This window comes from Meriones unguiculatus, assembly GCF_030254825.1.
Source record: "Meriones unguiculatus strain TT.TT164.6M chromosome 13 unlocalized genomic scaffold, Bangor_MerUng_6.1 Chr13_unordered_Scaffold_34, whole genome shotgun sequence".
Lineage (NCBI taxonomy): Eukaryota > Metazoa > Chordata > Mammalia > Rodentia > Muridae > Meriones > Meriones unguiculatus.
Window position 1 is genome coordinate 10002727 of NW_026843646.1, and position 288358 is coordinate 10291084.

Here is a 288358-nt window from a genome sequence, read left to right on the forward strand (position 1 = left end):
TTAAGGGAGAAAGAGGGTTCAGAATCTGCCCAGGTAAATTGCCTAAGCTTTTAAATAGTAAAAAGCCTCTGTGTCATTATTTGTATTGCTGGCAAGTGTGAATATCACAAATAAATCTTACCAGACATCACCTTTTAAAAATATACTCAAAATGCGGACTATTATATTTTTTAATTATACTGGAAGGAACATTGACCCTTTCAATACCCATATGTGAATATGGCTTGTATTCATTGTGACATATGATATACCCATTTAAAGAAGAATAAATTACATGGTTTCACATTGCATTCACACATTTGATTTTTGTTCATCATACACATGTGCTCTATGGATTATGGTTTTTCCACAACATTCTTGACTCTAAACAAATTGCAGTTCTACTGCATAATTCTAATGAGGCTATGATTTAAATGGTGATTTTTGGGTAAGGTATTGTTCCTTGCATTCTTTCCTAGAGGAGTGCCTTGCAAACAATTTCAAATACCCAACCAGGACTTAGTACATGGTTTGGTAAGAAGTTAGCAATCATCAATAAATACACTTAAAGCAGTTCATTTACACTGTCCTTTCTCCTTCAAACTTCTAGTACATATTAAAATTTTTTTCAGAAACATATTCATAACAGCTTAAACATGAAAATTACCTTGTATGTCTTCTAGAACTTTGACAATACTCTTCAATATTATGATCTTCCCAATTGTAGCCTAAAATACAGTACCAGAAAATGTATTATTTATTATTGGAAATAAGGCAAAATTTAGGTCATGAACCATTCACTTCATTTTTCCTCATCCTCAGGTGAAATTACAGAAGTACATCAATAATGAATAAAGAATTTCTTCCTTATTTTAAAAAGTAAAGAAAATTCACTCTAGTACCTATAGCAGTGAGGTTCCTATAGGTCTCCAGCATCACATCTTTGTAGAGACTCCTCTGGGAAGGATCCAGCAAAGCCCATTCTTCTCGAGTAAATTTCACATGCACATCATCATAGGTCAATGCATTCTAAAATATTCAGACATGTGTACAAGATAAAGCATGAAACTGACAATGTATACTGGAAATATATTCTTCATTTACAATAGTTTTGCAGAATTCTGGTGTTTCTTCTACTTATTTTCTGACATGCAGGTTCTAATGTAATCACGAACTCTTTTTAAGAGGAAACTGAATAGTGAGGTTCACCTCTCTAATTTCTGCATCCTTTCAGGAGAATATAGCCTTGCACGAGAAATGTCAATTCATGTATATAAAGACAAAGAGTAAACAGTTCAACAGCACTGAGTCCACATCAGAAAAATAGTATGAACAATTCTTAACTATAACAACAACAGGCAAGCTGGGTGTATTTTCTCATGTCTTTTATTCCAAAAACACTCAGGAGGCAGGCGCAGGTGTATTTCATAGAGCTGGATGCTAGCCTGGTCTAAGCAGTATGTTCCAGGACACTCAGGGGTATATAAAAAGAACCTGAATATTCTGCAAAAAATAATCAACCAAATAAAAAAGACAGAGACACCTCTGTGAACACTACACCAACAGCTCACAACAAGGTTAACAATTAACAACAGGGACACATGAAAATGAAAAGCATCTGGAAGGTAAACAACTCTACCAATAGAACAAATGGCAGCACACGGACTGGGAGAGGACCTTCACCAACCTTATCTCTGACTGAAGGATAATATCCAAAATAAAGAATTGAAGAAAGTATAGACACCAACCAACCAAATGACCAAATTAAATCATGGCATGCAGAGCTAAACAGACAACTCTCAAAGGATGAAGTTTTAATGGCTGAGATGCACTTAACGAAATGTTTGGTGTCCTTAGTCATCAAGAAAATGCAAATCATAAGGACTGTGCATTTCAATCTTATATTTGTCAGAATGGCTCAGATCATGAACTCAAGTGAGAGTACATGGTGGTGAGGACGTGGAGTAAGGAGAACACACCTCCACTGCTGGTGAGAATGAAAACTTGAACAACCACTTTGGAAATCCATTTAGACATTTCTCAAAAAATTTAGAATGGACTTATGTCAATACCTATATACCTTAATAGCTATACTACTCCGTGGAATACAAGCAAAAGATGCTTTACCATACCACAAGGACACTTACATAACTATGTTCATAGCAGATTTATTTGTAATAAACAGAAACTGGGAACAACCTAAACATCCTTCTGTTGAAGAATGGATAAAGAAAATGTAATACAGTTATACAATGAAACACCAATTAGCTATTAATAACAAAGACTTCATGCAATCAGCCAGAGAATAGATGGAACTAGGAAATATTTTTTGGAGTGAGATAACCCAGACCCTCAAAGACCCACTTGGTATGTACTCACTTATAAGTGGAAATTAACCATAAATTACAGGATAACCATGGAACAATCTACAGACCCAGAGAGTGAAGGAGAGCAAAAGGAGGATGTAGGAAACTCACTCAGAAGAGAAAATAAGATAGGTATCTGAATTAAATGGAGAGAAGGAATAGGGTGGAAGAGGGAGTGGGTAGGGTAATGGGGATGGGCATCAGGTAAGGAGAGAGTAGAGGGAGGAGGGAACAAGGAGAGAAAATAGAAATCAGGCTGGGTTAGTTTCTGGATCATGGGAGGCTTCTGGAAGTTTATGGGAGTGGCCCTAGAAGACAATCCCTAGCAGCATGGGTTAAGGAACCTGTAGTTGCCAAAGGAGAAATATAATATGCTCTGTTAAATCTCAAAATTAAACATGTAGATGAAGATCAATTGAAGAACTGCTGATGGGAGTGCAAACTTGTACAACTTCTCTGGAAATCAATCTGGTGCATTCTCAGAAAACTGGGAATAGTTCTACCTCAAAACCCAGCTATACCACTCCAGGGAATATATACAAAAGATGTTCCATTATAGAACAAGAACGTTCTACTATGTTCATACCTGTTTTATTCATAACAGGCAGAATCTGGAAACAACCTAGATGTTCCTCAAATCTAGAAGAATGGATAAAGCACTTCTGATACATTTACACAATGGAATACTAATCAGTTATTAAAAATAAATCATGGAACTTGCAGGCAAATGGATCAAACTAGAAAAAAAATCATCCTGAGTGAGGTAACACAGACACAGAAACACACAGAGTATGTACTCACTCACAAGCAGATATTAGACCTATAGTACAGGATAACCATACCACAATTCACAGACCCAAAAAAACTAAGTAAGAAGGAGGGTCCATGGGAGGGTGCCAGAATGTCACTCAGAATAGAAAATAGAATAGATGGCAGAAGTGGAAGAAGAGAGGGAACTGGGCAGAAGTTTATTTATATCAATCCAGGAATATGTGATATCTCTTCATTTTCCAGTGTCTTTCTTGATTTCTTCAGGTGTTTGAAGTTCTCGTTGTAGGTGTATTTTTTTTTCTTTCATCTGTTCATTACTAGATATTTTACTTTCCTTCAAACATTTCTGAATGGGAGTGTGCTCAAGATCTCCTTTGAATGTTTGATGTTGGTATATACACAAGTAAATAGATTTGTGCAAGTTGATTTTGTATCCTGTCACATAGCTATATTTGTTAATAATTTCACAAATTTTTGTGATAGATTTTGGAGAATTGTAATGCATATTATTACACCTGCAAAGAGTGGTAGTTTGAATTCTATTTCCCTATCTATATTCCTTTACTTATCTTTCTTTATTGCTTAAACTAACACTTTGAGCAAAATATTGAAAAGGACTGGGGGTGGTGAACATAGATGACAAACCTCAGACCTGAGTAAACTTACCTAAACCTTTTCTCCATTCGGGATGATTTTGGATGCACGTTTCTCACCTATAGCTTTTATTGTGTTGAGAGGTGTTGCTTCTAGCCTTACAAATTTTGAAACTTTTATGATAAAGCCATTTGGATTTTTTCAAAGATATTTTTGGTTGTTTGTTTAAGCTATTAAGATGTTCATGTGATTTTTGTTTATACATCATTTATGTAGTTTTTGTATTTATTGACTTATGTTGTGCCATATCAGGGATAAGCAATTTATTCAGAGTGGATAATAGCTTTGATGTATGTCTGCATTCGCTTTACAAAAATTTTATTAGTCTATTTTTATTATTTTTTAATTATTTATTTATTATGTATACAATATCTGCATGTATGCTTTCATATCAGAAGAAGGCACCAGATCTCATTATAGATAGCTGTGAGCCACCTCATGGTTGCTGGGAATTGAACTCAGGACTTTTGGAAGAGTAGACAGTGCTCTCATCTCTCCAGCCCTTATTATTTTTTAATAAAGTACAGTTTATTCACTTTGTATCCCCACTGTATCCCACTCCATCATCCCCTCCCAATCCTACTCTCTCTCCCTTATGCTCTCCCATGCACCATCATGGGAGGGGCATGATAGGGGACTGATAGGGAGGTCTTCCTCCCCATCCACCTGACCCTAGCCTATCAGGTCTCATCATGACTGGCTGCATTGTCTTCCTCTGTGGCCTGGTAAGGCTGCAGCCCCATTAGGGGGAGGTGATCAAAGAGGCAGCCACTGAGTTCATGTCAGAGACAGTCCCTGTTCCCCTTTCTAGGGAACCCATTTGGAGACTAAGGTGCCATGAGCTACATCTGTGTAGGGGTACTAGGCATTCTAGGTTATCTCCATGCATGGTCCTTGGTTGGAGTAGCAGTCTCAGAAAAGACCACTATGCCCCGATTTCTTGGATCTGTTATTCTCCTTGTGGAGATGCTGTTTCCTCCAGGTCTTCCTATCTCTCCCTTCTTTCATAAAATTATCTACTTTCTGCCAAAGTTTGGCTATGAGTGTCAGCATCTGCTTTGATACCCTGCAGGGTAGAGTCTTCAGAGGCCCTCTATAGTAGGTTCCAGTCCTATTGTCTTGATACCTAAACCCCACAAAAACCCAATAAAAAAATAGTACTTCAGAACTATCTCACTTATGACCATTGATGTAAAAATACTCAATAAAATACTTGTAAAACACATCCAAGAACAGATTAAAGATACTATCCACCATGTCCAGGCTAGAGCGGTAAGACAACTAAAGGAGATCAAGGGGATACAAATCAGAAAGGAAGAAGTCAAAGTATCATCACTCACAGATGATATGATAGCATGCATGAGTGGCCCCAAAAATTCTACCAGAGAAATCCTACAGCTGATAAACACCTTCAGCAAAATTGCCGGACACAAAATTAACTCAAAAAAATATGATGTCTTCCTGTATACAAAAAAACAAGTGAGTGGAGAAAGAAATTGGGAAAACAACAACCTTCCAATAGTCACAAATAACTTAAAGTACATTGGTTTAACTCTTAACAAGCAAGGAAAAGATCTGTATGAAAAAAAATTGAAGAAAAATTGAAAATATCAGAAGATTAAAGATTTTTCCATGCTTATGGATCAGTAAGAATAACAGCAAAAATGGTCACCCTACCAAAAGAAATCTAGATATTAATGCAATTCCCATCAAAATACCAACACAATTCCTTACAGACCTTGAAAGAACAATTCTCAACATCATATTAAAAAATAAAAACAGAATAGTTAAAACAACCCAGTACAATAAAGAACTTCTGAAGTTATCTACATCCCTAATCTAAAGCTATACTACAGAGCAACAGTAATAATAACAGCATAGTAGTGGCAGAGAAACAGACTTGTGGGTCAATAGAATTGAATTAAATACTCAGAAATAAACACACACACCTACAGACAGGCAGGACTAAAGCCAGAATTTATACACTGAATCCCCATGGTGTGTCCTTCAAGCTACTTATGACCTCCAGCCCCCGGCACTACAATGCAGAATCTCCACTTCCCCCCTCAAAAGACTAGCATATCAGTGTTCTGCCTGAGAGAAAAATCCTGCTTTTGGAAATGCCTGTCTGTTCTCTTTTAAGTCCATGTCAACTGTATCAATCTTGATCTAACAGATACTACAGCATGCACTGAGGAAAGCAGAGAATCATAGCTTCATATTTTACGTCTTCATTTAACTAAGCATTTAAATGTAAAAAAAGAAGTGGGTAGATTTTTAGATGTATAAAATCTAACAACATTAAATCAAGATGAAGTAAATTATCAAAACAGACACATAACAACCCAGATAGAAATGATAAATTTAAAATCTCTCAATTAAAAGAAAAAAATAAATAAAAGAAATAAATAAAAGAAAAAATAAATAAAACTTAGGTCTAGAGATTCAGCATGAATTCTACAAGAGTCTCAAACAACTCACTGCAATACTCTTCAAAGTATTCCACAAAAGGGGAAAGGAAGAAACACTTCTTTATTTTTATGAAGACAAGAGTATTATCCTGATTACAAAAATCAACTTCTGAAAATTAATAACACAACCTAATAGTGTGTTAGCTAATTAATAACTTGTGTTATAAAGAACTTCTATATAGGTACTCAGTTATCTGCACAAGAGACATACTCACTTACCTAATATATTAGGACTGGAAGCCATGATTATAGACTATGTCAATATCAATGTCAAATATTACTGATTCCCATAATGCTACATTATATAGTACACAAACATTCACATTTCATCTTTTATTTACTTAACACTGACTGAATGAAAAGTTCAATTGACTTTGCTCAACAAACTTCTTCATGATACCCGATTTGAAGGTAGATCTCCAAGGCTCACAAGTGTAAATGAGTCCTAGTTTATATCTTGTTGGTTTAAAACCCACACATTACACTTATCACTAATACATTGAGATATGGTCCAGACTCATGAGCACTGTCTATGTTCTAAAATTTAATAATGGGAGCACAGTTTTGGTTTCACCTTCATCATACCTTATTAATACTAAAAAAAAAAAAATCTATGATAGCAATTACATTTCAGTTACTGCTGACTCTAGGACAGGCTATTTACTATCCACAAAAGGATCTTCTTATGGTCTTTTGTCATAAATTTTAGGTGAAATGGTTGCTTTGGATATGATGCCCTACTCTATGTCTTATGGCACTGGACATATTCCATGAAATCATAAAAATTTTGGTTATTGGACTTGCTACATTTTTACACTATTTACACATATATCTTACAGAATTTCATTTCACAGTAGGAAAACGTTTGTTGAAAGACACTCAAATTTAATGTCTTCAAATGAGTGCTTTCAGTCCCCAAATCATGTAAGATACAGATATATACACATACATTTTGAGAAAACCTTTTTCCATTTTAATTTGTACTTTCAATTATAAGATGAAAATGTTTTATTGGCTTGACGACAGTGATTACTTACCAATAATATAAGATCCTGATGCTTTACTTGCTTATGAGTGAGGCTTACCTGGCATGGTAGAAGCCAGTCCGTGTTTCTTTCTTCTTTAGAACCCATTTCAATTTTGCTCAACAGTGTTTTATGGAGGGCATGGGCCACGGCATACACTGCATTCCATATGGAATAGCTGGGCTCAGAAATGGTCACCACATCGTTTTCTTCTGGTTTAATCTCTATAGAAATTGGGTATGGGTCATGATTTTCACATGGCAAAGCAGGAAGGGAGCAATCAAAACTGTCAATCCAGAATTTATGGAAGTATAAATCTCCCGTGTATGTGACTAGAGAAAGTTCATTAAGCCAGGGATAGAGCTTGTCATTGAATATGAGAAGCTTCCTCTGAAAAGTCATTCCTCTGAAAAGTTCATCAAGTCATTCCTATTTGATACGGACTCTAAATAAAATGTGTTGGTTTGCCATGTTCCACACCTTCCTTCTGGTTGAAAACATTTTATTTACCATGTGGAAAAACTTCAATTAATTATATCACTACAGAATACCTGCACATTTACCTGTGTATGTTGGTTCAAATTCAGCAAATCAACACCAAATAGTACCCAAGTTTCAACTAGCTGGCTGTTTTTCTGTAAAAACCACACAGATTTCTTTCTTCCATTGCTTTTCTTTTCTTTATCTTTCTTCCTTCCTTCCTTTCTTTCTTTCCTCTTCTTCCTCCTCCACCTCTTACTTTTTCTTTGTCCATGTATGTGTGCCTTCAGATGAGGAGCAGTGGCCAGATCCTTTTGTACTGAGTCTCCAGCACCCTAACAACTAAGCACAGAGCACCTTACCTACTCAACTCCCAGGCCTCTAAACATCATTTATAGTGTCCGGCCCGCTCGTGCACCCGCGAGCCAGCAGAGGGCGCCAGAATAACCTATACAAGATCGTGCACAGCCTTATCCCCAGATGGGGTGCACCAATCTCCCCCAGGATGCACTCAGGCCTGGTGGGTGCGGAGTACTGTGCCTCTTCTCTTCCCGCCATCCCCCTGCCTGTAGTTCTGCCCTACGCACGAGCTGCTCGGGGACTCCAGGCAGACAGACGGCTGGCGGAGGACAGGGGAGGGAGGCGGGAAACCTCAAAAACTCCTCTCCTCCCCACCCTCAAAGCGCAGGACTATGAGTTCATAACAACTTGGGATAAGAAGATTGCTGACCTGAGAAAACCGGTCCAGGCTGCGGCGCGCCTCTAGCGGAAGTTCCGCTCCTTCCGGCTTCCCTTTCGGATCCACCCCGCAGAGAGCAGAGACTTCCGGGCTCGGAGGCTCTGAGGCCGCCCCGCCATCTCCCTGGCCCCCTCCACTGGTTTGTAAACATAAATCCTCTAGTCACAGACGGACCTTCCTTCGCTCCGTTTCCCACTTCGGAGCTTTCGGGGGTCACGGAAGTCTCAACAGTCCCAAGATGCATCGCGGCAGAGACCCTCCGGGCTGAGAACTACAAACATGGCTTCCGAGCAAGGACTTCTGGGATTGTATATGAGAATTACAAAATGGCATTCGGTCGGCGCTATGCATCTTGGGATTGTTTGTAGTCACGAGCCTGCGTCTCTCCCTGTCTGCTGCCTGGACCGTGGTCCCGGAATCGCCTACAAATCCCAGAAGCCCCTCCAGGCAGTTCCCAGCATCATATGCATGTGTTCCTAAGCTTCCCACCTTGTGGCTTGGCGAGGAGTTTTGAAGTAGGCGCGAGAAACTCTCTTTGTTCTCAAACCCCACACAGCCTTTCTCCAGTTTCCTGTGTCTGTAAATCTCCTTACCTTGCCATACTGTCCTAGGGATCACGATTGGGCAGGAGTTTTGTGACGTCATTGCCCTCCGCTGTCCCGGAAGTCAACACACAATAGCAGCTCCTGCCACGATAGTAAAAAACTGTGTTGTCCCTGGTAGCTGGAGAAGGGGTCCTTTGGTGTCTGCACCTTTGATTACGTCATCTGGGGTCAGACACAGATAATAAGTCTCTTTAATATATATTTATATATAAAATATATAAATAATATAATATTAATAAATATTAATAAACATATATAAATATATAAATAATATAAATATATATATATGGCCAGGTGTGGCAACACACGCCTGTCATCCTAGCATTCCTGCAGGCATTGGCAGGCGGGTGTCTTGAGTTTTCTTCACCCCAAAATCCCACTATCCGATGAGTTGTGCCGATTTTGTTTGACAGTGATTAATACTGTTTTTTTTTTTTTTTTTCCACATAACGAACTACTGGAGAGCTGTCACAGTGTCTAAAGAGGTGCCTACTGCTCCAGATGGACCTAGGCTCAATCCCCAACGCCTTGACCACTGTCTGTGAATCCACTTCCAGGGGATCTCACAACCTCACACACACAGGAAGGCTAAGGCAATTTTCTAAGAATGAAATAAAATTTCTTAATCATAAGAATAAAACCTCTGATCTAAGAAGGACTCTGAGTGTTATGCCAGGATCACAAGACCCTCAGAGACCACCAGGAGATGACTCGGTGCAGAAACAAGACAGCTATATTACAAGAGTGATCAAACTCAGTACCCAAGTCTCACCAATACAGCAGTAGAGAACTGGGACCCTGAGCCCTGGGTGAACAGTTTTTTTCTTTTCTTTTTTAGGGGAAAACCACAAGCAGGGGGATTCCCTGACAGCAAGCAGTGGGGTTCATGCCTTAGCAGTACAGGATTGGGTGAAAGTCATAGGGCGAGATGACCCTGTAGCTGAGGCACATAATACAATTGTCATTCTTCTAAACTACATCTGGAATGTTGGGGAGAATTTGCCCAAATGATTCTCATTGATTGTTGCCAGGGAGATGCTCTCTGTTTTCTACCAAGTATTTATTCTGTGATATTTCCTGGAGGCGGTTGCTAGGAGAGTTAACTTTGTTTTCTGCCAAGTGAACATTCTGTGATAATTCCTGGTACCTGAGTTCAGCTCCCAGTCAAGATGGCTTCTCCTTTCAAAATGGAGTCACCCAAGCTAACTTAAACTCCTCAATCACAGAAGTAGAAGAGTATCTAAGATGCCATGCTAGAGACATAAATGTCTTCTACTGCGGATCTGTGGTGAGTCTCCTCTTCCATGTTGCCTTTTTTGACTAGAGTAGGTTTTCACAAACTCCACAGGAAAAATGAGTGTCATAAATTAGAAGCTAATGATCAGGACTGGAAGGATGGCTCAGCAGTTAAGAGCAGTTGCTGCTCTGCCAGAGGAACTGAATTTAGTTCTCAACATTCAAGTTGGGCTACTCACAGCTGTCTGTGACTTTAGATCCAGGGATCTGACACTCTCTTCTGGCCTCTGTGAGGACCTGCATTCATCTGTAAACACACACACACACACACACACACACACACACACACACACAGAGAGAGAGAGAGAGAGAGAGAGAGAGAGAGAGAGAGAGAGAGTAGAGAGAAGCTAGAAGTTGATTTTGTGTTTATGTGTGACAGGGACTCCCATCTGTATTGTCTTTAAAAATTACATAAAAAATAATCTTGATCCTCTAATCCTCTTGCCTCTACCTCCTAGGTAATGGGATTCTAGTGTGCAGCACCACACCCCAATTCAAGCAGTTGTGAGGATGGGACTCAGACCTTCTCATGATTGTTAAGCATTCGATCACCTGAACCACGTCTCCAAACCCTGATGCGATCCGATCCTTTTATTTCCCTATGCACTCTGCCTGTTGGGAGAATTTTAGGAGGAAGTGCTGATCTAATTGGATATCAGTGGGGGTATTTTGGGGCTCACTGGGACTGTACTGACTGCCAGTTTCCTCACCTCCTGCCCTTCATCTTCCTGTAGCTTAAAGTTTCCTTTATAAACTCCAGGACACTCTTGGAAGATAAACTCCAGGAAAATGGCAGGCAGAGTTGCCAGTTGGGAGAGCCTTGTTTAGCTACAGGGAAATGAAGTCCAAAAGAACAGAAAGTAGCTTTCAGGAACCTCCATCATTGGCTGGAGGACAGTCTGCCCTTCCTCATCAGTTCTTTGTGTGTGTGTAATTATATTTTATTGCATACTATTTTTCATAATGGATAAATCCACCAACTACTGTCATTTCGTTAATATGATTTTTTATTTATTACAATTTAATCACTTTGTATCCCAGCTGTAGCCCCACCCTCGTCCCCTCCCAATCCTGTCCTCCCTCCTTCCCTCATCTCCTCCCATGCCCCTTCACCAGTCCATTGATAGTAGAGGACCTCCTCCCCTTCCATCTGACCCTAGCCTATCAGGTCTCATCAGGACTGTCATTCATAGTCTTTCTCTGTGGCCTAGTCATACTTCTCCCCCACTCAGGGGGAGGTGATCAAAGAGCCAGCCACTAAGTTCATGCCAAAGACAAAATCTGGAAACAACCCAGATGTCCCTTAACTGAGGAATGGATACAGAAATTATGGTACATTTACACAATAGAATACTACTCAGCAATTAAAAACAAGGGAATTATGAAATTTGAAGGCAAATAATGGGAACTAGACAAGATCATCCTGATTGAGCTATCCCAGAAGCAGAAAGACACACAAGGTATATACTCACTTATAATAGATATTAGACATATAATATAGGATAAACACACTAAAATCAGTACACCTAAAGAAGGTAAGCAAGAAGGAGGACCATGAGTAAGATGTTCAATCTTCAATCAGAAAGATGGACATTGGAAGAAGGTGAAAATAAGGAACAAGACAGGAGTCTATCATAGAGGGCCTCTGAAAGACTCTACCCTGCAGGATATCAAAGCAGATACTGAGACTCATAGCCAAACTTTGGGCAGAGTGCAGGGAATCATATGAAAGAAGGGGGAGATAGAAAGACCTGGAAGGGTCTGGAGCTCCACAAGGAGAGCAACAGAACCAAAAAATCTGACCCTAGGGATCTTTTATGAGACTTGATACTCTTCATCATTTCTTCACAGAGGTGGGTGCTGTTCTGGTTTCACTTTGTTGCTGTGATGATAAATCTTTCAACCCAGAGACAACTTGCAGAGAAAAGGATTTGACTTAACACTTCCAGGTCACAATTTATCGATGAGGGAGTTCATGACAGGACCCATGGAGGAACAACCCCTTGCTCACAGGCTCACACTGAGCTAGCCTTCTTATACTACTCAAGATTTCTGGAGTTGAAATGGTGCCACCTGCAATGGTCTGGGTTCTCCTGAATCAGTCAGTAACAACAACAATTTCCACAGATATGCCCTAATGCCAACCAAATCTAGACAATTCCCCCAGTGGAAGCTTCCCTCTCAGATGAGCCTTCTATGTGTCAAGATGACAATTAAAATGGGTTTTATAAGATGTGGTCAAGGCACTGGCTACCATTAGTTTCATCCAAAAGAGACCTGTACAGTAACATTATGAAGGAGAGCAGGTTTGTTTTGGCTGACTGTGAGCATGCAGTCCCCTATAGTGGGAGAATAATGTTTTAGGAACCAGAGGATGTGATGACACTAAACTCACAGACCAGAATCAGAGAACAAAAAATGTGGTTGCTCACCTTCCATCTTCTTTTCATTCTGTCTGTCACAGTAGCCAATGGAATACTGACCCATTTTGTGGTGGCTTTATCCACCCGAGGTAAATGTTTCTATACACTCCTCACAGAAATACCAAAACACTTGTTTCCATGATGAATCCAACCACATTGGATATTAAAGCTCCCCTGAGTAGCCAGTAAGTATTGAGATAGGTTGAATCTGAAGTCATACCATGATCTTCGTGAACACTACTTTAATGACAACAGTGTCATATATTGGACCAAGATTTAAATATGTGGGCTGTGTAGACCAAAAGGCTCCCAAACTAACAACGCCAAACCCCATTACCTTTCATTGGAAGTCAGCATTTACAGATTAATGTTTGACGATACTTAGAAATATCCCACTCAGTCAAAATTTTCACAGAAATCCAAAATTTGCTAATAGTTTTTTATTTCTCTTAGATTCCTCATTCTGTGTGCAGTGAGAGACGTAGGCCTGGATTCAGGAAGTCTGCTCATGAAGGCAAGGCTGTCTGCTGCTTTGATTGTACTCCTTGTTCAGACAATGAGGTTTCCAATGAGACAGGTAAATACAGGCTGATAGAGAACTTTTCAACTTGTCCATAGAAGTCTGTAATACCTAAGCCAATGGAAAAGGACTGGAGAGAAGAGATAGACTTTTGTTCCTTGATTAGAAATTTAAAGTGTTCCAAGAGGAAGCAAAAGAGTCACAGAAACATTCATCCTCATAATAATACTAAGCTAACAGCTAAACTATGTATGCAGGGACCTGGTGTACTCATGTTGGCCTTGTGCTTGATGTTTCGGTCTCTGTGAGCTCATATACACCTTGCTTAGTTGATTCAGAGAGCTTTGATGCCCTGGTGCCCTCCATGCCCTATGACTATTATAATCCTTCCACCTCCTCCTCTCAGTGGGAATCCCTGGGCTCTGGTGTAAGGGATTTGATGGAGACCTCCAATTTAGACTCTCTTCACATAGTGTGTAGCTGTTGGCCTCTGAATGCACTCTGATCTTCTGCCACAGGAAACCTCTCATGATAATTGGATAAGGCAGTTATCTATTGATATAGCAGAATATCATTAGGAATCATTTTATTGATATTTTTAAATCAGTTATATTTGATTTTACCCTACATTCTTTGATATCCAGTCTCTTGCCCTTGGTTACCCAAGAAGTATCAGTCATCCTCTCCTTTTCCTTGATTGGTCCTTAAGTCAGATCAGATATTTCTTGGCTACTACCACAAGTTCCTTAGAAACATGACCCTAGCATATTTTACAGTCAGGACACATTGTAGGAAATAAATTCTGTGACTAGGTTGGTGTCAGGTTTCACTTTTGGCAGCCTACAGGATAACCTGCAGAGGAATTTTCATTCAGAACATGGTACTCTGGCCAGAGATGACATCTGAAGACCTTCCAGGTCTGTGTGATCCTGCTGGAGTAGAAACACCTTTTTAATCCAAAGGACAGAGTCAAGTAGATCTGAGTTCAAGGCCAGCCTGGTATAGCGCAAGTTTTAGGTAAAGAAAAGCTAAGGTCCAGGTGTGGTGATACATGCCTTTAATCCCAAACAATGAAGGTGAAGATAGTTTGTAGAAGGACAGAACAATGTTTGAAAGTGATGTCCAAAGACTATACTTTCAGGGATTATTTCTATAATTGGAAAGCTATGTCTAATTGAGAATAAGGGGTCAAATGAAGAAGAGACAGGAAAGAGAAGATGCTTAATGTGTGATGCAAAGACAGAGGAGGCAGTTATACCAAGACAATAATAGAGAGGTTGCAGAAAGAGAATTCAAGTGATGACCAAATCAGCCAGAAAATGAGAAAAAGCCAGGAGATTAGAGAAGATTGCTGGGATTAGTTTGAAGGCAAGCAGAGCAGTGTAGAGTCACAGAGATAAGATAGATTGATCAAATAGGCTGGGAGAGGAATTTGAACTAAGACAGTAAAATTGAACCAACTAGCTGAGCCCAGAAAGCACAAGAAAGGATGAGTTTATTCAAAAGTAATTTTCAGAGTGTGAAAATATTCTAAGTCATGGTTAGATTATATGGAGGCTAGAAGCTTCCAGAACTATGCCTAGGTTAGCAGAAAGAAGCAGTAAGCTCTGACATGACAATTATCTAAGGCGAATGAAAATTATTTTTTACAATAACAAAAGAGATAGTGCATAGGGGTAAGTGCTCTGTGTGGACACCAGCTCAACTTCTCTATGGTCAGTGAGTAATGTGGATGTTGTCCTTTCTGCCCCATTCTGTAAGATTGTGGAGAACAAGCCTTTTTCTTTGCCCCAGTCTGTCTTTCTCTTGCTTAGAGTCCACCAGGATATTGTGGAAGATTTTTTTTTTTTGGATGAATTCTTTCTCAGTACATTTGGTATTTGTATATAGGGGGCTACTGATTATTTTTTAGTTAATCTGGTTGAAAGTATTTATCAGCTGTAGGAGTCCCCTCTAGGAAGTTTTAGTGTCTGTTTTAAATACTGTCATATCTGTAAATAATAATATTTGGACTTTTTTTTTCTCATACTATCCCTTCAGCTCCTTAAGTTGTCTTGTTCCAACTAAAATTTCTAGTACTATATTGAATAAACAGAGAGAGTAGATAAACTGGTATTGTTCCCGAGTTTTGTGAAATTAGTTTGTGTTCCTCTACAATTAATCTGATATTAGCTATAGGCTTGCTGTAAGTTGCCTTCATTGTGTCCCTTGTGTCCCTAATCTCTTTAGGATGTTATTTATTTAATACAATTCATTTGCTTTGTCTCCCAGCTGTAGCCCCCTCCCTTGTCCCTTACCATTCCTGCCCTCCCTTCACTTACTCCTCCCATGCCCCTCCCAAAGTACACTGATAGGGCAGGTCATCATCCCCTTCCATCTGACCATAGCCTGTCAGATCTCATCAGGATTGGCTGCATTGTCTTCCTCTGTGGTCTGATAAGGCTGTTCCCTCCTCTGGGAGAGGTGATCAAAGAGCCAGCCACTGAGTTCATGTCAGAGACAGCACCTGTTCCCCTTTCTAGGGAACCCATTGGAGCCTGCCATGGGCTATATCTGTGCAGGGGTTTCCAGGTTATCTCCATGTATGGTCTTTGGTTGGAGTATCAGTCTCAGAAAAGACCCCTGGGCCCAGACTTTTTTGTTCTGTTGTTCTTGTGGAGCTTCTGTCCCCTCCAGGTCTTTGGGAGGATTCCCTGCACTCTGCCCAGAGTTTGGTTATGAGTTTCAGCATGTTTTAATACCCTACTGGTTAGAGTCTTTCAGAGACCCTCTGTGGTATGCTCCAGTCATGTTCTCTGTTTTCTCCCTCTTCGAAAGTCTGTCCTTTGGAAAGTTTGTCTTTCTGAATGAGGATTGATCATCTTACCCAGGGTCCTCCTTCTTGCATAATTTCTTTAGCTGTACAGATTTTGGTATACTTTTCCTATATTAAATGTCTGATATCCACTTATAGGTGTGTAAATGCCATGTGTGTCTTTCTGCTTCTGGGATACCTCACTCAGGATGATCATTTCTAGATCACATCATTTGCCTGCAAATTTCATGATTTCCTTGTTTTTAATTGCTCCACAGTATTCCACTGCCCAAATGTACCACAATTTCTGTATCCATTCCTCTGTTGAGGGACATCTGTGTTGTTTCCAGATGCTAGCTATTACAAATAGAGCTGCTACAAACATGGTTAAGCATGTTGCCTACTTGAATATATTTTGGATATATGCCTAGGAGTAGTATAGCTGGATCTTGAAGAAGCGCTATTTCTAATTGTCTTAGAATGTGCCAGATTCATTTCCAAAGGGGTTGTAAAAGGTTACATTCCAGCTGGTAATGGAGGAGGGTTCCTTTTCCTTCATATCCTTTCCAAAATGTATTCTCACTTGAGTTTTTGATCTTAACCATTCTGATGTTTGTAAGGTGAAATATCAGGATAGTTTTGATTTGCATTTTCCTGATGACTAAGGACATTGACCATTTCTTTACGTGTTTCTCTGCCATTTGATATTCCTCTATTGAAAATTCTCTGTTTAGCTGTGTACCCCATTTTTTAATGGGATTACTTGATTTGTTGCTTTTTAACTTCTTTAGTTCTCAATATATTCTGGATATTCGCCCTCTGTGAAAATCCTTTCCCAGTCTGTAGGCTGTTGTTTTGTTCTAATGACAGTATTGTTTGCATTATAGAAGCTTTTCAGTTCCATGAGGTCCCATTTATTGATTTTTGAACAGCCTGTGCTGTTGGTGTTCTGTTGGTGTTCAGAAAGTTGTCTCCTGTGCCAATGAGTTCAAGGCTCTTCCCCACTCTTTCTTCTAACAAATTTTGTCTGTCTGGCTTTATGTTGAGGTCTTTGATCCACTTGTACTTTTTTGTACAGGGTGATAAATATTTGCATTTTTCTACTTGTAGAAATTCAGTTATACGTACCATTTGTTGAAGACACTGTCTTTTTTTTTTCCATTGCATGGTTTTGGCTTCTTTGTCAAAAATCAGGTCCTGTAGGTGTGTGGGTTTATTTTTATGTCTTCTATTTGATTTCGTTGATCCACCATTCAGTGTATATGCCAGTACCATGCAGTTTTTATTACTATTGCTCTGTAGTAAAGCTTGAGATTAGGGATGGAGATGCCTCCAGATGATCTGTGTTTTATAGGACTGTTTTATCAGTTCTGGGTGTGTTGGTCTTTTATATGACTTTCCATGTTCATATGACTTTCATATGTTCTTTCCATGTCTGTAAAGAATTGTGTAGTTATTTTGATGGGAATAGCACTGAATCTATTGATTGCTTTTAGCAGGTTGGCCATTTTCATTATGTTAATCCTACTAGTCCACGAGCATGGGAGATCTTTCCATCTTCTGATATCTTCTTCAATTTCTTTCTTCAGAGATTTGAAGTTTTTTCTCAAACAGTTCTCTCAATTGCTCAGTTAGAGTCAAACCAATGTAGTTTATCTTATAAGTCCCTATTGTGAAGGGTGTAGTTTTCCTAATTTCTTTCTCACCCCTTTTGTCTTTCATGTACAGGAGAGCTACTGATTTTTTGTGTTAACTTTATATCCAGCCACTTTGCTGAAGATGTTTATCAGTTGAAGGAATTCTTTGGTTGAATTTTTGGGGCTGCTCATGTATACTATAATATCATCTGCAAATAGTGATATTTTGACTTCTTCCTTTCCAATTTGTATCCCCTTGACCTCCTTTAGTTGTCTTAATGCTCTAGCTAAGATTTCAACTACTATATTGAAGAGATATAGAGAGAGTAGGAAACTTTGCCTTGTTCCAATTTCAGTGGGATTGATTTAAGTTTCCATTTTTTTTTATTTTGGCTATAGGCTTTCTGCATACTGTCTTTACTATATTTAGGTATGTGCCTTGTATCCCTGATCTCTCCAAGACTTTAAAGATGAATGTGTGTTGGAATTTGTCAAATGCTTTTTTAGCTTCTAAGGAGATGATCATGTGGTTTTTCTCCTTCAGTTTGTTTATATGGTGGATAACATTGATGGATTTCCATATATTGAAACACCCCTGCATGCCTGGAATAAAGCTTACTTGGTCATGGTGGATGATATCTCTTCTGTGTTCTTGGATTCTGTTTGTAAGTATTATATTGAGTGTTTTTGCATCAATGTTCTTAAGAGAGATAGGTCTGATGTTCTTTTTTTTGTTGGGTCTTTGTGTGGTTTATGTATCAAGGTGACTGTGGCTTCAAAGAATGAGTTTGGTAGTGTTCCTACTGTTTCTATTTTATGGAAATAAATTATTTTATGGAAATAAAATAGAAACAGTGTCTGCTTCTTTTTTTCTAGTGCTTTTAGGTGTGCCATTAAGTTGCTTGAATGGTATATTTTAAACTTCTTTCTGGAGGAACTTAGTGCTATGAACTTTCCTCTTAGTATTGCTTTCATTGTGTCCCATAAGTTTGGGTGAGTTGTGCTATTCCAACTGAATGTGTACATGTAGAAAAATGCAAATAAATAAACTCATATTTATCACCCCGCACAAAAGTAAAGTCCAAGTGGATCAAAGACCTCAACATAAAACCAGACACACTAAATCTGTTAGAAGAAAAAGTGGAAAAGAGCCTTGCCCTCATTGGCACAGGAGCCAGCTTACGAACAGAACACCAACAGCACAGGCTCTAAGATCAACAATAAATGGGACCTGATAAAATTGAAAAGTTTCTGTAATGCAAAGGACACTATTATCAGAATAAAACAACAGCTTACCAGTTGGAAAATGATCTTCACCAATCCCATATATGACAGAGGGCTAATATCCAGAATATAAAATGAATTCAAGAAGTTAAATACCAAAAAACCAAGAATACAATTAAAAAATTGTATAGACAACTATACATTCTATTTTTGTTGGCTTTATAACTACATAATTGACTCTGAACTGTTTGTTTAGAGTGTTAGCTATGAAGTTTAGAGCGAATTGACACTGTTAACTGATGTAGATTCCAGCTTAACTTAGAAAAATATGTTTTAGATATGTTTATAATTTTCTGGTTACATATCAAAAGCTGTGCTAGTTGACATAAAAGGATACAAATATTTTTGTTTCTTTATTGAAGCAAAAACATTAATATTATTCCTTTTCTAAATGAATTATTAACAATACTCCACCCATGTGTTGACTGGGATATTTAAACTTAATGTTTAGTTGAAATGTAGTTGTTTTCATAAAAAACACTGATAGACATACAGTCTAGAATGATCAAAACATGCAAACACACTCACAAAGAGATTACTCATTAAAATACCAAAAATAGTAATATCTGAAGGGTTTTTTTAAAATTTTTTATTTAACTTTTATTAATTACACTTTATTCCTTTTGTATCCCCCCATAAGTCCCTCCCTCCTCCCCTCCTGGTCCCACCCTCCCCCCCCTTTCTGCATGCATGCCTCTCCCCAAGTCCACTGATAGGGGAGGTCCTCCTCTCCTTCTTTCTGATCTTTTTTTTTTTTTTTTTGTTCTTCTCAATGCAGTTTATTCAGGAACCTTGAACAATCTTCTGATCCTGGGGAAAGCCAGCCCACAGCTTAAAATAGCCTCTGGGTAGCCAACCCCAGCGTGCCTCGTGGGCAATGCAGATAGGTCCACATACACGGAAGCAACCCAGATCCTCAGCCTTAGCCAAATATGGAGTTGTTTGTGACAGAGAGCACTCACCAACGGGAAGGTGGAAGGCGGAAACCAGCTCCATCTTTAAGGCGCAGCATTACGCAGCTCTCTGCAGTTCCTCCTTTTTGTTTTAGACACATCAGGCAAGAGTAGAGGTCTGAATTCTGATATTAGAAATAAATTGGAACTTTGTACCAATGTTCATTTAGGTGTCATCCACCCAAAAAGCATCAGACCCGTCCGATACCTTTTTCTCAGAGGAGGGACCTGGGGCATCAACCCGCATACAATCAGCCTTGCTCTTTTCTGGGTCGAAAGCGGCTGACCCTGAGTGCAGTGCTTAGCCTCGCATCCTGAGCGTAACATTTTAGCTTTTTATGGTATCCAACCATGCTTGGGGAGACTGTCCTGCTTCAATGGCTGTAAAGGCCTGAATGATCATGCTGTTGTGGGACTCTAATCTTGCATATACACCACAGGCAAACCAAGGAGACCAACACCAGAAGGCCTGCTAACACTTCCATGCCCGCCCATTCCTTCAGATGATTCATGGCTGCAGCAATCCATGATGATAATCTTGTGGCTAGTCCTGCGTCCACTCTGGTAGAATTTGCCATAACAATGGCTACTCTCAGCTGCTCCATCGTAGTATCGAATTCTTCAGTCCAATTACCTAAAATATAGCTAGACAATTGTTTAGACAGATTTGCAGCACGGGAAAAATTCTCATATTGTATGCTAGTGACACAAAGTCCAGCATACTTCCATTGACAGCCAAGTTGAGAGATTTGCCATAGGGTATCAATTTGCTCCTGCATGAGGTCAATCCTCTGATTGAACACCATCAAGTCTCCTTTTAGTTGAGCATTAATTCCTTTTTGTACATCTAAAGCATGAGCTACATTGACTAAAAGATTATTTAGGGTCTGAGCAGTCTGCATAGTATGACTCATGGCTAATGCCCTGGTGGTAGCTCCAACAGCCGCCAATGAGATGGCAGTAACAATGGCGGCTGTAGTTCCAAGATCCCTTTTCTGTCTGAAGAGAGTCATAGCGTGAGGGGCATCAACGGGCACAGGCACCCAGCGAGGCATGTGAGTAACCAGGGCATACTTAAATTCACTAGCATTCCGGCATTGGGCAAAAAAGCAAGTATCATTACCACAATTACTTGGCTCTATCTGGCTAATAATGAATAAAAATGGGGGTTATAAACAAACAGGTGTGGACTTATAGGAAATGTTATGAGAAGCCTTAACCCCCTCGTTGGAACATCCTGCAACAGTTCTAGAACTAGCAAGGGTGGTGTCCGAGGTCTGAGTAGGTTCAGGAGACCACTGGCCCCAGGGGCGAGACGTGCTCCATGTAAATTGACTAACTCCATGTTTTCCTCCACTTTTGAAAGTCATTTAAGGTTCTTAAATTATCTTTTCTTTTTTTTCTTTTTTTTAATTTTTCATCAATTACACTTTATTCATTCTGCATCCCCCCCATAAGCCCCTCCCTCCTCCCATCCCGGTCCCACTCTCTCTCTCCTTTCTGCATGCATGCCACTCCCCAAGTCCACTGTTAGGAGAGGTTCTCCTCTCTTTTCTGATCTTAGTCCATCAGTTCACATCAAAAGTGGCTGCATTGTCCCTACTATGGCCTGGTAAGGCTGCTCCCTCCCGGGGGAGGTGATCAAAGAGCAGGCCAGTCAGATTATGTCAGAGGCAGTCCCTCTTCACATTACTATGTAACCCACTTGGAGACTGGGCTTCCATGGGCTACATCTGTGCAGGGGTTCTAGGTTATCTCCATGAATAGTCCTTGGTTGGAGTATGAGTCTCTGGGAAGTTCCCTGTGTTCAAATTTTCTTGTTCTGTTGCTCTTTTTGTGGAGTTCCTGTCCTCTTCAGCTCTTACTATTTCCCAGTTCTTACATAAAATTCCATTCACTCTGCCCAACAGTTGCCCATCAGGCTCAGCATCTGCTTTGATAGTCTGTAGGGCAGAGGCTTTCAGAGGCCCTCTGTGGTAGGTTTCTAGGTTGTTTCCTGTTTTCTTCTTTTTCTGATTTCCATCCTCTTTGCCTTTCAGGATGGGGATTGACCGTTTTAAGTAGGGTCCTCTCTCTTGCTTAGTTTCTTTAGATGCACAGGTTTTAGTGGGTTTATCCTATGTTGTATGTCTATATGAGTGAGTATATACCATGTGTGTCTTTTTGCTTCTGGGACAACTCACTCAGGATGATCCTTTCCAGGACCCACCATTTACCTGCAAATTTCATGATTTCCTTATTTTTCATTGCTGAGTAATATTCCATTGTATAGATGTACCACAGTTTCTGCATCCATTCTTCAGCTGAGGGGCATCTGGGTTGTTTCCAGCTTCTGGCTATTACAAATAAAGCTGCTACAAACATGGTTGAGCAAATGTCCTTTTTGTGTATTTGAGCCTCTTTTGGATATATGCCCAGGAGTGGTATGGCTGGATCTTGAGGAAGCGCTATTCCTAGTTGTCTGAGACAGCACCAGATTGATTTCCAGAGTGGTTGTACAAGTTTACATTCCCACCAGCAGTGGAGAAGGGTTCCCCTTTCTCCACAACCTCTCTAGCATGTGTTGTCACTTGATCCAGGCCTTTCTGATGGGTGTAAGGTGAAATCTCAGGGTTGTTTTGATTTGCATTTTTCTAATGGCTAATGACGTTGAGCATTTCTTTAAGTGCTTCTCTGCCATTAGATATTCCTCTACAGAGAATTCTTTGTTTAGCTCTGTTCTCCATTTTTTAAGTGGATTACTTAGTTTGTTGCTTTTCAGCTTCTTTAGTTCTTTATATATACTGGATATGAGTCCTCTTGTCAGATAAAGGGTTGGTGAAGATTCTTTCCCAATCTGTAGGCATTCGTTTTGTTTTGATGATGGTGTCCTTTGCTTTACAGAAGCTTTTCAGTTTCATGAGGTCCCATTTATTGATTGTTGCTCTTAGAGCCTGTGCTGTTGGTGTTCTGTTCAGGAAGTTTTCTCCTGTACCAATGAGTTCTAGGTTATTCCCCACTTTTTTTTCTAGCCAATTTAATGTGTCAGGTTTTATGTTGAGGTCTTTGATCCACTTGGACTTTAGTTTTGTGCAGGGTGATAAGTATGGATCTATTTTCATTTTTCTACATGTAGACATCCAGTTGGACCAGCACCATTTGTTAAAGATGCTATCTTTTTTCCATTGTATGGTTTTGGCATCTTTGTGTGATCAGGTGTCCATAAGTGTGTGGGTTTATTTCTGGGTCCTCTGTTCGGTTCCATTGATCCACCATTCTGTTTCTATGCCAGTACCATGCAGTTTTTAAAACTGTTGCTCTATAGTACAACTTAAGATCAGGGATGTATATACTCACTCATATAGACATACAACATAGGATAAACCCACTAAAATCTGTACATCTAAAGGAACTAAGCAAGAGAGAGGACCCTAACTAAAACGGTCTATTTCCATCCTGAAAGGCAAAGAGGATGGACATCAGAAAAAGAAGAAAACAGGAAACAACCTAGAAACCTGCCACAGAGGGTCTCTGAAAGCCTTTGCCCTGCACAATATCAAAGTAAATGCTGAGCCTGATGGCCAACTGTGGGGTAGATTGAATGGAATTTTATGTAAGAAGTGGGAAATAGTAAGAGCTGGAGAGGACAGGAACTCCACAAAGAGAGCAACAGAACAAGAAAATTTGAACACAGGGAACTTCCCAGAGACTCATACTCCAACCAAGGACTATTCATGGACATATCCTCGAACCCCTGCACAGATGTAGCCCATGGCAGTTCAGTCTCCAAGTGGGTTACATAGTAATGTGAAGAGGGACTGCCTCTGACATAATCTGATTGGCCTGCTCTTTGATCACCACCCCTGAGGGAGGAGCAGCCTTACCAGGCCACAGAAGATGACAATGCAGCCACTTTTGATGAGAACTGATAGACTAAGATCAGAAAGAAGGAGAGGAGAACCTCCCCTATCAGTGGACTTGGGGAGGGGCATGCATGCAGAAAGGGGAGGAAAGGTGGGATTAAGAGGGGAGGAGGGAGGGGCCTATGGGGGATACAAAATGAATAAAGTGTAGTTAATAAAAGTTAAATAAAAATTAAAAAAAGAAGCCACTCTTTACTGTGATCTATGAAGAAGGCCAAAAAATATGACTGTGAAAGATCCCGAGAATGACTTTTAAACCATCTATTCCAACATTCAAGAAATATAATGGAAAAAATGAAAAATGTGTACAAGAAGATGGTTTGTAATTGTGTCTAGGCATCATGTGTATTGCTTTGAAGAACTCTCAATAATTATGGATAATGTCACTGGTTGATTCTGCATGAGGATGAGATGAAGAATGAGAGAATTATTCTCCCCTTCCCTACTAAAGTATCGCCTGTAAAGATATTTAAAGAAAGGAGAGGTAAATTATTTCACTTGTGTAACAAGTGACTATATCTGCCTCCATGGTACAGTCTGAATCCAAAGGTCATGAAGATGTCCACAATTAAACCAAATATGTCACAGATAAATGAAAAAAAAATCATGCAACTGGTAAAGGGACAGTTAGGAATGAGAAGAGTAATAAGCATTAGTAGGGTGGAGCATACTTGGGATATATTGAATACACTTCAGAAATTTTCCATCTTATGAACTATTCTAAGTCAATTTAGACTTAAAAATTGAAAGTTTCAAATTTAGGCTGTAAATAGCCATTGTTCAATGTATATTGAAGTCACAATAGGACTGAGAGCCATGCAAATATAACCAGTCTGAGGTCTACCAAATGGAGCTTTGTTGGCTTAGCCCATAGACAGACTAATTGTTAAGAAATAAGGTAAAATCAGGTGTCAAAATCACTGACCTGGTACTTCCTTTCAGTTTTGGATTGACAAAACAATCCTGGATATCATGCAGGGCATTCCTAGACTATATTTTGAAGAGTCAGTAGTTTGTCTGTGGAAACTATCTGGAATGTTTGACCTATTGGGTTCCTGCAAATAGGCATGAGGACTTTCTGGTTGTATATAGGATTTTCTTGGAAAAATGGGAAGTTAAATGTAGTTTCAGGGGCTATATGCCATTCTGCACTTCCTGGACTGTTTGTCTACACAAGGCCATTTTATTTGACCTAGCTATCACCATACACGTTTTAGAAGTGACTGAGTTAGACAAGTGCAGTGTGTAGGGAAAGGCTAGAGTTTTAAAACCTCACTCCCATCAGAATGGCTAAAATCAAAATCTCAATGGATGACACATGCTGAAGAGGTTGTGGAGAAAAATGAACCCTCCTTCATTGCTGGTGGGAATGTAACCTTGTACAACTGCTTTGGAAATCAATCTGGCATCTGAGAAAATAAGAACAGGGTTATCTCATGATCCAGCTATACCTTTCCTGGGCATATAGTCGAAAGATGCTCAACCATAAAACAAGTACATTCGTTCAACTATATTTATAGCAGCTTTATTAGTAATAGCCAGAATCTGGAAACAACTCAGATGTCCCACAGTGGAGGAATGGGTACAGAAAGTGTGGTACATTGGAATACTACTCAGCAATTATAAACAAGGAAATCACGAAATTTTCAGACAAATGGTGGGAACTAGATAATATCATCCTGAGTGAGGTAGCCCAGAAGCAAAAAGACAAATAAGGTATATGCTCATTTATAGGTGGATATTTGCCATATTATATAGGATAAATGTAGTAAAATCTATAGCCCTAAAAAGCTAAACACGGAATACCCTAAGGAAGAAACTGAAACCTCATTCAGAAGGACAAACAAGATAAACATCTGAAGTAGAAGAATATAGGGAACAGGACAGAAACCTGCCAGCGAGGGCCTCTTAAAGACTTTAACCATCAGGTTATCAGAGGAGACACTGAGACTCATACCCAAACTTTGGGCAGAGTGCAGGGAAACTTATGGAAGAAGAGGGAGTAAGAAAGATGTGCAGGGGACAGGAGCTACACAAGGAGACCAACAGAGACAAGAGCAACAAAAAAGCCCTGGGCACACTGTAGGCCTGCAGAGACTGAAACTTCAACCTTGGGGCTTGCATGGAGATTTCTTAGACACCTTACTCAGATGAAATCCATAGGCTGCTCAGCTTCAAAGTGATTTCCAAGTAAAAGGATCAGGGGTTGTCTCTGACTTGAACTCAGTGGCCAGCTCTTTAATCACCTCTCCCTGTGGGATTCAGTCTTGCCGGGCCACAGAGGAAGATGATGCAGCCAGCCCTGATGATACCTGATAGATTAAGGTCAGATAGAAGGAGAGGAAGTCCTTCCCTGTCAGTGTATTAGGCGAATAGGAGAGGTAAAGGGGTAGAAGACGGAAGGTGGGTGGGACTAGTAGGAGACAAGGTTGGGGGCTACATCACGGATACAAAACAAATAAATTGTAATAAATAATAAATAAGGAAATAACTTAAAAATTAAAAGAAGCTTGTGTAGACATTTTAATATCTAAAGAATAGACTTCACAGCAAATCTAACCAAAAGAGATGGGTTATGATATTATGTACTAATACAAATAACATTCCATCAAGATGATATTTCACAATAGCCTCAAATAATATATAACTTACTAGTATAACTATAAGCAAGGGAAATAATTATGTGGTAAATCTTAAAGTCTTTGAAGAAAAAAATTGAAGCAGCTATGAGAAGATGGAAAAGTCTTCCATGGTCATGGTCATGGATCAATAGGATAACACAGTAAAAATGCCCACCATATCAAAATCAATCTACCAGTTCAGTGCACTCCGCTGAAAATTTCTAATACAATTATTTATAGACCTTGAAAGGATAAATATTAACTTTGTATGTGAAAATTACAAACCCAGAATACTCAAAACAATCTTGAACAATACAGTAACTATAGGAGATATCATTATATATATTACAAGAAAGTTACAAGATGGTGGCGACCAGTGTGCACCATTTCTGAAGGGCAGAACACTAGAAACTCCAAAACTCATGAGTGGATGGTTACCTGATGCCAGAGCATCAACTTTGAGGCTTCCAGGGCTAGAGGGGACAACCCATGAGCTGGGACATATTGGATCCATGCTCTTTGTGGATGTCTCCAGGGTCTGAAAGTGGCCAACTATGGAACCCTGCACTCCCAGCTGCACCTTCACTTGCTCAGCTTGCCCTGTTCGTGCAGAAGAGGTGGGGAGGTCATAACTCCAGGTATGGGACACCTCCTTTCTCTAAAGGTCAAACAGGGACCCAAATCTGAAAGTAGAAATCTGTGGGCTTTTTGGACTTACTGCATACACTTTTGAGTGAGTGTGCTCAGGCCCTCTGTACTTCCCACACAAGCCTGCAAGTGAGTTCATGGGTCCTCTGTGCTTTGCACACTCACATGCAAGTGAGTGTGCATGGGCCCTAGTGCTCCCACACATGCCTGTGAGTGAGTTCGCTGCCCTCAGAACTTCCCACACAGCCTGCCAGTGAGTGCTCGCAAGAGAGTGCATACAGAGCCCCAAATCTGGGTCTCTCTGTACTAGCAGCTCAAGATACAGTTGCAGAAATGGAAACTTCTTTCAAAGAAAAAGTAAAATCAGAAAAGTTCCCAACACAAAACATGCAAGAGATCAAGGACATCATGAAAAGAAAAATAATCTAAAAATAATATGAATAGACAAAAAAAAAAAAAAAAGATTTCAGGCTCCAAGGTCAAAACACTAAATCTGCAGAACAAAGAAAAATATTAAAAGCAGCAAGGGAAAAAAGGACAAGTAACATAAAAAGGTTGATCTAGCAGAATCACACCATATTTCTTAACAGTAATCATGATAGCCAGAAAGGCCTGGGAAGATGTCATGCAGATTCTAAGAGAACACAGATGTCAAACCAGACTACTATACCCAGCAAAACTTTCAATCACCATAGATGAAGAAAACAAAATATTCCATGACAAAACTAAACTTAAACAATATCTACATAGCAACCCAGCCCTACAGAAGATACTATAAGGAAAACTCCAATCCAACGAAAACAACCACACCCAAGAAAATAAAGGACATAGATAACCTTACAACAACAACAACAAAAAATCAAAAGAAAACAAGCACACAAACACACTATCACCACCAACTCCACAATAAAAGGAAATAACATTTATTGGTCACTATTATCCATCAACATGAATGGACTCAACTCTCCAATAAAAAGACACAGACTAACAGAATGGTTGTAGAAACAGGATCAAACACTCTGCTGCATCCAAGAAACACACCTCTGCAAGAATGATAGACACTACCTCAGAATAACGGGCTGGAAAATATTTTTAAAGCAAACAGACCCAGAAAAAAGCTGGGGTAGCTATTCTAGTATATAATAAAATAAACTTTTAAACAAAATTAATTTAAAAAATGAGGATGGAAACTTCATAAACATCAAAAGGGAAATCCACCATGAGGACAACACAATCCTGAACATCTATGCCCCAAATACAAGAGCATTGCCATTTGTAAGTGAAACAGTACTAAAGCTCAAATTATACAACCATCCCAACACCTTAATAGTGGCAGACTTCAATACTCCACTCTCTCCATGGGACAGATCATCAAGACAGAAGCTAAATAGGGAAATAACAACACTTACAGAGGTCCTAAATAAAATGGGCCTAATAGATGTCTACAGAATTTTTCACCCAAACTCAAGTCTACCTTCTTCTCAGCACCCTGCACAACCTCCAAAATTGACCTTTCTCCATAATCTGACACAAAGCAAGCCTTAACAGGTACAAGAAGATAATAATCCTATCAGAACACCATGGACTAAACAGAAACAACAACAGAAATAACAAAAAGCCTACACATGCATGGAAACTAAACAACTCTCTACCCAATAACAGCTTAGTCATGGAAGAAATAAAAAAAGAAATTAGAGACTTCCTGTAACTCAATGAAAATAAAGGCACAACTTACACAAATTTATGGGATACAATGAAGTAGCAATCAGAGGAAAGTTCAACAGGTCTAAGTGCCTTCAGAAAGAAGCTGTAGATATCTCATACAAGCAACTTAATGGCCCCTGAAAGCCCTAGAAAAATAATAAGCAGACACATCCAAGAGAGTAAAGTGTTGGAAATAATCAAATTCAAGGCTGAAATCAATACATTAGAAACAAATATACAATCCAAAGAATCAAGGAAAGCAAGAGCTGGTTCTTTGAAAAAAAAATCAACAAGATAGACCAACCCTTAGCCAAACTAAGTACAAGGCAGAGAGAAACTATCCAAGTCAGAAAAATCAGAAATGAAAAGTGGGATATAATGGCAAACACTGAGGAAATTCAAAGAACCATTAGAAATCATTACTTGGAAAGCCTATACGCGACAAAAATTGAAAATATAAAAGAAATGGACATTTTTCTTGATAGATTTCATTTAGGAAAGCTCTACATGGCCCAAAGAAATGGAAGAATTCTACCAGACCTTTAAAGAAAACCGAAAGCCTATACTCTTCAAACTGTTTCACAAAATAGGAAGAAAAGTAACATTAACAAACTCATTCTATGAGGACACAGTCACATTGTTACCTAAACTACACAAAGACCCAACAAAAAGGAGAATTTCAGACCTATCTCTCCTTATGAACATGACTCAAAAAAGAAAAAAAAAAACTCAACAAAATACTCGCAAACCAAATCCTAAACCACATAAATGATATCATCGATGATGACCAAGTAGGCTTCATCCCAGGTGTGCATAGGTGGTTCAATATACTGAAATCCATTAATGTAATCCAGCACATAAACAAACAGAAGGAGAAATGCCAAAAAAGCATTTCACAAAATCCAACATTCATTCATGTTTAGAGTTTTAGAAAGAGCAGTTATACAGGCACTTACTAAACATAGTAAAGGCAATATTCAGCAAGCCTAGAACCAACAAAAAACTAAACAGAGAGAAACTTAAATCCATCCCAGTGAAATCAGAGACAAGGCAAGGCTGCCCCGTATCTCCATATCTCTTCAAAATAGTACATGAAGTCCTAGCCAGAGCATTCAGACAACTAAAGGAGATCAAGGGAATAGACACTGGAAAGGAAGAAGTAAAAGTATCACTATTCACAGATCATATGATAGTATAACTGAGTAATGGCAAAAATTCTATCAGAGAACTCCTTCAGCCAATAAACACCTTCAGCAAAGTGGCTGGATACAAAATTAACTCAAAAAAAAAAATCCGAAGCCCTCCTATGTTCAAAAAACAAATGGGCTGAGAAAGAAATTAGGGAAACAACACCCTTCACAGTAGCCACAAATAACAAAGTATCTTGGTGTGACTCTAATCAAGCAAATAAAATACCCATATTAAAAAATTACGAGTCTCTGAAGAAAGAAATTGAAGAAGAAAGACTATTCAGCAGGTATTAAAGCAGATGCTTAGACTCATAGCCAAACTCTGGACAGAGTGCAGGGATTCTAAAGAAGGGGGAGATCAAAAGACCTAGAGGAGACAGGAGCTCCACAAGGAGAGCAGCAAAACCAGAAAATCTGGGCACAGGGATCTTTTCTGAGACCGACACTCCAACAAAGGACCATGGATGGCATTAACCTAGAACCTCTGCACAGATGTAGACATGGCAGCTCAGTTTCCAAGTAATTTCCCTAGTAATGGGAACTGGGGCTGTCTCTGACATGAACTCAGTGGCTGGTTCTTTGATCACCTATTCCCCCTCAATGCAGGAACAGCCTTACCAGGCCACAGAGAAAGACAATGCAGACAGTCCTGATGAGACCTGATAGACTAGGGTCAGATGCAAGGGGAGGAGGACCTCCCCTCTCAGTAGATCAGAGAAGGGGCATGGGAGGAGAAGCGGGAGGGAGGGCATGATTGGGAGTAGATGAGGGAAGGGGCCACAGCTGGGATACAAAGTGAATAAGTTGTAATGAATAAAAAATTAAAAGAAATTGAAGATATCAGATCTCCCATTCTCACGGATCTGTGGGATTAACATTGTGGAAATGGCCAAAAGCAATCTACAGATTCAACACAATTTCCATGAATGAACCAACACAATTATTTACAGAACTTGAAATAACAAGTCTCAGTTTCATTTGGAGAAAAAAAAATACAGAATTGCTTAAACAATCCGGTACAAACTGTTCTCAACATGTGCTATAGAGCAATAGTAATAAAAACTCCATGGTACTGGCATAGAAACAGACTGGTGAATCAATGAAATAAAATAGAAGACCCAGAATAAACCCATACATCTGTAGATATTTGATTTTTGACAAAGATGCCAAAACAATTCAATGGAAAAAGATAGCATATTCAACAAATGGTACTGGCCTAATTGGATGTCTACATGTAAAAAAATGCAAATAGATCCATACTTATCACCCTGCACAAAACTAAAGTCCAAGTGGCTCAAAGACCTCAACATAAAAACAGACACACTAAACCTGTTAGAAGAAAAAGTGGGGAAGAGCCTTGAATTCATTGTTACATGAGACAACTTCATGAACAGAACACCAACAGCATAGGCTCTAAGATCAACAATGAATAAATGGAACCTCATGAAACTTAAAAGTTTCTATAAACAAAGGACACTGTCAACAGAACCAAATGACAGTCTACAGACTGGGAAAGGATCTTCACCAACCCTACATCTGACAGAGGGCTAATATCCAGAATATGTAAAGAATTCCAAGTTAAGTATCAACAAACCAATAAGTCCAATTAAAAATGGGGTACAGAGCTAAACAAACAATTCTCAATAGAGCAATATCGAATGGCAGAGAAACAAAGAAATGCTCAACATACACAGTCAACAGGGAAATGCCAATAAAAAAACCCTGAGATTTCACATCACACCCATCAGAATGGTTAGGATCAAAAACTCAAGTGACAACACATGCTGGAGAGGATGTGGAGAAAGGGGAACATTCCTCCATTGTTGGTGGGAATGTAAACTTGTTCAATCACTTTGGAAATAAATCTAGTGCTTTCTCAGAAAACTGGGAATAGTGCTACTGCAAGATCCAGCTACACCACTTGTAGGCATATATCCAAAGTATTCTGATGTAAACAACAAGGACATTTCTTCAACCATGTTTGTAGCCGCTCTATTCTTAAAAACAAAAAGCTGGAAACAACCCAGATGTCCTTCAATGGAGAAATGGATACAGAAATTGTGGTACTTTATACAATGGAATACTCAACAACTAAAAACAAGGAAATCATGAAAATTGCAGACAAATTGTGGGAACTAGAAAATACTATCTTGAGTTAGATAATCCAGAAACAGAAAGACCCACATGGTATATACTCATTTGTATGTGGATATTAGCCATATAATATAGGATAAACATACTAAAATCTATACTCCTAAAGAAGGTAAACAAGAAGAGTACCCCAGGGAAGATGTTCAATATTCATTCAGAAGGGCAAATGTGATAGATATTGGAAGCAGGAGAAGCCAGATAACAGGACAGGAGCCTACCACTGTAGGCCTCTGAAAGTCTCTAATGATCTAGGTACCAAAGCAGTGGCAGAGACTCATAGCCAAGCTTTGGGCAGAATGCATGGAATTTAATGAAATATAAATGAAATAGAAAGACCAGGAGAGGATAGGAGCTCCAAAAGGAGACCAACAGAGCCAAAAACATCTGAGTCCTGGAGGACCTGCAGAGACTGATAACCTAACCAAGGACATAGAAAGGACATATATCCCAGTCTCAGATGTAGACCATCGACTCAGTATCCAAGTGGAATCCCTAATAAGGATTTTAGGGAGTTTCTATGAAATGAACTCTGTGGCAGGCTCTCTGATCACCTACCCCTGCAGAGTGCAGTCATGCCAGACCACAGAGGAAGGCAAGTCAATGGTCCTGATGAGACCTGATAGAAGGGTAAAATAAAAGGGGAGGAGGACCTCTCCTATCGGTATACTATATGAGGGGCATATGGGGAGAAGATGGAGAGAGGGTGGAGTCCAAAGTTACCTATAAGGATAAAAAAAAGCATCTTCATCAAATGATACTGCTAAAACTAGAATGAAGTATAATGCAAACAGTACCACATTTATCACCTTGCACAAAACCCAACTCTAAGTAGAAAAAAGATCTCAAGATAAAAGAAGATACACTGAAGATAAAGTTTGGAATAGCCATGAATGCATTGGAACAGGCAAAGGTTTTCTGACTGGAACACTGGAAGCAAAGGCACCAAGTTGAACAATTAATAAATGGCACCTCATGGAACTGAAAATTTCTCTAAGGCAAAGGACACAGTTATTTAAGCCAGACAGCTTCCTATATAAAGAGAAATTATTTACACAAACTTCACATCTGATAGCGCACTAATGTAAAGATTCTATAAAGAACTTAAAAAACTTGATTTCAGAAATTGTGGTATTTTTACACAATGGAATACTACTCAGCAATCAAAAACAAGGAAATCATGAAATTTGCAGGCAAATGGTGGGATCTAGAAAAGATCATTCTGAGTAAGGTATCCCAGACGGAGAAAGACAAACATGGTATATACTCGCTTATATAGACCTACAAGATATGATAAACATAATGAAATCTACACACATAAAGAAGAAAATCAAGAAAGCAGACACGGGCAAAGATGATCAATCCTCATTTAGAAAGACAAATGGGATGTGCATTGAATGTATGACAGGAATCTACCACAGAAAGCATCTGAAAAACTCTACCTAGCAGTGTTTCACAGCAGACACTAAGACTCATAACCGAACCCTTGGCAGAGTGCAGGGAATCATATGAAAGAAGGGGAGTTAGTATGATATGGAAAGGATAGGAGCTCTACAAGGACCAAATATATCTGGGCACGGGGTCTTTTCTGAGACTGACACTCAACCAAGGACCATCTATGGATATAACCTAGAACTCCTGCTTGAATGTGGCCTGTGGTAGCTCAGTAACCAAGTAGTTTCCCAAAGTAAGGGGAACAAGGACTATTCCTAACAGGATCTCAAGGACAGACTCTTTGACCTCCCCCCCACCCAGGGGAGGAACAGTCCTGTTAGGCCACAGAGGAGGACTTTGCAGCCAGCCCTGAAGATACCTGATAAAACAGGGTCAAATGAAAGGGGAGGAGGTCCTCCCCTATCAGTGGACTTGGAAAGAGGCAGGGAGGAGACCAGGGAGGGAGTGTGGGGTTGGGGAGGGAATGAGGGGGTAGGATACAGCTGGGACACAGAGTTAACAAAATGTAACTAATAAGAAGAATAAAATTAAAAAAGAAAAAACCCACATAATTTAAAAAATAAAAATGTGTCCCAATGGGGGAAAAAAAGAAGCTAAGCAGGAGGACCCTGGGTAAGATGATCAATCCTCACTAAGAAAGGCAAATTTAACGGACATTGGAAGTGTGAGAAAACAGGGAATAGGACAGGAGCCTACCACAGAGGCTTTTGAAAGACTCTACCCAGCAGAGTATTTAAGCAGATGCTGAGACTCATAGCCAAACTTTGGGCAGAATGCAGGGGATCTTATTAATGAAGTGGGAGATAGAAATACCTGGAGTGGACAGGAGTTCCATAAGGAGAGCAACAGAACCAAAATATCTGGACACAGGGGTCTTTTCTGAGACTGATACTCTGAATAAGGACCATGCATGGAGGTAAGAGATGTAGTCCAAGGCAGCTCAGTCTTCAAGTGGGCTCCCTAATAATGGTAACAAGGACTGTCTCTGGCATGAACTCAGTGGCTGGCTCTTTTCTCACCTCCCCCTAATGGAGGAGGAGACTTATCAGGCCACAGAGGAAGACAATGCAGCCATACCTGATGAGTCCTGATGGGATAGAGTCAGATGGAAATGGAAGAGGACCTCCCTACCAGTGCACTTTGGGAGGGGCATGGGAGGTGTTGGGGGATTGAGAGTGGGATTGGGAGGGGATGAAAGAGAGGGCTACAGCTGGGATACAAAGTGTAATTTCTTAAAAAATAAAAATTCTCAAATAAAAAAACACCTGATATGAACTCATTGGCCTGACGTTTGATCACCTCCTCTTGTGTTATTTAGCCTTGTCAAACCACAGAAGAGGATAATGCAGCCAGTCCTGATGAGACCATATAGGCCAGGATCAGATAGAAGGGGACTAGTGGAGGGGCATAGGGGAAAAAGGAGGAGCAAATGGGAGACTGGGAGGAGACAAGAGAGGGGACTACAGCCAGGATACAAATTGAATAAATTTTAATTAATTAAAAGGTAATTTAAATATCATGCATCTTTCATATTTATTATCTATAATGTGTATCATGAAGGTACAAGATTGGAAACTTGCAAACTTGATGTCAAGTCTCCATTGTTGAGGATACTATATAACTTGAGTTGTTGAACTTGGAGAAATAAAGCTATTAATCACCTGGATGCTCTATCGTTCTTGGCTATATTTCATAGTGCTAGAAGGTACTATACTTGCTACCAAAGGAAATAAAGGTAGCACCAACTCCTATTCTTCCATGAACTATGAGGTATGTAGATATAATGGACTTTATATCATATACACTATGGTACAATAATGGGCAAACATTATATGTGGAATCACCCTTTGTCTGATTTGATTTTAAGGTCTCCTCCATGAAATGGAACACATGCTTGACACCATAAAAGTAGCCAGAATCTGTGACTAGATATGGCATAGACCCAAGGATTGAATTTAATGCTGTTAGTCTACAAAATGGACTATATATGAAATCAACTCCTCATTTATTGTTGCACTGTGGATCAGTGCATCCCTCAGCCTTAATCAGAGTAGCTATGTAGCTATTTTTTTTGCAGTAGATGGAAAATAATGCAGAAACCAGTGACTGTTCAAGGTATAGAAATTGTTCATGGTACATATAACAACATTAAGTGCTCAGACACAAATGTGGCTTACATGAGGGATCATGGCTGAAGAGACCTGGGTAGGTTTTAAGAGCCAGAGGCTGTGGATAACCTCAAGAAAACAATATTTTCTGTCCACAGCACGCTAGTTGCACATGTAAACTCAGAATAATTATGAAGAGATGTGTCAGATCATGTGTACTCAAACAAAACAAAATACCAGCATGGAGAAGGAGAGGGAAAGAAAATCTCACTGCCAGCTGAAATTTGATTGGGATTTAATAGTTACTGGGAAAGAGAATTACTGAGATTTGCGAGTTACTTGGAAAGTTGTCCAAAATGATATATATCATTATATTTATATAGATATATATTTGGATCTCTGCTGTCTATTGGCAAGAACTACTATTTATTTTTCTTGTTTCTCACAATTTCAACAATGCCCTTCCATCACACATTTAATTTTGTTTTGGTCTTTAAATATATATTCTTTAATATTTTAATACAAACATTTGATCATATTCACCAACACCACCACTTCCATATTTATTCTCTCTACTCCTAGTCCCCTACCTAACTAACTTTGTGATTCCTTTATTCTTCCAGCCAAGGGCAGTGAGTGTTGTGATCACCAGGTGGTCAAACACACACACAAGAAGACTCCAGTTAAAATAGTACTTATATAATTTTGGACAACTTTATGCGTGTAAGTAAAGTATTGCAAACACATTATAGACTGCAATCACTACTACACATTTCATGATAAAGTAGCAGAGGGGCGCCAATCCTCCAAACACATAGCAGTGATAACGGAATGGAAACTTTAATACCAAGACTTCATCACTTTAATTTAGATTCATGTTTTGAAAACACATAGTACGTCATAAACTTGTACACCACTTGAGTCTATGATCTACCTAGTCACAGATTATGGCCATTTTGACTGACAAGCATGTGTTCTATATCATGAGGGGACCTTAAAAATTGAATCAGAGAAATATTAATTACAAATACAATATGTGTGCCTATTGTTGAACCAGACTGCATATCATATAAGGCCCATCTTAACTGTATCCCTCTTGGATCACAGAAAAAGTGATATTACCTTTATTTCCTTTGGTAGGATATACAGCACCTTCCAGCACTATGAAATATAGCCAGGAAAGATAAAGCATCCAGGTGATTAATAGCTTGATTTCTCCATGTTCATTAACTCAAGTTTTCTGGTATCCTCAGCAATGGAGTCTTGACATCAAGTTCTGTAGTATCCAATCTTGTACCTTCCTGATACATATTATAGATAGTAAATATGAAAGATACATGACATTTAAATTTGTTAATGTGACTCAGAATGTGTATATTAAATGTATACAATTTCTCTGAAATGTACAGGATTCTGGTTAGTTTTGGTGCCTGGTGTTTTGATTTGAGAATTCTTCATAATAGAATTTTACTTAAAATATTTTTATTGCTAATTTCTACATTCCTACTTTACTCTTTGTAGACTGTCACAGTGCTCCTCAATTTTGTGGTTTTCCTGATCTCATCCTGCTAAATACAACTGCATCCTTACCACTTTTAAATTATGACATATCCAATATCTCTTGTTCTGATTGATTTTATGAAGTTTCTAGACAAATCTATTAAGTTTAAAAGAAACAAATACTCTGTTTTTATTTTGTGGAATTGTTTGAAGAGTATTGGTGTCAGCTCTTCTTTGAATGTCTGATAGAATTATGCACTGAAATGATCAGGCTCTGACATTTTTTTTGACAGGGAGACATTGACTGCTTCTATTTGTTTGGAGGGATGTAGGATTATTTAATCTATTTACCTGATCTTGGTTTAGCTTTTGTAAATGGTATCTATCAAGAAAATTATCTGTTTCATTTAGATTTTCAAATTTTGTTGTGTAAAAGCTTTTGAGGTAAGACTTAATTATTCCTTGAATTTCCTCAGTGTTTGTCATTATGTCTCCCTTTTTGTTAATGATTTTGCTGACTTGGATAGTTTCTTTCTGCCTTTTCATTAGTTTGGCTAAGGGTTTGTCTATCTTGTTGATTTTCTCAAAGAATGATCTCTTGGTTTCATTGATTCTTTGAATTGTTTTATTTGTTTCTAATTTATTTCAGCCATGAGTTTGAATATTTTCAGCTGTCTGCTCCTACTGGGTATTCCAGCTTCTTCTTTTTCTAGCTTTTCAGGTGAGCCTTTAAATTGCTTGTATGAGATGTCTCAAACTTCTTTCTGAAGGTACTTAGTACTTCCTCTTAGCACTGCTTTCATTGTGTCCCATAGGTTGGGTGAATTTTCCCTTCATTTTCATTGAGTTTCAAGACATGTCTATTTTCTTTTTTTATTTCTTCCATGACCAAGCTGTCATTGGTAGAGAGTTGTTTAGTTGACATGCATGTGTAGGTACACTGCCAAACTCATTCTATGAGGCCACAGTAACCTTGAAACCTAAGCCTGACAAAGACCCAACAAAAAAGGAGAACTTCGTACTCATCTAGCTTATGAAAATCGACGCTAAAATACTGGCAGGAGCAGCTGTCTTGGATCTGACCCTGAAGCCTCAGGAAACCATTGTAACCTCCCATCAGTGAGTACTTTTCTGGGACAAGCAGCAAGCACACTGGGCTTCTACCCTACAGCCTTAGGCCACCCACCTGCCAAAACACGCCATCTGTGAATAACTTTGAGGACACATAGTGGCAGGGCACATAGGGTTCTGATACTACAGCATTAGGCCACCTACTGCCCAAGACCACTTTCTGTGGATATCTTCCTGGAACCAGAGTAAGGCGGCTTTGACCTTGGGCACTCACTGCCTGTGGAGTGAATACATTTTTGTATTGTGGGTGAGATTCCCAAGTTGGGTGCTCACTTTCACAGTCCTGTGGACACCTTCTGGGTAATAGAGGCTCTTGATTCCAAACCCAGGAGACCACACTCAACATCCTGTGGACACCTTCCTGTTTGCAGCAGTTAGTGTCACTCACTCTCTCTGCCCAGTGGACGGGATACATGCTGGTACAGTAGGGAAGGTGCAGCTCCTTTATGCCTACTCCCCTTCTGTGTGGGTCACCCAGTTCAGAATCAGCCAGCACAATACAGACAGTGAACACAGCAGAGCTGACCTAGGCTTTGGACCAAAGTTCTATTCCCCACCATCTAAGTGAAGCCTGTAGGACACTGGAGCAGCTCTAGGCAAAGAGATCTATTTGCCATTGCACCAGCACTTTGGCTCACATATGACAGAATCTAGGCCAAATAAGCTAGACCAGAAAAGAAACTCCTCCTGTCACATAATAATCAAAACACTAAATCTACAGAAAAATGAAAAAAAATATTAAAAGTGGCAGGGGAAAAAGGCCAAGTAACATATAAAGTCAAACCTATCAGAATCACACCAGACTTCTCAAGAGAGTCTATGAAAGCCAGACGACCTAGACAGATATCATGCAGAGATTAGAGATAATAGATGGCAACCCAGACTACTATATCCAGCAAAACTTTCAATCAACATAAATGGAGAAAACAAAATTGTCCATGACAACATGCAAGAACTGGTTCTTTGAGAAAATCAACAAGATAGACAAACCCTTAGCCAAATTAACTAAAAGGCAAAAGGACATTGTACAAATCAACACAATCAGAAGTGAAAAGGAGAACATAACAGACACTGAGGAAATCCAAGGAATCATTAGGTCCTTCTTCAAAAGGCTATATGCAACAAAATTTGAAAATGTAAATGAATGGGCAATTTGCTTGACAGATTCCAATTACCAAAGATGAATCAAGGTAAATAAATTAAATAGTCTTATGTCACATAAGGAAATAGAAAATTTCATCAAAAATCTCCCATCCAAAAAAAGCCCAGGGCCATATCATTTCAGCACAGAATTCTACCAGACCTTCACTATGTGCTAACACCAATACTCTTCAAACTATTCCACAAAATAGAAACAGAAGGAACATTGACAAACTCATTCTGTGAGGCCACAGTCATGTTGATACTTAAACTGACCCAACAAAGGAAGAGAAATTCAGACCAAATTTGCTTATGAACATTGATGCAAAATTACTCAATAAAATACTTGTAAACAGAATGCAAAGCATATTAAAAATATCGTCCACCACAACTAAGTAAGGTTCATCTTAGCCATGCAGGAGTAGTTCAACATACAAAAATCCATCAATGTAATATCCACCATAAAAACAAACTGAAAAAATAAACAAACACATGAGCATCTCCTTTGATGCTGAAAAAACATTTTACAAAACTCAACACCCATTCATGTTTAAAGTTTTGGAGAGATCATGTATACAAGGCACCTACCTAAACATACTTAAGCAATGTACAGCAACCCTACATCCAATATCAAACTAATTGGACAGAAATTTAAATCAATCCCACTGAAATCAGGGACAAGGCAAGGCTGCCCACTCTGTATCTCTTCAACATCGTACTGGAAGCCATAGCTAGAGCAATAAGATAACTGAAGGGAATTGCAAAGAAAGAATTAAAATGAAGATTAAGATTAAGGAATTGCAAATTGCAAAGGAAGAAGTCAAAGTATCCCTATTGGCAGATGATGTGATAGTATACATCAGTGACCCCAAAAATTCTACCAGAGAACTCCTTCAGTTGATGAACACCTTCAACAAAGTGGCTGGATAAAAATATCTGAAACTCTCCTTATACAAAAGACAAAAGGGCTGAGAAAGAAATCAGGAAAACAACTCCCTTCACAATAGCCACAAAGAACTTAAAGAACGTTGGTGTAACTCTAACCAAACAAATGAAAGAAGCATAGAAAAAAAACTTCAAGTGTCTGAAGAAAGAAATTGAAGAAGATATCAGCAGAAGATGGAAAGATCTCCCATGTTCATGGAGCTGTCGGATTAATATAGTGAAAATGTCCATGCTACCAAAAGCAATCTACAGATTTAATGCAATTCCCTTCAAAATACCACAGAATTTTCTACATACATTGAAAGAACAATTCTCAATTTCACAAAACAAAACAATAATAATAATAAAAAACAACCACAGAATTCCTAAAACCAATACAGGGTCTCATGATGTGGACTTGGCTTGCCTAGACTTTGCTATTTTGGCCAAGCTGACCTCGAGCTTTTAGAAATCCATCTACCTCTGGCTCCCAAGTGCTGTGATTAAAGAAATATATTGCCACAACTAGCCTACTACTTTATTTGACTGAATCACATTTAACATTCTAAAAGTAGCTGGGATATGGTAGTTCGTGCCTGTAATCCCAGCACTTGAGAAGTAGAGGCAGGAAGAGGATCAAGAGTTCAAGGCCAGCCTTGACTAGATAGGGTATTTAAGGCTAAACTGGCTACATGAGACCCTGCCAATAAGTGAATGAGTTCAGAAAGGGGAAGCAGTTCAGCCCAGGTGAATAGCAGGCACTGACAAGGAGGGTGTCAGTACGGCTGCTGTCCCTCTGCCACCTCTCTTTCCCTGCACACTTATGTCGCTCAGTTCCTGTGGATTCGAGGCTAGAGTTAGGAGTAGAAGTGGAGTCTGTACAGGCTTCAGGCCTCCTTGCTTTCTGTCAGGGCTGCAGACACCCCTGCTGGTATCGCCGGGCACTACTCTCTCCTGACTTTCCCTCTGAAGTCATAGCTAGTCTTGGTGTAACAGATCCTAGGGACTCCTTTGCTCTTGGGGTCTAACCCTAACCCAGCCACTTTATGGAAAGGAAAGCTAGTGGCACGGCACCCTGTCCCAGTGGTGTGCAGTGTGCAGTGTGCAGTGAGATGCCTCCATCCGAAATCTCAAGCTGTACTATGAAGCAACACTAATAAAAATGGCATGGTAATGGCATACAAATAGACTGGTGTATTGATGTAATCAAACAGAAAACCCAGAAATAAATCTACACATCTAAGGAAACTTAAATTTTGACAAAGAACTCAAAACCATACAATGGAAAAAGAGATAGCATCTTCAACAAATTGTGCTAGTTTAACTGAATGCCTAAAGGTAGAAAAATGCAAATAGACCCATATTTATCAACCTGCACAAAACTAAAGTCTTAAGTGGATCAAAGAACTCAATATAAAACCAGACACACTAAATCTGTTAGAAGAAAAAATGGGGAAGAGTCTTGACTTTATTTGTACACGAGACAATGTCCTAAACAAAACACCAATAGCACTGGCTCTAAGATTAACAATTAATAAATGGGATCTCTTTTTCTCCTACTTCCCGTGTCCATCTCATTTGTCTTTCTAAGTGAGGATTGATCATCTTACTCTTGGATCTCTTTCTTGTTTATCTTATTTAGATGCCCATATTTTAGTATATTTATCATATCTTATAGGACTAGATAAGTGAGTATGTACCATGTGTGTCTTTATGCTCCTGGGATACTTCACTCAGGATAATCTTTTCTAGATTCCACCATTTCCCTGAAATTTTCATGATTTCATTGTTTTTAATTGCTGAATAGTATTCCATTGTGTAAAAGTACCACAATTTCTGTATCCATTCCTCAACTGAGGGCCATCTGGGTTGTTTCCAGCTTCTGGCTATTACAAATAAAGCTCCTACAAACACGGTTGAGCAAATGTTCTTGTTGTGTACTTTAGCGTCTTTTCGATATATGCCTAGGAGTGATATAGCTGGATCTTGAGGAAATGCTATTCCTAATTGTCTGAGAAAGTGCTAGGTTGATTTCCATAGTGGTTGTACAAGTTTACATTCCCACTAGCAGTGGAGGAGGGTTCCCAATTCTCCACAACCTCTCCAGCATGTGTTGTCATTTGGGTTTTTAAACAGGACAGGAGCCTACCACAAAGGGCCTCTGAAAGACTCTGCCTAGCAGTGTATCAAAGCAGATGCTGAGACTCATAACCAAACCTTCGGTAGAGTGCAGGGAATCATATGATAAAAAGGGGAGTTAATGTGACTGGGAGAGGACAGAAGCTCCACAAGGACAAAAATATATCAGGGCCCAGGGGTCCTCTATGAGACTGTTTCTCCAACCAAGGACCATGTATGGATATAACCTAGAACCCCTGCTCGGATGTAGCCCATGCTAGCTCAGTATCCAAGTGGGTTTCACTAGTAAGGGGAACAGGAACTATTTCTGACATGAACTCAAGGACTTGCTCCTTTACCTCCCCCCACCCCCAAGGGCAACCTTGCTAGGCCACAGAGGAGGACATTGCAGCCAGTCCTGAGGATACCTGATAAGCTAGGGTCTGATGAAATGGGAGGAGGACCTTCCCTAGCAGTTGTCTTGGAAAGGGACAGGAAGTAGATGAAGGAGGAAGGGTGGGGTTGGGAGGGAATGAGGGAGGGGGCTACAGCTGGTATACAAAGTAAATAACCTGAGATTAATATTAAAAAAATAAAAAAAATAAATAATCTCATGAAACTGAAAAGCTTTTGTAAAGCAAAGGATACCATCAATCAGAACAAAATGACAGCCTACAGAATGGGAAAAGATCTTCACCAACCCTGCATCTGACAGAAGGCTAATATGCAGAATATATAAAGAACTCAAGAAGTTAGACACCAACAAAATAAGTAATCCAATTAAAAAATGATGTACAGAGCTAAACAGAGAATTCTCATCAGAGGAATATAGAATGACAGAGAAACACTTAAAGAAATGCTCAACTTCCTTACTCATCAGGGAAATGTAAATCAAAACAACCCTGAGATTTCACCTTACACCAATCGAATGGCTAAGATAAAAAAAACTCAAGGGATGATGCATGCTGGAGAAGATGTGAAGAAAGGGGAACTCTTCATTGCTGGTGGGAATGTAGCCTTGTACAACCACTTTGGATATCAGTCTGGCACTTTCTGAGAAAATTAGGAATACTGCTATCTGAAGATCCAGGTATACCACTCTTAGGCATATACCCAAAAGAGGTCCCACCATTCAACAAGGACATTTGCTCAAACATGATTGTAGCAGCTCTATTCATAATAGCCAAAATCTGGAAACAACATAGATGTCCATAAACAGAGGAATGGATAGAGAAAGTGTGGAACATTTAACAATAGAATACCAGTCAGCAATTAAAAGCAATGAAATAATGAAATTTGCAGGCATATGGTGGGAACTAGACAATATCATCCTGAGTGTGGCAACCCAGAAGTAGAATGACACATATGATATGTACTCACTTATAAGTGAATATTATCCATATAATATAGGGTAAACATTCTAAAATCTATAATCCTAAAGAAGCTAAACACCAAGGAGGACTCTTGGGAAGAGGCTTAATCCTTATTCAGAAGGGCAAAGAAGATAGACATCAGAAGTAGTAGAAGACAAGGAATAGGACTGGAGCCTTCCACAGAGAACCTCTAAAAGACTCTACCTACCAGGGTATCAAAGGAGATATTGGCATTCGTAGCCTAACTTTGGGCAGAATTACAGAATCCTTATGGAAGAAGAGGGAGATAGCAAGACCTGAGGGTGGGGACATGGGCATGAACTCTAAAACGAGAACAGAACCATAATACCCGAGCCCAGTGGGGCCTACAGAAACTGATACTCCAACCAAGGACCATGCATGAAGAGGACCTAGAACTCCTGTTCCAAGGAAGCCCACTGGCTGCTCATTTTTCAAGTAGGTTCCTTGGTAAGGGGTATAGGGGCTATCTCAGACTCAAACTCAGTGGCCAGCTCTTAGATCACCTTCCCCTGGGACATGCAGCCTTCATAGGCCATGGAGTAAAATGATACAGCCAGCCTTGATGAGACATGATAAGCTAGGGTTAGATAGAAGGGGAGGAGGTCCTCCCTTATCAGAGAGCTAGGGAAAGGGCATAGTCTGAAAATAGGGATGGTAGGTGATACTGGGAGCAGATGAGGGAGGATACAACGTGAATAAATTGTAATAGATAAATATATAAATAAATTTAAATTAATAATAATGTAAAATGTAAAAACATCAAAAAAGATTTTAAAATTTTTCATTATTTTAAAAAACATGAAAGACTGCTTTGATGTTTCACACCATTAATCATGTCCATCACGCAAGACGAAGAGGTAGATGGATCTCTGAGGTGAAGTCCATCCTTGTCTACAAAGAGTTTCAGAACAGTTGGAACTACGCATGAAAACCTTGTATCAAAGAAACACAGAAAGGAGAGAAACAGGGATACAGAGTGAGGGAGAGAGACAGAGAGAAAGAGAGAGGGACAGAGGGAGAAAGGGAGAGAGAGACACAGAGACAGAGGTTTATCTGTTAAAGGTAGTGCATGCCTTTATTCCCAGAACCCAGGAGATAGATGCAAGCAGACCTCTGCAAAGCCTATCTCAGCCTGGTCTACACAGTAAGTTCCAGAACTTTCAGGGTTATGCACAGTTATAGAGAATCTGTCTCAACAAACAAACAAACAAGTAAACAAATAAGCCAATTTAATAAGTCAATAACTAACAATGAACTAGCACATGAAGTCACACACACACACACACACACACACACACACACACACACACACACCCCTAAGCAAAGTGTTTTCATCAGGGTTATTAGTTGGATGGGGAGGAAGCTATGGAGGAAAGGGTTTATTTTGTGACTTTATTATGGTTACTATCGCTGTGATGAAACACTATGACCGAAAGCAAACTGGGGAAGAAATTTTTTATCAGGCTTATATTCCCACTTTATAGATGAACACTGAAAGAAGTCAGGACAGGAATTCAAACAGGGCTAAAACAGGGGCTGAAACAGAGGCCACAGAGTTTACTTACTGGCTTGCTCATAATGGATTTCTCAGCCTGTTTCCTTAATAGAATTCAGAACTAACAAAAAAAGAACAAACCAAAAAAATTTACTTTGAAATAAAGATTATGCTGACTCAAATGGAGTATAAAACAAACAAACAAACAAACAAACAAACAAACACAGAATAGCTAATACCAATACTTCTCAAAATATTCCACAAAACAGAAAATTAAGGAAAACTGCTAAATTCATTTTATGAGGGCAGTCACACTGATACCTAAATCACACAAAAATGCAACACAGAAAAAGTATCACAGACCAATTTTTTTCATGTACACTGACAGGAAAATATTCAGCAAAATACTAACAAACAGAACATTAATCATGATCATGTAAGCTGCATCTCCTACATAATTCAACTTCTGTATATGTCATGTGCTGTTTACATTTTATTGGTAAGGTTATGAAAAATGATGCACACATACATAAATGAATAAGTATACAAACAGAACCAACTGAATTCATTGTTTAGACTTTGGTATTTCTTTTATGTGACTGAGAAAACCTCAGCATTCAGCTCAAAGGAAAAGAGAATTTATCCCAGAAGTAAATATGAGAGTCTCTGGCCTATGAAGACAATTTTTAAAATTTTTTATTTTTATTATTAGTTACATTTTATTAACTCTGTATCCCAGCTGTATCCCACTCCCTCATTCCCTCCCAATTCCACCCTCCGTCCCTCATCTCCTCCCTGCTCCTTTACAAGTCCACTGATAGGGGAGGACCTCCTCCCATTCCATCTGACCCTGTTTTATCAGGTATCTTCAGGACTGGCAAAGTCCTACAAAGTCCTCCTCTGTGGCCTACTATGAAGACAATTTAGTTTATCCAAAATTCTATGCTTCAATATGGAAGCATCTTTATGTAGTTTTCATAGTAAAAAAATGTGGGGGTAAGGATGCTATAAATCCAATACATTGCTGGAAACATCAGAGAGAAAAGGTTACAGCAAGATGGGGAAACTTATACAGGCCAATGATGCTATCTGATGTCATTCTTAGATTTTACATTGGCAGAAGCCACTAGTGTGCTGGGTTACTACATTCCAAAATTATTTTATTCATTATCTATAGGAGACCAGATCAGATGCAGAAGTGTCCAAGAAATGTCTATTCAGGGTAATGCAGGTAGCCTGCACTATGGGAATGAACCCTCTAGAACTACAACATTCCAATCTCTCCACATCAATGAAGTTTTTATAGCCAGTCTTTGCAGACACAGCTCTTTCCAGGAGTTTTCAATTGTACATGTATGCATTCACACAGTTGAATTTTTGGTATTGAGTTTTTCCTGGGGAAGACTGCTTCTCCCTCTGTCAATGGTTCCTAATTGCTTGGTTGACCAATAGATTCTCTTCTAACATAGCATCAGATTAATATAGTGCAAACAAATGGAATTTCTTCCTGGTGATGGCAGGTCTTAAGGCAGAATCCTTCCTCCAGTAGAACCCGGTGGACTTCAGGCTCATGATTTCTGTTATTCTGCCTCTAGTGGGGCCAGGTTTGGAAAGTAGCTTATGAGGATCCATCCTCACACATGGGAGGGTATGAGTGAGAAAGTTCAGCCCTGCACATAGTTCCATTTTCTCCCACAAAGAACAATTTTTTTACTGCCTTATGGGACTTGTTTTTCTGTTTTTCTTATGCTAGTTTAACTTACTTTTTAAATATTACTGCCTTACCTTACTCAGGGTCCTCTACTCAATCATTTAGTCTGAAAACTTGTAGAAACACATTTCTTTTAGTTACTACTTTATGTATTTATGTATTTTTATTTTCTGTATATGAGTATTTTGCCTACATGTTTGTGTGTGTACCATAGGCATGCTTGGTGTCTTCAGAGTAGAGAGGAGTCCATGGAACCCCTAGAACTAGTGTAAAATAGTATGGTAATGCAAAAAGTGGCTACTTTGACTGAATCAGAGTCCTGCACAAGAGCAGCAAGCAGTCATAACATCTCAGTCATTTCTGAAGCTCCCAAACACTATTTTAAACAGGTTTATTTATTTTTATTCCATGTACTTGAGTGCTTACCTTCTTCTGTGAATGCAACATGTTTGCCTGGTACCAAAATATTCCAAAAGGGGATCTCATGACCTAGAACTACAGAAGGTTCCAGGTCATCCTGTGGGCTCTGAGAACTGATGTTATCCTTTGTTTAAAAGGGGCCAGAGTGCCTAGATGCCTGGTCATCTGTCTACTTTTCAACACAACACTTTAATACTAGGAGAGCATATAAAAACATATTACAATTTTTGTAAATGAGTATGAAATTGAATCATTCCAAAATAAAAGGCCATGGAGCTCTTATTCACATTCCTAGTGAACACCTTAGTGAGTCTTCTGTATCCCAATGCTTGCATGAACAGAAACATCATAAGCCCCTGCATAGTCAGCTGTCATAGTACACAAAAAAGGGCCACTTTATCTACAGAATCTACAGCAAGAAAACAATTATTAGATACAATTCAATTTCTGAGAGTTTGGGAGCCATTCCATGATGTTCCTCATTTGTCAGGGGCTTATTCACACGAGCTTTACATGTCACACTAAAAGTCAAGGCTTAACACCTGTAAGTTCCTGAATTTGATAAAAAGTTTCTGAGAAAAATGGACTGACTATATTCATCCTTTTGTTCCTCTGGTTTAGACCAAAATGGAAAAAAACTATCAACATTTGCTGACCTTATACTTTGCTATTGGTCAGATCAATAAGGACTTATAACTGCTTCCCAATGTGACCTTGAGTTTCCATGTCTACAATGCCTTTAATTCTAACAAAAGAACCTTGGAGGGTCCTCTAATGTGGCTTTCTGGAAGGAGTGAGTATATCCCAAAATATAAATGCAACACTCAACACAAAGCACTAGCAATCATTTCAGGAACCAGGCTGGAATTTTCTGCTGCTATTGGAACACTTTTGCAGCTATACAAAGTCCCAAAAGTAATTTAGGAAAGTATTTTTTTGTGCACAATCACATGTCAAACCTGACCCCCCCCAAAACAAAACAAAACAAAACAAAAACAACAACAACAACAAAAAAACAAGCAAACAAAAGAAAATAGAGAAGTGGTTTATATTTACTGTCGGCAGATTTAAAAGAGCAGTGAATGAATTACTTTTATATGGCAATGGTTAATAGTGGAAAGAGTGTGGTAAAAAGCATGAACAGTAAATTCTGAGAATATTGAAGCAGATCACTTAGTAGTATCCATGATTCTATCTTCAAACACTGGAAGATGTATTGTGAATACTCAGTTTTCATTTGATCATAGGTCAAAGTCTATAACAAAGATACCTAACCACCAAAGAAAGCATATAAACATCTCAAAATTCCTACAGTTGTTAATATCTGACATATGGAAAAAGAAATTCCAGGACATGTAACTAAATTTGGAACAACCTTCAAGGTCATCATCAATGAAAATCTTTCAAGGAATTAATGATCTCATTGAGGAAGGTAGATCTTAGAATAGCACCCACAGAGACCAACCACTTAGATATATCACCACAACTGTCTTGCCAGGCAACACTGAACAAAAGCATTCATCAGCAGGCATTACTATAAAGAAACAAAACATTGAGTGAGCACAAAGGTTAGTAATAATTGAGATTATAAAACCCACAGTGTAACTCTCATTGTTATCACTCATTGTTAAACAATTCATAAATGACAGAAAATGAAACACACAATAATTTACATCTGTTTCAGAGTTTTGTCTCAGTCAAATCTATCATTAGACATGGATGATGCAATAACCCCTGGCAATGTGATTTCAGATCTTCACAACTTGAACCATTTTAACTTAGGAAACTGAATCTCTAAAAACTTTGTTAGTCTCATTACATGCCTGCTTTCCCAAAGCTGAAGGTGATGGGAAATATGGTGTTGTGTGACAAGAAAGTACGTGGTAATGCTTTCTGCAGTCTTTCACTACATCAGACACTGATGTATTGTAATTGCAATAAGAGAGATCTATCATACCTTTAAAAAACAGTGAACAGAATATTGTTTACTTTAGAAGCCTTAGTAACTTTGGAACCCACGGTACTTGAAAAAGAATATATTCCATCACATGATCAGAGAGACAAACCAATCTCACAGAAGACATCCTCATCACCAATATTCAATCCTTTGACTCTCATATGTGAAGAATGAACCCACTTCCTATCTCAGGGTGATGATTCCAGATATCCGAAAATCCAGAATCATCTTTTTTTTTTCTTTGCTTCTTCAGGTCACATATGGATCCTTTGATTCCATGCTAAGTGACAAAGATACCTTCCCAACCCTTTATCAGATGTCTCATAAAGATAGATCTCTAACCCAAGGGTTGATCTCTTTATTGCTGAAAGTGGGTGGGGATCATTTTTTAGTATTTTGGAACACAACCTGCGTCTGGGTTACCTAGCAACTTATGATGTCATCATGTGTCACCAGCCAGGTGGCCACACCTGGAAGACGTGGTTACCTTGCCCCTTTAAAGGGACAACCCGACACATGGTCACATTCTCTCTCTTCTCTCTTACTCCTCTCTCTTATTCCTCTCTCTTACTCTTTTCTCTTACTCTTCTCTCTTGCCCCCCCTCTTTCTCTCAGGGCACCCCCTCTTTCTCCCCATCATGTTCTGCTCTCTCTCCCTTCATATTCACATAATAAACTTCTTGTATAGAAGATCTGTTGACAGACTTATCTTTTAATTAATAGATCTAATATTGGTGCGTGGCTGGGAAAGGGTCTCTCCTTGCTTTGCTAGGAACCCTTTCGGACCCCTTTAATCTAATAGGACCATGAATGGTTGCAGCTGATTTTCTCTGCTCTATACCTAAGAACCTCCACTTTTCTCTCAACTGCCCTCATGCTCGCGCAGCTGCACTGCTCTCTCTGGTTTCCCAGGCTGCCTCCATTCTCCCCAGGCTTGGATCCCTGTGTGTAAGACCTGGCTGTCTGCAGCAGCGACCGTAGACACGGTAGCTGTGTCTGGACCCTTCGGACTAGCAGAGTGGAGTGTTTGGCAGTGATAGCATAGTAGGTAGGAGCTATGCTTGGGTCCGCTGGGGGGGGGGGGACTAACCAAAGGGACCATGTGTGTTGCTATTCCAGCTCCGAGTTGCGGAGACTCAAACAATGCAAAAAATCAACTTTGGAAAATTTGGTGGGCTGCTTTAGGTAAGGAATTTCTAAAAACATAACATAGCCGCAGAGATTTTAAAATTTTCCGCGAGATTTCTGTGCCATCTTGATTTTGGCAGAAAGTGGGCAGAACCATAGCTTAATCATAGACTTAACGTGAAACCGCTGCCATCTTTAGTTCTGGCAAAGGGACTGCTGCCTTTCCATGCGCGCCCCCCGCCACCTCAAGTTGCTTTCATTCCTAGCTCCCGTTTGTATTCTGGCTTTTAAAAATTCTGACCACTCTAAGAGGCTGCTTCCAAGCTTTAAAAAAAATCTTTTCCACAACCTCTCCAGCATGTGTTCATGTGTTGTCACTTGAGTTTTTCATCTTGGCCATTCTGATGGATGTAAGGTGAAATCTCAGGGTTGTTTTGATTTGCATTTCTCTAATGGCTAATGACGTTGAGCATTTCTTTAAGTGTTTCTCTGCCATTCGATATTCCTCTACAGAGAATTCTCTGTTTAGCTCTGTTCCCCATTTTATTATGTTTGTAGCAGCTTTATTTGTAATAGCCAGAATCTGGAAACAGCCCAGATGTCCCTCAACTGAAGAATGGATGCAGAAATTGTGGTACATCTACACAATGGAGTATTACTCAGCAATGAAAAATAAGGAAATCATGAAATTTGCAGGTAAATGGTGGGATCTGGAAAGGATCATCCCGAGTGAGCTGTCCCAGAAGCAGAAAGACACACACAGTATATACTCACTCATATAGACATATAACATAGGATAAACCTACTAAAATTTGTGCATCTAAAGAAACTAATCAAGAGAGAGGACCTTGACTAAAATGCTCAATCCCCATCTTGAAAGGCAAAGAGGGTGGACATCAGAAGAAGAAGAAAACAGGAAACAAGTTAGGAACCTGCCACAGAAGGCCTCTGAAAGGCCCTGTAGACTATCAAAGCAGACGATGAGAGTTATGGCCAACTGTTGGGCAGAGTGCATGGAATCTTATGTAAGAAGTGGGAAATAGGAAGATCTGGAGAGGACAGGAACCCCACAAGGAGAACAACAGAACCAGAAAATTTGAACACAGGGAACTTCCCAGAGACTCATATTCCAATAGAGGACTATTCAAGGAGATAACCTAGAACCCCTGCACAGATGTAGCACATGGCAGTTCAGTGTCCAAGTGGGTTACATAGTGAGGGGAGGAGGGAGGGACTTATGGGGGGATACCAAGTGAATAAAGTGTAATTAATAAAAATAAAAAAATAAAACTATTTTCTTCCTGATTTATGTACACTTTACTCTTATATTTTAAATGCTTTAAATTCCTTATCTAATGCTTTATATAATTTTCTCACTGGGTTTACATTTATAAGTCTTAATCATAATTAATTGTTTATTTTATCCTTTAGACTAGGCCACAACAACGAGCCTCATTTCAAATTGATATGGACTTTTATAAAAATTCAAAGTTATATTTCACTATCTATAATTCACCCCTACTTCAAAATAAATTTTATATAATATTAAAATTTCAAAGTTATAAATGTCTATTCAAATTATGTTGGTTATAATAAATTCAAATATAATTTTAAAATTGCTTTATACTGTTCTACTATATTGCTGGTTTTAAAGTTATAGCTCAGGGGTTCGTTATTACTTACAAGTTGTTTAGCAGTATTCTAAATTAAGATCTATTAGTTTTAAAAAATGTATTTATGTTAAAACTGGGTCAATTTGCTGTATCTCTACTATCAAAAGGTTAAAATATGCTTGGTCTTATTCTCTTAATCTATCGTATAGCCTTAGCCTATTATAAGCTATAAACTTTTATATACTAAATCATACAAAAACTCTTGTGCTCTCACTTTATTGAATTATATTCATGACTTTTAAGGTTCTAACTTAGCAAGGACAAAACCTAAAGTCCTAATGTTTAATGGTTAACAAATACAGGTTAATAGTCATCTCATAAATATCTAGATATTTATAGTTCTACAGTTGAAATTTTTAATAAATAGCTGAGGATGGTCCTTGAGTCACCATATAAAAGTTGGTAAAAATAGTAAGAGCCAGCCCGACTGGCTCCAGACCTTAGCTGTGCTCTGAGGCTGCTGGCATTCCTGTACAAAAGACAGGAGGTCTACAGTGAGCCATCCCGATGGCTCCAGACCTTAGCTGCACTTTGAGGCTGCTAGCATTCCTGCACAAAAGACAGGAGGTCTACAGTGAACCCTCCTGACTGGCTCCAGACCTTAGCTGCGCTCTGAAGCTACTGGCATTCCCGCAAAAAGGACAAGAGGTTTGCATAGCCAAAAGTCAGTTCCACCGGGTGACATTTTCAAATGCAGCCAAAGGGGATGCAACATGCCATAGCTGCCTGCTGGCCGACTGGCCTCTGGAAGTCAAAATGCTCCCAAGCAGGCTTGTCCTTTGTACCTAGACATGGAGGTTCAACCAGTGCAAGAGCCACAGACACTTCCAGCTTTCTAGTTCTTTGGCCTTGCAGAGGACAAATGGCTCCTTGACTCAAAATTCTCCACCCCCATCGCCTAGAGCAACATTGCAGGTCTGTTTTTGACCTCACAATGAGGTCCCATGGACATATTGCCAACTTCTGTGTTGGGAGACTTCAAATGCCTTCTCAGTTATCTTCATATGCAGGAGACCAGGTCTTATGCTTAAGTCCTAGGGCTGCTATTGTCAGACCTAGACACAATATGCCTTGTTGCTAGACTCAAAAACAGCCTTAAATAAAATCTTTTACCATCCCTTTAGCTAAAGGACAATAAATGTTCATAGCATTCTCAACTATGTCTCATGGTAAATAACTAAATACAAAGTTACCTCTCAAAAATATTGTTTGAGAGTCTAAAAAAGTATCTTAAGATTGATAAACACCATTTATACATGTCTGAGAGTCTAAAAATGCCCTAAGATTGGTAAACATAAGTTATACATAATTGAGAGTCTACAAAGTGTCTTAAGGTTGATAAATACAAGTTATACATGTTTGAGAGTCTAAAAATGTGTCTTAAGGTTGGTAATGCAAATTATAAATGTTTGAGGGCTTAAGAAAATGTTTTAACGTTGGTAAATGCAAGTTATAAAGGTTACAAGATCTAAGATGATTTAAGGTAGCTTAAATTGGTCAAAAGGCTTAATATTTCCTCCTGTTGCTTTGCTACTGTTGCATTGACTGTCCAGAAATCTGACCTTTATCAATAGAGCTCTAATTTATTAAACTGACTCTAATACAAAAACATTCCACCCTGTCATGTACTGTTACAGTACTAAGCTCAAGATTTTAAGCCTCCATAATATGTATGCTTATATTAAAAGTTAAGATCAAGTGAGTTTCCCTTTTACTTCATAAGGCTTTTGCCTTTTCAGAGCTCACCTTAAAAAATACTTATGTTATTAACACAAATATGTATGTCTACTGCTTTTTCTACAATGTATATTTCAATGCAGATTACAATTGTGATACTAACATGTCTAAAGTTTTATCTCCTTCTTAAAACTTAAAAGTAATTCTTGTAAGCTGCAGAAAGTCCACCTAAATCCACCTCTCAGATCAATTGGACTCCAGATAAGTACTGCACTTATTGCCTATCTCAAAAGGTGGGACTCCTTTCCTTTTCTTGGTTTTGGGACTTCCTTTCCTGGCCACCAGACTGCTATTTACTGCATGCAACACTGGCTAGATTGGTGAGTTCTCCTTATTGACCAGCCACTAGATTGGTGAGTTCACTTCATTTTTCCAGCATAAAATGCCTCTCTTGGTAGGGGAAGCTTGACCGCAGAGCTCCGGCAACTTTGTACTGTCTTTTGAGACGGAGGGACCCCACCCCCCAGCCGTAATCTAAACTGTCTACGTTTGACCCTCTCTGCTGTCCTTCATTTTAGGGCCCCACTCTCCCTTGGGCGGTACCTCCCCACTCGCACAGGGTTTCTCCTCCCCCTCTCTTGCTCGTGGGAAAACCTAGCACTAGGCAACTATAGTGTCCTTGTCTGTGCCCTGCTGTGCATCTGCGCCTTGACCATGCCCCGCTGGGCATCTGTGCCCCGGTCTCTGGCCAAAAGCTGACGGGCTATTGGACCAGGTAGGACCTCTCGCTCGAGTCACGCCTTGCCTTTGGGATGCCTTTGGAAGGTCCCTGACTTCTGCCCCCAATGGGAGATGCCCAGATGCCCGTCCCTCCAGATAGGATGTCCTCTGGAGAATTTCAAGTTTCTACACCTAGTGCCAGCTAGTACTAGGGCCTCCAGGTTTACACATTTCTGTAACCAAACATCACCTCAATGACAGATCCAAAACAAAGCCTTTTTTAACGCACTTCCGGCCTGGTTTGCTTATCTTCTGTGCTTGCGGGCCGCCCCCGGAGAGGGAGTGAGCTATCGTGGGTGAGACGGTGCCCTCGCGTCCCAGTTCCGGGAAGCTCATCGGGGTCCAGGGGTCCCGGAGGATGGGTCTGAGGCTGCGATGGCGGCGGCCTGCGCGGTGGTCGAGGTGAAGGCGGAAGCGGAGGAGGAAGAGGAGAAGGAGGACCCCGAGGACTGGCAGGACCCCGAAACATCCCGGAGATGCTTCTGGCAGCAGTGTTTCGGGGATGTGTCCAGCCCGGAGGAGGCTCCGAGCCGTCTGTGGGAGCTGTGCCGCCGCTGGCTGCGGCCCGAGTGCCACTCCCTGGAGCAGATGGTGGAGCTGCTGGTCCTCGAGCAGTTCCTCAGCCTCCTTCCACGCCGGCTGCAGGACCCCTTGTGCCAGTGGCGCCCCGAGAGCGGGGAGGAGGCGGCGGCCTGGGCGCGAGCCCTGCATCCGGCCTAGGGCCTGGTCGGGTCCTCCCCGCAGGTCAGGGGCCCCTCCAAACCCCGAGACCGCAGGCGAATGAATCTTCCCATTGCCGTGTCAAGGGCTCTGAGAGGGAAGGGCTTCTTTTGGGGGGTCAAGAACAAGAGCCACAGTTTGGGGCCAGGAAGGCGTGGCTGGGGTGTGGCTGGTCCCCTTGCCTCCCCACCCCCACCCGCCAGTGAAGAGGTGGACGCTAGCTCTCCCCTTGTCTTCCTTCACTCCATTCAAAGCTCCTGGGAGATGCTGGCTAGCTCAGGCTAGCCTGGAAGTCGCGTTTCAGGGGACCCTGAGCCCAGTCGAGTTGACAGAGAACGCTTTGATACCCAGTCACTCGACTCACCAGCTCCATGCTCTTACACCAGCGGTTGCACTCGCATTGACAGCACTAACTGGAGGTCTTGCGCCCCCTCCAGAGCACCCCGACTTTCAAGGCTGAGGCTGAATCTCCGACCCAGGGTGTGTGTGTGGAGGACGCCGCTGCCCGCGGCCCGGAACGGCTTGTGCGGAGAGAGCGTGAGGATGGCGGGAGCACGGTCGTGCCGGGTAAGTGATGCTCTTCCTTGCCACCCTGTGGTCCATGTGGCTTGGGTGAGCCAGGGTCTCCTTCCGGATGCAGTGACGAAGCATCTATTAGAGGTTCAGGACCGGGAACTGTTTCTTTATTTGGCCCTCAAGACCAGGTCACAGTCCATCATCCAATGCTGAACAATGGCGAGGCGGGCACCCCATAGCGTTCACAGATGTGGCCTGAGAGCCTCAGGGTTCCTTCCATGACTCGGTGTGAGTCTTCCTCATCTGTTTTATCTACTGTGCACATGTTGATTTTTAATATTTCTGTTGTTGCTGCTGTGTTTCTGAGACAGGGCTGGCTGGGAGCTCACCGTGTAAACCCCGCCTTGGCTTTCTGAGACCTGGGGCTAAGGGCGTGAGCCACTCCACCTGGCCTTTGGTATGTTTTCACTTGTTCTCTGATGATTTCATATACACACACATAGTGTACTCTGATCAGAATCAATTCCCATGCCCTTCTTCTTCCCAGAATGCCCCAGTTCCCATCCTCCCGCCTCTCCAACCCCTCTTCTTTCCCGGGTGCCCTCCCGTTGCTCTTACAGCCCCTCTCACTCCCTCTTGGAACCCTGTTTTTCCTAGCATGTGCCTTTCCATTCCTCTCTTAGCCCTTCCCACTCCCTCTGGAACTTTTCTTCCCCAAATACCCCTCCTATTTTTTCGTTTGTTTTTGTTTCTCGAGACAGGGTCTCTCTGCATAGCCCCGGCTGTCCCGGACTTGTTCTGCAGAGCAGGCCGGCCTTGAACTCACAGTCATCCCCCCGCCTCCGCCTCCCCAAGCGCCCAGGGGAACAGTTTTTATAGATCGAACCCCCCAGCCACCCACCGGGACCTCAAGTCCTGACACTGACATTGGAGTCCCGGCCTGGGCCCGTTCTATCTCTGCTCATGTTCTCCCGTTTCAGGCCTAGAGACCCGAGCTGCCTCGAACCCCGATCAGATCCCAAAGCAGGAGGAGGAAAGGAAAGAGGAGGCCAAGCCTGCGGAGGCCTGGCTACAAGGCTCGCCCCAGGATACAGTCCCCGACCGGCGAGCCAGGGCGCACAGCCACCTCTCACGTTCTCTGTGGGGCCAAAGAGGAAGAGCTTTGGAAAGGTGGAGAGCTAGGGTGCACGGCCACCTCGCAGGTCCTCAGCATGGCTAAGGAGGAAGGGATTTGGAGAAGTGACGACTTTGAAGAGGTTGCCACCGCCCCTGCCTTTGGACAGCACAGGGGGGACAGCAGGCAGAGCCTGTTGACGACTTCGGGGAGGTTGCCACTGCCCCTGCCCTAGCTCAGCAAAGGGGGACTGTAGAGCCTGGCAATGGCTTTGGGGAGGTTGCCACTACCCCGGTCCTTGCTCAGGCTGAGCCTGAGGAGGACCACAGCCAGGGATGTGCCCCAGGGACGCCCAGGTCCTCCATGTACCGTTGGGGAACCCCGGAGACAGCTGAGGCCGTACAAATGCTGGGCATGTGCCAAGAGCTTCAGCCAGCGGTCCGCTCTCCTCACCTATGAGTGGCTACACGCATGTCCAGCATGCGGGGAGTGCTTCCGCCAGCGCTGCCATCTCCTTAAGCACGAGCGTGCGCACAGCGGGGAGAAGCTGTACGTGTGTCTGTTGTGTGCCAAGAGCTTCGACAACAGGGCCAACTTGGTCAGACACCTGGGCACGCACACCAGGGAGAGGCCGTACGCGTGTCTGGTGTGCGCCAAGAGTTTCAACGACAGGCCCAACATGGCCAGGCACCTGCGCATGAACACCAGGAAGTGCCTGAAACCTGTCCTTGCTCAGCACAGGGGGACAGCAGAGTCTGGCGATGGCTTTGGGGAGGTTGCCACCGCCCCTGTCCTCGTTCAGGCTGAGCATGGGAGGACCACAGGCGGGCCTCCCATGGGGGATGAGCCTCAGGAACCTCCCAGTCCTCCATGGACAGTTGGGGACCTGCCCAAGAAGCCTTACAGCTGAGCCAGCTTTGGGAAAGGGCTTCCCCTATCACAGCCACCTCTTTAAGCATGAGCGCACGCACAGCGGGGAGAAGCCATACATGTGCCCAGCGTGCGCCAAGAGTTTCAGCCAGCACTCCGCCCTCCTCACCCACGAGAGAACACACACCAGGGAGAGGCTGTACGCGTGTCCGGCATGCGGGGAGTGCTTCCCTGCCACCTCTTTACCCAGAAGTGCACGCACACCGGCCGGGAAGAAGCTGTAAGCATGTCTATCGTGCGCCAAGAGCTTCAGCAAGAGGGCCAAACTGGTGGATCACCTGCCCACGCACACCATCGAGAAGCTGTACATGAGACTGGTGTGCACCAAGACTTTCAGCAGGAGGGGCTACCTGGTCGAGCACCATCACACTCACACAGGGGAGAAGCCTTACGAGGGTCCGAGTGTCTGTAGTGCGCCAAGAGCTTCAACAGGAGAGACAACCTTGTCATGCACCTGCGCACGCACAGCGGGGAACGGCAGAACCCTGTCCTTGCTCAGCACAGGGGCTCAGCAGAGCCTGGCGATGCCTTTGGAGAAGTTGCCACCATCCCATTCCTAGTCCAGGCTGAGTCTTGGGAGGACCACACCTGGGGCTCCTGCGGGGAATGTGCCCCAGGGACCCTACAGGCCCAGTGCAGTGAGTATATACCCTCTGTGTCTTTCTGCTTCTGGGATACCTCACTCAGGATTATCTTTTCCAGTTCCCACCATTTACATGTACATTTCATGATTTCCTTGTTTTTTATTGCTGAGTGCTTCTGTAAACCAAAGGACACTGTTGTCAGAACAAAATGACTGCCTACTGATTGGGAAAGGATCTTCACCAACCCTATATCTGACAGAGGGCTAATATCCAGTATATATAAAGAACTCAAGAAGTTAAACAGCAACAAATCAAGTAATCCAATTAAAAAATGAGGGACAGAGCTAAACAGAGAATTCTTGGTAGAGGAATATCGAATGGCCGAAAAAGACTTAAAGAAATGCTCCATGTCCTTAGTCATCAGGGAAATGCAAATCAAAATGACCCTGAGATTTCACCTCACACACATCAGAATGGCTAAGATAAAAAAAACTCAGTGACAACACATGCTGGAGAGGATGTGAAGAAAGGGAAACCCTACTTCATTGCTGGTGGGAATATAAACTTGTACAACCACTCTGGAAATCCATTCGGTGCTTTCTCAGACAATTAGAAATAGTACTTCCTCAAGATCCAGCTATACCACTCCTAGGCATATATCCAAAAGATGCTCAAGTATGCAACAAAGACATCTGCTCAGCCATGTTTGTAGCAGCTTTATTTGTAATAGGCAGAACCTGGAAACAACCCAGATGCCCCTCAACTCAGGAATGGATACAGAAATTGGGTTACATCTGCGCAATGGATTCGGGTGCACATGGAGCTTCCGGGGACCCGGGCCCCCACCAGTGCGAGCACTGCCCCAAGCGCTTCTGCCAGTGCTCCGACCTCCTCAAGCACTCGCGCACCTACACTGGGCAGAAGCCCTACGCTTGCCAGGCCTGGGCCAAGCTCTTCCGTCAGAGCGACGCCCTGGTCGGGCACGTGTGCCCGGATCCAGAGAGCGCTTCCGGCAGACCAAGCACCTCGCGGGCCACCAGGGCACACAAGCCTCGGAGGTCGGACCCTGTCCTTGCCCAGCACTGGGACGGCGATGGCTTTGGGGAGGTGGCCACCGCCCATGTCCTAGCTCAGGCAGAACCTGGGGAGGACCACAGCCAGGGCTCCCGCGGGGGTCGAGCCCCGGAGACTCCCCAGGCTTCCCCGGGCAGTAGTTCGTGATTCCCTGGAGACCAGCTTTACAGCTGCGCTAGCAGGAAGAAATTCTGCCAGCGCTAGGACCTCAAGCGCGAGCTTACGCACTCGGCCCGTACGCGTCCCCAGCGTGTGCCAAGAGCTTCCGCCACAGGGTCGCACTGGCCAAGCACGCGCGCACGCACACCGGGGAGTGGCCCCTCGCCTGCCGGGAGTGCGACCATGAGCTGCGGTTGTACCGTGCCGGCGTGCGGAGAGAGCTTCCGGGAGAGCAGGGGTCCACGGGAGCGTCGGCCCCCAGCTGATCAATGGATGCGGTTGTCAGCCGCGTAGGCGACTTTGCAACCACTGTGGGGACTACTTCAGCGTCCTGTGGAATTAGGGAGGCAAAAAAAAAAAAAAGAAAAAAAAAAAAAAAAAAAAAAAGAAAAGAAAAACAACAAATTCCCGGGGCTGGAGAGACACCTCGGCGGTTAAGAGAGCGCCGCCTGCTCTTCCAGAGGACCTGAGTTCGAGTCCCGGCAGCCACGACCATTTGACTCATATGCAGCCAGAATATTGTACACGTAGTCTTTTAAATAAAAAAATTAGAAGACGGAAAAGATGCCCCCGCCCATGAGGCTTCTCTCCTCTCCTTTCTCCCATCAGACCCCAAAGCAGAGGACGGACAGCCGGGCCTCCCTTTTCTTCCGCCTCGGGCCGGACACCTGAAGAAAGCAGGCTCCGGGGAGGGGGTTTACCATCTCAGGGCATCTTTCCGCTTCAGGGATGCAGGAGCCTGGCGCTGTCTCCAAGGGGCGGAGCCTGTTTCCCCCCTAAAAACATCAGGCTCCGGGGGAGTGCTCCGGAGCATCCTTCCGTTGCAAAGGATGCAGGAACCCAGCGCGGTCCCTAATGGGCGGGGCGAGGCGGGGTGAGGAGCGGCGGGGCCGTGCCTGCTTCCCAAGCGCGCTCCCTTCCCGGCCTCCCCCGCGCACGGCCGGCCCTGCGGACACTGGGGACTGCAAGATGGCGTCGCTAGGTGAGTCGTGGTGTCGGCGGGACCCGGGGCCGCGGGGTGTAGGGGTGCATGCGCTCGCACGCTCGCTCATCTGGGCCAAGCTGCCGCTCCTCCGTCGTGCATTGCGTACCGGGGACGCTTGAACCCCCTTTTTTACTTTTGCACGATTGCGCTGAGGTCCAGGTCGGGGGTCCAGCGGGAGCCCAACCCGGCGCACCCACGGGGGTCGGGCGAACCCGCCCGGGTGGTTGACGTCACGGGGTCAAGGTCACTGGTACCCGGGCGAGCCCCAGCTACGGGGTCTTCTCCGCGAGGATGTCCTGGACGGGGAGGAGCAGCGGGCGGCCCCTTAACGCGGGCGTGCAAATCGGGGTTATGTTAGCACACACGCCGTGCGCAGGCTGGCCCGTTAGCGGCGGTCTCCTCCTCCCTCTTCTTACCCTTCTTTCTGCTCTTCCTCCTCCTCCTCTCTTCCTTTTCCGACACCTCCAAGAGCGTGCAGTGAGTCCTCGCCTGGCTGGAGGGGAGGTGTTGGGGGAAGGGGGGTTCTGCTGCCCAGTCGGTGAGCGTCCCCGGCCCAGGCAGAGCAGACAGCTGGGGGAAGTGTAGACAGCTGGGAGAGTGTAGACGGCTGGAGGAAGTGTGGACAGCTGGGGGGGGGAGGTTAGACAGCTGGAGGGGAGTATAGACAGCCGGCCACCTGGACACGCTGGCTCGCCTAGACCACAACAGCAAAAGGCAGTGTATACAGCTGGCCACCTGCACTGTGGACAAGCTGGCTCTCCTAGACCTCGGCAGCTAGGGGAAGTGTATACAGCTGGCTACCCGCACTCTGGACACAGTAGCCTAGAGCACTGCAGCCAGGGGAGTGTATACAGCTGGCCAAGAGGCCCAGGATAGAGCAGCCGGGTACCAGTGGGGGTCAGTAACCCATTCCCGCCCATCAGGCCAGCAGGCCCGATCCCGAGGGCCTTTGGAGCTGTCCCCACCGCCCTGATGAAGACGATGGCTGGAGCTGGGAGGATGGTGCTGCAGACGCCTGACTATCTCCTCATGTCCGTGTTCCCCACCAGCCCCCAGGGAGATGGGACAGATCAGATCTTGGTGGCCCCCGGGGGCAGAGGCAGGAGGGTCAGGAGCTTAAGGCCAGCCCGGGCTCTGTCCCAGAAAACCAGGGCTGAAGCTGCTGTTTTCGCCCAGCACACACACACCCTCAGCTTCCTCCGCTGACACCACCCCAAACAGGAGAGGCACCATCTTCTTCCTCTGCCTTCATGCCGCCCCGGGTCTGTGGGGAGAATCTGAATGGCAGTTTGTCACCAAGGTGGCTTGGTGGCAAGGGAAGAAGTGCTGCTCTCGGGCATCTTGGCACTTGCCCTCCCATGGGAAGCCCAGGAACTTGCCCTGGGCATGGCCTCCGGCCTGGCTACCCCATGTGGATGCAGTGGCGGGGACAGCTCGGATGTGGTCCTCCCTGCGCTGACTCTGCTAGTTCTCTTGTGAAAGGGTCATCATGGCAGAACTGGGCTCTGGGATGGCTTTGCTGGTGTTAAGCTTTTTGTTTAGTTGTTTTTTGTTTTGTTTTTAAATTAAATTTTTATTTTTTATATTAATTACAGTTTATTTACTTTGTAGCCCAGCTGTAGTCCCCTCCCTCCTTCCACCTCATTCCTTCCTCCACATCATCCCTCCCTCCCTCATCTCCTCCCTGCTCCTCTCTAACTCCACTGCTAGGGGAGGTCCTCCTCCCCCTCCCCTTCTGTCTGACCCTAGCCTATCAGGTCTCATTAGGATTGGCTGCAATGTCCTCCTCTGTGTCCTGGCAATCCTGTATTGTCTCCCTTGGGGGGATGGGGGGGTCAAAGAGCCCTCCACTGAGTTCATGTCAGCGACAGTCCCTTGGTGTCGAGCTTTCGCTCCTCCGCGTGAATACACTCTTACAAGCCAGGCATTGTGGTGCAGGCCCGTGATCCCAGCATCCGGGGAGCTGAAGCAGGGGGATTGTGAGTTTAAGGCCAGCCTGGGCCACAGGGTAGGACCCTGAGGTGACACTCTCATGGCCTGAGTTTGGTCCCCAGCATGTACTTCACAGAGGGGGAGAACCATGTTGACACCCACTTCCTGTGTACAGGGTATCAACTTTGAAGACAGGGTTCCTGCTGCTGCTCAGCGTGTCCTTCGTCTTGGACAACAGCATCGTGGCCGCAGTGAGTGTGCACCCTTAAGGGGTGCTGCCTGTGATGGACCTGGAGCACACCCCGCACACACTCCCCTATAGTGTGTGCTCTTGTGGGGTGCCGCCTGCCTGTGCCAGTCCCAGGGCGCACCTAGCACACAATGTCCCGCAGTGTGCCCCCATCTCGGGGTGCCACTTGCCTGTGCCAGTCCTGGGGCGCACTCTGCATACCCTCCTCTGGGGTGGGCAGGGGGATATTTCCCCCCTCCCCCAGGCTGACCAACACCCTCTCCCAATCCCCCCCATCGCAGGGCCACAAATGCTGCCTGATCCTCTTCAGCTACAATGACCACGGTGGCCTGAGCTTCGTGTCCAAGCTTGACGTCCCCAAGCAGAACACCCAGCACAGCATGGACAAGAGGGCCACCAGCAAGGACCGCAAATCCATGGCCCTGGAGATGGTGCACCAGAACAGCATCACGTGGGTCTGGTTGACAGATGGGAAGTGACCGGGCTGGCCCATCAGCTCAGCATGACCTGTGGTGGGTGAGTGGGTGGGTGTGGCCTGGGCTGGCCCATTAGCTCAGTGTGACAGGCTGGGGGTGGGGAAGGTGGCCCAGGCTGACCCATCAGCTTGTGACAGACAGGGGTGGCCAGGGGTGGCCTGGGCTTGCCCATCAGCTTGTGACAGGCCTCCCTCTCCCTCCCTTTTCCTGTACTTCTCCATTCCCCCTCTCTCCTCCCTCCCTCTCTTTCTCTCCCTCTCTCTCTTTCTATGTCCTTCTCTTTCCCTCTTTCCCTTTCTCTCCCTCTTCCTCTCTTTCCTCTTCCTCTCTCTCCTCCCTCTCCCTCCTTTTCTCTCCTTCCCTTTTTCTCTCTTTCTCCCTCTTACTCTCTCTTCCTCCCTCTCCCTCCCTTTCTCTCCTTCCCTCTTTCCCTCTCTCCTTCTCACTCTCTCTTCCTCCCTTTCCCTCTCTTTCTCTCCCTTCCTCTTTCCCTCACTCTCCCTCCCTCTCTCTCTCTTTCCCTTCCTCACTCTCTCCCTTCCTCTCTCTCTCTCTTTCTCTCCCTCTCTCTCTCTCTCTCTCTCTGTCCCTCTTCCTGTTCCTCCCTCTCTCCCCCCTCCCCTCTTTCTTTTCCCTCCCCCTCTCCTCTGACACCAGATGGTTGTGAGCCACAATGTAGGTACTGGGACTCGAACTCAGGACCTCTGGAAGTACAGCCAGCACTCTCACCCTCTGAGCCCTTCCCTGCAGCCCCCCTGACCTTGAGCTTGTAACCTCCAGCCTCCACCTTCAGATGGCTAGGGCTCTATGCAAGCATCAGCACCCAGTGTATGTGGCATTGGGGACCCGGCCAGGGCCTGGTATAGTCTTGGGCCTGCCCAATGGGCCACATCCCGGGCGAGTAAGTCCTCCTTGGGGACAGGGTCTCGTCTTGTGGCCCCGAGGGCTCTGGGGTCCAGCACAGAGCCGTGTGTCGGTTCAGGGCTTGGGGGGCTGGCCTCACTCCCCTCCACAGCCCTCACAGACCAGTTCTTCTTTCAGCCAGGTGTCCATTTGTGAGGTGGACAAGCAGGACTGTTGCAAATTATGCACCACCAGCATAGATGGGGCCATGACGATCTGGGATTTCAAGGTATGTCTCCCTGGTGGTGGTTGGCAGTGCTGGGGTGGAGCCCACGTCATGTTCACACTCTCCACTGAGCTTCCCTGCCACAGCACCTGGAAGAACAGCTGGCCCCAGAGGGCCTGAGCCGAGGGGAGCATGGCCCCAGCGGGTGGGTGGGTAGGTGGTGGGCGGCTCTGAACTGCCCTCGTCCTCAGGAAAGCTTGGTGCCGTGTTGAAGCCAGCAGCCCACACAGCTGTGCACAGACACAGCTTCACAGTTTACACAGTTGGCCGTGGGCTCCGTCCTGGAATACCGAGGCTTGGGAGGCTGAGGCAGAGGGATTGCTCTGAGCTTGGTGCCAGCCTGAGCTAGATATAGGACCTCCCCCCCTCCAGAAAAAATAATGCAATGAGCTGAGAAGATACCCCCACACACATGAACACAGGCACACATGCACACATGCAACAAGTGTGATAATACAAAGAGTATAGAGCCTGGAGTGATGGCTCAGCAGTTAAGAGCACTCGCCTAGGACTCAAGATTTGGTTCCGGACATTGGCAGCTCACAACCAAATGTCACTCCAGATCCACAGAATCTGATGCTCTTCTGCCTTCCACAGACACCAGGCACATGTAGTGCGTGCAAACATACATACGCACATACATACATACATGCCTATATACATACCTATATGCATACATACACACATAAATTAGCCAGGTGTGGTGTTGCATACCTATGACCCCAGCTCTGGAGGAGGTGGAGGCAGGAGCATCTCTGTGAGTTCAAGGCCAGCTTGGTCTACAGAGCAAGTCCAGGACAGCCAGGGCTACATAGAGAGACCTTGTCTCGAAAAAACCAAAACAACAAAATGACATAAATAAACCTTGAAATAAAAGTCCAGACCTAAGGACTCATGTCTTTAAATCCAGGAGTCAGACGAGGGTTGGTCTCCGTGAGATGGAGGCAGCCTGGTATATACAGAGTTCCAGGCCAGCCAGGGCCAGGCAGTGAGGGGAAGAATAAGTGGGAAGGAGGGAAGGAAGGAAAAAGGGAAGGAGGGAAGGAAGGAGAAAGGCTGTGCAGCAGGAGGTGATGTGAGTTCTTGGTGAAGGAGACTCTAGATGCTGAGGCCGGGGAGTGCAGCAGTGGGGCAGGGACCCAAGGTCTCCAGGGCTGACAGAGCTATACTTTCTCCAGACCTTGGAGTCATCTATCCAGGGCCTGCATATCATGTGAGGAGGACCTGCCCACCCTAGGACCAGGGCTCTTTGAATGAAGTAACATGTTGTGGGCATAGAAAAATTCACTTAATAAAATTTATACTTAAATATTCAAACTGGCAGCAGGGACAGCAGAGAAACCAGCAAAGTAGTAGCTGGTCCATTATTACAGTGAGTAATTTTATTGTGGATCAGAGAGGGAAAATGTTCAGAGGCACCTGGAAGAGTTCAGATCAGAGAGAAAGAAGCAGACTTGCTATGACCAAGACTGTCTAGAAGAAAATGGAGAATATTAGGAGAAAAGTAGAGATATCTTAGAGACAAAGTGTGCTTTCATCAATGCACAGGCTGGACCTAGGTCCCCCTACACTACATAGCAGATGTGCATCTTGGTCAACATGTGGGTCCCCTAACAATTGGACTGAGAGCTGTCTCTGACTCTGTTGTTTGCCCTTAGTTCCTTTTCCCCTAGCTGGGCTGTCTTGCCTGTCCTTATCGAGAGAGGATACTCTTAGTCCTGCCTGATGTGATAAGTCAGGATAGGCTGGTAAACATAGGGAGCCTCTCCGAAGAGAAGGAGGGAATCGGGGAGGAGAGAATGATGGTGGGACTGTGAAGAGAGAAGGGATGGGGGCCTGTGATGAAGATATGAAATTAATAAATTAATTGGTGGAAAGAAAGACAGGGTAATTTCTAGAATATTTAGGCAATTAGGATAGTGAAGAAAGAGAGAAAAACATGCTTCATGTGACCAAGCTGTCTAGGAGAAAAGAAAGAATATTAAGACAGAAAAGTGGAGATAGGTCAGACAAGTAAAGAAACTGTCTTCATGAAGAGATAGAGAGTAATGCTAGAATATTTTGGGAATTAGCAGAGTGCAGGAGGAGATAGGCTTGTTTGGGAAGTGACAGGAATACATGTGTGGCTTCTGAGATGTATAACAAGTACTTTTACTCCCCTTCACTTGACCTGGAGGCCAGCATTAGTGCTGATATCCTGATAGGTTGATGGAGTGCCATATGTCTCTTTTGCCAGAGGCAAGGAAAATGGCTTCTCTTGCTGCATAAGAACTGTCTCACAAATTCTTGGTGAATGTTGTTTTGTTTTTGGTGTGTCTGTTTTTGTTTGTTTGTTTGTAACCCCGTAAGTTCTTCTATATTCCGTCTTGAGATGGACAAAGATGCCCATTTTTGGATATATGTGCTCCCTACTAACTAGTTTAAACCATTAGAAAAATCTGATTATTTCCTTCACATCTATTTATGTTCACTTACAAAGTAATGGACTTTAGTTACAGTGTTTCAATGCCAATACATAGATGTTTATCAGTATTTTTTTCACTGCATTCCAAAGTTTCAACCCTTTGAAAGAATAGTATTGAGTAGAAAATCTTTATAAAGTAATTTACAATTTGGTAGAGTTTTGCTATCTCACTTAATACTGTAAAATTGTACATATTAAACTACACAGTTTACAGAAGGCACAGTTTATTATCAACAAATTTCAAACAGTTAAAGAAATAGGCATTATAATTTTACATGATCTGTTCATGTTTATCATGTGTCCAAGGTATACTACCTATTCAATCATGAGATTTACTGAGTATCTTCCAGGTTGTTTCAGTTACAATTCTATGTGTCTTTAGCCTTTACTATATAGTAATAAACAAGTATCCCCCTCTGTAGATGTAAATGCTATCTGACTTTCTTGTGCATGAAGCTTTCTGACTATCTCAGTAAAGCACATTCCCTTTGAAAAGCTATGATTTTTACATCTGTTAGGCTCTAAGGTTCACAGGGTTAATGACATCTCCATGCTGCCTTTTTCAGGTAGAACTTTGATAGGCTAAGAACTTTGATAGGAATTAATAAATGGGGATAAATATACATTTCACCATGTTTTGCACCAAGTATTTTACCTCCTATTACACACGTTTTACATTAGGGTCAACAGTGACATCCATGTTGCTACTCCAATGGCCAATTTTTGGGGGTCACCTACTTTGGCCGTCATTTAATGTTTGGCATCAATCTGTCTTTTTTGTGAATCACTCTAGTATTTGAGTATTTCCTTTTCTCTCCAATATGATGCTTTGCAGTATGCTTCCTTCTTTTATTTTTAAACAATGAAACTTGGCAAACTTCATTAATAATGAATAGTCTTTATTACTCAAATTAAAAAAATGATTTTAGTTGAAATACAATTACTTCATTTACCCCCTTTCTCACTCTGGACAAGTGGTTCTCAATTTGTTGGTCCTGAACCCTTTGGAGATGACATATTAGATATCTTTCTATCAGAGACTTACATTAGAATTCATAACAGTAACAAAATTATAATTATAAAGTAGCAATGAAATAATTTTATAATAATAAACTATAATACCCATAAAATAATTTTATGGTTGTATCCTATACAACATTAGTATGTGTATTAAAGTGTTAACCACTAATCTATATCCTACCAGCTACACTTCTTCAAACTTGAGTCTTCATGACTCAAGTTGATCACTTCTGGAAAAAAAAAGCCTATTTCTCCAATCTGTTCCCAATACTTCCCTTCCTAAGTGACCTTTTCCTTTCTATTACATTTTAAATATGCTTATAGTTCAACAAACTCCTGCTTTGGGAATAGATTTTAGGATAGACATCAATAAAACAGTCTTCTTAGTTTGGGGTGTAAATTTTCCAGTCATTAAGTAATGTTCCTGAAGATCCATTTTAAAAATTGTGAAAAACATGAAAGGTGCAGGAGAGAGTTTTTCTATACATTATAGAGACAACCAAATACATACATTTTTCTCTCTATCCAGAGAGAAAACTCAACCCTCAATATTTTTCTCTTACTGTAAGCTCCCACCCTAGAAAAGGGTCACCTAGTGTCTTAAGGCCTAAACTACATGAGTGGTTCAGCTGTCTGTCCAATCTGTCCATCTTTCTTGTCATTTCTCCTCAGCTCCACTTTGGAAATCCTAATTTTATTTTAAAAGATAGTAATCAACTCTTTTGAAATTAAAAAAAAATACTGATCATTTTCCATCAATGTATTTGTGAAACAGGTGAATTTCACTTTGACTTTTGAGGATAATGGAAACTAAAATGTTTGATTTTCTTAAAATCTATTTGTTCCTCTTTGGTTGGATTGGAATAGTTATTGAAACTGTTTCAAGATTATCATTTATATTATGAAAAGAGGATTATCAGGCTTATAAGAGATGGTTGTCATTTTCCCATTTTCAATGCAGATTATTTCTAATAAATATTAGAATTAGAAGTTATAGGTTTCATTAAGCATTACTTCCCAATATTGTTTGATATATGTATATACATATGTGCATATATATAATATGTATAGACATATATATACATTCATACACACTTACATATATATATGCACACATTCACAATGTCTTGAGGGTGGAAAGCAAATGCAAATATGAATATTTCATATATTTGAGGTGTGTGTATATATATATATACTGAAGCATGTTACACGATGTGCTTTTAGTTTCACTATAGGATGTTATGTTAGATGGGTGGGAAATCTTTATTTCTTCATGTTTTGGATTTTAGAAATATTTACATGTAGGATTTTTGTGTCAGGGTTTATACTTGTCACCTAATTTCTCCTGAATCTGAGAGAGTCAGAGTCCTTATGTTTAGTTGTGTAGCCACATATTAGCTCACCGGTATCCAATGAAGAATTCCATATTCAGGTTTACTTAACAAATGCCCCAGAAAATTCTCAGTCTGTTATAAAAATAATACAAAAGAATCACATATGTGGGAAGGAGAACTCTCAAGAGAGAGAAAGGAGAGAGTGAGAAAAATTAATCAGAACACATTGCATATGTATGAAATTCTCAAAGAACCAACTTCATATAAAAAGTGTGAGGAAAGAATGAAACTTAGGCTCCCAGGTAATTGTTTTTCAAGAACACTTGATAACATCAGAATCCTTGATAACGTGACATTTGTAATCAGCTGATGAAGTTATTGGAAAAAATCCTCTTTGTGTTACTTGCGCATCGTGGGTTCACTGAAGGAGCAACAGCAGTGAGCTGGCATGACTTCTTAGTACAGGGTAAAGGGCAATGCAACGTGAATATTATTATGTCAGACTGTATTTCTATAGTATTTTTTTGGAAAGCTTATTAAAATTATTTAATAAAAAATTCTTAACTAATTTTTGATATGGAAATTATGGAAATAAACAATGCAAAAAAGGTTAGTATTCAGCTAAATAGGGGGGTGGAGAAATATTGAAAGAGATAGCTTTCTAAAAATGCTATTCCTTTAAAATCCATAGTATACCCATACTACAAAACATTCACTAATCAGAAAAAGACCAATCTATGGGTATTTGTGACCATCAAAATGTGTATACCCAGTGACTTCCTTCAACACAGGCTTTGTTGAGGTCTGTGTACCATGGCATAAGCTGTGCCTTGATCATAGAGAGGGATGAGTCCTCTTCTGCTTTGGGATAGGAAGAATTGGGTCTTACTACAAGCAATTCCAACTACAATGAAAAGCAAATTAACAGATACTTGATTCTCTTTCTAGACGGAAGAAAGGTTTAAAATAAGGGTCCATGTCACTGAGTTACTTACGGATACATGACTTTGTGGACATATTCAGGACTTGCTCTGCTTGCAAGTCAATTCACCTGTTTTGACCCCAGGAACATCTTGTTGCCACTTTTCGGTAAGACAGCTTGGATCTATGTTCAGAAAAAGGCTGGCTGTAGAAATTTTGGGTCAGAATAATGGTAACTCACATGGAAAATATAAATCTCTTCTCCAGATTATTTACTAAATAAGAATTTATTAGTGTGATTGTATGCAGGCTGCCAACTCAAGTTTTCCACTTCTATGATGACCGAGTGTCTCTATACTTTTCATCACACACATTTCTATATGTAAGTAGGTTCCTTAAGATTTTGATCTGTGATGGTCATCAGGACTCCATAAAATGCTTGGGGTGAAAATGAAGTGCATTGTGTTATATGAATAACATGACAGGACCAGGCCTTACCTCATTCTTCACATTCCTCACTGCAAAATGACCTGGTATTTTCTGTGTTTTGAAAGTACACAAATTCATCTCTCCTCAGTGATATTGTGTAGTATAATTGATTTTGAATAAAATACCCTCAAGTTAATTTCCTAAAAGTTGTATTTGATCGTACAGATAAAAATAGTTACCCTTGGACTGCACAAGGTCTTAAATGTCTGTACAGCAGAATATCACTGGTGTCTATATTCAACAGGTGAGGACTAGTGTCATTAGAATATCACAGGAGGCACAGTTGATTTGTGCACTGCAGGTAAATTTCAAATTCTGATCTTTCAAGAGAAGATGTGATCATGGTATACTGAGAATATCTTGAATATGAAGGTTGGAATCACAGGGATTATGTAGTGTAAACCTTCTGTTCTATGCAAGTGTACACCAGAATTCATATGTCTTTGCCACATTAAGATTTCACCACAGGCAACCCCCTTCATTTCTCTGTCTATATGTCTAGTCTCATTAGAGTTGACTCAATACAAGTGCTTGCAAGTTGTATAAACTTCTGGGTTCTGTGACTTTACTCTTTACCTGGAAAAGCATTTCCATAGACGTGAGGAAGAAGATCATCTTTGTGTTGTTCTCTCAATATTTTCTTGTAATATATCTGAAGATTTTCTGTGTTAATTTTTGGTGTTTCTCCTGTCTGGAATATGAGAGAAAATACTGTGTTTAGGGATATATGAAGTATTTACTGACATCATTTCAATTCTTTTTATGAAAGAGTGAAGTTTGGAAGTCAAATTGACACTAGTGCATATTCAATTAAATATGCACCAGGCATTTTCAATAATGCATATAACCAAGTTCCTTTGATGTTTCCATCTATGTCACCTTTTAGTTTGGTGATATTACATGTGTTATCTGTTTACACTTGCATATTGAGGGCCACAAGCATAATCCACTCTTCTGATAAGAGTGGTTTCAGGCAGAATATAAAGTGGATGAGCAGTTAATAGTAGAAACATGAAATGTGGGAGTCTCGTGTCATGAGTCAGTCAGAGATTTCAGTATGACTATGCAGCTCCATTTATGGATGTAGAACCATGGCAAAAGAGAAGTAAAATGTATTTGAATGTTCCTGGCAACATGGATCATAATTTTCAGAAAGTTGAAATAAGTCCCATTATAGCTTATGAATGAAAAGTAGGACCTGACATAGGGCTATAAGATAGTAGAATTAAGACTAGTGAAATGAGTCTTTCAGAGGCACTGTGTGGAAGGATTCTTACCTGTTCCCTGTTTTCTCCCTCTTCCATTGTCTGTCCCATTTGCATTTCTGAATGAGAATTGAGCATCTTACCCAGGGTCATCCTTCTTGCTTAGCTTCTTTAGGTGTACAGATTTTAGTATTTTTTTCCTATATATTATGTCTAATATCCACTTATAAGAGAGAATATACTATGTGCATCTTTCTCCTTCTGTGATAACTTACTCAGGATGATCTTTTCTAGTTCCCACTATATGCCTAAAAAATTTCATGATATCCTTGTTTTTATTGCTGAATAGTATTCCATTGTGTAAATCTACCACAACTTCTTTTTTCCTTTTTTTTGAACTTTTAAATAATTTTATACATTCACTTGTATCCCAGCTGTAGCCCTCTCTCTCTTTCCCTCCCAATCCTCCCCTCCCTCCCTCATCTCCCTGTCCCCTTCTGAGTCCACTGAGAGGGGGTGTCCTCCTCTCTTTCCGTCTGGCCCTAGCTTGTCAGGTATCTTCCAGATGGTTGCAATGTCCTTATTTGTGGCCTAGCAAGGCTGCTCCTCCATCAGGGGGAAGGGGAAGCTCATGAGTTCATGTCAGAAACAATTCCTGTCTCCCTTCCTAGGGAACCCACTTGGATACTGAGCTACCATGGGCTATGTCTGAGCAGGGGTTGTAGGTTATATCCACGCATGGTCCTTGGTTCGATAAACAGTCTCATAGAAGACCCCTGTGCTCAGATATATTTGGACCTTGTGGGGCTCCCTGTACCTTCTAGGATATACTAATTCCTCCTTCCTTCATATGACTCCCTACACTCTGCCGAAGGTTTGGTTATGGGTCTCAGCATCTGCTTTGATATACCGCTAGGCAGATTCTTTCAGGTGCCTCCTGTGGTAGGCTACTGTCCTGTTACTTGTTTTTTTTTTTTTTTTTCAGTGTCCATCCCCTTTGTCTTTCTAGATGAGGACTGATCATCTTACCCCTGGACCTCTTTTTTTGTTTATCTTCTTTATGTGTACATATTTTAGTATGTTCATCCTATCTTATAGGTCTATATAAGTGAGGATATACCATGTCTGTCTTTCTGCTTTTGGGATGCCTCACTCAGGATGATTTTTTCTAGATTCCCCCATTTGCCTGCAAAATTCATGATTTCCTTGTTTTTAATTGCTGAGTAGTATTCCATTGTGTAAAAGTACCACAATTTCTGTATCTATTCCTCCATTGATGGACATCTGGTTTGTTTCCAGGTTCTAGCTATTACGAATAAAGGTGCTACAAATGTAGCCCATGGCAGCTCAGAGTCCAAGTGGGTTCCTACTAAGTGGAACAGGGGCTGTCTATGACATGAACTCAGTGGCTGGCTCTTTGATTACCTCCCCCTGAGGAGGGAGCAGCCTTACCAGGCCACAGCGGAAGACAATGCAGCCTGTTCTGATTAGACCTGATAGGCTCGGGTCAGATGGAAGGGCAGGAGTTCCTTCTCCATCAGTGGACTGTGGGAGGTGCAGGGGAGGTGAAGGGGGAGGGAGAGCATGATTGGGAGTAGATAAGGGAGGAGATTATAGCCAGGATACAAAGTCAATAATTTATAATAAATAAAATAAATCAATTAAAGATTTTCAAAAAGAATAACAAAATGGGTAAGGGTTGTACTTGGATAAAAAAAAAATGTTCATCAACAAAATGATGATGATAAGACCCTGTGAATATATCTGATCTAACTGAGGTCTAACTTATTCAAGATAATTATTTTCACTTTATAAAATCTTAGTGTGCTACGTTCATCTTAAACCATTTTATATTTGAGTATTACATGCTACAATTAAATAGAGGTGGGCTTATTATTAATTAGCACCAGAGGAATTAATCTTATGTTTCACACAGATAAAGCACTAGTTTTCTAGGAACTAATGTCTTTCATGCCAATTCTACAATTCATGTGAGAAAATAATGAAGAATTTTTATCATAAAGGTGTTTTCCCTTTTAAGTGTGTGTCGAACCAAAGGTCACATTCTTTATGTTTGGATTAGTGTGAATAATGAAATAATAATTCCTTTTTATGTGAATAAGACATTCCCAACCAGACATTCCCAATATTGTTTAATTCCTATCATGTATGTTTTCCAGTGAAATAACATATCTAACAATAGCCCAGTCATGTAAAGAATGCCAGCTACACCTGCATGCTTACAGATGAAAATTGGCTTTATATTATTTTTAATGAGGAATAATATTAAATACCTTAGCAATTTTCAAGACTCTGATTTTTTTTTTCACTTTTTAAATTACAGTTTCATGGACTAGAAAGAGCAGTGGTACTGTTTTCTCCAAAGGTATTTTACTCATTTTAATTCCTCATTGATAAAGGAATGGCAGTCTGTGCTCTATTTCTTTTATAAAAATGTATTTGATAGACTGTTTTCAAATGTGCTGTTGATTATGTTTCCTTTTTACTGCTTTAAATTTTTTTGTTCAAATGCATATTTTGCTTAATTATGAGGAAGTTCTGTATGCTATGCTCTTCATCATCTCCTCTTTCTATTGGAGGAAGCAGTCTTCTCTAGACTTATTTTAATTTCCACTCAGTAGATGTTACTCTCCCATGTATGCTCAAATTCTGCTTTGAAGTCAAGGAGGTTTCTGCCCTTCCCTTGCAGATAAAAATTTTGAAGACTGGCTGTGCTTGCTAGATCAATGTGCTATTATCTGACCATGTCTTTCTTTCTGAAACATTTTTCAATATTCCCAATTCTAATAATGCATAGTCCTGAAGTTGTGTTTAAAGCTAAGATGATATTGATAAAATATTGACAATGATTAGCTTGTAATACTCTAGTTACAGATTCATTTTACTGTATTGTGTTTTTTTATTGCATTTTTGAGCAGATCCATTAACGATGCCAATAAGGGAAACAGGAAACCTCTTCCACTGAAGATATTCTTTGAGGATGATATAAGCTGTGCCAATGTATGTGAATATAAAACCAAAAATGTCATTCTGTGTTCATGACTAGGAGAGAGACAGTTTGTAGAATAATGAAATATGGAGACATGAGAAGTGGGTAGATGAGAGAGTGAGAATTTAGACAGTGATATGTAGAAACAATATGTGTATTCCATGCACATAAATGTATTTACAGTGTGATATGTAGAAAACAATATGAAGCAAGATTGTTCCACATTAGCTACAGTGCCAAAAAAGATAAAATATTTTTGTTAAATGATCCACTAACATACAATTTCAATCCAAATATTCCTACCATAATTAAACTGTTTTCTCCTGGTTCTTATTGCTTATATATAGATTTATGTGTTTTTCCACTATTGCTTATATTGTAAAGTAAATTTGTCTAATTATAAATAATTCTATAATAGAAAATTAACATAAATTTTAAGCAAAATATTACCAAGAATTAACATTTGATCTTCATGTTTACCTGATTGGTGACATTTTACATATTTAACTATGCCCTTTATTCTTTCTCTTTCTCTCAGTGTGCACTCTCACACCTTATTTTAAAGCCTAGCTGTATAGTCTTGGCTTCTTTTCCATATATCTATGTGAATCTCCTAGACATAAGGATATCTTTTCATGTAACTTCTGCTTAAAAATCACCTTTATAGCCTTGATTTTGTGTGTGAGACTAACTGTGTGTATGGTGCTAAGGATAGAGTTCATGACCTCATATGACCTCAAACATACTACACACTGAGTTACAGCCATATCTATGAAATAATTTTCTATTCTTCTAATTTTAATATTGTTTTTTACATGAATGGATTCGGTGCAGATCATAAGTTTAACTATTATGTAGAATTCAGAGCATTCCTTCCTAAGAACAAGAAGAAATGTAGCTGAATCACCATGTTTTTTACTTTTGTAAACACTAATGGCTATAAAACACATTTAGAGTCAATATTCTAACATATTACTGTAGAAATTGTGCTAGAGTAACAAAGGTGTTTATTATTAAGAAATTTTAGATCACCAAAATGGTATGTTCTTCATACCAAGTCTAGGTTATACAAATAGTAATTAAACAAAAAAGTGTAGTATAAAGTTAAGTATTAGCCAGTAACATAAATTGGAGAACACTCTCATCAGCTTTGCTGAACCAGATATGTCTATCTTCAGGGCAGCGAGAAAGAGATATTCCTCTATAGGAATGCTCTCTTGTTTCTCCTTGATTGATTTCAACTGTGGCAAATGTCCGGTATTGTACATTAGCAGTCTCTCTGATGACTTTAAATAGTATTATGACATAGATTCAGTTCCTTTAAAATAATTATTTCTACTGATTTTCACAAAATATCCTATTGGTTTTCTATTTTATACTGCAACAATTTTTTAAATAAAAATATTCCCAATTTGTTTCATTTCATAATATTATCTTTAGGAGCTTCCATGAACAAATTACATTCTGGAAAGGTTTTGATATGACATATGTTTGAAAAAGTGTGTGCGTGCCTCACAGTTGAGTGGAAATTCTAGTGTCCTCCACAGCATCACAGTTGGAGGAATTCTGTCAAGAGCATTCATTCTTTTCGTCCTTGCCTGTGTATTCAGCATGTGAATAGAATGTTCTGACTGTGTAAGGATTACCAAAAATCTAAGCTTTGCTGTCTTTGTAGTTTACTAAGACTTAGAAGTGATTTAGTTCAAAACTTGCAAATTGAATCCACACTCCTTTGGGCTTAGAATTCTCTAACAGCCTGCAAATATTTACAAAGAGATGCTTCTTGGAAAATTTAGTGATAGTTACTTCCAGATATACTGAAAGCTGAAGGCTGCAACAATTTTTTGATAGCTTTTTGTATAGTGCAGATGATTCAAAACACATACTTTTAGCTTTTCCTTATGTGATAAAGTTTATTTCTTTTTTTGTTCTTGAAGCAATAGTCTCAGAACATAGAACATTCTTCTAAAACTTAAATACTTTATTATTCTCTACCATTTTAATTTCTCCATGTCCTTCACCCTTTTTAATGGTTTTTCTTGATTTTCTCTTTATAGTTTGGCCTCTTGGGGTTTGAAAATTATGCTTATAGTAAAAGTATAATTTTTCTCTATAGATAAATCAGGAGAACTTTTAAGCTATTCTTTAATATTTTTATTTCAAATATTTTGTTTTATTTTTCATTATTTATTACAATTTATTCACTTTGTATCCCAGCTGTAGCCCCCACCTCCACCTCCATCCCAGTCTCCTCCCCGTCTGACTCACTCTTCATATACCCCTCACCTAGTCCACTGACAGGGAAGGACCTCCTCCTCTTCTATCTGAAGCTAGCTTATCAGGTCTCATCAGGGATGGCATCTTTCTCTGTGGCTTGGTAAGGCTGCATCCCCCACCCCCAGGGAGAGGTTATCAAAGGCTGACCACTGAGTCCATGTCAGAGAGATCCCCTGAACCCCTTTCTAGGGTACCCACTTGGAAACTGAGCAGCCTATGGGCTTCCTATGTGCAGGGCTTCTAGGTTCTCTCCCTCCATGGTCATTGGTTGGAGTATCAGTCTATGCAGGCCACCCTGGGACCAGGGTTTTTGGCTCTGTTAGTCTCCTTGTGGAGCACCTGTACCTTCCTGCTCTTTTTTTTTTTTTTAAAGGCATGCACCACCACACCTGCCCTGTGGTGAATTTTGTTTAAAGATTTATTTATTATTTATACAGTGTTCTGCCATATGTAACAGAAGAGGGTAACAGATCTCACTATACATGGTTGTGAGCTACCATGTGGTTGCTGGGAATTGAACTCAGGACCTTTGGAAGAACAACCAGTGTTCTTAACCTCTGAGCCATCTCTCCAGCTCCCCTTCCTGCTCTTTTTATCTCACCATTCTTCCATAATCCCTGCACTCTGCCCAAAATTTGGCTATGAGTCGCAGTATCTCTTTTAATACCCTGATGGGTAGAGTCTTTCAGTGGCCCCCATGGAAGACTCCTGTCCTGTTCTCTGTGTTCTGTTCCCTACTTCCAAAGTCTTATCCTGTGTGCTCTTCTGATTGAGGTTGTAGCCTCTTACATAGGGTCCTCCTTGTTTTTTAGCTTCTTTAGTACTATAGATTTTAGTATATTTATCTTATATTATATGGCTACTATGTACTAATAAGTGAGTATATTACATATGTGCCTTTCTGCTTCTGGGATATCTCATTCATGGTGATATTTTCTAGTTTCATCCATTTGTCTACAAATTTCATGATCTTATTGTTTTTATTGCTGAGTAGTATTTCATTGTATAAATATACCACAATTTCTGTATCCATTCCTCTGTTGAGGGCCATCTAGGTTGTTTCCATATTCTGGCTATTACGAACAAAACTGCCATGAACATAGTTGAGCAAATGTCCTTGTTCTATATTTGATCATCTTTTGGGTATATGCTCAGGAGTGGTAGAGTTGGATCTTGAGGTAGCACTATTCGTAATTTTCTCAGAAAGTGCCAGATTGATTTCGAGTGGTTGTACAAGGGTACATTCCCACCATCAATGAGGGTTCTCCTTTCTCCACAACATCTCCAGCATATGTCATCCCTTGAGTTTTTGATCTTTGTTATTCTGATGGGTGTAAGGTGAAATGTCCCTGATGAATAAGGACATTGAACATTTCTTTAAGTGTTTCTCTGTCATTCTATATTCTTCTACAGAGAATTCTCAGTTTAACTCTGTACACCATTTTTTATTTGGATTACTTGATTTGTTGCTTTTTAACTTCTTGAGTTCTTTATTTATTCTGGATATTAGTCCTGTGTGAGATATAGGGTTGGTGAAGATACTTTCTCAAGGTGTAGGCTGTCCTTTTCTTCTAATGACAGTTTCCTTTGCTTTAAAAAAGCTTTTCAGTTTCATGAGGTCCCATTTATTGATTGTTCTTACAGCCTGTGCTGTTGGTGTTCTGTTCAGGAAGTTTTTTCTTGTGCCAGTGAGGTCAAGGTTCTTCCCTACTTTTTCTGCTAGCCAATTTAGTGTGTCTGGTTTTATGTTGAGGTCTTTGATACACTTGGACTTTAGTTTTGTGCAGGGCACTAAATACGAATTGTTTTACATGTAGACATCCAGTTAGAGGAGCACCATTTTTTTTGAAGACGCTGTCTTTTTTTTTTTTCATTGAATGGTTTTGGCTTCTTTGTCAAAAATCAAGTAACCTTAGGTGTGTCGTTTATTTCTGGGTCTTCAATTTGAGTCCATTGATCCACCATTTTGTTTCTATGCCAGTACCATGTGGTTTTTATTACTGTTGCTTTGTAACACAGCTTGAAATCAGGGATGAGATACCTCCAGACAATTGGTTGTTGTACAGGATCATTTTGGCAATTCTGAGTTTTTTGTTTTTTCATATGAAGTTGAGAATTTTTCTTTTAAGTTCCAGTTCTGGTGGCACAGGGCAGTAGGATTAGCTGAAGGAGGCAGAGGCAGGTGCATCTGGAGTTTATTTGTTTTTGAGAGAAAATTTGCTTGTGTATCCTTGGTTGTGTTGGACTCACTTTGCAGACCAGACTGGCCTTAAAGTCACAGAGATCTCCCTGCCTCTTCTTCACTGAGTTCTGGAATTACAGGTGTGTACCACCATGGCCAGACCCCCAGATTGAGTTCTAAAACAGTCATGGCTATATAGACATATCCTGTCTCCTATTGATTCAAAAACGTTAGACTATATCTCAGATAATGAATATAATAATATAATTTTTCTAATATAATTTGACTGGTTTCATCAAAGCCTTTTGTTACGTTTACTCACATCAAGAGAACTGTGGTAACAATGACAATAAGAAGGAATGTGGGAAGTCCATTCACAGAGGGGTAGAAATCCAACAGCCATTTATCAGAGTCTTCATCACCTTCAAGTGTTAAGAGACAGAAGCAGTAATGCAGCATCTTCATCCTCTGCATTATAATGACATCATTGGGAACTAGAGAGTTAGTGGTACTACTCCCTTTTGAAGCCAGTTTAATTCCTAGAACTTACATCAAGGACTCAGAATTATATGTTTTCTTTCTTTTTTTTCCATTATAACTATTTTATTATGCATTCTTAACAATGTATTATCAAAAGAGGTGGATTAAAAATAAATAAACATGTTTTTAGTAAGGACCAAAATACGCTGGGGAATTTCATTTATATTTCAGAAGATCCACTAGAAAAAGAGGTGATTAGCTTCCTGAATCAAAACACAGCTTGGTGTATAACAGTGGACTCGCTTTCTCAGTGGGATTCTCTCTTTGCCTGATCTGAGGAACCTCAAATCCTATAAGGAGCATCACATAGCTCTAAGTGAAGATTACAGATCTGTCCTTTTCCTGATAAGAAAGCTGCTCAGCAAGCACCTGTGGATTCCTGAAAATAATCTATCCTATCCTAAGGAGATCTTGGCTTTCAGCAAATGCCCTTCAACTGTACCTGGAGATGTTCCCCCATGAATAGGATAATTAATTAACATATTCTCCTTGTAATAGTACTGTGATACTACATGCAAATGAGGTTCTGTACCATAACATGTAAATCAACTATCTCTAGCATCTCTATCCCCAGGGAATCAAACAAATGTACCCTTTAAGCTCCTCCCAAGGCCCAAGGTTTATAAATTCTTGATATCACAGGACAAATACTTGTTTCATGATATAATCAGCTTTCCACCATGGCTACTTGAAATTTGTCAGTCATTTATTGTAGGGGAGAGAGTATACTCCCCTCCTCCTGGAGATTTGCCACTGAATTCCCAGGGCTTGGCTGCCAGCTATGGTGGCTGGATATTGCAGTATGTCCACAAATTCTGTTGACCTCAGGTGAAGCACCCACTGGGCTGAGACCTGCTTTTCAGTCCAAGAGGCCTGCACCTCACTGTATCTGCCTCCTGGCTTGCTGGATCTGAGCCTGGCCAGGCCTGTGATTTTTCTGCAATCTCACACCACTGATCTTAATACAGCATGTTATCCAAAGAGATGGAACACTTCCAAATAATCACAGGCAGTGATGTGTAATACTGAAAACCTCATTTAAAAAAGCTAACTGTAACACCTGGTTTAAACCTCATTTCTATCTTCTACAGTGAGATGATGTGCCTGGCTTAGAGCACAGGCCTTGAGCTTGAACTAGTTTTCTCCCTTGAGCAAACTAAGTTGTTTTACAGAGAAATGGTACCTATGGTATCAGGATCCCTCTGTTCTATGTCCAGAAACTGAGAGCTGGTTTCAAAAATACCCCTGGATGAAAAAATGACACTCAATGCTTTATGAGAAAATGAAAATATTTAAAAAGAAATTAAGTAGTAAACACTCATAAAATCATTAGTTTACATCGTCTCTTGTGCTGCATATTCCTCTCAAATCTTATAGTCAGCTAAATTATGATTATTTTTGTTTGTTTTTAACCATGATTATCATGGACCTCCCTCTGTAGATCAGACTCACCCCAAACTCAGAGGGAATCCTCTGCCTTAGCCTCCAGAGTGCTGGAATTAAAGGCCTAAGCCACCCACCATGCAGATAATTCTGACTAATTCTTAGGTAGCAATATGACAGTGTTAATTGTATTCAACTGTTACTAGTGTTTTAATTATTTTATTTTAAATTATGTATGCATACACACAAACACGTACACACAAACACATATATACTGTTCACACACAGATTATATTTCTGTATGATTGCTAAGTTTCATTAATGAAGCAGTATTTTTGAAAACGTGTATAAATATTTCGATTCACATGGCTATAATATCAACATTTGAGAGAGGAGAAGAATAAGGAACTCAGAAGATCTTCAGCTTTTTACCAAGTTACATGCTCATCTGCCTTTAGTAAAATAGAAAGTATTTATAACTTGACTTTTAAAGATATATTTTTAGCTTTATTTTATTTTTAATTAAGTATATTTGTAGGGGCTTGTGGAAGTATATGCACAGTAAGTGCAGGTATCCCTGAAGGCCAGAAGAGACTTTCAGACTCCCTGAAGGTAAAGTTAAAGGAGATTGTAACTTGATTGATGTGCACAGTAGGAACTGAACTTTGGTATTCTAGAGCAATGCCTGATTAATTAGGAAATTAATTGGTTAAGAGCACTTTTTGCTCTTGAGGATCTGAGTTTGTGAATGTGAAAAAATCTGCCAACAAAAGATCTCCATTTTTAGTTATTAATTACATGCTAATTGCAGGCTGAGTGTCTCTTCTCTGGATAAAAGTACCCTGTTGTTTAAGGTTGCAGCCCTCCCCTTCTGGATAGCCATTCTGAGCTAGGCATTAAGTGCAGGACTTTCTCTCCTCACCAGAGCCTCCCGATCTCTCATAGATGCCACCAACCACATTTGATGGATGGCCTTGGACACAGATCCTCCATTCCCTTCACCTATAGGATAATTATTTGGTATTGTGTTCTTCATATGATAGGAGTGTGCTGTTTAATGCAAATCAAACATCCTAGATGTGCCTAATTTTAAACAGTTATATACACCAATCCTTGGAGTACCCCAGACCCAAGGGCTATATGACCTTTGTTTTCTTGAATTAAAGTAGAACTTGCTCTCTGCGATGGTTTCCAGAATGTCTGATTCTGTCATGCTTGCTGGCCTTCCAAGATTTTCACCTAATCTTCCCCTCCTATTTTCCTGGGTTGGTGGGAAACATGAGGCTGGAGGAGAACCACCTTATCTTTGTAATGCTTGGGATTAAAAGTTTTAGACATCACAGCATTTCTTATTTCAGGTATTTCTGGATGTGAGATGGGACTCTGTAAAATGAGTTACACCTAGTGTTTATTTCACATTACTGTGTGAGGGTAAGCTTCAGGGTACAGAATCTTTTCACTTGAACACAGTGGCCTATGGAGAAGAAATAAGAGCAGAAATTTTAGGCCAGCCTGTGTAACTGCCCTCCCTTACAGAAAAGAAAGGATCTTTAAAGAAAGCAACAAAATTATAGAATCTTCTTTGCCACCTTGCTTCCTTGCAGGCTCTTTTCATAATCATTACCTAATGGAGACCATGCTGCTCTCTAAAGTTGATATTTCCATAGATGTTGGTTTCAAATCTGAGACAAAAGGCAGAGGTGGCTATTTATTACATTAAAACAAACCTAGCTGCCAATTTACTCCCAGAAATCCCTCAGTCCTTCCAAAGCATAATATGGTTCTTTTGGCTGGCATACCCCACTGCCTATCCTGAATTTTCCTGCCCAGAGTCTGGGCTAACCTCTCTTCTGCATATCAATTTGTAGATTGTTTTGCAAGGTCAGGCAAGATGTTTTTACTAATGACTCTGATGTGAAAAATCTTATAGGACCATGTAAAGTTAAGAAAACACACTCTTAGTAGTAAAGCCAGGGACTCTTTAAGGTTGATGAGCAGAAATAAAAGACCAAGGTAGCACTTGCTGACTGGACACTCTCCAGCTGGGCCTGTAACTGAGACAATAATTGATTTCCTTATACTTGTTTTTGCCCACAACTTCTTGATATGATTTAATAAAAGTTATTAATGAACAGATGCACACCCCTTCAAGATTTAAAGTAGAGGTGGCTAATTGTTTTTTATATATAAAAGTTTAGATTTATGATACTTTTAAGACTTTTATAAGATCATTTTTTATTGTAATTGATTCTTGGTTACCCCAAATTGCACCTTGCCAGTAAAGAAATGCTGGCTAATAAGTTAAGTTGCTGGCTCATCTTGTTTATTTATCAATTTGTTAATTACAAGTATATATGGGGTCTTGGGAATAACTTGTTTTTTATATTTATTTTTCACCCATAATCCGTAAAACATTTGATCATATGAAGGTATTAGGGAATATGTGTTTGTTTGCATGTATTCATTGTACTCTCTCACTTAAAGAAAAATGGAGTGTAACCACATTGTGTGTTTAATACTGCTTGAAAGATCTTGCTGGGATAGATGAGCTGTGGAAAAAGAGTAAAAGTGTGGTTTGAACTGGTACTCTGGGTCTTGTTCCATCCACCAAGGTGTATGTTTGTCGGATGGTTTGGACCTCACTCTTTGGAGTTTGTTTCATCTGAAAAGATGTATGTATATGTATGTATGTAAGGTTGGGATGGAGCTTGCTCTTTTGTGTTTATTCCATCCATTATGATGTATGTATATGTATGTAAGGTGGTTTGGAACTTACACTTCGGAGTTTCTTTCCAAAAACAAAAATAAACAAGCAAACAAAAAGTCATTTCTTTGAGTGCTCTATTGCATCCCAGAGGAGAAGAGAGCCTCAGATGCCAGTGCAGATAGTTGTAAGCCGCCTTGTGGGTGCTGGAAAATGAACTCAGGACCTCTGGAAGAGCAGCTGGTGCTCTTAACTGCTGAGCCATCTCTGCAGCCCCCAAGTGCTTATCTCTTACACTGCTCAGAATCTCCTGCCTCGGGAATACTGCCGCTCATTATGGCCTAGGACTTCCTCCATCAATTAACAGTCACCATTTCTGAATTTCAGTAAGCTGATATTTACTAACCGGCCATCTTCACACCTAATGGACTGGCTTTGACAGCTCAGCATGGCCAAATTCCGTGTTGTATGTTGGCTTTCCTTTATGATCCTGTGCCTGGGATCACAAGAGCCCTGGCCAGTGTCACAAGGAGAGTCATCTGCTACTTCCTTTGTGGCTAGACTGTAATTGTTAGTTCCACCATATGTGTGCACTTTGATCTCTAGTATATACATGATAATGTCTCTCTCTCTGTCTCTCTCCCTCTCTCTCTCTTTTTAATATATTTTAAAGACATGGTTTCTCTGTGTAGCCCTGGCTGTCCTGGAACCCCTCTGTAGACCAGGCTGGCCTCCAACTCAGACATCCACCTGCCTCTGTTTTCCAAGTTCTGGGATCAAATGTGTGTGTCCTCACTGCCAGGCTCTGTGTCATTCACAAAGTTTCCTTCAGAAAGTTATTCTTAAAGACCCTTCGTGGTTCTTCAGACTGTTCACTGAAGGAATGTGTAGTCTTGCTGTACAGATCTGTTTTGGATGAAAATAATTGTGGCCGGTACCTTGACCACATGGCATCACCTTCTTCTAAAACCCATTTTAATTGTCACCTTGACACATAGGCTCATCTGAGAGGAAAGCTTCCACTGGGGAATTGTCTAGATTTGATTGGCCTTAGGGCATATCTGTGGGAAATTGTCTTGGTTACTGACTGATTCAGGGGTACCCAGCCAATTTCGGGTGGCACCATTTCAACTCCCGTAATCTTGAGTAGCATAAGAAGGCTAGCTAAGTGTGAGCCTGTAAGCAAGCAGGGTTGTTCCTCAATAGGTCCTGTCATGACTTCCCTCACAGATGGATTGTGACTTGGAAGTGTTAAGTCAAATCCTTTTCTCTGCCAGTTGCTTCTGGGTAGAAAGTTTTATAATCACAACAACAAAGTGAAACCAGAATAGCATCTACCTCTGGGAAGAGCTGATGAGGAGTATCAGTCTCATAAAAGATCCCTAGGCCCAGATTTCTCATTTCTGTTGCTCTCCTTGTGGAGCTCCAAACCCTTTCAGGTCTTTTTATGTCCCCCTTCTTTCATAAGATTCCCTGCACTCTGCCCAAAGTTTGCCTATGAGTCTGAGCATCCACTTTGATAGTCTTTCAGAGGCTCTCTGTCTTGTTTCTTATTTTTACCTTCTGATGTCCATCTTCTTTGCCTTTCTGAATGAAGATTGAGCATCTTACCCAGGGTCCTCCTCCTTGATTAGCTTCATTAGGTGTACAGATTTTAATATGATTATCCTTTATTATATGTCTAATATCCACTTTGACTATATACCACGTGTGTCTTTCTGCTTCTAGGATAACTCACTTAGGATTATCTTTTCTAGTTCCCACCCATTGCCTGTAAATTTGATGATTTCCTTGTTTTTAATTGATGAGTAGGATTCCATTGTGTAAATGTACCACAATCTGGGATATTTCCAGATTTTGGCTATGACATGAGCTCAGTGGCTGGCTCTTTGATCACCTCCCCCTGAGGGGGGAGCAGCCTGAGCAGGCCACAGAGGAAGACTATGAAAGAGAGTCCTGATGAGACCTCATAGGTTAGGGTCAGATGGAAGGGGAGGAGGTCCTTCACTATCAGTGTACTGGGGAAGGATCATGGGAGGAGATGAGGGAGGAAGGGTGGGATTGGGAGGGGATGAGAGTAGGGCTACAGCTGGGATACAAAGTGAATAAATTGTAACAAATAAAAACTATATTAAAAAAGAAATGATAGTAGTTGGTGGATTTATCCATTATGAATAACTATGCAATGAAATATAATTGTACACACAAAAGTAACTGATGAAGAAGGCAGACTGTCCTACAGCTGATGTTGGAGGTTCCTGAAAGCTACTTTCTGTTCTTTTGTGCTTCATTTCCCTGTAGCTAAACAAGGCTCTCCCAACTGGCAACTCTGCCTGCCATTTTCCCGGAGTTTACCTACCAAGAGTATCCTGGAGTTCATGGAGGGAACTTTACACTGCAAAATGATAGAGGTCAGGAAGTGAGGAAACATGCAGTCAGTACAGTCCCACTGAGCCCCAAAATATCCCCACTGATATCCAATTAGATCAGCACTTCTTCCTAAAATTCTCCCAGTAGACAGAGTATATGGAGAAATGAAAGGGTCACGTTGGGATGGAGACATGGTTCAGTTGATTGAGAATGTCTAAGTCCCACTGCTTGAACTGCTTGAAATGGGGTGTGGTGCTGCACACCTGGAATCCCAGTACCCAGGAAGTAGAGGCAAGAGGATCAGAAGATCAAGGTCATTTTAGTTTATATGTGATTCTTAAAGACAATACAGATGGGAGACCCTGGCACACATTCACACAGAATCATCTTCTAGCCTCTTGTCTCTTTCTGTGTGTTTGTTTACAGATGAATGTAGGTCCTCACAGGCCAGAAGAGGGTGTCAGATCGCCTGGATCTGGAGTTACAGACAGTTGTGAGTAGCCCAACATGAATGCTGGAAACTAAATTTATTTCCCCTGGCAGAGCAGTAAGCCCTCTTAACTGCTTAGCCATCCCTCTAGTCCTTATTTTTAGCTTCTAATTTGTGATACCCATTTTCCTGTGGAGTTTGTGAAAACATACTCCAGTCAAAACAGGCAACATTGAAGGGAACACTAGTCACAGTTTCATAATAGAAGACATTTATGTCTCCAGCAGAATTTTACATCTTAACTTTGGTGTTCAGGCTTTCTATTGGGTATGTATCATGTGTGTGTGGCATCTTAGTTACTTTTCTACTTCTGTGATTGAAGAGTTTAAGTTAGCTTGGGTGACTCCATTTTGAAAGGAGAAGCCATCTTGACCGGGAGCTGAACTCAGGTACCACAAAATATCACAGAATATGCACTTGGCAGAAAACAAAGTTAACTATCCTAGCCATACCCTCTGGGAAATATCACAAATAAATACTTGGTAGAAAGCAGAGACCATCTCCCTGGGAACAATCAGTGAGAATCAGTTGGGCAAATTCTCCCCAATATTCCAGATATAGTTTAAAAGAATGGCAATTGTGATTATGTGCCTCAGCTAGAGGGTCACCTCGCTGAGACTTTTACCCAGTCCTGTAATGCGAAGGTATGAATCCCTGTACTTGCTGAATCCCCTGCATTTGTTTTTTCCTTTTAAAAACCCTGTTCACCCAATGTTTGGGGTCCCACTTCTCTACTGCTGCATCAGTGAGACTTGGCTCCCGAGTTCAATTGCTCTCGTAATAAAGCTCTCTTCCTTTTGCATCAAGTCATCTCTTGGTGGTCTCTGAGTGTCTTGTGATCCTGACATAGCATTCACAGTCCTTAGATGAGAGGTCTTGTTGTTATGATTAAGAAATTTTATTTTTAGAAAACTGCCTTAGCCTTCCTGTGTGAGATCCTGCTGGAAGTGGATTCAGACAGTGGTAGGGATTGGGGATTGAGCCTAGGTCCATCTAGAGCAGCAGGCACCTCCTTAACCACTGTGACATTCCTCCAGCAGTTTGTTATGTAATTAAAAAAAAAGGAGTATTAATTACTGTCAAACAATTGCTACAACTCATCTGATACTGGTATTTTTGGGTGAAAAAAACTCAGACCCTCCTGCCACTGCCTGCAGGAATGCTAGGATGACTGGCGTGTGCTGCCACACACTGCCATATATATATATGGAAGAGATTTATTATCTGTGTCTGACTTCTAATGACGTTATCAAAGGTGCAGAGACCCAAGGATTCCTCCACCTTCCAGGCACTGGACATTTTATATTATAGTAGCAGCTCCCAAGACATAGGGCAAGGTGATGAAGTCACAAAGCAACTGTCCATTCGTGACCCAGGGACAGTATGTTTTGTCAGGGAGATATGCAGACATCGGGAGCAGGGGAAAGGCCATGTGGGCTCTGACTATGATGATGGGCCACAGAGCAGCAAAAACAGCAGCATGAAGAGTCCCTCTGCTACTACTTCCTCCTTAAGAGAAGCTGAGGGACCCCAGCTCGAGTTGGTGGGAATAAGCATGCATGACGTTCAGGGACTTGTAGGCGTTCCCGGGGTCATGGTCCATGCTGCTGACAGGAAGAGACACAGAGATGGGACTTCAAGCAATCCCAGAAGGCATTGCGCTGCCCAGATGCCATTTTGGTAGTTCTCAGAATCCCAGAAGTCCTTGCTCCAACACCATGTTTGTAGTTCCCAGACAAAATCCCAGAAGCCCTTGCCTTGTAATTCTCAGATACAGTCCCAGGTGCCCTTGCTCAAAATCCATGTTTGTAGTTCTCTAGCAGGTGGGTCTCTGCCGCGAATGCATCTTGGGACTGCTGGGACTTTTGAGGGCTCCGAGGTTAGAAACGAAGGGATAAAGGTCCGTCTGTGACTAGAAGTTTTGTGTTTACATCTCTGCGATGGGGACCAGGGAGGTGGCGGGGCAGCCTTGGAGCCTTCGAGCCCGGAAGTGTCTGCCCTTTGCGTTGCGGGTCCGGAAGCAAATCCTGAAGGGGCAGGACTTCCTCTAGAGGTGCGCCGCTGCACAATCGGTTTTCCCAGGTTAGTAATGTTTTTATCCCAGGCTGTTAGGAACTTATATTCCTGCTCACACGTCGGGAGGGGTGGTGAAGAGGGGGGATTTTCGGGTTCCCCGCTTCCCTCCCCTGTCCACTGCTCGCCGTCTGTCTGCGTGGAGTATCGGAGCGGCTCGTGCGTGGGGTAGAACCTCAGGTAGGGGGATGGCGGGAAGAGAAGAGGCACAGTCCTCCGCCCCCACCAGGCCTGCGTGCTTCCTGGGGGAGATGGGTGCACCCCGCCCTGGGTGAGGGTGTGCATGACCTTGTATAGTTTGTTCTGGCGCCCTCTGCTGGCCTGCGGTTGCACGAGCAGGGAGGACCCTATAAATAATGTTTAAGGGGGTTGGGGGTTGAGTAGGTAAGGTGCTCTGTGTTTAGTTATTAGGGTGCTGGGGACTCAGTACAGAAGGATCTGGCTACCTCTGTTGGTCTGAGGAAATACACACATGGGCAAAGAGAGAAAGTACGAGGTGGAGGAGGAAGAAGAAGAAAGGAAGGAAAGAAAGAAAAGAGAGAAAAGAGAAGGAAGGAAGGAAAGAAGGAAGGAAGGAAGGAAGGAAGGAAGGAAGGAAGGAAGGAAGGAAAGAAGGAAGGAATACAGCGAATTGAAACTTGGTTGCTATTTGGTGTTGATTTGCTGAATTTGAACCAACATACACAGGTAAATGTGCAGTATTCTGTAGTGATATAAGTAATTGAAGTTTTTCCACATGGCAAATAAAATATTTTCAACTAGAAGGAACGTGTAGAACATGGCAAACCAACATATTTAAAGTCGGTATCAAATAGGAATGATTTGGTGAACTTTTTCAGAGGAAGCATCTCATGTTCAAAGACAAATGCTATCCCTGGCTTAATGAACTTTCTTTAGTCACCTACACCCTCCCAGTACCCAGGAGATTTTTACTTCCATAAATTCTGGGTTAAGAGGTTTGATTGCTCACCTCCTACTTTGCTATGTGAAAATCATGACCTATATCCAATTTCTATAGAGATTAAACCAGAAGAAAACGATGTGGTGACCATTTCTGAGCCCAGCTATTTCATATGGAATGCAGTGTATGCAGTGTCCCATTCCCTCCATAAAATGCTGTTGAGCAAAATTGAAATGGGATCTAAAGAAGACAGAAACACAGACTGGCTTCTACCATGTCAGGTAAGCTTCACTCATAAGCAAGGGAAGCATCAGGATCTTATATTCTATTGGTAAGTAATCATTGTCATCAAGTCAATAAAACATTTTCATCTTATACTTGAAAGTACAAATTAAAATGAAAAAAGGTTCTGTCAAAATGCATGTGTATATATTTGTATCTTACATGATTTGGGGACTGAAAGCACTCATTTGAAGACCTTAGATTTAAAAGTCTTTCAATAAATGTTTTCCTAGTGTGAGATGAAATTCTGTAAGATACATGTAAAAGTGTAAAAAGTGTATAGTGTAAAAGTATAGCAAGTTCAATAGCCGAAATTTTTATGATTTCATGGAATATATCCAATGCCATGAGACATAGACTAGGGCATCATATCCAAAGCAACCATTTTAGTTAAAATGAATTTTGTATTTATGACAAAAGACGATAAAAAGATCCTTTTTGGACATTAAATAGCCTGTCCTAGAGTCAGCAGTAACTGAAACGTAATTGCTTTCACAGATTTTTTAGTATTAATAAGGTATGATGAAGGTGAAATAAAAAATGTGCTCCCATTAATAAATTTTAGAACACGACAGTGTTCAGGAGCTTGGGCCGTATCTCAATGTGTTAGTGATAAGTGTAATGTGTGGGTTTTAAACCAACAAGATATAAACTAGGACTCATTTACACTTATGAGCCTTGGAAAGCATCTTCAAATAAGTTATCAGGAAGAAGATTGTTGAGCAAGTCAATTGAACTTTTCATTCAGTCAACGTTAGGTAAATAAAAGATGAAATGTGAATGTTTGAATACTATATAATTTAGTGTTAGTGGGTATCAGTAATATTTGACATTGATATTGAGGTAGTCTGTAATCATAGCTTCCAGTCCTAATATATTAGGTAAGTGAGTATGTCTCTTGTACAGATAACTGAGTACCTATATAGAAGTTCTTTATAACATGAGTTATTAATTAGTTAACACAATATTAGGTTGTGTTATTTTCAGAAGTTGATTGTTTTGCAATCAAGATAATACTGGTGTCTTCACAAAAATATAGAAGTGTTTCTTCCTTTTCCCTTTTGTGGAATACTTTGAAGAGTATTGCAGTGAGTTGTTTGAGACTCTTGTAGAATTCATGCTGAATCTCTAGACCTAGGCTTGCTTTCTTTTATTTTTTTTTCTTTTAATTGAGAGATTTTTAAATTACCATTTCTTTCTTTGTTGTTATGTGTCTGTTTTAATAATTTATTTTATCTTGAATGAATGTTGTTAGATTTTATACATCTGGAAGTCTACCCACTCATTTTTTTTTGCAATTAAATGCTTAGTTGAATGAAGACTTTTAAAATATGAACCTATGATTCTCTGCTTTCCTCAGTGCATGTTGTAGTATCTGTTAGATCAGGATGGATGCAGTTGACATGGACTTAAAAGAGAGCAGACAGACATTTCCAAAAGCAGGATTTTTCTCTCAGACAGAACACTGATATGTTAGTCTTTTGAGGGGAGAAGTGGAGATTCTGCACTGTAGTACCAGGGGCTGGAAGTCTTAAGTAGCTTGATGGGGAGAAGGACACACTGTGGGGGTTCACTGTATAAATTTTTGGCCTTACTCCTGCCTTTTGTAGATGTGTGGATTTATTTCTGGGTATTTAATTCAATTCCACTGACTCAAAAGTCTGTTTCTCTGCCAGTACTATGCCGTTTTTATTAGTAGTTCTTTATAGTATGGCTTTAGATTGGGGTTGGAGATAACTTCAGAAGTTCTTTATTGTACTGGGTTGTTTTAACCTTTTTTTTTAAAATATGATGTTGAGAATTGTTCTTTCAAGGTCTGTAAGGCATTGTGTTGGTATTTTGATGGGAATTGCATTAATCTCTAGATTTCTTTTGGTAGGATGACCATTTTTGCTGTTATTCTTACTGATCCATAAGCATGGAAAGTTTTCCATCTTCTGATATCTTTTTCAATTTCTCTCTTCAGAGATTTGAAGTTTTTTTCATACAGATCTTTCCCTTGCTTGGTAAGAGTTAATCTAACTAAGAGTTATGTTATTTGTGACTATTGGTAAGTTGTTGTTGCCCCAATTTCTTTTTTTTTTATTGGATTATTTTAACTTTATGCTGCAAATTGAATATACCCAACACCATGTTGTTGTCTTAAAATGCATTGCATTGTTTTTTTTTTTTTTTGAAAATGCATTGTTTTAATGGTGTGGTTTATAGTTTTATGAGAGTGTAAGCGTTACTCTATAATCATTCAGTTAGCAACAAGAGTGGGTGAAACTGAAAATGGTATGAAACAATGTACAATGTCATAGAAATAAAGCTTTAGTATAGAGTTTAGTGAAGCGTGCAACTTGTTATGGTCACGTAAAAGACATCACACTAAGTATTACTTAATTGAGAAAACAAAAAGTGAAATTAAAATATGCTGCAGAACTGAGCAATGAATCTGATCATGCTACGGGATCTTTTTGAACATGCAAAGTAAAATCTGATATCAGTGTGTTGGTATTTTCCACAGACACTGACTAAAATTAAAACCATCTTGTGCTGTTATAGTTCATGTAAAATTGCGCATATTTCCTACTTGTATTCTGAGACATTTTGATGGAATACCTACACACAACCTATACAGAGCTGCCATAAACTGACAGAATTGCTGTGGATCTCCACAATCTTCTCAGTAGATTTTTCCATGCACTTGAAGTTACTAATGAGAAGTATCAGAATTATCATATCATTGCACTTGTACCCATGGTTGCCTAAATATGAAAATAACCTCAGTGCTCATTTGTTGTGTACAAGCTGATTGCCTAAGGAGGACATTGTGCTAAAAGAATGAAGACAATAGTAATAATTAAAGGATTGTACACTTAGAAAGAATCTCATAGTCATGCTGTGTTGGGCATGAAACAGCTTATAATTACTTTTTTTTAAGACAGGGTTTCTCTTTGTATTCTTGGCTCTACTGGATCTGCTGTGTAGACCAGGCTAGCCTGGAACTCACAGAGATCTGACTGGAAGGAGAAGGTAAACTGATTCTTAGTCTCAGGAAGGAACTTAATATGAAATGTGCTTGCAACTGTGGTCCAAGAATGGCAGGGTCCATCCACCTTAGAACCCAGACTTGGCAGGGACACTTATGTTGGGTTGATTCTTAAAGAAAGATATAAATTTTAAAGTCATAGATTCTTCCTCTGTGCTTTCAGTTCAGCACTGTTCCATTCATCTATGTCTGGCAGAGTTAGAGCCCCACTGAGAATACTGTGAGGGTGCATTGCACGAAGCTGTGAGGATGAAGACTGAGATTCACGTTGTGACCACAAGATGTTGAGATACCTAAGCAATGAGATACCTGCTGTGGAGAGATGCATGTAGGTAGTGGAAGTAATCAAATGTAGAGATGTATGAGAAGTTGCAGGTATAGGGCCACTTAAGCCCTGTGAAATTTAAGATACATGTGTCTGAGATCAGCGACAGGATTTGGTGTTTGCCCTACTGGTTTTCCTGCCTTGGTCCAATCTTCCCTCACTTTGTACAGATTGCTGTCTATTGGAGTTAGACACTATATTCTGTGCCATTGTATGTTGTAAAGCTCTAACTTGCTTTCTGATTTTACAAGATGCAGCAATGAAGAGATTATCTAGTGACAAAACAGACCTTGAACACGTGTGCAGTATCTGAACTGTTTTGGACTCTGAGGATCATTAAAGTAAGACTAAATGCATTTTTATCATGGATTCACCATGAGCCTATAGTGAACAGGGTTAGAATGTAGTTGATCAGTTAAAAAAGCTCCAAGTTAGGTTGATGTCTTTGAATACTTGTCTGTTTTTGTGGCTTTCATTGTGGAGCTTTTAGAACTTTTCTAGATTCTTTATTGGGTAATAGAATTGTGTGTCTACAGACTCAACCCATTTCTTATTTTTTTGTGCCTACTCTGTTGTTGAAACTAATCAGTCACATTCCTTCTTATGCTGCTATGCCTACACACTTACAAACTCTTATCAGTAAATCACATAAGATACAGTAGAAACACTTCTTATTCAGTGCTAAGCTATTTTGCTTTCCTGTTGTTTTTATGTTTTGTTGTTTTGCTTTTTTTTTTGTTTGTGAAGACAAAGTTTTTCTGTGTAGACCTGCCTGTCCTATCTGTAGATAAGTAGATCAGACAGGATCTGAACATATCTCACAGTATCATTTGATGTTCTCTGGATGTGTATATATTATGTGGTGTTCCACAAGTCTTCATGTTCTCATTAGGTAACCATTTGGCACTTCGTCTTGAAGTACTTCCTTCTATTGGAATTATGTAGTGATGCTAGATAATGTAATAGCAATGAGATTTATTTTAAAAAATTCTGTGTTGTGTGTGTTTGTGCGTGTATGTAATTTATTTTAAGGGTTTATTGATCAGAGCAGATATATAGAGAGTGGAAGCAAACTTTGTGGGGTCTGATTTTGCCTGCCATCATATGGTGATCAAACATCATGTTGCTGGATTTGTACACCGTGGACCTTTCCCGCTGAGCCATCTCACTGAGTCTCAAATATTATTGGTTGAAACATTACATCATAAAAGATTTTCTTCTTTAAAATTGTAATCGTCATCTAAGGATGGAGGAAAATAGGACAATTTAAGTAATAAATCTCATTTGCAAAGAAAGTGATATATTGGTATATTTTTGATTGTTTTAGTTTATTTTATCACTATGTCATGGGTTTATCAATAGCTGCATCCAGACCACTCAAATGCCAGACTTAGACACATAGTAGTTTATTGAATGCTGAACAAAAACTGACTGGTCAGGACGCTGTCTGGATTCAGGAACTAGATTGTGACATCAGTCTCTTTCAAAGGTAGGCCTCTCCTAAGAAAACTCATAACCAGATCACAACCATGTAACCAGGTGGGAAGGGGAGGGTAGCATGACCTCATTTTGCCTAGGTAAATACAAGAAGAATCAATTTTGTTTCAAGTGTATTGTGTCTTGGTAGCTAGAGAATGCATTTTAAGCTGTTTAGTTGTGATATAGGCTTAGGGACTTTACAGTTCCCCATCATTCTGGGAGAAAGGAATATAGCTGGGTGTTGTGGTTTTATTTAAGTACAGCATATGTCATTAATTCAAGCAGAGTGTTTAACAAGTATTCAAATTTAAGTAAAAGGCTATTCAAGCTCTTTAGATGGTAGAGCCTGAGAATGTGAAGTTAATTCCACCTTCTGGTCAAAATGGATACTTAACAACAAAATGACCATGGTTATGTTAGGCAGTAAGGCCAGACATGCCTGTACATGTCTCAATGTTAGCATGTCTAAACAATTAAACAGTAGTTCATAACATTTCTCCGAACCACAGACATATTGCAGAGAATTGTCTCTGTGGAGAAGGTGGATGCCTAATAACCTGTGTTCAATTTCTTAGAGACTCATATTGAATCCAACATGTTTTCTCTCATTTGGACACTTGGGCTGTGGCATATGCATACTTAGCCACCAGCACATACATAAATAATTTTTAAACCTAAATAAGGGCCAAGGAGATAACTTGAACCAAACAACTCTCTGTGTCTCATCTCTAGAACTCACATAGTGGAAATAGATTCTTAGTGCCATCTACATATCATGACACACACATATATACATTCATATAGAGTTCATATATTTTTTTTAGTGGATGAACATATCAAAGAAAATAGCCCAATTATTTGCCAGGTCATTGTTACAGAATTTGAAGAATTTATTACTGCTCATGGAAACAATAATAAATAATAATAAATCTTGTTTTATCCTTTCATCCTCAGTTGGGCTTAGAAGTGCATGCCTATAATCCCAGTACCTGGGAGACAGTGGCAGAGCGATCTATGTGATCTTGAGGCCAGGTTGGTCAAAATAGTAAGTTCCAATACAGCTATGGCTATGGAGAGAGATTCTGTCCCAACATATTTCAAAAATAAGAATATATCTCAAGTTATGGAAATGTTTATGATATAATCTTACCAGACTGTGGTTTCAACCAATCCTTTTGTCATCTTTACTCACATTAATAGAACTTTGTTAACAAAAGAAAATAGGAAGCAATGAGGGAAGTCCATTCACTGAGAGATAGAAATCCATTGAGTCCTTCAACAACCCTTTAGCAGGGACTTGTTCACCTTTAAGTGCTAGGAGACAAAAGCAGTAATGGAAAATCTCCAACATCTGCATTGTAATGGCATATTTGGGAGCCTGAGAGTCAGTAGTTCTGTTTCCCTTGTGTATCGAAGTTTGGTTATTCTCATTGATATTAGATGGCTCATAATTACCTGTCTTTCCAGGTTCATTGCATTTGATGCATTCTTTTTTCCTTCTAGGACACCAGATATACAAATGGTGAAAAAAAAATGCATATATCTGTGATTCAATATTGTAAAGATTTCCTAAATATATAGTATTTTTAATTAAAATTGATTTAATTTAAGTGCATAAATTTTGGCACTGTGTATAGCAAGTGCATGCCAGGTATCATTGGAGACCAGAAGTGTCTGTCTGATCCATGTAATTAGAGTTATAGACTGTTTTGAGCTGTCCCTTGGGGATGGGAATCAAAGCTAGGCCCTGTGGATGAGCAGCCACTGCTCTGAGGGGCTGAGCTATCTTTTCAGCCCCATGAGCATGTCATTAATTGCACCATTTGCATAGTTGATTCTAAGTTAATCTTTAACTCAGCACTGATGATCCAGAAGAAATGTAAGATTGATATCATCAGAAACTAACTTAGACTTGGTGCTTAAAGAAGATTCTCACCCCAGACCTCCATCAAATTATGGAAGTGTCTAAATTACACTTCCCTAATGACTGATATTGACAATATCAGTCATTAAAAAGAGACTGAGCTCTTAGCCAAAGGCAAAAAAAGACTGAGTTTATCTCACATGTCATAAATAGGCACGAAGGGGAGTCCACAAGGATACATGTGAGATGTCCTCTGGCTGGAATTTATGCTTCCTGTAAAGAGAGAAAAAGAACTTCCAGGCTTGAAGACTGACTTGTCTGAATGGAATTGTATACTGCTTCACCAGTGCTAGCAAAACATTTAGTTAGGAGCCTGAAGTGGTGATTACTTGAGATGGCATGTTGATTGCTATCAGGGGAATCCTGGATTAAAAAAAAAAAAAAGAATTACTCTAAGGCTTGGGAAAACAGGCATTTACAAATTAACTGTGGAGTATGAGTGAACTAATCCCTATTAGTGACTTTTGAATAATAAAGGAAGAAGGTTAAAAGGCCAAAGAGCAATGCTTGGGGCTTACCTGAGAACTAACTGCCTCTGACTCTATTCTCTGTGTCTGCTTAGCTGTGGTGGGTCAGTCCCCTCCAGGTCCTCCACTCTTTCCTTTCTTGGAAACCACACATAGCTATCTATGAAAGCTCCCTTCAGGCTTCCACTTTGTGGTCTCCTAATGGAACTTTTTTTCATTTTTTTATTAATTATTATTTATTAGTGTTTATTTACTTTGTATCTTGGCTGTGGCCCCCTTCCTCAACTCCTCCCAATCCGACTTTCCCTCCCTCTTCTCTCCCTATGCCCCATCCCTAGTCTACCAACAGTGGAGGCCCTTCTCCCCCTCTATCTGACCCTAGCCTATCAAGTCTCATCAGGACTAGCTGGTAGACACTGATGAATGAAACTATCTATCCTCCAAGTGGGAAAATTAGCCTCAGGTGGGCATGAGCTCCCTAATTACATATCCAATAGAAAGTCTTCAGCCGTGAATCCATATATAGAGAATCAACAGAAATCGACTCAGGTTTAATTCATACATTTGCACATAATTGCTCACATATTTACAAAGAAATATTGGAATGAAAGAATTTGGGAAAGGATGAAGAAAGGACATAGAAAGGTCAATGTTGATACATGTGTCAATGTCTCAGCATGCTGGAAGGATGAATTCTATCTCTGGTGTCCAGTCCTTTTGTTCTGCAAACATATAACTTCTCACAAGTACACAGTTCTAAACTTATAAATGTATGAGATGTGTAGGATGAGACTAAACTGTCTTTATATGTCAATTAAAGAATGGCATAAATTTTGAGGATATTATAGCCAAGGATTTATTGTCCATGTATTGTTGGAGTTTTGGATAGAGACATTTTTTTATGTCTCAGTCAGTTTTAGACTTGTTCCCGTTTGAATGGATTACCAATTTATGTTACCTGTTCAGTTTGGTCTTCTTGATTTCTCTCTTCTTGTCCGTGGCCAAAGTCTTCAGGTGGTCTTCCTCTGTCATATCTTATTTTTATTAGTTTTGATGGAACTCATAATTTCTCTTTTCCTGTTTGATGGAACCCATAATTCCTCTTCTCTTCTCATAAGCAAAACCTGTTCCCCAGCATAACACATTCCCTGCTCTCAATTTTGAAATGGTATTTTTGAAATACATTAATTCAGCCTCGGAAAGGCTCTGCCCTGCAGACTATCAAAGCAGATGCTGATTCTTATGGCCAACTGTTGGGCAGAGACTCATACTCCAACCAAGTACCATGCATGGAGATAACCTAGAACCCCTGGACAGATGTAGCCCATGGCAGTTCAGTGTCCAAGTGGGTTCCATAGTAATGGGAAGAGGGACTGCTTCTGACATAAACTGGCCTGCTCTTTGATCACCTCCCCCTGAGGGGGGAGCAGTCTTACCACGCTACATAAGATGACAATGCAGCCACTCCTGATGAGATCTGATAGACTAAGATCAGAAGGAAGGAGAGGGGGACCTCCCCTATCAGTGGACTTGGGGAGGGTCATGCGTGAAGAAGGGGGAGAGAAGGTGGAGGTGGGATTAGGAGGGGAGGCGGGTGGGGTTTATGGGGGGATACAAAGTGTAATTAATAAAAGTTAAAAAAGAAATACATTAATTCTGCAGTTTTTTCTTTAACCCAGTGTCTCCCTGTTTGTTGTTCCTTATCATTTAAGAAATTTAAGGTTAATCAAGCATTATGTAATCTATCTCTGGCGGTCTTTGATACCCCTCTTGTTTGTTAAGCATGTCCCTTAAAGTATGATTGGATCTTTCCATGGGCTACATCTGTGCAGGGGTTCTAGGTTATCTAGAAGTATCTAGGTTATCTAAAGTATGATTGGATCTTTCCATGGGCTACATCTGTGCAGGGGTTCTAGGTTATCTCCATGAATAGTCCTTGGTTGGAGTATGAGTCTCTGGGAAGTTCCCTGTGTTCAAATTTTCTTGTTCTGTTGCTCTTTTTGTGGAGGCCCTGTCCTCTTCAGCTCTTACTATTTCCCAGTTCTTACATAAAATTCCATTCACTCTGCCCAACAGTTGCCCATCAGGCTCAGCATCTGCTTTGATAGTCTGTAGGGCAGAGGCTTTCAGAGGCCCTCTGTGGTAGGTTTCTAGGTTGTTTCCTGTTTTCTTCTTTTTCTGATGTCCATCCACTTTGCCTTTCAGGATGGGGATTGGACATTTTAGTTAGGGTCCTCTCTCTTGCTTAGTTTCTTTAGATGCACAGGTTTTAGTGGGTTTGTCCTATGTTGTATGTCTATATGAGTGAGTATATACCATGTGTGTCTTTTTGCTTCTGGGACAACTCAGGATGATCCTTTCCAGATCCTACCATTTACCTGCAAATTTCATGATTTCCTTATTTTTCATTGCTGAGTAATATTCCATTGTGTAGATGTACCACAATTTCTGCATCCATTCTTCAGTTGAGGGGCATCTGGGTTGTTTCCAGCTTCTGGCTATTACAAATAAAGCTGCTACAAACATGGTTGAGCAAATGTCCTTTTTGTGTATTGAAATTGAAGGCATGATGGATATGGGAGCTGATCTCACAATTATTATTCCTAAATCCTGGCCCCAGACTAGCCACTTCAAGAGGTGGATATCCAATTTCCCAAGGAGTTGGAACTTTATCTAAAGTAAAACAAAGTATGAGGTGGCTTAAATATACAGGACCAGAAGGTCAAATAGGAAAATTAAGGCCATACATGGCTGAGATAGCCATAAACGTATGGGGAAGAGATCTGTTACAACAATGGAAAACCAGATTAACACTCCCCGAATTACAGAGGGAAGCCAAAAAACAACTAATACTCCAGATAAAGGATTTGAAATGATTTAGAAATGTCATCAAAAAGTTACAGACTGTCCAGGCTGTCCATAAACAAAATACAACAGAAGCCGTCTTTTCAATTTCATGTTGGGAAGCCACTGCTAATAAAACCCTGACAGCCTTATCACTAAGGTGGTTGGCTGACTAACCTGTTTAGATTGAACAATGGTCTATTAATAAAGAAAATTATTGGCACTAGAAGAGCTAGTCCTGGAACAGCTGGCGGTTCAACCTCTAGTGTCCAACAGCCCTTGGAATTCTCCTTTAGTTGTCATCAAATAGAAATCTGGCAAATGGAGGATATTAACAGATCTCAGAGCAATTAAAAAAATTATTCAGCCAATGGGATTGTTACAATCCAGATTCCCATTGCCATCCTTGTTACCTAATGAATGGCCTATTATAGTGATTGATTTAAAGGATTGCTTTTTCACAATTCCTCCACATGAACATGATAGGGAAAGGTAGGGAAAGGTTTGCTTTCTCGGTACCCACTTTGAATAGAAGCTGTCCAATAAAGAGATATCTATCACTAGAGGTTCTTACCACAGAGGATGTTGAACAGTCCTATTTTGTCCCAATATTTTGTACAACAGGCATTGGAGATAATTCATAAGCAATTTCCTCAATCCATAATTTACTACTAGATGGATGATATCTTATTAGTTGATTTAAATATGAAAACATTAGAAAATACTTTTTTTTTAACGTGAATTGTGTCTTCCGGTTCTTTTTTCCCCTTTTTTTAAGTTTTCATCAATTACACTTTATTCATTCTGCATCCCCCCATAAGCCCCTCCCCCTCCCCTCACAATCCCACCCTCCCTCCTCCCTCTGCATGCATGCCACTCCCCAAGTCCACTGATAGGGGAGGTTCTCCTCTCCTTTCTGATCTTAGTCCACCAGTTCACATCAAAAGTGGCTGCATTGTCCTCTACTATGGCCTGGTAAGGCTGCTCCCCCCCAGGGGGAGGTGATCAAAGAGCAGGCCAATCAGATTATGTCAGAGGCAGTCCCTCTTCACATTACTATGTAACCCAATTGGACTCTGAACTGCCCTGGGCTACATCTGTGCAGGGGTTCTGGGTTATCTCTATGAATAGTCCTTGGTTGGAGTATGAGTCTCTAGGAAGTTCCCTGTGTTCAAATTTTCTTGTTCTGTTGCTCTCCTTGTGGAGACCCTGTCCTCTCCAGCTCTTACTATTTCCTTTTGATGAAATAAACAGAATTTTGCCTTGTTGGGGATTACAGATTGCTCCCAAAAAAAAAAATACAAAGAGAAGATTCTATTAATTACCTAAGATACAAAACAGGTCTACAAAAAATTTGGCCAGAAAAAGTACAAATTAGAAGAAACCAATTAAGAACTCTTAATGATTTTCAAAAATTGATGGAAGATATTAACTAGCTATGGCCTGCCATTGGTTTAGCTACTCAAGAACTAAGTAACTTATTTCAAACCTTACAGGGTGATAAGGACTTAAATAGTCCAAGAACATTACCAACTGAAGCTAAAAAGGAATTGACTCTGATAGAAAGGAAATTACAAGATGCATATATATAGACCATATTGATCCAAAGAGGGCCTGTATTTTGGTTACCTTGCCTTCCACTCATTCTCCCACAGGAATTCTTATGCAGAGGAAGGACTGTGATTTAAAAAAATCAGATTTATATGCTATTCTCTTGGTGTTATCAGATTTCGTGAATTTCTTAATATACTCACTGACTTTCAATATGCAGAAAGATTGTTCTGTATATAGAAACTGCTGATCTAATTCAGGAAAATTTGGACTGAACCTCGCTGTTTTTTCAATTACAGCAAATAATCAGAAATAGAAATAATATAAATAATCCATTGTGTGTAACACATATCCGATCTGATACGGGTCTACCAGGCTGTCTTTTGTTCTTAAAGAGACAGTAATTGACCTGGGAGTTTTTAGGTTTTACGTTTGGGTTGTATGACTGGGAGCTTATTGCCCCCACCAAATTATGTTAAAGTATGGTATAAAGGGTGTGGATACTTAGATTATTTGGGCACCATTTGTTGTGGGTATTAAAATTTACTATTGTATATCTTTTAGTTAAGCAGTGGTTATTCCTAAACAGCTGTATAACCAAATCATCACATAGAGACTAGGATTTATTTAATTAACATAGAGCACAATGCTGGGCAATAGTTACCCCATCCTAACCCTCAAGGCCGCATACTTTCCTACCATTCAGATTCACCCATTACATTTGCTTTTAGTGATATCTTAGGTCCGGTTCATTTTTCCACATGGCTATAAGACCTCTCCTCCAAATTCTCCCTCTTTTCCCTGGCTACCTTCCTCTTCCTCCCACTCCAGACCAGGATGTCCCACCCTATCCTCTCCATTGCTGAACTTTGTGGCTGGTTGTTTTAATTGGCAAGTTAGAGACCAAATGGTGGCATGTTTATACAAACTTGAGACAGCTGAGACTTAGAATAAGCGTCACAATGCAGTGTCTGGATTGAAACCAGATAGTGGATGAGAGAAATCAGCATTTGAATGAACAAGAGTAAATTGTATACATTCCAAAAGAACATTGTACCAACATATGTAAAAACATTAAATAAAAAGTGGCTAGAAAGATGGCATAGCAGTTAAGAGCACTGGGTGTTGTTACAGTGGACACAGGTTCCATTTTAGAATAGTAGATGACCATCTGTAACTTCATTCCAAGGGATCTGATGCCTTCTTTGGCCTCCATAGGTCCTATGCAAAGAAACATGCAAAACATCCATGAAAATAAAAATAAAGCTAAATAAAATGGAATTTGCTGCATTGATGTTATATCCCTCACAGAGACTGCAGCTAGGGCTAGTCGAAATGAACTCCTTTTTGTCCTGCATATAAGCAGTTGTGACATTCTTCTGAGCCAGCCTCCTCAGAGGCAAAAGCTGCTGTATTCTGAAGTTAGCTCAGTATAGCTCAGTATAGCTTTTGTCTAAGAACTGCAAACATAGTGTTCATAGTTAACTTTTCCATGATGTTTTCTTCATTAGTGTTCTCTCTCCTTTTTGTGAGAATTTTGACAATCATAAATCCTTTAAATCTATCTTTTAGATTATATTTTATGGTCTAGAAAACAATTTTGCTCTGTAAAAGTCCATGTCCTTTCAGGGCTAGACTTTCAGTCTTCTGTCCCTGTTGGAATTACTCAAAGCATAAAATGGAACCTGACCCTAAAAGAGACTTAAGAGTGATAGCCTATGTGAAATGCAAAATCTGTTGTAGTCATTTACTCTTTGAGCAGTATACAGAATTGAATATATTCTATCTTTGAAGAGGTTTTTCTTTATTAAGGTATTATATGTATGGTGTGATTTCTTCCTGTGAAGGAAGTTAATTCTAGAATAGCTGCAGCTCAAGTCTTCTAGAAAAATGTTTCTGAGTCAAGCCCTTCTATGTTGACTCAGGTGACCTTGATCTCAGTCTGTTGCTCCCCATGGCAGTGACCTTGTTGTCATCTTGATTAAGGTAAATAAAAATTTCAGTTAAAGGTTGGTACCACCACTGACTTTTAAAATTACCCATTGGAGTCATATAGTCAACCTTCCATTGCAGTAGCAGGAAAAAATATGCATGTGGAGCTTGGCTTTGGAGTTCAGACCAGAATAGGTGGACTCGCTTATTGTGCACATCACAGAGAAAACTAGAATAGGCAAAGAGCTCCTGATGTCATCATTGTGAAAAAGATCTGATCATGATTTTGGTATTTCACAGCACATGTGAATTAGTGTCAGATGAATGAAGACAAACCAGATTTCTGGGTATACAATTTGGGGAGGATAGCTTGATCCAATGAATATTAAAGATCCGACTAGAGCACTGTCCTTTGCAGATATGCCTAATCCACTTGTACATTTATGCCAGTTCTGAAGGTTGAGACACAGGCCATTCACTGTAGCTGTGTGTGTTAGTTTACAGATCTAAGCAAGCAACATAGCACTTGAGGTAAGGGCACACAGCATCTTATGAATGCCATTTCCTCAACCAGGAAATCACCTGATCTTTTTCCAAGTCACTAAACCTGTAGTCTTTTTTTTTTTCAATTACATTTATCTTTTTTAAAAGTCAGTTGACTTCTATTAAATTTGATTGTCTCTAAGTGCATCACTGCTCTATTTTCTTATGTGTTGTTATTCCCTGTTTTTATGTCATTGGGAATGTCTTTCCATTCTTTTCAAGTGCTGTTGATTATTTGTGTATAGAGCAGTATCTCCTATAGCCCATGCTTGCCTCATGCCAATGTATGGGGCATTGCTTTAAACACTACTGCACTGTGCTGGGCTTACAAATGAAGAAGGGCTTGTGCAAGAATTGAGATCTATGACTAGATTTCAAGCTGGTATTAGCAATGTGTAACCAATTTTATGATGATCAACTCTTACCAGGCCGCCTCATCTGGGTATGTCTATGGGGATGGTGTTAGGTCCAGCAGGAGCCCAACTACTGGAGAGGCAGATGGAGGAAACTCGGAGACTGAATTGATGGAATTGCAAGAGGCTTATTCAAACCATTGTGTGATAGGGCTACCCTACAAACCAGGGAGGAACAGCCCCGAGGAACAAAAGCCTTCGGTTTTAAAAGGAAAAATCGCAGGGAAGCGTGAGGGTTGTAGGCTTGGCAGCACAGAATTGGATGAAGGGGTTGACTTTTAAAATGTCTGGTTTATATTAGGCACTAAAGTCTGGCCCGGACATCTGGGGGAATATCTGATTTTTAAGTCACAGTTGGAATGCCCTGCTATGTGCAGATGTAGCCACCATTAAAGGTGGTAGAGAGCAATTATCATCTCTGAGAAGTGGGGCTTTGTGCCTTTAGTTGAAGGTCAGGGGCTATTCGGGAGAAGAATTGAGGCCATCTGGGTTGGTTGCTAGGCTATCTGTCAAGCGAAGGCCTGGTCATTCTTTTACAGCAGGATGGGTCTTTTCTCAATACACCTGCTTCTTCTTTTGTCTGTGTCCTTCTGCTTTCTGGAAAAGTACTGAGAGAACTTAGTTTAACACAGGGTGTAAAACTCATAAAGAAACGTGTAGAGTTAACTTGCTCCTTTCAATGGGATTCAGTGTTATCATTTAGGTGTTCATTTCTTCAGGAAGCTGGGTTCAAGATGGGTCAGTATCAGCAACAGTGCAAAGTCTTTTTAATAGACAAGAAGTGATTTTTATAGTGATGTCCTTGACCGGGAGGAATGACACATGCACAGGCTGATATGATGTCTGTGGATTCAGTTGGGAGAGGCATGGGTTTTTGGAGAGTCAGAAGAAAAGAGTACAGGGTTCTGATGTTTGGTGCCAGACACATAGGATGAATCCAAGTGAGTAAATTAGGAGGACATAAAGGCAAAGGAAGTACAGGTGGCAGGGTTTCTGGGACCCTGCTGGTGGATTGGAGGCAGACACACATGGTGGAGGGCAGGTCTCAGATTGGTGGATGGGAAGCCCTTGACAGATTCTTAGAGAGGGTTACTGGGAAAGATACACAGGGATCCTGATCCTGTGTTTGGAGTTGTGAGTGAGAGACACTAGGTCATAAACAGCTTGGGAGTGATGTGGAGGGAGCATGCAAACATGGGTGGGAAGAGTACCAAGTTCCAGGGTCCAGAAATGGGAATGCTTTGTCTGTGTTTCTAGTGTGGTTTGGGAGGTAAGGCAAACCCAGGTCATGCTCCAAGCTGGGCTTCCCCACAGTGCCCTGCAGCACTTGATGCCTCCTGAAAAGGCCATCTGGGCCAGGTCTACCTGCATCAAGAGTGCCACCATCACAGCACCGAGCTTCCCTGTCTTTCTACTGCTTCTCCAATGCCCATGGTCGCTTCTGGGCAACCCCTGCAGCCTGGGCCCTGTCTTTAGGGTTCCTGGGGCCAGAGGCCATTGACAGTTCTGCAGCAACCATTTTTCCCACTGTCGGGAGCCACTGCCCTGCCCCACTCCAAATGCTTTCAATCAATTCTCCACCCGCTTATGTCCAGTAGAAAAGACTGACAAGAGAACTGGCCATTCGATATGTGACCCATGAGGCAGGGTCCCTGGTTAGGGGATTTCTACCTAGTCATGAAAGGTCCTGAGATATTAATTATTTTCTGTTCCAAAATTGGCCCTGGCAACTGTTGAGATGGGAGATGGTGCGCTACGAAGAAGGATTGACATCTCTAAGTTGGGCAGGGGCCGGACCTCCTGGTTTGGGTCTTAAAAGGGGTGTGACCAGAAAGAGCATCTTCAGAGCCCACATTTGGGGCATGGGCAGAGTGGTTAGGTCAGGTCTTACCCCTCCCTGTTGGGTGAATCTGGCATCTAAACTCTGATTGCATCCTCCACCTGTCTTGGGGAGGAGTGGTGGTGGTGGTGGGTAGGGCATGTATGTGTATTTGTTAGGTCTTTTTTAGGTCAACAGCCACACATGTGAAAGCTGCTTGTAAAAGCTTGAAGAATGAATGAATGGGCCCATTATCCTCTTGACAACTCTTCTCTTCCTCTTGCTTCCCCTTTCCTCTTTCTTTTTTTGATTTTTGAGACAGCAGCTCCTGTGGGCCAGGATGACTTTGAGCTTTTCTATGTAACACATCGTGATTGAACTCCAGATTCTTCCACCTCTACCTCGCATTCACCGCCATGGCTGGACTCCAGATTCTTTTAATAAGATTCTTTAAAAACCATGTTTGGACCATCAGTGACAGCATGACTTATAAAATAGATTATTCTAGGGTGTGGAAATGGGTCTTGGTTAGATTGGGCAGAGTGGAATGTGTCATAGAAGGAAAGGTAAGGTCATAGATTCAGCAGGGGTGGTGGTTCCCCTCTGGGGGAGAATGCTGAGTACTGGAGGGCAGCCTGATTCACAGAAAGAGTTCTAGACCATTCTAGGTAAAATAAAATTCAGCACGGTAGCTGTAGTTAGGGAGACAGGAGGAAAAACAAAGGTTTATTCAGAATAGGAAATGTCAGGATTTCTAAGGTCTGAGATCTTAACCTTTTATATAGTTAGGGGTTCTCTTTGACTGTGGAAGTAACAGTTGACATTCATGAGGCCTTCATTTTTTTTTTAATTCTATGTTTGAGATAGGGTCTCAACATAGTCCAAGCTGGCCTCCATCTCACAGTGCAGCTTAGGCTGGTATCAAACTCTGGATTTTCCTACCTCATATTTCAGAGTGCAGAGAATACTGGAGTGTATTACTGAGCTTACACATACTCTTTCCCTCTACGTGGTACCTACTAAAATTCTGAAGCTGTCAAGAAAATCTAAACTAAATTACTAAAATTTCATGTGATAAAAACCCAATGAACTCCTGCCATCCACATTCTTTATTCCATTTTAAAAAATCTGTGCTCGTTTCTGTTGAACAGCATCAACATGAAATGGACCTCCTGCTGAAGCTGTAGCTCAGTTGATAGAGTGTCTACCTAACATGGATGAAGCCCTCAGTTTGATCCTCAGCACTTTTGTAAGATAGATATGGTAGTAAACACATGTAGTCTTCAGTACAGGAGAGTTAGAGGCAGAAAGACAGAAGTTCAAGGTCATCCTCAGCTACATAGAGTTTGCAGGCAGCCTAAGTCACATGGAACCATGTCTCAAAAGGGGAGGAGCACCTGACCAGGTGGGTCAGGAGTAAAGATTGATACTTGCTCTTGCGCAGGACCTGAGTTTGCTTCCCAGCACCCGCATCTTGTGGCTCATGTCGACCTGTAACTCCAGGTTTAGGATATCCAGTGCCTCTATTGGCCTTTAATGCAATGAAATTATTTTGAAAAACAATTTAAATTTTCATATTTATTTTTTATTTTTGTTTTTTTTCAGAACACGGTCTCATTATGTAATCCTGTCTGTCCTAGAATTACTCTGTAGACCAGGCTGGACTTGAACTCACAGGTATCAGCCTACCTCAGCCCCCCAAGTGCTGGGACTAAAGATTTTGTTAGTTAGGTTGTTTGTTTTAGGTCCGTTCCTGTGTTTGTCATCTGAGGATGCCAGAAGAAGTCACCGGATCCTGTGACTGGAGGTGGATAGGCTGCTGTGAGCCACCATAAGTGGATACTATGAATTAAACTTAGGGATTTTTGAAATAGCAGAAAGCGTTTTTATCCCTTGAGCCATTCCTTTAGCCCTCTCATTTTTTTTTAATTTTTATTTTTAATTGATATAAGTAAATATGGGAAATCTGAGGGTGTAGCTCAATGGTAGAAAGCATGCTAAGAATGTATGAAAGAAAATATTTCATGCTCATTGCTGCAAAAAAAAAAAATCCTTGTTTTGTTTTGCTTTTCCTTTTCAGATAGGACCTCATTTAGCTGAGGATAGTCGTAAACTAACCAGCCAAGGATATTCTTAAACTTCTGATTCTTTCACATGTACCTCCTAAGTGCTTTATTTATAGGCAATGACACCATGTCATATTTTATGTGATGTTGGGCTTGAACCCACAGCTTTATGCATGCTAGGTAAGCACTGTACCAACTGAGCACAACACCAGCCAATTTTTCTTCAGTGAAATCACAGCAAAAAAAACAAACAAACAAACAAACAAAAAAAAACCAAACAAAAAAACCAACTCATTGCATTTTCTAAAATTTCTCTTTAATTATTTTTGGTCTCGGCACCCTTCCACCTGTGGGACAGATTGTTCACTCCTCTGTAGGTTGAATAATGGGCTGTGCAGCTATCCACCTTGATTCCAGGAGGAAGAGGGGAAGTGCCTACTGAGTGCTGGAAGACAGAGGGTAAACTAGGGAAGGACAGGCACAAATAATGATGAAATACAAATCTCTGCAGATCTGGAAAAGGTCTGGCCCTGAATTGGAAACCTGGGACAGGAATCACTAAGTCTTTTTCTATCACTATACTCTAACCCTAAGGGAGGTCCTCATGTCACTCAAGAATCACTGGCCAATCAGGACCTTGAAGCCATCCATCCAATCAGAGGAAGAGGTGGGTTTTTCCAGGCACTATGCTCCATGTTTGCTCTGTAGCTGAGCAGGCTTGAATGATTGGTCTGAGCATAGCTGCTGTGTGCTGTGAGGGGATTTCAGCTGATTTCCAAAGTTGCAACATGGTGAGTGTGTGCCTGCTGCCCCCAACCTGGTGGAGCAGGAGGCTGAACAGCAGGAGCTGCTGTGTAGGGCCAATCCTGGGACTGGGTGTGAATATGCAGCCAGTAGTAGCCACAGGACTGATTCCTTGTCCTAGCCATGACCACAGCGGGGGAATCTGAAAATCTTCATATTATTGGGTTTGGGATGGAGCTGAGAAAACTCACTTCAGGAAAAGAACATGAAAATGAAAGCTTTATTTTCTCAGCTCAGGGAGGTAGCCAGTTCTGGATCCAAGAGGGTAAGCTTTATTGTATATTTAAAGGGTTAAATCCACAAGGTGAGGGCCCTTGGTGAGTATCAGGGTCATCTACTCAAATTTTAACTTTGTGGTTTTATCAAGGATGTTTCTGTTGGAAGCTGGGCTGGGTCCATAGAAATTAGCCTCAAGGCCTGTAACTGTTTTCCAGGACATTCGGTCTGGAATCAGTTCCTTATTTTATATCCTTAGACATCTGTTCAGGAGCTCGAGGTGATCAGGGAACATTGAAGTGGGTCTTTTGTTCATTAGTAAGTGAGGGCTATGTAGGCGATATATTTTTATAATTTAAGGCACCATGGTTGAGACAACAGCAAGTTTAACCAGTTAACAGGTAATTAGAAAAATATTTCAAGGGGCCAGGTGGGAGATGGCTCTGCAAGCTTGGGAATGTGAAGCTAGTTCGAACTTGCTGGCAAAATGAGGGAGCAAAATGCAAGAGTTTCTGGGAGAAGGCTGGCCTCTAGAGGCTGCCTCCTTACATAATATTGGGACTGCATATTCAAAAAGCATTTGCAGCAGGGGCTTGAACATAGAAATGTTTTTGGCAGGATGCCAAATTCTGAGAGGACTAGTTTCTTTAATAGCTTCTAAAAGTTCTGCCCATTTGGAGTTAATTTTGTAGAGATTTAAAATAATGTGTTGAGTAACACTTCAGTATAAAGCTGTGAGGTAAATGAATAGAATTGTTGATGTAAATGATTTTACCAGTGCTTAGGAGATAGAAAGTCATACCAAGTCATATATATATAGCTAAGGGATATTCTAAAACAGCCCACAGATATGTAGCATGCCAAAAGGCCTTTAAAGAGATTAGCATGCTAGGAGATACATGTTTGTTCACTGGGATTGTCCACAATTTTTTCTCCAACTTACAACCACGGAGACAGCCCAGTTTAATACATCTCTTTGCCCATCTCCATATCAAAGCAGAGGCATCTAACTGGCTAGTTAATGGGATATTATGGAAACACAGCCAACATTAAAGCCTGGCGTGGCATAAAGTTGCAGTTTTCTTCTTGAGAAAAGCATAGTGCTGTCACATAGGCAAGACATCTAGTAACACCCATTTGAACAGGGAATACATTGTTGTGTTGAGGGCTGGCCTGATCAAACAAAGATTACTCTGAGATCCTCATGTATGAAGAATGATATAATTGCTTCCCACACTCAGATGTACTTGGCAGAGCAACTACAACCTGAGGCCTAGGCCTTGGGAGATTTCTGAGGTATTGATAATAAAACATAGCTCCTTTCCTAAAACCATGTATTTGCTTGGGTGAGCAATGTGTCCAGTGCATTTCAGGAGGGTTTGCTTCAGATTCTGAGAACCAAACTATTCCCAAAACAGGGAACAATAGTTACTAATTCAAAGGTCACTGGTCTTGGTAAATAATGTTCCTCTTATGTAGCATTGTTTTTATTAGACTCCTCATAGACTATCCCATTGAATGAGAGTTTCTGATCAATTCATAGCTGTCTCCTTTTTCCTTCCATTTCTCCCCTTGGAGTAGTATACACGATGCTCTTCTTTTTAAGAAGCTTAGTTAGGATAAGACATAGCAAGATCGTCCCCCCTTGGCTTTTATGCTTTCTACCTTCTGCTTTTCCTGTCATTTGAAACATTTGAGACCTTCCACTTACGAACCTGGCACTGAAGAATGATAAGTATTAGGGGAGTGGGTAGTTAAATAATTCTAGGAATATCTTTGTTGTAAATTTACGTTTGCCTTAATGGCAAGACTTGAAATCTCTAGTCCATATTGAAATTGTTTAATATATAACATGGGCCCTGAACTTAAAAGAGACTTAAGGATGACTGCATATAGGGAATTCAAAATCTGTTCTAAGCTTTCTTTTCTTTTAGAATGAACTAGAGCTGGATACATGCTTAGTATTAAACAGATTTTTTTTTTCCTTAGCCATCTAATTGTGTTTGCAATACTTATCCCTGGGCATGCATATTTATTTACTCTAGAACAACTTGGTCTTAGCCTTTTGGAAAAGTATTTCTGAGACAAGCTATGTTGTCTCAGGTCACATTGATCACTGTCTATTGCTACCCAGGGCAATGAGCTTGCTTTTCTCCATGTTAAAATTCCTAAATTCTTAAGTTAAAGGCTGTAACACTGAGTTTTAAAAATTACTCATTTGAGTCATGTCATAAGCTCTTTTTTATGCAGTGGGAACACAGCTTGTAAAATAAAGGTCAAATTTGTAGAAGTTTTCAATATTGCTTTCTTAATTCAATTCCATTGTGTGATAACTTTTATAAATAGATTATAAACGGGTGTCAAGGAAGAAATGTGGATCAAACTTCAGAAGTATTTGATTATTATTTAACCTTTCCACTAATAGCAGTCACAATGATGGGAATTAAGGAATTCAATTCCAGGGTATAAAAGGAGTTTCTGAGCTGATGAGGTGTGTCTAGTGTGTATGTTGCCATGCAATTAGATAGGCAGATTTCACATATTTTTGTGCTGTAGTCAATGTAGCAGGAAACAGAGATAATATGTAACATCATTTTGTTTATAGTCATCAGTGGGACTGGGTTTGCCTGCAATCACAAGGGGAGCATGAAGTGCTTTAACACCATAGCCCGCCTTTCTGATGACCTCCATTTACAGAGAACACTCTAGAGAATGGGGACTTTGAAAACAAGGTCAGTATTATCTGGAGGATATTTGGAAAGCGTAGATGTCAGTTTGAGTTATTTTTGTGAGAGTTTTGTTTATTTAATTTCTATAGGAATACAATGGACTATGTCACATTTTTCTTGGTTGAGTTCCCTTAGGTACCTTGATGAAAACTTGACTATTTTGTAGGGCATATGTTATTGGCATAGTCTCTGCCTCACTTTATTCTTTCACAAATACTGTGCACTTTCTTGATTCTTATGGCTCTACAGTAAGTATAGAAGTCATATTTTGTCTATGTTTGTAATATGTCTTTCTAATCCTACTGAGAATTTTGAGGTTTGTTTCGACATAGCAAATTCATTTGATAGCATGCCATCATAAAATGGCTGGTTGCCAGCAACCAAAGAGCATGCATGGACTGGATATCTGCACTGGACAGATATCTAGCTGATGGGCAACTTTGTCTTCATGTTGGTCCCCTAGCAATTGAAGTAAGGGCTGTCTGTGACATGGACACAGTTGCCTGCTTTTGGATCACTTTCCCTAACAGGGTTGTCTGATCTGGCCTCATTCTGTGAAAAGGCTGATTCCTCCAGATGAACACTTTTCTGCTACTTAAATATTAACTCAATGTCTGAAGACCTTGCAGGAGAAAAAGGTTCTGAGAATGAAAGAGGGATTTAAGGTTGGCAAAAATTTATCATATGGCTTGGTTAGATTACTTAGTTGTATTTTCCTTGCCTTTTGTCTAAAACTGTTAGGATCTCAAGGATGAATTAGTTACTTTATAACTTCATCAGTGGTAAAAATTACTGAATAAATATGTTAATATGTTTCCAGTTTTCATCAATAATTTGCTTTTTGTCATTGTTTTCTGTCTTTTTTTTTATTTTAAAGAATAATCCCACTATTGAGATGTCCCACTATGTATCTCTGGTATTCCTGGAACTCAGTATAAATCCTAGAACTACCCACCTTGCTTCCAGAGTGCAGCATTATAAATAGACATCACAGCTTCATAATTCAGTCTTATGATGCTGAATGGCTGAGCCTGGCTTGTTAGGGTAGCCAGGTCATGGACTCTAGTCCTTATGCCAGTAACAGAATAAGGCTCCCATCAAGTGCAGCCCTCCTGGTCAAAGTCCACTGTCTTCCATATATGAGCACTATTGTTTTCTTTTATCCCTGAGTCTGTTATAACTCATCTAAAGTATAGGGCAGAGTTATATCCTTATTCTATACAGAGAGAAACCCAGGCTCACAGAGTTAAGTGGTTTTGTAATATAGATAAGTGTAACTGCTCATCTTACTCATATCATCATTCTATTACATCACTAAATGAAGTTGAAGCCACCTCAGCACAGGCCTGTAACCATGGTGCTTACAAAGAGGAGGCAGGAATTTCAAGGTTTCAAATTCACCCAAGGAGAAAATGGTCAGTAGTATGATGGGAGGCCCTCAGAACAAAGAGAGGTGGTAATTTGCCCAGGCCAATATCCATAGTCTTCCCTGCAGCTCCAGAACTTCAGATCCATTGCAGAGCAATTGTTTGCTAAGGTATTTACCACCTTGTGTTTTCTGATGTTTCTTGTCCAAGGCAGCTTAGGTCACTTCAGGGTCAGTCTCCTGTTACTCATTAATATGCAACTATCCTGCAAGTGGGGAAATAAGCTTCAGGCAAGGATGAGCTCCCTAATTACTTATCCAATGGAACGTCTTCAGCCCTGAAACTGTATACACAGAACCAACAGAAATGGATTCAGCAGGTCTAATTCATGTGATTTCACATACTTGCTCATATATTTCAAAGAAAAAATTGGAATGGAAGAATTTGGGAAAGGATGAAGAAATGACATGGAAAGGGGAAATTGATGTAATATATTTTAATTAACATTGAAAAATAGAAATTTTAAAGAAAAAGCAGCTAGAAAGCTGGCCTAACAGTTAAGAGCACTGATTGTTGTTACAGTGGACATGGGTTCCATTTCAGAAACCAGCTAATAGCTGACCATCTGTAAAACTTCATGTCCAGGGGATCTGATGGCCCCTTCTCCTTTCTATAGGTACCATGCAAACATCCGTAAAGTAAATATAAAGCTTAATATAATGGTATTTGCTGCAGTGGGGTCATAGCCCTGAGAGAGACTGTAGCTAGTGTTGATTGAAATGAACTCCCTTTTGTCTGCATATAAGCAGTTGTGGCATTGTTGTGAGGTAAAAGCCACTGTATTCTGAAATAAGAATAGCTCAGTATAACTTTTGTTGAAGAACTATGAACACAGTACTCATAGTTAACTTTTCCATGTTGTTTTCTGCATTAGTGTTCCCTCTCCTTTGTATGTGTGAGAATTTTGGCAATCATAAATCCTTCAAATCTGTCTTCCAGATTATTCATTATGGTTTAGAAGACAGATTTGCTGTGTAAAATTCCGTGTCCTTTCAGGGCTAGACCTTAAGTTTTCTGTCCCAATAGGAATTACTCGGAGCATATTCTGGAACCTGAACCTAAGAGAGACTTCAAGGTGACAGCATATGTGGAATGTAAAATCTGATGCAGTCAGTTACTCTTTGAGCAGTATACAGAATTGAATGCATTTTATATTTGAAGAGGTTTGTCTTTATTAAACTCTTAGATATATGGAGTGATTTCTCCCTGGGAAGGATATTTATTCTAGAACAGCTGCAGCTCAAGTCTTCTAGAAAAATGTTTCTGTGTCAAGCTCTTCTATGTTGACTCAGGTGACTTTGATCCCAGTCTAAGGTAAAGGTATCTTGATTAAAATAAATAAAACTTTCAGATAAAGGGCAATACCACCACTGAGTTTCAAAATTACTTCCTGGAGGCATATGGTCAGCCATGGTTGCAGGAAAAAATATGCTTGTGGAGCTTGGCTTCTGACTTCAGACCAAAATAGTTGTACTTGCTTATTGTGCACATCACATGGAAATTTATGACCAGATTTTAAACTGGTGTAGTCACAGCACAGAAAGTGATGGAAGAAAAGGAGGGGGAAAGCTTTTTTGCTTTGACAGGAGTTGACATTAGCAATGTGTATTGAGGTAGGTAATTTTATGATGATCAATACTTCTCCAGCCACCAGAACAGGGTGTGTCTCTGGGGGATGGGATTCAGCATTAACTTTGGAAGTCCTGGGTAGATGGGTCAAGATTAGCAACAATGTATAGTCTTTTCAGAAAAGAAGTTATTTTTATAGAGGTGTCCTTGACCAGGAGGAAGGTAAAATGTGCAGGCTGGGCTGATGTCTGTGGATTCCTTTGGGAATCTTCTCATTTATTTAAGAAGCGAGGCATGGGATTTTGGAGAGTCAGAATGAAAGATAGCAGGGTGCAGGGTAAATACATAAGAAGAACCTATGTGAGGAGTTTAGGAGCACATAAAGTCAAGGCAAGTGCAGGTGGGAGGGTTTCTGGGACCCTGATGGTGGATTGGAGGGGGACACACATGGTGGTCTAAGGATTGGTCAGTGGGAAGCCCTGGATTGGTTCTGAGAGAGGGGTCCTAGAAAAGTTGTACAGGGATCCTGATCGTGTGTGTGGGGTCATGAGGAAGAGATTGATAGTTGCTCTTGTAGAGGACCTGAGTTCACTTCCCAGCACCCAGCTCATGGACCTGTAACTACAGGTTTAGGGTATCCGATGTCTTTTTTGGCCTGTTAATGCAGTGAAATTATTTAAAATTTAATATTTAAATATAAATTCTCATGTTTATTTATTTTTGGTTATTCATGACAGGGTCTCACTATGTAGTCCTGGCTGTCCTGGAATTCCTCTGTAGACAAGGCTGGACTTGAACTCACAGCTATTTGTCTTCCTCTGCCTCCAAAGTCCTGGGATTACAGACTTTATTTATTAGTTAGTTAGTTAGTTAGTTTGTTTGTTTTAGTTCCCTACATGTGTTTGTTATCTGAGGAGGCAGAGGAAGTCATGGGATCCTGTGGAGGTGGACCAGCTTCTGTGAGCCACCTTAAGTGAATACTATGAATCAAAGTTAGGTTTATTTTTAGAATATCAGGAAGTGTTCTTATCCACTGAGCCATTCCTTTACCCCTCTCATTTATTTTTATTTTAAACATTTTTATTTTAATTTTTATTAATTACACTTTATTCACTTTGTATCCTACCCCTTCCAGTCCTCCTCCCCCTTCTCCACGCATGCCCCTCCCCAAGTCCACTGATAGGGGAGTCTTTCTCTTTCTTTCTGATCCTAGTCTATCAGGCCTCATCAGGAGTGGTTGCATTGTCTTCCAATATGGACTGGTAAGGCTACTCCCCCCTCAGGGAGAGATGATCAAAGAGCAGACCAATCAGTTTACTTCAGAGACAGTCCCTTTTCCCATTATTATGGAACCCACTTGGACACTGAACTGTCATGGGCTACGTCTGTGCAGGGGTTCTAGTTTATCTCCATCAATGGTCCTTGGTTGGAGTATCAGTCTCAGAAAAGACCCCTGTGCCCAGATTTTTTAATTCTGTTGCTCTCCTTGTGGAGCTCCTGTCTTATCCAGGACTTACTATTTCCCACTTCTTTCATAAGATTCCCTGTACTCTGCCCTAAGGTTGGCCATAATCTCCGCATCTGCTTTGATAGTCTGTAGAGTAGAGCCTTTCAGAGGCCCTCTGTGGCAGGCTCTTGTCCTGTTCCCTGTTTTCTCTTTCTTCTAATGACCATCTTCTTCATATAGGGAAATCAAAATATGTTCTAAGCTGTCTTGTCTTTTAGCATGAACTAGAGCTGAATACATGCTACTATTAAAGAGATTTTTTTTTCTTAACCATTTAATTGTGTTTGGAGTACTTTCTCCCATGGAAATGCATATAGAAGACAGGCACAAATGACCCTAAATTCTACAAGAGCACATCTTCAGCCTTTGGAAAAATATTTCTGAGGCAAGCTATGTTAGCTCAGGTCACATTGATCCCAGTCTATTCATGCACAGAGCAATGACGTAGCTTTTCTCCTTGTTCAGAGTCATGAATTCTTAAGTTAAAGGTTGTACCACAGCAGAATTTTAAAAATTACTCATTTCAGTCATGTAATGAGCTCTCTATTTTTTTGTGCAGAGGAAAGACAGGTTTGAAAAATGAAGGTCAATGTTTTCAACAGCATAGCAGCACACTAAATTCAAAATTTTTCTTATATATTTTATAAATATTTTAGAAACTGTTGTGAAGGAAGAAATGTGGATCAAACTTTATCAATAGTTGATTTGCATCCTTTACCCTTTCTGGTAATAGCAGCCACAATGCTGTGGCTTAAGGAACTCAATTCCAGGGTATAAAAGGAGTATCTGAGCAGAGATGTCTCAAGTGTGCATGGTGTTATGCAGTTTAATAGGGCAGATTTCACATCTTTTGCTGTAATCGGTGTGGCAGGAAATGGACATTAAATTACTATTTCATTTTTGTTGTTAAGGGCAAAAGTGAGACTGGGTTTGCCTTATAGTCTCTTAGCAGTAAATCACATAAGATACAACTAGAAGCAATTGTTATTCAGTGCTAAGCTATTTTTCTGTCCTGATGTTTTTATATGTTTAGTTTTGTTATTTTTGCTTTTGTTTGTGAAGACAAAGTTTCTGTGTGTAGATCTGCCTTTCCTAATTGTTGATAAGTAGACCAGACTGGCCTTGGAATTCAAGTTTTCCCAGATTCTGGCTTCCGAGGGCAGTGATTAAATGTGTCCCAATATATATGTATTTTTTGTTGTTGTTTTAACATTGTTGGACTGAACTTGGGACTCAACTACCAGGAAGGAGACTTAGAGGCTGGATCAATGCAAACTGCAAGAGATTTATTCAAGACATTGCTTGATGGGGCTGTCTGTATCCAAGCGGGAGACTGCCCCGAGGAACAAAAGCTTTGGGTTTTTATAGGGAGAAATCTCAAGCAGGGAGTTACATGCCTTGGTGTTACAGGATTGGGTGAAAGGGTCTATAGGAAAGTTGACTTTTAAAATGATTGGTCTATTTTATCTGCCAAGTCCAGTTGGTCCTGGCCCAGCCATCTGGAGGATATCTGATCATGAGCAACCCCTGGAATGTCCTGTTACATGCTGATTTGGATGTTGCTGAGGGTGGGGGGAGCGATTAGCACATCTTGACTGTGGTCACAGGCTAGGGGCTGTCAGGAAGGGAAACTGGGGCTATCTGGGTTGGTTGCCAGGTAACGGTGCCTCCCAAGTGCAGGCCTGGTTACTCTTTTACAACAGGGCGGGTCTGGGGGGTCTGTCTCAACTTGACCGTGTCCTCATCTCTGCCTGTGTCCTTCTGCTTTCTGGAAAAGTACTGAGAGAACTTACTTTGACATGGGGCCTAAAATTCAAAATAGTGTTTATGATGTTAGTCTGACTCTTTCGACATTATTGGCTGATGGTCCTGGAATGTAGGTTTTTATACATGTCAAGCATATGCTGTTGTTCTGATCTTTATCCACAGCAATAACTGATTTTTTAAAAATGCCAAGTATTTCTCAGGATGGCATATGTTTACCACATCAATACTACCCATGCAGAGACATTCAATTCTAGGTACATGACATTCTTCCAAACTCTCTGTTTTGAAGTTTTTGAATGAATGAATATGAGTATTTTGCCTATATGCAGGTAGAATAATAAGCTGTGCAATATATACACCTTGATTCCAGGAGAAAGAGGGAAAGTGCCTACTGAGTGCTGGAAGACAGAAGGTAGGCTATGGAGGACAGGCACAAATGATCCTGAAATAGAAATCTCTGCAGATCTAGAAAAGATAGGGCTGTGAAATGGAAGCCTGGGCTTGGAATCACCAAGCCTGGTCACTTTAGTACAATCTAACCCTAAAGTAGGTGCTCACTCAAGGGAGATGTCACTCAAGACTCACTGGTGAGAAAGACTGAGGCCTTTCTCCAGTCAGAAGAAGAGGTGGGTTCTCTTGGTGCTATGCTGCCTGTTTGGCTGTGTAGCTGGGCAGTCATGAATAGTTGGTGTGTTGTGGTCTGAGCGCAGCTGCTGTGTGTGCTGTGTGTTGTTATACCCAGTTTACAAGCCCCCAATAGACCTACTGGAATCGACTCCATTGCAAAACACAGGAGGGTCTTTTTATTACAACCTCCAGCCAGGTGGCCACTCTTTATAAAGACATAGGGACAAGTGACACTCCCTCCCACTCTGGGAGAATAAGGTTTTTAAAGGAACAAAAACACAAGCAGTGTAGCACAAGCTTTGTTGTTAAAGGATTGGGTAAGAAAAAAATGCAAGTGGGGTAGTCTCTAGGGAAGCTGGCCTTTAAAATGATTGGTCATTTTAAATGACCAGTGATAGGTGCCAAGACTACAAATGGTCAGGCCTGGCTACCTGGGGGCATCTGACCTCTAGTACTGCCCTGTTATGTGCAGGTTTTCTTAGGGACTATGTGACTGCAGTCAGGTTTATCTGGGTGGTCGACTTCTGTTGGCCCTCCGCTCTGAAAGAAATGTGGTCTGGTGATTCTGTCCCAGCCCCAGTAATTAACTTTTAAGTATTTTAACCTTTCACTGTGAGGGTATTTCAGGAGAGTTCTGAAGTCACAACATGGTGAGTGTGTGGCCACTGCCCCTAACCTGGTGGAGCCAGTGGCTGAACAGCAGGAGCAGCAAGCATCTAGGGTCTTTCCTGGGCAGGGTGGGAACCTGCAGCCAGAAACAGCCAAGTGAGAGATTCCTTGTCCTACTTGTGAACTCATTGGAGGCATCTGAATATCTTCACTATATTGGGTTCGGGTGGAAGCCTAGAAAATTCACTTCAGGAAGAGAAGGTTAAAATTAAAGCTTTATTTACTGATCTCAGGGAGGCGGCAAGTTCTGTATCTGAAAGGTCCATGAGGGCATAAGCTTTGTTGTATTTTTAAAGTATTAAATCCACAAAATGAGCAATCCTTGGTGAGTGTCGGGGTCATCAAATCAAATTTTAAAATTGTGGGTTAAGCAAGGGAGTTTCTGTTGGAGGCTGTGCTGATCCAGGATACCTGGGCTCAAGGCCTTTAACTTTTTTCCAAAACATTAGGTCTTGAAGCCAAGGTCCTTAATTTGTCTCCCTAGACATTTGGTCCACAGCAAGGTGAAGTGGGTCTTCTTTCTGTAGTGATGGCTTTGTGGGTGAGATATTTTTACAATTTAGGCACTTCTGTTAAACAGCAAGTTTAACTAGATAACAGATATTTAGGAAAATGATTCAAAGGGCCAGGTGGGGGACTGCTCTTCAAACTTGGGAATGTGAAGTTGTTTTAACGTTGGTAGCAAAATTGGGGAGTCAAATGGAAGAGGTGCTTTTAAGAAAGCAGGGCTCTGGAGGCTGCCTCCTTACACATTATGGGGCTGCATGTTCACAAAGCATTTGCAGCAGAGGCTTGAAAATAGGAATGTTCTCGACAGGGTACAAACTCTGAGAGGCCTAGTTTCTTTAATAGCTTCTAAAAGTTCTGCCCTTGGCATTTGACATGTAGGTGTAAGATTCCCTTGTAGTTTGTAAAAAACATGTGTTAAATAGCATGTCATTATAAATCTGTGATATAAACAGGTAGAAGTGTTGATATAAAGGAGTTGCCATTGCTTAGTAGACAGGAAGTCACATCAAGTAGAATTTAGCTAAGGGATGTTTTAAATCATCCCATAGATAAGTAGCATGCCAACCAAACCTGTTAGAGACTAGAATGCTAGGAAACACATGTTTTCCCAGGAAGACTGTCAAAAAATTTATTTTCAACCCATAATCAAGGAGACAGTCCTGATTCATAGCAACTATTGTCCCATCTCCATATCAAAGGAGAGACATCTAACAAACTGTTTAATGGGCCATTACAGAATCACAGCCAACATTAAATCCTGGTATGCCATAAACTTGCAGTTTTCTTCTTGAGAAGAATCATAGTTCTGCTACATGTGCAAAACATTGAGTGACACCCATTTGGACCCGGAAATCACTGTTGTGTTGAGTAATAGTTACCAGTTCCAAGGCCACTGTGGTCTTGGAAAGTAATGTTCCCCTTGTGCAGCAATGTTTTTATTAGACACCTTATGTTTTATCTCATTGTGTGGGAGTTTCTGATCAATTAATAGATGTCTCCTGTTTCCTTCCCTTTCTCTCCTGGAAGTACTATACAAGATGCTAGTCTTCTAAAGAAGCTTAGTTATGAGACATACTTGGTGCAAGACCTTCCCACCATGGATACTATATTTTCTACCTTCTATTTTTTCTTTCAATCAAAACTACTGAGACCTTCCGCTGATGACCCTGGCACTGAAGAATGACCTGCTATATTAGGGGAGTGCAGTATTTAAGTGATTTTTGGAATATCTTCGTTGTTCAAATCTCCCATCTTCCTCATTGTCCAGTACTGGAATAAGTAGTCCATATTGAAATGGTTTAATACATAACCTTTGTCCTGAACCTAAAAGAGACTTGAGGATGATTGCATATATGAAATTCAAAATCTGTTCTAAGCTGTGATGGGGATGATTTAAATAATGGTCATTACAACAGATTTTATATGAAAGATGCTTATTAGATGGAGATGAAGAAAGAGAGCGAGAGAGAAGGGAGAGCAGGACATGATGGATAGAAAGAGAGAGGTGCTGCCCCGAAGTACAAAGAGGAGAGTAAGGAGGGGCAAGAGAAGCAAGAGAGACCAAGAGACATACCATGTGTCAGGTTGTTTCCTTTAAGAGGCAAGGTAACCATGCCTTCCAGGTGTGGCCAACTGGCAGGCAACATGATGACATCATAAGTTGCTGGGCAACCCAGGAACAGGTTTAGTTCCAAAATCCTAACATTCCTCCCTTTTTGTATAAATAAAAAATGAGGAACTTGGGCTGTCTCTCATGTAAGGTAAATTAAAGTATATAAATTTAGGCTCATTGGAAGCAGCTCTTGATTGTCATGCAAAGGGTTAAGAGAGAGAGAAGAAATAATAGCAACAAAATGGCCAGATTACATGGTCAAGAGGAGGAGAAGCCTCTGCCTTGGAAGATTTAGGGTCAAGGGTTGTCAGTAGAGAGTTGCTGGCCATGCAAGGCAGCACATAGGAACTGAGGAATGCTGGGAGAACCTGGAGCTGTTTGTCCTGGTTCTGAAGCACACCATTCCAGCCTTTTGTTAATAGTAAGTGAATAATCGGCATGGATTTTCTTCTGGCCGCTTCCTGCTGACACTGCGTTGCTGTAGGGAGGTCAAAAGGCTGAAATGATGGCCAATTCCAAGAACAGGCTGCTTTGATGCTGTCCAGGGTTTGCAAGAACATCCATGGCTAGGAGGGAAAGTGCAGGTCCAGCTTGATGGAAGTTTGCAAGGTCATAGTGGAACACTTGTGGAACACTTGTGGTAGCTGCTTTGGTCCTGTTGTGGATATAGGAAGCATCTGTGTTTGGCAGACTATGGAAACACACACGAAGATCAAATTAAATAGGTTATGGAGAAAATTCTTTAGGTGTACATTTAAAACTTTTTGGAAGAGCTAGCAGAGGTGGAAGGTTTGGATCGAAGAGATTTGAACATGGGAACCTCCGTTTACCTGAGGGAACCTTCCTTTACCCAATCACTGGCAGTAATTAAAAGGCTTTGCTCTGGATCTGTAATTGAGGTGAGGTTTGGTTACAGAAGTGTGTAAACTTAGAGTCCCTTAAAGTGGGCACTAGGTGTTAGAAACCTGAAATTCTCCAGAAGACATTCCAGAGGATAATCTGGAGAAATGGATGAATAGACTATACCTGTTGGGAGGGTAGGCATCAGTGACCTGTCAAGGCATACCAAGAGCAAGGTTTGATCGAATAGAGATGGTCCTACCTGATTCAATAGCTCCTCAGCTTTTGTCCAGAGATCAGGGGCACAGTTGCCCAAGAATGCACAGTCTACCTAGTCCTAGGATTTTTGTGCAAGCGTGAGGAAAAGAAACTGTGCACGTGGGGACGAGATCTCTCCAGGGGAAAGAGGAAGTCCTAAATGTAGATCAGTAGAGAGGGTCAACCATAGCCAGTGAATACTATTGATGGGGCGCTCCTTCTGTCTCAAAATAGGAAGTTACTGGACTCTGAACAGTCAAGCTTCCCCTACCCAGAGAGGCATTTTATGCTGGTAAATGAGGTGAACTCACCAATCTAGTGGCTGGCCAAGGAGGAGAACTCACCAATCCAGCCGGTGTTGCATGCGGCAGATAGCAATCTGGTAGCCAGGAAAGGAAAGTCCCAAAAACCAGGGGAAGGGGAGGAATCCCATCTTCTCAGATAGACGATAAGTACAGTACTTATCTGAGCCAAGTTGACCTGATAGGTGGATGCAGGTGGATTTCTGTAGATTACAAGAATTACTTTTAAGCTTTATGAAGGAGATACAGCTTTAGACATGTTAGTATCATAATTGTAATTTGCATTGAAATATACATTGTAGAAAAGGCATATATATATATATGTAGACATAGACATTTGTGTTAACAACATAAGCATTCTTTACAGGGAGCTCTGAAAAGGCAGAAGTCTTTTGTGTAAAAGGGACAAAACTTCATTTGATCTTAATCTTTAGTATAAGTACACATTATGGAGATTGAAAATCTTGACCTTGGAACCATGATAGTGGCTAGTATAGTGGAATGTTTTTCTTTTAGATTTAGATTAGTAAATCAGAGCTCTATTGATAAAGTTGAAAGCTCTGGACAGTCAACATAACAGTAGCATAGCAACAGGAGGAAATATTAAGGCTTTTTACCTATTTAGGATACCTTAAATCACCTTAGACCTTGCAACCTTTATAACTTGTATTTACCAACCTTAAAATATTTTTTTAGACATTTAAACATTTATAACTTACATTTATCGACCTTAAGATGTTTTCTTTTTTTATTTTTTGATTTTACATTCTTGATATCTTGCTTTTTGAGTTTTCTTTTTATTTTTTATTATTATTTTTTTATCAGTTACATTTATTTTTATTTTTTTTATCAGTTACATTTTATTAACTCTGTATCCCAGCCGTGTCTGATCCCTCATTCCCTCCCAGTCCCTCCCTCCCTCCCTCCCTCCCTCATCTCCACCGTGCCCCTTTCCAAGTCCACTTATAGGGGGCACCTCCTCCCCATTCATCTGATCCTTTTTTATCAGGTATCTTCAGGACTGGCTGCAAAGCCCTCCTCTGTGGCCTAACAGGACTGCTCCTCCCTTCGGGGGTGGGGAGACCAAAGAGCCAGTCATTGAGTTCCTGTTAGAAATAGACCTTGTTCCCCTCACTTTGGGAAACCAATTGGTTACTGAGCTACCACAGGCTACATCTGAGTGGAGGTTCTAGGTTATATCCATACATGGTCCTTGGTTGAATGTCAGTCTCAGAAAAGACCCTGTGCCCAGATATATTTGGTCCTTGTGGAGCTCCTATCCTTTCCCCATCAGACTAACTCCCCTTCTTTCTTATGAATCCCTGTACTCTGCCAAAGGTTTGGTCATGAGTCTTTGCTTTGAAAACACTGCTAGTTAGAGTCTTTCAGATGTGCTCAGTAGACTCCTGTCAGACGTTCAATGCAAATCCCTTCTGTCTTTCTGAACGAGGATTGATTATCTTACCCGATGTCTGCTCAATTGATTATCTTTTTTAGGTGTATAGATTTCATTATGTTTATCATATCTTATAGGTCTATATAAGTGAGTATATCCCATGTTTGTCTTTCTCCTTCTGGGATATTTCACTCAGAATGATCTTTTCTAGATCCCACCATTTGCCTGCAAATTTCATGATTTCCTCCTTTTTGATTGCTGAGTAGTATTCCATTGTGTAAAAATACCACAATTTCTGTACCCATTCCACCGTTGATGGACATCTGGGTTGTTTCCAGGTTCTGGCTATTACAAATAAAGCTGCTATAAACATGGTTGTGCAAGTATCCCTTTTGTGTACTTGAACGAACTTTGGGTATATACCTAGCAGTGGTATAGCTGGGTCTTGGGGAAGCACTATTCCTAATTGTCTTAGAAAGCGCCAGATAGCTTTCCAGAGTGGTTGTACCAGTTTACATTCCCACCAGCAGTGGAGGAGGGTTCCCCTTTCTCCACAACCTCTCCAGCATATGTTGTCACTTGAGTTTTTCATCTTGGCCATTCTGATGGGTGTAAGGTGATATCTCAGGGTTGTTTTGATTTGCATTTCCCTGATGGCTAATGAGGATGAGCATTTCTTTAAGTGTTTTTCTGCCATTCGATATTCCTCTGTCGAGAATTCTCTGTTTAGCTCTGTTCCCCATTTTTTAATTGGATTACTTGGTTTGCTGCTTTTCAGCTTCTTTAGTTCTTTGTATATACTGGATATTAGTTTCTGTCAGATAAAGGGTTAGTGAAGATTCTTTCCCAATCTGTAGGCAGTCGTTTTGTTTTGATGACAGTATCCTTTGCTTTACAGAAACTTTTCAGTTTCATGAGGTCCCATTTATTGATTGTTGCTCTTAGAGCCTGTGCTGTTGGTGTTCTGTTCAGGAAGTTGTCTCCTGTGCCAATGAGTTCTAGGCTGTTCCCCACTTTTTTTTTCAATTGATTTAGGGTATCTTGTTTTATGTTGAGGTCCTTGATCCACTTTGACTTTAGTTTTGTGCAGGGTGATAAATATGGATCTATTTTCATTTTTCTGCATGTAGACATCCAGTTGGTCCAGCACCATTTGTTGAAGATGCTGTCTTTTTTCCATTGAATGGATTTGGCTTCTTTGTCAAATATCGAGTATTCATAGGTGTGTGGATTTATTTCTGGGTCTTCTATGCGGTTCCATTGATCCTCCTTTTTGTTTCTATGCCAATACCATGCAGTTTTTATTACTGTTGCCCTGTAGTACAGCTTGAGATCAGGAATGGAGATACCTCCAGATGATCTGTTGTTGTACAGGATCGTTCTGGAGATTCTGGGTTTTTTGTTTCTCCATATGAAGCTGGGAATCTTTTTTTCAAGGTCTGTAAAGAATTGAGTTGGTATTTTGATGGGAATTGCATTGAATCTGTAGATTGCTTTTTGCAGTATGGCCATTTTCACAATGTTAATCCTACCAATCCATGAGCACGGGAGATATTTCCATCTTCTGATACCTTTTTCGATTTCTTTCTTGAGAGACTTGAAGTTTTTCTCAAACAGGTCTTTCACTTGCTTGGTTAGAGTCACAACAAGGAACTTTATGTTATCAGTGGCTATCGTGAAGGGGGTTGTTTCCCTAATTTCTTTCTCAGCCTTTTTGTCTTTGGTATATAGGAGGGCTTCTGATTTTTTTGAGTTGATTTTGTATCCTTCCACTTTGCTGAAGGTGTTTATCAGCTGAAGGAGTTCTCTGGTTGAATTTTTGGGGTCGCTCATGTATACTATCATATCATCTGCAAATAGTGACACTTTGACCTCTTCCTTTCCGATTTGTATCCCCTTGATCTCCTTTAGTTGTCTTATTGCTCTGGCTAGGACTTCAAGTACTATGTTGAAGAGATATGGGGACAATGGACAGCCTTCTTCTTTCTTTGCCTCCAGTTGACTGGCCATCTCTTTGAAAGACTTGTTCATTTCTTCCTTATGAGCCTCAAATAATTGGGCAAGCATGGCTTTAAAATCATTTTCCTGTGCTTCTGCTGAATTGGTGTATCCATCGATTTTGGGGTTTGCTGGTGAAGTCATGATGTCCTGATTTATATTGGAAGTGTTCTTTCGCCTACCCCTGGCCATTGGCTTACCTGAAACCTTCCCTATTTGTTTTTGGATTCTGCAGATCAGACTGGTGCTGTGTCTCTCTGGTGTCTGGAGAGTTCTTCAGGAAGCTGAGCACTCTCAGCGTGTGCTGAGGACTAGCTGTACCTGTGGGAGGAAAGTACGCAGGCGCAAACGGGGCAAATGCAAGCGTGTATGTGCGCGAGCGCGTGTGTGTCTGTGTGTGTAAGTGTGCGTGGACGTGTGTCTCGAGGGACAGAGTGATGGCTAATGTTGAACCCTTGAGTGTGTGGGAGGGGCTCTGCACTGTATATGTCGCAGGCGCTAATGATGATCGCAGCACAATTTCTGGCATTAACTGCCTTAATTCCTCAATATGGCCCACAGGGCAGGAACTTCAATATCCCTAGTGCCCCTCTGTTTCCCAAAGTGGGTATGTGGGTGGGAGGGGGGTTCAATGCCTGGCTTCTGATTTAGAAGGACCCAGGATCTGGGGAACTGCAGATTCTCAAGGGTCCACTCACTTACAGGCAGGTCTCTTGGCAAAGATCATGGTATCCTGGGCTCTCTGCTCTCTGGTTTGGCCCTGCTTCTTTGATGTGCTCCGCCAGTTCTGTGCTGCTGTCACTGCCAGGTTCTGAGGTCTTGCTGCAGCTGGAGATTTCAGGGTGGTCACTTCGGCAGGGATGGGGTAACCGGGCTCTCTGTTCTCTGGTTTGGCCCTGGTTAGTCTTAAATTATCTTTTCTTCTTTTTTCTTTTTTTTTAATTTTTCATCAATTACACTTTATTCATTCTGCATCCCCCCCATAAGCCCCTCCTTCCTTCCCTCCCAACCCCACCCTCCCTCCTCCCTCTGCTTGCATGCCACTCCCCAAGTCCACTGATAGGGGAGGTTCTCCTCTCCTTTCTGATCTTAGTCTATCAGTTCACATTAAAAGTGGCTGCATTATCCTCTACTATGGCCTGGTAAGCCTGCTCCCCTCCAGGGGGAGGTGATTAAAGAACAGGCCAATCAGATTATGTCAGAGGCAGTCCCTCTTCACATTACTATGTAACCCAATTGGACTCTGAACTGCCCTGGGCTACATCTGTGCAGGGGTTCTGGGTTATCTCTATGAATAGTCCTTGGTTGGAGTATGAGTCTCTGGGAAGTTCCCTGTGTTCAAACTTTCTTGTTCTGTTGCTCTCTTTGTGGAGACCCTGTCCTCTCCAGCTCTTACTATTTCCCATTTCTTACCTAAAATGCCATTCATTCTGCCCAACAGTTGCCCATCAGGCTCAGCATCCGCTTTGATAGTCTGTAGGGCAGAGGCTTTCAGAGGCCCTCTGTGGTAGGTTCCTAGGTTGTTTCCTGTTTTCTTCTTCTGATGTCCATCCTCTTTGACTTTCCGGATGGGCATTGGACATTTTAGTTAGGTCCTCTCTCTTGCTTAATTTCTTTTTATTTATTTATTTATTTATTTATTTATTTATTTATTTATTTATCTATTTTTTTCAATACAGTTTATTCAGGAACCTTGAACAATCATCTGACCCTGGGTAAAGCCAGCCCACTTTAAATAGCCTCTGGGTAGCCAACCTCAGCATGCCACGTGGGCAATGCAGATAAGTCCACATACATGGAAGCAAGCCAGATCCTCAGCCTTAGCCAAATGTGGAGTTGTTTGTGACAGAGAGCACTCACCATCGGGAAGGTGGAAGGCGGAAACCAGCTCCATCTTTGAGGCGCGGAATTACGCAGCTCTCTACAGTTCCCCCTTTTTGTTTTGGACGCATCAGGCAAGAGTAGAGGTCTGATGTCTGATATTAGAAATAAATTGGGACTTTGTACTCATGTTCATTTAGGTGTCACCCACCCAAAGAGCATCAGACCCATCCGATACCTTTTTCTCAGAGGCGGGACCTGGGGCATCAACCCACATGCAATCAGACATGCTCTTCTCTGGGTCCAAAGCGGCTGACCCTGAGTGCAGTGCTTAGCCTCGCATCCTGAGCGTAACATTTTGGCTTTTTATGGTAGGCAACCATGCTTGGGGAGACTGTCCTGCTTCAATGGCTGTAAAGGCCTGAATAGTCATGGCTGCATTACGCTGTTGTGAGACTCTAATCTTGCATATATACCACAGGCAAACCAAGGTGACCAACACCAGAAGGCCTGCTAACGCTCCCATGTCCGCCCATTCCTTCAGATGATTCATGGCTACAGCAATCCATGATGATAATCCTGTGGCTAGTCCTTCGTCCACTCTGGTAGAATTTACCATGACAGTGGCCACTCTCAGCTGCTCCATCGTAGTATCGAATTCTCCTGTTCAGTTACTTAAAATATAGCTAGACAATTGTTTAGACAGATTTGCAGCACAGGAAGAATTCTCATGTTATATGCTAGTGACTCAAAGTCCAGCATATTTTCATTGACAGCTAAGTTGAGCGATTCGCCATAGGGTATCAATTTGCTCCTGCATGAGGTCAATCCTTTGATTGAACACCATCAAACCTCCTTTTAGTTGAGCATTAATTCCTTTTTGTACATCTAAGGCATGAGCTACAATGGCTAAAAGGTTATTCAGGGTCTGAGCAGTCTGCCCAGTATGACTCATGGCTAATGCCGTGGTGGTAGCTCCAACAGCCGCCAATGAGATGGCAGTAACAATGGCAGCTGTAATTCCAAGATCCCTTTTCTGTCTGAAGAGAGTCATAGTGTGAGGGCATTAACGGGCGAGTAACCAGCTAGTAAATTTACTAGCATTCCAGCATTGGGCAAAAAAGCAAGTATCATTACCACAATTACTTGGCTCTATCTGGCTAATAATGAATAAAAATGGGGGATATAAACAGATAGGTGTGGGCTTATAGGAAATATTATGAGAAGCCTTAACCCCCTCGTTGGAACATCCTGCATCAGTTCTAGAACTAGCGTTGGTCGTGTCCAAGGTCTGAATAGGTTCAGGAGATCATTGCCCCCAGGGGCGAGACATGCTCCATGTAAATTGACTAACTCCATGTTTTCCTCCACTTTTGAAAGTCATTTAAGGTTCTTAAATTATCTTTTCTCCTTTTTTCTTTTTTTTTTTAAAGTTTTCATCAATTACACTTTATTCATTCTGCATTCCCCCATAAGCCCCTCCCTCCTCCCATCCCGATCCCACCCTCCCTTTCCTTTCTGCATGCATGCCACTCCCCAAGTCCACTGTTAGGGGAGGTTCTCCTCTCCTTTCTGATCTTAGTCCATCAGTTCACATCAAAAGTGGGACTGCCTCTGACATGAACTGACTGGCCTGCCCTTTAGTCACCTCCTCCTGACGGGGAGCAGCCTTACCAGGCCATAGTAGAGGACAATGCAGCCACTTTTGATATGTAATTGATGAAAAATTTAAAAAAAAAGGGAAAAAAATAATTTAAAAACCTTAAATGGCTTAGTTTCTTTAGATGCACAGGTTTTAGTGGGTTTGTCCTATGTTGTATGTTATATGAGTGAGTATATACCATGTGTGTCTTTTTGCTTCTTTGACAACTCACTCAGGATGATCCTTTCCAGATCCCACCATTTACCTGCAAATTTCATGATTTCCTTATTTTTCATTGCTGAGTAATATTCCATTGTGTAGATATACCACAGTTTCTGCATCCATTCTTCAGCTGAGGGGCATCTGGGTTGTTTCCAGTTTCTGGCTATTACAAATAAAACTGATACAAACATGGTTGAGCAAATGTCCTTTTTGTGTACTTGAGCCTCTTTTGGATATATGCCCAGGAGTGGTATGGCTGGATCTTGAGGAAGCGCTATTCCTAGTTGTCTCAGACAGCACCAGATTGATTTCCAGAGTGGTTGTACAAGTTTACATTCCCACCAGCAGTGGAGAAGGGTTCCCCTTTCTCCACAACCTCTCCAGCATGTGTTGTCACTTGAGTTTTTGATCCAGGCCTTTCTGATGGGTGTAAGGTGAAATCTCAGGGTTGTTTTGATTTGCATTTTTCTAATGGCTAATGACGTTGAGCATTTCTTTAAGTGCTTCTCTGCCATTAGATATTCCTCTACAGAGAATTCTTTGTTTAGCTCTGTTCTCCATTTTTTAAGTGGATTACTTAGTTTGTTGCTTTTCAGCTTCTTTAGTTCTTTATATATACTGGATATGAGTCCTCTTGTCAGATAAAGGGTTGGTGAAGATGCTTTCCCAATCTGTAGGCATTCGTTTTGTTTTGATGATGGTGTCCTTTGCTTTACAGAAGCTTTTCAATTTCATGAGGTCCCATTTATTGGTTGTTGCTCTTAGAGCCTGTGCTGTTGGTGTTCTGTTCAGGAAGTTTTCTCCTGTACCAATGAGTTCTAGGGTATTCCCCACTTTTTTTTCTAGCCAATTTAATGTGTCAGGTTTTATGTTGAGGTCTTTGATCCACTTGGACTTTAGTTTTGTGCAGGGTGATAAGTATGGATCTATTTTCATTTTTCTACATGTAGACATCCAGTTGGACCAGCACCATTTGTTAAAGATGCTATCTTTTTTCCATTGTATGGTTTTGGCATCTTTGTGTGATCAGGTGTCCATAAGTGTGTGGGTTTATTTCTGGGTCCTTTGTTCGGTTCCATTGATCCACCATTCTGTTTCTATGCCAGTACCGTGCAGTTTTTTTTTTTTCCACAGGGATGTGATTTTAATTTTGAAAGGAAACAGGCAGAACCCCGCACCCCACACCTTTTGCAATTATATGACCTGCAGTTTCTTATCCCATGCAGTTTCTTATTCAATGTTTCTTTTTTTTTTTTCATCAATTACACTTTATTCATTCTGCATCCCCCCATAAGCCCCTCCCTCCTCCCATCCCAATCCCACCCTCCCTCCTCCCTCTGCTTGCATGCCACTCCCCAAGTTCACTAATAGGGGAGGTTCTCCTCTCCTTTCTGATCTTAGTCTGTCAGTTCACATCAAAAGTGGCTGCATTGTCCTCTACTATGTCCTGGTAAGGCTGCTCCCCCCCAGAGGGAGGTGATCAAAGAGCAGGCCAATCAGATTATGTCAGAGGCAGTCCCTCTTCACATTACTATGTAACCCAATTGGACTCTGAACTGCCCTGGGCTACATCTGTGCAGGGGTTCTAGGTTATCTCCATGAATAGTCCTTGGTTGGAGTATGAGTCTCTGGGAAGTTCCCTATGTTCAAATTTTCTTGTTCTGTTGCTCTCCTTGTGGAGACCCTGTCCTCTCCAGCTCTTACTATTTCCCAGTTCTTACCTAAAATTCCGTTCACTCTGCCCAACAGTTGCCCATCAGGCTCAGCATCTGCTTTGATAGTCTGAAGGGCAGAGGCTTTCAGAGGCCCTCTGTGGTAGGTTCCTAGGTTGTTTCCTGTTTTCTTCTTCTTCTGATGTCCATCCTCTTTGCCTTTCTGGATGGGGTTTGGACGTTTTAGTTAGGGTCCTCTCTCTTGCTTAGTTTCTTTAGATGCACAGGTTTTAGTGGGTTTGTCCTATGTTGTATGTCTATATGAGTGAGTATATACCATGTGTGTCTTTTTGCTTCTGAGACAACTCACTCAGGATGATCCTTTCCAGATCCCACCATTTACCTGCAAATTTCATGATTTCCTTATTTTTCATTGCTGAGTAATATTGCATTGTGTAGATGTACCACAATTTCTGCATCCATTCTTCAGTTGAGGGGCATCTGGGTTGTTTCCAGCTTCTGGCTATTACAAATAAAGCTGCTACAAACATGGTTGAGCAAATGTCCTTTTTGTGTACTTGAGCCTCTTTTGGATATATGCCCAGGAGTGGTATGGCTGGATCTTGAGGAAGCGCTATTCCTAGTTGTCTGAGAAAGCGCCAGATTGATTTCCAGAGTGGTTGTACAAGTTTACATTCCCACCAGCAGTGGAGAAGGGTTCCCCTTTCTCCACAACCTCTCCAGCATGTGTTGTCACTTGAGTTTTTGATTTTGGCCATTCTCATGGGTGTAAGGTGAAATCTCAGGGTTGTTTTGATTTGCATTTCCCTAATGGCTAATGAGGTTGAGCATTTCTTTAAGTGCTTCTCTGCCATTCGGTATTCCTCTACAGAGAATTCTCTGTTTAGCTCTGTTCCCCATTTTTTAAGTGGATTACTTGGTTTGCTGCTTTTCAGCTTCTTTAGTTCTTTATATATACTGGATATGAGTCCTCTGTCAGATAAAGGGTTGGTGAAGATTCTTTCCCAATCTGTAGGTGGTCGCTTTGTTTTGATGACGGTGTCCTTTGCTTTACAGAAGCTTTTCAGTTTCATGAGGTCCCATTTATTGGTTGTTGCTCTTAGAGCCTGTGCTGTTGGTGTTCTGTTCAGGAAGTTTCCCCCTGTACCAATGAGTTCTAGGGTATTTCCCACTTTTTTTTCAAGCCGATTTAATGTGTCTGGTTTTATGTTGAGGTCTTTGATCCACTTGGACTTCAGTTTTTTGCAGGGTGACAAGTATGGATCTATTTTCATTTTTCTACATGTAGACATCCAGTTAGACCAGCACCATTTGTTGAAGATGCTATCTTTTTTCCATTGTATGGTTTTGGCGTCTTTGTCAAAGATCAGGTGTCCATAAGTGTGTGGGTTTATTTCTGGGTCCTCTGTTCGGTTCCATTGATCCACCATTCTGTTTCTATGCCAGTACCATGCATTTTTTAAAACTGTTGCTCTATAGTACAACTTAAGATCAGGGATGGAGATACCTCCGGAAGATCTTTTATTGTAGAGGATTGTTTTAGCAATTCTGGGTTTCTTGTTATTCTATATGAAGTTGAGAATTTTTCTTTCCAGGTCTGTAAAGAATTGTGTTGGTAATTTGATGGGCATTGCATTGAATCTGTAGATTGCTTTTGGTAAGGTGGCCATTCTTACTATGTTAATCTTGCCAAGCCATGAGCATGGGAGATCTTTCCATCTTCTCATATGTTCTTCTAATTCTTTCTTCAGAGATTTGAAATTTTTTTCATACAAGTCTTTGACTTCCTTGGTTAGGGTTACTCCGAGGTACCTTATTTCATTTGTGGCTATTGTGAGGGGTGTTGTTTCCCTAATTTCTTTCTCAGCCCTTTTGTCTTTTGTATACAGGAGGGCTACTGATTTTTTTGAATTAATTTTGTATCCTGCCATTTTGCTGAAGGTGTTTTTCAGCTGTCGGAGTTCCCTGGTAGAGTTTTTGGGGTCACTCACGTGTACTATCATATCATCTGCAAATAGTGATAATTTGACTTCTTCCTTTCCAATTTGTATCCCCTTGATCTCGTTCAACTGCTCTAGCAAGGACTTCCAGCATTATGTTGAAGAGATATGGAGAAAGTGGGCAGCCGTGTCTTGTCCCTGATTTCAGTGGGATTGCTTTAAGTTTCTCTCTGTTCAGTTTGATGTTGGCTATAGGCTTGCTGTATATTGCCTTTACTATGTTTAGATATGTGTCTTGTATCCCTGAGCTCTCCAATACTTTGAACATGAATGGATGTTGGATTTTGTCAAAGGCTTTTTCAGCATCTAGGGAGATTTTATGTGGTTTTTTTCTTTCAGTTTGTTAATATGGTGGATCACATTGATGGATTTCCGTATATTGAACCACCCCTGCATACCTGGGATGAAGCCTACTTGGTCATAGTGGATAATATCTTTGATGTGTTCTTGGATTCGGTTTGCAAGTATTTTATTAAGTATTTTTGCATCAATGTTCATAAGGGAGATTGGCCGGAAATTCTCTTTCTTTGTTGAGTCTTTGTGAGGTTTAGGTACCAAGGTGACTGTGGCTTCATAGAATGAATTTGGTAATATTCCTTCTGTTTCTATTTTGTGGAATAGTTTTAAGAGAATAGGTGTTAGCTCTTCTTTGAAGGTCTGGTAGAATTCTGTGCTGAAGCCATCTGGTCCTGGGCTTTTTTTGGATGGGAGACTTTTGATGACCGCTTCTATTTCTTTGGGGGATATAGGACTTTTTAGTTGATTTACCTGGTCCTGATTCAGCTTTGGTAAGTCAATTCGATCAAGAAAATTGTCCATTTCATTTAGATTTTCAAATTTTGTGGCATATAGACTTTTGAAGTAAGTCCTAATGATTGTTTGGATTTCCTCAGTGTCTGTAGTTATATCCCCCTTTTCATTTCTGATTTTGTTGATTTGGGTGGTGTCTCTCTGCCTTTTAGTTAGCTTGGCTAAGGGTTTGTCGATCTTGTTGATTTTCTCAAAGAACCAGCTCTTGGTTTCATTGATTCTTTGAATTGTTTTATTTGTTTCCAATTGATTGATTTCAGCCCTGAGTTTGATTATTTCCAGCCGTCTACTCCTTCTTGGTGTGTCTGCTTCTTCTTTTTCTAGGGTTTTTAAGTGAGCCATTAGGGTGCTTGAATGAGCTGTCTCGAATTTCTTCTTGAAGGCAGTTAGTGCTATGAACTTTCCTCTTAGCACTGCTTTCATTGTGTCCCACAAGTTCGGGTATGTTGTGTCTTCATTTTCATTGATTTCTAGAAAGACTTTAATTTCTTTCTTTATTTCTTCCCTGACCCAGCTGTCATTTAGTAACAAGTTGTTCAGTTTCCATGTGTGTGTAGGCTTTTTGTTATTTCTGTTATTGTTGAGGTCCAGCTTTATTCCATGGTGATCAGACAAGATACATGGGATTATTTCAATCTTCTTGTATCTGTTGAGGCTTGCTTTATGACCCACTATATGGTCTATTTTGGAGAAGGTTCCATGAGGTGCTGAGAAGAAGGTAAATTCTTTTGTGTTTGGGTGTAAGTTTCTGTAAATGTCTGTTAGGTCCATTTGATTCATGACCTCTGTCAGAGACATTGTTTCTTGGTTTAATTTCTGTTTTGTTGACCTGTCCTTTGTTGAGAGTGGGGTGTTGAAGTCTCCCACTATCAATGTGTGGGGATCTATATGTGCTTTAAATTTTATCAATGTTTCTTTCACAAATGTGGGTGCCCTTGTATTTGGGGCATAGATGTTCAAGATTGTGATGTCTTCTTGGTGGAATTTTCCCTTGATGAGTATGAAGTTTCCTTCCCCATCTCTTTTGATTAATTTTGGTTGAAAGTCTATTTTAACAGATATTAGAATGGCTACTCCTGCTTGCTTCTTCGGTCCGTTTGCTTGGAAAGATGTCTTCCAACCCTTTACCCTCAGGTAATGTCTATGTTTGTGTCTTAGGTGTGTTTCTTGTATGCAACAGATTGCTGGGTTTTGTTTACGTATCCATTCTGTTAATCTGTGTCTTTTTATTGGAGAGTTGAGTCCATTGATGTTGAGAGAGATTAATGACCAGTGGCTGTTAGGTCCCTTGATTTTGATGTTGGCTGTGGTCATCAGGTTGTGTGCTTGGTTGCTTTTTGTTTTACTGAAGTGAGGTTATTTATTTCCCGTGTTTTCTTGGATGTAGCTAGTTTTCCTGGGTTGTATTTTCCCTTCTATTGTCTTATGTAATGCTGGATTTGTTTGTAGGTATTGTTGAAATTTGTTTTTGTCATTGAATATCTTGTTTTCTTCATCTATGAGGACTGAGAGTTTTGCTGGGTATAGTAGCCTGGGCTGACATCTTTGTTCTCTTTGCGTCTGCATGATATCCGTCCAGGCCCTTCTGGCTTTCATAGTCTCTGTTGAAAAGTCAGGTGTGATTCTAATGGGTTTGCCATTATATGTTACTTGGCCTTTTTCCCTTGCAGCTTTTAGTATTTTTTCTTTGTTCTGCATACTTACTGTTTTAATTATTATGTGGTAGGAGGATTTTCTTTTCTGGTCAAATTTGTTGGGTGTTCTGTAGGCCTCGTGTATTCTAATTGGCCTCTCCTTTAGCTTGGGGAAGTTTTCTTCAATGATTTTGTTGAAAATATTTTCTGGGCCTTGGAGAAGGGAGTCTTCTTTTTCCTCTATACCTATTATTCTTAGGTTTTGTTTTTTCATATTGTCTTGCATTTCTTGGATGGTCTGTGTCAGGAATTTTTCGGATTTAACATTTTCTTTGACAGATACATCGATTTCTTCCATTGTATCTTCTACACCTGAGATTCTTTCTTCCATCTCTTTTAGTCTGTTGGTTATGCTTGCCTCTGTAGTTCCTGTTTTCTTCCCTAGATTCTTCCTTTCCATTATTTCTTCCATTTGTGTTTTCTTTAATTTTTCCAATTCTATCTTCAGGTCTTGAGTTGTTTTGTTTACTTCCTTCACCTGTCTGATTGTACTTTCCTGTTTTTCTTTTAGTTCCTTCAACTCTGTTTCTATCATTTCATTCAGTGTTTTAAGCATTTCCTTTCTAAAGGCCATAAACTGTTTGGCTGCATCTTCCTCTATTTCTTTACGGATGGCAAAATTCAGTTTGAGTTTATCTTCCTCTATGTCTTTACGAATCTTATTTGTTTCCTCTGTTATCATCTTCATGAGCATACTTGTTAGGTCATCTTCTTGGATTTCAGTTATGGTGGGGTGTCCAGGGCTACTTGCCCCTGGGTAACTGGGTTCTGGAGATGCCATATTGCTCTGTCTTTTGTTGCTTGAGCTTTTACGCTTGGCCTCTACCCATTGTGTTATCTTAGGTGTTTGGGGTTATTTTCTAGTGGTTCCTCGGGATCCTGTGGTGGAGAGAATCCCCTTTGCAGAAAGCTGGTTTTTCCTGAAGGATGTCTTCTCAGCTTTTTGGGTATAGTCCCTGGATTGCTGGTGTTTTTTCAGGAGTTGTTCATCTCAGGGATATAGACCTCTGTGGTAACTGTGGTCTTTGTTAGTCGAGAGGGTTCTCCTCTCACCCAGGGAAGTCCTGAGGGCAGCTGCCCTGTTTCTGGGTTTCTTGTTGTAAATTTAATGATCAGCTGCTGTGACCCAGTTGGACATCAGGCGCGCCTCAACTGTTTGTGCCTGTGTCTGGAGCACAGCTGAGTGCTGGCGCCTTGGCTCCACTAGACTGCTAGACTTTTTCTAGGGAAGGATTGGGTGATTTAGGTCAGTACAGTTTCCTTCCTTCCCCGTGGATTCTCTGGAGACAAGGACTCCCAGTGTCTTTTTTTGCCCTGGTGCACACTGCTCAGTGTCCGCCAGCTGGCTGGCCGCAGAAACTGCCTGTGCCTGGAGCACAGCTGTGTGATGGCGGCTCAGTCTCTGCCAGCTGTCTGGTGCGCAGAAACTGCCTGTGTCTGCCTTTGCGGCTTTTGGGAGCCTGAGTGCCTCCCTAAGCTGGGTAATTTTCCGGGGACCTTTTCAGGTTGGGGGTGAGCTGAGTGCTCTGAGATCACACCCGCCGTTTCTATCTCCGGCGGCGAATCAGGCGCGCAGGCAGGCAGGGCTCTGTGCCGGAACCTGGGTCCCCGGCTCTGGCTCCGGGCTAGCTCCTGGGGTGCCCGTGGAGCCTGCCCGAGTCTTTTCCAGGGGATGTCTGGGTGACCTAAGGCCAGTCCCAATCGTTTCCTGTACCCTGGGGTTATCTCTCAACTGAAAATTCCAGTCTCTGATAGTGTGGTGCGCACGGTTCAGTCTGGGACCGTGACCAGAGACACTGGCTTGTGGCTCTGGGCTGGGGCTGGGGCTGGCGGCCGGCAGCCAAGCGTCTGGCGGAACCGGGATCTCTTCCGCGGTTTAGCCGGGTGAGTTAAAAGCTGATTGAATCCCCCACCGTGGGGTATCCTCTCAACTGGGAAACACAATGACTGTGTTTTATCGCCGAGAGTTCTGATTGCTGGTCACTGTGCTGATCCTGCTGTGCTGCTGCTCAGAATGAGAGTTCTCCCGGCGCCGATATCTTGCCCCTCCTCCAGGATGGCATATCTTTACGGCAATAATATTGGCTGAGTCTTTGAAGTCATTGCATTCCAGGTGTATGACAGTCTTCCTACAGTTTTGTTTGTTTTGAAGTTTTTGAATGAACATGAGTATTTTGCCTGTATGCATGTGTGCCTCACAGGAGTCAGAAGATGGTCTCAGATACCCACAACTTGGATTAATGGATAGTTGTGAGCCTCCATGTAAATACTGGTAATATATCTAAATTATTCACAAGACCAGCAGGAGCTCTTCACTGCTAAGCCATTTTTCCTGCCCTGTGTTGTTTATTTATCATCAAAATTTTCAGTGCTAACATTTTATTTTTCAATTTATTACTTTTTAAGCATGCATTCCCTTTTAGTAAGATCTTATTAATTGTATAGTTTAAACTGGGGCCCTTCAGGGTTTTGGAAGATGAAATATTATTCTTTGTAAGAACATCTGTGAACATCACTGTATTCTTTCTATTTTTTTTTTTTTTGGTTTGTTTCTTTGATTGGTTTTTCCAGAGGAGACAGGGTCTTAATATGTACCTCTGGCTGTCCTAGAACACATTGCCTGAGACAATACACCTAGCTTGTCTGTTAGTTTTAGTAGTTAGTAATTGTTCTTACAATTTGTCTGATGTGTGCTCAGTACATTTCTCTCTGTCTATCTCCCACCACCTCCACCACCCCTCTCTGTTAATTGCCATTTCTCTTATCAGGCTATATCCTATTTCAAAGGAATAGAAATGAGAGACGTAAACCTCATTATTCAGTTGCCTTCTAAAATGACTTAGTGATCACATCAGAACTTCTGTGTCAACAATTATACATGACTATATTCTCAATGGAGTATTTATTACCAGGGTTGTCATTTTCATGCTTTCTTTTCCACACATTTATGGGATATTTCAGGATGTAGTGACTTATGATGATGTGCATGTGAACTTCACTCGGGAAGAGTGGGCTATGCTGAATCCTTCCCAGAAAAGTCTCTACAAAGATGTGATGTTGGAGACCTACAGGAACCTGTTTGCTATAGGTAAGACTGAACTTACTTTCAGTTTTTAAAATAAGGGCACAACTGTTGTTGCTGCCATTGCTGCTGCTGTCATTAATGATGTTCTTCTGTAACTTTAATTGAGAGGGCTGAAGAATGATATGCATAGATCAGGCTTGGTTCACTAAAGATAATAACTTAAAGTATGCCTAATTATGAATAATATTTCATACATTTTCTGATACATATTTTAGGCTTCAATTGGGAAGACCATAATATTGAAGAACACTGTCAAAGTTCTGGAAGACTTAGAAGGTAATTTTCATGTGCAAGAGATGTGAATGTGAGTTTTCTGAATGCCTCTAAGTAAATTTCAATGTGTCCCAGCAACGTTAAAGAAAAGCATCATGTGAAAAACAAACTAAGAAAAAAATGCAGTACTTCAAGTGTATAAATGATTATGAAATTCTTACAAATCCAAAATCTGAATGGAATTCCTCCAAGAATGTGGACAAGAAAAGAGTTCAGTCACGAGATGTTACCATTTGAACCATAGCCCCATGAGAGCTATGATGTTGAACTGTCAATCTGTATCATCTCCTACAACATAAACATTGCAAAATGTATACACATTGGATGATAAGTATATGTCCACTATCTTCCCGTTAGTAAATAGTCCAGAATAAAGCATTTGTTCCTTACATGCTTTTAAATCATCGCTAACTTTATAGAGAGGTCCCTTTATGGGATTCAAAAATGTTGTTGTGGAAAAACATTAATCCATATAGTACATGTCTATGAGGATCAAAATATCAATCTGTGAATGTGAAAAATCTTTTATTTGTTATTTTTCTTTGAAGTAGTATAACATTGGGCAAAGTGGATACAAGCCTCATGAGCATAGGGATCCTGAAAAGAGCAATGTACCTCTCTCTCCCAGAACAATAAGGAGATATGTAGTAGTTCCCACTGTGACTATAGTTTCTGAATGTGATACAAGTTTACAATTACTATATTGTTAAATATTAATTAGTTAATAATGACAAAATTATTAGTGAAAAAGTAAAAAAGGTATAACATTGAGAATCTTGTAGTTTCTCTAGGATCACCTCTTTGTAGAGGCTTTCCTTGGAACAAACCTAGCAATGCTTACTCTTCCCAAATGGCATTCACATATACATTACCACAGGTAAATGTGTTCTAAAATACCCAATGCATGTGTACAGCAGAGTGTCTGATAGTAAATCTATACTTAATTTTTGCTTACCTCATTATGAATTATTAATCGGCCATTTTTGAATTTGTTTCTCATTCAGAAAAACTACTCTAAGTGGGGGACTACTAATAAATTAATACAATTAATTAATTGTACAACATCATTGGGAATACATCCACAGTCTCACACTGTGGACAATTTCTATGAATACAAAATAAGTGGAAAGTCATGTGTTTGTTTTGAGTCACTTTACTGACACAATGTATAGGAAAAGTATAATTACAGTCAGTGTGGTTAATATCAGAATGGTCTCCATTTCTCTTTACATTTGTGAAAAACCTCATACAGAAAAAGGAGGCTATACCTTAAACCATATAATAAATGCCCCTACCGTTATAGATATCTACAAAAACTCAACAACCCATTAAAAAAGGGAAAATTATGAATGCAAACAAAGTGATGAAACCTTAAGATCTGGTACCCCTTTTCAATGAGACCAAATTGTAAAAATAATTCATACAGATAAAAATATTTATCAGTGTAATGAATGTGGTAAAGCTTACATGTGTACCAATTATCTTTGCAGGCATGAAAGAACACATACCAGAGAGAAACCCTATAAATGTAATCAATGTGAAAAAGCTTTTTCACAACCCAGTCATCTCCAAAGACATAGAGTAACACATACTGGAGACAAACCTTATGAATGTAACCAGTGTAATATAGCCTTTTTACAACACAATCATCTGCAGAGACATAAAAGAATTCATGCCAGAGAGAAACCTTATAAATGTAACCAGTGTTGTAAAGCCTTTTCACAGCATGGTCATCTCAAACAACATAAAAGAGTGCATACTGGAGAGAAACCCTATGAATGTAACCAGTGTGGTAAAGCCTTTTCACATCATGGTACTTTCTATAATCATAAAAGAACACATACGGGAGAGAAACCCTATGAATGTAATCAATGTGGTAAAGCCTTTTCAAAGCATGGTAATCTCCAAACTCATAAAAGAACACATACTGGAGAGAAACCCTATGAATGTAAACAGTGTGGTAAAGCCTTTTCACTTCATGCTACTCTTTTGGTACATGAAAGAATACATACTGGAGAGAAACCCTATGAATGTACACAGTGTGGAAAAGCCTTTTCATGTCAAGGTAGTCTCCGAAGTCATAAAAGAACACATACTGGAGAGAAACCCTATGAATGTAACCAGTGTGGTAAAGCCTTTTCATGTCAGGGTGGTCTCCGAAGTCATAAAAGAATACATACTGGAGAGAAACCCCATGAATGTAATCAGTGTGGTAAAGCCTTTTCACAACATGGTACTCTTTTGATACATGAAAGAATACATACTGGAAATAAACCCTATGAGTGTAACCAGTGTGGTGAAGCCTTTTTACATCATGGTAATCTTCAACGTCATAAAAGAACACATACTAGAGAGAAATCCTGTGAATGTACCCAGTGTGGTAAAGCCTTTTCATGTGACCGTAATCTCCAAAGACACAAAAGAACACATACTGGGGAGAAACCCTTTGAATGCAACCAGTGTGGTAAAGCCTTTTCATGTCAGGGTAATCTCAAAATTCATGAAAGAACACATACTGGAGAGAAACCCTATGAATGTACCCAGTGTGGTAAAGCCTTTTCACGTCATGGTCATCTCGAACGTCATAAAAGAACACATACAGGAGAGAAACCTTACAAATGCAACCTGTGTGGTAAAGCCTTTTCATGTGACCGTAATCTCCAAAGACATAAAAGAATACATACTGGGGAGAAACCCTATGAATGCAATCAGTGTGGTAAAGCCTTTTCATGTCAGGGTAATCTCAAAGTTCATAAAAGAACACATACTGGAGAGAAACCCTATGGATGTAGCCAGTGTGGTAAAGCCTTTTCATGTGACCGTAATCTCCAAAGACATAAAAGATCACATACTGGAGAGAAACTATTATCGTAACCAGTAAGGTAAAGGTTTTTCAAAATGTGGTAATCTAAAAATTCATAAAAGAACACATACTGGGAAGAAACCCTATGAATGTAACCAGTGTGGTAAAGCTTTTTCAGAATGTTTTAATGTTCAAAATAATAAAATAATGCTAATGGAGAGAAACTATGCAAATGTAATCAGTGTGCTAGAGCATGTTTACCATATAGTCATCTGCAAGTACATAAAAGAACACATACCAGAGTGAAATCCTGTGAAGGTAACCAGTATTGTAAAGGGTCATCACAGCAGAGTATTGTCCAAATACATAAAAATGCACAGAGTGGAGAGAATCTGTATGAGTGTAACCACTATAAAACTTTTTCTCAACATGGTAATCTCCAAATGCATAAAAAGACACATAAGGGAGAGAAAGCCTACAAATGTATTCAATGTGGTAAAGTATTTTGTCAAAACTGTTATCTGCACCCTGCACAAAACTAAAGTCCAAGTGGATCAAAGACCTCAACGTAAATCCAAACACATTAAATCAATTAGAAGAAAAAGTGTGGAATAGCCTAGAACTCATTGGCACAGGCAAGTACTTCCTGAACAGAACACCAACAGCACAATTAATAAATAGGACCTCATGAAACGGAAAAGCTTCTGTAAAGCAAAGGACGCTGTTTTCAAAACAAAGTGACAACCTACCAACTGGGAAAGGGTGTTCACCAACCCTATATCTGACAGAGGGCCAATATCCAGTATATATAAAGCACTAAAGAAGTTAAAAAGCAACAAATCAAGTAATCCAATTAAAAAATGGGGTACACAGTTAAACTCTGTGGAGGAATGTAAAATGGCAGAAAAACATTAAAGAAATGCTCAATGTCCTTCGCCATCTGGGAGATACAATCCAAAACAACCTTGAGATTTCTCCTTACACCTATCAGAATGGCTAAGATAAAAAGCTCAAGTGTCAACACATGCTGGAGAGGTTGTGGAGAAAGGGGAACAGTCCTCCATTGTTGGTGGGAATGTAAACTTGTACAACCACTTTGGAAATCAATTTGGTGCTTTCTCAGACAATTAGGAATAATGCTTCCTCAAGATCCAGCTCTACCAGTCCTAGGCACGTATCCAAAATATACTCAAATACACAACAAGGACATTTGTTCACCCATGTTTGTAGCAGCTTTATTTGTAATAGCCAGAACCTGGAAACAACCAAGATGTCCCTCAACTAAGGAATGGATACAGAAGTTGTGGTACATTTACACAATGGAATACTACTCAGCAATTAAAAACAAGGAAATCATGAAATTTGCAGGCAAAAAACGGTGGGGCCTAGAAAAGATCATCCTGAGTGAGGTATTGTAGAAGCAGAAAGACACATACTGTGTATACTCACTTATAAATGGATACTAGACCTCTAATATAGGATAAAAATACTAAAATCTGCACAGCTAAAGAAGCTTAACAAGAAGGAGTACCTGGGGTAAGAAGTTCCATACTTAGGAAGACAAATGGGATGGACATTGGAAGTAGGAGAAAACAAGAAGCAGCATAGGTGTCCTCCTAGATGGTCTCTGAAAGATTCTACGTAGCAGTGTATCAAAGAAGATGCTGAGACACATGGCCAAACTTCAGGCAGAGTACAGGGAATCATATGAAAGAAAAGAGAATTAAGACCTGGAGAGAACAGGAGCTCCGCAAGGACCAAATATATTTGGGTACAGGGGCTTGTTGGAGACTGATTCTCCAACCAGGGACCATGCTTGGATATGACTTAGAATCCCTGTTTGGACGTAACCCATGGCAGCTCAGTATCCAAGTGGCTTCCTTTGTAAGGGGAACAAGGACTGTCTTTGGCATGAACTGTGTGGCTAACTCTTTGACCTCCTCACCCCCTGTGGGAGGAGTAGCCTAGCTAGGCCACAGAGGAGGAAATTGCAGCCTGTCCTGGTGAGACCTGATAAGGGTCAGATGGAAGGTGAGGAGGACCTCCCCTCTCAGTGGACTTAGAGAGGGGCAAGGAGGATATGAAGGAGGGAGGGTGTGTTTGGGTGGGAATAAAGGAGGGGCTATAGCTGGGATACAAAGTAAATAAACTAATTAACATAAAAAATAAAAATTTAATAAAAAAAACTTTTATCTGCAAAGACATAAAAGAACATATACTGGAGAAAAGTCCTATGAATGTTTTTAATAGGATGAAGACTTTGAACATTTCTGTAGTGTCCATTATCAGAAAAGAATTCATTCTGCAGGAAATCTCTATGAACATATTTAATTTGGTACATGAAACTTTGCCTTTTTATCTAGCTGGTAGAGCTATAAGGAAATATTATACCCATTAGACAACTGTATATCTCACAACATAGCTTGATGTTCTGTGGATATGTACATAATATATATTGTTCCATAATTCTTCATATTCACAGTAGGTATTCTTTGCCACTTCATCTTGAACTATTAGCTTCTCAGGAAATTACATAGTGATGCTAGATAATGTCACAACATTTTCATTTCTTGCTAGTAAAAAGAATTCTGGTGTGTGTACTATGATTATGGGGTTTTAGCACATGTCCATGTGGATAGCAGAAGACAACTTTTTGGTCTACTTTTTGTCGTCTTTGTATGCCAATGAAATGTCAAGTTGCCAGCTTTGCATACCTCAGACATTTCCACAAAGCTGACAAACTGATTCTCAAATAAGATTGGTTGAAATCCATAAAATATTGTCTCCTTTTCAAGTTAGAAATGTCATCATATAAGGGTGGAGAAAGCATGATGATCTGAATAATAAATCGTATTGTCCAATAAAATTATATAGTGTTGTTTTGTGAATGTGTTAATCTAGTCTTACTAGTAAACAGTTGTTTACTGCATATCTTAGAATGACACACTAATGCCAGAGAATTATCTCAGTGGGTGAAGTTGGTTGCTGCTAACCCTGAAAACCCAATTTCACTCTGGGAGATTCATATTACTTCTACATTTTTTTTCTCTCATTTGTACAATTGGGATTTGGAATATTCACACTAACACACTAAAGGTAAATAAGTTTTAAATCCATATAAGTGCCATTGACATCACTTGAACGAAATGACTTCCTGGGTCATTTTATAACATATAGGGGAAGTAGTAATAGATTGCAGTACATTGTCCTCTTACTGCTTATAGATCAATTGAAGAAATGTATACACACAAAGACAGATCCACCATTATCAAACTGATGAAACTAACATAAAAAAATCACCCAATTGTTGAAAACAGAGAAATTTAATTGCCAAATTACATTAGTATGGAAATTCAAGAGGTATTACTGTTTATCAAAACTGATGGTTCCTTTTAAAATCTTATTTTGTTCTTTCTCTGTTTCAAAGAGAGGCCATTTTACAAATAACCCTCAGTTGGGATTAGAGGTGCATGCCTATAATCATAGTACCTAGGAGATGGTTTCAGGCCAATATGTCTGGATTTGTGGCCTGCTTGGTCAAAATAGTGAGTTCCAGTAGAGCTATGGCTAGATAGATATATTCTGTCCCCAAAAGTTTCATAAATGAGAGTATATCTTAAAATATGGAAATGTTTCTGCTATATTCTTACAAGGTTCTGAGCTGTTTCAACCAATCCTTTTGTCATCTTTACTCACATTAAGAGAACTGTGTTAACAATGAAAACATAGGAAGAAATGTGAAAAGTTCATTCACAGAGGGATAGAAATCCATTGAGTCCTACAACCACATAGCAGGGACTTTTTTCACCTTGAAGTGCTAGGAGACAAAAGCAGAAATGGAAAATCTCCATCCTCTGCACTCCAATGACATATTCGTGAGGTGGAAAGTTCATAATTCTGCTTTTCTTTTGTACCCAAGTGTGGCTCATATTACTGACATTGGAAGGCTCAGAATTACCTGTCTTTCCATGTCCAAGGCACGTACTATATTCTTTCGTCCCTCTAGGGACCAGGTATGCAAGTTTTGAAAAGACACACACATACTTGATTCTATATTGTAAAAAAAAAAAAAAACAAAAAAAAAAACCCAAAATACCCCCAAACGTTTTAATATTAAAGGAAACTGATTTAATTTATATGTATTAGTTATTTCACAATGTATATAGCAAGTGCATGCTATGTATCAATGGAGGACAAAATAGAGGATCTGATGCATGTGATTAGACCTATAGGCAGTTGTGAGCTGTCTCTTCGGTGATGGAATTCAAAGCTAGGCTCTGTGACAGAGCAAACAGTGCTCTTAAGGACTGAACCATCAATTTAGCCCCATGAGCATGTCATTAATAGCAGTAAGATATGAATGGTTGATCATAAGTTCATCTTTAACACAGCCTTGATGATGCAGAAGAAAAATAAGACCTATAGCATCAGAACCTAGTTTAGATTGGTAGTTATAGAAGTCTCTCCGCCCAGATCTCCCCAAAATGGGGGAAGTGTTTTAAAAAATGAGAAATTGAGAATACAAGTGTTTTAATAAGTGGCTGACCACTTCACCAAAGCCACAAGACTGAGTTAAGCTCACAGGTGGTAAATAGGCAGCTCTGGGAGACTGTTAGGACACATTTAAAGTTTACCCCTGCTGGAGCTTATGCCTATTGTAAGGACAGAAAAAAAAATTGGCAGTAATAAAGACTGACTTGTCTAACTGGGATTATATTCTGCTTCACAGATGCCGGAAAAACATTCAGTAAGCTTTCCTGAGTGATGGTTACTTCAGAGGACATAGGGGATGTTGTCAGGGGATTCTGAGACTCCATCAAAATACTCTAGGGCTGGGGAAATCAGGCATTTACAAAAAGCTTTGAAATATGAATGAAGTTAGGGAGGGATGCTAACCATAAAGGATCAAAATGCCAAAGAACAATGCTTGTGATATGCCTGCTATATCCTCTATCTACTTGGCTGTGGTGGGTCAGCCCCCTCCAAGTGTTCTCCTCTTTCCTTTTCTTGGCAACTATATGTAGCTGTCAGTGACAGTACCATGCAGGCCCATACTTGCTGGTCTCCAATTGGGTCTTAATGTCCTTGGTTCCCACTCTGTCATCTCTGTAACCTGCCTGCTTGGTAGCAATAAGGATATTCTGAAGAAACATTTATATCTTTCTCTTATGTGAAAATTAGTGAAGCAGCAGACTCCATTAACTTCTAATTTCCCCTTGAATCTCATTCTGGGAAAGGCTGCTTCTTCCAGATGAGAAATTCTCTGCTGAATAACTCTTTATCTGAATACCTTGCAGGAGAGAAAGTAGCTGTGAATGTGTGAGGATTTTATGAATGGAAAATTCATTACATGTCTTGATTAGATTACATAATAGTGCTTATCTCCTGGCTTTTATCTAAACCTGTTAGAACTTCAAAGATGTACTAGTTACCTTATATCTTCATCACTGCACAAAATTTTTACTCCAAATACATATATTCATATGTTTAAATTTTTCTGTAATAATTTGATTTTATCCATTGTTTATTCTCTTTTTGTTATAACGTATAATACCAGCATGAATCGCTGGCTAGCCTTGAACTTGCTAGATAGGCCTACTTTCCCTCCAGAAAGTGTCTGCCATATAGGTAGGCAGGTCACACCTCAATAATTTATGTCTTGATTGGCTTATTGGTGATGAGTGGTTAAGCCTGGCTGGTTAGGGTGGCCAGGATATAGGCTCTAGTCCTAACTCCAGTAACAAAGGAAGGCTGCCATCAAATGGTGCCTTCCTGCCTTATAATCTGCTCTCTCCCATCTATGAGCAATGTTGTTTTTCTTTATCATGGAGTCTATGATAACATATCAGAGTACTATGGCAGAGTACTGTCCTCATTCTACTGATAGTGAAACCTAGCTCACAGAGATAAGTATTTTTATAATATAGTTAAGTGTGACTGCTTCCTCATTCCATCATTCTAATAAATCACTAAATGAAGTTGAAAGCACATAAATGAGACACTGGCTTCTAATAATATTGCTTTGAAAGAGGAGGCAGGAATTTCAAAATTTCCAAGTCACCCAAAGAAAGAATGGTCAGTAGTATGGTGGTAGGCCTTGTGATTGGCTCATGCCAGTGTCCATAATAGTATTTGCAGTTGTAGCTTTTCAAAGCCATGACACCAGCAAGTGTTTGCTAAGGTATTTACCAACATGTATTTTCGAATGTTTTCCATCCAAAGCAGCTCAGGTCACTTAGGCTAATATTCCTATTAGTCATTAAACAATGCCAACTCTGGATGAGCTTCCAAATGACATATCCAATGGAAAGTGTTCTGTCCTGAAACCACATATACACACAAGAGAAATGGCCTAGACATGCACTCTAGCATGTTTCACTAGTAAAATTGTTCAAAGTATAACCTGGGTCCTTAACCTAGAAGAGATTTATGGATTACAGCATATGTGGAATGCAAAAATCTGTTGTAGGCTGCTCCTCTTCGATTGGTAGCCAGGGATGAATCCATGCTATCATTTAAAATATTTTTTATTTTTAATTTCTTAAGTGTACAGAGTAGTTTCACCACATACAGGATATTAATTCTAGAACAGATGCATACCAAGCCTTTTATAAAAACATTTCAGAGTCAGGCTCTTGTATGTTGAATCAGGTGACCTTGATCCCATTCTGTTGCTTTCCATGAAAATGACCTTGTCATCTTTTAGATCATGCTAAATATCATCTTTAAGTAAAGGGATGTACCATCACTCAGTTTTGATATTACCCATTTGAGTCATGTAGTCAATTCTTTTTTGCAGTAGCAGGAAGATTTGCATGTGGAGCTCAGATTTTGCTTTGAGACCACGATAAGAAAGACTAGCTCATTTTATATATCAGAGGGAGAAATAGGGTACTCAAAGGGCTGCTGATGTCACCATTGTGAAAATGAACTGATTGTAGCAGGGTGAGTGATTTTGTAATTTCCCAATAGGTAATAATTAATGTCAGATGAATGAAGACAGACCAGATTGGTTGGTGTACAGTTTTGGGAAGGATACCATTGTGGGGATCAGGAACCAGATAAAGGAGGTGTGTGAGTGGTGACAGAACCCACACAGCATCTTGGCAAATCAGACTCAGGAGACCAGACTCAAGGTGTGTGTCTAACTTTATTGTCCATTGTAAAAGCCTTTAAATGATTGAAAGGCCAATCAGACCATCCCACAGTAGTCTCAGGCACCAACAACAAAGCTTGGTGCAACTATAAGGAAATACATGTGGAACAAGGTCACCTTAGGAGACTTCCGTGAATAAGGGAGAAGCAATCTTTGTCCTATCCTCAGATCCATTTTGAGACTTTAATAGTGTGCTAGGAGTCCCTAATATGTCACCACTGTGTGTAGTCAATCAGGATCTTTGGGGGACCCATAGGAGTCACTGATGTCACTCACCATTACCTATGGACCTCCAAAAGGCTCAGCTCAATACTCCTCACAAAGTATGTTCTAATGAATATTGAATATCCACCTGGGGAACTGTCCTTTGCAGATATGCCCAGTCCACTTGCATGTTTATGTCAGCTATGGGGATTGAGACACAGACCATTCACTGTAACTGTGTGTGTCAGATCCCAAATCTAAAGAAGTAATACTGTGCTTATGAGAATTTCACACAGTATCTTAATGTTGTTCCCTTTGAAAAAGAATGGCCCCATCTTTTTCAAAGTCATTTTAGTTGTTTTTTTATTTGTTTGTTTTGTTTTTTGTGTTTTTTTATTTTTTATTTTACTAATTATACTTTATTCATTTTGTATCCCCCTTAAGCCCCTCCCTCCTCTCCTCCTGATCCCACCCTCCCTCCCCTTTCTGCATGCATGCCACTCCCTAAGTCCACTGTTAGGGAGGTTCTCCTCTCCTTTCTGATCTTAGTCTATCAGTTCATATCAAAAGTGGCTGCATTGTCCTCTACTGTGGCCTGGTAAGGCTGCTCCCCCCTCAGGGGGAGGTGATCAAAGAGCAGGCCAATCAGATTATGTCAGAGGCAGTCCCTCTTTCCATTACTATGTAACCCACTTGGACACTGAACTGCCATGGGCTACATCTGTGCAAGGGTTCTAGGTTATCTCCATGAATAGTCCTTGGTTGGAGTATGAGTCTCTGGGAAGTTCCCTGTGTTCAAATTTCCTTGTTCTGTTGCTCTCCTTGTGGGGTTCCTGTCCTCCCCAGCTCTTACCATTTCCCACTTCTTACATAAAATTCCATTCACTCTGCTCAACAGTTCACCATCAGGCTCAGCATCTGCTTTGATTGTCTGGAGGGCAGAGGCTTTCAGAGGCTCTCTGTGGTAGGTTCCTAGGTTGTTTCCTGTTTTCTTCTGGCTTTCAGAAGCCCTCTGTAGAAGGTTCCTAGATTGTTTCCTGTTTTCTTCTTCTGATGTCCATCCTCTTTGCCTTTCAAGATGGGGATTGACCATTTTAGTTAGGGTCCTCTCTCTTGCTTAGTTTCTTTAGATGCACAGATTTTAGTGGATTTGTCCTATGTTGTATGTCTATATGAGTGAATATATACCGTGTGTGTCTTTTTGCTTCTGGGACAACTCAGGAAGATCCTTTCCAGGTCCCACCATTTACTTGCAAATGTCATGATTTCCTTATTTTTCATTGCTGAGTAATATTCCATTGTATAGATGTACCACAGTTTCTGCATCCATTCTTCAGTCGAGGGGCATCTGGGCTGTTTCCAGCTTCTGGCTATTACAAAGCTGCTACAAATATGGTTGAGCAAATGTCCTTTTTGTGTACTTGAGCTTCTTTTGGATATATGCCCAGGAGTGGTATTGCTGGATCTTGGGGAAGTGCTATTCCTAGTTGTCTGAGAAAGCGTCAGATTGATTTCCAGAGTGGTTGTACAAGTTTACATTCCCACCAGCAGTGGAGAAGGGTTCCCCTTTCTCCACAACCTCTCCAGCATGTGTTGTCACTTGAGTTTTTGATCTTCGCCATTCTCATGGGTGTAAGGTGAAATCTCAGGGTTGTTTCGATTTGCATTTCCCTAATGGCTAATGAGGTTGAGCATTTCTTTAAGTGCTTCTCTGCCATTCGATAGTCCTCTGTCGAGAATTCTGTTTAGCTCTGTTCCCCATTTTTTAAGTGGATTACTTGGTTTGCTGCTTTTCAGCTTCTTTAGTTCTTTATATATACTGGATATGAGTCCTCTATCAGATAAAGGGTTGGTGAAGATTCTTTCTCAATCTGTAGGCAGTCACTTTGTTTTGGTGACGGTGTCCTTTGCTTTGCAGAAGCTTTTCAGTTTCATGAGGTCCCATATATTGATTATTGCTCTTAGAGCCTGTGCTGTTGGTGTTCTGTTCAGGAAGTTTTCTCCTATACCAGTGAGTTCTAGGGTATTCCCCACTTTTTTTTTTTCAAGCCAATTTAATGTGTCTGGTTTTATGTTGAGGTCTTTGATCCACTTGGACTTCAGTTTTGTGCAGGGTGATAAGTATGGATCTATTTTCATTTTTCTACATGTAGACATCCAGTTGGACCAGCACCATTTGTTGAAGATGCTTTGTCAAAAATCAGGTATCCATAAGTGTGTGGGTTTATTTCTGGGTCTTCTGTTCAGTTCCATTGATCCACCATTCTGTTTTTATGCCAGTACCATGCAGTTTCTATAACTGTTGCTCTATAGTTCAGCTTGAGATCAGGGATGGAGATACCTCCAGAAGATCTTTTATTGTAGAGGATTGTTTTAGCAATTCTGGGTTTCTTGCTATTCCATATGAAGTTGAGAATTTTTCTTTCCAGGTCTGTAAAGAATTGTGTTGGTAATTTGATGGGCATTGCATTGAATCTGTAGATTGCTTTTGGTAAGATGGCCATTTTTACTATGTTAATCCTGCCAAACCATGAGCATGGGAGATCTTTCCATTTTTGATATCTTCTTCTAATTCTTTCTTCAGAGATTTGACAGTTTTTCATACAAGTCTTTGACTTCCTTGGTTAGGGTTACTCTGAGGTACCTTATGTCATTTGTGGCTATTGTGAAGGGTGTTGTTTCCCTAATTTCTTTCTCAGCCCTTTTGTCTACAGGAGGGCTACAGCTCTCAGCGCAGCGGGAGATCAGTTGCTATGGCGGCGGGTACCCGAGGTCTGTGAGACCTTCCAGGGAAAGACTGGGTAACCCGTGATCAGACTTGCAACTTTGCTTCCCTGTGAGGTTTTCTTGCAACTGGGACTCCCAGTCTCAGGCACCCTTGTGCCCACCGATCAGCCTGGGAAAGTGATCAGGACATGCAGGCTTGCGGCTCCAGCCCGGAGACCCAAAGCCTCCGTTACCCGGAATTTCTTCCAGGTTCTGGCTGGGCAGCGGAGAGTGGACCCGACCATTCCCACGCCGTGGGAGCATCCTCTCACCTGGGAAACATGATTGCTGTAGTTTCAGGGCCCAGAGTTCAGTCTCCTGGTCACTGCACGGAGAGTGCTGTCCCGCTTCTCAGACGCAGTGCTCTCCCGGCACCGCCATCTTGGCTCCCCCTAGTTGTTTTTTAATTACGTTTATTTCCTTAAAATAATTATTTGGCTTCTTTAAATTTCGGTTTCTCTATCAACTTATTTATTTTATTCCCCTTTGTTTTCTGGCCATTGAGAATATCTTCTCATTTTTCTCAAGTGCTGTTGATTATTTCTATATAGAGCAACGTCACCTTTAGCTCAGGCTTGCCTCATGTTATGTAGGTAATTGAAAAGCTTTCTGAACCCTGAATCCTACCTTTGCTTCTCAATGCTGGAAAAGTACTCTGTAAAATCTTTCCAGGCAAGACCTTGACTGGTCAGTGGAGAGGGAAATTAGGCCAGTGAATGTGTGTGTTCCAACATCTCTGGCTTTATTGTGCTTACAGATGAAGAGTGGCCTCTGCAAGAATTGAGTTCTTTGAGAACATTGAAACTATCATTGTCACAGCACAGTATGTGATGCACAAGAAGAAGGGGGAAAAGTACTGAACATTAGCAATTTTTCCTGAGGTAATCAATTTTAGATGATCAATAAATGTCCTGACTGGCCACTTCTGATTCCCACAGACCAGGGAATGAAGTATCGGAATGAAAGACTGAACTTATGTAATGCAAAATTACTGAATTTATCAACAATTACAGTAGTTCAACCAAAAAAAAAGTTTGTAAAATGGTGTGGCTGTTATTTTCCAGGTTTAAGATGCTCAGTCTGAAAGAAAAGGTATGAGTAGTATTTGATGTGCGCTTAGTCTCTGAGCACATGGGCCCATAAAGCCTGGTTCAGATTTTCAAAATAAGTTCTTGCAATTAAAGTTATAGCAATCCTGCTCTATATTTCCTGAATACACGCCTTTTCTATTTTTAATTCAATATTTATTTTTATATTAATTAGTTTATTTACTTTGTATTCCTCATTCCGTCCCAATTCCACCCTCCATCCCTCATCTCCCACACCTCTCTCCAAGTACAGTGATAGATGAGGTCCTCCTTCCCTTCCATTTGATCCTAGCTTATCAGGTCTCTCAGATCTGCCTGCATTGCTCTTCTCTCTGGCCTGGCAAGGCTGCTCCCCTCTCAGGGGAAGGCTGCCAAAGAGCTATCCGCTGAGTTCATGTCAGTGACAGTTCCTGTTCCCCTTACTAGAGAACCACTTGGATACTGAGCTGATATGGGCTATATCTGAGCAGGGGTTCTAGGTTATATCTGTGAATGATTCTTGGTTGGAGTTTCAGTCTCAGAAAAGACACCTAGGTCCAGATATTTTGGTTCTGCTTGTGGAGGTCCAAACCTCTCCTGGTCTTCAACATCTCCCTATGCTTTCCTAAGATTCCCTGCACTCTGCCCAGAGTTTGGTTATGAGTCTCAGCATCTGCTTAGATACACTGCTGGGTAGAGTCTTTCAGAGGTCCTCTGTGGTAGGCTCCTGTTCTATTTCCTGTTTTTTCTTCCTCCGGTGTCCATCCTGTTTGTTTTTGAGTGAGGATTGATCATCTTACCCAGGGTCCTCCTTCCTCAGCTTTTTTAGGTATACAGATTTTTTAGGTTTCTCCTACAAAGGTCTAGTATACACTTATAAGTGAGTATATACCATGTGTGTCTTTCTGTTTCTGGGATACCACATTCAGGATGATCTTTTCTAGTTCCCACCTTTTGTTTGCAAATTTCATGATTTTCTGGTTTTTAATTGCTTAGTAGTATTCCATTATGTAAATGTACCACAATTTCTTGTATCCAAAAGGTCTAATTCTCTTCTGTTTTGTAACACTACTTCTGAAAGAGGTTAAAGATTTTTGTAAGTGGGAAATAGTTTTCATTCTTTCAATATGTAGGTCAATTGATGAACTCAGCTGATCATAATATCTGTCCTGCAAAGCTAGAGAAGAAATTACTGTTCTAGCCCTAGACAGGCCCAAGCCCAGGAGAACAGCCACTGTAACTGCAGTAACTGGTTCTCTTTTAGGGCATAGCAAGGCTTGATCCTGCTTTGGGTCCCAAAGATGAGAAAACTGATCAGAGGAATGTTAATCTTGGCACTAATTGTACTAAAACACATTAAGAATCATAAAACAAATGCACAGAAAAGCAGGAGGTAAGACCACCAGAACAAGCCCATCAAGTATTGTTTGGAGGAATTATATATTGTCCTGCTCCTGAGGCATTTATACTCATAAAGGTTTCATTGCAAAGATGTTTATGTGAAGCAGGAATTTTACCAATACATGTACCCTGCCCTTGGATGGACTGTAGGGTTAGATGAACTTGATTGTTTTGTAGCCATCTACATGAGCTGTGATCTAACGAAATAGAGAAACTACCTAAAACAGCAATTCCTTTATAATAGGGAGGTTCTGCATTGTAGCAAAGCCAGCAGGAGTCTGTTAGCTCAGGTCTGGATTCATTAAGGGTAAGAAAGGTATGCTGTACAAGTTCTAGAAGAGAATCCTCAGTAGACTTATCTGATAAGGGAGTTACTATAGGACAGGTGTTAAACCTGGGGAAAGCATGCCCCATGGTAGGGTGGGAGGTTCTGGTAGGGGTTCAGAACTGGAGCCAGAACTGGATTTGGTCCTATTCCTACTGTTTTACCTGTAGGTAATTGGCTGAGTAATCTCATAGTGAAAACAGTACCAGGGTGTTTGCTGAGTGTTTTGTAAATTCTATTTCCCCAGGATAGTCCTGTGTCCCAGTTTTTCTTCTTTCCCGACTCTATAAATGAAATATTTAAGGTGGGCGTGCCTCTAAAGCAACTATAGACATGTATCCAACCGTCCTTAAGATCTTTTATGTTTACTTTTATGGAGTCTGTGATTCTAGGAAGTCTCCACCATGCCTGTGATCTCACATCCCCACTTGACACAATAGCTATCTCCTGATCCTCCACATTCTCTTTTTCTACTATTCTCAGCTGGACAGACATAGAAGTAACCCCAACTGTTTACCCAATTACCACAATATGAGAATAGCTTGGATGATGGAAATAGTATATCAGGAAAACAGGTCCTTTTATGTGTGATTTTAAAGATACTACACACAGCTTCTCATTCTGGCCCCAAGATTAACCAAGTAAGATTAAGTGGCATGTGTGGATTTGAGTTTTGATCTTCCATTCCCCATCCTAGTGCAGCCACGATCAATGTCATCCAGGTGATGATCCAGTTCATTTTTCTTTTTCTGTAAGAAACAAGAAGAAGCATTCTCAAGGACTCCTTTTTCCCTGGATATATTATTGTCATCTATTTGCTTTATAAGTCTTTCAGGTAACCATCGTGCTGCATCTATTGGTCTGGAATAAACACAAACTGCACCTCTGCCCCATATTAGGATTGGGTTTGGGTTTATCATCCAAAGGATCCTTCTAGAGAACAGTAGCATATTGAGTTTTTGTATTTGTATGCCAGAATCACTCAGCTGCTGAATGACCATCTTTATCAACATTTAAAAATTATAAATAAAGAGACAATGTGATAAAAGGTTTTGTGGTGATCCTTTCCTTGGGTACCATTCCCTTTTTAATATTTTCAAGATTAATTTTTAATAGATAAATGAGCCTGTTCTACCATGCCCTATCCTTGTGGATTTTTTTAGTGGTATGTTTAATATTAAACTTAATACAAAATTGTTGAAAAGTTTTTCCAATATAACCAGGGCCACTGTTAGTTTTAATTTGTTGAGGGAATCTCATTACTGCAAATTCTGAAAGTAAATAAACTATGACGTGTTTACCTGTTTCCACAGATTGTAGGGTGGCAAAAATAAAGGTATCAATATTAACATGAACATATTTTAACTTATTGATATGAGTAAAGGTATCAATAGTAACATGAACATATTTTAAATTACCATTACCAAATTTATTTATATGTGTAACATCCATCTGCCAAACAGCGTTTGGTATTAGTCCTCTAGGATTTACTCCTAGGTAAGGTGTGGACAAAAATGTCACACAAAATGGCATTGTTTAACAATTTGTCTGGTTTGTTCTTTAGAAATTTTAAACGTTAATTGTAAAGTATGAGAATTAAGATGATGAATTTTATGAGATTTAACAGCCTGTGAAAGATTGTCCATTGTATGTTGCATGTTAAAGTCAATAATTTTAGTTGTCAAATCAGCTTTAAAATTACCTTTTGCTAATGGACCAGGTAGTCCTGAATGAGCTTGAATATGACCAATATAGAAAGGCTGAGAACATTTTTGAATTAGAGACTAACATTGTAAAAATAATTTTGCTGTTTCAGAAGCATGTTTTATTTGTGCTGAGGTTTCTAAAATAGGAATCAAATGAGCCAAATAAGCACTATCTGTATAAATAGTTAAAGCTTTATCTGGAAAGGCTGAAAATATGGCAATAATAGCTTGCAACTCTACAAGCTGAGCTGACTTTAATGAGGTCTGAAAATTTATACTTTGTTTATTAAAAAAATATGCCACTTGACCATTAGAAGATCCATCTGTAAATATAGTAAATGCATTTGCAAGAGGTTGTAAAGAAGTCTTTCAGGGAAACACAAAAGCATGCAAATTATAAAACTGAATTAAATGATTATCAATTTGTCCTGGAAATGAGGCACAAGCAAATTGGCCAACAACCTGTATTTTGAAATAATCAATCTACCTGTTCTTTAGAATAGGGCTAAATAATTATATTAGGTTCTATGCCAAAATATTTTTCGCTTTCTCTTCCTAATAAAGTAATATCTGCAATTGCATTATAATATGGATATATTACCTTACTAGGAGAAAAAGGAAGGTGCACCCACGTAATTGGTGCTCCTTGCCAGAACACTGCAGTTGGTGTAATAGTGGTATTAAATATGATAAGCATTAGGGGTTTGGAATAATCAACACAAGTAAGGAATTGGGATGCAATAGCATTTTTAACCTTTTTATGGGCTAAGTGTCCTTCTATAGTAAGAGCTCTAGGAGACTTAGGATTACTATCTCCTTTTAAGCTGTCAAATAGTGGTTTTTATTTACCCGTGGTTAGTTTTAGATAAGGTCATAACCAATTAATATCACCTAGCAATTTTTGAAAATCATTAAGTGTCTTTAAATTACCCATTCTAAAAGTTGCCTTTTTATTTATAATTTTTGGTCCATTAATCTGATATCCCAAAAGGATCTTGAAGCTGAACTTTTTCAGGTGCAATTTGTAGTCCTGAAAAATTTTAAAACTGTTTTTAAGTCTGTAAAACACTTTAAAACTGAATTTTCCTCTTTTCCTTCCAGTATGATATCATCCATATAATGAATAATATAAATTTCTTTCCAGTTGTCTCTAGCTCTTTGTATAGAGAAGCTACAAAGTTTTGACACAAAGTTGGACTATTTGCCATACCCTGAGGCAACACATTCCAATGATATCTTTTTATAGGTTCCTTAAAGTTTCTAAAAGATGGTACACTGAAGGCAAAACGCTTTTGATCATTTTGGAGCAAAGGAATTGTAAAAAAAAAAAAAAGCAATTATAATGATGGATGGCTATGGGTGTCCAGGTTGTGGGGCACCCATAAGAACCATGGTGGCGTTAACTGCATGCAAATCTTGTAACAATCTCCGTTTGCCTGATTTCTTTTTGAGACAAATACAGGAGTATTCCATGGAGAGTTACTTTCTACTATACGACCAGCCATTAATTGCTATCTGAAGTGCTGTCAATTTTTCCTAGCTCAAAGGTCACTGATCAACCCAAACAGGGATGCCAGTTTTCCAGGTTAAAAAGTTTTGCATTTTGTTTTTGCTGCCTCAGGCAAATTAAAGACAATAAATAGCCTATAGCTGGGCTATCATGGAACAAAACTGAAATCACAGGAACCAAAATAGGCGCAATTTTGAACAAAAGTAAAATCAAGCACTCTCAAGTAGACACAAAACCACAAATAATTAATCACAGAAATGAAACAGTAACTCTGGGCACAACACCAAGAAAAAGACAATTAATTATACATAGAGACGAAGTAAAACCAAAAACCTGCCTTCTCCCAGACTTCTCTGCCACAGAAGTTCCAGAAAGGCTACTAAAACAGATCCTCATTCCAGTCCCCCTATCCCAGGAGTTCCGGGGAGGCAGAAACTGATAGGATCAAAAACTTCTTTTTTACCTCAGTGGCTTGCAGCTTTTAAACTCTCAACTTTTGTAGCAGCGGCCACAGTTTTTGAGCAATGTTTCCGACTCTCAATTCTCTTATGAGACTGAAGTATGAGAAAGCTGTGACTGGAACCTTGTCAAGTCCAAAAGTACTATAGAAATCTTGCAGCACGTCTCCAACTTGAGACCACCGTCTTACATTAATTGTTCCTTCTTCAGGAAGCCATGGATGCTTTGATTTAACCTTTACCTCTGGAGCCTTGAGAGCCTCTCCTGTTTGTTTCACATTTTTCATGCTGGCTTAAATCCTGTCCCATGGTCACCGATTCTTACCTCAGACTGATCGCTGCGGCAGGCTCCCTCTGAGTCCCGAGTTTTCTTTTCACTTCATTGCTGGCCTTGCACTCTTGGCGTTCTTCACAGAATCCCCATATTCAAGCCTCCACGTTGGGCACCAATTTGTCCCGACCTGCAGGACTGTAAGCGTGGAACTTGGAGGGGGATGTGGGAATGGGATGGAACAGGAGACGCGAAGGATGGAATGGAGACAAGGCAAAAATCTGACCAAGTCTCAGTTTATTGTTCTTTAGGTTACAGCTTATAAACAAGAATGGGCAATTATGGAGGGAGGAGGAACTAGTTTCTGTGAAAATCGCAAAGCAGCATATTCTCAAGGAAATTCTAAAAGCAGGAGGACAGTTCTCAGGTAAGCGGGAGGTGAGTTCTCATATGCATACCTTGCCAAATCTGAACAGTTGAACAAACCTCTACAAAGCTCAAAGCAGCACCTGTGGTCCAGGGCTGGAAACTCACTGTGCTATGCAAGGTACAATATGCATCACAGATTCCAAGCAGGCAGGAGTCAAACAGCCATTCTCTGGCTCCACACAGTAGGATGTCATTTTGTTCTTACAACAGTGTTCTTTGCTTTATAGAAGCTTTTCAGTTTCATGAGGTCCCATTTATTGATTGTTGATCTTAGAGCCTGTGCTGTTCAGGAAGTTGTCTCCTGTGCCATGGAGTTCAAGGCACTTCCCACTTTTTCTTCTAACAGGGTTAGTGTGTCTGGTTTTATATTGAGGTCTTTGATCCACTTGGATTCTAGTTTGCTGCATACAGTAATAAGTATGGGTCTATTTGTATTTTCCACATGTAAACATCCTGTTAGACCAGCACCATTTGTCGAAGATTCTATCACTTTTCCAATTTAAGGTTTTGGCATCTTTGTCAAAAATCAGATGTCCATAATGTGTGGGTTTATTTCTGGGTCTTCTATTTGGTTTCATTGATCAACCATTCTATTTCTATGCAACTACCACACATATTTTATTACTGTTGCTCTAAAGTATAGCTTGAGATCGGGCATGGAATTACCTCCAGAAGATCTTTTATTATAGAGGATTGTTTTAGTGATTCTTGGATTCTTCTCATTCCATATGAAGTTGAGAATTTTTCTTTCAAGGTCTGTAAGTATTTGTGTTGGTAACTTGATGGGAATTGCATTGAATCTGTAGATTGCTTTTGGTAAGATGGCCATTTTTACTATGTTAATCCTGCCAAGCTATTAGCATTGGATATCTTTCCACCTTCAGATATCTTCTATTTCTTTCTTCAGAGACTGAATGTTTCTTTCATACAAGTCTTTGACTTGCTTGGTTAAAATAGCCACCAAGGTACTTTATGCCCTTTGTGGCTATTGTGAAGGATGTTGTTTTCCTTATTTCTTTCTCATCCCATTTGTCTTATGTATATAGGAAGGCTACTGATTTTTTTTTAGTTGATTTTGTATCCAGCCACTTTGCTGAAGGTGCTTATCAGCTGTATAAGTTCCCTGTTAGAATTTTTTTGGGTCACTCATTTATACTACCATATCATTTGCAAACAGTGATACTTTGGCTTATTCAGTCCTTTCTGAACTGAATCCCCTTGATCTCCTTTAATTGTCTTATTACTTCAAGTACTATGTTAAATACGTATGGAGTAGGCAGCCTTTCCTTGTCCCTGATTTCAGTGGGATTTATTTAAGTTTCTTTCTGTTTAGTGTGATGTTGACTATAGGTTTGCTGTATATTGCCTTTACTGTTTAGGATAAGTGCCTTGTATCTTTTATCTCTCTTTGAATTTAAACATAAATGAATGTTGCATTTTATCAAATGCTTTTTCAGCATCTAAGGAAATTATCAGGTTGTCTTTATTTCAGTTGTTTAAATGGTGTATTACATTGATGGATTTCCATATATTGAACCAGCCCTGCATATCTGGTATGTAGCCTAGCTGGTCATTGTGGATGATATCTTTGATTTGTACTTGGATTTAGTTTGCAAGTATCTTACTGAGATTTTAGTATCAATGTTCCATTTTCCCTTTTAATTATGTGAGCAAGAATGTAAAAACGTATGAATTAAATGTGCTGGGTCCATTTCTGTTCTGTGCATATGGTTTCAGGGCTAAGGGCTTTCCACAATTAGGGAGCTCATCCCAGACTCAGGCTAACTTCCCCACATGCAGAAGAGTTCCATTCATTAGTGACAAACAGGAGTCTAACCCTGAGATGACCTAAGCTGCCTTGGACAAGAAACATTAGAAAACACAAGCAAACACAATTAAATACCTTAGCAAAAAAATTAATGGTACCATGGATCTGAAATTCTGGAGCTGCAGGGAAGGCTAGGGACATTGGCCTGGACCAATTATCACCTGTTTATCACCAATTATCACTTTGTTCTGAGGATCACGCACAATACCACTGACCATTTTCTCCTTGGGTGACTTTGAAATCTTGAAATTCTTGCTCCCTCTTTCTAAGAACAATTACAGGCATGTGTCACCATACCTCGCTGAGGTGGCTTCAACTTCATTAGTGATGTACTAGAATGATGGGATGAGTACAAAACCACTTATCTGTGTGAGCCTTGGTTTCTCTCTATGTAGAATAAGGATAGAACTCTGCCCTAGATTTTAGATGAGTTATAACAGACTCACAGATAAAGGAAAACAATATTGCTCATAGAGGGAAGACAGTGGATCTTAACCAGGAGTGCAGCATTTAATGGGAACCTTTTTCTGTTACTGGAGTTAGGACCAGAACCCATGTCCTGGCTACCCTAACCAGCCAGGCTCCGCCTCTCAGAATCAATAAGAAAATGAAAAGAACTGAATTATCAAGCTGTGACATGTCTATTTATATTGCCAGCAGTTTGGAGGCACAGTGGGCAGATCTGGGATATATACCAAGTTTCAGGAATGCCAGATATACATAGTGGGATATCCCAATTGTGGGACTATTCTTTAAAATAAAAAAAAGAGAGAAAACAATGACAAAAAGAAAATTGTTAATGAAAACTGAAAACATGCCAACATATTTATTCAGTAATTTTGACCAGTGATGAAGTTATAAGGTAACTAATTCATCCCTGAGGTCTTAACAGTTTTAGACAGAAGACAAGGAAGACACAACTAAGTAATTTAACTAAGACATATAATAAAATATTGACATATTTAAATCCCTCTTTTATTCTCAGCACATTCGTCTCCTGCAAGGTATTCAGACATTGAGTTAATGTTTATTTAGCAGAGAAGTTCTCATCTGGAGGAATCATCCATTTCACAGAATGAGATTTGTGGGGTAATTTGAGGTTTATGTATTCCACAGTTTTATTAGATGTTTGCCTAAGGGGGAGATATAAATGTGGCTTTAGAACATCCTTATTCCTACTGGGCAGGCAGGTTAAAGGGATGAAAGAGTGGAGACTGAGGAGCTTTAAGATCCAATTGGATTTTTTTTTTCAGACAGTTCTTTCACTTGCTTGGTTAGGGTCACACCCAGGTACTTTATGTTATTTGTAGCTATTATAAAGTGTGTTGTTTCCCTAATTTATTACTCAGCCCAGCCCCTTCATCTTTCATACACAGGAGGATTACTGATTTTTTTGAGTTAATGTTGTATCCAGCCAGTTTGCTAAAGGTGTTTATCAGCTGAAGGAGTTCTCTGGCAGGTAAATGGTGGGAACTAGAAAAGATCTTGAGTGAGGTAACCAGAAGCAGAAAGACACATATGGTATATACTCACTCATAAGTGGTTATTAGACATAATAGAGGATAAACATACTGAGACCTATACTCCCAGAGAAGCTGGACAGAAGAGAAGACCCTAGGGAATATGGTCAATTCAGAAGGGAAAGCACAATGGACATAGGAAGCAGGAGAAGACAGGGAACAGGACAGGAGCCTTCCACAGACAGCCTCTGAATGACTTCACTGATTCAGGTATTGAAGCACAGGCTGAGACTCATACCCAAACTTTGGGGAGAGAGCACACAATTTTATGAAGGTAGTGGGAGATAGAAAGACCTGGAGGGAAAGGAGCTCCAAAAGGAGACCAACAAAGCCAAAAAACTGGGCCCTGAGGTCCCTGCAGAGACTGATACCACAACCAAGGACCACATACAGAGAGGACCTAAAACCCCTGCTCATATGTAGCCTATAGACTCACACACACACACACACACACACACACACACACACACACACTTATTTTTTTTTCAATGCAGTTTATTCAGGAACCTTGAACAATCATCTGACCCTGGGGAAAGCCAGCCCACAGCTTAAATAGCCTCTGGGTAGCCAACCACAGTGTGCCACGTGGGCAATGCAGATAGGTCCACAACATGGAAGCAAGCCAGATCCTCAGCCTTAGCCAAATGTGGAATTGTTTGTGACAGAGAGCACTCACCATCGGGAAGGTAGAAGGCGGAAACCAGTTAATCTTTAAGGCATAGCATTCCGTAGCTCTCTACAGTTCCCCCTTTTTGTTTTAGATGCATCAGGCAAGAGTAGAGGTCTGATCTCTGATATTAGAAATAAATTGGGACTTTGTACTGATGTTCATTTAGGTGTCATCCACCCAAAGAGCATCAGACCCATCTGATACCTTTTTCTCAGAGGTGGGACCTGGGGCATCAACCCGCATGCAATCAGACTTGCTCTTTTCTGGGTCGAAAGTGGCTGACCCTGAGTGCAGTGCTTAGCCTCGCATCCTGAGCGTAACATTTTAGCTTTTTATGGTATCCAACCATGCTTGGGGAGACTGTCCTGCTTCAATGGCTGTAAAGGCCTGAATAGTCATGGCTGCATTACGCTGTTGTGAGACTCTAATCTTGCATATATACCACAGGCAAACCAAGGAGACCAACACCAGAAGGCCTGCTAACGCTCCCACACTTATTCTTAAAGAAGACAGTCTCCAGCAGATTTCCAAAAAGCTTCTTCTCTTTATTTAAGCTTCTCTTCATTTAGCTTCTCTAAAGGCTTCTTTTAATTTACACAATCACATGCATGCATACATACATACATACATACATGAATGCATACATAAATACATTCAAACACATTCACATACTGGGTGGATGGAGCAAACTCCAGAGAGCAACTTTCAAACCGCCTTACATATATACAACTTGGTGAATGGAAGGGACTCCAAAGAGTAAGTTCCAAACCACCTTACATACATACATATTGGTGGATGGAGCAAACTCTAAAGAGCAAGGGCCAAACCACCTTATGTACATATACATACATCATGATGGATGGAACAAACACAGAAGAGCAGCTTCCATCCCAAACTTACATATATCTTTGTGGATGAAACAAACTCCAAAGAGTGAGGTCCAAACCACCCTACATATATATACCTTGGTGGATGGAACAAGACCCAGAGTGCCAGGTCAGACCACACTTTTACTCCTTTTTCACAGCTTATCTATCCCAGCAATATCTTTCAAGCAGTACTAAACACACAATGTGGTTACACTCTACTTTTCTTTAAGTGAATGAGTACAATGAATATACAAAAAACCCCCACCATATATTCCCCAATACCTTCACATGATCAAATGTTTTACATATTATGGGTGAAAAACAAATATAAAAACCAGTTATTCCCAAGACCCTATATATACTTGTAATTAACCAAATTGTGATCAATTAACAACATGAGCAAACAACATAACTTCTCAGAGAAGTTATGTTTATTGTTATTTCTTTACTGGCAAGCTGAAATTTGGGGTAATCAAGAAGCAATTGTATTAAAAAGTAATCTCATAAAAATCTTAAAAGGATCACGAATCTAAACTTTTATATGTATAAAACAATTAGTCACCTCTACATTAAATCTTTAAGGGGTGTGTACCTGCTAATTAATAACTTTTATTAAATCATATGAAGAACCTGAGGGCAAAAACAAGTATGAAGAAATCAATTTCTGTCTCAACTACAGGCCCAGCTGGACAGTGTCCAGTCAGCAAGTGCTAACTTGGGGTTTTGTTCCTGCTCATCCACCTTAAAAAGTGTTCCTGGCTTTACTATTAAGAGTGTACTTTTCTTAATTTCACATGGTTCCAAAAGATTTTTTACATCAGGGCCTTTAGTAAAAACATCTTACCTGATGTACTTGCTAAGCAATCTACAAGTTGATATGGGGAAGGGAGTTTAGCCCAGATTCTGGGCAGGAAAATTCAAGGTAGGGAGTGGGATATGCCAGCCAAGAGAACCATATTAAGCTTTGGAAGGACCAATGGATTTCTGGGAGAAAATTCGCAAATAGGTCAGTTTTAATATAGGCACCTCTCCCATTTGTCCCAGATTTGAAATCTACATTGATGAAAATATAAACTAGAGAGCAGCACTGGGTAATGATTATCAAATGAGTCCACAAGGGAGAAAGGTAGCAAAGAAGATTCTTTTTTTTTCTTTCTTTTTTTTTTTTTTAATATTTTCTATCTCTTCCTTGAGGGAGGGCAGTTATCCAGGCTGGCCTCAAATTTCTGCTCTTATTACTTCTGCATAGGCCACTGTGATTGGCTCAGAAGATTCCTTACCCTTACTGCAACCTTACTGTCAAATGAACATTAGGTGTAACTCATTTTACAGAGTCCCATCCCCAAGGCACTGGTTGACTGGGCAAGAAACATCTGAAATATGAAAGGCTATGATGTCTGAACCTTTTGATCCCAAGCATTTCATAGATAAGTTGGTTTTCCTCTTGCTTTGAGGACTGTTTCCCCCCAACCCAGGAAAGCAGGAGGGGCAGAAGATGAGGTGTAATGCTTAGAAGGCCAGCAAGCATGACAGATTGAGACATTCTGGGAACCAATGCAGAGAGCAATTTTAACTTTAATTCCAGAAAACAAAGGTTATATACCCCCTGGAGAGTGAGCGGAGTGCTCCAAGGATAGGTGTGCATAATTGTTTAACACTAGGCATTTCAAGGATGCTTGATTTGCATTAAAGAGCACACTCCTATATATAAACATGAAGTACCTAATTATCCAATAGGTAAAGGGAGGGGAGAGTTAGCCAAGATCTGTGTTAAAGACCATCTATCAAATGTGCTTGGAGGCATCTATGTCTAAAGACACTAACCAGATGAAGTCAGACAGAGATCAGGAGGCTCTGGTGGGGAAAGGGAGTCCTGTACCTTAATGCCTAGCTCAGAAAGGCTATCCAGACTGGGAGGGCTGCAACCTAGAACAGCAGGGTACTTCCAACCAGATAAAAGACATTCAGCCTGAAATTAGCATGTAATTAACAAAAATGAAGATCTTTTGTTGGCAGAGCTCTTAATTTCTTTTCACATTCAAACTCAGGTTCTCAAGAGCAACAAGTCTCTTAATCAGCCATTGCTCTAGAGTGCCAAAATCCAGATCCTACTGTGCACATCACAGTCAGATCACAATCTCCTTTAATTTCACCTTCAGGGAGTCTAAAATCTCTTCTGGCCTCCAGAGTTCCCTGCACTCATGTGCATATACTTCCACAAAGACCCAAACAAACATACTGAACTAAAAGTAAAATAAACCTAAAAATAAATCTTTAAAAATCAAGTTATAAACGCTTTCTATTTTACTAGAGGCAGATGAGCATGTAACTTGGTACAAGCTGAAGATTTTCTTGAGCTCCTTATTCTCCTCTCTTAAATGTTGATATTACTTGTTTTCTCCTACAACCAATATCCATCCCATTTGTCTTTCTAAGTGTGGGTTGATTATCTTTCTTGTTTATCTTCTTTAGGTGTACAGATTTCAGTATGTTTATCCTATCTTATAGGTCTAGCACACACTTATAAGTGAGTATATACCGTGTGTGTCTTTCTCCTTCTGGGATACCTCACTCAGATTGATCTTTTCTAGATCCCACCATTTGCCTGCAAATTTCATGATTTCCTTGTTTTTAATTGCTGAGTAGTACTCCATTGTGTAAAAGTACCACAATTTCTGTATCCATTCCTCTGTTGATGGACATCTGGGTTGTTTCCAGGTTCTAGCTATTACGAAGAAAGCTGCTACAAACATGGTTGAGCAAATGTTCTTGTTGCATACTTGAGCATCTTTTGGCTGGATAAGATGATCAACCTTCACTTAGAAAGACAAATGGGATGGACACTGGTTGTAGGAGAAAACAATTAACAGGCCTACCACTGAGGGCCTCTGAAAGACTCTGCCTAGCCGTGCATCAAAGCAGATACCGAGACTCAGAACCAAACCTCTCGCAGAGTACAGGGAATCATATGAAAGAAAGGGGAGTTAGTATGATCTGGAAAGGACAGGAGCTTCAGAAGGACCAACTATATCTGGCATAGGGGTCTTTTCTGAGACTGTATTTCCAACCAAGGACCATGTAGGTTATATAGGTTATTTATATATAGGTTATATCCATAAACCCCTTATATCCGAGTGGTCTATGGATATAACCTAGACCCCTGCTTGGATGTAGTCCATGGTAGCTCATATCCAAGTGAGTTCTCTACTAAGGGGGACAGGGACTATTTCTGACATGAACTCAATGGCTGGCTCTTTGACCTCCCCCCCTCACCTGAGGGAGGAACAGTCCTGATAGGCTACAGAGGAGGATTTTGCAGCCAGGTCTTAAGATACCTGATAAGCTAGGGTCAGAAGCAAGGGGAGGAGGTCCTCCCCTATCAGTAGACTTGGAAAGGGGTAGGGAGAAGATGAGGGAGGGAGGGTGGAATTGGGAGGGAATAAGGGAGTGGGATACAAAGATATTAAACTGTAGCTAATATTAAAAACTAAAATTTTAATTAAAAATGTTGATATAACTGGCATGTGCATCAAAATCCTTAAAATCCTGCTTTTAAAAATACTATTTCATTAATGAAACTTAGGAGTCATAGTACTGTTAACACATAGTGTATATATATATATATATATACATATATGTATATATATATATATATAAAACATACTGATATATCAGTATGTGTGTTTCTGTGCATCCATACATGTATACACATATAAATTTGTAAGTATTTAAGGCAATGTTTGGTGTCTTCCTCCATTTGTACAAACAATTAAAAAAATCAATTAAAACATTAATAACAGTTGAATACAATTAATAGTCATATTGTTACCTAAACATTAATCAGAATTATCTTGATGGTTGAATTTTCTCATGCCTTTAATCACAGCACTATGAAGGCAGAGGAAGAAGATTCTCTGAGTTTGGGGATATTCTTGTCTACAGAGTAGGTTCCAGGAAAACCTTGGCTAAAAACAAACAAAAGTAATTTAGTTGATTAAAAGATTTGCAAGATTTATGCAGCACAAAAGACCATGTAAACTAATATTTTGAGTGTCTATTACTTAATTTCTTTTGGAATATATTTATGTTCTCCTAAAGCACTGAGTGTTCTTTTTTATCTGGTAGTTGTCTGGGATATGGCTGTTAGCTTCTGGACAAAGAACAACCGGTCCCTTAGAACATAGGTACCAATTCTCTCTAGAATAAATCTGGGCACTCAAAGGAGTTGGCTAGTTCAAGCCCAAGACCTGTGCTCTAGGCCAGGCCCCTGGTCTCACTGTGGGAGGTGGAAATGAGGTTCACAACCTGTGTTACAATCAGCTTTTTTAAATGAGGCTTTCACTATCACACAGCAGTGCCTGTGATGATTTGGAAGTGTTTCATCTCTTTGACTAAGCTGGTGTGGGATTGCAGCCAAATTACAGGCCTTGCCAGGCTCAGACGAAGCATGACAGGAGATAGGTCAAGTGGGTTGTAGGCCTGTTGGGCTGAAAGGCAGGTCTAGGCCCAGAGGGTGTATTGTTTGAGGTCAACATCGTTTTTAGAAGTCCAACAGTATCCAGCCATCCTAACTGGCACCCAAGTTCTGGGATTTCAGTGGCAAATCTCAAGGGGGGGGGAACCTTCTCTTCCAGAATAAAAGACTGACAAATTTCAGGTAGCCATTGTGGAAACTGATGTTATCACAATGTTATTTTCCTGTGAAATTGGATTTATAAACCTTGGGCTTAGAGGATGAATGTGCTTGGTTTCCTAGGGCTAGATGCTAGGGATAGTTGATTTATATGTTGTGGTGCAGTACCTCGTTTGCATGCATATCACAGTCCTATGATAAGGAGAATATATAAATTGATTATCCTGTGGTGGGAGAATATCTCCAGGTATAGCTGAAAGGCATTTGCTGAAAGCTAAAATCTCCCTAGGATAAGGTGGTATATTTCCAGGAATCCCCAGGTGCTTGCTAAGCAGGGTTCTTATCAGGAAAGGGTCAGGCCTGTAATCTTCACTTAGGGCTATGTGATGCTCCTTACAGTATCTGGTGTTCCCCATATCAGGCAAAAATAGAACCTCACTGAGAAAGGGAGTCCACTGTATAGACCTAGCGAAGAGGCTATCTGTAATTGTCATACTTCAAAATTACCAGCAGTTACACAACTAAGGTTCTACAACCACTGCTCAGTATCAAGTCTCTTTAACAGTGCTCCTTACCCAGTACCAGCCTGTTTGCTTGTTTATTTGTCTTGCATTGATGAGAACTAAGCTCAAAGCATTCTGCACTGGCAGATCTTTTAACAAAAACCTACATTCCCACACTTGTTTTGTCAGTATCAATAACAGCATCTTATTTGCTAATGGTTTTGCATGTGACAATTTTTAAACTGTGCAGACTTTATTTTACATTTTCTGACATAAAAAAGCATGCCTTTTCAACACCAAGAGTCACTAAAGAGCTGTATAGAGCAGTAAGTAATACCTTCCATTCCTATTGCTCCAATCCCTTTTCCCCTTCTCCTCAGAATAGGGGAGCCCTACTCCACCACACCAAGTCATCTTCTACTGAGGCTAGGCAAGGCAGCACCACCAGTAGGGAATTGATCAAAAAGCAGGTTAACAGAGTCCATGTCAGAGAGAGTCCCTGCTCACTTACTAGGGAGAACCACATGAAGACTAACTTGTGCATAAGCCACATATATGGAGCTGATCTTGGTCTAGTCCATGCATGGTCCTATGTAGCTGCAATGGGAAAAGACCAAGTCACATATAAAGGCAAACCTTATCAATTATATCTGTTACCTCATTGGAAACTTTGAAAGACAGAAGGGCCTAGACATGTGTCTTACAAACACTAAAGACCACAGATGTCAGCACCAAATACTTTACCCAGCAAAACCTTTAAACACCATAAAGAGAGAAAACAAGATATACCATGGACAAAAACAAATTTAAACTGCACCTATCTACAAATCCAGTCCCACAGAAGATATTACAGGGAAAACTCTAAACCAAGGAGGTCAAATACAACCAGGAAACACAGGAAAATATAACTTCATATCAGCAAAACCAAAGAAGGGAAAGAAACACAATCACACACAATTCTCACATACACACACACATACAGTCACACACTGTCTGGGCTGGAGAGATGGCTCAGCCATTAAAGGCTAGGCTCACAACCAAAAACATAAGACACACACTACCATCAACATAAAAATAACAGTAAGTAACAAAAACTGGTCATTATTTTCTCTCAACACCAATGGCATCAAATCCCTAGTAAAAAGACACAGGTTACAAAATAGATTGAAAAAAAGGACCTATCTTTCTGCTTCATAGAAGAAACACACGTTGGCACTATAGATAGACATTACTGTTATTAATGATATGTTCCCAGCGCTGAATAGATGACTCAACACTTATGAGTGCTGGCTGCTCAGCCATATGGCCGAGGTAAAATATAGACCACAACTGTCTGTAACTCCAGTCATGGGGGAACAGATATTCGCTTCTGGCCTCCACTGATACCGTGCATGTACTTGGTATACACACTGGCAAAACTTATGTACTGAAATTGAATCAATGTTATTTTTAAAGAAAAAAAAGATATATGTGAAGAAAATGTTTTACATTAGGTAATCACATGTGCATTTGTCTTTTCATCATGTTCACTGTCTTGTCCTCTAGGAGGCCAGAAGACTACATCCAATATCCTCGACTTAGAAACACAGGTAGTTCTGAGCCACTTCATGTGAGTGCTAGAAATTAAACTGGGTTTACAAAGGAGTAGTACCACTAACCCTCTAGTTCCCAATGATGTCATTATAATGCAGAGGAAGCAGATGCTGCATTACCCCCTCTGTCTCCTAGCACTTGAAGGTGAAGTTCCTGATAAAAGGTTGGAGAAGGATTCAATGGATTTCCATCCCTGTATGAATAGATTTTCCACATTGCTTCTTATATTCATTGTTACCACAGTCCTCTTGATGTGAGTAAACATAACAAAAGGCTTTCTTGAAACTAGTCAATTGTATTGGGGAAAAAAAACAGTCCATAATTTGAGGTATAGTTTACCTTTTTGGAATCATTTGGAGACAGGATATACCTACATAGCTATGGCTGTTTTTGAACTCCATCTGTGGAGCTGGGCATGGTGGCACACACTTGTAATCCCAGCACTTAGGGAGGAAGAGGCAGGCAGATCTTTGTGAATTTAAGACTAGCCTGGTCTACAAAGTGAGTCCAGGACACAGGTAAATTCTCTCTCCGAAAAAGAAAAAAGAAAAAAAGAATTAACTCTGTGGACCAAGCTGGCCTCAACCTCAGAGAGAGTGGCATGATAATTACTCCCAGGTCTAGGATGACAGGGATGTACTTCTGAGCCTCAGCTAAGATATATTTTTAAAATGACCTATCCTGGAATCAAAGAATGAAAGGATAAAATAAGATGTACAAAGGAACCATTATTCTTTTAAAGAATAGTAATAAGTCTTCAAAGTCTACAGTGACTTAAATTCCAAATCCTTTTTGATGTTGTCAATAAATGAATTATTTCCTTTGCTTTGTTACTTTCACCCATTTAAAAATGTTTGAGTGTGTTTATGTGTATACACCTATGCCATGGTGTGTATGTGACAGTGAAAGGACAACTTATTGCTGTTTATTATCTACTTGACCTTTGTGAGTTCTAAACTGGAAACCCAAAGAGTCCTTTGGTCAGTGACTACACTGGCCATTATCTGGGTTTAAGTGTTATTTATGTATGGGCTGGTGTGTGAGTTTGCATACCAAACAGCCCAAGTATATAACTAGTAGAAAAATCTGTAGGAGTTATATGAGCTACCCAGAGATTAATCTCAAATCATCTGTCTCACTGGGTGGGTAGATATCACAGTTCAGCTCCCAAGACTGTTATGTGGCCCTAATCATCCAGTAGTGAACTGGATGACAATGAATTTTCTCATTTGCATTGAACTAGTGTTTGAGTTATATTGGATTCAGTGGACCGAAGAACACAAAGGCCTTACCATATTGCTTATATTCTCAGAATTTAACTCCAGTGTGAAATTTTTATGATGATGAAAAATTTTTAGAGATGTGCAAAGGCCTCACAATTTAAAACATTCATAAAGTTTCTCTCCAATATGAACTCTTTCATGATGAAAAAAGACTATATAAATGTGGAATAGCTTCACCATGTTCAATACACTCATAGACTTTCTGTCCAATATGAATTCTTTCATGACTTTGAAGATGCTTGTAAAGAGCAAGTTTTACTACATTGGTTAAATTCAAAAGGTTTCTTTCCAGTCATAGGAGAGGTTTCTGTTTATGTCATAGGAGATTACTATTACATCAAAAGGCTTTATTACATTGGCTAAATTCATAAAGTTTCTCTCCATCTCCAGTGTGTATTCCTCCATGTATATGGAGAATATTATGGCATGAAAAGGCTTTGTGGCATTGGTTACATTCATAGAGTTTTGCTCCAGTAAGTGTTTTTGTCCTAGATGGCTCTTACATGAAAAGCCTTTATGACATTGCTTATATTCATAAAGATATTCTGAAACAAGCAGTTTTATGTCTTAGGAGATGACTGTGTTGTACAAAGGTGATGCCACACTGAATACATTCATAGGTTTTCCTCCAGGGTGTTCTTTTATGTCTTCAGAGACTAGTTTGAAATGCATTAGACTTTATTATGTTGGATACAACCATAAGATTTCTCTCTAGTGTGAGTCCTTTTATGTACTATCAGATGACTGTTCTGGGCAAAGGCTTTACCACATTGGTTATGTCATAAGGTTTCTCTCCAGTGTCAGTTCTCTCGTGTATTAGGAGAGTATTGTTATGTTTAAAGGCTTTACCACATTGATTATATTCATAAGGTTTCTCTCCAGTGTGAGCTCTTTTATGTATTAGGAGAATACTGCTACCTGCAAAGGCTTTACCACATCGGTTACATTCATAAAGTTTCTCTCCTGTATGTGTTCTTTTATGTATTAGATGACTGTTACGTGCAAAGGTTTTATCATATTGGTTACATTCATAAGGTTTCTTTCCAGTGTGAGTTTTTTATGTATTAGAATACTGTTCTGTGCAAAGGCTTTACTACATTGGTTACATTCATAAGGTTTCTCTCCAATGTGTGTTCTTTCATATATTAGGAGAGTACTATTTTTTTTATGATTATATTATTTAATGTAATTAATACAATAAACATGATGTTATAATACAAATACAAATAGTAGAAAAGTTACTTTAGTAAAGCAAATTATTTCACACATGTACCAACTTTTTCTTTTATATTTACAATGCAGCAATCTAAAATTTTTTTTCCCTTTTTTTTCTTTATTTTTTTTTCAATGCAGTTTATTCAGGAACATTGAACAATCCTCGGACCCCGGGGAAAGCCAGCCCACAGCTTAAATAGCCTCTGGGTAGCCAACCCAGGCGTGCCACGGGGGCAATGCAGATAGGTCCACATACATGGAAGCAAGCCAGATCCTCAGCCTTAGCCAAATGTGTAATTGTTCATGACAGAGAGCACTCACCATCGGGAAGGTGGAAGGCGGAAACCAGCTCCATCTTTAAGGCATAGCATTCCGCAGCTCTCTACAGTTCCCCCTTTTTGTTTTAGATGCATCAGGCAAGAGTAGAGGTCTGATCTCTGATATTAGAAATAAATTGGGACTTTGTACAGATGTTCATTTAGGTGTCATCCACCCAAAGAGCATCAGACCCATCCGAATACCTTTTTCTCAGAGGCGGGACCTGGGGCATCAACCCGCATGCAATCAGACATGCTCTTCTCTGGGTCCAAAGCGGCTGACCCTGAGTGCAGTGCTTAGCCTCGCATCCTGAGCGTATCATTTTAGCTTTTTATGGTATCCAACCATGCTTGGGGAGAATGTCCTGCTTCAATGGCTGTAAAGGCCTGAATGATCATGGCTGCATCACACTGTTGTGAGATTCTAATCTTGCAAATATACCACAGGCAAACCAAGGAGACCAACACCAGAAGGCCTGCTAACACTCCCATGCCCGCCCATTCCTTCAGATGATTCATGGCTGCAGCAATCCATGTTGATAATCCTGTGGCTAGTCCTGCGTCCACTCCGGTAGAATTTACTGTGACAATGGCCACTCTCAGCTGCTCCATCGTAGTATCGAATTCTTCAGTCCAATTACCTAAAATATAGCTCAACAATTGTTTAGACAGATTTGCAGCACAGGAAAAATTCTCATGTTGTATGCTAGTGACTCAAAGTCCAGCATACTTTCATTGACAGCCAGGTTGAGCGATTTGCCATAGGGTATCAATTTGCTCCTGCACGAGGTCAATCCTCTGATTGAACACCATCAAGCTTCCTTTTAGTTGAGCATTAATTCCTTTATGTACAACTAAGGCATGAGCTACATTGGCTAAATGATTATTCAGGGTCTGAGCAGTCTGCCCAGTATGACTCATGGCTAATGCCCTGGTGGTAGCTCCAACAGCCGTCAATGAGATGGTAGTAACAATGGTGGCTGTAGTTCCAAGATCCCTTTTCTGTCTGAAGAGAGTCATGGCGTGAGGGGCATCAATGGGCACAGGCACCCAGTGAGGCATGCGAGTAACCAGGGCATACCTAAATTTACTAGCATTCCAGCATTGGGCAAAAAAGCAAGTATCATTACCACAATTACTTGGCTCTATCTGGCTAATAATAAATAAAAATGGGGGATATAGACAAACAGGTGTGGGCTTATAGGAAATATTATGAGAAGCCTTAACCCCTCGTTGGAACATCCTGCGTCAGTTCTAGAACTAGCAGTGGTGGTGTCCGAGGTCTGAGTAGGTTCAGGAGACCATTGCCCCCAGGGGCGAGACATGCTCCATGCCAATTGACTAACTCCATGTTTCCCTCCAATTTTGAAAGTCATTTAAGGTTCTTAAATTATTTTTTTCCCTTTTTTCTTAAATTTTTCATCAATTACACTTTATTCATTCTGCATCCCCCCATAAGCCCCTCCCTCCCCTCCCAATCTCACCCTCCCTCCTCCCTCTGCTTGCATGCCACTCCCCAAGTCCACTAATAGGGGAGGTTCTCCTAGGAGAGTACTATTAAGTGCATAGACTTTACCACAATGGTTACATTCATGAGGATTCTCTCCAGTAAGGGTTCTTTTGTGTATTAGCAGACAACTGTTGTTTGCAACGGCTTTAGCACATTGATCACAATTGTGGGCTTTCTGTCCAACATGAATTCTTTCATACATTTGAAGTTCACTATTTTATACACAGTGTTCACCATATCAGTTACATTCATAGTGATCGTGACCAGTATGCATTATTTTATACGTGTGAGGACTACTCTGATGTGCAAAGACTTCACCAAATTGACTGTCTTCAGAAGGCTTCTCTCCAATATGACTGCTTATTTGCACTGATAATTTGCACATGTAAGTTTTACCACACTCATTACACTGACTAATCTTTTTATCCATGTCAATTTTATATTTGGTGTAAAAATAAAGAGGAATTAAATCTTGAGATTTCATCACTCTTTTTACATTCATGGTATTCTCTTTCTCCAAGGGTTGTTTTACATGTTTGCAAATACTTGTGATGATAAAAATATTTGTTACCTGGCTCACATTTATACTATGCTTTCTTCTATAAGTTGTTTTACCACGTTTGTAAAAATCTGCAAGACCTTGGGGCTTTAACACACTGACTGGATTAATAAATTTCCCTGTATTGTGTTACATGCTATATTTGCAAAGATAACTGGACAAACAGAAGCATTGTATATTCCTAAAACTTATATTTTCTGCAGTGTCAGTTTGTGAGTATTCATAATGAATTGATGTTGGTGTATACTGTGTGAAAGTGTGTCAGTGTATGTGGATATTGATTGCTGAGCCGGCAGACTGCTAAATACTGGCCAGATTTTAGTATATGGCCCATCACCTGTCCTATATTTTGTAAACATTTGTCCTTCCTTCCTTATCTATTGGAATCAATAAAGAGCTACAACTGATGGCAGGGCACAAAATGGAGGGTAGAATTTCTGAGTGAGAGAATGTTGCTGGGAAAAAGAAAGCAAAAGACAGGTGAATCACCAGCAGGTCACTGAGGTTAACAGATGGATATGAACATGAACAAAGTGGTACAGCTGGCCATGCAGCAGGACACCATGCTAGGTTTATTTGGGTAAAGGGGAAAAGAGGGTTCAGAATCTGCCCAGCTAAATTGCTTAAGCTTTAAAATATTAAAATGCTCTGTAGGGCTGGTAATTATGAAGATGCCATATAAATCATAACAGGATCATATTTTAAAAATCTACTCAAAATGGGGGCTATTATATCTTTTAGTTGTTCTGGGAGGTACATTGCTTCTTTCAATATCCCTATGCTAACATGGTTTGTATTCATTGTGACATATGATATACCTATTAAAAGAATAATAATAAATGACATGGTTTCACACTGTATTCACACATTTGATTTGTGTTTATCATAGACATGTGCTATATGGATTATGGTTTTTCCACAACATTCTTGACTCTAAAAAACTGCCTTTGCCACAAAACTTAGCAAAATTACCACAAGCATATGAGTAACTCCAGCTTTACTATGGACTACTTGATTAGTATACTATTTTGGACATACTTTCATCACTTATTTACTGTGAATACCTTTGGCAATACCCAAGTTGTAAGAGATTAAACAAATTGCAATTCTACCACATAGCTCTAATGTGGCTATGATTTAAATGGTCATCTTGGGTAAGGTATGGTTTCCTTGCATTCTTTCTTAGAGGAGTGCCTTGCAAACACACATCAAATTACTAACATGGAGGTATATGGTTTGGTAACAAGTTAGTAATCATCAATAAATATACTTAAAGCATTCCATTTACACTGTCCCCTTTCTTGCAAATACTAAAAATTTCTCAGAACCATGTTCATATCAGCTTACACATGAAAATTACCTTACATGTCTTCTAGAACTTTGACAATGCTCTTCAATATTATGATCTCCCCAACTGTAGCCTAAAATACAGTACCAGAAAATGTGTGATTTATTATTAGAAATAAGGCAAAATTTAGGTTGTGATCTATGGTCAAAGAACCATTTACTTTAGTCTTCTTCATGCTCAAGTGAATTTTCAGAAGTACCTCAATAATGAATAAAGAGTTCTTCCCTTATTTTAAAAAGTAAAGAAAATTCACTCTCATACCTATAGCAGTGAGATTCCTGTAGGTCTCCAGCTTCACATCTTTGTCGAGAATCCTCTGGGATTCTCTTCTCGAGTGAAGTTCACATGCACATCATTGTAGGTCAACACATTTTAAAATATTCACACATGTGTACAACAGAAAGCATGAAACAGACAATGTATACTGAAAACGTCTACTTTGTTTATAATATTTTCACAGAATTCTGGTGTTTCTTCTACTTATTTTCTGACACACAGGTTCTAATGTAATCATGAACTCTTTCTAGGAGGAAAGTGAATAGTGAGGTTCACCTCTCTAATTTCTGCATCCTTTCATGAGAATTTGGCCTTGAAAGAGAAATGCCAATTCACAGACATAAAGAGAGAGAGTAAACAGATTAACAGTACTGAGCCCACATCAGAGAAATAGTATGAACAATTCCTAACTATAATAACATTGGACAAGCTGGGTGTATTTTCTCAAGTCTTTTATTCCAAAAAAACTCAGGAGACAGGTGCAGAAGTATTTTATAGAGCTGGATGCTAGCCTGGTCAATGCAATCAATAAGTTCCAGGACAGTCAGGGGTATATAATAAGAACCTGAATATTCTGTAAAAATTAATCAACCAAATAAAAAAAGATAGAGACACTTCTGTGAACACTACACCAACAGCTCAGACAATAAGATCAACAATTAACAAAATGGACACATGAAAATGAAAAGTACCTGGAAGGTAAACAACTCTATCAATAGAACAAATGATAGCACAAGGACTGGGAGAGGACTTTCACCAACCCTATCTCTGACTGAAGGATAATATCCAAAATAAAGAATTGAAGAAATAAGACACCAAAAACAAAATAACCCAATTAAATCATGGCATAAAGAACTAAACAGACAACTCTCAAAAGAGGAAGTGCAAATGGCTGAGACGCAGTTGAAGAAATGTTTGGTGTCCTTAGTCATCAAGGAAATGCAAATCAAAAGAACTGCATTTCAAGCTTACATTTGTCACAATGGCTCAGATCATGAACTCAAGAGATAGCACATGATGGTGAGGATGTACAGTAAGGAAAACACACCTACAGTGCTAATGAGAATGAAAACTTGAACAACCACTTTGGAAATCCATTTAGACATTTCTCAAAAAAATTAGAGTAGTCCATTATCAATACCTATATACCTGAATAGTCATACTACTCTGGAGAATATATCCAAAACATATTCTACCAAGGACACTTGCTCAACTATGTTCATAGCAGATTTATTTGTAATAAACAGAAACTGGAAACCTAGACATCCTTCTGCTGAAGAATGCATAAAGAAAATGTGACACAGTTCTACAGTGGAATACCAATTAGCTATTAATAACAAAGACTTCATTCAAACAGCCAGAGAATGGATGGAACTTAGGAAAGACTTTTCTGAGTGAGATAACCCAGACCCTGAAAGAATCACATGGTACCTACTCACTAATAAGTTGGAAATTAACCATAAAGTACAGGATAACCACAGAACAATCCACAGACCCAGAGTGTCAAGGAGAGCAAAGGGAGGATGTGGGAATCTCACTCAGAAGAGAAAATAAGATAGGTATCTGAATTAAATGGAAGGAGGGGATAGGATGCCAGAGGGAGTGGGGAGGATAATGGGGATGGACATCAGGTATGGGGAGAATAGAGGCAAGGAAGGAATGAAAAGAGAGACTAGAAAGCAGGGTGGGTGAATTTCTAGGTCACGGGAGGCCTCTGGCAGTATATGGGTGTAGCCCTAGATGAGAAGCCATAGCAGCATGGGCCAAGGAACACGAAGTTGCCAAATGAGAAATATAATATGCTCTGTTAAATCTCAAAACTTAACATGTGGATGAAGATCAATTGAAGAACAGATTTGATATGTACAAATACCTACATTTCAGGCTCATTAGCCAGTAAAAAAAAAAAAAAAACTACAAAGATAGGCATGTGGGCCCACATCTAATCCCAGTACTCTATATTCATATTCTGGTGGATCTCTAAGTTTGAGGCCTTCCTGATTTACATACCTACTTACAGGACACACAAGACAACAGAGAGAAACTTATTCTTCAAAAACAAAACCAAGAAATTTAATAATATAAAACAATAGAGCCAATAGCTCCTAAGAAAATCGAAGCAGTAATTAAAAGTCTGCCAAACACACACACACACACACACACACACACACACACACACAAACACACAAGCCCTGGGCTAGATGGTTTTAGCATAGAATCATACTGAATTTCAAACAAGAGTTCATACCAATACTCATCAAAGTATTCCACAAAATACAAACAGAAGGAACATTGCCAAACTCATTCTGATGGCACAGTCACCCTGATACACAAACCAAAGTCTCAACAAAAAAAGAAAATTTCAGACCAATCTCACTTATGAACATAGATACAAATATACTCAATAAAATACTCACCAAATCAAAAAACACATCAAAGATATACACGATGAACAAATAGGCTTCATCTCAGGGATACCAGGATGGTTCAACTTATGAAAATCCATCAATGTAATCCACCATATAAACAAACTGAAAGAACAAAATCACATGATCATCTTATTAGATGAGAAAAAGCCGTTCACAATATCCAACACCCCTTCATATTAAAAGACCTGAAGAAATCAGGCATACAAGGAATCAGGCACATACTTAATAAAGGCAGTAAAAAGCAAGTTGAGAGCCAGCATGAAATTATTTAGAGAGAAACTTAAATTCTACTCATATGAGGTAGAGGACAAGGATGCCTACCCTCTCCATATCTCTTCAATATACTACTTAAGTCCTAGCCAGAGTAATACCACAACTGAAGGTGGTCAAGGAGATACAAATTGGAAAGGAAGAAGTCAAAGTATCACTATTTGCAGATGATATACTAGTATGCATACATGACTCAAGAAATTCTACCAGAGAATTCCTACAATTGATATATACTTTCCACAAAGTGGCTGGGAACACAATTAACTAAAAAGATCATTAGGCCTTCTGCATACAAATGAAAAATGGGCTGAGAATGAAATTTGAGAAACAACACCCTAAACAGTAGCCACAAACAATGCGAAGTATTTTGTAGTAACTTTAAGCAACAAAGTGAAAGACCTCTATGACTACAATTTTAAGTCTTTAAAGAAAGAAACTGAGGAAGATATCAAAAGCTGGAAAGATCTCCCAAAATCATGGATATATAGGATTAACACAGTAAAACAGCATTCTTAATAAATGCAATCTACAGATTCAATCCATTTCCCACCAACATCCAAACATAATTCTTTACAGACCTTGAAAGAGCAAACATAAATGCCATATGGAAAAATAAAACACCCTTGAGAGCAGACCAATCTTGTACAATTGAAATAAGGACACAGAAATAAACCCACACTCATACGGGAACTTTACTTTCAATAAAGACAAATCCATACAATGGAAAACTGACAGCATCTTCAACAAATGGTTGTGGTGTAACTAGATGTCTGCCTGTAGAAAAATGAAAATAGACGCCTTTGTATCACCCTGCAGAAACTGAAGTCCAAGTGGATCAAAGACCTTGACATAAAACCAGAGACACTAAATCATTTAGAAGACAAGGTAGAGAAAAGTCTGGAACTCATTAACATAGGAGACAGTAGAAGAACAACAGCACAGGCTCAGAGATCAACGATTAATAAATGAGATCTCAGGAAATGGAAAAGCTTCTGTAAGTCAAAGGACATTATCAATAGAACAAAATGGCAGCCAACAGATTGGGAAAATAGCAACACCAATCCTACATCAGACAGAGCAGTAAAATCCAAAATATACAAAGAACTTAAGAAATTAAACACCAACAAATCAACCAATTCAATTTAAAAATGGGGTTCATTATATATACTGGATATGAGTCCTCTGTCAGATAAAGGGTTGGTGAAGATTCTTTCCCAATCTGTAGGTGGTTGCTTTGTTTTGATGACAGTGTCCTTTGCTTTACAGAAGCTTTTCAGTTTCATGAGGTCCCATTTATTGATTGTTGCTCTTAGAGCCTGTGCTGTTGGTGTTCTGTTCAGGAAGTTTTCCCCTGTACCAATGAGTTCTAGGGTATTCCCCACTTTTTTTCTAACCGATTTAATGTGTCTGGTTTTATGTTGAGGTCTTTGATCCACTTGGACTTCAGTTTTGTGGAGGGTGACAAGTATGGATCTATTTTCATTTTTCTACATGTAGACATCCAGTTAGACCAGCACCATTTGTTGAAGATGCTATCTTTTTTTCCATTGTATGGTTTTGGTGTCTTTGTCAAAGATCAGGTGTCCATAAGTTTGTGGGTTTATTTCTGGGTCCTCTGTTCGGTTCCATTGATCCACCATTCTGTTTCTATGCCAGTACCATGCAGTTTTTAAAACTGTTGCTCTATAGTACAACTTAAGATCAGGGATGGAGATACCTCTGGAAGATCTTTTATTGTAGAGGATTGTTTTAGCAATTCTGGGTTTCTTGTTATTCTGTATGAAGTTGAGAATTTTTCTTTCCAGGTCTGTAAAGAATTGTGTTGGTAATTTGATGGGCATTGCATTGAATCTGTAGATTGCTTTTGGTAAGGTGGCCATTTTTACTATGTTAATCTTGCCAAGCCATGAGCATGGGAGATCTTTCCATCTTCTCATATCTTCTTCTAATTCTTTCTTCAGAGATTTGAAATTTTTTTCATACAAGTCTTTGACTTCCTTGGTTAGGGTTACTCCGAGGTACCTTATGTCATTTGTGGCTATTGTGAAGGGTGTTGTTTCCCTAATTTCTTTCTCAGCCCTTTTGTCTTTTGTATACAGGAGGGCTACTGATTTTTTTGAGTTAATTTTTTATCCGGCCACTTTGCTGAAGGTGTTTATCAGCTGTAGGAGTTCCCTGGTAGAGTTTTTGGGGTCACTCACGTATACTATCATATCATCTGCAAATAGTGATAATTTGACTTCTTCCTTTCCAATTTGTATCCCCTTGATCTCATTCAACTGCTCTAGCAAGGACTTCCAGCACTATGTTGAAGAGATATGGAGAAAGTGGGCAGCCGTGTCTTGTCCCTGATTTCAGTGGGATTGCTTTAAGTTTCTCTCTGTTCAGTTTGATGTTGGCTATAGGTTTGCTGTATATTGCCTTTACTATGTTTAGATATGTGTCTTGTATCCCTGAGCTCTCCAATACTTTGAACATGAATGGATGTTGGATTTTGTCAAAGGCTTTTTCAGCATCTAGGGAGATTATATGTGTTTTTTTTTCTTTCAGTTTGTTAATATGGTGGATCACATTGATGGATTTCCGTATATTGAACCACCCCTGCATACCTGGGATGAAGCCTACTTGGTCATAGTGGATAATATCTTTGATGTGTTCTTGGATTCAGTTTGCAAGTATTTTATTAAGTATTTTTGCATCAATGTTCATAAGGGAGATTGGCCGGAAATTCTCTTTCTTTGTTGAGTCTTTGTGAGGTTTAGGTACCAAGGTGACTGTGGCTTCATAGAATGAATTTGGTAATTTTCCTTCTGTTTCTATTTTGTGGAATAGTTTTAAGAGAATAGGTGTTAGCTCTTCTTTGAAGGTCTGGTAGAATTCTGTGCTGAAGCCATCTGGTCCTGGGCTTTTTTTGGATGGGAGACTTTTGATGACCGCTTCTATTTCTTTGGGGGATATTGGACTATTTAGTTGATTTACCTGGTCCTGATTCAGCTTTGGTAAGTCAAATCGATCAAGAAAATTGTCCATTTCATTTAGATTTTCAAATTTTGTGGCATATAGACTTTTGAAGTAAGTCCTAATGATTGTTTGGATTTCCTCAGTGTCTGTAGTTATGTCCCCCTTTTCATTTCTGATTTTGTTGATTTGGGTGGTCTCTCTGCCTTTTAGTTAGCTTGGCTAAGGGTTTGTCGATCTTGTTGATTTTCTCAAAGAACCAGCTCTTGGTTTCATTGATTCTTTGAATTGTTTTATTTGTTTCTAATTGATTGATTTCAGCCCTGAGTTTGATTATTTCCAGTCATCTACTCTTTCTTGGAGTGTCTGCTTTTTCTTTTTCTAGGGTTTTTAAGTGAGCCATTAGGGTGCTTGAATGAGCCGTCTCGAATTTCTTCTTGAAGGCACTTAGTGCTATGAACTTTCCTCTTAGCATTGCCTTCAGTGTGTCCCACAAGTTTGGGTATGTTGTGTCTTTATTTTCATTGATTTCTAGGAAGACTTTAATTTTATTCTTTATTTCTTCCCCGACACAGCTGTCATTTAATAACAGGTTGTTCAGTTTCCATGTGTGTATAGGAATTTTTGCTATTTCTGTTGTTGTTGAGGTCCAGCTTTATTTCATGGTGATCAGACAAGATACAAGGGATTATTTCAATCTTCTTGTATCTGTTGAGGCTTGCTTTGTGTCCAACTATATGATCTATTTTGGAGAAGGTTCCATGAGGTGCTGAGAAGAATGATGCAGTATGAATAAAGTGTAAGTGATGAAAAATTAAAAAAAGGGAAAAAATAATTTAAGAACCTTAAAAAAATGATGCAGAATAAGTGTAATTGATGAAAAATTAAAAAAAGGGAAAAAAATAATTTAAGAACCTTAAAAAAATGGGGTTCAGAGTGAAACTGAGAATTCACAACAGAGCAATCTTGAATGGATGAGAAGCACTAAAAGAAAGCATCAAAGTTCTTAGCCACCAGACAAATGGAAATCAAAATTACTCTAAGATTCCATCTTACACCACTCCAATGGCCAAGATAAAAAACTCAAGTGACAACACATGCTGGTGAGGGTGTGGAGAAAGGGGAACATTCCTCCACTGCTGATGGGAGTGCAAAATTGCACAACTTCTTTTAAAATCAATCTGGTGCATTCTCAGAAAAATGGGAATAGTTCTACCTCCAGATCCAGCTATACCACTCCAGGGAATATATCCAAAAGATGTTCCATTATAGGACAAGGACATTTGTTCTGCTATGTTCATAGCTGTTTTATTCGTAACAGCTAGAAACTGGAAACAACCTAGATGTCCCTCAAATCTACAAGAATGGATACAGTACTTTTGGTACATTTACACAATGGAATACTAATCAGGTATTAAAAATAAGAAATCATGGAAACTGCAGGCAAATGGATCAAACTAGAAAACATCATCCTGAGTGAGGTAACACAGACACAGTTAGAAACACATAGTATTAGACGTATAATACAGGATAATCATTCTCAGATCCAAAGAAGCTAAAAAACAAGGAGGGTCCACAGGAAGGTGCCAGAATGTCACTCAGAAGAGAAAACAGAATAGACAGCAGAAGTGGATGAAGAGAGGGAACTGGGCAGAAGTATTTTTTTCCTTTTTTTCTATCTGTGAAGAATGAGATTATGCTTTTTATTGCATTTACATTGAATTTGTGAATAGCTTTTAGTTGAATGGTCATTTTCAAAATTTTATCTTTATCAATCGAGGAACATGGGATATCTCTTCATTTTCCAGTCTTTCTTGATTTTTTTCAGGTGTTTTAAGTTCTCATTGTAGGTGTACTTTTTCTTTCATCTGTTTATTACTAGATATTTTACTTTCCTTCAGACATTACTGAGTGGGAGTATGTTCAATGTCTCCTTTGAATGTTTGATGTTGGTATATACATAAGTAAATTGATTTGTGCAAGTTGATTCTGTATACTGTCACATAGCTATCCTTGTTAATCATTTCATAAATTTTTGTGATAGAATTTTGAGGACTTGTAATCCATTTTATTACATCATCTGGAAAGTGTTGGTATAATGTTCTTTTGAAATGTATACACCTTACCCTTGTTCATTCAAATGCTGATTTCCCCCACCCACTCTCTGGTTGCAATCCAGATACTGCATTGTGATACTTACTCTAAGCATCCTGTCTCAACTGTGTGTAAAAAGGCCAAAATAAAACAACTAGTCACAATGTTGTACAATTGGAGGAGCCAGAGGACAGGAAAGAGGGGAGGAACCAGAGGGCAAGAAATGAGTGGAAGGAGAGGCACGAGAGGAGAGATAGGAGAAAGAAGCAGGAGAGAGAGATCTTGGAACTATGGGGAGATGGACTAGACATATTTCACAAAAAGGAAGTATAATGTGGGAAATATAAATGTTAGGAAACTATGAGGGCTTGGAGGTTTAGGATGGAGTAACTATTGCCCAGCATTGTGTTCTAGATAAACTATATAAGCCCAGTCTCTGTGTGGTGATTTGGGTATAGAGCTGTTTAGAATTAACAGCAAGTTTTACCACAAGATATATCAATAGTAAATATTAATCACCACCTACAACATGATAGTTTGAATTCTACTTTCCCTATTTATATTCCTTTACTTATTTTTCTTTATTGCCTAAACTAACACTTTGAGCAAAATACTGAAAAGGAGTGGGGGTAGTGAACATAGATGACAAACTTCTGACCAGAGTAAACTTGCCTAGCGATGATTTTGGATACAGGTTTCTTACCTATAGCTTTTATTGTGTTGAGAGGTGTTGCCTCTAGCCTTACAACTTTTGAAACTTTTATGATAAGGCATTTGGATTTTTTCAAAGATTTTTTGTTTGTTTGTTTAAGCTATTAAGATGTTCATGTGATTTTTGTTTATACATCATTTATGCAGTTTTTATATTTATTGACTTATGTTTTGCCATATTAGGGATAAGCAATTTGTTCATAGTGGAAATCAGAAATGAAAAATCAGAGTTGAAAGGGGAGACCTAACAACAGACACTGAGGAAATCCAAACAATCATTAGGTCTTACTACAAAAGCCTATATGGCATAATCTTTGAAAATCTAAATGAAATAGACAATTTTCTTGATAGATTCCATCTACCAAAATTAAATCAAGATCAGGTAAATAGATTGAATAGTCCTATATCTCCCAAGGAGATAGAATCAGTCATCAAAATCTCCCTTCCAAAAAAAGAAAGTCCAGGGCCAGATGGTTTCAGCTCAGAATTCTACCAGACCTTCTAAGAAGAGCTAACTCTAATTCTCTTCAAACTATTCCACAAAATAGATACAGAAGAAACATTACCAAACTCATTCTAGCAAGCCACAGTCACCTTGATACCTAAACCCCACAAAGACCCAACAAAAAAAGAGAACTTCGGGCCTATCTCTTATGAATATCGATGCAAAAATACTCAATAAAATAACTGCAAATCAAATCCAAGAAGACATCATCCATCATGTCCAGGCTAGAGCATTAAGACAACTAAAAGATATTAAGGGGATACAAATCAGAAAGGAAGAATGATGTGATGAGTGGCCCCAAAAATTCTACCAGAGATCTCCTAAAGCTGATAAACACCTTCAGCCAAATTGCTGGATACAAAATTAACTCAATAAAATCTGAAGTATTCCTGTATAGAAAAGACAAGTGAACTGAGAAAGAAATTGGGACAACAACAACCTTCCAATAGTCACAAATAACGTAAAGTACATCAGTTTAACTCTTACCAAGCAAAGGAAAGATCTGTATGAAAAACAAAAAAAAACTTCAAGTCTCTGAAGAAAGAAACTGAAGAAGATATCAGAAGATGGAAAGATTTTCCATGCTTATGGATCAGTAATAATAACAGCAAAAATGATCATCCTAACAAAAGAACTCTAGAGATTAATGCAATTCCCATCAAATACCAACACAATTCCTTACAGACTTTGAAAGGACAATTCTCAACATCATATTAAAAAAAATCAGCATAGTTAAAGCAACTCAGTACAATAAAGAACTTCTGAAGTTATCTCCATCCCTGATCTAAAGCTATACTATACAGCAATAGTAATAAGAATGGCATAGTACTGACAGACTTGTGGGTCAATGGATTGAATCAAATACACAGAAATAAATCCACACACCTACAGAAAGCAGGAGTAAGGCCAGAAATTTACCTAATGTTGACTGAAAAGTTCAATTGACTTGCTCAACAATCTTCTTCATGATGTGCTATTTGAAGGTGATCTCCAAGGCTCATATGTGTAGGTAAGTCCTAGTTTATATCTTGTTGGTTAAAAACCCACATATTACACTTATCACTAACACGTAGAGATAATGCCCCAGCTCATGAGCACTGTCTGTGTTCTAGAATTTAATAATGGGAGCAGTTTTGGTTTCACCTTCAACTTACCTCATTAATACTCAATAATTGTGAAAGCAATTAGTTTTCAGTTACTGCTGACTCTAAGATAGGCTATTTATTTTATTGTCTACAAAAGGATCTTCTTATGGTTTTTTGTCATAAATATAGATTGTATTTTAGAAAAAATGGCTGCTTTGGATACAGTCCTCTTGTATATATATCTTATGGCTCTCTCTCTGCTCACATTCTCCCATTTCAGGCCTGGAGAACCAAGCTGCCTAGAACCCCAACCTGATTCCAAAGCAGGAGAAGGACTGCAAGGAGGAGGCCAAGCCTGCGCAGGCCTGGGTACAAGGCGCGCCCCCGGGTACAGACCCTGACAGGGAAGAAAAGCCACCTAAAGATGCCATCCACCACTGCCACAGCCCCAGGGTTCTCCAGGAGAGCCAGGGCCCACGGCCACCTTGCACGTTCCTTGAGCGCCCAAGGAGGAAGGGCTTTGGAGAAGTGCAGAGCCGGAGCACACGGCCACTTCGCATGTCCTCTGTGTGGCCAAGGAGGAAGAGTTTTTGGAGAGGTGGAGAGCCGGGGCGCAAGGCCATCTCCCAGGTCCTCTGCTGGGCCAAGCTTAAGAGAAGTAAGAACTTTGAGGAGGTTGCCACCGCCCCTGCCCTTGCTCAGGATCAACCGTGCCACTTTTGTGAAGTAGTCCCCACTGGAGAACAAGTTTGCTGTGGGGAGTGGAGCCCGGCTCATCTCCTCCATCTGCTACTTTGAGTCTGAAAACGACTGGTGAGCCATGCTAATCTCCCTTCTCTTCCTTCCTCCCTTCACTTCCTCCTTCATCCCTTCATTTCCATCCTTCCCTTTCCAGCCCCTGAATCTTCTTAATTCATGTAGGAAGCGTTTCCTCCTGACTCCCATGGAGCAGTTGACTGTGTTCACTGAGAGGTCGTAAGTGGACTGGACCTTACTGTGGTCGCAGATGTAGTCCCTGAATGTGAGCTGTACATCAGCCCCTCAGGCCACTGTGGTTCACAGGCCTGTAATTCTACCTTTACTTTGAGACCAGTGTGGGGTTCACAGCAGGTCGGAGGCCAGCCTGAACTCTGTGTAGGAAGCTCTTTCCTGACAGAGAGCAAGCCAGCCTTCAGCAGGAGCAGCTGTGCACTTTAGGGAGCCCATGAAAATATTCAAGCTAATTCAAAGCCTTACAACTTTCAAAGTGATGGTGTGTACACCTTACCTCAGTAAATATAGCTAACATTGCCTGTGGATTTCAGAATTTAAATGGTTTTTATAAACACATAGGTCAGTTTTATTTGGAGGGGGTTTATGGGGCGACTTGGAAAATGCTGCTGTTTTTGTCTGTGAGGACAATGTAAACTAGGTTTTCTCCTTCCTCAGGTTAAGAAGCCGATTCACTCCACAGTCCTCAGCTTGGGCTGGCACCCCCACAACATTTTGCTGGCTGCAGGGTCATGTGACTTTAAATGCAGGTAAGGATAAATTGCCACTAACTATTGTTCAGCACTGACAGTTACTCGTTGGGCTCCTTTATTTGCAAAGTACAGTACCCTGTGAGCAACTCAGTGATAAAGGGAACTTTCTGGTCTAGAAAAGGAGCTGGGGCTGGGATGTGGTTCAGCAGGTAGAGAATTTGCAGAGCTGGTTACCGTCTGCCAGCACTACAGAAGCCTGGCAGGTGCTGCACACCTGTAAACCCAGCACTGCATGTGGAGCTAAGATTAGAGGCTCAGTTACAGACTGAGATTGAGGGCAGGCAGACTCTATGAGACCCAGTGTCAAGAAAGAGGAAAACAAAACAAAACAAAACAAAACAAAACAAAACAAAACAGTGAATTGGTGCACAGTGATGAACAGAGCAAGTAGCAGAAGATATGATGGACTTGGCTGTAGGGTTAGCAGGAGCTTCAGCAGGACACTGGGCATGGCAGCCTGGCCAGCAGAGTGAGGGGTCTCCACTGAGGCATAGTAGTAGTCTCCAGTGCAGGGTGAGCTCATGCTATGACCACCCATCCATTCTTCTGTCTGTCCTTCTGAGCTTTTAAATAGATTTATTTATCTGTGTGCATGTGGGTATGCATGTCTGGCCAAGGCCAGAAGAGGGTAAGAGATGCCCAAGAGCTAGAGGTGGTTGTGAGCCACCTGAAACTGGTGCTGGGAGCCTAACCTAGTCCTCTGCAAGAGCAGCAAGTGTCTTAACCACTGAGCCATCTCTTTTGTCCACTTTTCTGGGTTTTGATGGGATAAGAAGTTGGAAGCATGAAGCCCAGGTTGGTCTGGAGCTCACCATCCTCTTTCAGTGTCTTGTCCTGGAATTACAAACCTGCACCTTTATGCCAACTGGCCTCTTTCTTGGATGGTTTCAGGTCCTCATTTTGTGTCCCAGGCCACAGACTACAGATGACAGGAAACCTGATTTTAGCTACATGACCCTGAGGGTATACAGACAGAACATTCCCTCTGTCTTTAGCCCAAGGCTAGAGGAGGCTCGCCACCCTGCTAGAGCTTTAAGCATCATGCTACGGTTGCTTTTTTTTTTTTATTTTTTTTTATCAGTTACATTTTATTAACTCTGTATCCCAGCCGTGTCCCGATCCCTCATTCCCTCCCAGTCCCTCCCTCCCTCCCTCCCTCATCTCCACCATGCCCCTTTCCAAGTCCACTGATGGGGGGGACCTCCTCCCCATTCATCTGATCCTGTTTTATCAGGTATCTTCAGGACTGGCTGCAAAGCCCTCCTCTGTGGCCTAACAGGACTGCTCCTCCCTTCGGGGGTGGGGAGACCAAAGAGCCAGTCATCGAGTTCCTGTTAGAAATAGTCCCTGTTCCCCTCACTTTGGGAAACCAATTGGTTACTGAGCTACCACAGGCTACATCTGAGTGGAGGTTCTAGGTTATATCCATACATGGTCCTTGGTTGAATGTCAGTCTCAGAAAAGACCCTGTGCCCAGATATATTTGGTCCTTGTGGAGCTCCTATCCTTTCCCCATCAGACTAACTCCCCTTCTTTCATATGATTCCCTGTACTCTGCCAAAGGTTTGGTCATGAGTCTTTGCTTTGAAAACACTGCTAGTTAGAGTCTTTCAGATGCGCTCAGTAGACTCCTGTCATACGTTCAATGCACATCCCATCTGTCTTTCTAAATGAGGATTGATCATCTTACCCCATGTCCGCTCAATTGATTATCTTTTTTAGGTGTATAGATTTCATTATGTTTATCATATCTTATAGGTCTATATAAGTGAGTATATCCCATGTTTGTCTTTCTCCTTCTGGGATGTTTCACTCAGAATGATCTTTTCTAGATCCCACCCTTTGCCTGCAAATTTCATGATTTCCTCCTTTTTGATTGCTGAGTAGTATTCCATTGTATAAAAATACCACAATTTCTGTACCCATTCCACCGTTGATGGACATCTGGGTTGTTTCCAGGTTCTGGCTATTACAAATAGAGCTGCTATAAACATGGTTGAGCAAGTGTCCTTTTTGTGTACTTGAACAAACTTTGGGTATATACCTAGCAGTGGTATAGCTGGGTCTGGAGGAAGCACTATTCCTATTTGTCTTAGAAAGCGCCAGATAGCTTTCCAGAGTGGTTGTACCAGTTTACATTCCCACCAGCAGTGGAGCAGGGTTCCCCTTTCTCCACAACCTCTCCAGCATGTGTTATCACTTGAGTTTTTCATCTTGGCCATTCTGATGGGTGTAAGGTGATATCTCAGGGTCGTTTTGATTTGCATTTACGGTTGCTTTTTAAAACCTGTCCTTCAACAGGGCCCTTTCCCCTTTAGCAAAAGGAAAAGCAAAGAATTTATCACTGTTTTGTGTTGACTCTTTGGGGCAGAGTCGACCCACCTTCAGTACTTGTTTAAGGGTTTCCCAACCTGGGGAGGGTGAACTCTCTGTGGGTAAGATGACCCTTTCACAAGGGCCACCCAAGACCACCAGAACACACGTTACACTATACATAAGCAGCAAACTTGCAGTTAAAAAGCAACAATGGGAATAATCTGGGGCAGGGCACCACAGCTCGAAAAAGCGTGTGAAGAATTTCTAGAAAACCAGCCCTATCATTTATACTCAGGCTTAATTACAAAATGAATAAGCAAAAAAAAAAGAAAAACAAAATGGAAGAAAAATCTGGGTGGTGAAGGTGGAGCTAAGATAGTCTCAGGGCTCTGTGCTCAGGAGTTTGTGGTCTGTTAGTTATCCAGGATCCCCTGGCTCTCCCAGCAAATAAGACAGGATGGGACTGTCTGGACACGTGGGTCCACAGTTACCCATGACCCCCAGGCAGGAGAAGCCCACACCCCTAACCCTTCAGACCCTCAGCTGCCGCTCTCATTTGGAAGTTGGGCTTAGGGAGCTACAGGTTTGCTTTGGTTTGGTTTTGAAAACAGAATTTATCTGAGTCACTCTGTAGCTCAGGCTGGCCTCGAACTCACAGAGATCCCCCTGCCTCCCTCCACCTCCCTGAGTGCTGGGATTAAATGCTTGGAGCCCAGAGTTGTTTTCCAGAGTCTTGAGGTTCAGGCTCCTCTTCCTCTTCCTCCTCGACTCCTCCTCCTCCTTCTCGAATCCTCCTCCTTGCCTCCTCCTCACCATCTCCTCAACTCTTCCTCCTCCTCGACGACTCCCCCAACTCCAACTCTGACGACTCCTTCTCCGACTCCTCGACTCCTGGTCTTCCTGCCTTAGCCTCCAGGGTTCATAGCCATGCTCAGATGCTTTCCGGAGAATCAGAAGAGGCCAGAGGAGGCAGATTCTGGCCCTTCCCCATCCCTCAACCTCCTAAGGCCTCAGAGGTAACAGTGGAGCCGAGGTGGGGGCCAGCCCTTTGTTGGCAGGGCAGGCCTGACTCTCTCAGCCCTTTGTTGGGTGTCTTCACCTCTAGCTTTATTTATCTGTGTGTGTGTGTGTGTGCGCGCGCGCGCGCGCGCGCGCCCAGGACTTGTGTCCACCCGGCTTTGTGCCTGGGTTCCAGGCGCAGGCTGCTCTGGCTCCCTGAGGGTGGTTCGGATCTGAACTTGGGTCACTGTGCTAGTCCAGCAAGTGCTTCCCTGGCTCTTTTTCCGGCATCTGCCCATCCTAACCTGTCTCCCGCCTCCTTTCCCGCTCTTTCCACAACAGTGTTTTCTCGGCCTACATCAAGGAGGTGGACGAGAAGCCGGCCAGCTGATGGCAGAGTTTGGCAGCAGCAGCAGCAGCGCCAGTGGCTGGGTGTGGGGCGTCAGCTTCTCGGCTAGCAGGAACTGCCTGGCCTGGGTCAGCCACAGACACCTCCAGAGCATGCAGTGAGTCCTCACCTGTTTCGGGGGCGGTGGTTGGAGGGGGTACAGTTAGCGATCTATGCTGGCTCTCCACGGCAGCAAGGGGAAGTGTATACAGCTGGCGGAGAGGCACAGGATAGAGCAGCTGGATCCCACTGGGGATCAGTAACCCACCCTCACTCCTCAGGCAGCGCCTGTAGCCAGCAGGCCCCCGTCTCTGCTGCCCTGATGAAGATGATGGTTGGGAACTGGGAGGATGGCGCCTTAGACACCTGACTGTCTCCCCACTTCTGTGGTCCTCACCAGCCCCCAGGGAAATGGGATGGAGCATGGTGGCCCAGGAGGCGGAAACAGGAGGCTCCGGAGTCAAGGCCAGCCCGGTCTCTGTCCCAGAAAACCAGAGTTGAAGCTGCTTCCCCTGCCTGGCACACACACTCCCTCAGCTCCTTGCCCTGACACCACCTCAAACAGGACAGGGGCAATCTTCCTCCTGCCTTCCTGCCACCCCAGGTCTTCGGGGAGAACCCGAATGGTGCTTTGTCACCAGACTGCAATGAAGGTGGCTTGGTGGCAAGGAAAGAAGCCTGGAGCCCTTTTAGGACAGCTTGGCACTTGCCCTCTCATTGTCAGCCCGGGAACGCACCGGGGGTTGGCCTCTGCCTGGCCACCCCGTGAGGATGCAGATGTGGTTCCTCCCCACACTAGCTCAACTAGTTCTCTTGTCAAAGGGTCACCATGGCAAAATTGTGCTCTGGGACAGCTTTGCTTGTGTCAAGCTTTTATTTTGTTTTTTGATTTTTGTTTGTATTTTGTTTGTTTTTAAATTAAATTTTTTTATATTAATTGTAGTTTATTTACTTTGTAGTCCTCTCCCTCCTGTCATCCCTCTCTCCTTGTCATCCCTCCATCCCTCTCTTCCTCCCCATCATCCCTCCCTCACTCATCTCCTCCCTGGTCCTCCCCCAGTCCACTGCTACGGGAGGTCCTTCTCCCCTTCCATCTGACCCTAGTCTAGGTCTCATCAGGACTGGCTGCAATGTCCTCCTGTCCTCTGTGGCCTGGCAAGAATGCTCCTCCCTTAGGGGTTGGGGGGGAGGTCAAAGAGCCGGCCACTGAGGTCATGTCAGAGACAGTTCCTTGGTGTCAAGCTTTTGTTCCTCCACATGAATACACTCTTACAAGCCAGGCACGGTGGCACAGGCCCATGATCCCAGTATCCAGGGAGCTGAGGCAGGGGGGATCGTGAGTTTGTGGCCAGCCTGGTCTGCAGGGTAGAACCCTCACGTGACGCTTGCACAGCCCACCCAACCTTTGTCTCGGAGAACAGCATCGTGGCTGTGGTGAGTGTGCATCCCTTGTGGTGCGCTGCCTGTGCTGGGTCCAGGATGTGCCCAACACAACCTCCTCCACACACAGTCCCCCACAGTGTGCCCCCTCGTGGGTTGCCGCCTGTCTGTTCCAGTCCCAGGGCGCTCCCCCACAACCTTCCCCAGGGTGGGCAGGGGGATGCCACCCCCATTGCAAGGACATGATTGCTGCCCAATGCTCTTCAGCTATGATGACCACAGCTGTCTAAGCTTCATATCCAAGCTGGAGGTCTCCAAGCAGAGCACCCAGCACAACATGTCAGCCATGGAGTGCTTCTGCAACATGGACAAGAGGGCCATCACCAAGGACCACAACTCACAGCCCTGGAGATGCTGCACCTGAATAGCATCACGTGGGCCGGGGTCACAGACAGGGTGGCCTAGGCCTGCCCATCAGCTCAGTGTGACAGGCGGTGTATGGTAGGGTGAGCCTTCTTATCAGCTCGTGACAGGCAGCAGGGTGGTCGGGGACAGCACAACCTTTAACCCTGGTGCCCAGGAGGCAGAGGCAGCTGTGAATCAGTTCCAGCTCAGCCTGGTCTACATGGTGAAACCCTGTCTCACCAGCAAAAGGGGAGCGACCAGCGCCTCCTCATTGTGCTCTGTGGGGGTGCTTGTGGCACCCAGCACTCAGGAGAAGGGGTGTGGCACCTGGCAGAGCAGGCCTGGCTGGCTGAGGGGGACACAGGTCCCTGCTGGGCATGGTGGCCCAGGCCTGTGGGTCCAGGCTCTTGCCAAGCCAAACAAGGTGCATGTGCTGCCCAGAGCCTGCACGGAGAAGGGAGAGAACAGAATCTCACAGTCGTCCGCTTATCTGTGTACCAAACACAGCATAATGAACTAAAAACAACCTGAAATGGTAGTGAGTGTGTAAAGGCCTTTCTCACAGGCTGCGCTGTGGCCTCCGCCCTTCAAGGGCTAGGCTGGAGTTTGAGGAGGAGGAGGCTGACTTTGGAAGCTCTCCAGAAGGTTGACTCACCCAGGTTTGCCCCAACTGCATCTGGGGGTGACGGCCTGCTATAAGAAGTTTCTCTGTTTGTTTGTTTCCTTCAGGGTTGTGGACTTGGGATGGAACTCAGGACTCATGAAGGCTGATTTCAGATGCCAGGAAGGCTTTTGGCCTTGGGATCTGGCTGCCCCAGCAGGCCGCTCTTCGGGGTCTTGTTGGGGATCAGTTGGATTCAGCCATGCTCAGGTCACACCTGAGCTTGGAAGGAGAAAACAGTTCTTTGTCTCCGTGTCTGCTGAGCCCTGCCATATCCCTACCTGCCTCCATGATAAGGCTGTGGTCTCTCCTCCCTCTCCATTCCCTCTCCCCCTCCCTCTCTTTCTGCTGCCTTCCCCTCTCTCTCCTTCACCTTTCTGGTTCTTTTCCATTCCCCCTCTCTCCTCCCTCTCTCTTCCCCCTCCTTCTCCCTTCCCCCTCTCTCCCTCTCCGACTCTCCCTTCCTCTCTCCTTTCTCCCTTTCTCTCTTTCCCTTTCTCTCCCCTCTCTCCCACTCTCTCCTTTCCTTTCTCTTTCCCTTTCTTCTCTCTCCCTTTCCCTTTCTATCTTCCTCTCCTTCCCTTTCTCTCTCCCTTCTCCTCTCTCTCCCTTTCTCTCCCTCCTTCCCACTCCCTTCCTTCCTCTTCCTCTCTCTCCCTCCTTTTCCCTCTTCCTCTCCTGCTATACCCACTCCAGCATCTGGTGTGGCATATCAATAGATAGCGCTACTCAGACAATGTGTCCTTTGGGATTATGCTCTCTGGAAGTCCCTGGCAGACCCCCCCTGCCTGGCAAAGAGATGCATTCTGAGATTTCTACGCTTTTTTGGTTGCAGTTGTGGGGCTGGATTAATGAGGTTTTTGATCTTTCTCTATGACTCCTAAAACAGCACAACTAATTCTATAAAGAAATTTATCATTAGTAAGTTATTAAAGGCTTTGATAAGAATAAAATGTAAAAAGAATAAACTTAAGAAAAGTAATAAATCAGATTCAGTATCAATAGGCATTATAAGAATAGTAAAAAAAATAGGCTCCTTCTTAGAAAAAAATAGCATGAGAAGTACAGCTGGCTCGAGCTTGCCCCCCTTATTGTCTTGTTCCTAGGGAAGATCATAAATCTTTAACAGGACATATGGGAAGATGGTTGACAAAGGTGTGTTTAGACTTTGGCAGGCATCTGACTTAGCTCCTGACTTTCCTCTTCATTGGTTAGCAATAATGAAACTGCATTTGAGGTTTCTTTCCCTTTGTCTGCTTTGATCAAAAGTTTTTAGGCCAATATTTCTTGTGGGCACTCCCCTATGTTAAAATGTAAACTTTGTATTCTTGGTAAAAGTCTAAATGTTCTGGAAAGTATGCCAACTTTAAGGTGCCTTTTTGTAAAATCATTATAAAAATATCAGCTTAACTTCAGTAAAATTGCAGCAGATTCCAAAGCCTCATTGGTCTCTGTCTGTCAATTCACTGAATTCGTGTCTTCCTGTCCAAAGCCTTCTTCTTCTCTTCTCCCCCTATGCCCCTCCCCTAGTGCACTGATAGGGAACGTCCTCCTCCCCTTCTGTTTAACTCTAATCTATCATGATCTTTTATAGAAGTATTCCTCCTATTGTTGCACACATATTATTACAGTTATCCTTTTATCTAACATCAATCATCTGTCTATCATCTATATCATATCTTTTACACACACATACACACACACATGAAATAACATGAAAATGTATTCCACACACATGTAGTTCAAGAATTGTTCAAAATCAATGTTTTAAAGTCAAAAGTTTGCAGGAAATGAAATGCATGTGTCACTTTGTCAGTTAGGGCCTGAGCCTTGGAATATTGACATCTCAGTGTTTTTTCCCCCTGACTACTACAGAATGTGTACGCTTCAGTGGTTCATCTACAAAATGCTGTAGCTGTTTTTGCTTAGTGCCAGAAGAGAAAAGCTTGATTTGTGCCCAGTGAAAGGTTCTTCATTCCAGCTCCACTGTAAAGGTATTTTTATCAGAGACTTACTGCAACAAAATTACAGTTTATAAAGTAGCAATGAGATAATTTTATAATAATAAACCATAATAACCATAAAATAATTTTATGGTTGTATCTTACGACATGAGTAACTGTATTAAAGTATTAACCACTGATCTATATCCTACCAGCTACACTTCTTCAAACTTGTGTCTTCTCATGACTCTTAACTTGATCACTTCTTGAAAAAACAGCCTATTTCTCCAATCTATTCCTGATACTTCCCTTCCTAAGTGACCTCTTCCTCCCAATTACATTTTAAATATGCTTATAACTCAGCAGAATCCTGCTTTAGGAATTGAGCCTATGTTTTAAAACTATGCAACCTTTGAAATTTAGTATGGATATCAATCTTGTAATTATCCACTGAATACCTGTTCTGTCCCAGGAGAATCCATATTTACCCACATGGAAGCCTATGAGGAGTTCACCTCCAATGGAATATACTGAACCTTGCTATGCTAAGGCCTCATGAAACTCAGAAGAGATAGAACAAGAAAAAAAACCCTACATCTCTCCTTGTTCAATGATGTTTTGGTTGTGTCTAATAACCTGTGAGTATGTCCCTCATGCCTGCCATAGTATTAGAGGCTACACTTTGATTAGGCTTTACTGTACAAAAATAAAATAGTTTTTGATTTTGATTTGTTTTGCTTTATAATTACTTCATTATTTCCCAATTTTATTTCTTATCACACATCCTCCCATGTTCCCTTACTTGGTCTCTTTTAAAATCATAGCTTCTTTTTTTTTCACCTGTTTTTTTTAATTTAACTTTTATTAATTACACTTTATTCATTTTGTATCCCCCATAAGCCCCTCCCTCCTCCCATCCCAGTCCTACCCTCCCCCCTCTTTCTGCTTGCATGCCCCTCCCCAAGTCCACTGATAGGGAAGGTCCTCCTCTCCTTCTTTCTGATCTTAGTCTGTCAGTTCTCATCAAAAGTGGCTGCATTGTCAGGGTTCTAGGTTATCTCCATAAATAGTCCTTGGTTGGAGTATGAGTCTCTGGGAAGTTCCCTGTCTTCAAATTTTCTTGTTCTGTTGCTCTCCTTGTGGAGTTCCTGTCCTCTCCAGCCTTTACTATTTCCCACTTTTTACATAAAATTCCATTCACTCTCCCCATCAGTTGGCCATCAGGCTCAGCATCTGCTTTCACAGTCTGCATGGCAGAGGCTTTCAGAGGCCATCTGAGGCAGGTTCCCAGGTTGTTTCCTGTTCTCTTCTTCTGGCTTTCAGAGGCCCTCTGTGGCAGGTTCCTAGGTTGTTTCCTGCTTTCTTCTTCTTCTTCTGATGTCCATCCTCTTTGCCTTTCAGGATGGGGATTGAGCGTTTTAGTCAAAGTCCTCTCTCTTGATTAGTTTCTTTCGATGGACAGATTTTAGGTTTATCCTATAAGTCTATATGAGTGAGTATATACTGTGTATGTCTTTCTGCTTCTGGGACAGCTCACTCAGGATGATCCTTTCCAGGTCCCACCATTTACCTGCAAATTTCATGATTTCCTTATTTTTCATTGCTGAGTAATATTGCATTGTGTAGATGTACCACAATTTCTGCATCCATTCTTCAGTTGAGGGGCATCTGGGTTGTTTCCAGCTTCTGGCTATTACAAATAAAGCTGCTACAAACATGGTTGAGCAAATGTCCTTTTTGTGTGCTTGAGCCTCTTTTGGATATATGCCCAGGAGTGGTATGGCTGGATCTTGAGGAAGCGCTATTCCTAGTTGTCTGAGAAAGCGCCAGATTGATTTCCAGAGTGGTTGTACAAGTTTACATTCCCACCAGCAGTGGAGAAGGGTTCCCCTTTCTCCACAACCTCTCTAGCATGTGTTGTCACTTGAGTTTTTGATCTTGGCCATTCTGATGGGCGTAAGGCGAAATCTCAGGGTTGTTTTGATTTGCATTTCCCTAATGGCTAATGAGGTTGAGCATTTCTTTAAGTGCTTCTCTGCCATTCGATATTCCTCTACAGAGAATTCTCTGTTTAGCTCTGTTCCCCATTTTTTAAGTGGATTACTTGGTTTGGTGCTTTTCAGCTTCTTTAGTTCTTTATATATACTAGATATGAGTCCTCTGTCAGATAAAGGGTTGGCGATGATTCTTTCCCTATCTGTAGGCAGTCACTTTGTTTTGATGACGGTGTCCTTTGCTTTACAGAAGCTTTTCAATTTCATGAGGTCCCATTTATTGATTTTTGCTTTAGAGCCTGTGCTGTTGGTGTTCTGTTCAGGAAGTTTTCTCCTATACCAATGAGTTCTAGGGTATTCCCCACTTTTTTTTTCAAGCCGATTTAATGTCTGGTTTTATGTTGAGGTCTTTGATCCACTTGGACTTCAGTTTTGTGCAGGGTGATAAGTAGGGATCTATTTTCATTTTTCTACATGTAGACATCCAGCTGGACCAGAACCATTTGTTGAAAATGCTTTGTCAAAAATCAGGTATCCATAAGTGTGTGGGTTTATTTCTGGGTCTTCTGTTCGGTTCCATTGATCCACCATTCTGTTTCTATGCCAGTACCATGCAGTTTCTATAACTGTTGCTCTATAGTATAGCTTGAGATCAGGGATGGAGATACCTCCAGAAGATCTTTTATTGTAGAGGATTGTTTTAGCAATTCTGGGTTTCTTGTTATTCCATACGAAGTTGAGAATTTTTCTTTCCAGGTCTGTAAAGAATTGTGTTGGCAATTTGATGGGAATTGCATTAAATCTGTAGTTTGCTTTTGGTAAGATGGCCATTTTTACTATGTTAATCCTGCCAAGCCATGAGCATGGGAGATCTTTCCATCTTCTCATATCTTCTTCTAATTCTTTCTTCAGAGACTTGAAATTTTTTTCATACAAGTCTTTGACTTGCTTGGTTAGGGTTACACCAAGGTACTTTATGTCATTTGTGGCTATTGTGAACGGTGTTGTTTCTCTAATTTCTTTCTCAGCCCTTTTGTCTTTTGTATACAGGAGTGCTACTGATTTTTTTGAGTTAATTTTGTATCCGGCCACTTTGCTGAAGGTGTTTATCAGCTGTAGGAGTTCCCTGGTAGAGTGGTCACTCATGTATACTATCATGAATACTTGATATTTGACAAAGAAGCCAAATCCATTCAATGGAAAAAAGACAGCATCTTCAACAAATGGTGCTGGACCAACTGGATGTCTACATGCAGAAAAATGAAAATAGATCCATATTTATCACCCTGCACAAAACCAAAGTCAAAGTGGATCAAGGACCTCAACATAAAACCAGATACTCTAAATCAATTGGAAAAAAGTGGGGAACAGCCTAGAACTCATTGGCACAGGAGACAACTTCCTGAACAGAATACCAACAGCACAGGCTCTAAGAGCAACAATCAATAAATGGGCCTTCATGAAACTGAAAAGTTTCTGTAAAGCAAAGGACACTGTCATCAAAACAAAACGACTGCCTACAGATTGGGAAAGAATCTTCACTAACCCTTTATCTGACAGAGGACTAATATCCAGTATATACAAAGAGCTAAAGAAGCTGAAAAGCAGCAAACCAAGTAATCCACTTAAAAAATGGGGAACAGAGCTAAACAGAGAATTCTCGACAGAGCAATATCGAATGGCAGAGAAACACTTAAAGAAATGCTCGGCTCAAGCCAAGATGGCGGCGCCGGGAGAACAGTGCATCTGAGAAGCAGGACAGCACTCTCTGTGCAGAGACCAGGAGACTGAACTCGAGGCCCTGAAACTACATCGATTGTGTTTCCCAGGTGAGGGGAGGCTCCCACGGCATGGGAATCAGTTGGGTCCACTCACGGCTACCCAGCCAGAACCCGGAAGAAATCCCGGGTAATGTAGGCTTTGGGTCTCCGGGCTGGAGCCGCAAGCGGGCGTGTCCTAGTCACTTTCCCAGGCTGATCCATGGGCACAAGGGTACCTGAGACTGGGAGTCCCAGTCGCGGGGGGACCCCATGGGGAAGCAAGGTTGTGGGTCTGATCGCAGGTCACCCAGTCTTTCCCCGGAAGGTCTCTGCCACCATCACAGCCGAGCTCCTGCCACGCGCAGAGAGCTTTGCACTCAGCTCAGCGGTACAGACAAACTGTGTGCCCCAGTACAACAGGGACTGGGAACCCTGTCCGGAGAGGACCCCACAGAGAAGGAAGAAACCGTGCTGCTGGGGTCACCTAGGGAAAGTCTAGCAGACTGTAGATCGCAAACAGGTGAGTACAGCCAGCCATCACAGATCTGGGCCCAAACAGGGAGCACAGAGTGATCAGAAACTCAGCTTCTGCAGACTAGCAGGTGGGCGCACGCTCCGCCAGCTCAGAGGCTTGCTTCATACCAACTACTCCTTACAGACAGAACTGAGTGCCCCAAGACACCAGAGCAGTACTCACCTGTCACAGATTACCTCTTGGGTTCTGGGGCACAGAGCCCCAACCTCAGACCTACAAAAGACCGGGAACCCTGAGATCAACCCCCAGATACTGCTCCAAGTTATCCCTAACAAAACCGACCAAACCACGGGACACACAGGTTACAGCAGCTGATCACTAAATTTACAACAAGAAACCCAGAAGGAGGGCAGCTGTCTCCAGGACTTCTCCCGGTGAGAGGAGAGCCCTCTTGACTAATCAGGACCACAGTTACCACCCAGGTCTCTATGCCTGAGGTGAGCTGGAGCAACTCCTGAAAAACACCAGACATCCAGGGACTATACCCAAAAAGCTGGGAAGGCTTCCTTGAGGAAAAACCATCTTCCTGCCAAAGGGATTCTCTCTACTACAACAGTCCAGGAACAACCAGAAACTAAATTCAAACAACTAAGATATCCCAATGGGTAGAGGACAGCGTAAAAGTCCAACCAACAAAAGCCAGAGCAATATGGCATCTCCAGAACCCAGTTATCCAGGGGCAAATAACCCTAGACACCCCAGCATAAATGAAATTCAAGGAGACGACCTAACATCTATGCTCAAGAAGATGATAACAGAGGAAACAAATAAAATACGAAAAGAAAAGAAGCTGCAGCCAAACGGTATGTGGCCTTTAAAGAGGAAATGCTTAAATCACTGAATGAAATAAAAGAAACAGTGGATTGTTCAAACAAACAGCTGAAGGAATTGACGGAAAAACATGAAAATAAAGTCAGACAGGGGAAGGAAACCAACAAAATAGCTCAAGACCTGAAGATAGAATTGGAAAAATTAAAAAAAACCACACAAATGGAAGAAATTGTGGAGAGAAAGAACTTAGGAAAGAAAGCAGGAACTACAGAGGTTAGCATAACCAATAGGCTACAAGAAATGGAAGAAAGAATCTCAGGTGTGGAAGATACAATGGAAGAAATACACGTATGTGTCAAAGAAAATGTTCAATCTAAAAAATTCCTGACACAGACTGTCCAAGAAATTCAAGACAACATAAAAAGACAAAACCTAAGAATAATAGGAATAGAGGAAAAAGAAGATTCCCTGCACTAAGGCCCAGAAAATATTTTCAACAAAATCATTGAAGAAAATTTCCCCAACTTAAAGGAGAGGCCAATAAGAATACAAGAGGCCTATAGAACACCCAATAAATTAGACCAGAAAAGAAAATCTTCCTGCCACATAATAATCAAAACTGTAAGTATACAGAACAAAAAAAAAATACTAAAAGCTGCAAGAGAAAAAGGCCAAGTAACATATAATGGCAAACCCATTAGAATCACACCTGACTTTTCAACAGAGACTATGAAAGCCAGAAGGGCCTGGACAGATATCATGCAGACCCTAAGAGAACACAAATGTCAGTCCAGGCTTATACCCTGCAAAACTCTCAGTCCTCATAGACGGAGAAAACAAGATATTCAATGACAAAAACAAATTTCAACAATACCTACAAACAAATCCAGCATTACAGAAGACACTGGAAGGGAAAATACAACCCAAGAAAGCTAGCTACATTCAAGAAAACACAGGAAATAAATAACCCCACTACAGTAAAACAAAAAGCAACCAAGCACACAACCGTATGACCACAGCCAACATAAAATTCAAAGGATCTAACCGCCACTGGTCATTACTCTCTCAATATCAATGGACTTAATTCTCCAATAAAAAGACACAGACTAACAGAATGGCTGCGTAAACAAAACCCAGCAATCTGTTGTATACAAGAAACACCTAAGTCACAAAGATAGACATTACCTGAGGGTAAAGGGATGGAAGACGGCTTTTCAAGCAAAAGGACGCAAGAAGCAAGCAGGAGTAGCCATTCTAATATCTGATAAAATAGTCTTTCAACCAAAATTAATCAAAAGAGATGGGGAAGGACACTTCATACTCATCAAGGGAAAATTCCACCAAGAAGACATCACAAACCTGAACATCTATGCCCCAAATACAAGGGCACCCACATTTGTGAAAGAAACTGATAAAACTTAAACCACATATAGATCCCCACACACTAATAGTGGGAGACTTCAACACCCCACTCTCAACAAAGGACAGGTCAAAAAAACAGAAATTAAACAAAGAAACAATATCTGTGACAGAGGTCATGAATCAAATGGACCTAACAGACATTTACAGAACCTTACACCCAAACACAAAAGAATTTACCTTCTTCTCAGCACCTCATGGAACCTTCTCCAAAATAGACCACATAGTTGGTCACAAAGCAAGCCTCAACAAATACAGGAATAGTAAAAAGCCTACACATACATGGAAACTGAACAACTTGCTACTAAAAGACAGCTGGGTCAGGGAAGAAATAAAGAAAGAAAGAAATTAAAATCTTCCTAGAACTCAATGAAAATGAGGACACAACATACCCAAACTTGTGGGACACAATGAAAACAGTGCTAAGAGGAAAGTTCATAGTGCTAAGTGCCTTCAAAAAGAAATTTAAAACATCACATTCAAGAAACTTCATGGCACACCTAAAAGCCCTAAGAAAAAAAAAGAAGCAGATACGCCAAAAAGGAGTAGATGTCTGGAAATAATGAAACTCAGGGCTGAAATCAATCAATTAGAAACAAATAAAACAATTCAAAGAATCAATGAAACCAAGAGCTGGTTCTTTGAGAAAACCCTAGCCAAGCTAACTAAAAGGCAGCGAGACACCATCCAAATCAACAAAATCAGAAATGAAAAGGGGGACATAACTACAGACACTGAGGAAGTCCAAACAATCATTAGGACTTACTTCAAAAGTCTATACGGAACAAACTTTGAAAATTTAAATGAAATGGACAATTTTCTTGATTGATTTGACTTACCAAAGCTAAATCAGGACCAGGTAAATCAATTAAATAGTCCTATATCCCCCAAGGAAATAGAAGCGGTCATCAAAAGTCTCCCATCCAAAAAAAGCCCAGGACCTGATGGTTTCAGCGCAGAATTCTACCTGACATTCAAAAAAGAGCTAACTCCAATTCTCTTCAAACTATTCCACAAAATAGAAACAGAAGCAACATTACCAAACTCATTCTATGAAGCCACAGTCACCTTGGTACCTAATCCTCACAAAGACCCAACCAAAAAAGAGAACTTCAGGCCAATCTCCCTTATGAACATTGATGCAAAAATACTCAACAAAATACTCGCAAATGGAATACAAGAACACATCAAAGATATCATCCACCATGACCAGGTAGGCTTCATCCCAGGTATGCAGGAGTGGTTCAATATATGGAAATCCATCAATGTGATCCACCATATTAACAAACTGAAAGAAAAAAACCACATGATAATCTCCCTAGATGCTGAAAAAGCATTTGACAAAATCCAACATCCATTCATGTTTAAAGTATTGGAGAGATCAGGGATACAAGGCACATATCTAAACATAGTAAAGGCAATATACAACAAGCCTATAGCCAACATCAAACTGAACGGAGAGAAACTTAAAGCAATCCCACTGAAATCAGGGACAAGACAAGGCTGCCCACTCTCTCCTTATCTCTTCAACATAGTGCTGGAAGTCCTTGCTAGAGCAATAAGACAGTTGAAGGAGATCAAGGGGATACAAATTGGAAAGGAAGAAGTCAAATTATCACTATTTGCCGATGATATGATAGTGTACATGAGTGACCCCCAAAAACTCTACCAGGGAACTCCTATAGCTGATAAACACCTTCAGCAAAGTGGCCGGATACAAAATTAACTAAAAAAAAATCAGTAGCACTCCTGTATACAAAAGACAAAAGGGCTGAGAAAGAAATTAGAGAAACAACACCCTTCACAATAGCCATAAATGACATAAAGTACCTTGTATGAAAAAAATTTCAAGTCTCTGAAGAAAGAATTAGAAGAAGATATGAGAAGATGGAAAGATCTCCCATGTTCATGGCTTGGCAGGATTAACATAGTAAAAATGGCCATCTTACCAAAAGCAATCTACAGATTCAATGCAATGCCCATCAAATTACCAACACAATTCTTTACAGACCTGGAAAGAAAAATTCTCAACTTCATATGGAATAACAAGAAACCCAGAATTGCTAAAACAGTCCTATACAATAAAAGATCTTCTGAAGGTATCTCCATCCCTGATCTTAAGTTGTACTATAGAGCAACAGTTTTAAAAACTGCATGGTACTGGCATAGAAACAGAATGGTGGATCAATGGAACCGAACAGAGGACCCAGAAATAAACCCACACACTTATGGACACCTGATCTTTGACAAAGACGCCAAAACCATACAATGGAAAAAAGATAGCATCTTCAACAAATGGTGCTGGTCCAACTGGATGTCTACATGTAGAAAAATGAAAATAGATCCATAATTGACACCCTGCACAAAACTGAAGTCCAAGTGAATCAAAGACCTCAACATAAAACCAGACACATTAAATCGGCTTGAAAAAAAAGTGGGGAATACCCTAGAACTCATTGGTACAGGAGAAAACTTCCTGAACAGAACACCAACAGCACATCTAAGAGCAACAATCAATAAATGGGATCTCATGAAAGTGAAAGGACACCGTCATCAAAACAAAGTGACCACCTACAGATTGGGAAAGAATCTTCACCAACCCTTTATCTGACAGAGGACTCATATCAAGTATATATAAAGAACTAAAGAAGCTGAAAAGCACCAAACCAAGTAACCCACTTAAAAAATGGGGAACAGAGCTAAACAGAATTCTCTGTAGAGGAATATCGAATGGCAGAGAAGCACTTAAAGAAATGCTCAACCCCACTAGCCATTAGGGAAATGCAAATCAAAACAACCCTGAGATTTCACCTTACACCCATGAGAATGGCCAAGATCAAAAACTCAAGTGACAGCACATGCTGGAGAGGTTGTGGAGAAAGAGGAACCCTTCTCCACTGCTGGTGGGAGTGTAAACTTGTACAGCCACTCTGGAAATCAATCTGGCATTTTCTCAGACAACCAGGAATAGTGCTTCCCCAAGATCCAGCCATACCACTCCTAGGCATATATGCAAAAGAGGCTCAAGCACACAAAAAGGAAATTTGCTCATCCATGTTTGTAGCAGCTTTATTTGTAATAGCCAGAAGCTGGATACAACCCAGATGCCCCTCAACTGAAGAATGGATGCAGAAATTGTTGTACATCTAAACAATGGAATATTACTCAGCAATGAAAAATAAGGAAATCATGAAATTTGCAGGTAAATGGTGGGATCTGGAAAGGATCATCCTGAATGAGTTGTCCCAGAAGCAAAAAGACACACATGGTATATGCCCACTCATATAGACATACAACATAGGACAAACCCACTAAAACCTGTGCATTTAAAGAAACTAAGCAAGAGAGAGGACTCTAACTAAAATGTCCAATCCCCATCTGGAAAGGCAAAGAGGATGGACATCAGAAGAAGAAGAAAACAGGAAACAACCTAGGAACTTACCACAGAGGGCCTCTGAAAGCCTCTGCCCTACAGACTATCAAAGCAGATGCTGAGCCTGATGGGCAACTGTTGAGCAGAGTGAATGGAATTTTAAGTAAAAACTGGGAACTAGTAAGAGCTGGAGAGGACAGGGTCTCCACAAGGAGAGCAACAGAACAAGAAAATTTGAACACAGGGAACTTCCAAGAGACTCATACTCCAAGCAAGGACTATTCATAGAGATAACCCAGAACCCCTGCACAGATGTAGCCCAGGGCAGTTCAGAGTCCAATTGGGTCACATAGTAATGTGAAGAGGGACTGCCTCTGACATGAACTGACTGGCCTGCTCTTTAGTCACCTCCTCCTGAGGGGGAGCAGCCTTACCAGGGCATAGTAGAGGACAATGCAGCCACTTTTGATGTGAACTGGTGGACTAAGATCAGAAAGGAGAGGAGAACCTCTCCTATCAGTGGACTTGCGGAGTGGCATGCATGCAGAGGGAGGAGGGAAGTTGGGATTGGGAGGGGAGGAGGGAGGGGCTTATGGGGGGATGCAGAATGAATAAAGTGTAATTGATGAAAAATTAAAAAAAGGGAAAAAATAATTTAAGAACCTTAAATGACTTTCAAAAGTGGAGGAAAACATGGAGTTAGTCAATTTACATGGAGCACATCTCGCCCCTGGGGGCAATGGTCTCCTGCACCTACTCAGACCTCGGACACCACCACTGCTAGTTCTAGAACTGATGCAGGATGTTCCAACGAGGGGGTTAAGGCTTCTCATAATATTTCCTATAAGCCCACACCTGTTTGTTTATATCCCCCATTTTTATTCATTATTAGCCAGAGATAGAGCCAAGTAATTGTGGTAATGATATTGCTTTTTTACCCAATGCTGGAATGCTAGTAAATTTACTAGCTGGTTACTCGCATGCCTCGCCTGTTCAATTATTACAACAGGAAAACTGAAAACTGATATATCACACTGTACAGCACAGGAACAAGTTTCCATCGAAAGAACAGAAACTCAAAGCAGAACTTTGTAAACGAATTCACATACGTGTCACCTATTCAATTATTACAACAGGAAAACTGAAAACTGATATATCACACTGTACAGCACAGGAACAAGTTTCAAACGAAAGAACAGAAAAGCAAAGCACTACTTTTAAACGGAATCACCTGTGTGTCGCTCGCTCAATTAGGAATACAGCAAACTGAAAAGTGTTATCTCGCACTGTATGGCACAGAAACAAGTTTCCATTGAAAGAACAGAAAGGCAAAGCACAACTTTGTAAACTAATTCACATATGTGTCGCCTGTTCAATTATTATAACAGGAAAACTGAAAAGTGATATAACCCTAACCCTAACGCTTAGTCCCTAACCCTAACCCTAACCCTAACGCTAACACCTAACCCTAACCCTAACCCTAACCCTAACCCTAACCCTAACCCAATCCCTTACCCAGCCCTAACCTAACCCTAACCCTAACTCTAACCCTAACCCTAACCTTAACCCTAACTTGTTCCTAACAGGAACAACTTGTTCCTAACAGGAACAACTTGTTCCTAACAGGAACAAGTTTCCAACGAAAGAACGTAAATGAAAAGCACTACTTTGTAAACTGAATCACATGTGTGTCACTCGTTCAATTAAGAATGCAGGAAAACCGAAAAGTGTTATCTGGCCCTGTACGGCACAGAAACAAGTTTCCATCGAAAGAACAGAAAAGCAAAGCACAACTTTGTAAACTAAATCACATACGTGTCGCCCGTTCAATTATTACAACAGGAAAACTGAAAACTGATATATCACACTGTACAGCACAGAAACAAGTTTCCAACCGAAGAACAGAAATCCAAAGCACTACTTTGTACACTAAATCACATTTGTGTCGCTCGCACAATTAGGAATACAGGAAAACCGAAAAGTGTTATCTCGCACTGTATGGCACAGAAACAAGTTTCCAAAGAAAGAACAGAAATGCAAAGCACAACTTTGTAAACTAATTCACATACGTGTCCCCTGTTCAATTATTCTAACAGGAAAACTGAAAAGTGATATAACGCACTGCACAGCACAGGAACAAGTTTCCATCGAAAGAACAGAAACGCAAAGCACAACTTTGTAAACTAATTCACATATGTGTCGCCTGTTCAATTATTATAACAGGAAAACTGAAAAGGTATATAACGCACTGTACAGCACAGGAACAAGTTTCCATCGAAAGAACAGAAACTCAAAGCAGAACTTTGTAAACGAATTCACATACGTGTCACCTATTCAATTATTACAACAGGAAAACTGAAAACTGATATATCACACTGTACAGCACAGGAACAAGTTTCAAACGAAAGAACAGAAAAGCAAAGCACTACTTTTAAACGGAATCACCTGTGTGTCGCTCGCTCAATTAGGAATACAGCAAACTGAAAAGTGTTATCTCGCACTGTATGGCACAGAAACAAGTTTCCATTGAAAGAACAGAAAGGCAAAGCACAACTTTGTAAACTAATTCACATATGTGTCGCCTGTTCAATTATTATAACAGGAAAACTGAAAAGTGATATAACCCTAACCCTAACCCTTAGTCCCTAACCCTAACCCTAACAACTAACCCTAACCCTAACCCTAACCCTAACCCAATCCCTTACCCAGCCCTAACCTAACCCTAACCCTAACCCTAACCCTAACCCTAACTTGTTCCTAACAGGAACAAGTTTCCAACGAAAGAACGTAAATGAAAAGTACTACTTTGTAAACTGAATTACATGTGTGTCACTCGCTCAATTAAGAATGCAGGAAAACCGAAAAGTGTTATCTGGCACTGTACAGCACAGAAACAAGTTTCCATCGAAAGAACAGAAAAGCAAAGCACAACTTTGTAAACTAAATCACATACGTGTCACCCGTTCAATTATTACAACAGGAAAACTGAAAACTGATATATCACACTGTACAGCACAGAAACAAGTTTCCAACCGAAGAACAGAAATCCAAAGCACTACTTTGTACACTAAATCACATTTGTGTCGCTCGCACAATTAGGAATACAGGAAAACCGAAAAGTGTTATCTCGCACTGTATGGCACAGAAACAAGTTTCGAAAGAAAAAACAGAAATGCAAAGCACAACTTTGTAAACTAATTCACATACGTGTCCCCTGTTCAATTATTCTAACAGGAAAACTGAAAAGTGATATAATGCACTGTACAGCACAGGAACAAGTTTCCATCGAAAGAACAGAAACGCAAAGCACAACTTTGTAAACTAATTCACATACGTGTCGCCTGTTCAATTATTACAACAGGAAAACTGAAAACTGATATATCACACTGTACAGCACAGGAACAAGTTTCAAATGAAAGAACAGAAAAGCAAAGCACTACTTTTAAACGGAATCACCTGTGTGTCGCTCGCTCAATTAGGAATACAGTAAAACTGAAAAGTGTTATCTCGCACTGTATGGCACAGAAACAAGTTTCCATTGAAAGAACAGAAAGGCAAAGCACAACTTTGTAAACTAATTCACATATGTGTCGCCTGTTCAATTATTATAACAGGAAAACTGAAAAGTGATATAACCCTAACCCTAACCCTTAGTCCCTAACCCTAACCCTAACAACTAACCCTAACCCTAACCCTAACCCTAACCCTAACCCAATCCCTTACCCAGCCCTAACCTAACCCTAACCCTAACCCTAACCCTAACCCTAACCCTAACTTGTTCCTAACAGGAACAAGTTTCCAACGAAAGAACGTAAATGAAAAGTACTACTTTGTAAACTGAATTACATGTGTGTCACTCGCTCAATTAAGAATGCAGGAAAACCGAAAAGTGTTATCTGGCACTGTACAGCACAGAAACAAGTTTCCATCGAAAGAACAGAAAAGCAAAGCACAACTTTGTAAACTAAATCACATACGTGTCACCCGTTCAATTATTACAACAGGAAAACTGAAAACTGATATATCACACTGTACAGCACAGAAACAAGTTTCCAACCGAAGAACAGAAATCCAAAGCACTACTTTGTACACTAAATCACATTTGTGTCGCTCGCACAATTAGGAATACAGGAAAACCGAAAAGTGTTATCTCGCACTGTATGGCACAGAAACAAGTTTCGAAAGAAAAAACAGAAATGCAAAGCACAACTTTGTAAACTAATTCACATACGTGTCCCCTGTTCAATTATTCTAACAGGAAAACTGAAAAGTGATATAATGCACTGTACAGCACAGGAACAAGTTTCCATCGAAAGAACAGAAACGCAAAGCACAACTTTGTAAACTAATTCACATACGTGTCGCCTGTTCAATTATTACAACAGGAAAACTGAAAACTGATATATCACACTGTACAGCACAGGAACAAGTTTCAAATGAAAGAACAGAAAAGCAAAGCACTACTTTTAAACGGAATCACCTGTGTGTCGCTCGCTCAATTAGGAATACAGTAAAACTGAAAAGTGTTATCTCGCACTGTATGGCACAGAAACAAGTTTCCATTGAAAGAACTGAAAGGCAAAGCACAACTTTGTAAACTAATTCACATATGTGTCGCCTGTTCAATTATTATAACAGGAAAACTGAAAAGTGATATAACCCTAACCCTAACCCTTAGTCCCTAACCGTAACCCTAACCCTAACCCTAACACCTAACCCTAACCCTAACCCTAACCCAATCCCTTACCCAGCCCTAACCTAACCCTAACCCTAACCCTAACCCTATCTTGTTCCTAACAGGAACAAGTTTCCAACGAAAGAACGTAAATGAAAAGCACTACTTTGTAAACTTAATCACATGTGTGTCACTCGCTCAATTAAGAATGCAGGAAAACCGAAAAGTGTTATCTGGCACTGTACAGCACAGGAACAAGTTTCCATCGAAAGAACAGAATCTCAAAGCAGAACTTTGTAAACGAATTCACATACGTGTCGCCTGTTCAATTATTATGACAGGAAAACTGAAAAGTGATATATCATATTGTACAGCACAGGAACAAGTTTCAAATGAAAGAACAAAAAAGAAAATCACTAATTTGTAAACTAAATCACATGTGTGTCACTCGCTCCATTAGGAATACAGGAAAACTGAAAAGTGATATATCTCACTGTACAGCACAAGAACAAGTTTCCAACGAAAGAACAGAAAAGCAAAGCACTACTTTTAAACGGAATCACCTGTATGTCGCTCACTCAATTAAGAATACAGGAAAACTGAAAAGTGTTATCTTGCACTGTACGGCACAGACACAAGTTTCCATTGAAAGAACAGAAACGCAAAGCAGAACTTTGTAAACTAATTCACATATGTGTCGCCTGTTCAATTATTATAACAGGAAAACTGAAAAGTGATATAACCCTAACCCTAACCCTAACACCTAACCCTAACCCTAACCCTAACCCTAACCCAATCCCTTACCCAGCCCTAACCTAACCCTAACCCTAACCCTAACCCTAACCCTAACTTGTTCCTAACAGGAACAAGTTTCCCACGAAAGAACGTAAATGAAAAGCACTACTTTGTAAACTGAATCACATGTGTGTCACTCGCTCAATTAAGAATGCAGGAAAACCGAAAAGTGTTATCTGGCACTGTACAGCACAGAAACAAGTTTCCATCGAAAGAACAGAAAAGCAAAGCACAACTTTGTAAACTAAATCACATACGTGTCGCCCGTTCAATTATTACAACAGGAAAACTGAAAACTGATATATCACACTGTACAGCACAGAAACAAGTTTCCAACCGAAGAACAGAAATCCAAAGCACTACTTTGTACACTAAATCACATTTGTGTCGCTCGCACAATTAGGAATACAGGAAAACCGAAAAGTGTTATCTCGCACTGTATGGCACAGAAACAAGTTTCCAAAGAAAGAACAGAAATGCAAAGCACAACTTTGTAAACTAATTCACATACGTGTCCCCTGTTCAATTATTATAACAGGAAAACTGAAAAGTGATATAACGCACTGCACAGCACAGGAACAAGTTTCCATCGAAAGAACAGAAACGCAAAGCACAACTTTGTAAACGAATTCACATAAGTATCGCCTGTTCAATTATTATAACAGGAAAACTGAAAAGTGATATATCATATTGTACAGCACAGGAACAAGTTTCAAATGAAAGAACAAAAAAGAAAATCACTAATTTGTAAACTAAATCACATGTGTGTCACTCGCTCCATTAGGAATACAGGAAAACTGAAAAGTGATATATCTCACTGTACAGCACAAGAACAAGTTTCCAACGAAAGAACAGAAAAGCAAAGCACTACTTTTAAACGGAATCACCTGTGTGTCGCTCGCTCAATTAGGAATACAGGAAAACTGAAAAGTGTTATCTCGCACTGTACGGCACAGAAACAAGTTTCCATTGAAAGAACAGAAATGCAAAGCCCAACTTTGTAAACTAATTCACATACGTGTCCCCTGTTCAATTATTCTAACAGGAAAACTGAAAAGTGATATAACGCACTGTACAGCACAGGAACAAGTTTCCATCGAAAGAACAGAAACGCAAAGCACAACTTTGTAAACTAATTCACATACGTGTCGCCTGTTCAATTATTACAACAGGAAAACTGAAAACTGATATATCACACTGTACAGCACAGGAACAAGTTTCAAATGAAAGAACAGAAAAGCAAAGCACTACTTTTAAACGGTATCACCTGTGTGTCGCTCGCTCAATTAGGAATACAGTAAAACTGAAAAGTATGTGTCGCACTGTATGGCACAGAAACAAGTTTCCATTGAAAGAACAGAAAGGCAAAGCACAACTTTGTAAACTAATTCACATATGTGTCGCCTGTTCAATTATTATAACAGGAAAACTGAAAAGTGATATAACCCTAACCCTAACCCTTAGTCCCTAACCCTAACCCTAACCCTAACCCTAACACCTAACCCTAACCCTAACCCAGTCCCTTACCCAGCCCTAACCTAACCCTAACCCTAACCTAACCCTAACCCTAACCCTAACTTGTTCCTAACAGGAACATGTTTCCAACGAAAGAACGTAAATGAAAAGCACTACTTTGTAAACTGAATCACATGTGTGTCACTCGCTCAATTAAGAATGCAGGAAAACCGAAAAGTGTTATCTGGCACTGTACAGCACAGAAACAAGTTTCCATCGAAAGAACAGAAAAGCAAAGCACAACTTTGTATACTAAATCACATACGTGTCGCCCGTTCAATTATTACAACAGGAAAACTGAAAACTGATATATCACACTGTACAGCACAGAAACAAGTTTCCAACCGAAGAACAGAAATCCAAAGCACTACTTTGTACACTAAATCACATTTGTGTCGCTCGCACAATTAGGAATACAGGAAAACCGAAAAGTGTTATCTCGCACTGTATGGCACAGAAACAAGTTTCCAAAGAAAGAACAGAAATGCAAAGCACAACTTTGTAAACTAATTCACATACGTGTCCCCTGTTCAATTATTATAAGAGGAAAACTGAAAAGTGATATAACGCACTGCACAGCACAGGAACAAGTTTCCATCGAAAAAACAGAAACGCAAAGCACAACTTTGTAAACTAATTCACATATGTGTCGCCTGTTCAATTATTATAACAGGAAAACTGAAAAGGTATATAACGCACTGTACAGCACAGGAACAAGTTTCCATCGAAAGAACAGAAACTCAAAGCAGAACTTTGTAAACGAATTCACATACGTGTCGCCTGTTCAATTATTATGACAGGAAAACTGAAAAGTGATATATCATATTGTACAGCACAGGAACAAGTTTCAAATGAAAGAACAAAAACGAAAATCACTAATTTGTAAACTAAATCACATGTGTGTTACTCGCTCCATTAGGAATACAGGAAAACTGAAAAGTGATATATCTCACTGTACAGCACAAGAACAAGTTTCCAACGAAAGAACAGAAAAGCAAAGCACTACTTTTAAACGGAATCACCTGTGTGTCGCTCGCTCAATTAGGAATACAGTAAACTGAAAAGTGTTATCTCGCACTGTATGGCACAGAAACAAGTTTCCATTGAAAGAACAGAAAGGCAAAGCACAACTTTGTAAACTAATTCACATATGTGTCGCCTGTTCAATTATTATAACAGGAAAACTGAAAAGTGATATAACCCTAACCCTAACCCTTAGTCCCTAACCCTAACCCTAACAACTAACCCTAACCCTAACCCTAACCCTAACCCAATCCCTTACCCAGCCCTAACCTAACCCTAACCCTAACCCTAACCCTAACCCTAACTTGTTCCTAACAGGGACAAGTTTCCAACGAAAGAACGTAAATGAAAAGTACTACTTTGTAAACTGAATTACATGTGTGTCACTCGCTCAATTAAGAATGCAGGAAAACCGAAAAGTGTTATCTGGCACTGTACAGCACAGAAACAAGTTTCCATCGAAAGAACAGAAAAGCAAAGCACAACTTTGTAAACTAAATCACATACGTGTCACCCGTTCAATTATTACAACAGGCAAACTGAAAACTGATATATCACACTGTACAGCACAGAAACAAGTTTCCAACCGAAGAACAGAAATCCAAAGCACTACTTTGTACACTAAATCACATTTGTGTCGCTCGCACAATTAGGAATACAGGAAAACCGAAAAGTGTTATCTCGCACTGTATGGCACAGAAACAAGTTTCGAAGAAAAAACAGAAATGCAAAGCACAACTTTGTAAACTAATTCACATACGTGTCCCCTGTTCAATTATTCTAACAGGAAAACTGAAAAGTGATATAATGCACTGTACAGCACAGGAACAAGTTTCCATCGAAAGAACAGAAACGCAAAGCACAACTTTGTAAACTAATTCACATACGTGTCGCCTGTTCAATTATTACAACAGGAAAACTGAAAACTGATATATCACACTGTACAGCACAGGAACAAGTTTCAAATGAAAGAACAGAAAAGCAAAGCACTACTTTTAAACGGAATCACCTGTGTGTTGCTCGCTCAATTAGGAATACAGTAAAACTGAAAAGTGTTATCTCGCACTGTATGGCACAGAAACAAGTTTCCATTGAAAGAACTGATAGGCAAAGCACAACTTTGTAAACTAATTCACATATGTGTCGCCTGTTCAATTATTATAACAGGAAAACTGAAAAGTGATATAACCCTAACCCTAACCCTTAGTCCCTAACCGTAACCCTAACCCTAACCCTAACACCTAACCCTAACCCTAACCCTAACCCTAACCCAATCCCTTACCCAGCCCTAACCTAACCCTAACCCTAACCCTAACCCTAACCCTAACCCTAACCCTAACTTGTTCCTAACAGGAACAAGTTTCCAACGAAAGAACGTAAATGCAAAGCACAACTTTGTAAACTAATTCACATACGTGTCCACTGTTCAATTATTCTAACAGGAAAACTGAAAAGTGATATAACGCACTGTACAGCACAGGAACAATTTTCCATCGAAAGAACAGAAACGCAAAGCACAACTTTGTAAACTAATTCACATATGTGTCGCCTGTTCAATTATTATAACAGGAAAACTGCAAAGTGATATAACCCTAACCCTAACCCTTAGTCCCTAACCCTAACCCTAACCCTAACCCTAACACCTAACCATAACCCTAACCCTAACCCTAACCCTAACCCTAACCCTAACCCAATCCCTTACCCAGCCCTAACATAACCCTAACTCTAACCCTAACCCTAACCCTAACCCTAACCCTAACCCTAACCCTAACCCTAACCCTAACCCTAACTTGTTCCTAACAGGAACAAGTTTCCAATGAAAGAACGTAAATGAAAAGCACTACTTTCTAAACTGAATCACATGTGTGTCACTCGTTCAATTAAGAATGCAGGAATACCGAAAAGTGTTATCTGGCACTGTACAGCACAGATACAAGTTTCCATCGAAAGAACAGAAAAGCAAAGCATAACTTTGTAAACTAAATCACATACGTGTCGTCCGTTCAATTATTACAACAGAAAAACTGAAAATTGATATATCACACTGTACAGCACAGAAACAAGTTTCCAACCGAAGAACAGAAATCCAAAGCACTACTTTGTACACTAATTCACATTTGTGTCGCTCGCACAATTACGAATACAGGAAAACCGAAAAGTGTTATCTCGCACTGTATGGCACAGAAACAAGTTTCGAAAGAAAAAACAGAAATGCAAAGCACAACTTTGTAAACTAATTCACATACGTGTCCCCTGTTCAATTATTATAACAGGAAAACTGAAAAGTGATATAACGCACTGCACAGCACAGGAACAAGTTTCCATCGAAAGAACTGAAACGCAAAGCACAACTTTGTAAACTAATTCACATATGTGTCGCCTGTTCAATTATTATAACAGGAAAACTGAAAAGTTATATAACGCAGTGTACAGCACAGGAACAAGTTTCCATCGAAAGAACAGAAACTCAAAGCACAACTTTGGAAACTAATTCACATATGTGTCGCCTGTTCAATTATTATGACAGGAAAACTGAAAAGTGATATATCATATTGTACAGCACAGGAACAAGTTTCAAATGAAAGAACAAAAAAGAAAATCACTAATTTGTAAACTAAATCACATGTGTGTCACTCGCTCCATTAGTAATACAGGAAAACTGAAAAGTGATATATCTCATTGTACAGCACAAGAACAAGTTTCCAACGAAAGAACAGAAAAGCAAAGCAATACTTTTAAACGGAATCACCTGTGTGTCGCTCGCTCAATTAGGAATACAGAAAAACTGAAAAGTGTTATCTCGCACTGTACGGCACAGAAACAAGTTTCCATTGAAAGAACAGAAATGCAAAGCACAACTTTGTAAACTAATTCACATATGTGTCCCGTGTTCAATTATTCTAACAGGAAAACTGAAAAGTGATATAACGCACTGTACAGCACAGGAACAAGTTTCCATCGAAAGAACAGAAAGGCAAAGCACAACTTTGTAAACTAATTCACATACGTGTCGCCTGTTCAATTATTACAACAGGAAAACTGAAAACTGATATATCACACTGTACAGCACAGGAACAAGTTTAAAATGAAAGAACAGAAAAGCAAAGCACTACTTTTAAACGGAATCTCCTGTGTGTCGCTCGCTCAATTAGGAATACAGTAAAACTGAAAAGTGTTATCTCGCACTGTATGGCACAGAAACAAGTTTCCATTGAAAGAACAGAAAGGCAAAGCACAACTTTGTAAACTAATTCACATATGTGTCGCCTGTTCAATTATTATAACAGGAAAACTGAAAAGTGATATAACCCTAACCCTAACCCTAACCCTAAGTCCCTAACCCTAATCTAACCCTAACCCTAACCCCTAACCCTAACCCTAACCCTAACCCTAACCCTAACCCTATCCCTTACCCAGCCCTAACCTAACCCTAACCCTAACCCTAACCCTAACCCTAACCCTAACCCTAACTTGTTCCTAACAGGAACAAGTTTCCAACGAAAGAACGTAAATGAAAAGCACTACTTTGTAAACTGAATCACATGTGTGTCACTCGCTCAATTAAGAATGCAGGAAAACCGAAAAGTGTTATCTGGCAATGTACAGCACAGAAACAAGTTTCCATCGAAAGAACAGAAACGCAAAGCACAACTTTGTAAACTAATTCACATACGTGTCGCCTGTTCAATTATTACAACAGGAAAACTGAAAACTGATATATCACACTGTACAGCACAGGAACAAGTTTCAAATGAAAGAACAGAAAAGCAAAGCACTACTTTTAAACGGAATCACCTGTGTGTCGCTCGCTCAATTAGAAATACAGGAAAACTGAAAAGTGTTATCTCGCACTGTATGGCATAGAAACAAGTTTCCATTGAAAGAACAGAAAGGCAAAGCACAACTTTGTAAACTAATTCACATATGTGTCGACTGTTCAATTATTATAACAGGAAAACTTAAAAGTGATATAACCCTAACCCTAACCCTTAGTCCCTAACCCTAATCTAACCCTAACCCTAACCCCTAACCCTAACCCTAACCCTAACCCTAACCCTAACCCTAACCCGATCCCTTACCCAGCCCTAACCTAACCCTAACCCTAACCCTAACCCTAACCCTATCCCTTACTGAGCCCTAACCTAACCCTAACCCTAACCCTAACCCTGACCCTAACCCTAACTTATTCCTAACAGGAACAAGTTTCCAACGAAAGAACGTAAATGAAAATCACTAAATTGTAAACTAAATCACATGTGTGTCACTCGCTCCATTAGGAATACAGGAAAACTGAAAAGTGATATATCTCACTGTACAGCACAAGAACAAGTTTCCAACGAAAGAACAGAAAAGCAAAGCACTACTTTTAAACGGAATCACCTGTGTGTCGCTCGCTCAATTAGGAATACAGGAAAACTGAAAAGTGTTATCTCGCACTGTATGGCACAGAAACAAGTTTCCATTGAAAGAACAGAAACGCAAAGCACAACTTTGTAAACTAATTCACATATGTGTTGCCTGTTCAATTATTATAACAGGAAAACTGAAAAGTGATATAACCCTAACCCTAACCCTAACCCTAAGTCCCTAACCCTAATCTAACCCTAACCCTAACCCCTAACCCTAACCCTAACCCTAACGCTAACCCTAACCCTATCCCTTACCCAGCCCTAACCTAACCCTAACCCTAACCCTAACCCTAACCCTATCCCTTACTGAGCCCTAACCTAACCCTAACCCTAACCCTAACCCAGACCCTAAACCTAACTTATTCCTAACAGGAACAAGTTTCCAACGAAAGAACGTAAATGAAAAGCACTACTTTGTAAACTGAATCACATGTGTGTCACTCGCTCAATTAAGAATACAGGAAAACCGAAAAGTGTTATCTTGCACTGTACGGCTCAGAAACAAGTTTCCATCGAAAGAACAGAAAAGCAAAGCACAACTTTGTAAACTAAATCACATACGTGTCCCCTGTTCAATTATTATAACAGGAAAACTGAAAAGTGATATAAGGCACTGCACAGCACAGGAACAAGTTTCCATCGAAAGATCAGAAACGCAAAGCACAACTTTGTAAACTAATTCACATATGTGTCGCCTGTTCAATTAGTATAACATGAAAACTGAAAAGTTATATAACGCACTGCACAGCACAGGAACAAGTTTCCATCAAAAGAACAGAAACTCAAAGCACAACTTTGTAAACGAATTCACATACGTGTTGCCTGTTCAATTATTATAACAGGAAAACTGAAAAGTGATATATCATATTGTACAGCACAGGAACAAGTTTCAAATGAAAGAACAAAAAAGAAAATCACTAATTTGTAAACTAAATCACATGTGTGTCACTCGCTCCATTAGGAATACAGGAAAACTGAAAAGTGATATATCTCACTGTACAGCACAACAACAAGTTTCCAACGAAAGAACAGAAAAGCAAAGCACTACTTTTAAACGGAATCACCTGTGTGTCGCTCGCTCAATTAGGAATCGAGGAAAACCGAAAAGTTTTATCTCACACTGTAGGGCACAGAAACAAGTTTCCAAAGAAAGAACAGAAATGCAAAGCACAACTTTGTAAACTAATTCACATACGTGTCCCCTGTTCAATTATTATAACAGGAAAACAGAAAAGTGATATAACCCTAACCCTAACCCTAACCCTAAGTCCCTAACCCTAACCCTAACCCTAACCCTAACCACTAACCCTAACCCTAACCCTAACCCTAAACCTATCCCTTACCCAGCCCTAACCTAACACTAACCCTAACCCTAACCCTAACCGTATCCCTTACTGAGCCCTAACCTAACCCTAACCCTAACCCTAACCCTAACCCTAACTTGTTCCTAACAGGAACAAGTTTCCAACAAAAGAACGTAAATGAAAAGCACTACTTTGTAAACTGAATCACATGTGTGTCACTCGCTCATTTAAGAATACAGGAAAACCGAAAAGTGTTTTCTGGCAATGTACAGCACAGAAACAAGTTTCCATCTAAAGAACAGAAAAGCAAAGCACAACTTTGTAAACTAAATCACATACGTGTCGCCCGTTCAATTATTACAACAGGAAAACTGAAAAGTGATATATCACACTGTATACAGCACAGAAAGAAGTTTCCAACCGAAGAACAGAAATCCAAAGCACTACTTTGTACACTAAATCACATTTGTGTCGCCCGCACAATTAGGAATACAGGAAAACCGAAAAGTTTTATCTCGCACTGTATGGCACAGAAACAAGTTTCCAAAGAAAGAACAGAAATGCAAAGCACAACTTTGTAAACTAATTCACATACGTGTCCCCTGTTCAATTATTATAACAGGAAAACTGAAAAGTGATATAACGCACTGCACAGCACAGGAACAAGTTTCCATCGAAAGAACAGAAACTCAAAGCACAACTTTGTAAACGAATTCACATACGTGTCGCCTGTTCAATTATTATAACAGGAAAACAGAAAAGTGATATATCATATTGTACAGCACAGGAACAAGTTTCAAATGAAAGAACAAAAAAGAAAATCACTAATTTGTAAACTAAATGACATGTGTGACACTTGCTCCATTAGGAAGAAAGGAAAACTGAAAAGTGATATATCTCACTGTACAGCACAAGAACAAGTTTCCAACGAAAGGACAGAAAAGCAAAGCACTACTTTTAAACGGAATCACCTGTGTGTCGCTCGCTCAATTAGGAATACAGGAAAACTGAAAAGTGTTATCTCGCACTGTATGGCACAGAAACAAGTTTCCATTGAAAGAACAGAAACGCAAAGCACAACTTTGTAAACTAATTCACATATGTGTCGCCTGTTCAATTATTATAACAGGAAAACTGAAAAGTGATATAACCCTAACCCTAACCTTAACCCTAAGTCCCTAACCCTAATCTAACCCTAACCCTAACCCCTAACCCTAACCCTAACCCTAAACCTAACCCTATCCCTTACCCAGCCCTAACCTAACCCTAACCCTAACCCTAACCCTAACCCTAACCCTATCCCTTAACGAGCCCTAACCTAACCCTAACCCTAACCCTAACCCTAAAACTAACTTGTTCCTAACAGGAACAAGTTTCCAACGAAAGAACGTAAATGAAAAGCACTACTTTGTAAACTGAATCACATGTGTGTCACTCGCTCAATTAAGCATGCAGGAAAACCGAAAAGTTTTATCTCGCACTGTATGGCACAGAAACAAGTTTCCAAAGAAAGAACGAAATGCAAAGCACAACTTTGTAAACTAAATCACATACGTATCCCCTGTTCAATTATTATAACAGGAAAACTGAAAAGTGATATAACGCACTGCACAGCACAGGAACAAGTTTCCATCGAAAGAACAGAAACGCAAAGCACAACTTTGTAAACTAATTCACATATGTGTCGCCTGTTCAATTATTATAACAGGAAAACTGAAAAGTTATATAACGCACTGTACAGCACAGGAACAAGTTTACATTGAAAGAACAGAAACTCAAAGCACAACTTTGTAAACAAATTCACATATGTGTCGCCTGTTCAATTATTATAACAGGAACACTGTAAAGTGATATATCATATTGTAAAGCACAGGAACAAGTTTCCAATGAAAGAACAAAAAAGAAAATCACTAATTTGTAAACTAAATCACATGTGTGTCACTCGCTCCATTAGGAATACAGGAAAACTGAAAAGTGATATATCTCACTGTACAGCACAAGAACAAGTTTCCAACGAAAGAACAGAAAAGTAAAGCACTACTTTTAAACGGAATCACCTGTGTGTCGCTCGCTCATTTAGGAATACAGGAAAACTGAAAAGTGTTATCTCGCACTGTATGGCACAGAAACAAGTTTCCATTGGAAGAACAGAAACGCAAAGCACAACTTTGTAAACTAATTCACATATGTGTCGCCTGTTCAATTATTATAACAGGAAACCTGAAATGTGATATAACCCTAACCCTAACCCTAACCCTAAGTCCCTAACCCTTACCCTAACCTAACCCTAACCCTAACCCTAACACTAACCCTAACCCTAACCCTAACCCTATTCCTTACCCAGCCCTAACCTAACCCTAACCCTAACCCTAACCTTAACTTGTTCAACAGGAACAAGTTTCCAAAGAAAGAACGTAAATGAAAAGCACTACTTTGTAAAGTGATTCACATGTGTGTCACTCGCTCATTTAAGAATACCGGAAAACCGAAAAGTGTTATCTGGCAATGTACAGCACAGAAACAAGTTTCCATCGAAAGAACTGAAAAGCAAAGCACAACTTTGTAAATTAAATCACATACGTGTCGCCCGTTCAATTATTACAACAGGAAAACTGAAAAGTGATATATCACACTGTACAGCACAGAAACAAGTTTCCAACCGAAGAAAAGAAATCCAAAGCACTACTTTGTACACTAAATCACATTTGTGTCGCTCGCACAATTAGGAATACAGGAAAACCGAAAAGTTTTATCTCACACTGTATGGCACAAAAACAAGTTTCCAAAGAAAGAACAGAAATGCAAAGCACAACTTTGTAAACTAATTCACATACGTGTCCCCTGTTCAATTATTATATCAGGAAAACAGAAAAGTGATATAACCCTAACCCTAACCCTAACCCTAAGTCCCTAACCCTACCCTAACCCTAACCCTAACCCCTAACCCTAACCCTAACCCTAAACCTAACCCTATCCCTTACCCAGCCCTAACCTAACCCTAACCCTACCCCTAACCCTAACCCTATCCCTTACCGAGCCCTAACCTAACCCTAACCCTAACTCTAACCCTAAACCTATCCCTTACCCAGCCCTAACCTAACACTAACCCTAACCCTAACCCTAACCGTATCCCTTACTGAGCCCTAACCTAACCCTAACCCTAACCCTAACCCTAACCCTAACTTATTCCTAACATTAACAAGTTTCCAACGAAAGAACGTAAATGAAAAGCACTACTTTGTAAACTGAATCACATGTGTGTCACTCGCTCATTTAAGAATACAGGAAAACCGAAAAGTGTTATCTGGCAATGTACAGCACAGAAACAAGTGTCCATGGAAAGAACAGAAAAGCAAAGCACAACTTTGTAAACTAAATCACATACGTGTCGCCCGTTCAATTATTACAACAGGAAAACTGAAAAGTGATATATCACACTGTACAGCACAGAAACAAGTTTCCAACCGAAGAACAGAAATCCAAAGCACTACTTTGTACACTAAATCACATTTGTGTCGCCCGCACAATTAGGAATACAGGAAAACCGAAAAGTTTTATCTCGCACTGTATGGCACAGAAACAAGTTTCCAAAGAAAGAACAGAAATGCAAAGCACAACTTTGTAAACTAATTCACATACGTGTCCCCTGTTCAATTATTATAACAGGAAAACTGAAAAGTGATATAACGCACTGCACAGCACAGGAACAAGTTTCCATCGAAAGAACAGAAACTCAAAGCACAACTTTGTAAACGAATTCACATACGTGTCGCCTGTTCAATTATTATAACAGGAAAACAGAAAAGTGATATATCATATTGTACAGCACAGGAACAAGTTTCAAATGAAAGAACAAAAAAGAAAATCACTAATTTGTAAACTAAATGACATGTGTGACACTTGCTCCATTAGGAATAAAGGAAAACTGAAAAGTGATATATCTCACTGTACAGCACAAGAACAAGTTTCCAACGAAAGAACAGAAAAGCAAAGCACTACTTTTAAACGGAATCACCTGTGTGTCGCTCGCTCAATTAGGAATACAGGAAAACTGAAAAGTGTTATCTCGCACTGTATGGCACAGAAACAAGTTTCCATTGAAAGAACAGAAACGCAAAGCACAACTTTGTAAACTAATTCACATATGTGTCGCCTGTTCAATTATTATAACAGGAAAACTGAAAAGTGATATAACCCTAACACTAACCCTAACCCTAACTCCCTAACCCTAACCCTAACCCTAACCCTAACCCCTAACCCTAACCCTAACCCTAACCCTAACCCTATCCCTTTCCCAGCCCTAACCTAACCCTAACCCTAACCCTAACCCTATCCTTTACCGAGCCCTAACCTAACCCTAACCCTAACCCTAAAACTAACCCTAACATTAACCCTAACCCTATTCCTTACCCAGCCCTAACCTAACCCTAACCCTAACCCTAACCCTAACCCTAACCCTAACCCTAACCCTATCCCTTACCGAGCCCTAACCTAATCCTAACCCTAACCCTAACCCTAACCCTAACTTGTTCAACAGGAACAAGTTTCCAACGAAAGAACGTAAATGAAAAGCACTACTTTGTAAACTTAATCACATGTGTGTCACTCGCTCATTTAAGAATACCGGAAAACCGAAAAGTGTTATCTGGCAATGTACAGCACAGAAACAAGTTTCCATGGAAAGAACAGAAAAGCAAAGCACAACTTTGTAAACTAAATCACATACGTGTCGCCCGTTCAATTATTACAACAGGAAAACTGAAAAGTGATATATCACACTGTACAGCACAGAAACAAGTTTCAAACCGAAGAACAGAAATCCAAAGCACTACTTTGTACACTAAATCACATTTGTGTCGCTCGCACAATTAGGAATACAGGAAAACCGAAAAGTTTTATCTCGCACTGTATGGCACAAAAACAAGTTTCCAAAGAAAGAACAGAAATGCAAAGCACAACTTTGTAAACTAATTCACATACGTGTCCCCTGTTCAATTATTATAACAGGAAAACTGAAAAGTGATATAACCCTAACACTAACCCTAACCCTAAGTCCCTAACCCTAACCGTAATTCTAACCCTAACCCCTAACCCTAACCCTAACCCTAACCCTAACCCTAACCCTATCTTTTACCCAGCCCTAACCTAACCCTAACCCTAACCCTAATCCTAACCCTATCCCTTACCGAGCCCTAACCTAACCCTAACCCTAACCCTAACCCTAACCCTAACTTGTTCCTAACAGGAACAAGTTTCCAACGAAAGAACGTAAATGAAAAGCACTACTTTGTAAACTGAATCACATGTGTGTCACTCGTTCATTTAAGAATTCAGGAAAACCGAAAAGTGTTATCTGGCAATGTACAGCACAGAAACAAGTTTCCATCGAAAGAACAGAAAAGCAAAGCACAACTTTGTAAACTAAATCACATACGTGTCGCCCGTTCAATTATTACAACAGGAAAACTGAAAAGTGATATATCACACTGTACAGCACAGAAACAAGTTTCCAACCGAAGAACAGAAATCCAAAGCACTACTTTGTACACTAAATCACATTTGTGTCGCCCGCACAATTAGGAATACAGGAAAACCGAAAAGTTTTATCTCGAACTGTATGGCACAGAAACAAGTTTCCAAAGAAAGAACAGAAATGCAAAGCACAACTTTGTAAACTAATTCACATACGTGTCCCCTGTTCAATTATTATAACAGGAAAACTGAAAAGTGATATAACGCACTGCACAGCACAGGAACAAGTTTCCATCGAAAGAACAGAAACTCAAAGCACAACTTTGTAAACGAATTCACATACGTGTCGCCTGTTCAATTATTATAACAGGAAAACAGAAAAGTGATATATCATATTGTACAGCACAGGAACAAGTTTCAAATGAAAGAACAAAAAAGAAAATCACTAATTTGTAAACTAAATGACATGTGTGACACTTGCTCCATTAGGAATAAAGGAAAACTGAAAAGTGATATATCTCACTGTACAGCACAAGAACAAGTTTCCAACGAAAGAACAGAAAAGCAAAGCACTACTTTTAAACGGAATCACCTGTGTGTCGCTCGCTCAATTAGGAATACAGGAAAACTGAAAAGTGTTATCTCGCACTGTACGGCACAGAAACAAGTTTCCATTGAAAGAACAGAAACGCAAAGCACAACTTTGTAAACTAATTCACATATGTGTCGCCTGTTCAATTATTATAACAGGAAAACTGAAAAGTGATATAACCCTAACACTAACCCTAACCCTAACTCCCTAACCCTAACCCTAACCCTAACCCTAACCCTAACCCCTAACCCTAACCCTAACCCTAACCCTAACCCTATCCCTTTCCCAGCCCTAACCTAACCCTAACCCTAACCCTAACCCTAACCCTAACCCTAACCCTAACCCTATCCTTTACGGAGCCCTAACCTAACCCTAACCCTAACCCTAAAACTAACCCTAACATTAACCCTAACCCTATTCCTTACCCAGCCCTAACCTAACCCTAACCCTAACCCTAACCCTAACCCTAACCCTATCCCTTACCGAGCCCTAACCTAACCCTAACCCTAACCCTAACCCTAACTTGTTCAACAGGAACAAGTTTCCAACGAAAGAACGTAAATGAAAAGCACTACTTTGTAAACTTAATCACATGTGTGTCACTCGCTCATTTAAGAATACTGGAAAGCCGAAAAGTGTTATCTGGCAATGTACAGCACAGAAACAAGTTTCCATCGAAAGAACAGAAAAGCAAAGCACAACTTTGTAAACTAAATCACATACGTGTCGCCCGTTCAATTATTACAACAGGAAAACTGAAAAGTGATATATCACACTGTACAGCACAGAAACAAGTTTCCAACCGAAGAACAGAAATCCAAAGCACTACTTTGTACACTAAATCACATTTGTGTCGCTCGCACAATTAGGAATACAGGAAAACCGAAAAGTTTTATCTCGCACTGTATGGCACAAAAACAAGTTATCAAAGAAAGAACAGAAATGCAAAGCACAACTTTGTAAACTAATTCACATACGTGTCCCCTGTTCAATTATTATAACAGGAAAACTGAAAAGTGATATAACCCTAACACTAACCCTAACCCTAAGTCCCTAACCCTAACCGTAATTCTAACCCTAACCCCTAACCCTAACCCTAACCCTAACCCTAACCCTATCCCTTACCCAGCCCTAACCTAACCCTAACCCTAACCCTAACCCTATCCCTTACCGAGCCCTAACCTAACCCTAACCCTAACCCTAAACCTATCCCTTACCCAGCCCTAACCTAACACTAACCCTAACCCTGACCCTAACCCTATCCCTTACCGAGCCCTAACCTAACCCTAACCCTAACCCTAACCCTAACCCTAACTTGTTCCTAACAGGAACAAGTTTCCAACGAAAGAACGTAAATGAAAAGCACTACTTTGTAAACTGAATCACATGTGTGTCACTCGCTCATTTAAGAATTCAGGAAAACCGAAAAGTGTTATCTGGCAATGTACAGCACAGAAACAAGTTTCCATGGAAAGAACAGAAAAGCAAAGCACAACTTTGTAAACTAAATCACATACGTGTCGCCCGTTCAATTATTACAACAGGAAAACTGAAAAGTGATATATCACACTGTACAGCACAGAAACAAGTTTCCAACCGAAGAACAGAAATCCAAAGCACTACTTTGTACACTAAATCACATTTGTGTCGCCAGCACAATTAGGAATACAGGAAAACCGAAAAGTTTTATCTCACACTGTATGGCACAGAAACAAGTTTCCAAAGAAAGAACAGAAATGCAAAGCACAACTTTGTAAACTAATTCACATACGTGTCCCCTGTTCAATTATTATAACAGGAAAACTGAAAAGTGATATAACGCACTGCACAGCACAGGAACAAGTTTCCATCGAAAGAACAGAAACTCAAAGCACAACTTTGTAAACGAATTCACATACGTGTCGCCTGTTCAATTATTATAACAGGAAAACAGAAAAGTGATATATCATATTGTACAGCACAGGAACAAGTTTCAAATGAAAGAACAAAAAAGAAAATCACTAATTTGTAAACTAAATGACATGTGTGACACTTGCTCCATTAGGAATAAAGGAAAACTGAAAAGTGATATATCTCACTGTACAGCACAAGAACAAGTTTCCAACGAAAGAACAGAAAAGCAAAGCACTACTTTTAAACGGAATCACCTGTGTGTCGCTCGCTCAATTAGGAATACAGGAAAACTGAAAAGTGTTATCTCGCACTGTACGGCACAGAAACAAGTTTCCATTGAAAGAACAGAAACGCAAAGCACAACTTTGTAAACTAATTCACATATGTGTCGCCTGTTCAATTATTATAACAGGAAAACTGAAAAGTGATATAACCCTAACACTAACCCTAACCCTAACTCCCTAACCCTAACCCTAACCCTAACCCTAACCCTAACCCCTAACCCTAACCCTAACCCTAACCCTAACCCTATCCCTTTCCCAGCCCTAACCTAACCCTAACCCTAACCCTAACCCTAACCCTAACCCTAACCCTATCCTTTACGGAGCCCTAACCTAACCCTAACCCTAACCCTAAAACTAACCCTAACATTAACCCTAACCCTATTCCTTACCCAGCCCTAACCTAACCCTAACCCTAACCCTAACCCTAACCCTAACCCTAACCCTATCCCTTACCGAGCCCTAACCTAACCCTAACCCTAACCCTAACCCTAACTTGTTCAACAGGAACAAGTTTCCAACGAAAGAACGTAAATGAAAAGCACTACTTTGTAAACTTAATCACATGTGTGTCACTCGCTCATTTAAGAATACTGGAAAGCCGAAAAGTGTTATCTGGCAATGTACAGCACAGAAACAAGTTTCCATCGAAAGAACAGAAAAGCAAAGCACAACTTTGTAAACTAAATCACATACGTGTCGCCCGTTCAATTATTACAACAGGAAAACTGAAAAGTGATATATCACACTGTACAGCACAGAAACAAGTTTCCAACCGAAGAACAGAAATCCAAAGCACTACTTTGTACACTAAATCACATTTGTGTCGCTCGCACAATTAGGAATACAGGAAAACCGAAAAGTTTTATCTCGCACTGTATGGCACAAAAACAAGTTATCAAAGAAAGAACAGAAATGCAAAGCACAACTTTGTAAACTAATTCACATACGTGTCCCCTGTTCAATTATTATAACAGGAAAACTGAAAAGTGATATAACCCTAACACTAACCCTAACCCTAAGTCCCTAACCCTAACCGTAATTCTAACCCTAACCCCTAACCCTAACCCTAACCCTAACCCTAACCCTATCCCTTACCCAGCCCTAACCTAAACCTAACCCTAACCCTAACCCTATCCCTTACCGAGCCCTAACCTAACCCTAACCCTAACCCTAAACCTATCCCTTACCCAGCCCTAACCTAACACTAACCCTAACCCTGACCCTAACCCTATCCCTTACCGAGCCCTAACCTAACCCTAACCCTAACCCTAACCCTAACCCTAACCCTAACTTGTTCCTAACAGGAACAAGTTTCCAACGAAAGAACGTAAATGAAAAGCACTACTTTGTAAACTGAATCACATGTGTGTCACTCGCTCATTTAAGAATTCAGGAAAACCGAAAAGTGTTATCTGGCAATGTACAGCACAGAAACAAGTTTCCATGGAAAGAACAGAAAAGCAAAGCACAACTTTGTAAACTAAATCACATACGTGTCGCCCGTTCAATTATTACAACAGGAAAACTGAAAAGTGATATATCACACTGTACAGCACAGAAACAAGTTTCCAACCGAAGAACAGAAATCCAAAGCACTACTTTGTACACTAAATCACATTTGTGTCGCCAGCACAATTAGGAATACAGGAAAACCGAAAAGTTTTATCTCGCACTGTATGGCACAGAAACAAGTTTCCAAAGAAAGAACAGAAATGCAAAGCACAACTTTGTAAACTAATTCACATACGTGTCCCCTGTTCAATTATTATAACAGGAAAACTGAAAAGTGATATAACGCACTGCACAGCACAGGAACAAGTTTCCATCGAAAGAACAGAAACTCAAAGCACAACTTTGTAAACGAATTCACATACGTGTCGCCTGTTCAATTATTATAACAGGAAAACAGAAAAGTGATATATCATATTGTACAGCACAGGAACAAGTTTCAAATGAAAGAACAAAAAAGAAAATCACTAATTTGTAAACTAAATGACATGTGTGACACTTGCTCCATTAGGAATAAAGGAAAACTGAAAAGTGATATATCTCACTGTACAGCACAAGAACAAGTTTCCAACGAAAGAACAGAAAAGCAAAGCACTACTTTTAAACGGAATCACCTGTGTGTCGCTCGCTCAATTAGGAATACAGGAAAACTGAAAAGTGTTATCTCGCACTGTACGGCACAGAAACAAGTTTCCATTGAAAGAACAGAAACGCAAAGCACAACTTTGTAAACTAATTCACATATGTGTCGCCTGTTCAATTATTATAACAGGAAAACTGAAAAGTGATATAACCCTAACACTAACCCTAACCCTAACTCCCTAACCCTAACCCTAACCCTAACCCTAACCCCTAACCCTAACCCTAACCCTAACCCTAACCCTAACCCTATCCCTTTCCCAGCCCTAACCTAACCCTAACCCTAACCCTAACCCTAACCCTATCCTTTAACGAGCCCTAACCTAACCCTAACCCTAACCCTAAAACTAACCCTAACATTAACCCTAACCCTATTCCTTACCCAGCCCTAACCTAACCCTAACCCTAACCCTAACCCTAACCCTAACCCTATCCCTTACCGAGCCCTAACCTAACCCTAACCCTAACCCTAACCCTAACTTGTTCAACAGGAACAAGTTTCCAACGAAAGAACGTAAATGAAAAGCACTACTTTGTAAACTTAATCACATGTGTGTCACTCGCTCATTTAAGAATACCGGAAAACCGAAAAGTGTTATCTGGCAATGTACAGCACAGAAACAAGTTTCCATCGAAAGAACAGAAAAGCAAAGCACAACTTTGTAAACTAAATCACATACGTGTCGCCCGTTCAATTATTACAACAGGAAAACTGAAAAGTGATATATCACACTGTACAGCACAGAAACAAGTTTCAAACCGAAGAACAGAAATCCAAAGCACTACTTTGTACACTAAATCACATTTGTGTCGCTCGCACAATTAGGAATACAGGAAAACCGAAAAGTTTTATCTCGCACTGTATGGCACAAAAACAAGTTTCCAAAGAAAGAACAGAAATGCAAAGCACAACTTTGTAAACTAATTCACATACGTGTCCCCTGTTCAATTATTATAACAGGAAAACTGAAAAGTGATATAACCCTAACACTAACCCTAACCCTAAGTCCCTAACCCTAACCCTAATTCTAACCCTAACCCCTAATCCTAACCCTAACCCTAACCCTAACCCTATCCCTTACCCAGCCCTAACCTAACCCTAACCCTAACCCTAACCCTAACCCTATCCCTTACTGAGCCCTAACCTAACCCTAACCCTAACCCTAACCCTAAACCTATCCCTTACCCAGCCCTAACCTAACACTAACCCTAACCCTGACCCTAACCCTATCCCTTACCGAGCCCTAACCTAACCCTAACCCTAACCCTAACCCTAATCCTAACTTGTTCCTAACAGGAACAAGTTTCCAACGAAAGAACGTAAATGAAAAGCACTACTTTGTAAACTGAATCACATGTGTGTCACTCGCTCATTTAAGAATTCAGGAAAACCGAAAAGTGTTATTTGGCAATGTACAGCACAGAAACAAGTTTCCATGGAAAGAACAGAAAAGCAAAGCACAACTTTGTAAACTAAATCACATACGTGTCGCCCGTTCAATTATTACAACAGGAAAACTGAAAAGTGATATATCACACTGTACAGCACAGAAACAAGTTTCCAACCGAAGAACAGAAATCCAAAGCACTACTTTGTACACTAAATCACATTTGTGTCGCCCGCACAATTAGGAATACAGGAAAACCGAAAAATTTTATCTCGTACTGTATGGCACAGAAACAAGTTTCCAAAGAAAGAACAGAAATGCAAAGCACAACTTTGTAAACTAATTCACATACGTGTCCCCTGTTCAATTATTATAACAGGAAAACTGAAAAGTGATATAACACACTGTACAGCACAGGAACAAGTTTCCATCGAAAGAACAGAAACGCAAAGCACAACTTTGTAAACTAATTCACATATGTGTCGCCTGTTCAATTATTATAACAGGAAAACTGAAAAGTGATATAACACACTGTACAGCACAGGAACAAGTTTCCATGGAAAGAACAGAAACTCAAAGCACAACTTTGTAAACGAATTCACGTACGTGTCGCCTGTTCAATTATTATAACAGGAAAACAGAAAAGTGTTATATCATATTGTACAGCACAGGAACAAGTTTCAAATGAAAGAACAAAAAAGAAAATCACTAATTTGTAAACTAAATCACATGTGTGTCACTTGCTCCATTAGGAATACAGGAAAACTGAAAAGTGTTATATCTCACTGTACAGCACAAGAACAAGTTTCCAACGAAAGAACAGAAAAGCAAAGCAGTACTTTTGAACGGAATCACCTGTGTGTCGCTCGCTCAATTAGGAATACAGGAAAACTGAAAACTGTTATCTCGCACTGTATGGCACAGAAACAAGTTTCCATTGAAAGAACAGAAACGCAAAGCACAACTTTGTAAACTAATTCACATATGTGTCACCTGTTCAATTATTATAACAGGAAAACTGAAAAGTGATATAACCCTAACCCTAACCATAACCCTAAGTCCCTAACCCTAACCCTAACCCTATCCCTTACCCAGCCCTAACCTAACCCTAACCCTAACCCTAACCCTAACCCTAACCCTAACCCTAACCCATAACCCTAACCCTAACCCTAACCCTAACCCTAACCCTAACCCTAACCCTATCCCTTACCCAGCCGTAACCTAACCCTAACCCTAACCCTAACCCTAACCCTAACCCTAACCCTAACCCTAACCCTATCCCTTACCGAGCCCTAACCTAACACTAACCCTAACCCTAACCCTGACCCTAACCCTAACGTATTCCTAACAGGAACAAGTTTCCAAAGAAAGAACGTAAATGAAAAGCACTACTTTGTAAACTGAATCACATGTGTGTCACTCGCTCAATTAAGAATATAGGAAAATCGAAAAGTGTTATCTTGCACTGTACCGCACAGAAACAAGTTTCCATAGAAAGAACAGAAAAGCAAAGCACAACTTTGTAAACTAAATCACATACGTATCGCCCATTCAATTATTACATCAGGAAAACTGAAAACTGATATATCACACTGTACAGCACAGAAACAAGTTTCCAACCGAAGAACAGAAATCCAAAGCACTACTTTGTACACTAAATCACATTTGTGTCGCTCGCACAATTAGGAATACAGGAAAACCGAAAAGTGTTATCTCGCACTGTATGGCACAGAAACAAGTTTCCAAAGAAAGAACAGAAATGCAAAGCACAACTTTGTAAACTAATTCACATACGTGTCCCCTGTTCAATTATTATAACAGGAAAACTGAAAAGTGATATAACGCACTGCACAGCACAGGAACAAGTTTCCATCGAAAGAATAGAAACGCAAAGCACAACTTTGTAATCTAATTCACATATGTGTCGCCTGTTCAATTATTATAACAGGAAAACTGAAAAGTTATATAACGCACTGTACAGCACAGGAACAAGTTTCCATAGAAAGAACAGAAACTCAAAGCACAACTTTGTAAACGAATTCACATACGTGTCGCCTGTTCAATTATTATAACAGGAAATCTGAAAAGTGATATATCATATTGTACAGCACAGGAACAAGTTTCAAATGAAAGAACAAAAAAGAAAATCACTAATTTGTAAACTAAATCACATGTGTTTCACTCGCTCCATTAGGAATACAGGAAAACTGAAAAGTGATATATCTCACTGTACAGCACAAGAACAAGTTTCCAACGAAAGAACAGAAAAGCAAAGCACTACTTTTAAACGGAATCACCTGTGTGTCGCTCGCTCAATTAGGAATACAGGAAAACTGAAAAGTGTTATCTCGCACTGTATGGCACAGAAACAAGTTTCCATTGAAAGAACAGAAACGCAAAGCACAACTTTGTAAACTAATTCACATATGTGTCGCCTGTTCAATTATTATAACATGAAAACTGAAAAGTGATATAACCCTAACCCTAACCCTAACCCTAAGTCCCTAACCCTAACCCTAACCCTATCCGTTACCCAGCCCTAACCTAACCTTAACCCTAACCCTAACATAACCCTAACCCCTAACCCTAACCCTAACCCTAACCCTAACCCTAACCCTATCCCTTACCGAGCCCTAACCTAACCCTAACCCTGACCCTAACCCTAACTTATTCCTAACAGGAACAAGTTTCCAAAGAACGAACGTAAATGAAAAGCACTACTTGGTAAACTGAATCACATGTGTGTCACTCGCTCAATTAAGAATACAGGAAAACCAAAAAGTGTTCTCTTGCACTGTACGGCACAGAAACAAGTTTCCATCGAAAGAACAGAAAAGCAAAGCACAACTTTGTAAACTAAATCACATACGTATCGCCCATTCAATTATTACAACAGGAAAACTGAAAACTGATATATCACACTGTACAGCACAGAAACAAGTTTCCAACCGAAGAACAGAAATCCAAATCACTACTTTGTACACTAAATCACATTTGTGTCGCTCGCACAATTAGGAATACAGGAAAATTGAAAAGTGATATAACGCACTGCACAGCACAGGAACAAGTTTCCATCGAAAGAACAGAAACGCAAAGCACAACTTTGTAAACTAATTCACATACGTGTCCCCTGTTCAATTATTATAACAGGAAAACTGAAAAGTTATATAACGCACTGTACAGCACAAGAACAAGTTTCCATCGAAAGAACAGAAACTCAAAGCACAACTTGGTAAACGAATTCACATACGTGTCGCCTGTTCAATTATTATAATAGGAAAACTGAAAAGTGATATATCATATTGTACAGCACAGGAACAAGTTTCAAATGAAAGAACAAAAAAGAAAATCACTAATTTGTAAACTAAATCACATGTGTGTCACTCGCTCCATTAGGAATACAGGAAAACTGAAAAGTGATATATCTCACTGTACAGCACAAGAATAAGTTTCCAACGAAAGAATAGAAAAGCAAAGCACCACTTTTAAACGGAATCACCTGTGTGTCGCTCGCTCAATTAGGAATACAGGAAAACTGAAAAGTGTTATCTCACACTGTAGGGCACAGAAACAAGTTTCCATTGAAAGAACAGAAATGCAAAGCACAACTTTGTAAACTAATTCACATATGTGTCGCCTGTTCAATTATTATAACAGGAAAACTGAAAAGTGATATAACCCTAACCCTAACCCTAACCCTAAGTCCCTAACCCTAACCCTAACCCTAACCCTAACCCTAACCCTAACCCCTAACCCTAACCCTAACCCTAACCCTAACCCTAACCCTAACCCTAACCCTATCCCTTACCCAGCCCTAACCTAACCCTAACCCTAACCGTAACCCTAACCCTATCCCTTACCGAGCCCTAACCTAACCCTAACCCTAACCCTAACCGTAACCCTAACCCTAACCCTAACTTGTTCCTAACAGGAACAAGTTTCCAACGAAAGAACGTAAATGAAAAGCACTACTTTGTAAACTGAATCACATGTGTGTCACTCGCTCAATTAAGAATACAGGATGAGAATTTTTCCTGTGCTGCAAATCTGTCTAAACAATTGTCGAGCTATATTTTAGGTAATTGGACTGGAGAATTCGATACTACGATGGAGCAGCTGAGAGTGGCCATTGTCACAGTAAATTCTACCGGAGTGGACGCAGGACTAGCCACAGGATTATCAACATGGATTGCTGCAGCCATGAATCATCTGAAGGAATGGGCGGGCATGGGAGGGTTAGCAGGCCTTCTGGTGTTGGTCTCCTGTGGTATATATGCAAGATTAGAGTCTCACAACAGTGTGATGCAGCCATGAGCATTCAGGCCTTTACAGCCATTGAAGCAGGACATTCTCCCCAAGCATGGTTGGATACCATAAAAAGCTAAAATGATACGCTCAGGATGCGAGGCTAAGCACTGCACTCAGGGTCAGCCGCTTTGGACCCAGAGAAGAGCATGTCTGATTGCATGTGGGTTGATGCCCCAGGTCCCGCCTCTGAGAAAAAGGTATCGGACGGTCTGATGCTCTTTGGGTGGATGACACCTAAATGAACATCTGTACAAAGTCCCAATTTATTTCTAATATCAGAGATCAGACCTCTACTCTTGCCTGATGCGTCTAAAACAAAAAGGGGGAACTGTAGAGAGCTGCGGAATGCTATGCCTTAAAGATGGAGCTGGTTTCTGCCTTCCACCTTCCCGATGGTGAGTGCTCTCTGTCACGAACAACTCCACATTTGGCTAAGGCCGAGGATCTGGCTTGCTTCCATGTATGTGGACCTATCTGCATTGCCCCCGTGGCACGCCTGGGTTGGCTACCCAGAGGCTTTTTAAGCTGTGGGCTGGCTTTCCCCGGAGTCCGAGGATTGTTCAATGTTCCTGAATAAACTGCATTGAAAAAAAAAGAATATAGGAAAACCGAAAAGTGTTATCTTGCACTGTACGGCATAGAAACAAGTTTCCATCGAAAGAACAGAAAAGCAAAGCACAACTTTGTAAACTAAATCACATACGTATCACCCGTTCAATTATTACAACAGGAAAACTGAAAAGTGATATATCACACTGTACAGCACAGAAACAAGTTTCCAACCGAAGAACAGAAATCCAAAGCACTACTTTGTACACAAAATCACATTTGTGTCGCTCGCACAATTAGGAATACAGGAAAACCGAAAAGTTTTATCTCGCACATTATGGCACAGAAACAAGTTTCCAAAGAAAGAACAGAAATGCAAAGCACAACTTTGTAAACTAATTCACATACGTGTCCCCTGTTCAATTATTATAACAGGAAAACTGAAAAGTGATATAACACACTGCACAGCACAGGAACAAGTTTCCATCGAAAGAACAGAAACGCAAAGCACAACTTTGTAAACTAATTCACATACGTGTCGCCTGTTCAATTATTATAACAGGAAAACTGAAAAGTGATATATCATTTTGTACAGCACAGGAACAAGTTTCAAATGAAAGAACAAAACAAAAATCACTAATTTGTAAACTAAATCACATGTGTGTCACTCGCTCCATTAGGAATACAGGAAAACTGAAAAGTGATATAGCTCACTGTACAGCACAAGAACAAGTTTCCAACGAAAGAACAGAAAAGCAGAGCACTACTTTTAAACGGAATCACCTGTGTGTCGCTTGCTCAATTAGGAATACAGGAAAACTGAAAAGTGTTATCTTGCACTGTACGGCACAGAAACAAGTTTCCATTGAAAGAACAGAAACGCAAAGCACAACTTTGTAAACTAATTCACATATGTGTTGCCTGTTCAATTATTTAAGAGGAAAACTGAAAAGTGATATAACCCTAACCCTAACCCTAACCCTAAGTCCCTAACCCTAACCCTAACCCTAACCCTAACCCTAACCCTAACCCCTAACCCTAACCCTAACCCTAACCCTATCCCTTACCCAGCCCTAACCTAACCCTAACCCTAACCGTAACCCTAACCCTAACCTTATCCCTTACCGAGCCCTAACCTAACACTAACCCTAACCCTAACCCTAACTTGTTCCTAACAGGAACAAGTTTCAAACGAAAGAACGTAAATGAAAAGCACTACTTTGTAAACTGAATCACATGTGTGTCACTCGCTCAATTAAGAATACAGGAAAACCGAAAAGTGTTATCTTGCACTGTACGGCACAGAAACAAGTTTCCATAGAGAGAACAGAAAAGCAAAGCACAACTTTGTAAACTAAATCACATACGTATCGCCCGTTCAATTATTACAACAGGAAAACTGAAAACTGATATATCACACTGTACAGCACAGAAACAAGTTTCCAACCGAAGAACAGAAATCCAAAGCACTACTTTGTACACTAAATCACATTTGTGTCACTCGCACAATTAGGAATACAGGAAAACCGAAAAGTTTTATCTCGAACTGTATGGCACAGAAACAAGTTTCCAAAGAAAGAACAGAAATGCAAAGCACAACTTTGTAAACTAATTCACATACGTGTCCCCTGTTCAATTATTATAACAGGAAAACTGAAAATTGATATAACGCACTGCACAGCACAGGAACAAGTTTCCATCGAAAGAACAGAAAGGCAAAGCACAACTTTGTAAACTAATTCACATATGTGTCGCCTGTTCAATTATTATAACAGGAAAACTGAAAAGTTATATAACGCACTGCACAGCACAGGAACAAGTTTCCATCGAAAGAACAGAAACTCAAAGCACAACTTTGTAAACGAATTCACATACGTGTCACCTGTTCAATTATTATAACAGGAAAACTGAAAAGTGATACATCATATTGTACAGCACAGGAACAAGTTTCAAATGAAAGAACAAAAAAGAAAATCACTAATTTGTAAACTAAATCACATGTGTGTCACTCGCTCCATTAGGAATACAGAAAAACTGAAAAGTGATATATCTCACTGTACAGCACAAGAACAAGTTTCCAACGAAAGAACAGAAAAGCAAAGCACTACTTTTAAATGGAATCTCCTGTGTGTCGCTCGCTCAATTAGGAATACAGGAAAACTGAGAAGTGTTATCTCGCACTGTACGGCACAGTAACAAGTTTCCATTGAAAGAACAGAAACGCAAAGCACAACTTTGTAAACTAATTCACATATGTGTCGCCTGTTCAATTATTATAACAGGAAACCTGAAAAGTGATATAACCCTAACCCTAACCCTAACCATAAGTCCCTAACCCTAACCCTAACCCTAACCCTAACCCTAACCCCTAACCCTAACCCTAAACCTAACCCTAACCCTATCCCTTACCCAGCCCTAACCTAACTCTAACCGTAACCCTAACCCTAACCCTATCCCTTACGGAGCCCTAACCTAACCCTAACTCTAACCCTAACCCTGACCCTAACCCTAACTTATTCCTAACAGGAACAAGTTTCCAACGAAAGAACGTAAATGAAAAGCACTACTTTGTAAACTGAATCACATGTGTGTCACTCGCTCATTTAAGAATACCGGAAAACCGAAAAGTGTTATCTGGCAATGTACAGCACAGAAACAAGTTTCCATCGAAAGAACAGAAACGCAAAGCACAACTTTGTAAACTAATTCACATATGTGTCGCCTGTTCAATTATTATAACAGAAAAACTGAAAAGTGATAAAACGCACTGCACAGCAAAGGAACAAGTTTCCATCGAAAGAACAGAAACTCAAAGCACAACTTTGTAAACGAATTCACATACGTGTCGCCTGTTCAATTATTATAACAGGAAAACTGAAAAGTGATATATCATATTGTACAGCACAGGAACAAGTTTCAAATGAAAGAACAAAAAAGAAAATCACTAATTTGTAAACTAAATCACATGTGTGTCACTCGCTCCATTAGGAATACAGGAAAACTGAAAAGTGATATATCTCACTATACAGCACAAGAACAAGTTTCCAACGAAAGAACAGAAAAGCAAAGCACTACTTTTAAATGGAATCACCTGTGTGTCGCTCGCTCAATTAGGAATACAGGAAAACTGAAAAGTGTTATCTCGCACTGTACGGCACAGAAACAAGTTTCCATTGAAAGAACAGAAACGCAAAGCACAACTTTGTAAACTAATTCACATACGTGTCGCCTGTTCAATTATTACAACAGGAAAACTGAAAAGTGATATATCACACTGTACAGCACAGGAACAAGTTTCAAATGAAAAAACATAAAAGCAAAGCACTACTTTTAAACGGAATCAGCTGTGTGTCGCTTGCTCAATCAGGAATACAGGAAAACTGAAAAGAGCTATCTCGCACTGTACGGCACAGAAACAAGTTTCCATTGAAAGAACAGAAACGCAAAGCACAACTTTGTAAACTAATTCCCATATGTGTCGCCTGTTCAATTATTATAACAGGAAACCTGAAAACTGATATAACCCTAACCCTAACCCTAACCCTAAGTCCCTAACCCTAACCCTAACCCTAACCCCTAACCCTAACCCTAACCCTAACCCTAAACCTAACCCTAACCCTATCCCTTACCCAGCCCTAACCTAACTCTAACCGTAACCCTAACCCTAACCCTATCCCTTACGGAGCCCTAACCTAACCCTAACTCTAACCCTAACCCTGACCCTAACCCTAACTTATTCCTAACAGGAACAAGTTTCCAACGAAAGAACGTAAATGAAAAGCACTACTTTGTAAACTGAATCACATGTGTGTCAATCGCTCAATTAAGAATACAGGAAAACCGAAAAGTGTTATCTGGCAATGTACAGCACAGAAACAAGTTTCCATCGAAAGAACAGAAAAGCAAAGCACAACTTTGTAAACTAAATCACATACGTGTCGCCCGTTCAATTATTACAACAGGAAAACTGAAAAGTGATATATCACACTGCACAGCACAGAAACAAGTTTCCAACCGAATAACAGAAATCCAAAGCACTACTTTGTACACTAAATCATATATGTGTCGCTCGCACAATTAGGAATACAGGAAAACCGAAAAGTGTTATCTCGCACTGTATGGCACAGAAACAAGTTTCCAAAGAAAGAACAGAAAGGCAAAGAACAACTTTGCAAACTAATTCACATATGTGTCGCCAGTGCAATTATTATAACAGGAAAACTGAAAAGTGATATATCATATTGTACAGCACAGGAACAAGTTTCAAATGAAAGAACAAAAAAGAAAATCACTAATTTGTAAACTAAATCACATGTGTGTCGGTCGCTCCATTAGGAATACAGGAAAACTGAAAAGTGATATATCTCACTGTACAGCACAAGAACAAGTTTCCAACGAAAGAACAGAAAAGCAAAGCACTACTTTTAAACGGAATCACCTGTGTGTCGCTCGCTCAATTAGGAATACAGGAAAACTGAAAAGTGTTATCTCGCACTGTATGGAACAGAAACAAGTTTCCATTGAAAGAACAGAAAGGCAAAGCACAACTTTGTAAACTAATTCACATATGTGTCGCCTGTTCAATTATTATAACAGGAAAACTGAAAAGTGATATAACCCTGACCCTAACTCTTAGTCCCTAACGCTAACCCTAACCCTAACCATAACACCTAACCCTAACCCTAACCCTAACCCTATCCCTTACCCAGCCCTAACCTAACCCACACCCTAACGCTAACACTGACCCTAACCCTTACCGAGCCCTAACACTAACCCTAACCCTAACCCTAACCCTAACTTGTTCCTAACAGGAACCCTAACCTTAAGAATACAGGAAAACCAGAAAGTGTTATCTTGCACTGTACGGCACAGAAACAAGTTTCCATCGAAAGAACAGAAAAGCAAAGCACAACGTTGTAAACTAAATCACATACGTGTCGCCCGTTCAATTATTACAACAGGAAAACTGAAAACTGATATATCACACTGTACAGTACAGAAACAAGTTTCCAACCGTAGAACAGAAATCCAAAGCACTACTTTGTACACTAAATCACATTTGTGTCGCTCGCACAATTAGGAATACAGGATAACCGAAAAGTTTTATCTCGCACTGTATGGCACAGAAACAAGTTTCCAAAGAAAGAACAGAAATGCAAAGCACAACTTTGTAAACTAATTTACATAAGTGTCGCCTGTTCAATTATTATAACAGGAAAACTGAAAATTGATATAACCCTAACCCTAACCCTAAGTCCCTAACCCTAACCCTAACCCTAACCCCTAACCCTAACCCTAACCCTAACCCTAACCCTAACCCTAACTTGTTCCTAACAGGAACAAGTTTCCAACGAAAGAACGTAAATGAAAAGCACTACTTTGTAAACTGAATCACATGTGTGTCACTCGCTCATTTAAGAATACAGGAAAACCGAAAAGTGTTATTTGGCAATGTACAGCACAGAAACAAGTTTCCATCGAAAGAACAGAAAAGCAAAGCACAACTTTGTAAACTAAATCACATACGTGTCGCCCGTTCAATTATTACAACAGGAAAACTGAAAACTGATATATCACACTGTACAGCACAGAAACAAGTTTCCAACTGAAGAACAGAAATCCAAAGCACTACTTTGTACACTTAATCACATTTGTGTCGCTCGCACAATTAGGAATACAGGAAAACCGAAAAGTTTTATCTCGCACTGTATGGCACAGAAACCAGTTTCCAAAGAAAGAACAGAAATGAAAAGCACAACTTTGTAAACTAATTCACATACGTGTCCCCTGTTCAATTATTATAACAGGAAAACTGAAAAGTTATATAAAGCACTGTACAGCACAAGAACAAGTTTCCATCGAAAGAACAGAAACGCAAAGCACAACTTTTTAAACTAATTCACATATGTGTCGCCTGTTCAATTATTATAACAGGAAAACTGAAAAGTTATATAACGCACTGTACAGCACAGGAACAAGTTTCCATCGAAAGAACAGAAACTCAAAGCACAACTTTGTAAACTAATTCGCATACGTGTCGCCCGTTCTATTATTATAACAGGAAAACTGAAAAGTGATATATCATATTGTACAGCACAGGAACAAGTTTCAAATGAAAGAACAAAAAAAGAAAATCACTAATTTGTAAACTAAATCACATGTGTGTCACTCGCTCCATTAGGAATACAGGAAAACTGAAAAGTGATATATCTCACTGTACAGCACAAGAACAAGTTTCCAACAAAAGAACACAAAAGCAAAGCACTACTTTTAAACGGAATCACCTGTGTGTCGCTCGCTCAATTAGGAATACAGGAAAACTGAAAAGTGTTATCTCGCACTGTACGGCACAGAAATAAGTTTCCATTGAAAGAACACAAACACAAAGCACAACTTTGTAAACTAATTCACATACGTGTCGCCTGTTCTATTATTATAACAGGAAAACTGAAAAGTGATATATCATATTATACAGCACAAGAACAAGTTTCAAATGAAAGAACAAAAAAGAAAATCACTAATTTGTAAACTAAATCACATGTGTGTCACTCGCTCCATTAGGAATACATGAAAACTGAAAAGTGATATATCTCACTGTACAGCACAAGAACAAGTTAACAACGAAAGAACAGAAAAGCAAAGCACTACTTTTAAACGGAATCACCTGTGTGTCGCTTGCTCAATTAGGAATAAAGGAAAACTGAAAAGTGTTATCTCGTACTGTACGGCACAGAAACAAGTTTCCATTGAAAGAACAGAAACGCAAAGCACAACTTTGTAAACTAATTCACATATGTGTCACCTGTTCAATTATTATAACAGGAAAACTGAAAAGTGATATAACCCTAACCCTAACCCTAAGTCCTAACCCTAACCCTAACCCTTACCCTAACCCTATCCCTTACCCAGCCCTAAGCTAACCCTACCCCTATCCCTTACCGAGCCCTAACCTAACCCTAACCCTAATCCTAACCCTAACTTCCTAACCCTAACCCTAACTTGTTCCTAACAGAAACAAGTTTCCAACGAAAGAACGTAAATGAAAAGCACTACTTTGTAAACTGAATCACATGTGTGTCACTCGCTCAATTAAGAATGCAGGAAAACCGAAAAGTGTTATCTGGCACTGTACAGCACAGAAACAAGTTTCCATCGCAAGAACAGAAAAGCAAAGCACAACTTTGTAAACTAAATCACATACGTGTCGCCCGTTCAATTATTACAACAGGAAAACTGAAAAGTGATATATCACACTGTACAGCACAGAAACAAGTTTCCAACCGAAGAACAGAAATCCAAAGCACTACTTTGTACACTAAATCACATGTGTGTCGTTCGCACAGTTAGGAATAGAGGAAAACCTGAAAAGTGTTATCTTGCACTGTATGACACAGAAACAAGTTTCTAAAGAAAGAACAGAAATGCAAAGCACAACTTTGTAAACTAATTCACATACGTGTCGCCTGTTCAATTATTATAACAGGAAAACTGAAAAGTGATATATCATATTGTACAGCACAGGAACAAGTTTCAAATGAAATAACAAAAAAGAAAATCACTAATTTGTAAACTAAATCACATGTGTGTCACTCGCTCCATTAGGAATACAGGAAAACTTAAAAGTGATATATCTCACTGTACAGCACAAGAACAAGTTTCCAACGAAAGAACAGAAACGCAAAGCACAACTTTGTAAACGAATTCACATACGTGTCGCCTGTTCAATTATTATAACAGGAAAACTGAAAAGTGATATATCATATTGTACAGCACAGGAACAAGTTTCAAATGAAAGAACAAAAAAGAAAATCACTAATTTGTAAACTAAATCACATGTGTGTCACTCGCTCCATTAGGAATACAGGAAAACTGAAAAGTGTTATCTCGCACTGTACGGCACAGGAACAAGTTTCCATTGAAAGAACAGAAACGCAAAGCACAACTTTGTAAACTAATTCACATACGTGTCCCCTGTTCAATTATTATAACAGGAAACCTGAAAAGTGATATAACCCTAACCCTAACCCTAACCTTAGGTCCCTAACCCTAACCCTAACCCTAACCCTATCCCTTGCCCAGCCCTAACCTAACCCTAACCCTAACCCTAACCCTAAGCCTAACTTATTCCTAACGGGAACAAGTTTCCAACGAAAGAACGTAAATGAAAAGCACTACTTTGTAAACTGAATCACATGTGTGTCACTCGCTCAATTAAGAATACAGGAAAACCGAAAAGTGTTATCTTGCACTCTACGGCACAGAAACAAGTTTCCATCGAAAGAACAGAAAAGCAAAGCACAACTTTGTAAACTAAATCACATACGTATCGCCCATTCAATTATTACAACAGGAAAACTGAAAATTGATATATCACACTGTACAGCACAGAAACAATTTTCCAACCGAAGAACAGAAATCCAAAGCACTACTTTGTACGCTAAATCACATTTGTGTCGCTCGCACAATTAGGAATACAGGAAAACCGAAAAGTTTTATCTCGCACTGTATGGCACAGAAACAAGTTTCCAAAGAAAGAACAGAAATGCAAAGCACAACTTTGCAAACTAATTCACATGCGTGTCCCCTGTTCAATTATTATAACAGGAAAACTGAAAAGTGAAATAACGCACTGCACAGCACGGGAACAAGTTTCCATCGAAAGAACAGAAACTCAAAGCACAACTTTGTAAACTAATTCACATATATGTCGCCTGTTCAATTATTATAACAGGAAAACTGAAAAGTGATATAACCCTAACCCTAACCCTAACCCTAAGTCCCTAACCCTAACCCTAACCCTAACCCTAACCCCTAACCCTAACCCTAACCCTAACCCTAACCCTATCCCTTACCCAGCCCTAACCTAACCCTAACCCTAACCCTAACCCTAACCCTAACCCTATCCCTTACCGAGCCCTAACCTAACCCTAACCCTAACCCTAACCCTGACCCTAACCCTAACTTATTCTTAACAGGAACATGTTTCGAACGAAAGAACGTAAATGAAAAGCACTACTTTGTAAACTGAATCACATGTGTGTCACTCGCTCAATTAAGAATACGGGAAAACCGAAAATTGTTATCTTGCACTGTACTGCACAGAAACAAGTTTCCATCGAAAGAAGAGAAAAGCAAAGCAAAACTTTGTAAACTAAATCACATACGTATCGCCCGTTCAATTATTACAACAGGAAAACTGAAAACTGATATATCACACTGTACAGCACAGAAACAAGTTTCCAACCGAAGAACAGAAATCCAAAGCACTACTTTGTACACTAAATCACATTTGTGTCGCTTGCACAATTAGGAATACAGGAAAACCGAAAAGTTTTATCTCGCACTGTATGGCACAGAAATAAGTTTCCAAAGAAAGAACAGAAATGCAAAGCACAACTTTGTAAACTTATTCACATACGTGTCCCCTGTTCAATTATTATAACAGGAAAACTGAAAAGTGATATAACGCACTGCACAGCACAGGAACAAGTTTCCATCGAAAGAACAGAAACGCAAAGCACAACTTTGTAAACTAATTCACATATGTGTCGCCTGTTCAATTATTATACCAGGAAAACTGAAAAGTGATATAACGCACTGCACAGCACAGGAACAAGTTTCCATCGAAAGAACAGAAACGCAATGCCCAACTTTGTAAACTAACTCACATACGTGTCGCCTGTTCAATTATTACAACAGGAAAACTGAAAACTGATATATCACACTGTACAGCACAGGAACAAGTTTCAAATGAAAGAACAGAAAAGCGAAGCACTACTTTTAAACGGAATCACCTGTGTGTCGCTCGCTCAATTAGGAATAGAGGAAAACTGAAAAGTGTTATCTCGCACTGTATTGTACAGAAACAAGTTTCCATTGAAAGAACAGAAAGGCAAAGCACAACTTTGTAAACTAATTCACATATGTGTCGCCTGTTCAATTATTATAACAGGAAAACTGAAAAGTGATATAACCCTAACCCTAAGCCTTAGTCCCTAACCCTAACACTAACCCTAACCCTAACACCTAAACCTAACCCTAACCCTAACCCTAACCCAATCCTTTACCCAGCCCTAACCTAACACTAACCCTAACCCTAACCCTAACCCTAACTTGTTCCTAACAGGAACAAGTTTCCAACGAAAGAAAGTAAATGAAAAGCACTACTTTGTAAACTGAATCACATGTGTGTCACTCGCTCAATTAAGAATGCAGGAAAACCGAAAAGTGTTATCTGGCACTGTACAGCACAGAAACAAGTTTCCATCGAAAGAACAGAAAAGCAAAGCACAACTTTATATACTAAATCACATACGTGTCACCCGTTCAATTATTACAACAGGAAAACTGAAAACTGATGTATCACACTGTACAGCACAGAAACAAGTTTCCAACTGAAGAACAGAAATCCAAAGCACTACTTTGTACATTAAATCACATTTGTGTCGCTCACACAACTAGGAATACAGGAAAATCAAAAAGTTTTATCTCACACTGTATGGCACAGAAACAAGTTTCCATCGAAAGAACAGAAGCGCAAAGCACAACTTTGTAAACTAATTCACATATGTGTCGCCTGTTCAATTATTATAACAGGAAAACTGAAAAGTGATATATCATATTGTACAGCACAGGAACAAGTTTCAAATGAAAGAACAAAAAAGAAAATCACTAATTTTAAACTAAATCACATGTGTGTCGGTCGCTCCATTAGGAATACAGGAAAACTGAAAAGTGATATATCTTACTGTACAGCACAAGAACAAGTTTCCAACGAAAGAACAGAAAAGCAAAGCACTACTTTTAAACGGAATCACCTCTGTTTCGCTCGCTAAATTAGGAATACAGGAAAACTGAAAAGTGTTATCTCGCACTGTACGGCATAGAAACAAGTTTCCATTGAAAGAACAGAAAAGCAAAGCACAACTTTGTAAACTAATTCACATATATGTCGCCTGTTCAATTATTATAACAGTAAAACTGCAAAGTGATATAACCCTAACCCTAACCCTAACCCCAAGTCCCTAACCCTAATCCTAACCCTAGCCCCTAACCCTAACCCTAACCCTAACCCTAACCCTATCCCTTACCCAGCCCTAATCTAACCCTAACCCTAACCCTAACCCTAACCCTAACCCTAACCCTATCCCTTACCGAGCCCTAACCTAACCCTAACCCTAACCCTAACCCTTACCCTAATCCCTAACCCTAACCCTAACCCTAACCCTATCCCTTACCCAGCCCTAACCTAACCCTAACCCTAACCCTAACACTAACCCTAACTCTAACCCTAACCCTATCCCTTACTGAGCCCTAACCTAACCCTAACCCTAACCCTAACCCTAACCGCTAACCCTAACCCTAACCCTAACCCTATCCCTTACCCTAATCCCTAACCCTAACCCTAACCCTAACCCTATCCCTTACCCAGCCCTAACCTAACCCTAACCCTAACCCTAACACTAACCCTAACTCTAACTCTAACCCTATCCCTTACTGAGCCCTAACCTAACCCTAACCCTAACCCTAACCCTAACCGCTAACCCTAACCCTAACCCTAACCCTATCCCTTACCCAGCCCTAACCTAACACTAACCCTAACCCTAACCCTAACCCTATCCCTTACCGAGCCCTAACCTAACCGTAACCCTAACCCTAACCCTAACTTTTTCCTAACAGGAACAAGTTTCCAACGAAAGAACGTAAATGAAAAGCACTACTTTGTAAACTGAATCACATGTGTGTCACTCGCTCAATTAAGAATACAGGAAAACCGAAAAGTGTTATCTGGCAATGTACAGCACAGAAACAAGTTTCCATCGAAAGAACAGAAAAGCAAAGCACAACTTTGTAAACTAAATCACATACGTGTCGCCCGTTCAATTATTACAACAGGAAAACTGAAAAGTGATATATCACACTGTACAGCACAGAAACAAGTTTCCAACCGAAGAACAGAAATCCAAAGCACTACTTTGTACACTAAATCACATGTGTGTGGCTCGCACAATTAGGAATACAGGAAAACCCGAAAAGTGTTATCTCGCACTGTATGGCACAGAAACAAGTTTCCAAAGAAAGAACAGAAATGCAAAGCACAACTTTGTAAACTAATTCACATACGTGTCGCCTGTTCAATTATTCTAACGGGAAAACTGAAAAGTGATATAACGCACTGTACAGCACAGGAACAAGTTTCCATCAAAAGAACAGAAACGCAAAGCACAACTTTGTAAACTAATTCACCTACGTGTCGCCTGTTCAATTATTATAACAGGAAAACTGAAAAGTGATATATCATATTGTACATCTCAGGAACAAGTTTCAAATGAAAGAACAAAAAAGAAAATCACTAATTTGTAAACTAAATCACATGTGTGTCACTCGCTCCATCAGTAATACAGGAAAACTGAAAAGTGATATATCTCACTGTACAGCACAAGAACAAGTTTCCAACGAAAGAACAGAAAAGCAAAGCACTACTTTTAAACGGAATCACCTGTGTGTCACTCGCTCAATTAGGAATACAGGAAAACTGAAAAGTGTTATCTCGCACTGTACGGCACAGAAACAAGTTTCCATTGAAAGAACAGAAACGCAAAGAACAACTTTGTTAACTAATTCACAAACGTGTCCCCTGTTCAATTATTATAACAGGAAAACTGAAAAGTGATATAACGCACTGAACAGCACAGGAAGAAGTTTCCATCGAAAGAACATAAACGCAAAGCACAACTTTGTAAACTAATTCACATATGTGTCGCCTGTTCAATTATTATAACAGGAAAACTGAAAAGGTATATAACGCACTGTACAGCACAGGAACAAGTTTCCATCGAAAGAACAGAAACGCAAAGCACAACTTTGTAAACTAATTCGCATACGTGTCGCCTGTTCAGTTATTACAACAGGAAAACTGAAAACTGATATATCACACTGTACAGCACAGGAACAAGTTTCAAATGAAAGAACACAAAAGCAAAGCACTACCTTTAAAGGGAATCACCTCTGTGTCGCTTGCTCAATTAGGAATACAGGAAAACTGAAAAGTGTTATCTCGCACTGTACGGCACAGAAACAAGTTTCCATTGAAAGAACAGAAACGCAAAGCACAACTTTGTAATCTAATTCACATATGTGTCGCCTGTACAATTATTATAACAGGAAAACTGAAAAGTGATATAACCCTTACCCTAACCCTTAGTCCCTAACCCTAACCCTAACACTAACACTAACACCTAACCCTAACCCTAACCCTATCCCTTACCCAGCACTAACCTAACCCTAACCCTAACCCTATTCCTTACAGAGCCCTAAACTAACCCTAACCCTAACCCTAATCCTACCCCTACCCCTAACCCTAACCCTAACTTGTTCCTAACAGGAACAAGTTTCAATCCAAAGAACAGAAATGCAAAGCACAACTTTGTAAACTGATTCACATATGTTTCGCCTGTTCAATTATTCGAACAGGAAAACTGAAATGTGATATAACACACTGTACAGCACAGGAACAAGTTTCCATCGAAAGAACAGAAACGCAAAGCACAACTTTGTAAACTAATTCACATACGTGTCGCCTGTTCAATTATTATAACAGGAAAACTGAAAAGTGATATATCATATTGTACAGCACAGGAACAAGTTTCAAATGAAAGAATAAAAAAGAAAATCACTAATTTGTAAACTAAATCACATGTGTGTCGGTCGCTCCATTAGGAATACAGGAAAACTGAAAAGTGATATATCTCACTGTACAGCACAAGAACAAGTTTCCAACGAAAGAACAGAAAAGCAAAGCTCTACTTTTAAACGGAATCACCTGTGTATAGCTCACTCAATTAGGAATACAGGAAAACTGAAAAGGGTTATCTCGCACTGTACGGCACAGAAACAAGTTTCCATTGAAAGAACAGAAAAGCAAAGCACAACTTTGTAAACTAATTCACATATGTGTCGCCTGTTCAATTCTTATAACAGTAAAACTTAAAAGTGATATAACCCTAACCCTAACACTAACCCCAAGTCCCTAACCCTAACCCTAACCCTAACCCCTAGCCCGAACCCTAACCCTAACACTAACCCTATCCCTTACCCACCCCTAACCTAACCCTAACCCTAACCCTAACACTAACCCTAACCCTAACCCTAACCCTATCCCTTACCGAGCCCTAACCTAACCCTAATCCTAACCCTAACCCTAACTTGTTCCTAACAGGAACAAGTTTCCAACGAAAGAATGTAAATGAAAAGGACTACTTTGTAAACTGAATCACATGTGTGCCACTCGCTCAATTAAGGATACAGGAAAACCGAAAAGTGTTACCTGGCAATGTACAGCACAGAAACAAGTTTCCATCGAAAGAACAGAAAAGCAAAGCACAACTTTGTAAACTAAATCACATACGTGTCGCCCTTTCAATTATTACAACAGGAAAACTGAAAAGTGATATATCACACTGTACAGCACAGAAACAAGTTTCCAACCGAAGAACAGAAATCCAAAGCACTTCTTTGTACACTTAATCACATGTGTGTGTCGCTCGCACAATTAGGAATACAGGAAAACCGAAAAGTGTTATCTCGCACTGTATGGCACAGAAACAAGTTTCCAAAGAAAGAACAGAAAAGCAAAGCACAACTTTGTAAACTAATTCACATACGTGTCCCCTGTTCAATTATTCTAACAGGAAAAGTGAAAAGTGATATAATGCACTGTACAGCACAGGAACAAGTTTCCATCGAAAGAACAGAAACGCAAAGCACAACTTTGCAAACTAATTCACATACGTGTCGCCTGTTCAATTATTACAACAGGAAAACTGAAAAGTGATATATCACACTGTACAGCACAGGAACAAGTTTCAAATGAAAGAACAGAAAAGCAAAGCACTACTTTTAAACGGAATCACCTGTGTGTCGCTCGCTCAATTAGGAATACAGGAAAACTGAAAAGTGTTATCTCGCACTGTACGGCACAGAAACAAGTTTCCATTGAAAGAACAGAAATGCAAAGCAGAAATTTGTAAACTAATTCACATATGTGTCGCCTGTTCAATTATTATAACAGGAAAACTGAAAAGTGATATAACCCTAACCCTAACCCTAACCCTAAGTCCCTAACCCTAACCCTAACACTAACCCTAACACCTAACCTTAACCCTAACCCTAACCCTACCCCTATCCCTTACCCAGCCCTAACCTAACCCTAACCCTAACCCTAACCCTAACCCTATCCCTTACCGAGCCCTAACCTAACCCTAACTCTAACCCTATCCCTTACCCAGCCCTAACCTAACACTAACCCTAACCCTAACCCTATCCCTTACCGAGCCCTAACCTAACCCTAACCCTAACCCTAACCCGAACTTGTTCCTAACAGGAACAAGTTTCCAACGAAAGAACGTAAATGAAAAGCACTACTTTGTAAAATGAATCACATGTGTGTCACTCGCTCATTTAAGAATACAGGAAAACCGAAAAGTGTTATCTGGCAATGTACAGCACAGAAATAAGTTTCCATCGAAAGAACAGAAAAGCAAAGCACAACTTTGTAAACTGAATCACATACGTGTCGCCCGTTCAATTATTACAACAGGAAAACTGAAAAGTGATATATCACACTGTACAGCACAGAAACAAGTTACCAACCGAAGAACAGAAATCCAAAGCACTACTTTGTACACTAAATCACATGTGTGTTGCTCGCACAATTAGGAATACAGGAAAACCGAAAAGTGTTATCTCGCACTGTATGGCACAGAAACAAGTTTCCAAAGAAAGAACAGAAAAGCAAAGCACAACTTTGTAAACTAATTCACATACGTGTCCCCTGTTCAATTATTCTAATAGGAAAACTGAAAAGTGATATAACGCACTGTACAGCACAGGAACAAGTTTCCATCGAAAGAACAGAAACGCAAAGCACAACTTTGTAAACTAATTCACGTACGTGTCGCCTGTTCAATTATTATAACAGGAAAACTGAAAAGTGATATATCATATTGTACAGCACAGGACTAAGTTTCAAATGAAAGAACAAAAAAGAAAATCACTAATTTGAAAACTAAATCACATGTGTGTCGGTCGCTCCATTAGGAATACAGGAAAACTGAAAAGTGATATATCTCACTGTACAGCACAAGAACAAGTTTCCAACGAAAGAACAGAAAAGCAAACCACTACTTTTAAACTGAATCACATGTGTGTCACTCGCTCAATTAAGAATACAGGAAAACCGAAAAGTGTTATCTGGCACTGTACAGCACAGGAACAAGTTTCCATCGAAAGAACAGAAACGCAAAGCACAACTTTGTAAACTAATTCACATACGTGTCGCCTGTTCAATTATTACAAAAGGAAAACTGAAAAGTGATATAACCCTAAACCTAACCCTAACCCCAAGTCCCTAACCCTAACCCTAACCCTAACCCCTAACCCTAACCCTAACACTAACACTAACCCTATCCCTTCCCCAGCCCTAACCTAACCCTAACCCTAACCCTAACACTAACCCTAACCTTAACCCTAACCCTATCCCTTACCGAGCCCTAACCTAACCCTAGTCCTAACCCTAACCCTAACTTGTTCCTAACAGGAACAAGTTTCCAACGAAAGAACGTAAATGAAAAGCACTACTTTGTAAACTGAATCACATGTGTGTCACTCGCTCAATTAAGAATACAGGAAAACCGAAAAGTGTTATCTGGCAATGTACAGCACAGAAACAAGTTTCCATCGAAAGAACAGAAAAGCAAAGCACAACTTTGTAAACTAAATCACATACGTGTCGCCCGTTCAATTATTACAACAGGAAAACTGAAAACTGATATATCACACTGTACAGCACAGAAACAAGTTTCCAACGAAGAACAGAAATCCAAAGCACTACTTTGTACACTAAATCACATGTGTGTCGCTCGCACAATTAGGAATACAGGAAAACCGAAAAGTGTTATCTCGCACTCTATGGCACAGAAACAAGTTTCCAAAGAAAGAACAGAAATGCAAAGCACAACTTTGTAAACTAATTCACATACGTGTCCCCTGTTCAATTATTCTAACAGGAAAACTGAAAAGTGATATAACGCACTGTACAGCACAGGAACAAGTTTCCATCGGAAGAACAGAAACGCAAAGCACAACTGTATAAACTAATTCACATACGTGTCGCCTGTTCAATTATTACAACAGTAAAACTGAAAAGTGATATAACCCTAACCCTAACCCTAACTCTAAACCCTAACCCTAACCCTAACTCTAACCCTAACCCTAACCCTATCCCTTACCCAGCCCTAACCTAACCCTAACCCTAACCCTAACACTAACCCTAACTCTAACCCTAACCCTATCCCTTACCGAGCCCTAACCTAACCCTAACCCTAACCCTAACCCTAACTTGTTCCTAACAGGAACAGGTTTCCAATGAAAGAACGTAAATGAAAAGCACTACTTTGTAAACTGAATCACATGTGTGTCACTCCCTCAATTAAGAATACAGGAAAACCGAAAAGTGTTATCTGGCAATGTACAGCACAGAAACAAGTTTCCATCGAAATAACAGAAAAGCAAAGCACAACTCTGTAAACTAAATCACATACGTGTCGCTCGTTCAATTATTACAACAGAAAAACTGAAAAGTGATATAACCCTAACCCTAACCCTAACCCTAAGTCCCTAACCCTAACGCTAACACTAACCCTAACACCTAACCCTAACCCTAACCCTAACCCTAACCCTATCCCTATCCCTTACCCAGCCCTAACCTAACCCTAACCCTAACCCTAACCCCTAACCCTAACCCTAACCATAACCCTATCCCTTACCCAGCCCTAACCTAACCCTAACCCTAACCCTATCACTAACCCTAACCCTAACCCTAACCCTATACCTTACGGAGCCCTAACCTAACCCTAGTCCTAACCCTAACCCTAACTTGTTCCTAACAGGAACTAGTTTCCAACGAAAGTACGTAAATGAAAAGCACTACTTTGTAAACTGAATCACATGTGTGTCACTCGCTCAATTAAGAATACAGGAAAACCGAAAAGTGTTATCTGGCAATGTACAGCACAGAAACAAGTTTCCATCGAAAGAACAGAAAAGCAAAGCACATCTTTCTAAACTGAATCACATACGTGTCGCCCGTTCAATTATTACAACAGGAAAACTGAAAAGTGATATATCACACTGTACAGCACAGAAACAAGTTTCCAACCGAAGAACAGAAATCCAAAGCACTAATTTGTACACTGAATCACATGTGTGTCGCTCGCACAATTAGGAATACAGGAAAACCGAAAAGTGTTATCTCGCACTGTATGGCACAGAAACAAGTTTCCAAAGAAAGAACAAAAAAGCAAAGCACAACGTTGTAAACTAATTCACATACGTGTCCCCTGTTCAATTATTCTAACAGGAAAACTGAAAAGTGATATAACGCACTGTACAGCACAGGAACAAGTTTCCATCGAAAGAACAGAAACGCAAAGCACAAATTTGTAAATGAATTCACATACGTGTCGCCTGTTCAATTATTATAACAGGAAAACTGAAAAGTGATATATCATATTGTACAGCACAGGAACAAGTTTCAAATGAAAGAACAAAAAAGAAAATCACTAATTTGAAAACTAAATCACATGTGTGTCGGTCGCTCCATTAGGAATACAGGAAAACTGAAAAGTGATATATCTCACTGTACAGAACAAGAACAAGTTTCCAACGAAAGAACAGAAAAGCAAAGCACTACTTTTAAACGGAATCACCTGTGTATCGCCCGCTCAATTAGGAATACAGGAAAACTGAAAAGTGATATATCGCACTGTATGGCACAGAAACAAGTTTCCATCGAAAGAACACAAACTGAAAACACAACTTTGTAAATTAATTTACATAAGTGTTGCCTGTTCTATTATTATAACAGGTAAACTGCAAAGTGATATAACCATAACCCTAAGCCTAACCCTAACCGTAACCCTAACCCTAACCCTATCCCTAAACCTAACCCTAACTTGTTCCTAACAGGAAAAAGTTTCCAACGAAAGAACATAAACGCAAAGCACTACTTTGTAAACTAAATCACATGTGTGTCGCTCGCCTAATTAGGAATACAGGAAAACCGAAATGTGATATATAGCCCTGTACTGCACAGGAAGAAGTTTCCAACGAAAGAACAGAAAAGCAAATCACTACTTTGTAAACGGAATCACATGTGTGTCGCTCGCTCAACTAGGAATACAGGAAAACTAAAAAGTGTTATCTCCCACTGTACGGCTCAGACACAAATTTCCATCGAAAGAACAGAAACTCAAAATACAACTTTGTAAACTAATTCACATACGTGTCGCCTGTTCTATTATTATAACAGGTAAACTGGAAAGTGATATAACTCTAACCTTACCCCTAAACCTAACCCTAACCCTAACCCTACCCTAACCCTAACCCTACCCTAACCCTAACCCTAACCCTAACTTGTTCCTAACAGGAAAAAGTTTTCAATGAAAGAACATAAACACAAAGCACTACTTTGTGAACTAAATCACATGTGTGTCGCTCACTCAATTAGGAATACAGGAAAACTGAAATGTGATATATCGCACTGTAGGGGACAGAAACAAGTTTCCAATGAAAGAACAGAAAAGCAAAGCAATACTTTTAAAAGGAATCACATGTGTGTCACTCGCTCAATTAGGAATACAGGAAAACTGTAATGTGTTATCTCCCACTGTACTGCACAGACACAAATTTCCATCGAAAGAACAGAAAAGGAAAGCACAACTCTGTAAACTAATTCACATACATGTCGCCCGTTCAATTATTATAACAGAAAAACTGAAAAGTGATATATCACACTGTACAGCACAGAAACAAGTTTCCAACAGAAGAACAGAAATGCAAATCACTACTTTGTAAACTAAATCACATGTGTGTCGATCGGTCAATTAGGAATACAGGAAAACTGAAAAGTAATATATCGCACTGTAAGGCACAGAAACAAGTTTCCATCGAGAGAACAGAAACTCAAAACACAACTTTGTAAACTAATTCACATACGTGTCGCCTGTTCTATTATTATAACAGGTAAACCGCAAAGTGATATAAACCTAACCCTAACCCTAACCCTAACCCTAACCCTACCCCTACCCTAACCGTAAACCTAACCCTAACCCTACCTTGTTCCTAACAGGAAAAGTTTCCAACGAAAGAACATAAAGGCAAAGCACTACTTTGTAAACTAAATCACATGTTTGTCGTTCGCGCAATTAGGAATACAGAAAACTGAAAAGTGATATATCGCACTGTACTGCACAGGAAGAAGTTTCCAATGAAAGAACAGAAAAGCAAGCACTACTTTGTAAACTAAATCACATGTGTGTTGCTTACTCAATTAGGAATACAGGAAAACTGAAAAGTGATATATATCGAATTGTACGGCAAAGAAACAAGTTTTCATCGAAATAACAGAAACACAAAGCACAACTTTGTAAACTAATTCAAATACATGTCGCCTGTTCTATTATTATAACAGGAGAACTGCAAAGTGATATAACCCTAACCCTAACCCTAACCCTTACCCACTAACCCTAACCCTAACCATAAGCATAACCATAACCCTACCATAACACTAACCGTCACCCTAGCCCTAACCCTAACCCTAACTTTTTCCTAACAGGAACAAGTTTCCAATGAAAGAACAGAAAAGCAAAGCACTACTTTGTAAACTAAATCACATATGTGTCGCGCGCTCAAATAGGAATACAGGAAAACTGAAAAGTGATATATAGCACTGTACAGCACAGGAACAAGTTTCCAACGAAAGAACAGAAAAGCAAAGCACTACTTTGTAAACGGAATCATATGTGTGTCGCTCGCTCAATTAGGAATAAAAGAAAACTGAAAAGTGTTATCTCCCACTGTACGGCACAGACACAAATTTCCATCGAAAGAACAGAATCGCATAGCATAACTTTGTTAACTAATTCACATACGTGTCGCCCGTTCAATTATTATAACAGGAAAACTGAAAAGTGATATATCACACTGTACAGCACAGAAATAAGTTTCCAACAGAGAACAGAAACGCAAATCACTACTGTGTAAACTAAATGACATGTGTGTCGCTCGCACAATTAGGAATGCAGGAAAACTGAAAAGTGATATATCGCACTGTACAGCATAGGAACAAGTTTCCAATGAAAGAACAGAAAAGCAAAGCACTACTTTGTAAACAGAATCACATGTGTGTCGCTCAATTAGGAATACAGGAAAACTGAACAGTGATATATCGCACTGTAAGGCACAAAAACAAGTTTCCATCAAAAGAACAGAAACGCATAGCATAACTTTGTTAACTAATTCACATATTTGTGGCCCGTTTAATTATTATAACAGGAAAACTGAAAAGTGATATATCACACTGTACGGCACAGAAACAAGTTTCCATCCAAAAAACAGAAACTCAAAACACAACTTTGTAAAATAATTCACATACGTGTAGCCTGTTCTATTATTATAACAGGTGAACTGCAAAGTGATATAACCCTAACCCTAACCCTAACCCTATCACACTAACCCTGACCCTAACCCTAACCCTAACCCTACCCTAACCCTAACCCTAACCCTAACCCTAACCCTAACCCTAACCCTACACTACCCTAACCCTAACCCTAAATCACATGTGTGTCGCTCGCACAATTAGGAATATAGGAAAACTGAAAAGTGATATATCGCACTTTTCAGCACACGAACAAGTTTCCAACGAAAGAACATAAAAGGAAAGCACTACTTTGTAAACTAAATCACATGTGTGCGCTCACTCAATTAGGAATACAGGAAAACTGAAAAGTGATATATTGCACTCTACAGCACAGGAACAAGTTTCCAATGAAAGAACAGAGAAGCAAAGCACTACTCAGTAAACGGAATCACATGTGTGTCGCTCGCTCAATTAGGAATACAGGAAAACTCAAAAATGTTATCTCCCACTGTATGGCACAGAAACAAGTTTCCATCAAAAGAACAGATACGCAAAGGATAACTTTGAAATTAATTCACATACGTGTCGCCTGTTCAATTATTATAGCAGGAAAACGGAAATGTGATATATAGCACTGTACAACATAGGAACAAGTTTCTAATGAAAGAACACAAAAGCAAAGCACTACTTTGTAAACTAAATAACGTGTGTTGCTCGCTCAATCAGGAATACAGGAAAACTGAAAAGTTATATATCATACTCTACAGCACAGGAACAAGTTTCCAATGAAAGAACAGAAAAGCAAAGCACAACTTTGTAAACTAAATCACATGTGTGTCGCTCGCTCAATTAGGAATACAGGAAAACTGAAAAGTAATATATATCGAACTGTATGGCAAAGAAAGAAGTTTTCATCGAAAGAACAGATAAGCAAAGCACTACTTTATAAACAAATTCACATACGTGTCGCCTGTTCAATTATTATAACAGGAAAACTGAAAAGTGAAATAACCCTAACCCTAACCCTAAACCACTAACCCTAACCCTAACCCTAACCCTAACCCTAACCCTAACCCTAGCCCTAACCCTACCCTAACCCTAACCCTAGCCCTAACCCTAACCCTAACCCTAACTTGTTCCTAACAGGAAAATGTTTCCAACGAAAGAACATAAATGCAAAGCACTACTTTGTAAACTAAATCACATGTGTGTCGCTCGCTCAATTAGGAATACAGGGAAACTGAAAAGTGATATATCACACTGTACTGCACAGGAACAAGTTTCCAATGAAAGAACAGAAAAGCATAGGACTACTTTGTAAACGGAATCACATGTGTGTCGCTCGCTCAATTAGGAATACAGGACAACTGAAAAGTGTTATCTCTGACAGTACGACACAGACACAAATTTCCATCGAAAGATCAGAAACGCAAAGCACTACTTTGTAAACTAATTCACATACGTGTCGCCTGTTCAATTATTATAACAGGAAAACTGAAAAGTGATATAACCCTAACCTTAACCCTAAACCTATCTCACTAACCCTAACTCTAACACTAACCCTAACCCTAACCCTAACCCTAACACTAACTTGTTTCTAACAAGGAAAAGTTTCCAACAAAAGAACATAAACACTAAGCACTAATTTGTAAACTAAATCACATGTGTGTCGCTTACTCAATTAGGAATACAGGAAAACTGAAAAGTGATATATCGAATTGTACGGCAAAGAAACAAGTTTTCATCGAAATAACAGAAACACAAAGCATAACTTTGTAAACTAATTCACATACATGTCGCCTGTTCTATTATTATAACAGGAGAACTGCAAAGTGATATAACCCTAACCCTAACCCTAACTCTTACCCACTAACCCTAACCCTAACCCTAAACATAACTATAACCCTACCATAACACTAACCCTAACCCTAGCCCTAACCCTAACCCTAACTTTTTCCTAACAGGAACAAGTTTCCAATGAAAGAACAGAAAAGCAAAGCACTACTTTGTAAACTAAATCACATGTGTGTCGCGCGCTCAAATAGGAATATAGGAAAACCGAAAAGTGATATATAGCACCGTACAGCACAGGAACAAGTTTCCAACGAAAGAACAGAAATGCAAATCACAACTGTGTAAACTAAATGACGTGTGTCGCTCGCTCAATTAGGAATGCAGGAAAACTGAAAAGTGATGTATCGCACTGTACAGCACAGGAACAAGTTTCCAATGAAAGTACAGAAAAGCAAAGCACAACTTTGTAAACTATTTCACATATGTGTCGCCTGTTCAATTATTATAACAGTAAAACTGAAAAGTGATATAACCCTAACCCTAACCCTAACCCTAACCCCAAGTCCCTAACCCTAACCCTAACCCTAACCCCTAACCCTAACCCTAACACTAACACTAACCCTATCCCTTCCCCAGCCCTAACCTAACCCTAACCCTAACCCTAACACTAACACTAACCCTAACCTTAACCCTAACCCTATCCCTTACCGAGCCCTAACCTAACCCTAGTCCTAACCCTAACCCTAACTTGTTCCTAACAGGAACAAGTTTCCAACGAAAGAACGTAAATGAAAAGCACTACTTTGTAAACTGAATCACATGTGTGTCACTCGTTCAATTAAGAATACAGGAAAACTGAAAAGTGTTATCTGGCAATGTACAGCACAGAAACAAGTTTCCATCGAAAGAACAGAAAAGCAAAGCACATCTTTCTAAACTGAATCACATACGTGTCGCCCGTTCAATTATTACAACAGGAAAACTGAAAAGTGATATATCACACTGTACAGCACAGAAACAAGTTTCCAACCGAAGAACAGAAATCCAAAGCACTACTTTGTACACTAAATCACATGTGTGTTGCTCGCACAATTAGGAATACAGGAAAACCGAAAAGTGTTATCTCGCACTGTATGGCACAGAAACAAGTTTCCAAAGAAAGAACAAAAAAGCAAAGCACAACTTTGTAAACTAATTCACATACGTGTCCCCTGTTCAATTATTCTAACAGGAAAACTGAAAAGTGATATAACGCACTCTACAGCACAGGAACATGTTTCCATCGAAAGACCAGAAACGCAAAGCACAACTTTGTAAACTAATTCACATACGTGTCGCCTGTTCAATTATTATAACAGGAAAACTGAAAAGTGATGTATCATATTGTACAGCACAGGAACAAGTTTCAAATGAAAGAACAAAAAAGAAAATCACTAATAAACTAAATCACATGTGTGTCGGTCGCTCCATTAGGAATACAGGAAAACTGAAAAGTGATATATCTCACTGTACAGAAAAAGAACAAGTTTCCAACGAAAGAACAGAAAAGCAAAGCACTACTTTTAAACGGAATCACCTGTGTATCGCCTGCTCAATTAGGAATACAGGAAAACTGAAAAGTGATATATCGCACTGTATGGCACAGAAACAAGTTTCCATCGAAAGAACACAAACTGAAAACACAACTTTGTAAATTAATTCACATAAGTGTTGCCTGTTCTATTATTATAACAGGTAAACTGCAAAGTGATATAACCATAACCCTAAGCCTAACCCTAACCGTAACCCTAACCCTAACCCTATCCCTAAACCTAACCCTAACTTGTTCCTAACAGGAAAAAGTTTCCAACGAAAGAACATAAACGCAAAGCACTACTTTGTAAACTAAATCACATGTGTGTCGCTCGCCTAATTAGGAATACAGGAAAACCGAAATGTGATATATCGCCCTGTACTGCACAGGAACAAGTTTCCAACGAAAGAACAGAAAAGCAAATCACTACTTTGTAAACGGAATCACATGTGTGTCGCTAGCTCAATTAAGGATACAGGAAAACTGAAAAGTGATATATATATCGAAATGTACGGCAAAGAAAGAAGTTTTCATGGAAAGAACAGATAAGCAAAGCACTAATTTGTAAACTAATTCACATATGTGTTGCCTGTTCAAGTATTATAACAGAAAAACTGAAAAGTAAAATAACTCTAATCCTAATCCTAACCCTAAACCTAACCCTAACCCTAACCCTACCCTAACCCTAACCCTAACCCTAACCATAACCATAACCCTAACCCAAACTTGTTCCTAATAGGCACAAGTTTCCAACAAAAGAACATAAACGCAAAGCACTACTTTGTAAACTAAATCACATGTGTGTCCCTTGCAAAATTAGGAATAAAGGAAAACTGAAAAGTGATATATCGCACTGTACAGCACAGGAACAAGTTTCCAACGAAAGAACAGAAAAGCAAATCACTACTTTGTAAACGGAATCACATGTGTGTCGCTCGCTCAACTAGGAATACAGGAAAACTAAAAAGTGTTATCTCCCACTGTACGGCTCAGACACAAATTTCCATCGAAAGAACAGAAACTCAAAATACAACTTTGTAAACTAATTCACATACGTGTCGCCTGTTCTATTATTATAACAGGTAAACTGGAAAGTGATATAACTCTAACCTTACCCCTAAACCTAACCCTAACCCTAACCCTACCCTAACCCTAACCCTACCCTAACCCTAACCCTAACCCTAACTTGTTCCTAACAGGAAAAAGTTTCCAATGAAAGAACATAAACACAAAGCACTACTTTGTGAACTAAATCACATGTGTGTCGCTCACTCAATTAGGAATACAGGAAAACTGAAATGTGATATATCGCACTGTACGGGACAGAAACAAGTTTCCAATGAAAGAACAGAAAAGCAAAGCAATACTTTTAAAAGGAATCACATGTGTGTCACTCGCTCAATTAGGAATACAGGAAAACTGTAATGTGTTATCTCCCACTGTACTGCACAGACACAAATTTCCATCGAAAGAACAGAAAAGGAAAGCACAACTCTGTAAACTAATTCACATACATGTCGCCCGTTCAATTATTATAACAGAAAAACTGAAAAGTGATATATCACACTGTACAGCACAGAAACAAGTTTCCAACAGAAGAACAGAAATGCAAATCACTACTTTGTAAACTAAATCACATGTGTGTCGATCGGTCAATTAGGAATACAGGAAAACTGAAAAGTAATATATCGCACTGTAAGGCACAGAAACAAGTTTCCATCGAGAGAACAGAAACTCAAAACACAACTTTGTAAACTAATTCACATACGTGTCGCCTGTTCTATTATTATAACAGGTAAACCGCAAAGTGATATAAACCTAACCCTAACCCTAACCCTAACCCTAACCCTACCCCTACCCTAACCGTAAACCTAACCCTAACCCTACCTTGTTCCTAACAGGAAAAGTTTCCAACGAAAGAACATAAAGGCAAAGCACTACTTTGTAAACTAAATCACATGTTTGTCGTTCGCGCAATTAGGAATACAGAAAACTGAAAAGTGATATATCGCACTGTACTGCACAGGAAGAAGTTTCCAATGAAAGAACAGAAAAGCAAGCACTACTTTGTAAACTAAATCACATGTGTGTTGCTTACTCAATTAGGAATACAGGAAAACTGAAAAGTGATATATATCGAATTGTACGGCAAAGAAACAAGTTTTCATCGAAATAACAGAAACACAAAGCACAACTTTGTAAACTAATTCAAATACATGTCGCCTGTTCTATTATTATAACAGGAGAACTGCAAAGTGATATAACCCTAACCCTAACCCTAACCCTTACCCACTAACCCTAACCCTAACCATAAGCATAACCATAACCCTACCATAACACTAACCGTAACCCTAGCCCTAACCCTAACCCTAACTTTTTCCTAACAGGAACAAGTTTCCAATGAAAGAACAGAAAAGCAAAGCACTACTTTGTAAACTAAATCACATGTGTGTCGCGCGCTCAAATAGGAATACAGGAAAACTGAAAAGTGATATATAGCACTGTACAGCACAGGAACAAGTTTCCAACGAAAGAACAGAAAAGCAAAGCACTACTTTGTAAACGGAATCATATGTGTGTCGCTCGCTCAATTAGGAATAAAAGAAAACTGAAAAGTGTTATCTCCCACTGTACGGCACAGACACAAATTTCCATCGAAAGAACAGAATCGCATAGCATAACTTTGTTAACTAATTCACATACGTGTCGCCCGTTCAATTATTATAACAGGAAAACTGAAAAGTGATATATCACACTGTACAGCACAGAAATAAGTTTCCAACAGAAGAACAGAAACGCAAATCACTACTGTGTAAACTAAATGACATGTGTGTCGCTCGCACAATTAGGAATGCAGGAAAACTGAAAAGTGATATATCACACTGTACAGCATAGGAACAAGTTTCCAATGAAAGAACAGAAAAGCAAAGCACTACTTTGTAAACAGAATCACATGTGTGTCGCTCAATTAGGAATACAGGAAAACTGAACAGTGATATATCGCACTGTAAGGCACAAAAACAAGTTTCCATCAAAAGAACAGAAACGCATAGCATAACTTTGTTAACTAATTCACATATTTGTGGCCCATTTAATTATTATAACAGGAAAACTGAAAAGTGATATATCACACTGTACGGCACAGAAACAAGTTTCCATCCAAAAAACAGAAACTCAAAACACAACTTTGTAAAATAATTCACATACGTGTAGCCTGTTCTATTATTATAACAGGTGAACTGCAAAGTGATATAACCCTAACCCTAACCCTAACCCTAACCCTATCACACTAACCCTGACCCTAACCCTAACCCTAACCCTACCCTAACCCTAACCCTAACCCTAACCCTAACCCTAACCCTAACCCTAACCCTACACTACCCTAACCCTAACCCTAAATCACATGTGTGTCGCTCGCACAATTAGGAATATAGGAAAACTGAAAAGTGATATATCGCACTTTTCAGCACACGAACAAGTTTCCAACGAAAGAACATAAAAGGAAAGCACTACTTTGTAAACTAAATCACATGTGTGCGCTCACTCAATTAGGAATACAGGAAAACTGAAAAGTGATATATTGCACTCTACAGCACAGGAACAAGTTTCCAATGAAAGAACAGAAAAGCAAAGCACTACTCCGTAAACGGAATCACATGTGTGTCGCTCGCTCAATTAGGAATACAGGAAAACTCAAAAATGTTATCTCCCACTGTATGGCACAGAAACAAGTTTCCATCAAAAGAACAGATACGCAAAGGATAACTTTGAAATTAATTCACATACGTGTCGCCTGTTCAATTATTATAGCAGGAAAACGGAAATGTGATATATAGCACTGTACAACATAGGAACAAATTTCTAATGAAAGAACACAAAAGCAAAGCACTACTTTGTAAACTAAATAACGTGTGTTGCTCACTCAATCAGGAATACAGGAAAACTGAAAAGTTATATATCATACTCTACAGCACAGGAACAAGTTTCCAATGAAAGAACAGAAAAGCAAAGCACAACTTTGTAAACTAAATCACATGTGTGTCGCTCGCTCAATTAGGAATACAGGAAAACTGAAAAGTAATATATATCGAACTGTATGGCAAAGAAAGAAGTTTTCATCGAAAGAACAGATAAGCAAAGCACTACTTTATAAACAAATTCACATACGTGTCGCCTGTTCAATTATTATAACAGGAAAACTGAAAAGTGAAATAACCCTAACCCTAACCCTAAACCACTAACCCTAACCCTAACCCTAACCCTAACCCTAACCCTAACCCTAGCCCTAACCCTACCCTAACCCTAACCCTAGCCCTAACCCTAACCCTAACCCTAACTTGTTCCTAACAGGAAAATGTTTCCAACGAAAGAACATAAATGCAAAGCACTACTTTGTAAACTAAATCACATGTGTGTCGCTCGCTCAATTAGGAATACAGGGAAACTGAAAAGTGATATATCACACTGTACTGCACAGGAACAAGTTTCCAATGAAAGAACAGAAAAGCATAGGACTACTTTGTAAACGGAATCACATGTGTGTCGCTCGCTCAATTAGGAATACAGGACAACTGAAAAGTGTTATCTCCGACAGTACGACACAGACACAAATTTCCATCGAAAGATCAGAAACGCAAAGCACTACTTTGTAAACTAATTCACATACGTGTCGCCTGTTCAATTATTATAACAGGAAAACTGAAAAGTGATATAACCCTAACCTTAACCCTAAACCTATCTCACTAACCCTAACTCTAACACTAACCCTAACCCTAACCCTAACCCTAACACTAACTTGTTTCTAACAAGGAAAAGTTTCCAACAAAAGAACATAAACACTAAGCACTAATTTGTAAACTAAATCACATGTGTGTCGCTTACTCAATTAGGAATACAGGAAAACTGAAAAGTGATATATCGAATTGTACGGCAAAGAAACAAGTTTTCATCGAAATAACAGAAACACAAAGCATAACTTTGTAAACTAATTCACATACATGTCGCCTGTTCTATTATTATAACAGGAGAACTGCAAAGTGATATAACCCTAACCCTAACCCTAACTCTTACCCACTAACCCTAACCCTAACCCTAAACATAACTATAACCCTACCATAACACTAACCCTAACCCTAGCCCTAACCCTAACCCTAACTTTTTCCTAACAGGAACAAGTTTCCAATGAAAGAACAGAAAAGCAAAGCACTACTTTGTAAACTAAATCACATGTGTGTCGCGCGCTCAAATAGGAATATAGGAAAACCGAAAAGTGATATATAGCACCGTACAGCACAGGAACAAGTTTCCAACGAAAGAACAGAAATGCAAATCACTACTGTGTAAACTAAATGACGTGTGTCGCTCGCTCAATTAGGAATGCAGGAAAACTGAAAAGTGATGTATCGCACTGTACAGCACAGGAACAAGTTTCCAATGAAAGTACAGAAAAGCAAAGCACAACTTTGTAAACTATTTCACATATGTGTCGCCTGTTCAATTATTATAACAGTAAAACTGAAAAGTGATATAACCCTAACCCTAACCCTAACCCCAAGTCCCTAACCCTAACCCTAACCCTAACCCCTAACCCTAACCCTAACACTAACACTAACCCTATCCCTTCCCCAGCCCTAACCTAACCCTAACCCTAACCCTAACACTAACACTAACCCTAACCTTAACCCTAACCCTATCCCTTACCGAGCCCTAACCTAACCCTAGTCCTAACCCTAACCCTAACTTGTTCCTAACAGGAACAAGTTTCCAACGAAAGAACGTAAATGAAAAGCACTACTTTGTAAACTGAATCACATGTGTGTCACTCGCTCAATTAAGAATACAGGAAAACTGAAAAGTGTTATCTGGCAATGTACAGCACAGAAACAAGTTTCCATCGAAAGAACAGAAAAGCAAAGCACATCTTTCTAAACTGAATCACATACGTGTCGCCCGTTCAATTATTACAACAGGAAAACTGAAAAGTGATATATCACACTGTACAGCACAGAAACAAGTTTCCAACCGAAGAACAGAAATCCAAAGCACTACTTTGTACACTAAATCACATGTGTGTTGCTCGCACAATTAGGAATACAGGAAAACCGAAAAGTGTTATCTCGCACTGTATGGCACAGAAACAAGTTTCCAAAGAAAGAACAAAAAAGCAAAGCACAACTTTGTAAACTAATTCACATACGTGTCCCCTGTTCAATTATTCTAACAGGAAAACTGAAAAGTGATATAACGCACTCTACAGCACAGGAACATGTTTCCATCGAAAGACCAGAAACGCAAAGCACAACTTTGTAAACTAATTCACATACGTGTCGCCTGTTCAATTATTATAACAGGAAAACTGAAAAGTGATGTATCATATTGTACAGCACAGGAACAAGTTTCAAATGAAAGAACAAAAAAGAAAATCACTAATTTGTAAACTAAATCACATGTGTGTCGGTCGCTCCATTAGGAATACAGGAAAACTGAAAAGTGATATATCTCACTGTACAGAAAAAGAACAAGTTTCCAACGAAAGAACAGAAAAGCAAAGCACTACTTTTAAACGGAATCACCTGTGTATCGCCTGCTCAATTAGGAATACAGGAAAACTGAAAAGTGATATATCGCACTGTATGGCACAGAAACAAGTTTCCATCGAAAGAACACAAACTGAAAACACAACTTTGTAAATTAATTCACATAAGTGTTGCCTGTTCTATTATTATAACAGGTAAACTGCAAAGTGATATAACCATAACCCTAAGCCTAACCCTAACCGTAACCCTAACCCTAACCCTATCCCTAAACCTAACCCTAACTTGTTCCTAACAGGAAAAAGTTTCCAACGAAAGAACATAAACGCAAAGCACTACTTTGTAAACTAAATCACATGTGTGTCGCTCGCCTAATTAGGAATACAGGAAAACCGAAATGTGATATATCGCCCTGTACTGCACAGGAACAAGTTTCCAACGAAAGAACAGAAAAGCAAATCACTACTTTGTAAACGGAATCACATGTGTGTCGCTAGCTCAATTAAGGATACAGGAAAACTGAAAAGTGATATATATATCGAAATGTACGGCAAAGAAAGAAGTTTTCATGGAAAGAACAGATAAGCAAAGCACTAATTTGTAAACTAATTCACATATGTGTTGCCTGTTCAAGTATTATAACAGAAAAACTGAAAAGTAAAATAACTCTAATCCTAATCCTAACCCTAAACCTAACCCTAACCCTAACCCTACCCTAACCCTAACCCTAACCCTAACCATAACCATAACCCTAACCCAAACTTGTTCCTAATAGGCACAAGTTTCCAACAAAAGAACATAAACGCAAAGCACTACTTTGTAAACTAAATCACATGTGTGTCCCTTGCAAAATTAGGAATAAAGGAAAACTGAAAAGTGATATATCGCACTGTACAGCACAGGAACAAGTTTCCAACGAAAGAACAGAAAAGCAAATCACTACTTTGTAAACGGAATCACATGTGTGTCGCTCGCTCAACTAGGAATACAGGAAAACTAAAAAGTGTTATCTCCCACTGTACGGCTCAGACACAAATTTCCATCGAAAGAACAGAAACTCAAAATACAACTTTGTAAACTAATTCACATACGTGTCGCCTGTTCTATTATTATAACAGGTAAACTGGAAAGTGATATAACTCTAACCTTACCCCTAAACCTAACCCTAACCCTAACCCTACCCTAACCCTAACCCTACCCTAACCCTAACCCTAACCCTAACTTGTTCCTAACAGGAAAAAGTTTCCAATGAAAGAACATAAACACAAAGCACTACTTTGTGAACTAAATCACATGTGTGTCGCTCACTCAATTAGGAATACAGGAAAACTGAAATGTGATATATCGCACTGTACGGGACAGAAACAAGTTTCCAATGAAAGAACAGAAAAGCAAAGCAATACTTTTAAAAGGAATCACATGTGTGTCACTCGCTCAATTAGGAATACAGGAAAACTGTAATGTGTTATCTCCCACTGTACTGCACAGACACAAATTTCCATCGAAAGAACAGAAAAGGAAAGCACAACTCTGTAAACTAATTCACATACATGTCGCCCGTTCAATTATTATAACAGAAAAACTGAAAAGTGATATATCACACTGTACAGCACAGAAACAAGTTTCCAACAGAAGAACAGAAATGCAAATCACTACTTTGTAAACTAAATCACATGTGTGTCGATCGGTCAATTAGGAATACAGGAAAACTGAAAAGTAATATATCGCACTGTAAGGCACAGAAACAAGTTTCCATCGAGAGAACAGAAACTCAAAACACAACTTTGTAAACTAATTCACATACGTGTCGCCTGTTCTATTATTATAACAGGTAAACCGCAAAGTGATATAAACCTAACCCTAACCCTAACCCTAACCCTAACCCTAACCCTAACCCTACCCCTACCCTAACCGTAAACCTAACCCTAACCCTACCTTGTTCCTAACAGGAAAAGTTTCCAACGAAAGAACATAAAGGCAAAGCACTACTTTGTAAACTAAATCACATGTTTGTCGTTCGCGCAATTAGGAATACAGAAAACTGAAAAGTGATATATCGCACTGTACTGCACAGGAAGAAGTTTCCAATGAAAGAACAGAAAAGCAAGCACTACTTTGTAAACTAAATCACATGTGTGTTGCTTACTCAATTAGGAATACAGGAAAACTGAAAAGTGATATATATCGAATTGTACGGCAAAGAAACAAGTTTTCATCGAAATAACAGAAACACAAAGCACAACTTTGTAAACTAATTCAAATACATGTCGCCTGTTCTATTATTATAACAGGAGAACTGCAAAGTGATATAACCCTAACCCTAACCCTAACCCTTACCCACTAACCCTAACCCTAACCATAAGCATAACCATAACCCTACCATAACACTAACCGTAACCCTAGCCCTAACCCTAACCCTAACTTTTTCCTAACAGGAACAAGTTTCCAATGAAAGAACAGAAAAGCAAAGCACTACTTTGTAAACTAAATCACATGTGTGTCGCGCGCTCAAATAGGAATACAGGAAAACTGAAAAGTGATATATAGCACTGTACAGCACAGGAACAAGTTTCCAACGAAAGAACAGAAAAGCAAAGCACTACTTTGTAAACGGAATCATATGTGTGTCGCTCGCTCAATTAGGAATAAAAGAAAACTGAAAAGTGTTATCTCCCACTGTACGGCACAGACACAAATTTCCATCGAAAGAACAGAATCGCATAGCATAACTTTGTTAACTAATTCACATACGTGTCGCCCGTTCAATTATTATAACAGGAAAACTGAAAAGTGATATATCACACTGTACAGCACAGAAATAAGTTTCCAACAGAAGAACAGAAACGCAAATCACTACTGTGTAAACTAAATGACATGTGTGTCGCTCGCACAATTAGGAATGCAGGAAAACTGAAAAGTGATATATCACACTGTACAGCATAGGAACAAGTTTCCAATGAAAGAACAGAAAAGCAAAGCACTACTTTGTAAACAGAATCACATGTGTGTCGCTCAATTAGGAATACAGGAAAACTGAACAGTGATATATCGCACTGTAAGGCACAAAAACAAGTTTCCATCAAAAGAACAGAAACGCATAGCATAACTTTGTTAACTAATTCACATATTTGTGGCCCATTTAATTATTATAACAGGAAAACTGAAAAGTGATATATCACACTGTACGGCACAGAAACAAGTTTCCATCCAAAAAACAGAAACTCAAAACACAACTTTGTAAAATAATTCACATACGTGTAGCCTGTTCTATTATTATAACAGGTGAACTGCAAAGTGATATAACCCTAACCCTAACCCTAACCCTAACCCTATCACACTAACCCTGACCCTAACCCTAACCCTAACCCTACCCTAACCCTAACCCTAACCCTAACCCTAACCCTAACCCTAACCCTAACCCTACACTACCCTAACCCTAACCCTAAATCACATGTGTGTCGCTCGCACAATTAGGAATATAGGAAAACTGAAAAGTGATATATCGCACTTTTCAGCACACGAACAAGTTTCCAACGAAAGAACATAAAAGGAAAGCACTACTTTGTAAACTAAATCACATGTGTGCGCTCACTCAATTAGGAATACAGGAAAACTGAAAAGTGATATATTGCACTCTACAGCACAGGAACAAGTTTCCAATGAAAGAACAGAAAAGCAAAGCACTACTCCGTAAACGGAATCACATGTGTGTCGCTCGCTCAATTAGGAATACAGGAAAACTCAAAAATGTTATCTCCCACTGTATGGCACAGAAACAAGTTTCCATCAAAAGAACAGATACGCAAAGGATAACTTTGAAATTAATTCACATACGTGTCGCCTGTTCAATTATTATAGCAGGAAAACGGAAATGTGATATATAGCACTGTACAACATAGGAACAAATTTCTAATGAAAGAACACAAAAGCAAAGCACTACTTTGTAAACTAAATAACGTGTGTTGCTCACTCAATCAGGAATACAGGAAAACTGAAAAGTTATATATCATACTCTACAGCACAGGAACAAGTTTCCAATGAAAGAACAGAAAAGCAAAGCACAACTTTGTAAACTAAATCACATGTGTGTCGCTCGCTCAATTAGGAATACAGGAAAACTGAAAAGTAATATATATCGAACTGTATGGCAAAGAAAGAAGTTTTCATCGAAAGAACAGATAAGCAAAGCACTACTTTATAAACAAATTCACATACGTGTCGCCTGTTCAATTATTATAACAGGAAAACTGAAAAGTGAAATAACCCTAACCCTAACCCTAAACCACTAACCCTAACCCTAACCCTAACCCTAACCCTAACCCTAACCCTAGCCCTAACCCTACCCTAACCCTAACCCTAGCCCTAACCCTAACCCTAACCCTAACTTGTTCCTAACAGGAAAATGTTTCCAACGAAAGAACATAAATGCAAAGCACTACTTTGTAAACTAAATCACATGTGTGTCGCTCGCTCAATTAGGAATACAGGGAAACTGAAAAGTGATATATCACACTGTACTGCACAGGAACAAGTTTCCAATGAAAGAACAGAAAAGCATAGGACTACTTTGTAAACGGAATCACATGTGTGTCGCTCGCTCAATTAGGAATACAGGACAACTGAAAAGTGTTATCTCCGACAGTACGACACAGACACAAATTTCCATCGAAAGATCAGAAACGCAAAGCACTACTTTGTAAACTAATTCACATACGTGTCGCCTGTTCAATTATTATAACAGGAAAACTGAAAAGTGATATAACCCTAACCTTAACCCTAAACCTATCTCACTAACCCTAACTCTAACACTAACCCTAACCCTAACCCTAACCCTAACACTAACTTGTTTCTAACAAGGAAAAGTTTCCAACAAAAGAACATAAACACTAAGCACTAATTTGTAAACTAAATCACATGTGTGTCGCTTACTCAATTAGGAATACAGGAAAACTGAAAAGTGATATATCGAATTGTACGGCAAAGAAACAAGTTTTCATCGAAATAACAGAAACACAAAGCATAACTTTGTAAACTAATTCACATACATGTCGCCTGTTCTATTATTATAACAGGAGAACTGCAAAGTGATATAACCCTAACCCTAACCCTAACTCTTACCCACTAACCCTAACCCTAACCCTAAACATAACTATAACCCTACCATAACACTAACCCTAACCCTAGCCCTAACCCTAACCCTAACTTTTTCCTAACAGGAACAAGTTTCCAATGAAAGAACAGAAAAGCAAAGCACTACTTTGTAAACTAAATCACATGTGTGTCGCGCGCTCAAATAGGAATATAGGAAAACCGAAAAGTGATATATAGCACCGTACAGCACAGGAACAAGTTTCCAACGAAAGAACAGAAATGCAAATCACTACTGTGTAAACTAAATGACGTGTGTCGCTCGCTCAATTAGGAATGCAGGAAAACTGAAAAGTGATGTATCGCACTGTACAGCACAGGAACAAGTTTCCAATGAAAGTACAGAAAAGCAAAGCACAACTTTGTAAACTATTTCACATATGTGTCGCCTGTTCAATTATTATAACAGTAAAACTGAAAAGTGATATAACCCTAACCCTAACCCTAACCCCAAGTCCCTAACCCTAACCCTAACCCTAACCCCTAACCCTAACCCTAACACTAACACTAACCCTATCCCTTCCCCAGCCCTAACCTAACCCTAACCCTAACCCTAACACTAACACTAACCCTAACCTTAACCCTAACCCTATCCCTTACCGAGCCCTAACCTAACCCTAGTCCTAACCCTAACCCTAACTTGTTCCTAACAGGAACAAGTTTCCAACGAAAGAACGTAAATGAAAAGCACTACTTTGTAAACTGAATCACATGTGTGTCACTCGCTCAATTAAGAATACAGGAAAACTGAAAAGTGTTATCTGGCAATGTACAGCACAGAAACAAGTTTCCATCGAAAGAACAGAAAAGCAAAGCACATCTTTCTAAACTGAATCACATACGTGTCGCCCGTTCAATTATTACAACAGGAAAACTGAAAAGTGATATATCACACTGTACAGCACAGAAACAAGTTTCCAACCGAAGAACAGAAATCCAAAGCACTACTTTGTACACTAAATCACATGTGTGTTGCTCGCACAATTAGGAATACAGGAAAACCGAAAAGTGTTATCTCGCACTGTATGGCACAGAAACAAGTTTCCAAAGAAAGAACAAAAAAGCAAAGCACAACTTTGTAAACTAATTCACATACGTGTCCCCTGTTCAATTATTCTAACAGGAAAACTGAAAAGTGATATAACGCACTCTACAGCACAGGAACATGTTTCCATCGAAAGACCAGAAACGCAAAGCACAACTTTGTAAACTAATTCACATACGTGTCGCCTGTTCAATTATTATAACAGGAAAACTGAAAAGTGATGTATCATATTGTACAGCACAGGAACAAGTTTCAAATGAAAGAACAAAAAAGAAAATCACTAATTTGTAAACTAAATCACATGTGTGTCGGTCGCTCCATTAGGAATACAGGAAAACTGAAAAGTGATATATCTCACTGTACAGAAAAAGAACAAGTTTCCAACGAAAGAACAGAAAAGCAAAGCACTACTTTTAAACGGAATCACCTGTGTATCGCCTGCTCAATTAGGAATACAGGAAAACTGAAAAGTGATATATCGCACTGTATGGCACAGAAACAAGTTTCCATCGAAAGAACACAAACTGAAAACACAACTTTGTAAATTAATTCACATAAGTGTTGCCTGTTCTATTATTATAACAGGTAAACTGCAAAGTGATATAACCATAACCCTAAGCCTAACCCTAACCGTAACCCTAACCCTAACCCTATCCCTAAACCTAACCCTAACTTGTTCCTAACAGGAAAAAGTTTCCAACGAAAGAACATAAACGCAAAGCACTACTTTGTAAACTAAATCACATGTGTGTCGCTCGCCTAATTAGGAATACAGGAAAACCGAAATGTGATATATCGCCCTGTACTGCACAGGAACAAGTTTCCAACGAAAGAACAGAAAAGCAAATCACTACTTTGTAAACGGAATCACATGTGTGTCGCTAGCTCAATTAAGGATACAGGAAAACTGAAAAGTGATATATATATCGAAATGTACGGCAAAGAAAGAAGTTTTCATGGAAAGAACAGATAAGCAAAGCACTAATTTGTAAACTAATTCACATATGTGTTGCCTGTTCAAGTATTATAACAGAAAAACTGAAAAGTAAAATAACTCTAATCCTAATCCTAACCCTAAACCTAACCCTAACCCTAACCCTACCCTAACCCTAACCCTAACCCTAACCATAACCATAACCCTAACCCAAACTTGTTCCTAATAGGCACAAGTTTCCAACAAAAGAACATAAACGCAAAGCACTACTTTGTAAACTAAATCACATGTGTGTCCCTTGCAAAATTAGGAATAAAGGAAAACTGAAAAGTGATATATCGCACTGTACAGCACAGGAACAAGTTTCCAACGAAAGAACAGAAAAGCAAATCACTACTTTGTAAACGGAATCACATGTGTGTCGCTCGCTCAACTAGGAATACAGGAAAACTAAAAAGTGTTATCTCCCACTGTACGGCTCAGACACAAATTTCCATCGAAAGAACAGAAACTCAAAATACAACTTTGTAAACTAATTCACATACGTGTCGCCTGTTCTATTATTATAACAGGTAAACTGGAAAGTGATATAACTCTAACCTTACCCCTAAACCTAACCCTAACCCTAACCCTACCCTAACCCTAACCCTACCCTAACCCTAACCCTAACCCTAACTTGTTCCTAACAGGAAAAAGTTTCCAATGAAAGAACATAAACACAAAGCACTACTTTGTGAACTAAATCACATGTGTGTCGCTCACTCAATTAGGAATACAGGAAAACTGAAATGTGATATATCGCACTGTACGGGACAGAAACAAGTTTCCAATGAAAGAACAGAAAAGCAAAGCAATACTTTTAAAAGGAATCACATGTGTGTCACTCGCTCAATTAGGAATACAGGAAAACTGTAATGTGTTATCTCCCACTGTACTGCACAGACACAAATTTCCATCGAAAGAACAGAAAAGGAAAGCACAACTCTGTAAACTAATTCACATACATGTCGCCCGTTCAATTATTATAACAGAAAAACTGAAAAGTGATATATCACACTGTACAGCACAGAAACAAGTTTCCAACAGAAGAACAGAAATGCAAATCACTACTTTGTAAACTAAATCACATGTGTGTCGATCGGTCAATTAGGAATACAGGAAAACTGAAAAGTAATATATCGCACTGTAAGGCACAGAAACAAGTTTCCATCGAGAGAACAGAAACTCAAAACACAACTTTGTAAACTAATTCACATACGTGTCGCCTGTTCTATTATTATAACAGGTAAACCGCAAAGTGATATAAACCTAACCCTAACCCTAACCCTAACCCTAACCCTAACCCTAACCCTACCCCTACCCTAACCGTAAACCTAACCCTAACCCTACCTTGTTCCTAACAGGAAAAGTTTCCAACGAAAGAACATAAAGGCAAAGCACTACTTTGTAAACTAAATCACATGTTTGTCGTTCGCGCAATTAGGAATACAGAAAACTGAAAAGTGATATATCGCACTGTACTGCACAGGAAGAAGTTTCCAATGAAAGAACAGAAAAGCAAGCACTACTTTGTAAACTAAATCACATGTGTGTTGCTTACTCAATTAGGAATACAGGAAAACTGAAAAGTGATATATATCGAATTGTACGGCAAAGAAACAAGTTTTCATCGAAATAACAGAAACACAAAGCACAACTTTGTAAACTAATTCAAATACATGTCGCCTGTTCTATTATTATAACAGGAGAACTGCAAAGTGATATAACCCTAACCCTAACCCTAACCCTTACCCACTAACCCTAACCCTAACCATAAGCATAACCATAACCCTACCATAACACTAACCGTAACCCTAGCCCTAACCCTAACCCTAACTTTTTCCTAACAGGAACAAGTTTCCAATGAAAGAACAGAAAAGCAAAGCACTACTTTGTAAACTAAATCACATGTGTGTCGCGCGCTCAAATAGGAATACAGGAAAACTGAAAAGTGATATATAGCACTGTACAGCACAGGAACAAGTTTCCAACGAAAGAACAGAAAAGCAAAGCACTACTTTGTAAACGGAATCATATGTGTGTCGCTCGCTCAATTAGGAATAAAAGAAAACTGAAAAGTGTTATCTCCCACTGTACGGCACAGACACAAATTTCCATCGAAAGAACAGAATCGCATAGCATAACTTTGTTAACTAATTCACATACGTGTCGCCCGTTCAATTATTATAACAGGAAAACTGAAAAGTGATATATCACACTGTACAGCACAGAAATAAGTTTCCAACAGAAGAACAGAAACGCAAATCACTACTGTGTAAACTAAATGACATGTGTGTCGCTCGCACAATTAGGAATGCAGGAAAACTGAAAAGTGATATATCACACTGTACAGCATAGGAACAAGTTTCCAATGAAAGAACAGAAAAGCAAAGCACTACTTTGTAAACAGAATCACATGTGTGTCGCTCAATTAGGAATACAGGAAAACTGAACAGTGATATATCGCACTGTAAGGCACAAAAACAAGTTTCCATCAAAAGAACAGAAACGCATAGCATAACTTTGTTAACTAATTCACATATTTGTGGCCCATTTAATTATTATAACAGGAAAACTGAAAAGTGATATATCACACTGTACGGCACAGAAACAAGTTTCCATCCAAAAAACAGAAACTCAAAACACAACTTTGTAAAATAATTCACATACGTGTAGCCTGTTCTATTATTATAACAGGTGAACTGCAAAGTGATATAACCCTAACCCTAACCCTAACCCTAACCCTATCACACTAACCCTGACCCTAACCCTAACCCTAACCCTACCCTAACCCTAACCCTAACCCTAACCCTAACCCTAACCCTAACCCTACACTACCCTAACCCTAACCCTAAATCACATGTGTGTCGCTCGCACAATTAGGAATATAGGAAAACTGAAAAGTGATATATCGCACTTTTCAGCACACGAACAAGTTTCCAACGAAAGAACATAAAAGGAAAGCACTACTTTGTAAACTAAATCACATGTGTGCGCTCACTCAATTAGGAATACAGGAAAACTGAAAAGTGATATATTGCACTCTACAGCACAGGAACAAGTTTCCAATGAAAGAACAGAAAAGCAAAGCACTACTCCGTAAACGGAATCACATGTGTGTCGCTCGCTCAATTAGGAATACAGGAAAACTCAAAAATGTTATCTCCCACTGTATGGCACAGAAACAAGTTTCCATCAAAAGAACAGATACGCAAAGGATAACTTTGAAATTAATTCACATACGTGTCGCCTGTTCAATTATTATAGCAGGAAAACGGAAATGTGATATATAGCACTGTACAACATAGGAACAAATTTCTAATGAAAGAACACAAAAGCAAAGCACTACTTTGTAAACTAAATAACGTGTGTTGCTCACTCAATCAGGAATACAGGAAAACTGAAAAGTTATATATCATACTCTACAGCACAGGAACAAGTTTCCAATGAAAGAACAGAAAAGCAAAGCACAACTTTGTAAACTAAATCACATGTGTGTCGCTCGCTCAATTAGGAATACAGGAAAACTGAAAAGTAATATATATCGAACTGTATGGCAAAGAAAGAAGTTTTCATCGAAAGAACAGATAAGCAAAGCACTACTTTATAAACAAATTCACATACGTGTCGCCTGTTCAATTATTATAACAGGAAAACTGAAAAGTGAAATAACCCTAACCCTAACCCTAAACCACTAACCCTAACCCTAACCCTAACCCTAACCCTAACCCTAACCCTAGCCCTAACCCTACCCTAACCCTAACCCTAGCCCTAACCCTAACCCTAACCCTAACTTGTTCCTAACAGGAAAATGTTTCCAACGAAAGAACATAAATGCAAAGCACTACTTTGTAAACTAAATCACATGTGTGTCGCTCGCTCAATTAGGAATACAGGGAAACTGAAAAGTGATATATCACACTGTACTGCACAGGAACAAGTTTCCAATGAAAGAACAGAAAAGCATAGGACTACTTTGTAAACGGAATCACATGTGTGTCGCTCGCTCAATTAGGAATACAGGACAACTGAAAAGTGTTATCTCCGACAGTACGACACAGACACAAATTTCCATCGAAAGATCAGAAACGCAAAGCACTACTTTGTAAACTAATTCACATACGTGTCGCCTGTTCAATTATTATAACAGGAAAACTGAAAAGTGATATAACCCTAACCTTAACCCTAAACCTATCTCACTAACCCTAACTCTAACACTAACCCTAACCCTAACCCTAACCCTAACACTAACTTGTTTCTAACAAGGAAAAGTTTCCAACAAAAGAACATAAACACTAAGCACTAATTTGTAAACTAAATCACATGTGTGTCGCTTACTCAATTAGGAATACAGGAAAACTGAAAAGTGATATATCGAATTGTACGGCAAAGAAACAAGTTTTCATCGAAATAACAGAAACACAAAGCATAACTTTGTAAACTAATTCACATACATGTCGCCTGTTCTATTATTATAACAGGAGAACTGCAAAGTGATATAACCCTAACCCTAACCCTAACTCTTACCCACTAACCCTAACCCTAACCCTAAACATAACTATAACCCTACCATAACACTAACCCTAACCCTAGCCCTAACCCTAACCCTAACTTTTTCCTAACAGGAACAAGTTTCCAATGAAAGAACAGAAAAGCAAAGCACTACTTTGTAAACTAAATCACATGTGTGTCGCGCGCTCAAATAGGAATATAGGAAAACCGAAAAGTGATATATAGCACCGTACAGCACAGGAACAAGTTTCCAACGAAAGAACAGAAATGCAAATCACTACTGTGTAAACTAAATGACGTGTGTCGCTCGCTCAATTAGGAATGCAGGAAAACTGAAAAGTGATGTATCGCACTGTACAGCACAGGAACAAGTTTCCAATGAAAGTACAGAAAAGCAAAGCACAACTTTGTAAACTATTTCACATATGTGTCGCCTGTTCAATTATTATAACAGTAAAACTGAAAAGTGATATAACCCTAACCCTAACCCTAACCCCAAGTCCCTAACCCTAACCCTAACCCTAACCCCTAACCCTAACCCTAACACTAACACTAACCCTATCCCTTCCCCAGCCCTAACCTAACCCTAACCCTAACCCTAACACTAACACTAACCCTAACCTTAACCCTAACCCTATCCCTTACCGAGCCCTAACCTAACCCTAGTCCTAACCCTAACCCTAACTTGTTCCTAACAGGAACAAGTTTCCAACGAAAGAACGTAAATGAAAAGCACTACTTTGTAAACTGAATCACATGTGTGTCACTCGCTCAATTAAGAATACAGGAAAACTGAAAAGTGTTATCTGGCAATGTACAGCACAGAAACAAGTTTCCATCGAAAGAACAGAAAAGCAAAGCACATCTTTCTAAACTGAATCACATACGTGTCGCCCGTTCAATTATTACAACAGGAAAACTGAAAAGTGATATATCACACTGTACAGCACAGAAACAAGTTTCCAACCGAAGAACAGAAATCCAAAGCACTACTTTGTAAACTAAATCACATGTGTGTCGCTCGCTCAATTAGGAATACAGGAAAACTGAAAAGTGCTATATATCGAACTGTATGGCAAAGAAAGAAGTTTTCATCGAAAGAACAGATAAGCAAAGCACTACTTTATAAACAAATTCACATACGTGTCGCCTGTTCAATTATTAAAACAGGAAAACTGAAAAGTGAAATAACCCTAACCCTAACCCTAAACCACTAACCCTAACCCTAACCCTAACCCTAACCCTAACCCTAACCCTAACCCTAACCCTACCCTAACCCTAACCCTAGCCCTAACCCTAACCCTAACTAGTTCCTAACAGAAACAAGTTTCCAACAAAAGAACATAAACGAAAAGCACTACTTTGTAAACTAAATCACATGTGTGTTGCTCGCTCATTTAGGAATACAGGAATACTGAAAAGTGATATATATCGAACTGTAAGGCAAAGAAAAAAGTTTTCATCGAAAGAACAGATAAGCAAAGCACTACTTTGTAAACTAATTCATATACGTGTGGCCTGTTCAATTATTATAACAGGAAAACTGAAAAGTGACATTACCCTAACCCTAACCCTAACCCTAACGCTAACCCTAACCTACCCTAACCCTAATCCTAACCCTAACCCTAACCCTAACCCTAACCCTAACTTGTACCTAACAGGAACAAGTTTCCAACAAAAGAACATAAACGCAAAACACTACATTGTAAACTAAATCAAATGTGTGTCGCTCCCTCAATTAGGAATACAGGAAAACTGAAAAGTGATATATCGCACTGTACAGCACAGGAACAAGTTTCCAACGAAAGAACAGAAAAGCAAAGCACTACTTTGTAAACTAAATCTCATGTGTGTCGCTTCCTCATTTAGGAATACAGGAAAACTGAAAAGTGATATATTGCAATGTACAGCACAGGAACAAGTTTCCAATGAAAGAACAGAAAAGCAAAGCACTACTTTGTAAACAGAATGACATGTGTGTCGCTTGCTCAATTAGGAAAACAAGAAAACTGAAAAGTGATATATCGCACTGTACAGCACAGGAAGAAGTTTCCAACGAAAGAAAAGAAAAGAAAAGCACTACTTTTTAAACTAAAATACATGTGTGTCGCTCGCTCAATTATGAATACAGGAAAATTGAAAAGTGATATACTTCGAACTGTACAGCAAAGAAAGCAGTTTTCATCGAAAGAACAGATGAGCAAAGCACTACTTTGTAAACTAATTCACATATGTGTCTTCTGTTCAATTATTATAACAGGAAAACTGAAAATTGATATAACCCTAACCCTATCCATAACCCTAACCCTAACCCTAACCCTACCCTAAACCTACCCTAACCCTAACCCTTATCCTAACCCTAACCCTAACTCTAACTTGTTCTTTTTTTTTTTCAATGCAGTTTATTCAGGAACCTTGAACAATCCTCGGACCCTGGGGAAAGCCAGGCCACAGCTTAAATAGCCTCTGGTTAGCCAACCCAGGCGTGCCACGTGGGCAATGCAGATAGGTCCACATACATGGAAGCAAGCCAGATCCTCAGCCTTAGCCAAATGTGGAATTGTTCGTGACAGAGAGCACTCACCATCGGGAAGGTGGAAGGCGGAAACCAGCTCCATCTTTAAGGCATAGCTTTCCGCAGCTCTCTACAGTTCCCCCTTTTTGTTTTAGACGCATCAGGCAAGAGTAGAGGTCTGATCTCTGATATTAGAAATAAATTGGGACTTTGTACTGATGTTCATTTAGGTGTCATCCACCCAAAGGGCATCATACCCTTCCGATACCTTTTTCTCAGAGGCGGGACCTGGGGCATCAACCCGCATGCAATCAGACATGCTCTTCTCTGGGTCAAAAGCTGCTGACCCTGAGTGCAGTGCTTAGCCTCGCATCCTGAGCGTATCATTTTAGCTTTTTATGGTATCCAACCATGCTTGGGGAGAATGTCCTGTTTCAATGGCTGTAAAGGCCTGAATGATCATGGCTGCATCACACTGTTGTGAGACGCTAATCTTTCATATATACCACAGGCAAACCAAGGAGACCAACACCAGAAGGCCTGCTAACGCTCCCATGCCCACCCATTCCTTCAGATGATTCATGGCTGCAGCAATCCATGTTGATAATCCTGTGGCTAGTCCTGCGTCCACTCTGGTAGAATTTACTGTGACAATGGCCACTATCAGCTGCTCCATCGTAGTATCGAATTCTCTAGTCCAATTACCTAAAATATAGCTTGACAATTGTTTAGACAGATTTGCAGCACAGGAAAAATTCTCATGTTGTATGCTAGTGACACAAAGTCCAGCATACTTTCATTGACAGCCAGGTTGAGCGATTTGCCATAGGGTATCAATTTGCTCCTGCAAGAGGTCAATCCTCTGATTGACCACCATCAAGCTTCCTTTTAGTTGAGCATTAATTCCTTTATGTACAACTAAGGCATGAGCTACATTGGGTAAATGATTATTCAGGGTCTGAGCAGTCTGCCCAGTATGACTCATGGCTAATGCCCTGGTGGTAGCTCCAACAGCCGCCAATGAGATGGTAGTAACAATGGTGGCTGTAGTTCCAAGATCCCTTTTCTGTCTGAAGAGAGTCATAGCATGAGGGGCATCAATGGGCACAGGCACCCAGTGAGGCATGCGAGTAACCAGGGCATACCTAAATTTACTAGCATTCCAGCATTGGGCAAAAAAGCAAGTATGATTACCACAATTACTTGGCTCTATCTGGCTAATAATGAATAAAAATGGGGGATATAAACAAACAGGTGTGGGCTTATAGGAAATATTATGAGAAGCCTTAACCCCTCCTTGGAACATCCTGCATCAGTTCTAGAACTAGCAGTGGTGGTGTCCGAGGTCTGAGTAGGTTCAGGAGACCATTGCCCCCAGGGGCGAGACGTGCTCCATGCCAATTGACTAACTCCATGTTTTCCTCCACTTTTGAAAGTCATTTAAGGTTCTTAAATTATTTTTTCCCTTTTTTTTTAAAAATTTTCATCAATTACACTTTATTCATTCTGCATCCCCCCATATGCCCCTCCCTTCTCCCCTCCCAGTCCCACCCTCCATCCTCCCTCTGCTTGCATGCCACTCCCCAAGTCCACTAATAGGTGAGGTTCTCCTCTCCTTTCTGATCTTAGTCTGTCAGTTCACATCAAAAGTGGCTGTATTGTCCTCTACTATGGCCTGGTAAGGCTGCTCCCCCCCAGAGGGAGGTGATCAAAGAGCAGGCCAATCAGATTATGTCAGAGGCAGTCCCTCTTCCCATTACTATGTAACCCAACTGGACTCTGAACTGCCCTTGGCTACATCTGTGCAGGGGTTCTGGGTTTTCTCCATGAATAGTCCTTGGTTGGAGTATGAGTCTCTGGGAAGTTCCCTGTGTTCAAATTTTCTTGTTCTGTTGCTCCTTGTGGAGACCCTGTCCTCTCCAGCTCTTACTATTTCCCAGTTCTTACCTAAAATTCCATTCACCTGCCCAACAGTTGCCCATCCGGCTCAGCATCTGCTTTGATAGTCTGAAGCGCAGAGGCTTTCAGAGGCCCTCTGTGGTAGGTTCCTAGGTTGTGTCCTGTTTTCTTCTTCTTCTGATGTCCATCCTCTTTGCCTTTCTGGATGGGGATTTGACAGGATAGGGTCCTCTCTCTTGCTTAGTTTCTTTAGATGCACAGGTTTTAGTGGGTTTGTCCTATGTTGTATGTCTATATGAGTGAGTATATACCATGTGTGTCTTTTTGCTTCTGGGACAACTCACTCAGGATGATCCTTTCCAGATCCCACCATTTACCTGCAAATTTCATGATTTCCTTATTTTTCATTGCTGAGTAGTATTCCATTGTGTAGATGTACCACAATTTCTGCATCCATTCTTCAGTTGAGGGGCATCTGGGTTGTTTCCAGCTTCTGGCTATTACAAATAAAGCTGCTACAAACATGGTTGAGCAAATGTCCTTTTTGTGTACTTGAGCCTCTTTTGGATATATGCCCAGTAGTGGTATGGCTGGATCTTGAGGAAGCACTATTCCTAGTTGTCTGAGAAAGCGCCAGATTGATTTCCAGAGTGGTTGTACAAGTTTACATTCCCACCAGCAGTGGAGAAGGGTTCCCCTTTCTCCACGACCTCTCCAGCATGTGTTGTCACTTGAGTTTTTGATCTTGGCCATTCTCATGGGTGTAAGGTGAAATCTCAGGGTTGTTTTGATTTGCATTTCCCTAATGGCTAGTGAGGTTGAGCATGTCTTTAAGTGCTTCTCTGCCATTCGGTATTCCTCTACTGAGAATTCTCTGTTTAGCTCTGTTTCCCATTTTTTAAGTGGATTACTTGGTTTGCTGCTTTTCAGCTTCTTTAGCTCTTTATATATACTGGATATGAGTCCTCTGTCAGATAAAGGGTTGGTGAAGATTCTTTCCCAATCTGTAGGTGGTCACTTTGTTTTGATGACGGTGTCCTTTGCTTTGCAGAAGCTTTTCAGTTTCATGAGGTCCCATTTATTGGTTGTTGCTCTTAGAGCCTGTGCTGTTGGTGTTTTGTTCAGGAAGTTTTCCCCTGTACCAATGAGTTCTAGGGTATTTCCCACTTTTTTTCAAGCCGATTTAATGTGTCTGGTTTTATGTTGAGGTCTTTGATCCACTTGGACTTCAGTTTTGTGCAGGGTGATAAGTATGGATCTATTTTCATTTTTCTACATGTAGACATCCAGTTAGACCAGCACCATTTGTTGAAGATGCTATCTTTTTTCCATTGTATGGTTTTGGCGTCTTTGTCAAAGATCAGGTGTCCATAAGTGTGTGGGTTTATTTCTGGGTCCTCTGTTCGGTTCCATTGATCCACCATTCTGTTTCTATGCCAGTACCATGCAGTATTTAAAACTGTTGCTCTATAGTACAACTTAAGATCAGGGATGGAGATACCTCCGTAAGATCTTTTATTGTAGAGGATTGTTTTAGCAATTCTGGGTTTCTTGTTATTCCATATGAAGTTGAGAATTTTTCTTTCCAGGTCTGTAAAGAATTGTGTTGGTAATTTGATGGGCATTGCATTGAATCTGTAGATTGCTTTTGGTAAGATGGCCATTTTTACTATGTTAATCCTACCAAGCCATGAGCATGGGAGATCTTTCCATCTTCTCATATCTTCTTCTAATTCTTTCTTCAGAGATTTGAAATTTTTTCCATACAAGTGTTTGACTTCCTTGGTTAGGGTTACTCCAAGGTACCTTATGTCATTTGTGGCTATTGTGAAGGGTGTTGTTTCCTTAATTTCTTTCTCAGCCCTTTTGTCCTTTGTATATAGGAGGGCTACTGATTTTTTTGAGTTAATTTTTTATCCGGCCACTTTGCTGAAGGTGTTTATCAGCTGTAGGAGTTCCCTGGTAGAGTTTTTGGGGTCACTCACGTATACTATCATATCATCTGCAAATAGTGATAATTTGACTTCTTCCTTTCCAATTTGTATCCCCTTGATCTCCTTCAACTGTCTTATTGCTCTAGCAAGGACTTCCAGCACTATGTTGAAGAGATATGGAGAGAGTGGGCAGCCTTGTCTTGTCCCTGATTTCAGGGGGATTGCTTTAAGTTTCTCTCCGTTCAGTTTGATGTTGGCTATAGGGTTGCTGTATATCGCCTTTACTATGTTTAGATATGTGCCTTGTATCCCTGATCTCTCCAATACTTTGAACATGAATGGATGTTGGATTTTGTCGAAGGCTTTTTCAGCATCTAGGAAGATTATCATGTGGTTTTTTTTCTTTCAGTTTGTTAATATGGTGGATCACATTGATGGATTTCCGTATATTGAACCACCCCTGCATACCTGGGATGAAGCCTACTTGGTCATAGTGGATAATATCTTTGATCTTTTCTTGGATTCAGTTTGCAAGTATTTTATTAAGTATTTTTGCATCAATGTTCATAAGGGAGATTGGCCGGAAATTCTCTTTCTTTGTTGAGTCTTTGTGAGGTTTAGGTACCAAGGTGACTGTGGCTTCATAGAATGAATTTGGTAATATTCCTTCTGTTTCT

General features: G+C 40.2%; 2 protein-coding genes across 24 annotated transcripts in view; one reads left to right on the forward strand and one right to left on the reverse strand.

Annotated features, from left to right (window-relative positions):
- The window catches only part of LOC110563104 (zinc finger protein 431-like), a 15053-nt gene extending 6318 nt beyond the window's left edge, over window positions 1-8735 (reverse strand). Inside the window, exons 1-4 of the mRNA XM_060376148.1 lie at window positions 8477-8735; window positions 7327-7490; window positions 882-1008; window positions 647-707 (exon numbers count right to left, since the gene is read on the reverse strand). Of these exons, the coding sequence (XP_060232131.1) occupies window positions 647-707; window positions 882-1008; window positions 7327-7490; window positions 8477-8729 (605 nt within the window). The 5' untranslated portion in view covers window positions 8730-8735. The remainder of the gene's footprint in view (window positions 1-646; window positions 708-881; window positions 1009-7326; window positions 7491-8476) is intronic.
- A 51287-nt stretch (window positions 8736-60022) lies between these two features.
- LOC110543313 (zinc finger protein 431-like) lies at window positions 60023-198798 on the forward strand. 23 transcript variants are annotated; one of them, XR_009588940.1, is made up of 14 exons: window positions 60023-60900; window positions 63011-63086; window positions 63367-63597; window positions 64603-64693; window positions 70457-70597; window positions 74468-74509; window positions 75063-75144; window positions 87016-87082; window positions 90171-90334; window positions 188736-189268; window positions 189884-189975; window positions 193636-193799; window positions 198003-198121; window positions 198543-198798. XR_009588940.1 is itself a non-coding variant. In XM_060376173.1 (13 exons), exons 10-13 carry the CDS (start codon window positions 90266-90268, stop codon window positions 143055-143057), a joined length of 1641 nt encoding a protein of 546 aa, XP_060232156.1. In that variant the 5' UTR covers window positions 60023-60900; window positions 63011-63086; window positions 63367-63597; window positions 64603-64693; window positions 70457-70597; window positions 74468-74509; window positions 75063-75144; window positions 87016-87082; window positions 88892-89161; window positions 90171-90265; the 3' UTR covers window positions 143058-145855. The 23 variants fall into 23 exon arrangements, 17 of the variants coding, with proteins under 17 accessions (XP_060232156.1, XP_060232165.1, XP_060232154.1 ...); XR_009588936.1 differs by having other exon boundaries at window positions 196196-198798; XR_009588937.1 differs by having other exon boundaries at window positions 198003-198798.
- The last annotated feature ends 89560 nt before the right edge of the window (window positions 198799-288358 follow it).

Coding starts and splice junctions, on each gene's coding strand:
- LOC110543313 (XM_060376184.1), top strand. CDS start 64,648: ATGCACCACCAGCATAGATGGGGCCATGACGATCTGGGATTTCAAG. Junction 142,984..143,065: donor CTATGGATGTAGCCAGTGTG/GTAAAGCCTTTT, acceptor GTAACCAGTAAG/GTAAAGGTTTTTCAAAATGT. Junction 143,150..143,397: donor CTATGAATGTAACCAGTGTG/GTAAAGCTTTTT, acceptor AGTGTAACCACT/ATAAAACTTTTTCTCAACAT.